Source organism: Peromyscus californicus, unplaced genomic scaffold (assembly GCF_007827085.1).
Source record: "Peromyscus californicus insignis strain IS unplaced genomic scaffold, ASM782708v3 Scaffold_2__1_contigs__length_46816999, whole genome shotgun sequence".
In the NCBI taxonomy this organism is placed as follows: Eukaryota; Metazoa; Chordata; class Mammalia; order Rodentia; family Cricetidae; genus Peromyscus; species Peromyscus californicus.
In genome coordinates, this window is record NW_026294540.1 from 12,535,255 (window position 1) to 12,779,438 (window position 244,184).

Consider the following 244,184-nt stretch of genomic DNA (forward strand, 5'->3'; position numbering starts at 1 on the left):
AGATCATTTTTATTGAAGGAAAAAAAATGGCTCCAACTTCCGCGGTGACCTCCACACACTTCCTGCCTCTCTCCATCTGTCCCTGGAGATGAACAGCATGGAACCCACAGAACCTGGGCAGCATCTTTCCTGTCATATTTCCAGGCACAGCAGGAGAGAAGAGATGGATGACAGACAGCTCAAGGGCTCCGGGGTCAAGGACAACCCTGTGGAACCACCTTCCATCTTCCAGCCACGAACCATCTAGTTCTGCATACGTTTTCCAGACGGGGTAGCTGAGGCTCCGAGAGGCAAAGCGGTTTATCTGCGGTCTCAGGGCTGGAAAAGGGAGCTGGGATTATGGCACATCTTTGGTTTTTCTTTTCTTATATGTTCCCAGGGCCCTGGAAACCCCCAAAGTCTCCCTTAGGAGACCCTCACATTGTACCTCTGTATGCACATGAGGAACACATCTAGCTATGAACAAATGTTAGAGTAGATTAGCCAGGCGGTGGTGGCGCACGCCTTTAATCCCAGCACTCGGGAGGCAGAGGCAGGCGGATCTCTGTGAGTTCGAGGCCAGCCTGGTCTACAGAGCGAGTTCCAGCAAAGGCGCAAAGCTACACAGAGAAACCCTGTCTCGAAAAAACAAAAACAAAAACAAACAAACAACAACAACAACAAAAAGGTTAGGGTAGATTCTACCAACGCCAACATAAAAGATGTGTGTTTAATGTCAATTCTCATGAAGCTTCAACGTAGGAATTCGGAGCAAGGATCCAAACCGCTTTGTTGTTCAGGTTCTGCTCCGTTCAGCTCATTGGTGGTATCTTACCTCATGATCAAAAGGTGGCTGCCGTACCCCCAGGTATCCACTACTTATACCAGAGTTCCACGTAACCAAGAGGCATGGTGGGGCTAAACTAGACCTTCCTTTTCGAGAGAGAAAGACCTCTTCAGAAGAGTTGAACAGACCTCTGTCCAAACCCTAAATGTACCATTTCATCCCCATAAGCCTCCGTCTCTCCATCCAGGAAAGGGGAACAGCAGCTTCCTCTCCAGGCGTGAGAATGAACCTCGCCCAGTAGTGAGCTGCCAGCAGGTGCCTTGATGGCTTCACTGGGTTTCAGGGTTACCTTCTCATTCCTTCAGTGAGTCCCTCCTGCCCGGGTCCACACCTGTTCTCAGTCTTCTGCCGGGTTTATACAGGAAGGGCCTGGTCAGGAGATCTAGGGTGTGGGTGGTGGGTATCTGTTCCTGGGTGCTCTCCTGGAGGATTCTCTACAGACAGCAGGACAGCCAACAGCCTCTCCCTGTCCACTGCTGTCCACCTCAGGGGACAGCTATGCCTGATGGGAGCAACTCAGTCAGGACTCTCCGGACCCTCACCTCTGGTATATCATTCCTTGAGGGGTGGGGTCCCATGGATCCCAAACTCTTTATATACCAGAGGGTGACCTTGAACTCCTGACCTACCTGCCTTCCCCTCCGGGCTGCTTTGTGCAGGGCTGGGGATGGAACCCGGGGCTTCACGCACGCTGAGTGGGCATTCTACCCACAGCCACAGCCTTGCCTGGTGAAGAAGGGACTCTTCTCTGAATGCCAGCTGGAGCTCATTGGTTTTTCTCCTGCCAAGAGCCAGGCTGAATCAACATATCCCTTTCTTTCTTTCTTTCTTTTTTCCAAAATAAATCATTTGAAAACTTGGGTGGTGGTAGTGTTTTGTTTGTTTGTTTGTTTGTTGTTTTTGAGACAGGGTTTCTCTGTGTAGTCCTGGCTATCCTGAAACTCACTATGTAGATCAGGCTGGCCTTGAACTCAGAGATTCACCTGCCTCTGCTGGGATTAAAGGTATGTGCCATAACCACACCATCACCACCACACCACCACCACCACCACCACCACCACCACCACCACCACCACCACATCACACCACCACCTCACACCACCACACCACCATCACCACACCACCACACCACCACCACCATTATCACACCACCACATCACACCACCACCAGCTGGCAACTTTGATGTTTTATACAGAGCAGTCAGTGACTTGAGTCCCATCTCTGTGCGGAATGGCTCATACCTGTCATGCCAGCATTGGGGAGGCTGAGGCAGGAGGATCTTGAGTCTGAGTCCATCCTGAGCTCCGGAGTGAGTTCAAAAGACCAAGATGGAAAGAGGGGGCTCTTTAGGGAAGGGGAGGTAAATAGAGAAGGTCAGAGGACCGTAAAGGGTGGTCGCAGGGTAAAGTGATCTGATGGGGGAAAGGGAGGGGGCTCCTCAGGGAGGGGAAAGGGGGGTAAAATATCAATGTGGGGGGCTGGAGAGGTTAAGAACACTGGCTGTTCTTCCAGAGGTCCTGAGTTCAATTCCCAGCAACCACATGATGGCTCACAACCATCTATAATGAGATCTGGTGCCCTCTTCTGTCATGGAGGCAGGATGTTGTATGCATAATAAATAAATAAATCTCTTTAAAAAAATATCAATGTGGATGGGTGAGAAAGCCACAAGGAATCATACTACTAACTATTTCCCCCCCCCAAAAAAAAAGTCAATATAGTGCGTGTACCTCCATGGAAAAGTATATAGCTTTAATGAACTTTTTTAAAATCTAAGCTGACAGTACTCCCCGATGAACCAAAGACCACCTAACAAAAAATCCAAACCTGGCATAAGGAGTTCTCATTTGAGCTGTTGGTCAGGGCTGTCCAAGAACTCCCAAACATACAGCCTATTGCTGTTGCCCTTGGGTGACCCCACCAGAGGCGCAAGGTAAGTAAGTCCCGATTTCTGAAGACACCACGCACTTCCAAAACAGGATCCAGAGGCCCCTGAGCTCGAACTGACCTGAATGCCCGCTTCCCGAGGACTAGCTTTCTTGGTACCAGAAGGCACCAGGCAAGCTTCCTAAGGAGGGAAGCAGCCACCAGTCCTACCCAGCTATGATGCCCATGAACCACAACAATGACCAGGATGGTGTGATAACCTTAAGGACGCAGTAGTGGCATGCATATCTTGGCGATAACCAAGAGCTTTCTAATTAGACTTCAGACCCAGTCAACAAGAGGAAAACCATGCCTGGTACTGGAAACCTAGTCAACTGCTCAGTACTAGTGACGTCACAGTTATTCGAGGAGAATCTGCAGTCACTAATTTACTAAACCAGCATAATCCAGAACTAATGCTCCATAAACCTTTGTCCTGCACCCACAGGTAAGTGTAGGCTTCGGCCTGCATCAAGGAAACTTCTCTCTCCAACAGATGGAGACCGTTACAGGAAGCCACAGCCAATCAAAACGCAGCATTGTAGAGCCCAGTCCGAATGGATACAGCTACAAAACATTCCCATACCACAGCTCAGAGAACATTGTGGGAGAGGAGGCAAGAAGTTTGTAAGAGCCAGGGGATCAGGGGGTTTGCGGTGAGATTGTGTCTCCTAGGAATGTCACAAGCTGCACCCAGAAAGTCTAACCAACATGACGGCCTAACCATGAGATGAACAAGGAGGACACCAGAGAACGAGCCAAACGGGACAGGGGAAAAGTCCGGGCTGCATAAAGAACTACAGGTGACTGAAAAGGCTGAGAGAAGTGTTCTTCCCCAGGGAAGAGCACACCAACTGATTGTCCAGGGCCAAATGGTCATCCCCAAAAACATACATACAGGTAGTATTATACAGGCTAAACAGGTTATATCTAAAAATATATGTGTGTAGACATATACTTACGGGCATGCAATAAAATTTGTTTAGGGAGCTGGGCGGTGGTGGCGCACGCCTTTAGTTCCAGCACTTGGGAGGCAGAAGCAGGCAAATCTCTGTGAGTTCGAGGCCAGCCTGGTCTGCAGAGTGAGTTCCAGGACAGTCAGGGTTACACAGAGAACCCCGTCTTGAGAAACAAAACAAAAATCATTTAAAAAAAAAAAAAGAAAAAGAAGACTTGAATGTGAAGGGGAGTGGGTAGGAGTATTTGGGAGAGTTTGGAGGGATGAAGGGAGAAACACTGTGATCAAATCATTATCTCAAAACTTTTTTTACAAGTAAAAAAACTAAAATGGGGGATGGCTTAGGGGGGTAAAACACTTGCTGTACAAGTGTGAGGACCTGAATTCAAATCCCCAGCATCCACAGAAAGCCGCAGTAACCCACAGGAGATGGAAGGTGGAGCTAGAAGAAGCTAGCCTGGGGTACACAGAGGCCAACAACAGAGAGACCCACACCAGGTATTGTGGCACAAATGCACACCACACACACACAGAGAGAGAGAGAGAGAGAGAGAGAGAGAGAGAGAGAGAGAGAGAGAGAGAGAGAGAGAGAGAGAGAGAGAGAGAGAGAAATAATAAAATTAAAATAAACTACAAAAAAAGTCAGTTGTCTACTTGGTCAAAAGTGATTCACCTCCCATTCTGAGCCAGGGAATTAATTCAAAATCTTCAGGTTTGTGCGCGATAATGATTTTGAGAAAGTCCCCATCTTGCATGGCCTCACGGCCTGAGTTCTCAGCATCTCTCACTCATGTGGAAACTTCTGGCCGCCGTATTGATCTTGGCGGGCGTATATCATTTGCCTGTAAGTACCCGTGTCTGTTGTAGTTAATATACAATGGATTAATTTAAAATGCATTAGTTTAATAAAAATGCATAAGATAGAATAGAATTGCATTAGCTTCAATAAAAAATTCAATTTCATAAATATTATCTCGTGTTAAAATGCATTGATTTCCAGGAAAATATATGGGTCAGAGGTAATTTACATCGGCTGGGATGGAAACCCGGGTCCTACACACAGGCTGTTTTAGCCAAACGTGTCCGACTGTGTAGAGAATCGGTCAGGGCAGAATAAATTCCAACCCTGTCAGCATCGCCAATGTTGCCGGCCTCTGTTCTCCTTGGTTGAGTATGGATCTCACACAACGCTAAGGAGTGGCATGGTCTATCAGAAGGAAGGCAGGTGGTGAGCCCAGAGAACATTCTGGAAATCCACATGAGGGGCTGGCACCAGTGGCAGCCGCATTCCCTTGCTGGCAGGGGGACCTGGGATGGGGAACACCCAGGGATTGGAACCAGAAGTTCATGATGAGCGGGGACACAGGGTCACAGCTGGGGCTGTGGTTTGAACAGCTTGGAGGTTCAAATCCCAAACCTGGCACTTCCCACGTGACCCTAGCCTAGCTGCTTACCTTCTCTGTACCTCTTTCTGTGACACCCTGGCAGACAGGACGCTAAATGCTCTGTGCACGCCCCAGGCCACAGAGCCATCGGGCGGCAGAGCCGAGATTGGCACTTAGGTTTGGGTTGGAATTTATGCAGCGAAGCTCCTGCCCTCAGCCACCACCCTGTTCCCAGCAACGGCTTAGCGGCTTGGGGCACAAGCCCGGCTCAATATTTAAGGCAGAATGTTTGAATTCTTGCTCTGCCGCCTCCAGTCTTGGAATCATGAGAGAAACGGTTTGCCTCTCTGATTTTTGAGCCCGTGAACTGTGTTCAACGGCAGCATCCTTCTCAAGGCTTTCAGCTCAACCTCGGGGCTGACAGAGAGACGCCCCCCACCCTCCACCCCGCACAGCACAAACCACCCAACAGTGCCCACCTTCAACACAACCGGATGGCTGCAGGACTCCTCGGAGCCTTCAATGCTAACAGGAACCTAGACTCTTCCAGGGGAGATGAACAGGTAGAGGGTCCTCAAGGGCCGGGAAAGGAAGTTAAGGGGGTGACTGCACCTGTGTCCACCTCTCCACAGTTGGCTTTTTACCCCCGGATGAGAATCTAGCTTGGGTCCTTGTACAGCAAGCACCATGGCCACAGAGCCGTCGCCCCCACGCTATGGAGGTATTTTTTTCAAGCACCCACTTCGGAGGGGACCCCCACTTTGTGTCTGCCTCATGTTCCTCAGGACAAGCATTGATTAGGTGCTCAGTGGAGTGGGTAGCACCAGGGGTGCCATGTTGGTCCTTCCTAGTCCATCCAGGCCACAGATTCCTGGTGTCGCTTTGTCCCATTCCTGGCATTCATATTCTGACACCCCCGCCCCCCCCCCCCCCAACTTCTTTTATAATGTGTGTTTGAAATCCCCAGTTACTCTGCCTTTGGAAGGAATATGGAACCAGTGAGGGGGGGGGGGACGGTGCAGGGGGGGGGACATGCAACACACGGGACTGTTCAGAGATGAACACGGAATCAAAAAAAAAACCTTTAATATTTATATATTTATTTTTAGTTTGTGTTCTATTTCTGCAGAGAAAAACTGACGTTTCGTTTATAGTACTGTAAAGCTGCCTTGTCCTATACGTCTATTTACAGTTAAAAAAAACAGGAGTCCATTTAAAGCACAGCACAAAATGGGTGATAATTGTGCGGATAGCTTGAACACATGGCTGTGTGCTAGGAAGACCAGCCCCCTGGGCTTGTCTTGGGGACATAGGATGGAGTGAGATGTGGTCCCACCGAGCACAGAGCTGAGCTGTGGTGAGGAAGGGGCGAGCCTGGGCTCTCCGGGGCCCTAGGGCGTCTTCTGCAGGGTCTGCATGGAGAGTCAGTCCTTCCGGTACTGTAACAAAATGCCTGAAGCTAGAATAAAGGGCTGCTGCCGCCACTGCCACCTCTGTGTGGCCTCAGGCAGGCAAGCGGAACTCTCTGAGCCTGTCCCCCTCAGCAGTAAAATGGGACCAAAAGTTTATCTCCCTACCCCTGTCCGCGGTGAGAGATGGAAGTAAGAGTAGATGTAGGTCAGCCATGTGCCGAAGTGAAGCTCCTTCCTTCCTTCCTTCCTTCCTTCCTTCCTTCCTTCCTTCCTTCCTTCCTTCCTTCCTTCCCTCCCTCCCTCCCTCCCTCTCCCTCCCTCCCTCCTTCCCTCCTCCTTCGGTTCCTCCTTCCATCTTTGTAAATGGTCCTTTCTTTCACCTTTTTATTTATACCTCTTTGAGCCAGGCTCGATCAAGGGTTCTCTGGGCCTCACAGCCTCCCAAGTGCCAGGATCGCAAGACTACCCCACTTGGCGGCTGAATTGCAGGTGACGGGGTGATCATCCTCGCTCAGGGATGCTGTCACCCATCGGCTCCTTCCATAGCTGATTCATGAACACACTGGCAGGAGCGTGGGCATAAGGTTGCCACCGTCGGCCATTCTGGATGTCCACTAGGGGATCCTGGAGAGTGTGTCCTGCAGAGAAGGGACACACTCTATCTATCTATCTATCGATCGATCTGAATTTCCTTCTCCACACACACCCAGCTCTTTGCACTCCAGGCCACCCCAGACTTCATGATCTGGCTTGCTATGGAGTATCATTCAATCCCCTAATTCAAGGGTCACCCCCTCCTGGGGATCCTTCCCTGACTCAGAGGTCCTCTCCTGTAACCACAGTCCATTATGCTAACGATGGCTCTGGAGACCTGTGGATACTTGCTCAAGGAATCAAGAGTAGTGAGTGACCTTGTCCGGCCACCTCACTGGCAACCCCCCACCCCAGGACACTCACTCAGATGACACTTCCTGGAGGGCCCTCTTACCCTCCCCCGGAGTGGACCAGAGAAGGTTCTAGGCCTTGGCTATCTCAAGTGTGACCCGGGTTCTGGTTCCAGCTGCCGGGCAGCCTGCCTGCTCTCCCGGGCAGAGCCGGGCCCACAGCCTGAAATAGAGATTCCAGTGGCCGTGCATTTCGCTGCCCAGACACTCTCACTTCTGCCATCCGCCACCGGAGGCATCCATCGGCTCTGCGGGCTAAAAATACCCCTGACATTTGTGAAGGTCTGCATGGGCCAGTCCCACTCCCTACAGAGGAGTCTCTCTGCAAGAGTCCCAGGCGCACAGCAACTATTGGGTCAGCCCCTGGCTCCCCGACACCGGGCCCACCCGCTCTCTACAAGCCCCATTCCTGAAGGTCTGGGAGTGGTACCCCGAGTCATGCCCCCCAAGTGCCACACAGCATCCCATGGGACTGTGTATCTGTCCCCTGAGGATGGGATTAAGGTTATCACCGGACAGGCCTGATCCAGCAAAACTAGGGGCGTCAGAAGAGTCGGGAGCCCTCCCCTTCCTGGACATGTACACAGAGGCCACGCCCTTCAGTGAGGAGGTGGGATCACTACATACCAGCAGGTCTTGACCTTGAACTTGAAGCTAGCAGAACTGGAAGAAAATACATTTCTACTCCTCCCCACCCAGCCAGAGGCAGGTCACCATGGCAACCCAACACTGGCTGGGTCACAGACCAGGGATGCTGTCCGTATCCCCACACAACCTGGTCCACAGTAGGTACCCAATAAATGCCATAGACTGATGATTCCTGAGTCTTTGGAACAGGGATTCTGGCCCCGTCCTGCCTGGGTGACCTCCTGTGCCTCTATTCTCCTATCTGTGAAATGGAAGCAGTCCCAGGACTCAGATCCTCAGGCTGTTGGGAGTAGACTTTGACCATAGAACGTGCAACTCGTGGGTCAGTCATTATTAGGTAATGACTATCTTTGTTTTTTCGAGACAGGGTTTCTCTGTATAGTTTTGGTGCCTGTCTTGGATCTCACTCTGTATCCCAGGCTGGCCTCGAACTCACAGAGATCCGCCTGGCTCTGCTTCCCGAGTGCTGGGATTAAAGGCGTGCGCCACCACTGCCCGGCTGTATTGTGGCTTTTACTGGACATCTCATAGTGGTGGTGGTGGTGTGGGGGGGTGTTGTTGTGTACGGTATGTGTGTAGTGTTTGTGGTGTGTGGTGTGTGTGTATAGTGTTTGTAGTGTTGTGGTGTGTGTGTGTGTGTGTGTGTGTGTGTGTGTGTGTGTGTGTGTGTGTGTGTGTGCAAGCGCGCGCGCATCATTTAAGTACACACATCAGATCTCCCGTTTTTTGGAAATCCTTGGCCTTGGAAATCCATCCTGGCCTCGGGACTCTGGTCCCCGAAGGCCGCCAAGGGGCAGGGCCACACCTCCCCTGCCCACCCGAGTCCTCCAAGTGGGCTCTCCCCACCAGGACAGGCACCCTCAGGGCAGAGTCCACCACTCAGGCTCAGCTCACCTGCATCTGGGTGAGGGCACCACACTGGAGTAAGAAAATCCACGGACGCCAAACCGAGACCGAGCAGAGCCTGTCCTCTGCGGCCAGGATTGACGACATGTCACAGCCCGCCCGGCCGTGTGCATCAACTGCAACCATGGACAGGCCCGGGCTGGAGGAGAGCTGAGGGCCATCATAAATACAGTATGAAGATGAGGCCGGGAATTAATGGGACTCACGTCCTAATAAATATCATCGGTTAGTGAGGAGTTTCAGGACTGCCGGTGGGAGATATATTTTGGTAAAATATGGCTTTTGTATGGGTGGGGGCTGGGGTGCAGGGTGCATGGGGCATAAATCTGCCCTGAAAAGTATCCTTTGTGAGTCTTCGATTCTCACGAAGCTCTAAAAGCCTAGAGTAGATTCGCGTTTGCCGTTCCTGGGAAGCACCTGGGTTTGTGTTTGCCCATGGAGTTCACATTCTAGAGTGTTCTATGGACTGAGTTCCTGTCACAGATATTGGAGTCTGGAGGGGTGTGTGCGTCCCAGCTGGACCCTGTGCACAAGGAATGGGCGTCTGGCCTGGGATGGGAAGGGCCAGAAGTGGACTGTGAGCTGGCGTTTCACCCAGGGGCATAATGTGGGTGAGGTAGAGAGAGATGCTGTGAACCCAGCATTTTCCTGTTAAGGGCAAATTTGCAGAGATTGGGGGAATTGGGTGCTGTATGGAGTAAATACAAGTCTGCAGCTACAACACAGCTGAGCTCCCCAAACAGGCTTTAATAGTGTCAGCACGATGAATTAAAACACAAGCCCGCTCCAGTGTCTGGGAACACTGGCAAGTGAAAGATTGTGCCTGCAGGGTTTGTTTGTTTGGGTTTTTTGTTTTGTTTTGTTTTCTTTCTTTTTTTTCCCTCGTTGCTGAGACTAATAATATCTCATTTTGCTAACCAGAAAAGAGCATTTAAAAAATCACTATCACGTTCGTACGGGCCCGTTTCTTTCTGTGACTTCCTCTTGCCCTCAAGGTCAAGTTGAAACTCTTGGGGGGGGGGGGACTCCCAGAGCCCAGGAGGCTGCCGTGGCCAGTCCTTTGCCTCGTGACCCTCCACCCCACTCAAGGACTGGAATTCCTAGAGAAAGCCAGGCCTCCTCCTTCTCCGAGCCTTCGAGCTTGCTGTTCCCGCCGCCTGGAAGTACTCTTCCCACTGCTGAGAGCTGATTCAGTTCACGGGCAAACACGTATCTCCAACACTCTAAATGACCATTTTCCTCTTGAACATGAAGAAAAGGCTCAGTGTGCCTTAACTCCTCTCCAACAGTCTTGTTGAGGGTGGCACTTGTGCGTGGCACATCAGATTCCTGGTGGTCTCCTCTGCACTGAGTCGAAGGTATATTTACTCTGCCTGGAACCATCCCTAGCTAATTCCCTATATATTTAAGTTTTAGAGTCAGTCAGGGACTTCCCAAGGGACCCTGGTGACTGTGCCCTCCACTCAGGTCGAGGCCAGTGGTTTCTAAGTCATGCCCTCCAGGCAGTGAGGACCATGCAGCTCTCTCCAGAACAGAGATGTTCCTCACTGTGTCTGCTGCAGCCCAGCACCTGGTGAGTAGAGAGGCCGAGGCTATCATGTCTACCCCGTAGTGGGGTTGGTACCCCCACTAGGGGCAGGTTAGCACGCCCAGTCTCATTGGACAGTTGGCTCTGACATGGTCAACAAATGCACTGTGAAATTCAAAGTGGGCATGAGGTGTCTGAGAAAGCAATCCACTCCCCAAAGGCAGCAGAGTGTTTATGGTAAATATTCATGACACCAAGGCCACCGTTCTCCACGATGGTAGTGGATGTCGGGTCTCACATTCAGGAGTGGTGGTCGTAGTGGTGGAAACCCAGGTAAAACTGCCCTTGTCCTGAAGGATGGGACACAAGACACAGAACCCAAACTGGCCTGGCTAGGGGGACTGTCTATGAAGATCAGCATCCAGAAATTCTCCGGAGTCCCTTGGTCCCTTTCAGCCCCTCATGATGTCATCACAGGCACCTCTCTAGGTGACAGCTTGGGCCCCTCAACTTCATAGTAAAGCACCCCAGGGTTCATGTCCATGAGGCCAATGTCTGGGTCCATCTCCAAGCAAGGGACTTTGCCACCGGCCAGAGGGCAGGAGAGAGATCACTCCCAGAAAGTTCCAGAGAGATCTGTGCCAGGAGGAGTGGATGGCAGGTGGACATGCCGGGTGTTGCTAGGGAAATCCACGGGGCAGGAATGCTTTACCTGGAACCACCAGGGAAGTTCAATCCAGGAAGAATGAGGCCGCAACTTTGCATAATCTTTCTAGTAACATTGTATGTGGAATCTAGAAGTTCCAGGGCCGGGGACAAAGGCCTGGGGCCCTACGTTCCACATAATCAGGGTATTTAGGGATTGGATTTGGGGAAAGGAATGTCCAACTTTGGTAGACATTGCTTTCTTTCTTTTCTTCAGTAGAAGGTAATGGGTCACATGAGCTGCTCCAATCTGTTCTTGGGCCTGTGATACTTTTAATCCCAGCATTCAGGAAGCAGAGGCAGACAGATCTTTGTGAGTTCTCTGTGAGTTCAAGTCCAGCCTGATCAACAGAGCGAGATCCAGGACAGGCACCAAAACTACACAGAGAAACCTTGTCTGGAAAAACTAAACCAAAAAAAAGAAAGAAAAGGAAAAAGAAAAAGAAAAGAAACAACTCCCCAATAGAACTTTCTGGAATGGTCAGAAGCCCCCAGCCACAGCCCTGCTACTGAGGCTTGGGAATGTGGCTAATGATACACAAAAGACAATGTATTTTCATCTCAATCATTTACATTGAAATGGCCACAGTGGGGGCTGGACAGATGTCTTAGCGGACAGGAGCACTTTCTTGGCCTGTGTGAAGACCTGAGTTCAAATGCCAAGTGACAAGCCAAGGCACCTGTCACCCCCGTGCTGTGGGAGACACAGGCGTGAGGATGACTGGCTAGCCACCAGCCTGGCTCTGGGTTCAAGGAGAGACCCTGTCTCAGGGGGATAAAGCAGAGAACGATAGAGTTCTACCTCCTCTGGCCACCAGTGGGGCACCCACGTTGTCCCGGCTGGTTTTATGTCAACTTGACACAAGCTAGAGTCATCTGAGAGGAGGGAGCCTCAACTGAGAAAATGTCTCTGTAAGACCAGGCTGGAAGGCATTTTCTTAATTAGTGATTGACGGTGAAGGGCCCAGCCCATGGTGGGTGGTGCCACCCCTGAGCTGGTGGTCCTGGGTTCTATAAGAAAGCAGGCTGAGCAAGCCACGGGAAGCAAGCCAGTAAGCAGCTCCCTCCACGTCCCCTGCATCAGCTCCTGCCTTCCGGTTTCCTGTTCTGTTTAAGTTCCTGCTTTGGCTTCTTCAGTGATGGACTACAATGCGGAAGTGTAAGCCAAATAAACCCTTTCCTCACCAACTTGCTCTTTAGTCATGGTGTTTCATCATAGCAATAGTAACCCTGACTAAGATACACACATATACAGTAAATATATAAAGTAGGGGCTGGAGAGCTGGCTCAGTGGTTAAGAGCACTTGTTGCTCCTCTGGAATATCTAGGTTTGATTCCCAGCACCCACAGGGTGGCTCACAACCATCTGCAACTCCAGTTTCAGAGGATCTGCCGCCCTCTTCTGGCCCCCCCAGGTACTACACACATACCTGCACAGACATACATTCCGGGCAAAACACCCACACACACGTAAAAACACAAAATAGACTTTACAATAATAGAAACCAGCCACGGTGACTGTGTAGGATGTTCCAGGATGAAAGCTTGCTCTGTGACCATCAGCACCATGCAGACACTCTTCTGGACTCCGGAAGAGATGCCTTCTGATCCTTGCCTAGCAAGCAGGGACATTTCCCTCAGAGCACAGGGAGTATTGCTGGTCCTCGCTCACCCGTAACATCCCTGAGACTTCAGAGTCCAAGTCTTCCCTCCTCATCTCTGAAGTGCCCGTGTTTTACATGAAAAAGCGTTTCTAATTAGTAGGTCGGCCCCTCTTGAGTTTGATAAAAGCGGTGGAGAAAGAGATTTGATTAACCCAAGATCTTTTCAATTTGGCGGGTTCCACATGACTGAGGCCTGGCGCAGCCACCTCGCCGAGCTGCTGCATCTGATTACATCCTTTCTTTTGTGCCCCCAGTGGGTGGCTCTGGGCCTGGAGGGGTGGGAGGACCGGGGCTCAGAGGCCGCCACAGCCACCACGGTAATCTGGATGCTTGACGCACGTGGCCCACCCAGGAAGGGAAAGCAACAGAGACTCCCACTGTCCTTAAATAAGACCATGTGTTTGTTCAGCCTGAGATGGAGGCTGGACATTCGGGCTGAGCAAGGATAGAACTATTTAGACTGTCAGAGTCCAAGGGGGAGAGTCTATCATAGTCATTGCCTAATATGTGTGAAGGTCTGGAGTCTGCTGGCTGTCTCCATCGGGTATGTGCACACTCCTGGGTTCCATTCCCAGCCGTACATAAACTAGACCTGGCGGGGCACACCAGAATCCCAGCGCTCAGGAGGTAGAGGCAGGAGGATCAGAGGTTTAAGGCCACCCTTGACCAGGTAGCACATTGGAAGCCAGCCTGAGCTCCGTGAGGCCCTTTGGAAACACAAAGAAGTTTGTCTGGGATGTTAGTTGTTCGGTCGCCACACCAGCTCCTGCCTGATCATCCTGGTGATGTCAGCTGATCCAGCCACCTCCTGTAGAAGCTGGGCCTCTTCAACTAAGGCGGTGACTTCCACCTTCCTAATGCTAGACCCTTTAATACAGTTCCTCATGCTGTGGTGACCCCCAACCATGAAACTATGTTCGTTGTTACTTTATAAATGCGATTTTTGCTACTGCTATGAATCATGATGTAAATATCTGTTTTCTGACGGTCTTAGGTGACCCCTGCGAAAGGGTCGTTCAGTCCGCGAGGGGGCTGTGACCCACAGGTTGAGAATTGCTGATCTAAGACTTTTTGTTCATTCTTCTTCTAAAAAGGTCCACAGCATTTGTTCCCAGTCTCCCATCACCGGCTCAAAGTACGAGGAAGTTAAAAAATTAATAGGCCGGGCGGTGGTGGCACACGCCTTTAATCCCAGCACTTGGGAGGCAGAGCCAGGCGGATCTCTGTGAGTTCGAGGCCAGCCTGGGCTACCAAGTGAGTCCCAGGAAAGGCGCAAAGCTACACAGAGAAACCCTGTCTCGAAAAACCAAAAAAAAAAAAAAAAAATTAATAGTAGCTGTTAGTATTCTTGAAAGGATATACGGCGCTTCACAGTGGTTAAGTGCTCCACCCTCAGCTCCTGCACAGAGGGTAAGTGCTCCACCCTCAGTTCCTGCACAGTGGGCAAATGTTCCACCCTCAGCTCCTGCACAGTGGGCAAGTGCTCCACCTGACCTCCATCCTCAGCTCCTGCACAGTGGGCAAGTGCTCCACCTGAGCTCCATCCTCTGCTCCTGCACAGTGGGGAAGTGCTCCACCTGAGCTCCATCCTCAGCTCCTGCACAGTGGGTAAGTGCTCCACCTGAGCTCCATCCTCAGCTCCTGCACAGTGGGGAAGTGCTCCATCCCCAGCTCCATCCTCAGCTCCTGCACAGTGGGTAAGTGCTCCACCCTGATCTCCATCCTCAGCTCCTGCACAGTGGGGAAGTGCTCCACCCTGAGCTCCATCCTCAGCTCCTGCACAGTGGGGAAGTGCTCCACCCCCAGCTCCATCCTCAGCTCCTGCACAGTGGGTTAGTGCTCCACCTGAGCTCCATCCTCAGCTCCTGCACAGTGGGGAAGTGCTCCATCCCCAGCTCCATCCTCAGCTCCTGCACAGTGGGTAAGTGCTCCACCTGAGCTCCATCCTCAGCTCCTGCACAGTGGGCAAGTGCTCCACCCCCAGCTCCAGCCTCAGCTCCTGCACAGTGGGCAAGTGCTCCACCCCCAGCTCCATCCTCGGTCTTTTGGTCACTTTTTTCTTGAGATAGGAGCTAAGTTGCTAAAGTTGGCCTGGTTCCTGGGGTTGCCGAGTCACTGATGCTTGAAACTACCTTTCCCCTGGGCCACCAGATCTCATACCATGCTACACCATCTACACACAGACCCCCCAGCCTGCGAACAGATGCAGCCTCCCAGCTGAGCCCATGACATTAATTCCTCACCTAGAACACAAGGGCTGAAGAAAACTCCAGAAGGACGGGCTGAAAAATCTCACCTCTTTCTGTGTGTGTACAGGTGCACATGGGCGAGAAGGACCCGTGTGTGTGTGTGTGTGTGTGTGTGTGTGTGTGTGTGTGTGTGTGTGTTGCTGGGACTCGAACTCAGGTCCCCCTTCACCACTGAGGCTTCTCTCCAGGCCATGCCCATCTTTTAATAAGTGTTGCGGATGGACTCGGGTGTCCGCGCCTCTATGGCAAACACGTAATCAGCTAAGCCATTTTCTGGCTCCAACTCTTCCCTCCTTCAGCAGGGAGTCCAGCAGAGTCCCCGAGGGTGGCGACTCTTGGTGTAAATGGCATTGACCTGTGGGCTCAGCCACAAGGCTGACCAGGGTACCCAGATGCCCAGAAAAAGCTTAGCGTGTCGATCCAAACACGGACCTTCCTGAAGCTTCCTAAGGAGCTGGCTTGGCCTGGACTCCTACCCCGGGGTCCCTGGTTCTCCAGGATCCTCCTTGGCCTCCCAGGCACCGTGAGCTCGGAGGCCTGAATTGTCAGTCTGCGAGCTGAAGGCTGAGCAGCTAAGCAGACACAGACGCGAGAATTATACATGGCCATCTGGGGAGGGTGGCCCGGAGCCAGCCCAGCCCGCGGGCATATGGAGTCATATGTTCTCCGTAGCAGAACCCGGGGCTGGCACCTGGCCACCTCTCCACCACCGAGCCAGGCAACTTCCATTCCTGTGATGGCGGCTGGAGCTTGGAGCCCGGACACCTGGCTCTGTGGGCTGGGACTCTGTGGTGGTTTTCCTAAGTGTTAATGTTCATCAGTAACCCCTTTCCTGAACCGGGGTGGTGGTGCAACACCTGTAATCAATCGCAGCTCTCGGGAGGTTGAGGCAGGAGGACTGCCGTGAGTTCTAGGCCAACCGAGGTTACATAGTGAGTTCCTGGCTATCCTGGGCTGCATAGAAAAACTGTCTTTGAAAAAAAAAAATCCACGAAAGCCTCTTTTCCATCCTTCAGGAGGCCTCCCTTGCACCCAGTACTTGACTCAGAATTTAGATAGACCCGGACTTAAGAAACTACCAGGCCCAGTCAGTCAGTCTGTCTGTCTGTCTGTCTGTCTCCCCCCACCTGTAACTTATAGATCTGATATGAGCTCTCAGCTTCCACTCTAGCCCCGTGCCTGCCTGCCGACCACCACGCCCCCCACCCCAACCCCGCCATGATGTTCATGGGTTCACCCTCTGAAACCGCAAAGGAGCCCTCCACTCGATTGTCTTTCATTTTGCCTTGGTCAGAGGTGTCTGATCAACAATTACCTAAGACGCTTCCTTAGCAGCGGCGAACCACCCTCCCTGTATCACCAGTTCTGTTCCCTAAAACCCCCAGAGAAACTTCTGGGAAGACAAAAAAAAAAACCGAGGACATGCATTCAGTAATCGTGGGACAGGAGGGTCTTTCCAAACCAGCCACGAAGAACTTCTGTTTCCCTACAGGGGCCTTCCTCACCCTGCGACCCTGAGGTTTCTGAGGTGGTCTTCAGAACTCCGCCGTGCTCCCACACAGAGGCGACACCCATGTCTTGGTCCCTGGGCTTGGGGTTGCCTGGGACCTATCAGAGGACAGAGCAGGGCAGAGCCTGGCTTCAAGGATGGCTCCTGGTGGACAGTGGGCTGTGTGACACCGCCACCTTGTGGGGAAACGCTGACTAGCTAGGCCAAGGAGGCCCTCGGTCTTCAGGAGAGCCGCCTGCAGCCTGCAGCGCCCCCTGCTGGTCCAGTCCGAGACCAGCAGCCCATGGCACCCCTTGTCTGTCCAGCTCCAGGGGCCGCTCAGCACAGGATGTGGTGGCCGAAGACCTGTTAGGCTTGAAAACAAACTTGTTCCTTTCCCTCGGCCTCTCTAGACGACAAATTAAAATTCCCAAGTGAGAAGACATGTCATTTTATTCCCCGATTTCTTTTTTAATCTTATTTTATGGATGAGTGTTTTGTCTCCATGTGTGACTGCTACCCAAGCAAGTCAGAAGAGGGTATCAGAGCCCCTGGGTCTGGAGTGATGGACAGTTGTGAGCCTCCATGTGGCGGTTAAGAACTGAAAGTGTTTTTAACTGCCGAGCCATCGCTCCAGCCCCTATCACCTGATTCAAGGCTCACTGTAAAGCTGTGTGGCGTGGGTAGGAGGAGAGGCACCCAGGAAACTGAGGACCTCCTCACCTATAGGCAACTGGTTTTCAATTTGGTAGAGAAAAAGTTGCCTTCAATGCACTGTGCTCAAAGCATCGGGCTACCCTATGTAAAAAGTAAATATGGAAAATAAGATTTGTTCACTCACACTGGGCTCCTCCTACAAAATTACCTTGAAATGGATGACAGACAAAGGCAAAACCAGAAACAACAAAACATCTCAGAAGCAACCCAGATGATCTTCACAGCTCAAGTGTGGGAAAGATTTGTGGCAGAGCACACAGAATCCCAACTTGTAAAAGAAAAAGAATCCTAGCCAGGCAGTGGTGGCGCACGCCTTTAATCCCAGCACTCAGGAGGCAGAGCCAGGCAGATCTCTGTGAGTTCGAGGCCAGCCTGGTCTACAGAGTTAGATTCAGGACAGGCACCAAAGCTACACAGAGAAACCTTGTGTCGAAAAACCGAGAGAGGGAGAGAGAGAGAGAGAGAGAGAGAGAGAGAGAGAGAGAGAGAGAGAGAGAGAGAATGAATATCCTGGTGCAAGTTGGTTTTAAAAAGAAACTATCTTATCATAAAGGACCAGCCTGACTGATTCAGGGCATGTGATTCATGTCTGTGGCTGCACCTCTTGTCTGTTTAAGGACTGGGGTCACCCCAGGCACATGCTGTCAGCTCAGCAGTGCTAAAACCAAGAAGCAATCTATCTGTTCGGTCATTACCTCTTTTTCATTTTTGTGCATTTTTTTACGTGTGCATGTGTGCGTGCGTGCGTGCATGTGTGTGCGTGTGCGTGTGCGTGTGCGTGTGCGTGTGTGTGTGTGTGTGTGTGTGTGTGCATGCCATAGGTCTTGTGTCGAGGTCAGAGGTCAGTTTATGGGAGCTGCCTCTCTTCTAGTATGTGGGTCCTGGGAACAGAACCGTCTGCATCACCAGCCCCACAGAGGACTCAAGCCCAGGCAGCCCCAGCCGCGCCTGAATTCTGTCTGTACTTCTCTCCCACATGGCTCCTCTTAGTTTCTTCCCTTAATCCCTCCTTCCTGTCCCCACTAAACTCACAGGGAATGGTAAGCAGGCCTGTGGATGCCTTCCTCCTCTTGCAGACACCGGCAACAGCCTGGGGATATTCCAAACATCTTTGTATAGACCAGCAAAACTAGGTGGCTGTCCAGCCGCAGGGGATCGAATCGGTAACTCACATGGCATCTACATACTGGAGACGAGAAGGGCTGCCCTAGCGGCCCCAGAGAGAACAATCTGGAAGATCTATTGTCACACAAGAAAACACCATTTTGCCGGGCGGTGGTGGCTCACGCCTTTAATCCCAGCACTTGGGAGGCAGAGCCAGGCGGATCTCTGTGAGTTCGAGGCCAGCCTGGTCTACAGAGCGAGATCCAGGAAAGGCGCAAAGCTACACAGAGGAACCCTGTCTCGAAAAACAAAACAAAACAAAAAAAAAAAAAAAAAAAAAAAAACACCATTTAAATGACCCCTCTGTGGTCTGCAGACCGTGACCTTAACTGTTCTGGCTCTATAGCCCAAACTAACTCTCTGACTCAAGACCATCCTCCTGCCTCAGCCTCCTGAGTGCTAGGATTACAGTGTTATGTCCTCAGCGTTCTGACAACCTTCCCTTTGACTGAAGGACATCTGGGAACCTCTCACACGGCAATCATGGCCGGCACTGGGCTGGACTGGGACGGGCCATCCTGAAGCTGTCAGCACAGGGCAACTCTGGTGAGCAGGGCTCTTCGTGTTTACTTCACCCACGTCTCATCTTTTGTTTTTGGAAATACCATTTCTAATTGATCCATGTGTGCTGGGTGTTTATAACAAGCTAATATTATCTCTTTGAAAAAAATTAATATAGAAAGCTATGGACGGGCGGCGGTGGCGCACAACCTTTAATCCCAGCACTCAGGAGGCAGAGCCAGGCGGATCTCTGTGAGTTCGAAGTCAGCCTGGGCTACAGAGCGAGTTCCAGGACAGGCACCAAAACTACACAGAGAAACCCTGTCTCGGAAAACAAAACAAAACAACAACAACAACAACAAAATCTATGGGTGCCCAGTGTAGAAAAAAGTCATACAGAAAGAAGAAAATTAAAATCACCCCCCAGGCTAGCGCTGCAGACTCCAAGGGGCCACTCTGAGAACCAGAGACTCAGTACCAAGGATGTATGAGCCCAACAGTCAGGGGGCTGAGGCAGAAGGGCTGTGAGTTCAAGGCCAGCCTGGGCAACACAGGGAGGTTATATCTCAAAAAAAATTAACAAGGGGGTGAGAGGAATGACTGACTTCTCTCCCAGAGAACCTGAGTTCAATTCCCAGCACCCACATGGTGGCTCACAACCATCTGTAATGAGATCTGGTGCCCTCTTCTGGCTTGCAGGGACACATGAAGGCAGAACACTGTGTACATAACAAAAATCTCTCTCCAAAAAAAAAAAAAAATGAAAACAAATAAACCATGTCCTGGGGGTTCCCTGAAGTCCCAAAGGCTTACTGTAGTGACACCAGGCCTCTCAGCTTTGATAGTGAGCAGCCCTCCTTGCCAACATTTACATCCCAGGAAATAATAAGAGGGTACGTAGCATCTGCAAGGCCCTGGCTTCCATTCCCGGGACCCTAAACACAAGGACGCAACAGACGTCACATAAGAAGTCCCCATGCTGCTGGGACGCAGGACACTCCCTAACACCTGAGCTGTGTGACAGCCACAGAGTGGGTCCTCCAGACCCCCAGGACAGGACAGCTCAGCATTGATTGACATGGAGTGACTGTCTTCTCAGGTTACCGGGGAAGAAATGGTTAGAGGAAAAACGTGGTTACACCGGGTGGTACACTCAGTTCTGTAAAAAGGAAGAAAGATAGTCTCTCATTTCTGTAAACCAAGAAAAGAAGGAAAGGAGAAAGGAGAGGATGGATGGATGGATGGATGGATGGATGGATGGATGGATGGATGGATGAATGGATGGATGGGTGGATGGGTGGATGGGTGGATGGGTGGATGGGTGGGTGGGTGGGTGGGTGGATGGGAGGGTGGATGGATAGATGGATGATGGATGGGTGGGTAGATGGGAGGGTGGATGGATGAATGCATGATGGATGGGAGGATGGATGGATGGATGGATGGATGGATGGAGGGTTAGGTGGATGGGAGGATGGATGGATGGGTGGGTGGATGGATGGATGGATGGATGGGTGGGTAGATGGATGGACGGATGGATGCATCAACAAGTAGATGATTTTCCTTGTGGAGACTCAGATCCATTCTCCCACCCCAGGCTGTGGGGACAGACCCGACAGAGACCGACATTCCTCCCTCTACCAGCCCCGCAGCAGCGCAGAGAAGTGCAGTGCTTCCCCCTGCCGGCCAGCTGCGGAACTGCCTCTCGACACGGCCAGGACAGGGAGCCTTTCCCGGATTGGAGGAGGCAGAGCCCGCAATCTGCAGTACCTGGGTTGGGGCAGATGTGCCTTTCAAGAAGGTAGATCTTGCCTTGAGAAACATCAGCTGGCATTCAAGTCCAGCTCCCCAGGGATCTTTCTGGAAATTCTCCGAGTTCCCATAGATCTTTCAAGCTTTATATTTAAGCATGTTGTTCCAGCAACAGGCTTGCTGTCTGTTGCTGTGATAAACACCACGACCAAAAGGTAACGCGGAGAGAAAAAGACGTATTGTGCCTTATGGGTTACAGTCCGTCATCTCTGGAAGCCAAGCCCAGCAGGAAGCTGCGCAATAAAAGCTGCACACTGACTCGCACTCAAGGGCATGCTCAGGTAGCTTTCTTATATAACCCAGGACCACCTGCTCTGGAGTGGCACCGCCCACAGTAGGTCCCTCTCCCCACCAATCAGCAATCAAGAAAATACCTCACAGATGTGCCCACAGGCCAATCCAACGGGGGCAATTCTTCTCCTGAGAGCGCCTCTTCCCACGTGTATCAGGTTGACAACCAGGATTACCCTTCATACAAGTCTACTGCATCCAAACCTCCCCCCCAAAATCAGAATTTCCAGCCCAGTTTTTTTTTTTTTTACTACCTTTTGTTTTTTTCTCTAATGATGGATACAAAAATATACCTAGGGCGCTGGTGGCACACGCCTTTAATCCCAGCACTCGGGAGGCAGAGGCAGGCGGATCTCTGTGAGTTCGAGGCCAGCCTGGTCTCCAAAGCGAGTTCCAGGAAAGGCGTAAAGCTACACAGAGAAGCCCTGTCTCAAAAAACCGATAGATAGATAGATAGATAGATAGATAGATAGATAGATAGATAGATAGATATACCTAAAACCAAAGGTTCTAGAAGGACCTCTTGCTCTGGCCTGTCTCGTATAGCACCCCAAACTTGACCGTGGCCCTCCCACCTGGCCTTGTGTCTCAGAGTTGGGTCCCTAATGCCATCCTTGTTGACAACAGTTTTGTCCAAGGGGATGTCCACAGAGCACCCGGTGGGCATGAGGTGATTGTAGTCATACACATTCACAGAGGACTTGGTCTTTGACCTCTTGGCAATTTTTCTCTTTGCCTGTGGCAGCTGTGACTTTTCAAGGATGGCGGTTGATCCCGGCCACCAGAACACAACCACAAGGATGGTCTGAGGTCATCAATTGGCAATCAAGTGCCAATCATCGATATTCTTCACGATGACGGCTTTGCACCCCAAGGGGCGTCCAGCCAGGGCCCGCAGCACTTTCCCTGGCTTCATGAACTTGCCCATTTCGACAGCAAGCAGCAAGCAGCAGGCGCCCAGCGGGAGGAAGGAAGCCCACTTCCGCTCTTACCCATCCCTCTAAGTGTGAAGGCAGTACAGACCCCATCTTTGGGGAGGGCCACCATCTCAGACCACCTGCTGTACTCAGTTCCAGGAAGGACAACTCGAACAGACACAGAGCAGTATCCATCTGCAGACATCCTGTCTGTGGTTTACGGCCCCTGAAGATATCTAGCTCAGTCCAAATAATCCTAGTCAGCAGGTTGTGGTTCCCTGCCAAAAGTCTAACCCAATGGTTCCAAATGTAGTTTTGCGCCCAAAGTCTAGACCAATAGTTTCAAAAAATCACCTTGCCCCATATCCCTTCTACAATCCCAAGTTGTCAATTCCTGGCTTGTGGTTTTTCCCTACAAAAACCCTCTACACCTGGGCTCGTGGCCACCACCACATTTCCTTCTATCTGCCGTGAGGTGGCCCAGGTTGAACCTGAATAAAAGGATCCTTATGTGCTTGCATTGGAAACCGGCTCCTTGGAGGTCTCTGGGGATTTTGAGAAACGGGTACAACATGGAAAAAAGTATATCTCTTACTTTTACTCTTACCCCATGGCTGGCCCCTGGCATTCTCCTCTCCTTGCTCTCTTGCTCCTTCTCTTTCTCCCAGATTTCTCCTTCTATTCATTCTCTCTGCCTGGCAGCCCCGCCTACCCTTTCTCCTACCTCGATATTGGCCATTCAGTTCTTTATTAGACCAATCAGGTGCTGTAGACAGGCAAAGCAACACAGCTTCGCAGAGTTAAACAAATGCAACATAAAAGAAGGCAACACATCTTTGCATCATTAAACAAATGATCCACAGCATAAACAAATGTAACACACCTTAAACTAATAGTCTATCACATAGGACCAACAACCTTAGTGCAGGAGTTACCTCTTTAGTCCTCTGTCCCTCACAAGTTAGCTATTTCTATCCACTTTTCCCCTGGGAGGCAAAATAGCTTTGACTGTCCTTTTGCCCCAATGAGAAAACTCATTTCTATGGGACCAGTCTTGATGACCACCAACTGCGTGCTGGGGAGCAAGAACCTGAATGATGGAAGGTTCCTTACTCTATAGTCCCGGAAAACTAGAGAAAGATAACATTACCAGAGACCATTATTCAGTCACTCAACAAACACTCATGGAACTCTGGGTGCCGGTTGCTGGAGGTAAGTCTGGTCCCTCTTCCAAACAGGGTGACTCCAGAGGACTGCCATCCACAAGAGAGTTGGACATTTGTCATATGATTAGCCAGGACAAAATGGAATGTAGCCAACATTGTTCTGTGTCCCAAGAGGGCAGCCATACACGAGTGATGACTTTTGTCAAAGGTCCCTGACTGGTTCTTACTCTAGAGGATGGCAGATAATGGCTGTGTGTCATCCAGGAGACAGCGGAAGGGTGACTGTGCCCCCACAAGAGACCACCTCATGCTTACCACCATTCCAGCCACTCAATCCTCTCTCTCTCTCTCTGGGGATGGTTGGCAGCATCTGGGGACATTTTGGTCGTGGCCATGTGGCAAAGGGAAACGGCTCCTGGAAGCAGTAAGTGGGGACCACAAAAAGTGGTTCCTCATCCCACCAGAGCCAGGAAGCACTGTCCCTGCGTGACCACAGAGCTGAGGCCACCAGCCTGCGTTCCCCGGGCTCCAAGGCCCACAGAGTGTTGGCTGAAGACCCGTTGAAAGGCCCTTCACCCCATGACCTCAGGTCGCATGACTGAGGAGCAGAGCATGGCCTTTATATAGATCAGAGGCCTCGGAAACCCGCCGTTCTGTCGTGGTTCCAAGTTCCTCAGTGAAGGGGCTGTAGGCAGGTCAGGCCACAGCTGTCGCTGGCATCCGGGTCTCACACGGAGGACAATGCCCTGGAATGCCAGGCACGCCGCCGGGACAGCCGCCCGAGGAGATCTGAAGGGCACTGTTAAAAGAGGACCTCCTGAGATTTCGTTCCTATCCGGCCGGTCAGCCCAGGCTGAAGACACAATGGGATAAAAAGCCACCAACAGTGTCTGGCTCGCAGTGGGACCTTGCTTCCAGAGTGGGGGGACAGTGGGGACAGCTGGATCCCAGGCCACAGGGAAGTGCACAGATTGAAACCTCAGCAACCCGGGCCAAATCCAGTGTTGCCCAAGGCAGAGGCTCTGGCTGTGAGGCCGACAGAAAGGATCCTCTCGTACCCTCAGTTTTATTCATCTGAAAAATGGACCCGATATGAACACCTGCCTTAGGGTGTGGATTGGGGTAAAGTAGGCAGGGAGGAGTCTGGGAAGTGCCTGGCATGCTGGGAGAGGTGGGCAAGCTGGTGACAAGCACTTGTGGTCACTGGGACCTCAGTGCAGGAAGGTCACCGTCCAGAGGCTGGGGATGCCACAGCGTGAAGCCCTCGTCCTGGCCTGAGGACCCAGCACAAGCCATACCGTCTCTTCTAGGGCCTAGGGCACGTCCATTTGAACTCAGCCGGCTCGGAGCATCCGCCTTCAAGAGTGGAGTGTCTGCGACCTGGTGTGGGGAGTGGAGCCAGGAAGACAGAAGAGAATAATCTCAATTTCTCTCTATCCCCACCCCTACCGCCGTGTGTGTGTGTGTGTGTGTGTGTGTGTGTGTGTGTGTGTCTGTCTGTCTGTCTGTCTGTCTGTCACCAGATGGTATTGCCCATCATCATTTAACAACAACGGTGTTCTAAGACGAGCGCTACCTGCTTATTCATAGGGTGAAGATGCCAAGGTTTGGTCTGGTGAAGTCTTCTGTCCAAGGTCCCCCCCCCCCATTCCCCCGGAAAGCTGATCTGGAACCCCAGCATCCAATGACTGGAGTTCTCTAGGAGGTCAAAGTCAATCGCTAAGCAATTTTAACTGTCAGGCAAGGAGGGGAGAGTGCTCGAGGGTGGGACGTGGAGGAAAGAATTGGAATAGTGTGTGACGTGTGGGGGGAAGGGTGGTGAGGGAGCGGAGACCCCAAAGTAATTGGGAGCCACTCCCACGGGTAAGATCTAGGGCAGGATTAGAGGGCGCTGTGTTCACAAGGCATCACAGGGGCAGACTAGACAAACATTTTGTCAAGATGGCCGTGGGGGGAACGGGAGCAGGGCTTTGAGTCTGGGAATCCAGGGAGTGGGAGAGTTAGAAATGAAAAAAAAAAAGAGTTGGGAGACAGAGAGGCATAAGAAGGACTTCACACTGCGGTGCTTCTGAGTTCACCCAGTGTAAGAGCCGACTTGCCTGAACACCGCTGTGCCCAGGAGCGTTCTAGAATGGTGAAGGCAGTTCTGTGTGCCCACCTTCGAGGGGGAAACTGAAATACAGAGCCAGGGGGCCTGGCAGAGCAGTACCCAGTGCCCAGCGGCGCCCAGCGGCCCCCAGCAGGGGGCTAATCTACCTCCCTTTATTCCCGCCACCTCCCCCCGCCCCCCAGCTAGTTGGAATGGCTGCTTCCCCAGGGGTAACTGTCACCTTCAGAGTCTTGACAGGAGGAGATAAGCTATCCTTGGTGACAGCAGCCATCAGCCACAGCTCTAGGCTGGCAGGGCCTGCCTTCTACAAAGCTCAGACTCCATCACCCTCCTTTTTTTTCGAGACAGGGTTTCTCTGTGTGGTTTTGGTGCCTGTCCTGGATCTCGCGCTGTAGCCCAGGCTGGCCTCGAACTCACAGGCGTGCACCACCACCGCCCACGCATTTTCTCTTTTTAAATGTATTTTAGTCTTTTTAGTTATATGTATGCATGTCTGCATGTGGATATGCCCATGAGAGTGCATTGCTCTGGGAGGCCAGAAGAGGGCAACACATCCCAATAGCTACAGTTACAGGCAGTTTTAAGCCTCCTTGCTAGGGTGCTGGGACTCAAACTCAGTTCCTCTGGAAGAGCAGTGAGTCCTAATTAACATCCAAGCCTTCTATCCAGCCCTTATTTTTTTTTTTTTTTTTGTTTATTTTTTGCCAAACCTAGGAGAACCTCCGGCCCCCATCGTTCCTTACTGTTCCTATCCTGACATCCTGGCTTCAGACATCTCCCACTCCAGTGCTCGCTCACTCCTAAGTTCAGAAACGAAACTGTTACTTTAACAGGCCCCCAGCTGTGGTGAGCTCCATCCAGGGTCTGAGGCCAGTAGAACGCGGACCCTCTTTTCATGGCTGTCTTCAAAAGCACTGTGAGCTCAGGTAGAGATATCCGGTCCAGGTTCAGATGCAGGCCTTGACCATGGGTCTCCATGGCACCCACAACCTGTGCAAAAAGGACCCCCCACTTCCAAGCTTGCCCCTGCCCCCGCCATCAGACCAATCCCTGGTGCTGGGGGGAAGGTTAGCAGGCTCTTCACCCCAACAGGAGTCCCCAGGTCAACACCCACAAAATAATCACACCCACAAAATAATCTGATTTTGTGCTTGTGACAACCCCAAGAGGGTAACAATCATTATCATGCCCACTCTACAGATGAGCACACTGAGGCTCAGAGAGGGCAAAAAAACCTACCTGATGTCACACAGCGGCTCAATGCCCAAGCAAGAAGAATCAAAGGTGACTATTCCCCTGGCTCCAGTCTAGCAGGTCACAAATGCTTTGGTCACAAATGCTTTGTCCAGACATTCCCAAGCTGGCTGAGTCACTTCACGGGGTCTCTTCTTACTAAGCCACTAATCCCATCTCAGGGGGGCCCATCCTCATGATCACCTCTGACCTAAGTCACCTCTCACAGACCTCACCTCCTAATGCTACCAAATGTGGATTTGGGGATTAAATTCCCAACCCGGCAACTTCAGGGAGACATTTAAACCCCAGCATCCCCTGACTCCTGGTGTACACCGGATCCTGTACACAGTAGGGCTCCAATAAATGCTTAAAGTCCTCAGAATGAGGGTAAAACCTGTGAGGGACACTGAACAGCCAGAAAAGTCAGAGGCTGCACTGACGGGGGGTGTGAGCCCAGGAATGCTGGCAGCTGCCGGGGAGCCGGGAGGGGTGAGGAAGAGACTGCCCCCACATCCACAGCGGGATGCAGCCCTCTGTCCGATTTCTATTTCCGAGCGCCAACCCTGCCAGGTAGCAAGCTTGGCTGCTCCCGACCACAGGGTTTGCCGCTGTATTTTTGTCACAGCGGTGGGAAATTGATACCCTCGCTTTGTGCTTTTTTGTTCTGGAGTTTCTGGCTCCTGATTCCTGTGCTCAGTGGGTCTCGGAAACTTCTAGGCTGCAGAAATCTCTCAAGCAGCAAGAATGTGAGGCCACAGGGCGGGTATCACCTTAGAGCCTAGGGACAGAGCAATATCAGCCCCTGTGCGCCTCCACCATGAACTGTGAGGAGGAAGCTGAGTCCCCTGCATGGACCCACCCGGGGGTCTCCCCAGCATCCTCCCTCAAGGACCCGGTCTCTGACTGGGGAGTTCAGAAACCTTGTATCTAAAGCCCACGTGGCTCTGTGTTCTAGCTGAGCTACCGTGATCCCAGAATCCTCTGGTCTCCTTCACTGAGTTCAACAGCCCAAGGGACAGTTAGTTAGCACGTCCGTTTTTAACAGAAGGAACAGGCGCCCGCAGAGGCTGTGGAGGGTGGTGGAGGGCCGTGGAGGCTCAGGTTCTGAGGCCCTCCGGCCAGGGGTCTTTCACGAGAGCACCAGAACATTTCCCACACAGCAACATAAACCAGCTCCTCAGACAACTCAATGGAAACGTGGCCCATGGGGACAGGTCACCTCTGTGGGGCCCAAGGCTCAGGGTCACGCCTGACCTCAACCTCCACCCTCATACAACCGTTGTGAGTTACCTCCTTTCTCAGCCACCACGGCTCCTGGCCAGTCACCTGTGCCTCAGCACAGTCTCCAGAAGCCAGGGGAATGGGGTTTTGTTCAATTGGTTGTGTTTTGTTTTGTTGACAGTCATGTAGCCCAGGCTGGCCTTGAACTTGAACTCACTTTGTAGCCAAGGATGATCATGAACTCCTGATCCTCCTGCCTCGGTGTCCCGGGTGCTGGGGTAACAGGTGTATATCACTTCCCTTCCCTTTCTTTTTTTTTTTTTTTTTTTTTTTTGGTTTTTCGAGACAGGGTTTCTCTGTGTAGCTTTGTGCCTTTCCTGGAACTCGCTTGGTAGACCAGGCTAGGCTTGAACTCACAGAGATCCACCTGTTTCTACCTCCCGAGTGCTGGGATTAAAGGCGTGCGCCACCACCGCCCAGCTCCCCTTTCTTTCTTTTCTTTTTCTTTTCTCTTCTTTTTTTTTTTGTGTGTATGTATGTGTGTCTGTGTCTGTGTGAGGGTGTCAGATCCCCTGGAAATGACGTTACAGACAGTTGTGAACTGTCATGTGGGTGCTGGGAATCGAACCCAGGTCCTCTGGAAGAGCAGCCAGGGCTAACTGCTGAGCATCTCTCCAGTGCTCCCCTTCTTTCTAATAGCAGTATGTGGTCACATGTTTGTGCCCCACAGATAGAGACCATCTGGACCTCGGAAGAAAAGACCCTGGATTTCCTTTTTGTATTCTTTGAGTTCAAGGCTAACCTCGGCTACATACCAAGTTCAAGGCCAGCCTGGGCTACCTGAGACTCGGTCTCAAAAAGAAAAGGAGTCAGTCCTTTTCAGCACTTGGGGGACAGAGGCCACTCCACCACTGTCCCCAGCAGCGGGCCTGTCTCTCTGAGCTCATTTTTTTTTTTTCATATCACTGAGGTGGACACCCAATGGCTAAGGTGACCTCGCTCCCGTGGGGTGGCTGGGGACTTGAATGTGAGTGTGGTGGTGGTTTGTCTTTTCTTCAGTCGGTCAACAAGGGCCCGCCGACGCTGCCAAGAAGCTTTTTGGCCAAAGTCGATGGGACCGGGAGAGGCGAGTGAGAAGACCCCACCCCCGGGAGCTGGCTGTCCATCACACCGCCTGCTCAGAAGAGTGAACACTTCGGGTCAGGGTGGGGTGGGGACCCAAAGCAGAGAAGGGAGGGCAGAGGACGAGGGTGGGGGACGTTTGAGCAGAGACGGGGCACACAGAGTGCGCAAGGTGCAAAGGCCTTGAGGGACCAGGGAGCCTGGACACAGGGCTGAATGCTCCCTCCTCCTCCTCCTCCTCCTCCTCCTCCTCCTCCTCCTCCTCCTCCTCCTCCTCCTGTGTTCCTTTTCCCGTTAGACAATGACAGGCATGTCAGAACGCACACAGCATCACTCCCAGGCCAGGGCCCCAGCCGCTGTCTCTTTAACCTTGAGGGCATTTTTGGGTCTCACGTGTCAACCCAGGCTGTGGAGCGGCGGCTCTTACTTCAGAAGAACGGCATGGGGTGGGGGGGCTTAGGTGGCCTCTGCCTCACCTACAACTGCCAAAAGTGGTCATGGGGTTATTTTTAACCCCGGGGAAGAGGTATTTATTGTTCCACAAGCAGAGGCGGGCCAGCAGGCTCCACGAATTCTCCAGAGGCAGCCGCCAGCTCCAGACACCATGGTGAGTGGCCAGTGGACCCTTGAGGGAAGATGCAGGGTGAGCAGCCAAGAGGCACACACCCCCACCCCGAGCCAAGGACCCCATTGGAAGAGGAGGGAGACTCTCACAAGACCCCCAGCCCTGGATGGACAAGCACCCTGCACCAGCCATGCACGGGGACTCCACTCAGTGTCCCCAAGGAGCCACAAAGAGCAGCTACCCAGGGGACTTGCAAAAATCGAATACAAGAGAGGGAGTTTTGGGGTTTTGTTTTGTTTTGTTTTTTTGTTTTTGTTTTCCATTCAGGCAGCCAGGAAAGAGTTTTCTGGTTCTATCTTTTGATATTGCACGTGTTAAAAGTTCGCCCTTGTAGTGTTGGATAGGTGTCTGCCTCTCAGAACAGGTGGTCCCCGATTATTTGTTAGTCAGAGACAGACGGTGCTAGGGGCACAGACCGTGTGAGTTTCTGTGGCTGTGTGACCTGGCGTAAGTGACTTACCCTCTCTGGGCCTCCAGTTCCTGTCTCCTTGGTGGATCAGAGGAGAGCGTTAGATAATGTTTGAATGCTTGTAGGTTCATTTTCTCTCATGTCCGGGCAAAGGAGACCCACTCACCAGGTGACTGGACCTGGCCCAGGACTCAGTGATGTCTAATGGGTGCTTCCTCCCCAGGCACCGAAGAAAGCCAAGAAGAGGCTAGAGGGCGGAAGCTCCAATGTGTTCTCCATGTTTGAGCAGACCCAGATCCAGGAGTTCAAGGAGGTGGGTGTGGCCGGCCCCCTCCCCAGATAGAAGGACACCAAACCCGGGAAATGACCTGCGTGCTCATATGCCCAGGCTCATCCAGACTGTATGCGAACCCCTAGACAAAGACTTGGTCTTAGTAATTTCTGTGGATTATAAAAAAAAAAAAGCACACCCCCTTCCTGACATGCAGGGAATTTTCCAGAGAGGCACAGAACAGAGTAGGTGCTAGGAAGCCCCCGGCCTGCCCTGGCGATCCCTGCTCAGGGTGGATTCCCACCCACACTTCGGTCACCTGTGTCCTAAGATCCTCAGTCACTCCTGTGCTTTGGGTGGGTGAGGGGCAAAAAGGTGAGCGACAGAGAAGAGAGAGATTTGGGAGGGTGGTGGGAAAGCCCAGCCCAGCCCCTGGTCCTTCCCGATTCTCTCCTGCCTGGGTTCCTGGTGCGCTGGGCTGGGCAGCCTGGCCATCCGTCCGTGTCCATCACTGTCTTGTCCCTGCGTGTTAACCGTGGAGAACTTCCTTTTCCATCCGCCGAAGCGGGCAGGGCAGGGCCGCCTCGGACAACTGAGTGCGGTTCTGTGTGACGCCTGGTGCCCTCAACGGTGGGACTGTGCCTTGCTGTCTGCACCTCTGATCCGAACAGAAGTGGTGAAGTGGAGCCACTGGCCAGGGCCAAGAAGGACAGGCTCAGAGCCAAGTCCAGGCAGTGCCAAGTGGTCCTCACTGCCACCTGGCCCTTGGTGCTTGTGTGTTGGGGTGGGGGTGTCACAGAAACACTTTTAGACAGGTTCTAAGATGGTACCTGATAACTCAGAAAGCAGGAACACCACCTCCTGCGGGTCACCGAGAAACCTCAGGACACCCCTGTCACCCCCAAAAAGGAAACTTGATGCCTTGTGGTCCGTTCCCTCCCAGAGCATCCCGGCAGCCAGTGGCCCACGTTCCATGTTGGTGGACTTGCTCCCTCGATGAAATCCTGCCTTGAGGGTCTCATTCTCATTCATGACAAGGATCGAAGCTCTGTTCTTTTTCAGGGTTATACCATATTCCGTCTTGTGATCCTCGATATCTCATTCCTCTCTTGAAGGACGTTAGGGTGTGCCTGAGGCTGTCCTGCCTCAGAATGTTCTGGACAGGGTTTGTGTTGTTTTCAAGATGAGGTTTCTCTCTGTAGCCTTGGCTGTCCTGGAACTTGCTCTGTAGACCAGGCTGGCCTCAAACTCACAAAGATCCACCTGCCTCTGCCTCCCGAGTGCTGGGATTAAAGGCATGTGCGACCACCGCCCGGCTTCTGGACAGGGTTTTATGGGGCCATATCTTTGATTCTCTAGGCTTGAGGCCTAACAGGGAGACTGTAGTTAAATCAACTCAGGCGGTTTCTAATCCTTCAGTCCACTCTATGCTGTGGACCCTGAAGTTCCCAGAACCCCCCCACCCCCCACCCCTCCACCCCCCACCCCTGTGCCCGCCCTCAGCTGAGCTGTCCCTGCTCCACAGGCCTTCACAATCATGGACCAGAACAGAGATGGCTTTATTGACAAGAATGACCTGAGGGACACATTTGCTGCGCTAGGTATGTGGCACGGACTCCGTACAGGGGTTGCCTTCCCACGCCAAGGTAGGGGGTGGGGGTATGGGCACCAAAAGAAGCCAAGAGCCCATCTGTCATCTGTCAAAGTGTCAGCTGCCACCGGCCTTTTGGAGTAACTCCAGGGGTCTTTGCATGTTTTCTCCTTTCCTTTTAACCCAGGGAGTATGTGGGGGTGGCTGGGGGGGGGGCGATGAAGACAGAGATTTTATAAAACATTCCTGGCTTATAACAGAAAATTCAAACTACTCAAAAAAGAGTAAAGGAGAAAACAGATTTACCCAGAAGGCTGTGCTCCGGTCAACACTTCAGTCTCAATCCTTGAAATCCTTCCAGATATCAGCTTGTCAAGTTACTGGGGTCACCCCGTTTGGGATTTTTGGCTTATTTAACATCTCTAGAGTGTGAGCCTGCCTCCCAGTACCACCTGCTCTCATCCTCAGAACTCAGGCCCCCAAGAACAGCTCGGGGAGTCGCGGGCCGCACAATTCACCTTTGTGGCTGCTCCAGCTTTTTATTTTTAAAAACGTAGTCTTAAGGAGGGGATGGCTTTGTCTAGTTGGCACAGAGGCAGGGTGCTGTGGCAGGAGGGAGAGCGGGTATGTGATGCTGCATGGCTGTGAGTCACAGCAGTCCTGACAGAGTTCCCTTGGTGGTTGGGGACACAGCCCTCTACGTGCATTTCAGAAGGGCACCTCAACTTATGGGCATTTCTTATGTATGTTAAAGGTTTCAGGCCTGAAGACTATTTTTCATTGCATGAGCCCAGGTCTTGTGTAGCCCAGGCTAGCCTCAACCTCACTATGTGGCCCAGGAAGACCTTGAACTTCTGGTTCTCCCTAGTGCTTAGATTACAGGCATTTGCCACCACACCTGGTTTATGTGGTGCTGAGGGAACCATGTCCCCAGCCGTGAGGACACTGTTTTAGCCAGTCCATCCCACGTCAGATGCTGGCTAGCTGCTAGAGAACACTGCTGGGAACATCTGCCCTAGGTCTGTCTGTCAGCCTCTCTTTGCCTCTCCTCTCTCTCTCTCTCTCTCTCTCTCTCTCTCTCTCTCTCTCACACACACACACACACACACACACACACACACACACCCCACTGTCCCTGATGCTTCCCAGACCAGCTTCCTGGAAGCTGGATCACAAGGGCCGCCGCTGTCCCCTCCCAGCTCTGAACCCTGGTGTCTCCCGCTAGGACGCGTGAACGTGAAAAATGAAGAGATTGATGAAATGATCAAGGAGGCTCCAGGTCCAATTAACTTCACCGTGTTCCTCACGATGTTTGGGGAGAAACTTAAAGGTGAGCTGGTGTGAGCATGTGCGTGCGTGTGCATGTGTGTGTGTGTGTGTGTGTGTGTGTGTGTGTGTGTGTGTGTGTGTTCACCTCTGGGCATCAATTAAGCTCTAGAAGAGACAGCATGGGCAAAAGGTTGGCAGCTCACAAGTGGAAAAGGACCCTTTAAAAACCAGCCGTGGAAGGGCTGGAGAGACGGCTCAGTGGTTAAGAGCACTGGTTGCCCTTCCAAAGGACCCAGGTTCAATTCTCAACTCCCACATGGTGGTTCACAACCATGTATAACTCCAGTTCCAGGGGACCCAATGCTCTCTCTGGGCACCAGACATGCATGTAGTGCACAGACAGACATTAAAAATAAAAAAAAAATAAAAAAAAAGAAAAATAGCATAAAAAAACAGGGCTGCTGCTTCAGCTGGTGGAGCTGTTCCAGCAGGGGGCGCTGCTCCAGGAGGGGGTGCTGCTCCTGTGCAAGGGGGGGGAGGGGTGTGTGTGTGCAGAGGGGGCAAGAGGTGTTCCTCCAGCTAGGGTCACTCCTCCAGCAGGGGGCGCTGCTCCAGCAAGGGGCCTATTTCCAAGTCCTCTACCCAGTCTTGGGCTGCTCCACTTCAATTACTGACATTTTTGGTAGCACCTGAGTGGCTGGCTCTACCCTTACCCCTCAGGACATGGCGGGTTCAGAGACAGAAAGCCAACTTGCTTGGCGCTCCCCGCAGCCCACGGAGTCCAAGAGTCACAATGCTCAGTCTTATTCTCGAGGGCTCTCTTGGATTTGACTTCCTGTTGTCGCCTCCGCCTTCTCTAAAGATCTTGTTTTCATTTACGTATACGTGAGCGTGCGCAGCACATGCGCGCAGTGCCCACGAAGGGCAGCAGAGGTGGGGTTACAGGAAGTTGTGAGCTGCCGTGTGTGGGGGCTCCAGAACAGCAAGCCAACTCCCCAGCCCTCTTGCAAACCCAGATCTCCCTGAGGGAAGTGCCCTGGCCCTGGCCCTGGCCCCTCTGGCTCAGGGGGACCTGGGTCTGCTTGCTGCGGCCCCGGACAGATGGGTGAGCCGACCTTCTCTTGCAGGGGCTGACCCCGAGGAGACCATTCTCAACGCATTCAAGGTGTTTGACCCTGAAGGCAAAGGGTCGCTGAAGGCTGACTAGTGAGTGGCTTCTGAGGGAGAGGGGTCCCCCCTTGCCACCCTCCCCCCCCCCCCCCCGACATATGTCACCATCACCTGCTCTCTCTCCTCTCCTACAGTGTCCGGGAGATGCTGACCACACAAGCAGAGAGATTCTCCAAAGAGGAGGTACAGGGTCCCCACCGCCCAGCCCCCTTCACAGGAGCTCTGTCTCACTCGGGTGTACATCACCCGAGAGAACCTCCCCCTCATCACTCATGGGACTTTAGACTTTCGCCTCACTGTGCCTCAGTCTCCCCATCTGTCAAGATGGGATGAGGACAGAATCCTCCGCCGCACGCCACGGGGCTCCGTGGTGTTCACAGTGCACAGTGCCATCACGGGGCCAGGGCACAATGTCTTTTGGTGGTCACAAGTTCGAGCCAGCCAGGCCTCATGACACAGGCCTGCCATCCCAGCTACCAGAGAAGCTGAGACAGGAGGATTGCAGGTTTCAGGCCTGCGCAGGCTACAGAGCTCAAGGCCAACCTGGGCAACTTGGTGAGACCTGCCACAAAATAAAAGATTGACAAGGCGAGAGGCCGTAGCTCAGAGTTGGAGCACTCGCCTGGTTCGATCCTCAACACTGAAAGATAGAGAAGAGTGGGGGTGGGGTGGGTGGAGGGACCAATAGTAACCATTCAAACCGTGTGTGTGTGTGTGTGTGTGTGTGTGTGTGTGTGTGTGTGTGTGCCTTTTAAGACAGGGTCTCAGCCGGGTGGTGGTGGTGGTGGTGTTGGTGCACGCCTTTAAACCCAGCACTAGGGAGGCAGAGCCAGGTGGATCTCTGTGAGTTCGAGGCCAGCCTGGTCTACAGAGTAAGATCCAGGACAGCCAGGACTACACAGAGAAACCCTGTCTCGAAAAACAAACAAACAAACAAACAAACAAAAAGACAGGGTCTCACTGCACAGCCCTGGCTGGCCTGGAACTTGCTGCTTAATCCAGGTGACTTTAAATTCCCAATCCTCTTGTCTCTGTTCCCCTGTGCTGGGATCACAGGCACCATTACGCCTGCTTCATCCAATACTTTTTAAACAGGGAGACTGCATGTAAAATAACCCACCTTGATTTCTGGTTTCCCTCCAAGAATAGGACCTCTCTGGTCACGTGACCACAACCGGTCTTCGGCCTGCATTCAGCGACAGTCCCCACCAGGCCCTCTCATACCCGAGCCTGACCTGCCTAGCTCCCTGTGCAGCTGGATCTCTCATTTTCTCCTGCAGGATGTCTGGGGTGTCTAGGAGACCTTGGGAGGGGGTCGTCACCCTGGGGAATACAGGCGGGGATGGTCATGACCCAGGAGCATGGGGACACACACATGTAGCCTGGGCTGAGTGCCCCGGAAGCTGGACTTTCTAGACCTGTAGACTGCAGGGAAGGCCTGGCTTGTGGAACGAGGGGGGGGGGGGGGGTCCTTCAGGTCTCTCCTGGGATCTCAGGCGCTCTCTGCCCCTTGCCGCTCTCCTAGTCTCTGTAACCCACTATTCTTGCTCTTAGATCGACCAGATGTTCGCAGCCTTTCCCCCAGATGTCACGGGCAATCTAGATTACAAGAACTTAGTCCATATCATCACCCACGGGGAAGAGAAGGACTAAGTGAGCCCTGAGCCATGGACTTCAGGTGACCTACAGCCTGCTCTCCGGCCCGGGAGCCCCTGCTGCCCCAGCCTGCTGGTGCACACCATCCCAAGGCCGTGTGCAAATAAACACCAAGTCTTGGATCTAGTCATGGTGGCTGTCGGCTCATTGGGGCCTGCGTAGCCAAACTCACAACGTATTTGGGTTTGTGTGAAGGCTACAGGATTCTCGCTTCGGAAAACAAATGACTTTTGCCTCATGCGGCAAAATCCCAGCACTCGGGAGGCAGAGGTAGGCAGAGCTCTGAGTTCAAGGCCAGCCTGGTCTACGGATCGAGTTCCAGGATGGCCAAGGGCTACACAGAGACACTCTGTCTCAAAAAAAGAAGAAGAAAAAGCAAAACCATCGGGTTCCAAAAGCTCAGAAGTCCATGGGCTTCAGAAGCAGCTGCATCCAGGAGTGGCCAGTGCTCTCTCTCTCTCTGTCTCTCTGTCCCGAGGTGGCCTTCCCTTAGCTCTGTTTGTGTTCTGGAGCCCAGCCCCTAAAGATGGCGGGTGTGTCGGGGGGATTGGTATGGCACAGCATGGGCGGTGGTGGCGCACACCTTTAATCCCAGCACTCAGGAGGCAGGGGCAGGATGATCTCTGTGAGTTCCAGACTTAGACTGGTTTAAATAGTGAGTTCCAGGCTAGCCTGGGCTACATAGTGAGATCCTATCTCAAAAAAAACCAAACAAACTGGTGGCAGTCTCTGGCTCCCCTGACCGGGGCCTTTACCTAGCCCTAGAGCTGAGTCCCCATGGATGAACTAAAAATGGGAAGCCAACTTCAAGAGAATCACTGGGACCAAACATGGTGACATCCAAGGCTAGCCTGGGTTTACACAGCAAAGCCCTGCCTGAGAGAGAAGGAACCTGCACCCCCATACCCAGGGTCAGATCCAGCCTTGCAATCGATGAGGTCCCCACGGGCTCCTTGCAGGAAGCTGGGATTCAAAAGGTGGGTCCCCCAAACTCTGCACTATCCATACCCCACCTGTGGCCTCAGGGACACCCATTCTTCCAGAAGCAAGGAGACTAGGACCCCGGATTTCGAGCCCCATCCTTCTCACCTCCACCCCACCGCAAAGCTGGTTTCCAGTCCTCGGAGTTCCCCAGCATAGCACAGGCAAAGGCCCTGGGGCTCAGGAAGCAAACATTTATTCTCTCTGGGTGTGGACCACAGCTACCTGCAGCTCAGCCTACCACCTTCTTCTTGGCCTGAGTTCATCCGCCTTCTCCAACAGGGCGTCCTGCAGGTCCTTGCCGCGGTCCTTCTGAAGGTAGTTCTCCAAGACCAGCTGCCGGAGGCTACTGTGGTCCAGGGGATGTTCCACTGCACCCGGGACAGATACTGTGAGGAACTGGGAGGTGATGCCCAGCTCACTTCCTTCCCGGGGACAGTGCCACTCCACCAGGCTGGGCTGGGCATGGGGCGGAAAGCCCTTAAGAGCGCCAAGCAGAGATGTGCCCTCAGGGAATTCCCAAGCAAAGAGTGGGGGCCCCCGCTGGTTTAATAGCAAGGACAAAGCTGAATGGCAATCTATTTGACTGCTAAGCTATTGCTACCCAGAGGGACATTCGTTTTTGTGGCTGCATAGTACTCCATTGTGTGTTTGTTAAGTTCTGACTAACTTAATGGTACATGTGCACATGCATGTGTGCATGTGTATGAGTGTGCTTCAGTATGTGTGTTTGTGTATGCATGGGGGTGTGTGTAAGTGTATGAGTGTATATGTGTGTGAGTATGTGCATGTGTGTGCATGGGTGTGTGTGTAAGTGTATGAATGTATATGTGAGTATGTGTATGAGTGTGTGTATGTGTGTGCATGAGTATGTGCGTATGAGCGTGTGTGAATGAGCTGTGTTTATGAGTGTCTTTTATGAGTGTGAATGTGAATGTGTATGCAAGTACGTGTGTGTGAGTATGTGCATATGACTGTGTGTGAATCTGTGGTTATGAGTGAGTGTGTATTTATGAGTGTGTGTGTGTGTGTGTGTGTGTGTGTGTGTGTGTGTGTGTGCAGGGTCCTTTGCTTGTTTCTGGGCTGCAGGGAATAAGTTTGTACCTCCACTCGACCTCTGTTTTCCATAAGGATCTGTTCTCGTCTGCGTTTTCAAACAAGTAGCACAGTGTGGTGATCGCTCACACAGGGTGATGATTGCTCACACAGGGTGATGATCGCTCACACAGGGTGATGATTGCTCACACAGGGTGATGATCGCTCACACAGGGTGATGATCGCTCACACAGGGTGATGATCGCTCACACAGGGTGATGATCGCTCACACAGGGTGATGTTGCTTAATGAAGTAATGAGGGAAACTGAGGCTTGGCCCACAGACCCTGTAGGGACTCGGGCTCCTTAAGGCACTCCTATCCAGTGGCCTGCCTGGGTGGCATGGAGCAAGAACTCACCCTCTTCAAGTTTGTCACTGAAGGATTCTAACCCAAAGACGGGGGGCACGACCTTTGTGGGCTCGGGGGCCTTGAGGAGGGCAGAGCCGCCCCAGAAGGGGTTGACGAAGGGCTGTGGGACATCGACATCGGGCCCCTCCGCCTCCTGCAGGCGCCGGAAGGACTCCAGAATCAGCAGGTCATTGGTCTTTTTCTCTATGATGGCTGGAAGACAGGAGGGTCAAGGTCACGGCTGCGAGCCTAGTGTCCCCTGTTGTAATAGAGGGGAGATGGGAGCTTGTGCTCCAGATGTCCACTTTTGCCCGGCCACTGGCTGAGACATTCTGACCTCATTGGACACAGAAATCTCACTCTTTTTTTTTCCCCCCTTGAGACAGGGTTTCTCTGTGTAGTTTTGATGCCTGTCCTGGATATCGCTCTGTAGACCAGGCTGGCCTTGAACTCACAGAGATCCGCCTGGCTCTGCCTCCCGAGTGCTGGGATTAAAGGCGTGCGCCACCACCGCCCGGCCAAAATCTGTCTTTTAACACACACAGGCAGAGCTGCTCATGGGAGCATACCGCAGGTCTAAGGCATTCAAAGCACCATGAGTGACAGTTTCTCGGAAAGCATGGTCCAAAAAGGACTCCCTCGGTGTTGACAGTGAGGAGGTCAAAAACCAGCGTTCCACTATAAGTTAAAAGCGAGGGTAACCTGACCTTCAGGCCTTCGTTTATGCCGTTCCTCTGCCTGGGATACCTGATGTGGGTGCTGGGATTCAAACTCAGGTCCTCTGCAAGAGCAATACCTGCTCTTAACCACTGAGCCTCTCTCCAGCCCCTGTGTGTTAAATGTTAATAGTGGGTACCATTCATGCCAAGCTGCCATGATCTGGGTTTTCATGTCCCCTCTACACCCTGAACTTGGAGCCAGACCTGGACATGCATAAGGCAGTCAGCAAGCGTTCACTACACACCGGACCCCACGCGGAATCTTCGTTTCCTTTATCCTTACCCTTTTTTCTTGCCTTATTGCCTTGGCAAGGATTACTAAACAGCACTAAATAAGCTCAATGGGAGCTCCACCCTTGCCTACTTCCTAATCTTAGAGAAAAAACATGAGGCTCAAATATGAAGCGTGTGTGTGTGTGTGTGTGTGTGTGTGTGTGTGTGTGTGAATGTGCATGCATGCATGCATGTGTATAGGTGCATAATTGTGCATGTTCATGCATGTGCATGCATGAATGTGCATCTGTGTGTGTATGTTTGCATGCATGTGCACACATGTGTACATGGTGTTTGTATGCGTTTGAATGTGTCTTTGTGTGTGCATGTGTCTGTGTGCATAGTGTTTGTATGGGTGCCTGTGTGTGTGCACACACATGCATGTGTATGTGTATACATCCATGTATGCAGGTGTGTGTGAGCATGTATGTGTATAGTGTTTGTGTAAGTGTGTAAGAAAACTCCCCTTTTAGTTTCAGTTTTTCTCATTAAGGGCATTGGATTTCACTAAAACCCCTCTCCTGTGTCTACTGAGATCATCACCGACTATCCCATATTTAATCCTCCCAATAACCCAATGAGGTAGCTCCTGAGCTTACCCTCAGTTTGGAGGGGAAAGAACCTGAGCACAGAGAGGGTCAGGAACGTGGCCAAAGCCACACAGCTAGAAAGTGAAGAATCGGGATTCGGACCCAGGCAGGCTGCCGCATAGCCGTGCTCAAAAAACAACCCAAGAAAGAGCTCTTGTACCTGGTCATAGAGCATGCTGGAAAAGAGTTCCTAAGAGCCGGGTGGGCCCCAGCTTGGCTCACCGAAGTACTGCTGGAGGTTGATGTCCGTGATCTTCCCAGTCTCACCCAGCTTCCCCAGGATCTCCGTGGCGTCACAGTTAATCTTCTTAAACAGCTTTCCCACCGAGGTCTTGAGGTATTCCAGGGTCTTACTCATCTCCTTGTATTTGTTCTCATAAATATCCGCCTCCTCCGTGGTCTTCCTCAGTTTCTCCTGGGGGTAGACAGAAACCAGGCCCGGCGTGAGGCTGGGGACTCTCTGTGGAGGTGACTGGTGGACCCTACACAGGTTTGCAAACCCCAGAGGGGGTATTCGATCAAAGGAATGAGCTTCCTGTCAGCGGCAAACAAAATTAAGAAAAAAGGGTCGGCTGAGGGTGTGGCTCGGTGGGTAGAGCACTTGCCTAAACCCGGTGTGGTGTGTGTGCCCGTAACTCTTGCTCTCTGGAGATGGGGGCAGGAGGATCGGGAGTCCAGGGTTATCCTTGTCTACATAGTTTGAGGCCAGCCTGGGGTACATGAGACCCTGTCTCAAAAAAATAAGTGATTGCAGTCAGGGCGGTGGTGGCGCACACCTTTAATCCCAGCACTCAGAAGGCAGAGGCAGGAGGATCTCTGTGAGTTTGAGGCCAACCCTGTCTACATAGTGAATTCCAGACCCCCCCCCCAGGGCTACATAGTAAGACCCTGTGCCAAAACAAAACACCACCACCCCACACCCCACTGTTACCTCTGCCAGCCTATTTCCTCACCTGAGAAATGGAAAGAGCCTGAGTGACACCTGCTTCCCAGGGTGGTGAAGGACGGGGCCGGAAGAGCACACGTGGTCTCTACTGACTAGTCCAGGAAGCATTTGCATGTGGGGTGTGGGCTGTGGGCTGTGGCTCAGTGGCAGAGTGGGGAACTAGGGTGCAGGAGGCCCTGGGTTTGGTTCCCAGCACAGAGAGGAAGCAGGGTAGGAGGAGGGGAAAGAAAAGGATGTAGGAGGTTGGTGAGTGGTCATTATTACTGTGGAAAAAGGTGGACCTGGGCCAAGGAGTCATCAGAAGGAGAAACTGAGGCAGAGATGTGTCAGGATCGAATTGCAGTCCCAGGGCCTGGGTTCGACCCCCCTGGAAAGGGACTCGTCTTCACAATCAACAGACCTTAGGGACAAGTGGTGTCAGGACAGGCCACCAGGCAGACAACGGACAGGTGATGACAGACAGGTACGGGAAGCCCCCCCACCCCTCCCTCCGCACCCAGCTCACCTCCATCTGTCTCAGGACGCTCCGGGTGCCCTCGTGAGAGGACTGCTGCTGAGACCGAAGGTTGATGATGTCATCCTGCGTGGACAGAAGGGGACCAGTGAGGAAAAGACATCAACTGCTCTTCCCACTGCATCTAACCCTACTCCAGGGTTGGGTAAACCCATCAGGGAGCCTCCCCCTGCCCCCTCCTACTCCGCAGGAATCCTCTCTGAGAATCATCTACAACTATCTAGAGCAGCGGTCCTCAACCTTCCTAACCCTGTGACCCTTTAATACAGTTCCTCATGCTGTGGTGACCCCCCCCACCATAAAATGATTTTCATTGCTACTTCATAACTGTAATTTTTCAGGGTAATGAATCGTAATGTAAGTATCTGTGTTTTCTGGTGGCCTCAGGTTGGCCCACAGGTTTAGAATCATCTAGAACAGAGTAATCAACACACTCCTTCACGTTCTACTTGTTTTAATTCTGTAGTCACCAGCCACACATGGGCACTTGAAACATGGCTCCCACCCCTGGGCGTCTGGGGTTTCTGTTGTATCACACTATAAAGAATTTACCAAAAAAAAAAAAAAAAAACAAAAAAAACAAAAAACAAAGCCGGGCGGTGGTGGCGCACGCCTTTAATCCCAGCACTAGGGAGGCAGAGCCAGGCGGATCTCTGTGAGTTCGAGGCCAGCCTGGTCTCCAAAGCGAGTTCCAGGAAAGGCGCAAAGCTACACAGAGAAACCCTGTCTCGAAAAACCAAAAAAAAAAAAAAAAAAAAAAAAAAGAATTTAAACAGCCATGAGCAACTTCTTCACTGGACCCAGCAGCAGCCCAGGGTCCTTCAGACTCTCACCAGAATCTGAGTCCCTCACTCAGATGGCCAGACTCCCTCCAAGTTCCAGGTCGGGAGCCAGGTGAGTAACCCAGCCTTTCTGACCAGTCCCTAGTGCAGTGTGTCCAAGCCTTTGACACCAAAGTCCCCATCCCTATGTTTCATCTCAAGAAATAATGGAAGAGGCTAGGTGGTGGTGGTGGTGGTGGTGGTGGTGGAGGCGGCGACGGCGGCCACCTTTAATCCCAGCACTCCACTCCAGTGAGGAGACAAATGTACTAAGAGGTCGAGAAATCAATCATTGATAGTAAATTCAAAGGGTATGTGTGGGGGAGGGTGGCCCACGCATACAAATGGCTAAATGCCGATTATCGCCCATTTACAGAGGCGTGGATGTGTCCTGGACACCTGCGAGTTGGGATGCAGCATTTCCCCAACAGATACTTGAGCTCTAAATCAGAGTTCCAAAGCAAACAGAGCAAAGAACCTGGAGGCTACAGGGCTGGTCCCAACATCACAGGACAAACTGGGAAACTGAGGCCAACAGAGGGGAAGTCCACCTTACCCAAAGCCCTCAAAGGCCAGCCACACAGCAAGCCTCACGTCGATCTGCATCCGCACCCCACAGGGACTAGTAACGCACTCCCTCCCAGAACAGCCTGGACCACGAAGACCTTCCTGCCATACCGCAGACAGCCACCAGAGGGCAGTGACAACGCACTCACGGTTAACAGTGGCCTGCACACATTGCCACCTTGTATCAGATTTGATGTCCCCAGAGAAACTAGAAATTTGGGGGGGGGGGGGGGGGTATGTAGAATGCTCTGCTGTTCTGTTTCTTTCTTTTTGTTTTTTCCAAACAGGGTTTCTCTGTGTTGTTTTGGTGCCTGTCCTGGAACTCTCTCTGTAGACCAGGCTGGCCTCGAACTCACAGAGATCCACTTGGCTCTGCCTCCTGAGTGGTGGGATTAAAGGCATGCACCACCACCGCCTGGCTGAATGTTCTGCTTTTTAAATGCTGACAGTTACTGGACAAATATTTTTGTAAAATAATTTGTTTTTATTTTGTGCACATTCATTTTTTTGCCTGCGTGTATGTCTGTGTGAAGGTGTCAGATCCCCTGAAATAGGAGTTACAGACAGTTGTGAGCTGCCATGTGGGTGCTAGGAATTGAACCCAGGTCCTCTAGAAGAGCAGCCAGTGCTCTTAACCACTGAGCCATCTCTCCAGCCCTACTGAACCTTTTTTTTTTTTTTTTTTCAGAGCTGAGGCCCAAACCCAGGGCCTTGTGCTTGCTAGGCAAACACTCTACCACTGAGCTAAATCCCCAACCCCCGCCTACTGAACAAATCTTAACAGGAGATCAGAGAAAATGGACCCATGACCTGGTCCCTAGGAAGGGGTGAAGCTGGATGTATACAATTGGGGGGGGGCAGGATTAAAAAGAAAACCCAAATCTTAGTTTAAGTAGAGATGCTCCCTGGCGACTTACTATGCCTGAAAGCTCAGCAATTACCAAGCTGAGGCAGGAGGACTGCTGTGAGTTCCGGGCCAGCCTGGGCTACCGAGTGAAGCTTTGTCTCGAAAATCACGAAGCAAAGCAAGAAAGCAGCCAGAGCTCCAGAGTAACGTGGCAGGATCGAGGGTCGTCTAAAGAGCCACTAAATTCCTCCTGTGGCTTACAGACTTATTTAAGACAATGGACCCCAAGGAAAAGCTGAAGCCTGGAGCTCCAGGGAGACTAGCCTCCTGAAGGGTTCAGGGGCTGGCTCTGTGGGTAAAGCACTTTGCTGTGCAACCGCGAGGACCTGAGTTTGAATCCCAACAACCCACAGGAAGTCGGCTGTGGGGACGTACATTGGTGACCTCGGCTCTCCTGTGGTTGAGATTGGATTGGAGTCAGCAGAACCCCTGGAAAGCGACTGGCCAGTTACCGTCAATCAAGGGGAAAGGCAAGGGCCTGGTATCCAGTCCTCAACATACCCCACAAGTGGGAAATTGCCCCATAAACATGACAGGGCCTCAGAGGGAGGCATACCGAATCCCCCCAGGTGACAGCGGGTCAGGGTCAGGCCTGGGGAACATCCTCAGAGGGGGAGGGGTCAGGACACAGTCAGAAGGAACAGTTGGAGGAGGGTGTGTGTGATACAGCTAGGTGTGATACAGCTAGGAGCAGCTGGGGGCACTGGGGGTCACCACTGGTTCTGAGCCACAAAGACAGCTGTCAGCCAGGTTCCGAATGGGCTGGCGTGTGGCATTAAGTGGTGTGGACTCTGTCTTGGGCATGTGTTTGTGTCCAGAAGTCCTTTGTGTTGCTCGGAGTGAGGAGGGTCATGAGCCAGGTAAATGTGAGGCATTATGGGTCCGCTTGTCAGAGCAGACTATGCTGATGAGCACCGGGCCTGTCCAAGATAAGCATTACCTATTTCCCTTCCACTCTGAAGCCACAGGGGGCAGGGCCTGAGTTCAATCCCAGAACCCATGTAAAAAATCTGGTCATCATGGCATGCACTTGTAACCCCAGCATGGGAAATGGGGAGACAGGAGGGTCCCTGGGGCTCGATGTCTAGACAGCATAGCTCAATTGTTGAGCTCCAAACCCTAGTGACAGATTTTTGTCTCAGAGGACAAGGTAGAGGAATGGGGTGATAGCTCAGAGGTTAGGAACACTGGCTGCTCTTGTGGAAACCAGGGTTCGATTCCCAGCACCCACAGGGCAGCTCCCAACCATCTCTAACTCCCGTTCCAGGACATCTGATGCCCTCTTCTGGTCTCTGTGGGCACTGCACGCACATGGTGTACAGACATACACACAGGCAAACCCTCCGTACCCATAAAATAAAACACACTTTTCAAGTGTGCCTTCCTAGCTCATAGCCCAGTGTGGATGGCACCTGCCGCAGTGGCCACTGTCACGATCGGGGGTGGGGGGGTGGGGACATGAACTCACTGTCATTATCAGGGCCCATGGACATTGTCTGCAGAGCAGGTGGACGTGTCGGGGAAGGCTGTTGGGGACAGGCAGGCCCGGTCCTCCCAGGCCCTGCTAGCCATGCACCTGGATCCTCTGGGTCCTCTTGTGCATGGTCTCCATGTCGTTGTTGAGCTCGGTGACGTAGGTGAAGCGGGCAAAGTTCTTCTCCTCCTTGGCCAGGAAGTCCTTGGTGAGCTGGTTCAGGTCCCCGTTCTCCGCCAGCTTCAGCAGCCGCAGATGCGCCACCTCGTAGCTCTCGAAGCTCTGCCCCTTGCTTTTCTTCCCGGGTTTCTTGGACTTGACCACTGGCGAGGGGCGGGGTGGGGGTGGGGGAGAAAGACCACAGGAGGTGTGGAGCGGGACACGGGCTCCCCGTTCTCATCACTGTCTTGGGGAGGGGGGGCGAGAGTTTGCCAGGAGAGGAGGCATTTTTTTTTGCTTGTGACCCACATCAGAGATACCTAAAGAGGGGCTGGGAAAGCTGGCGACGTATCTGCTGCACAGACTCGAGGACCTGAGTTCAACCCCCAGAACAGGTTAAAAAAAAAAAAAAAAAAAAAAAGCTGAGTGTGGGGTTGGAGAGATGGCTCAGTGATTAAGAGCACTGGTTGCTCTTCCAGAGGTCCTGAGTTCAATTCCCAGCAACCACATGGTGGCTCACAACCACCTCTAATGAGATCTGGCGCCCTCTGCTGGCATACCAGAGTACATGCAGACAGAGCACTCATATACAAAAAAATACATAAATAAATAACATTTAGCCAGGCGGTGGTGGCGCACGCCTTTAATCCCAGCACTCTGGAGGCAGAGGCAGGCGGATCTCTGTGAGTTCGAGGCCAGCCTGGTCTACAAAGTGAGTTCCAGGAAAGGTGCAAAACTACACAGAGAAACCCTGTCTCGAAAAACAAAAACAAACAAACAAAAAAGCTGAGTGTGGTCATGTGTGCCTGTAATCCCAGCCTGGGGAGGTGGAGACAGGAGGATTCCCTGGGGCTCGGTGGCCAGCCAGTATAGCTGAACCAGGTTCATTGAGAGACACTGACTCAAAAGACAAGGTGTGGCTGGAGAGATGGCTCAGCAGTTATGAGCACCGCCTGCTCTGGAGGACCCAAGTTCAAGGTCCAGCCCATCTTGGGGCTCACAACTACTTATGACTCCAGTTCTAGGGGATCTGACAACCTCTCCCGTCCTCAGCCAGCACCCCCACACAGGTGGCATACACTTACAGACACAAAAATAAAGCGGTTTTTTTTTGAGACAAGGTCCAAGGCCACTGATTAACAAAGGTGTCAGGACCTGTGTTCAATTCCCCAGAACCCATGTTAAAAATGTGAAGAGGCCAGAATGGCCTCAAACTCCTAGCTTTCCGCCTGCCTCTGCCTCCCAAGTGCTGGGATTAAAAACATGAGCCACCATGCCCAGATGAGAAAAATAATCATTTAAAAATAAAATGGTAGCCAGGCGGTAGTGGCGCATGCCTTTAATTCCAGCACTCGGGAGGTAGGGCCAGGCGGATCTCTGTGAGTTCGAGGCCAGCCTGGTCTACAGAGCGAGATCCAGGAAAGGCGCAAAGCTACACAGAGAAACCCTGTCTCGAAAAACCAAAAAAAAAAAAAAATTAAAATACGTAATAAAGCACTACCAAGTGCCCAGTGTGTAGCCAGCTTCTGCTGTTAGGGAATTCCTGAGACAGTGCTCAGGCCAACTGCACTTCCAAAAGTCAAAGTCAGTCCTCACTGCAGCTAAGAAATGAGTATCTCTCAGAAGTGTAGCCCCAGGACGGCATGGCACAAACTTATCCTAAAAGTGTGTTCATTGTGAACCTGAGGTCTACGTTTAACCAGGTGTGCTGTGTTTTTACTGGCTATGGCTGGCATCAATGAGAGGAGGGGGGGGGGGGGTGGGGGAGGGGAGACTGTGGCTCGTACCTCCCTTCTTCTTGGCCTGCTCCTTGAATTCAGTGCGGTCGTTGAGTTTGACCAGCAGGAAGGACTTGAGTTTGGTCTCATGAGCATACAGGCACTCCAGCTCACGGATCTCCAGGTTGTACTGAGAGATGTCTTTCTGCTGGCGGTCCTTCATGGCAGCCATCCGGGCCATGGCTTCCACCCTGTGGAGAGATGGCAGGTGGGGTTTAGTGTCCAGAGGACTACATGCCTGCCCAGTGGCCCCGGGTTTCTTTGAGGTTCTTTGCAATTTTTTTGTTGTTGTTGTTTTGTTTTGTTCGAGACAGGGTTTCTCTGTGTAGCTTTGTGCCTTTCCTGGAACTCACTCTGTAGACCACGCTGGCCTCGAACTCATGGAGATCTGCCTGGCTCTGCCTCCCGAGTGCTGGGATTAAAGGCATGCACCACCACCACCTGGCTCTTTGCAATTTTTTTTTTTCTGGCAGTGGGGACCAAACTCAGGACTCCATCAGAGCTGTCAGTCTAGTCCACCCCAGGAAATAACTTTCCTGTCCCCACTAACACAGTCACCACCACTAGCACCACCTTCCTAACCAATATCAACACCAACATCATCACTACCACCACCATTATCATCACCGCTATCATCACCACCATCCTCATTACCATGTCATCACCATCATCTTCATCACCACCATCATCATCATCATCTTCATCACCACCATCACCACCATCATCCTCATCACCACCATGCTGTGGGATGTTCTGTATGGCAAATGTGTTGCTAATTAGTCAATAAATAAAACACTGATTGGCCATTGGCTAGGCAGGAAGTGTAGGCGGGACAAGGAGGAGAATAAAGCTGGGAAGTGGAAGGCTGAGTCAGAGAGACACTGCCAGCCGCCATGATGAGAAACAGCATGTGAAGATGTGGTAAGCCACGAGCCATGTGGCAAGGTATAGATTAATGGAAATGGATTAATTTAAGCTGTAAGAACAGTTAGCAAGAAGCCTGCCATGGCCATACAGTTTGTAAGCAATATAAGTCTCTGTGTTTACTTGGTCGGGTTTGAGCGGCTGTGGGACTGGCAGGTGAGAGAGATTTGTCCTGACCGTGGGCCAGGCAGGAAAGCTCTAGCTACACCACCACCATCCTCATCACCATCATCTTCATCACTACCATCATCCTCATCATCACATCATCACCATCATCTTCATCCCCAACATCATCACCCCCATCATCCTCATCACCACCGTCATCACGACTTATCCCTTCCATGCATGGATTAGTTTCTGCTCCCTACCACCTACATAGATCCTACAACAAAGCAGAAGTGATGGAGGGAGGATCATCCCCAGACACGCCTGACTCTAAGGCCTCTTCTCTCCATAGCCACATTCTGTGCCAGGAAAGACTTAGATGGATAAAGACCTCTGCCCCAGACCAGGACCAGGGACCATGTAGGGGACAGAGAGCTGGAGTCCCAGGCCCCCCCCCCCCCCCCCCCCCCCCCCCCCCCCCCCCCCCCCCCCCCCCCCCCGCTCCATCTGCACTGTCCTACACGGGCTCCCGTTTGTTCTGAGAAAAGAGGAGACACTAATTCCTCATGCCGTGGGGAGGAAGACGGAAGAACCAAGGTACATGGCACCCTACTGGGTATGTGGTCAGTGTCCAGGGTTGCTGCTGCTGTGAGTTATGGTCCAGCCATTCAAGAGGAGCAAACGGGTACTGAGTTGGGAGCTGGGCCTTCCCAAGCACCTCTGCTCATAGGCCTGGGCAGACTGCTCGATGGCCACATTCATGGTCTTCTTCTGTGTCTGCAGACGCCGCTGAAGCTGCTGGTAGACATGGTCGTAGGCGGCCTTCTCAAAGAGGAGATCCTCAATGTCCTTCCGGAGCTGGGCATTGGAGGTCAGCATCTTGTCAAAGTGGACAGTGACCTGTGGGGAGGTTGTGCTTCAAACAGGGTCTCACACCCAGACGGGATGGTCCTGGGAGGATGTCGGGGCCCTGTTGCTGCCCATTGAGTGCCAGCAGCACACAGTTCCAGGCCAGCAAGGGTTACAGTGTGAAACTGTCCCCTGCAAAACACTCAAACAATCAAACAAATAAAAGTGTCCAGGTTTGCTTTTCTGCTGCTTTTATACAACACTGACCAAAACCAATTTAGAAGGAGAGTTTATCTTGCTTACAACTCACGCAGTTCATCAATTGATCGAGGCCAAGACAGGAACCAGCTGGAGGCAGGAACTAAAGCAGCAGCCGTGGAGGAAGCTGCTTACTGGCTTGCTCCTCACGGCTTGCTCCACCTGCTTCTCTGTACAGCCTAGGCCCACCTTCCCACCGTTCACCAGGGGCTGAGTCCTCCTACATCTATTAGCAATCAAGAAAATGCCCCTCAGGCTTGCCCGCAGGCCAATCTGATGGAGGCAATTCCTGAGTAACTTAACTCCCTCTTCCCAGGAGTGCCAAGTTGACATCTGAAGCCAACTGTGACAACTCTAACAGGACCAGTGAGATGGCTCAGCAGGGAAAGTGGCAGCGGCCTTGCCACCGAACCCAGTGACCCGAGTTTGATGCCTGGACCCACTCGGCGGAAACGGAACTGACTCCTGCAGACTGTCCTCTGACCTCTCCTGCACTCCCACATGCATACGTTCAATTTTAAAGGCAGCGGCATTCAGCTTTTGCCTGTATTCTTTCCCTTTTAGTAAATTAACGCTTTCACTTGGGAGGGGGCTGTTTGGAGGGGATGTGAAATTCTTCCATGGATGCTGGGGGGTGAGCAACCAGAGAAAAAGATTGCCAATAGTAAACGATTTGAAGAGGTTTTCCAAGTGTTTCTGAGAAGCCTTGGGTTTCTGAAAGGCCCAAACTGAGGCAAGGGGAGCCAGGCAATCTGGACTTAGAATTTAAGGAGGCACTTGCGGCCAGGTATCCACCCTGCTTTCTACAAATCCAAAGGTGAGTGAGAGCCTCCTTAAATTTTACACCGTGTGCTCTGTGCGTCTCTTTCTCTAGTCCCAGTCATGGGTTTCTGTAGAGATTTTTTTTTTTTTTTTTTTGGTTTTTTGAGACAGGGTTTCTCTGTGTAGCTTTGCGCCTTTCCTGGAACTCACTTGGTAGACCAGGCTGGCCTCGAACTCACAGAGATCCGCCTGGCTCTGCCTCCCGAGTGCTGGGATTAAAGGCGTGCGCCACCACCGCCCGGCCCGAGATTTTTTTTTTTTTTTTTTTTTAATTCTAAAAGATTTACTGTATTATATGTGTTTGTGTGAGTACTTGCATGTATGTGTATACACACCCTGAGTGCAGGTACCTGAGAAGGCCAGAAGAGGGCACCAGAGTTACAAGTAGTTGTGAACTAGGAAACCAACCTGGGTCCTCTTCTGAGCCCAGGTGTGATGGCGCACCCCTTTAATCCCAGCACTCGGGAGGCAGAGGCAGGTGGATCTCTGTGAGTTCCAGGACATCAGAGGCTTTTTGAGACCCTGTCTCAAAAAATAAGTAAGTAAATAAATAAATAAAAATAAATTAGAGGGCAGGGGGCTGGAGAGACAGACGGCTCCGAAGTTAATGACTGCTCTTTCCAAGGACTAGGGTTCAATTCTCAGCACCCATATGGCAGCTCACAACTGTCTGTAACTGCAGTTCCAGGGTACCCGACACCCTCACACAGACAAAACAAACACTAGTCAATGCTCATAAAATAAGAATCAGTAAGTTATTTTAAAAAATAAATAATTTGTAGCACCTGGATAAAGCCTTACTTAGGGGCCTTACTTCCAGCTCTGTACTTTTCAGCTGGGTTAGGGTGACATTCCCAACTCCATCACAAGCCACTATGGAACTGGAGGACACTTACAGTAAATGTCACTGTACACTGTGACCAGTCAGAAAACATGTGCTGTGGATGATTGATTGATAAATAAAGTGCTGACTGGCCAGTAGCCAGGCAGGAAGTATAGGCAGGACAAGCAGAGAGGAGAATTCGGGGAAGTGGAAGGCTGAGGCAGAGAGACACTGCCAGCCACAGTGGTAAGACACCGGTAAGCCACAAGCCACGTGGCAAGGTATAGATTTATAGAAATGGGTTAATTTAAGATATAAGAACTAGATAGCAAGAAGCCTGCCACGGCCATACAGTTTATAAGTAATATAAGCTTCTGAGTGATTATTTTATAAGTGGGCTGCGGGACGGCGGGGACTTGGCAGGACTCGGAGAGAAACCCTCCAGCTACAAACATGACTGTCCCCATGATGAAGTTCATGTACCTAATGCTGCATAAGGGACAATGGTGACAACAGGCCTGAGCTGCCTGCCAGGGGAGGGGTGCATCTAGATCTGCCTGGTGGCCTTGGAGACATGGTAGGGGCTGAGGTAAGGGATGGGTGAGTGCGTGTTCCAGTGGGTGGGTGTTCCAGTGGGTGGGGTGTACTCTCAGTCCACCCTCTCTCAAGCATCAAGCAAGTGTGTGTTTCACTGACAGCTCAGCGGTCTCGCTTCATCCCTGGAAGGATAGAGGAGTGGGGGTGGGGAAGAGGGTAGGGTTGGGGGTGGGGTGAGGGTGGGGATGAAGGTGGGGGTGTGGGTGGAGATGAGGGTAGGGGTGAGGGTGGAGATGAGGGTAGGGGTGAGGGTGGAGATGAGGGTAAGGGTGAGAGTGGAGGTGAGGGTGGGGATGAGGGCAGGGGTGAGAGTGGGGATGAGGGTAGGGGTGAGGGTAGAGATGAGGGTAGGGGTGAGGGTGGAGATGAGGGCAGGGGTGAGGATGGGGATGAGGGTGGAGATGAGGGTAGGGGTGAAGGTGGAGATGAGGGTAGGGGTGAGGGTGGAGGTGAGGGTGGGGGTAAGGGTAGAGATGAGGGTAGGGGTGAGGATGGGGATGAGGGTGGAGATGAGGGTAGGGGTGAGGGTGGAGATGAGGGTAGGGGTGAGGATGGGGATGAGGGTGGAGATGAGGGTGGGGGTGTGGGTGGAGATGAGGGTAGGGGTGAGGGTGGAGGGGAGGGTGGGGGTAAGGGTAGAGATGAGGGTAGGGGTGAGGATGGGGATGAGGGTGGAGATGAGGGTAGGGGTGAGGGTGGAGATGAGGGTAGGGGTGAGGGTGGAGATGAGGGTGGGGGTGTGGGTGGAGATGAGGGTAGATGTTGTAGAATATTACTTTAAGGTGTGCTACTTTTGTTTATGTTACACTTGTTTAACTCTATGAAGCTGTGTTACCGTACCTGTCTAAAACACCTGACTGAACTGAACAGCCGATAGCAAGGCAAGAGAAAGGATAGGAGGGGCTGGCAGGCAGAGAGAATATATAGAAGGGGAAATCTGGGAGAAGAGAGAGATCTAGACGCCAGAGAAGGAGGAGGATGCCAGGGGCCAGCCACCCAGCCATAAGCCAGCCACAGAGTAAGAGTAAGATTTACAGAAGTAAGTGAATGGAGAAAAGCCCTGAGACAAAAGGTTGACAAGATAATTTAAAGTCAAGGAAAGCTTGCAAGAAACAAGCCAAGCTAAGGCCAGACATTTATAATTAAGTATAAGCTTCCGTATGTGATTTATTTGGGAGCTAGGTGATGGGCCCCCCAAAAGAGAAAAAACAACCACAGGTAGGGGTGAGGGTGGGGCGTGAGGGTGGGGTGGGGTGAGGGTGGAGATGAGGGTAGGGGTGAGGGTGAGGATGAGGGTAGGGGTGGGGTGCTGAGGCTTCAGAGAACAGCTCCCATCTACCAGGTTCAGTCGGGTCTCCAGAATATGGATCTGTTTCTGCAGCTTCCGGGGGTTATTGGCCTCTTGTGTCTTCAGGAAGATTTGTCTCTGACTGGAGATCTTCCTCTCCATCTGAACAATCTGAAAGAGAGATGGGGGTTGGGGAGCACTGAGCTGCGGGGTGGGGAGCACCGAGCTGAGCTGCATCGGCATCCATCCACCCCGCTGGGCACAGATTGCCCCCTCCACGGGGGAATGGTCTAAAGCAAAATTGAGATTGACTCTTGTCCTGTAAACAGAGCTCTGACTTGGCTCCTGACTCAATTTATTCTCACCCATCCAGGGTAAAAAAAAAAAAAGACTCGTGGCTCTGAGTGTGAATTTTCCCACTAGTGAACAAAAAAACTTCCCCATCTCTCCAGCCCCGACAGCCCTGGTTTCTAGAGGGAAAAGCATTGACCTCAGTGGTGGTGAAACATGGTTGTCAACCCAGTTATACTAAGAAGTTACTAGAGCGTGGGAGCAGAATACTTCCAGCTGCTTTGATGACACCATTGTGACTTCCCAGTTTGGCCATCTGGACATTCCCTACATGTGCAGTTTCTCTGCTTATGAATAGAACTGAGGGCTCTTACAGAAGTGACCAGGCATGGCGTCACTGTACACATCACGGGAAGACTGTCCTTGGATGGATCTGGAACTTTCCCAAGAGTTGGTCCCCACTTTGGAAATCAGGCCATCAGACACAAGAAGCCCACACTGCTCAGCAGCACCCACTAAAACCTTGACTGCCTTCCACATGTGTGCAGTCTCTGACCATGTCAGTCACGCCAAGGGCTGTGAACTACAGCCCTTTGGAAATTGGCCCACGGCTTACTGCTACAAATAAAGATTTATTGGAAAAGCCAATCATTTCTGTATTGCCTGTGGCCACTGCCTTGATGCTACACAGCTGGAGTTTAGTTTCCATAGAGGTACTATGGCTCGGAAAACCCAAATATGGCTCTGAGGTCTTTTACAGAAAGACTTCACGGGGCTGTTTTAGATATGGATGGCCCAAAGTGCTCATATATCAAAATGCATTTGAATTTAGTCATTTGCTACTTTATAGTCTTACTCATATTGGTTTAAAGTGAATAAATAAAGGACCAGAGACATAGTTCAGTGGTGCAGGGCCTGCCTCCCATACACAAGGTCCTAGATTCCAACCTCAGGGGTAGCAGAGGACTTAAATTTGGTTTCCAGAGACATCACTTGTCTCAATAACTCAGCTATAGGGGATCCAACACCTTCTAGACTCCACGGGCACTGCTTTTCCATGCACATACACACACATACACACAGGCATATACACATAATTAAAAATAAAATCTTACAAAAAAAAAACCCAAGAGTAAAGGTGGCTGGGTATGATGGCTCACACCTTTAATCCCAGCACTCGGGAGGCAGAGGCAGGTGGATCTTTGTGAGTTCGAGGCCAGCCTCGTCTACAGAGCGAGATCCAGGAAAGGTGCAAAGCTACACAGAGAAACCCTGTCTCAAAAAACCAAAATAAATAAATAAATAAGTAAATACAAATAGATTAAAAAGTTACATACTTCCAAACACACACAATAACTCAGGGTAAGTTCCCTTTCTTATGAGGAAGGATTGGGACACAGCAAGACCTGGCCAACACCACTATCCAGGAGGCTTGCCCTAATGATGGGTGGTGTTGAGTGGCTATTTTAAGCCAATAGATCATTCTCAGAATGACATGTGCATCCCATGGCCCACATGAGACTTGCTAGAAGGCTTTTCTCCTGCCATAGCACCTGGCATTGTCCCAGAGAGATGCTGTCCACTATCTCAGTGTCAGGACAAAAAGATAACAGCCCCCCTCACTAACCCATGATTGGTGCACAGCATGAAGGAGGGAGAAACCAGCATTATGCACAGCCAATGGTGATCTTTGTTACAGCACCAGAACCTTGCCCGTGTTGGTGGATGCTGAGGATGCTGGGGCTGGTTCTGAGCCTTGAGATGGCAGGGGACATGAAGAGTCAATGGAGCTGAGCTCCCGTGCCATGGTCCACTCTGCCTACGGCATCATGGGTGTGCTGTCCCTGGCCCCTTCTGCTGAGTCTCCCAGGGAAGCCTCACCTTGTCATCCAGCTCTCCCAACAGCACCTTCATGGAGGTGATAAGTGCCTCATAGTCCCCCTTGGTCTGCAGCAGGAAGCGCAGCTCCATGAAGTTTTTCTGGTTCAGGTCCAGGTTCTTCGGAGACTTCATGAGGCTCAGAAGCAGGGTGGTCTCTGCCTGCTCAGCTTTCAGATTCTCGATTTCCTTACTGAGGGGAGGCAGCTCGGACTTAACCCAGCAGCCCCTAAACCCGCCTTCGCAGAACCCACAGGGTGCCCTACCCCAAAAGGAGTCTGGGGGATGGCCTGGGCCCTAGTGAGAGGAGAAAGCTTTATGGCTGGGGGCTTTGGTCCAGATCTGGAACCCCATTTCCCTGGCCCTGTCCTTCCCATCTTACATGCCCCACCTCCCTGAGGGATGCATGCGTCTCAGGGGAAGGTTGTCCTGGTGCCTGTCAAAACCCTTCACGGAGAGGCTTGGGGAGATGGCTCGGTTGGTAAAAAAATGTTTCCTGTGTAAGCATGAGGGCCTGAGGTCCATCCAGCACCCATGCAAAGAGTCAGGTGTTGGAAGTGGAGGCAGGAGGACCCCTGGGCTAGCTGTCCCTCCAGTCTCTCCCAGTCAGCAAGCTCCAAGCCAATGAGGGGCACTGTCTCAAAACAAACAAGATGGGGCCCGGCACAATGGCGCACGCCTCTGATCCCAGCACTCGGGAGGCAGAGGCAGGTGGATCTCTGAGTTCAAGACCAGCCTGGTCTGCAGAGCGAGTTCCAGGACAGCCAGAGCTATACAAGGAAACCCTGTCTGGAATCAAAAAAAAAAAAAAAAAAGGCAACTTCAGTGGGCCATGGTCCAAGGATGAAAGTGATAGGACAATGGGACACTCTACAAAGACAATAACAAGATAAATGCCCTGTCCCTGCACTGTCCCCAGTGAGCCCCTTGACCCACTTCTGGTGTGCACCAAAACCCAAACAATTTTAATTAACGCACTACCATTTCAGAGGCCATGGGTGACTAGTGAATCTAATAGCTGGTCTTCTCCAAGGCTGCTGGGACTTTTCTTACTCCTCAGCTCCCTCCTGGAGGGGACCTTGTTTAAGTGTAAGGAAAATGTGCCCAGCTGAGTCGGGCACAGAGGAGAGTGGGTACAGGGAAAGGCAGCTGGCTGGTGGGCAGGGCTGCGGCTGGGTAAAGGGAGCCAGTGCCCTAAAGTGTAAGGCGGCTCTAACCGTCAGAGCATGTCCATGCTTTCCTTGTACAATATATTTATCTTGAGACAGAGTCTCACTCTGTAGCCCTGGCTGGCCTAGACCTCTCTACTTAGAGCAGGCTGGCTTCCAATACACAGAGATCCAATGCATCTGCCCCCCAAGTGTTGGGATTAAAAGTGTGCACCGCCGTGCATGGATATTTATTTATTCCGTCGTTTATATGATTTATAATATATATATGGGAGTGGGCATAGGGGGGTTGTCTACAGAGGTGGGAAGAGATGGACGGAGCCCTTGGAGCTGGAGTTACAGGAGGTGGTGAGACAGACGTGGGGGCTGGGAACCGAACTCAGATCCTCTGCAAGAGCAGCAAGTGCTCCTAACTGGTGAGCCGTCTCTCCAGCCTTCACCTTGTCTTTCTTTTCTCAACATGTATTTATGTGTGCACGATGTATGAACATGTGCGTGGGTGTCAGCATGCCACACTGCAGTATGCAGGTCAGAAAACAACGTGGGAGTCAGTTCTCTACCTCTAACCTCGTGGGTCTTCTGGGATCTAATGCAGGCCGTTTGGGGCCAAGCTGAGCCACCTCCCTAGCCTGAGACATTTCGTCTGGTTCTCTAGAAGGAGCACTTTTCCAACAGATGGCGGTAAAGTGCTCTGAAAAAAAAAAAAGACTTCCTTTAAAAATTGACAGGGATGTCCTCTAGGGACAAACGGATCCACGGGAAATGAAAGATCCCCTCTCCGCTCCCCTCCTCTGAACTCCAAAGATCCAGACAGCGAGGATGGTTGGAGGCCGGCTTCTGCCTTTGTAGAAAGGGTCTCATCACCCTAATTCCAAAAAGCTGGGCCCTGCAGAGGCAGCGTGGGACACGAGGCATCCTCTGGCCCCGCCCCGTCCGTCCCTGCCACAGCTGGCTTGAGAGGAGTAGACACCTGAACCAATCAGGTTTCCCCGTGTTGGGACTGGGATGGACCGATGAGGGTGTGTCTGCAAGGTCCTGGCTGGGGCAGAGGGACAGAGGTATCCGCCGGAAGAACCGGGCCTGGCTGAGGGCCACCTGTCCCCCGGGGCCTCCGAGACCCCTGGATCAGCCTGCTCACTGGGTGCACTGGATCCTATGAAGCTCTAGAGCGCAGGCTAAAAGGTCCCCAGCTGGGTTCGGGGTGCCCCCCTGCCCCCGGCTGTGCCCGAGGCCCGCCCCGGGGACACCCCTCTTACTACTGGTTGGCGATCATGCGCTGGTTGCGGAAGTTGAAGGACTTTCTGCTCTCCACCATCTTGCGGAACTGCTGCCTCAGTTTCCTTAGCTCCGCCTCGGCCAGCTGTTCTTTGGCCTTCTCGGAGAGTTCCGGAAGGACTACAGAGACCTTCCTCCTGTGTTTCTTCACCTGGGCCCGGTGGAGAGCGAAGAGGCCCAGGTGACCAGAGAAGCCCACAAGGTGGCTCCCGGGAGAGGGGGAAGCCCACCCCAGGGTGATGTCATCTGCTGGTCTGTCACAGGGGAGACCCACCCAGGGCTGCCAAGTGACAGTCGAACTCGCTTGTGGAAGTGCCTTGCTGAGTTAGTTGAGAAGGTGTTCTTTAGGGTCCCGGGTTCAAATCCCACTCTGCTGTGAGCCTGAGAAAGTCACGGACTGTCTCTGAGTGTCTAGCCTCCCGTCTATAAAGTTGGTGCCCAGAAGATGGGGTGTTGGGGTAGGATGAGAGGGTACACGAAGGGACAGTGAGTGACCGGCGGTCATCACCTACCATGGGCATTGGGACGGATCTGAGCTTCCTTTCTGCTTAGACACTGGGTCCGGGAGGTCACAGCCCGCAAGCCCACCTCTCTCTCCTGTTCCCCCTCTCTCTCTGTCTCTCGGCAATGTCCTGCCCAGAGTGAAAAGAGGAAAAAAGGAAGTGGACCACCCCGCTGGCAGTGAGGACCCATGGGCCTCTCCCCCTTCCTACGGTCCCCTCTTCCGCCCACAGCTTGGCATACAAAGGGGACATGGCAGATGGTGCTGGATGTGACAAGAGCCCCTCCCCCCCAGAGCCAAGCGTGCCTGGAACATCTTCCTCTCCCAGTTTATTATTAGGACCCGGGCAGATGGCTCCAGCCTGTCACCCGGCTCCCCACATCTCTGAAGGAAAGGGGCGCAAAGGCCTCAGATGGTGAGCACCCCTGATGGAGCTTTTTGGGATTTTGATTTCGTGACAAAGGTCTCCGATAGCCCAGGCTGGCCTCAAAGTCAGAATGTATCCAAGGATGACCTTGAACTCCTGATCCTCTTGCCTCCACCTCCAAAGTGCTGGGACTACAGGCCACCACACCCAGTTTATATGGTGCCAGTACTTTATGCACCATTCTAACTTTATGCTAGAATCAAGCTAACGAGGAGAGATAAACCATAGACACCAAAGCCTCTGGGCTTAGCCAGACCGGAAGATGCCTCTGGGTCATGTCCAATCACACCACCTTTCATGAAAGCAATCTTGAGTGACTTTTCTGGGGCTTGTAAGCCACCAAGAGTTCTGGGAGTGCAAATGTGCAAATCGATTTGGCATGCACACAGCGCCTACTGTGTGCTTAATATGGGGGAACTGAGCGGTGAGTCATCCTCAAGATGTCACGGCTCCAACAAGATGTGGCGTTTGAGTTCTGAGGGATGACTGGGAACTCACCAAGCTGAGCCGAATAGAAGAGGGGGAACTCTGGGCAGAGAGGAGGCCTGGGTGAAGGCTGAGAAGCAAGGAAAATGTAGTAGCCCCCAAGGCATCCACGAGCTTTGTGTGGGCGGATGTTTCAAAGATGTCATAGGGGGCTATGGGGATGACTGAAGTTTGGTGAATCATACCGAAGGGAAAATAATGCTAGAAGATTCTTACAGACAGTGAGGAGGTCATGACAATGGGGCCATGTCTTGACAGTTTCTGGAGCCTTCCCAAACACAGCTCGAATGAATGGCCTCACCCAGGCCTCCTTGAGCGCCTCCCATTTCATTAGCCCCCATTACTGTCTTTACCATCTCCCATTTCACAGCCAGGGCAGGAAGCCCACGCTTCCTTCCTGCTTTTAAACGATAAGGTGGGTTCTGCAGGGATCCTCCTGAGTGATACGGTTTATTTTAAAACAAGAATGAAGCCGGGCATGGTGGTGCTGGCCCGCCATCCCAGCACTTGGGAGGTGGAGGCAAGGAGGATCAGATGTCAAGGTCATCTCTGGCTGCGGCAGGAGTTCGAGGCCGGTCTGTGATATATGAGACCCTGCCTCGAGCAAACGAATGGGTGAATAAATGGCAAATAAATATGAGGATGCTTGGAAGGACATAGCTCTTTGGGTCTGGGGAGAGTCTGTGGCGGCGGCGGTGGCAGCCCCAGGCTCGCGGCAGCCCCCAGGCTCCGCCCTTTCCCAGCAGGGGGCGCTGTGCGGGCCCAAACTTACCACCCGCGGCTCCCGCGACTCCGGGTAGACTGAGGCACGCGAGCGTTTGGACTCAGCCAAGCTCCGCACCCACCCCCCCCCGCGTTCTCCGCCCTGGAACACGCGCCTTTGTGACAGCGGCGACCCGCGTTCTCTGTGGACAGCCGAGACCGCAGGACCCCACGGGGAACCCGCAGCTTGCCGGAAGGGACTGGGCAATGCACTCCAGGGCCACCCTCAGTTGCCCGCTGTCAAACCAGCCGCGCCCAGGGGTCACGCTGTCCATCAAGCCAGCTCCCGTCCCCTCCCCTGGGCCACTTTCTCTTGTCCCCTCGCTTCTTCACTGAAGGCCTCCTTTCTGTAACCTAACAGTGACCTAAGTAGACTTGTTTTCAAAGTTTAGTTTATTTATCTGTCTGGAGATTGACCCTAGGGTCTCACGCACGCTTGGCAATGACTCTAACTGAGAGCCATGGCCAGCCCTCCATCATCCGGAACCCCCACCCCCACCCCCTGTCACTGCTGTTGAGGCTGCTTGACTCACAGCCCTCAACTGTCTGCCTCTGGGTGGGCAGTGGTTAGAAGCATGCCTCCCCGGGGAAGGTTTACCCTTGCGGTCTTCCTCGGTGCAGAGCTCAGCCCTCTTGCCAGGAACAAGGCTTTTGGTTTTTTTCCCCCCAATGTGGCCTGGAGCAAACAAAACCGCCACAGATAAGCAGAGCCAGGATGGAGAGAGCTGGGCAAATGGTCAGGAGCCAGGGGGCCCAGCCACTCACCCACCTCTGCCTATGAGGATTGACACTCAAACAAATGCGAAAGAATCCTCTAGAAGGTTTCAGTCTTCCCAGTTGACTCTCACACACAACGCAGGGCAGTCTCCATTAGGGTCAGATTGCCAAGCCAGCCTGCCCTGGCCAATGTTTAGAACAAGAATGTAAGAGGCTAATTGGTACATTACAGTTTCCTGGAGTCTGCCCCTGGGATGGGTTTATAATTATTGACAGTGGCCTCAACGGAAGCAAAGGAGAGGCCCACAGTCCGCGTCTAGAGGAAGGTTCTTTGGTATCTCTGGGAAGGGAAGTATGCTGTCTCTGTTTGCTGCTGGAAGCCTTCTTGGCAATCATGAGGGAAGCCAGTATGAGATCCTCTGATATTGACTGGGGCTCCTCAGATATTGCCCGGGACTGCAGGTTAAGGATATGACACCCTTCCCTGGTCATCAGCCCCTTGTAAAAACCTCGAGCTGCAACTTCAGGACTTTCCATTAGAGGCCAAAAGAATGGGCTCTGAGTCACAGTTCTGGCCCCGGGTGGAGACACGTTGCAGAAATGCCTTAAGAGTCATTAATAGATAACCGTCTAAATCCTGCAAGATCCTTATCTCGCAGCAGATTTGGTGATAAAGGACATGGCTAGGATTGTCCCTTTCCCTTGCTTTGTCCCCTGGACACTCCCACCCCAGGAGAACATTCTCCACTTTGCTGTGTGTGAAACCTGACTCTTTGGGGGCGGGGGGCAGGGTTTCTCTGTGTAGCTTTAGAGCCTGTCCTGGAACTCGCTCTGTAGCCCAGGCTGGCCTCGAACTCACAGAGATCGGCCTACCTCTGCCACCCAAGTGCCGGGATTAAAGGCGTGCGCTGCCACCACCGCCCGGCTTAAACCTGCCTCTTTTCCACACTCCACTTTGAATTCTTTCAACAGAGTTCACAAGAATTGGGGATCAAGCTTGGGGAGTCCAGCCTTGAATCCCCATCCCGGCGACAATACTTGGCAAGGGAAGAGAGGCAGGGGACAAGGTCTGTAGACCCCTGCCCACATTTTGCTTATTTTATTTTCTAGTTTTGGTCGGTTGGTTTGTTTTGAGGCAGGGTCTCACTGTGCAGCCTGGGCTGTCCTGGAGCTCATTGTGTAGGTCAGGGTGCTTCCAACTCGTAGAGATCCACCTGCCTCTGCCTCTGCCTCTTGAATGCTGGGTTTGAAGGCGTGTGCCGCCATGCTGTGTATGCCTCGTGCCTTCATTTTATTGTCCCTTTTCTTCAGGTCACACCCCTGCTTGATTGAACAGTGCGGTGTTGATCCCTCGGGATACTGCCCACCTGGCTGAGCTCAGGGCCTGAGAGTCTGAGGATGCAGAAAGCAGTGTGAAGAAATATCTGAAGGTCAGCTCCCACAATGCCCTGCTCCAGACTGCTCTTCCCCACCCCCCACCCCCACCCCCCACCCCCGCACCCGTCCTGCCACCCCCAATAAGCTCTCTGGCCATCGTCTTAACCTTCAGCCACTTTCGATTCCAGGAACAGCAGACCTCACAGTCATCTCAGCCCTTAACCCAATTCTTCCTCTAATTGCAGCCTAAAGCTCCCCTCAGTGCCTCAGGACATAAAGCCGGGGTCACCGAACCCCTTTATCTCTTCTTTTCAGGGTGGCCACATTAACTGACCGACTATGTCTTTGTCCATGCCTCTTTCCAGTTGACATGTTGAGACAGGTAGCTGACCTGATCCCTAAATCACCCCAGCGGTATCCTCAAACTCTGATAACAGCCATCACATCCCCTCCCCACCTTCCCCTGTGACAAACAGGTGACCTTCTTGTGTCCTGAGCTGCCGTGACTCTGTCCAGAGGGCAGTGATGGAGACCAGCCTGGGAGGGAGGCCAGCATGCAATTCAATTTGGCACCATGCTGCTGTCCATGACCCTGCAAGATGCTGGGGACACCTGGCCACCGTCTGGAGGTGGCAGAAGGGACGAGATGCCCCAGGCTGGTCCAAGGAAAGGCTGTCCCTCCTCAGCAAGGGGACTGAGCTGTTCTCCCCTCCCTCCCTCTTTCCCTTTATTCCTTGCCTGCCTTCTCCCTTCTGGGATAGCACCTTGAGAACTTAAAACTACAACTCCCAGGATCCTTTGCAAAATAGGCAGGGGCTCTCAAGATTAAGCAGATTATACAGCTGGTGGGTTGGTTTAGTGAGCTCAGTTTAGGCCCCAAGACCTCAACTACAAGGACAAGTGTCTCCTGGTCCGCCATCCTCAACTCCTGCCACACCTTGTTGCTAACAAAGAACTGGACGCTGCACCAGCTCCAGAGGAAAAGCCGGAAGTTCCCAGGGCTTGAGTTCTTTCCAGCCTCCTCCAGCTAGCCAGGGTCTGAGGGGGTGGCACACTGGGCTGGGCCGATCTGCATCTTCTGTGGTACATGGGGTAAGCTGCTCCACACAAATCAAGAGGGGGGCTCGTCCAACACCCCCACATACCTTCCCCTTCTTCCTCCTAAATCCCCCGAGAGCAGTTCTGAGACAGTTCCTAGATCCTATCCCATCTGAACGGTTTTTCTTTTCTCTTTTTTTGGTTTTTCGAGACGGGGTTTCTCCGGTTAGCCCTGGCTGTCCTGGATCTCGCTCTGTAGACCAGGTTGGCCTTGAACTCACAGAGATCCTCCTGAGTGCTGGGATTAAAGGCATGCACCACCACCACAGGCTGAATGAACTTTCTTTTCTTTATCCCCCGCCCCCCCCCCCCCCCCCCCCCGGAGCTGAGGTTTGAACCCAGGGCCTAGGCAAGCACTCGACCCCTGAGCTAAACCCCCAACTCATACTTTGCTTTTTGAGACAGTCTTTCCCTGAGACCTGGGGCTGGCCATCAAGCTCTAGGGCTCTGCTTGTCACCGCTCCCCCAGCCCCTGGGTTACAAGTGTCTGTCCCCACGCCTGGCTTCATACTCAGGTGCTGCCAGTCAAACCCAGGGCCCTCACCAGTGCCAGGCCAGGGAGGTCACTCATCCAGTAAAGGCACTTGCTGGGCCCCACCTGGTAGAAGGAGAGAACTGATTCCAGAACATTGTCCTCTGACCTCCATACACCTGCTGTGGTGTGAACTCGTCCCCACCCAATCAATAAATAAATGTGACTTATAGACATTTTTTAAGTGAATGTCATAGAGAAGCAATTTTTCAGCCCTCTGGGAATGTGTGGAGCTCTGAGGAAGCGTCGGCCATGTCCCTTCTCTTCTATGGCCTTCTGCAGCACATCCTGTGGTCCAGTTCCCTCCCACGGAGTCTCCAAGGCTGGTGCTGTGGTCCCATCCTTACCACAGCTTGGAGAGCTGGGTCCTAGAGTCACGCAGACCTGGGTTGCCACTAGCTAGCTAGCTGTGAGACTTCAGACAGGGCCCTGGACATCACTGGCCTCTGTTTCCTCCTCTGGGAATTGAGGGTAAGCAAGCTGGCTCTCCCGTCACCTTTGAAATCTCCCACTTATCTTCTCAGCGGCTTCTGTTGAGCATGCCCAATCCTGAGGGTGGATTACTGTGACCCTCTGGCCACACCCGGCCTATGGAGACCTGGGCTGGGCAAGCTTCCAAGCAAGTGAGGCTTAAAGAGAAGCCAGGAGGAGGTGTCCTGGCCGAAGGGCACCTCAAGATGGCTAGATTCTCTCTCTCTCTCTCTCTCTCTCTCTCTCTCTCTCTCTCTCTCTCTCTCCAAGACAGGGTTTCTCTGTGTAGTTTTAGTGCCTGTCTTGGATCTTGCTCTGTAGACCAGGCTGGTCTCGAACTCACAGAGATCCACTTGCCTCTGCCTCCTGAGTGCTGGGATTAAGGGCGTGCACCCCTGTCGCCCAGTGCCATCTCTTCTTCTATTACAGACCCATCTCCAGTGATGGCGGCTGAGACCAGCTGTGCTCAGCAAGCCCTCAGAAAGGCTGGAGGAACTCATTCATGGCTTATCTTGGTGACAAGACACAGACTAAACTCAGCAAGATTAAAGACAAGGGTCAGAGTCCGGCAGACAATGGGCCTGGACGCCCAGTGGAGTCTCCCCATGCTGAATTCAAAAAGCTTCGGCCACCGGGCGGTGGTGGCACACGCGCCGGGCGGTGGTGGCGCACGCCTTTAATCCCAGCACTCGGGAGGCAGAGGCAGGCGGATCTCTGCGAGTTCGAGGCCAGCCTGGTCTCCAAAGCGAGTACCAGGAAAGGCGCAAAGCTACACAGAGAAACCCTGTCTCGAAAAACCAAAAGAAAAAAAAAAGCTTCGGCCTGTGGTACAAATGGCCGACAGTAGGAAGATGCCCCTACGCCTCAGCATCTGCAGAGCTAATTGAGGGTCGGTCACATGAGTGTAGACGACGCTGCATGGCCAGTCTTCGGCACTCGGTCTCACCTACTCCAGAGGCCCAGCTCAAATACAAGGCTGGAAGCCCCAGAGTTTTCATCCTGGGGCTGGGAGGTTGTCTCCCAGGAGCCTAGGGGCATGCCGTCCTTAGGAGTGCTCAGGGTTTGGACAACACAGACCTACCAAGTTCAGCCTTTGCCCCACCACCCACAGCTCCACCCACCAAGAGGGAAAAGGGTCTCCCTCCCCTGGAGTCAGAGCTGTAGCTGTAACTTCCTGTGATGTGGGGGAGACTGGGGCAGTTTCTGGTTAGGATTTAAGGACAGGCCAGTCACCATGAAAGATGGCCGTGAGACCACTATGAGGAAGCCTCAGGTAGTCAACTGGAGATGCCATGTGAATGAAGCCTTAGACACTCGAATTCAAATGAAACCTTTTTTTTTTTTTTTTTTTTTTCTGAAGCTGAGGATCGAACCCAGGGCCTTGTGTTTGCTAGACAAGCGCTCTACCACTGAGTTAAATCCCCAACACCCCCCCCCTTTTTTTGGTTTTTTGAGACAGGGTTTCTCTGTGTAGTTTTGCGCCTTTCCTGGATCTCACACTATAGACCAGGCTGGCCTCGAACTCACAGAGATCCACCTGGCTCTGCCTCCCGAGTGCTGGGATTAAAGGTGTGTGCCACCACCGCCCAGCGAATGAAGCCTTCTTGAACCAACTCAGCTACTTGCTTCATGCAGTTTAGCAGATACCCTCACCCACCCTGGAACAGAATAAATTGTCTACTTAAACTCACAAGTCAGCACAAGGAATGAAAATCTAATAACTCGTGGTTATTTGCAAACGATGTGACACCACAGTGGAGTCCACAGAAATCAATAACCAGAATGCTTTTCTTCCTTGTTGGAAGGCATTGATGTCTGGCGCTACGGCAGCCTTCTTGGCACTATATGGAGAAACTTTGACACATGCCATGAAGCAAAAAAGAGAAAGGGCTGGGGGGGTTGATGATGCCACTGAGCTGACAGACAGACCCGGAAGCTTCCACCTCCAGGCTTCCTGTTCCTTAAGCCTCTGTTGATCATTCTGTTCCCTGCAGCCAAACTCTCCCTAAAGCAGACAAACAGATTGAATAGAAATATGGAGCTAGTACTTGAATGGTGCTGTGTGACTGAGTTTTTTTCACTTTGGGGACTTGGGGGACTCACTGGCAGTGGCAGGGAACGCCCTTTGGGATTAGCTAACTCCTCCGGTAGTGAATATCTCACAGGGAGATGTAACTTTCAAATGTGAACCAGCCAATGGGAAGCTTTCATTGCCTCCATCTCCTGTACTGGGCTCTTGAGGCCGTGCTGGCCTTCAACTCATGGCTGTGATCATTTCAGGATTGTGCAGCTGTTCCTGGTGTCCCTGCCCACCTGGCATACTGTAGTTGGTAGCCTGTAAAGAGCCACTTCCCAGTTCTGAGTCTCCATTTCTCTTCTGAAAAATAGGCGACCATGACCCACCTCAGGGTGTCGCCAAGGCCTTGGGAAAGTCAAATTAAGGGCCAGGTTGAGTTGGCTGTGGGGAAGCAGAGGCTGTATTTCTGGGTCTTTCCAAGGACTCGCCCACTCCTCATGGAAGTCTTGAGTGGTCACGTGATTGCTTTCGATGACAGCTTGTGGATGGAATCACCGAATGCTTTTGGAAAAATCCAGGGCGTCCGGGCTGTTCCCACCACCACCCAGAGATCGATTTGTGGGCAGCGCCAGATTCCTGGGAAACATCTGATTCTCTCTATAGCCTTAGGAGTATCAGCCATTATCTTGGTGGGAAAACAGGAGTCAGCCACAGGATCCACAGGACTCAGGGGAAGGAGGAAGTGGGAGCCCAGAAGACAGCAGAGCCAAGTTCACAGTGTAGATTGAGGAGGGTGAGCCGGTGTTAACCAACCTCACAGGTGAGGAAACGGAGATCGAGGGTAGGGCAGTGACTTCACACAGACTACCAGACAAAGCCATGATCCCCAACCCAGACTGGACCCAGACTCCACTCAGTGACATTCCTCCTGCCTGGGTCTGAAGAAGACCTGAAGGCCCCGGTTCCCCCCACCCACACTCACTATCCTGCTTCCTCCTCCAGGCTCTGTGTGATCTGGGTTTCCCACCCATAGTTTAGGGGCTCAGCCTCAGTGATAGATTTTTCCCATGGCGTTAGAGCTGTGAATGTGGGGAGGGGATTCCCAAGTTCAGCTTTCACATCCAGGCTCCCAGGCTGTCTTGAGAAGATATCTTCCCTGACAGATTTAAATTAATCTCCTTATCCAAGAGCTCAGGTCACCTGCCTTAGCCTGGCCAGATCCGATTACTCTCTGTGACCCTAAAATTCACTCATGCACACCCGCCAATAATCAGTCCCAGCGGGGATGGAGGGGGAGGGTGGAGGGTGGTGGAGGGAGATTGTGGGGGATGGACGGGAATGGAGGAGGAGGATGGGGGTGGAGGGGGACTGTGGGAGATGGAGGAGGATGGTGGGGGATGGAGTTGGATGGTGGGGGATGGAGTTGGATGGTGGGGTGGCATAGGGAACATCTTTGCTGCTGTGCAGAAGTGAGTGAGCCAGAGTTGTCATATCAGGGCATCCTCCTGCCCCGAATCTGGGTCATCTTAAACCGATTTTAATGTTCCAGAAAAATAAAAGTTGAGACCAAATCAGAGGTCACTTAAAGAACGAGCGAGATTTGCTGGCAGGCTCTGAGACTGCTCTGGATCCACTGGAGAGGTGGCCCTTTTGAAGGCCAGTGTCCATGCCTTGTTGTCTTTTTGTGGTTTTACCTTTGGGTGCTGGGAATGGAACCAGGGCTTCCCATGCGCTAGGCGAGCCCAGGACACTCCCAGCCACTGAGCATTTTCCTTTAACTTTTATTTTACGTGTACTTTTGTCTGTGTGCATGCGTACTGGGTTTACTGAAATGCATGACCACGTCTGGGTTCTTTTTTTTTTTTTTTTTTTAAAGATTTATTTATTTATTATGTATACAGCATGTATGACCAGAAGAGGGCACCAGATCTCATTACAGATGGTTGTGAGCCATCATGTGGTTGCTGGGAATTGAACTCAGGACCTCTGGAAGAGCAGTCAGTGCTCTTAACCTCTGAGCCATCTCTCCAACCCACGTCTGGGTTCTTTATGTGGGTGCTAGGGATTCGAACTCAGATCCTTATACCTTCAGAGCAAGCGATTTTGCCCACTGAGCCATCTCTCTGCCCCCCCCCCCCCCCAGCATGTTTCTCATCCCAGATGCATGTCCTTGTTCTCCTTGGCCTCGTGCCTAAGACCCTTCCGGTCACGTGTTATTCATTTGTCAGCATCTGTCTTCTGAGTTGGGGACAGTCTCCCAGCAGCTCCCTTCCTTGACACCCAGATTGGTACTCAGCCCTCACTGCTGAGGGTCTGTCTACTACACACCAGATGTTGTGAAGACTGAGGTAGGCACGAGCTCGTTCTCGCTGCCTGTCTTCTAGGAAGTCCACTCGGGGAATTCAGCCATGGGTGCCGCCACGGTTGTGATCTTTTCCGACATCCTCCTAGCCACTTCCGGAGTCCCACGGCCGCACGTGTACCGTCAGCATTCAGGCAAAATGCTTAGCCACCCCAGGTGCTAGCATTCCCGGCATCCCCTGGTTACCTCCAGGGTAAAGATAGTCTATATATACATATATTTATAAAGGGGATTTATTAAAATGGCTTATGGGGCTCTGGTCTGGCTAGACCAACAATGGCTGCCTCCTGACCACAAGACCAACCATCTGGTAGTTGTTCAGTACAAGAGGCTGGATGTCTCAGCTGGTCTTCGGTGCACCTTGGAAGTTGCCTCTAATACCAGTGAAGGAACGCCTCAGCAGCAGAGCAGATGAACTTGCCAGCAAGAAGAGTGAAGGCAAGAAGGCAAAGAGCGAAAGCTTCCTTCTTCCACGTCCTTTTATGCAGGCTGCCACCAGAAAGTGTGTAGGGTTCCTCTTCCTGCCTCAAAAGATCCAGTCAACAGGGGAGCAGGAGGAGGGATGAGAAGGGGATCAGTGGTTGGTGTGTAAAATGAATTAAAAAAATTTTTTAAAGGAAAAAAATCCAATCAAGAATAATCCTTCGCAGGTGTGCCCAGCTGCCTGGGCTTTAGTGGATTTCAGGTGTGGTCAAGTTGACAGTCAAGATTAGCTGTCACAGGGCCCTAATGGCATGGCTTCCTGGAGCACTGTCCTCAGGGGTCAATATGGCAGGTGTTGGGGCCTACTTGATAAGCTTTAAGGTCAGAATGGTGCCTATAACATGGCGTCAGTCCTGCTAAGGTCTGGGGGCCTGTTACAGCTTGAATGTTCTCTGCTCTCGACACACTCGCCTCGATCCAACCTCAGGACCTCTGTATATGCTGTTCCCCTCTGCCTGGAATCCTGTCCTCCAGCCTCCAACTTCTAAAGCTGGCTTCTTCTTATCCCGCCTCACATTGGACCTGCCCATGTGTCCCCCCCCCCCCCGCAACTTCCTCTTATCAGATTTCCTCCCCAAAGCCCAACACTATCTCAGTCTCTTAATTTAAAAAGTATTTATTTATTTATTTTGTGTGTGCGCATGCACAAGCCGCAGAACACATGTCGACGTTATTTATTTTGTGTGTGCGCATGCACAAGCCGCAGAGCACATGTCGACGTTATTTATTTTGTGTGTGCGCATGCACAAGCCGCAGAGCACATGTCGACGTTATTTATTTTGTGTGTGCGCATGCACAAGCCGCAGAGCACATGTCGACGACGTCAGAGGACAATTTGCAGAAGCTGGTTCTCTCCTTCCACCACAGGGGGTCTGAGAACTCTCAGGTCACTGGGTTTGGCCACAAGCACCTTTCCCTCCTGATGAGCCTTGCTCATCTACTGTTTTTTTGTTTGTTTGTTTGTTTTTGTTTTTTTGTTTGTTTGTTTTTTTGGTTTTTCGAGACAGGGTTTCTCTGTGTAGCTTTGCGCCTTTCCTGGAACTCGCTCTGTAGACCAGGCTGGCCTCGAACTCACAGAGATCCGCCTGCCTCTGCCTCCCGAGTGCCGGGATTAAAGGTGTGCGCCACCACCGCCCGGCTCATCTACTGTTTTGTTTTTCTCTCCTTGGTTGTTCATCTGTGTAGAATATTGTCCGCGTTGACACTTCAACTCTGCTTTGTGAGGAGCTCCTAGACCTGGGTCCAACAGTGGGGACTCACCTGGGAAATCTCTCTTTCTCTCATTCAGTCATACATCCCCTCACTCATTCATTTACTACTGAGCCTCTCTGGCTCAGGACTCATGGAGCCCCAGGGGTGGAGGGTCACCAAGACATCATGGTCTCCACCATGACCCGGCTTTGCCCTCCTCTGTCTGAGCCTCTGTTTCTTGACACCCATGTGACAGACACCCTATGGGACTTAAATAGGCTACCAGACAGCCTGGTCAGTAGTGACTCAAGTACCCCTTGTGAGCAGTGACTACCTGGCAGCCATCAGGCAGCGTGGGCACAGGCCTGGGGTTGACACAGCTTCAGAACAGCTGGACGACTGTGAGTAGACGATGGAGAACATAAGTGAGACTGGGGAGGGGACCCTGAGGCCAGCTGGTGACCCACTTAGACACAGGAACAAGGGGAAAGAAAATTGAGCAAGCCAGGGAAGCTTCTAGAAATAGTGAGAGGAGAGCTTCTGGGGCCACAGAAAGCATCCAGAATGAGGAAGCAGGAAGGCAGGTACTGCCACCTCTCAACTAGTCAGAGCCTGCCTCTTTCCTGTCTCCTCTGTGCCCGGCTGGCCAGGCCCATAGAGAGGTCTGGAGGGTACAAAAAGACTCCAGGTCCATCCATTTGGTGGATACTGTCCAGAGACAGGAAGAGCAGGCTTGCTTCTGGGTGTGTCCTCATGGGATGTGCTGTTAATTAGAAAAGAGGTATTTTCAGACAGAGACTGTGTAGTCAGGACAGTCTAGGCTACAGGAGGCCCCTGTCTCACACACACACATACACACACACACACACACACACACACACACACACACACACACACACACACACACACACACACGTGATGGGGGAGGGGGAGGAGTCTGGAGAGATGACTTAGTAGTTAAGAGCACTGCCTGCTCTTACAGAAGACCTGGGTTTGGTTCTCAGAACTGACATAGAGGATCATAATTGCCTGGAACTCCAGCTGGTGCCCTCTTCTGGCCTCTGGGGGTACTGCACACACACACACACACACACACACACACACACACACACACACACACACACACCAATAAATTACAAACAAAACAAAACAGAAAAACAGTTCCCAGGCCAGCAGTGATGATGCACACCTTTAATCCCAGCACTCAGGAGGCCAAAGGCAGGCAGATCTCTGAGTTCAAGGCCAGCCTGGTCTACAGAGTGAGTTCCAGGACAACCAGGGATACACAGAGAAATCCTGTCTCAAAAAAAAAAAAACAATAAATAAGTAAATAATAACAACAACAATAATAAAAACAATTTCCAAACTTCTTTGAGTCCCACTGTCCTTAGAGTAACTTTTCCCCCACGGTGGCCTTGGGCCACTGCCCGACTGCCCCATCTATGAAGTGTCGTGGCCCAAGCAGCCTCAGAGAGCTGTTGACCTGGGAGACTGGCAGCTGCGTGGAAAGATGACCTGAAAGGAAACATGGAAAGGGGCATGTGCCTCTTGGGCACAGCACAGATCCGCACACGTCAGACTCAGATCATGTGCCACCTCATTTCCTGTTCTCCACTGGGTTCGGGGTGGTAATTGCGATCTATTCCTGGAAATGATGTCAGGGAGGAGGAAGCAGCGTGCTGAAATGCTGAAGCTGAACACACTGAGCTGACAGTTGGAAAGAAGAAAGTGCATTTCTTCCAAAATGCTGGGACATGGTCAGATCTGCAGCCGGGCAATTCAGAAGAGCCTGGAAATCCTGAGCTGAGGCACCTGGGTGAGTCCAAGCTCAGGTTCTTCAAGGGCTGGTCACCTCTGGGTGTTCCAGGTCTGGAGAGACGGTGCCCACCTGCTCTTCCCTGCCTTGCCCTCCTAGTAGCCTATACAGTAGCTGCTTGCATGCCCTGTGACTGGGCTGCTCAGAAAGGGCTCAGCCCCGTTAGCCTGTGGGCCAGGGGCTTGTGGACAAATCACAATTAATTCCCTTTCTTTTTTCTTTTTTTGTTTGTTTTGAGTTAAGGTCTCACTATGCAGTTCTGGCTGGCCTCAAACTCACTCTGTAGACCAGGCTGTCCTCAAACTCACAGAAATCCGCTGACCTCTACCGCCTGGATGCTGGGATTAAAGGTGTGTGCCACTACACCTGGCTCGTACTTAATTTCTAATGTGTCCAACTTCTGTGCATTTAGATCCCATGCCCAATTCATTCGCAAGTACTCTCCTGCCTGGAACAGACAGAGGCAGGAGAGTCTGTTCCAGGCAGGTAGGCAGAGGAGATTGAGATAGGAAGAACTAACAGAGCTGGGCCTCTTTATTCCCTAACCCCACAGACAATGATATCTGAGGAGACAGCAGCCAGGCATGGTAGATAGCTGGGGGAAGAGGGGGGGGATGTGCATGCCTGGAATCCCAGCATTCAGGAGCTGAGACAGGAAGATCATGAACAAGAGGCAGCCTGAGCCATATAATCAAACCCTGTCTCCAAAAAGACTAAGGAGAGATCTGGGGATGTGGCTCCAGTTAGTAGAGTGTTTGCCCAGCATGCATGAGGTGAGTTCCATTCCCCAGTGCCACATATACCTAGTTTGGTGGTGCATGACTATAATTCCATCACTTAGGAGGTGTAGGCAGGAGGATCTGGAGTTCAAGGTCATCCTCAGCTACATGAGGAGTTCAAGGCCAGCCTGAGCTACATGAGACACTGTCTTTAAAAAAAAAATGAAAAAAAAGCAGATAGAAACAACAAAAATCAGAAGTGAGGCCACCTCCAGGCTCATCTTTCTTCTATCTCAAATTTGCTGCCTCAACTACTGTTTCTAAACACTTGCAACACACACAGCTGTTTGAATCTGCAGCCATGGAACAGCAAACCCACCCCAGCCTGCTGCTGCCAACTTAATGGAAGACATTAGCAATCCATTACTGAACTCATTCACCCAGAGACGTGGCCTCCGAACTCCTCACCTGCTGCCCCAAGGCAGCCACTGCCCATTACCTATTGGAGGGGCAAGGGATTTTCCTTCCCTGTTTGGGAACGTTCCACATGACAGTCTTCTCTGTGCCTCACAACTTTCTTTCATCAAAAGGTTCTACTCTTGCCTGGACACATTTCCCCACATCCTGTGAACAAGAAACCGCAGATGTTCTGTGCTTGTAGAGGAAAGTAGGTAACCGCTCCAGCACCGTCCCTGCTTCTCTCAGAAAACTCTATTGTTATAAAGGACCGAGCGAAGTAGGCCTGCGTGGGGAGCAGCTGATCACTTATATTAAGAGCCTCTCCAAGCCCGCTCTTCCTCGGAAGACATCAGCGCTTTGCATTAAGACCTGGCACAAGCCAACCCCAGTTTTGGCAGAACGGAGAAGCCCAGTGGCTGTTTGTGCGAACGAGCTTGCCCTCCTTTCCCGTGCAGACTGATCCCAATACCCTGTCTCTGTCCGCACAGCCCTCAGGACATCCCTGTGACATGGGTCCCATTATTAACCCATTTTACAGATGAGGCCGCAAAGGCCTGGAGAGGCTAAGGGCTTTTTGCAAAGTCACACAGCTGGCAGATGGCAGGGCTAGAGTGCCAACACAGGCAGGTGACACTAGAGTCACCTGGGGACCCCATCCTTGTTCTGTTTGCTGTTTAAACTTGGGGGCGGGGAGGATGTGCCCTCAAGCATGGCTGCTTTCATTTGCCATTTTCTCTCTCGCTCTTTACTTTCACCTACACATGCAAAACATCCAGAAGTCTTCAATGGAAAAAACGTTGCCGGCATCAGAGATAAAAGTAGGTTGCTTTGATCTTGCCCACACTTGCCACTGTGGATGACGTGGTGAGGGCTCTCATCTGCTTATACCCAACCGCCGATTTCCAGATCCTTCTAGAGCCCTTAGCCTTCTAGAAACAGTAGTTAAGGCAGCTTGGACATGGCCTCATTTTCTGCTTTGAGGGTGGTTGTTTTTTGGGGGGTTTTGTTTTGGGTTTTTTTTTTTTTTTTTTTTTTTAGACAGGGTCCTATGTAACCCAGCCTTGGATTTACTAGGTAGCTGAGAATGAACTCCACTTTCTGACCCCCCCTGTTGACCTCCCCCGGGGTTGGAATAACAGGCATGCAATACCACTCCTGGCTTGCGCTCACCTAAGTTGCACCCCAGGGCCTCCTGCACGCTTGGCAAACACTTTACCAGCTTGAACTACATCCCCTGTCCCGTTCCCTTTTCATTCGTTTATGTGATGGATCTGTGTGTGCCGATCTGGTGGGTCGATGCCCTTCCTGTAGCAGCTTCGGAAGCGAAATTGGTGCACTCTGGAAGCCTGAGGACTCTTGGCCCGGATGACTTGAAATGTTCAAGTGGGTGCCTTCCACCGAGTGGAAGGGCCTGTGCATACCGGGCTGCACAGCCTTGCACACTTTTTTGTTGTTGTTGTTGTTTTGTTTGTTTATTTGTTGTTTGTTTTTGGTTTTTCAAGACAGGGTTTCTCTGTGTAGCTTTGCACCTTTCCTGGCTCTCGCCCTGTAGACCAAAGATCTTCCTGCCTCTGCCTCCCGAGTGCTGGGATTAAAGGCCACGCACCACCACCACCTGGCTATGCCTTGCACATTTACATGTTTGAGATGCAACACTTCTCCCAGATGCCTCCAAGACCTTCCGTGGCAGCACTCAGAGAGCCCCAGAGTGTCTCTCTGTCATGGGGGGTGGGGAGGTAAGGAGATAGAATGAAGTCTAAGAGGCCTGGATTGTACTGGAAATTGGGAGGCTGGGGGAAGTCCTAGAACTTCAGCAGGAGACAGAGACACCGACAAGGGAGGAAGTTAACAAAGGATGCTGTGGCTCCAGGCTCACCCCTGTACTTCCAGCACTCTGGAGCCAGAGGCAGAAGAATTGCTTTAAGTTCAAGATCGGCATGGGCCACAGCAGAGTGAAACCCCGTCAAAACAAACAAACAAACAAAAACAACAACAACAACAAGAAGAAAGGTCCTGTGGTTTGTAAACGTGACCCAGGCCAAGGCCCACATATTAAAAACTTAGTTACTGGGCTCTGAAACCATTGGGAGCTCGTGGGCCCTTTAAGAGGTGGAGCCTAGCCAGAGGATCTTTAATCCCAGCACTCCTGAGGCAGAGGCAGGCTGATCTCTGTGAGTTCCAGGCCAGTCTGATCTACAGAGGGAGTTTCAGGACATCCAGAGCTACATAGTGAGACCCTGTCTGGAAAAAACAAAAAATAAAGGGGGTGGGGGTAGAACCTGGAGGGAGGAAGTTAGATCACTGGGGACATGTACTTGGAGAGGAGTACTGGAAAGTCTGCCCTTCTCTCTCTGTCTCTCCCTTTCTTCCCTTTCCATCTCACTTGCCATCCACCTTCTCCCCGCTTGACCCAGAACTAACAACCATCCAAGACAATAAAGTGTCTACAGCTGAGCCAGAGCCAACCTTTCTGCTTCGTAAATTAATCATCAGGTGTTTTGCTACAGTTTGGAAAGCTGCCTAACACAAAAGGTAGATTTGGTCAAATACATTAGCGCTGCAGGTCACCTCGGCTCCAATCTCTTAGAGAAAACACCAGGACCGTGCAGCTGGAGTCACAGAAGCTGGGGTTTCCTTCCCAGCTCCCATCCCTCGCTGGGGGAAGGAGGTAATCTCATTTCCTCGCTGAGCAATCTCAATTATCCTCCTGCCTCCGCGTCGTGAACCCTGAGGTGACAAGCATGTCCCATGAGGCCAGGTTTATGCGGTGCTGGGAATGGAACCCATACTAGGTGAGCTCACTACCAACCAAGCCACATCTCCGGCTTCCAGTGCTGACTTTCTTTAAAGACTGATTCTGAAGCCAGGACTCAGGAGCACTTGGAGGCCAGGGCAGTAATAAGCAAGCCGGGCATAGAGGCATAGAGGCGTTATGACTGTAATCCTAGCTACATAGTGAAGTCTGGGCTAGCTTGAGCTGCTTGACATCCTGTCTCAAAAAGCAAAAATAGCAGGTTGGTGGTGGCGCACGCCTTTAATCCCAGCACTCTGGAGGCAGAGGCAGGCAGATCTCTGTGAGTTCGAAGCCGGCCTGGTCTCCAAAGCGAGTTCCAGGAAAGGTACAAAGCTACACAGAGAAACCCTGTCTCGAAAGAGAAAAAGAAAAAAAAAATTAATTAATTAAAATGAGACTGGCCCAGAGACACCATCTTTGCTGAGCACTGAAAGTGGCCGACCCAGAGCTGCTCACAGCCTCTAGGCTTTACTCACTGTGGCCCTGTCCGAGGTGGGACTAACAGCTCAGAGTATACCTGCCCCATTCCTTCATGAAGCAGCTGGGCCTTTATTTCCTCACAGATGATTATACGTGTACATATACATATACATATACATATACATACACATATACATATACATATACATGTGTGTGACAGCAAGCCTGAGTAGCAATTTTCAGAAATAATTTTCTGCTGCCAGCAGGGGTGGACAGTGGTGAACATTCTGGAAGGAAGTCAGCACCCGCCTTCAAGCTCAGCCGCCGTGTCCTTGACCCTGTGTCTCCAGTCAGCACCCCATCTTTTCTGCAAGGAACCCAGGCTTTGTCTTAGGACGCCCTCCCAATATTGTTGTGCTGGGTCCTGGATGTGCTAATTGCACTTCCAGAGACTCCGGCTGCCCCAACTAGAGCATCCCGTAGCTCTGGCCCCTGTGACTCTGATACCACGTGGACCACTGAGCACAAGACCCGACTTCCTTTGTTGAATGGGCAAAGCTGCCATCCTCTCCCAGCTTTTGGGTACCAGAGTAGAGGGATGAGGGAGGCGCCTGCAGCAGGCTCCCCACCCCCAGGGAAAGGCCTGACTGAGGGAACCATTGACACAGAGACAAGATGAACTGGATGATGGAGAGGCAAGAGGCAGGGACCAGCCCTGAGAGCATTCTCACAGCGGCTGGATCAAGCCATACTGAATTTTGTGGTTGTTTTAAAATCATTCATCCACTTTTTTCTGGTTTGTGTTTTTTTTTTTTTTTTTTTGAGACAATGTCTGGCTAACCTAGGCTAGTGAGAACTCACTGTGTAGAGCAGGCTGGCCTCCAACTCTTACGACCTTTTAGTCTTCCGTTTCCCCAGGGCTGGGGTTGGAGAGGCGAACCATTCTGGCTGGATTCATTCATGCACTTTTTCCTCACGTCGGTAGGCTGGATTTTCTGGTTCTTGCAAATGGCAGTTGCAGGTGTGGAGGGGCCCCAAAAACAGCTTGACCACACAGCTGCCATGACAGGCTTAGAGGCCCAGACTCAACTTCTGGCAGGCAACACCTGGACCCAGGAAAAGCCATAAGCTGAGCGCACCTAGGGAAGGCCTGCATCTAAGGGGAAATACCTGACATCCCAAACATTCCCTATACCCCTAGACAGATGTCAACCAATCAGGGTCCTGAACCCTGGAAACCCCCTCACCCTACCTCTGCTATGATAAAAACCCCACCCTACCTCTGCTATGATAAAAACCGCACCCTGCCCCTGCTATGATAAAAACCCCGCCCTGCCCAGGCTCGGGGCTCTCTGCTCTCACCGCTGCGGCAGGCAGACAGCGAGAGAGACCAAGCTCAGAGCTTGGAGATGCTAAAGGCTCTTTTCTTTTACATCCGGGATTCGGTCTCTGTGGTGGTCTTTTTGGGGGTCCCCGAGATCTGGGCATCTCCAGCTGTCATTGTACCACAGTCTAGGATCCTCTGTGGCACGCTTCCTCCTCCGGGTTGATCTGTGTCCCCCGCTTCCTTCAGGTGCTACATGAAAAGAGTGTTATCTTCCCCATGAAGGGTGTGGAGGGGAAGGGTCTGTTTTACTCACGTGCTCAACAAGGGCTTTTATTCTGTGGGCCTTCACATGTGCACGGGGTTGGTGTGCACGTGATTGTGTGCGTGTGTGTGTGTGTGTGTGTGTGTGTGTGTGTGTGTGTGTGTGTTCTTCCCATGTGTTCAGGCACACAGGTGTCTTCCTAAACTGCTCTCCACCCTATCTACCAAGGCAGGGTCTCTCACTGAACATGGAACCGGCCAGTTCAGCCAGTCCAGCTAGCCAGCTTTCTGTGGGGGATGTCCTGTGTCCTTGTGTCCGTCTCCCCGCCCCCCCCCAAGGGCTGGGATTACAGGCAAGTCTGCCCAGCTTTGAATGAGTCCTGGGGTTCAGAATGCAGGCCCTCGTGTTTGCACAGCCAGCGCGTTATCTCCTGAGCCATCTCCCCAGCCCAAGGAGTGTTCTTTTGAGTAGAGCCGTAAGGAGCCCTGCCCTTGGACCTTGCCTCACTTTGCAGATAGGGGAAAACACAGCCGAGCAGCTTGGTGCCAGCAGGGTGTGTTCCCTAACAGTCCGCTGTGTGTCTGAAGCCCCAAGGTTCAAAGTCCATTGCTCTTTCCGAGTTCCCTGCATCATCCTAAGGCCTGACAGCATAGTCGCCATGGCAACCGTTACTTACTGACCTCTCGCTGCTGACAGGCAAGTCCTCGGGCCGGCGCATGGATCTTCCATGTGTCACCAGTATCTCCACAGACAGCAGAAGACACCAATGTTCAGAGAAGCCCAAATCATGGAGCTGGAAACGAGCAATGTCAGGGTGACCATGAGAAACTAACAGCCAACTATCCCCCCTGATCCTCTTCTCCCTTGCTGGAAATACATATTTCCCTGCAACTGTCTTTCTTTTTTTTTTTTTTTTTTTTTTCTTTTTTTGGTTTTTCGAGACAGGGTTTCTCTGTGTAGCTTTGAGCCTCTCCTGGAACTCACTTGGTAGCCCAGGCTGGCCTCGAACTCACAGAGATCCGCCTGCCTCTGCCTCCCGAGTGCTGGGATTAAAGGCGTGCGCCACCACCGCCCGGCTGCAACTGTCTTTCTTGAGTGGTGAAGCCTGACGAGAAATCTTACAAGAAGTTTCTAGAATGGTGTTCATTGTGAGAAAAAAAAAAAAAAAAAAAAGCTTTTTTTTTGTAAGAGTTATGTTTTAAGGGTGCCTCTCCCTTTCTTGAATTAACATTGTTGGGAGTGTGTGTGTGATGTCAAGAGCCACAGCAGCCACCTTGTGATTACAAGGCAGCCAATGCTTTAAGACAGTAAAAGACTGCCCAAGTCAGACATCGTGGCACCTACCTGTGAGACTGATCCTCAAGAGCGTGAGGCAGGAGGATGGATAGTTGTGGCTATAGAGTGAGACCATGTGTGGAAAAATCAAAGTATCTAAATATGCTCAAAATTGTTGATTTCGATTTTGCTGCCATTAAAACATATTTATCTTTATTTTATGCTTACGAGTGTTCTACCTCGTATGTGCACCACATGCATGTCTGGTACCTACGGAGTTCAGAAGAGCTCATCGAATCCCCTGCAACTGAACCACCATGGGAGTGCTGGGAATGGAACCTGGGTGCCCTTCAAGAACAACCAAGGCTCTTGACCAGTCTTCTCTCCAGCCCCTTTATTTCCTGTTAAAGTGCCAATCATCAGCTAAAGGGGCGGGTGGGGGAGTGGTTAGAGACAAAGTAGCCCCAGTGGAAAGCTATATTGCCTATACAAGAGTTAAGAGGGTGTGCACGGAGAGAAAGGACTCCTCAGACAATCTGACCCTCAACTGTTTCCTTGGAAATTTCTAAGACGTTATTAACAAAGAGTTTATAAAGGGTTAATGAGGAACCATAGGTCAAGAGAGGAAGGGAGATAAAATTATTTCCATAAAGTTCCAAAACCTATTTGTACCGCTAGTCAAAAGGTCATATTAAGCCGGGCATTGTGGGCTTTAGTCCCAGCACTCAGGAAGCAGAGGCAGAGGGATATCTGTTAAAGGCCAGCCTGAGCTACATAGCTAGTTCCAGGCCAGCCAAGGATACATAGTGAGACCCTGTGTGGTGGTTTGAAAGAAAATGGCCCCCAGAGGGAGTGGCACTAACAGGACGTGTGGCCTTGTTGGAGGAAGTGTGCCATTGTGTGGGTGGGCTTTGAGGTCTCCTATGTTCAAGCTACGGTCAGTGTGGCTCATAGTTCACTTCCTATTGGTATCTCTTCAGTACCATATCTGCCTGCATGTTGTCATGCTTCCTGTCATGATGATAATGAAGTCAACCTCTGAAATGTAAGCCAGCCCCAATTAAACATTTTCCTTTATAAGAGTTGTCGTGGTCATGGCGTCTCTTCACAGCAACAGAAACCCTAAATAAGACGCCCTGTCTCAAACAAAAAAGTTTTAAGTTGAGCGTTTGTTACTCAATCATTAGGACCAAGGTTTAGATCCCAGTATCCATGTCTGGCAGCTTACAACTGCCTGTAACTCTACCTCCAAGGGACCCCAGGTTCTCTTCTGGTGCTGCAGGCACACACACGTGGTTGTACACTCAAACACACATAGGAAAAGAAATCTTTTCTAAGACAACGTTTGGGCTAAAGCTGTAACTCGGTTGGCAGGGTGCTTGCCCAGCATGCTCAAAGCCCTGCGTTGCAGCCCCAGCAACGCCTGAACCAGGCACGGTGATGCACACTTGTTGACCCGGCATTTGGGAAGTGGAGGTCAGAGGATCAGAAGTTCATGGCCATCCTCAGTTACTTAGGAAGTTTAAAGATAGCCTGGGCTACATGAGACCCTGTGTTAAAAAAAAAAGAAAAGAAAAGAAAAGAAAAGAAAAAGCTTGAATGATGGGGTGATGAACATCTACAGACTCAACAACTTGGCAAACTGAAGCAGGAAGATTCAAAACCAGTCTGTTACACAATATGTCTTCTGACTGTGATTGCCATTGAGTGGCAGAGCCCTTTCTAGGGTGTTTGAGCACCTCCCCACCCCCAGCTTCCATTCTGATCCTTGCAAAGAAACCTGGGCCCTGCAAAGAAAAAATGTTAAAATATTGGTTAGGACCCTGTCACATTTACCTCACCATTTCTCCTTACAGTCCTTACATGATTGCATCTAACAAAAAACACGAATATAGTTGGAGAGCAAACCGATGATGCTCAAAAACCTAGGCTTGTCCCATGTTTTTGTAAATAAAGTTTTATTAGAACACAGCCACAACATTTCATTTGCACATGGACTTTGGCTGCCTCTACCTTGTGCTGGCAGTTGATTATCTATGAGCCTTTTCTATCAAATACTGTAAAACTTGTGTTTAGGACAAAGGATTTAAATCTCTTTGGCTCAGTGGCCCAGGCTCTGTCCTTGAGCTGCCCTGGAGCCTGACTGACCTAGCACATTCACATTGACCCATGCATGTAGCTCTAAGATGGTGAGGGCTCCCAGACAGTAAACAATGGGCTGAACCTTGAGCGGTCAGAGTACGTGCAGAAAGGGAGCTACTGCAAGGACTATGTAATGGCCCTCCCAGAAACTGCTTGCTCAAGTCTCAGGAAACTGAATCAGCTCACACACATACATTGCCCACCGCTGCATTTGCCCAGCATATACCCCCTCACGGGATACCCTGGAGTTCCCGAGTAATAATTAATAACACAGTCCCTGTTAAATTTTCTTTTCTTTTCTTTTCCTTTTTTTTTTTTTTTTTTTTTTTTTGAGGCAGGGTTTCTCTGTGTAGCCTCCTGGAACTCACTCTGCAGACCAGGCTGACTTCCAGCCCAGAGATCCACCTGCTTCTGCCTCCCAAGTGCTGGGATTAAAGGCATATGTCACCACCACCCACCTGGCTGTGCTAAAGAGTAGAATAACAATTGAGGCCAATATTTTAGCCTGAAAATTTTGCCTTTTCAGTAATGTCTGTTCAGAATTTAAAAAAACAAAAAAACAAAAAAACGTGAACAGCATGGAAGGGCATCTCGGTCCCTGAACACTGGGATCACAGGTGTGATATGAGAGCAGAAAATATATTCTGTCCAAAGGAGACCCTGAGAGCTTTCTTCTAATTCTACAGACCCTGACATCGGACTGGTGGGGAGACGGCTGGGATGGTGACCATGGGGCTGGTTACTTTGGGAGGGCACTTAACCCGGGACCCTGGCATTAGCCTGGCTTATCCTGTCCTCGTCACCGCAATCGATGAATTTCTTGGAAAAGAGGCCGCGGCCGGCGCACAAACCACAGGGCCTCTGGGGACCCAGGCTGCTCTGTCTGTGGCCAACATTTGATGGTTTTGTGGAGCATTGATGGGGAAGCTTGGACAGAGGACTGTGGCATCCCCAAATGGTTGGAATAATGGGCAGGGGAGCTGGCCCAGCAGGTGCTTTTTCTTAAGATTTTTTTTCAGGTTCCCCTTCTTTTTCTTCTTTATTTTTATTTCTCTTCTTCCTTCCTTCCTTCTATCTTTCTTTCTTTTTTTGAAACTATCTCAGATTATAATTTTTTTTTCTGCCTTGTTGCCCAGATTGGACTCAAAGTTACTATGTAGCCAAGGATGACCTTGACTTTACGATCCTCCTGTCTCCCTTTCCTGAGAGCTAGGATCCTAGGCATGCACCGTCATGCCTGTTTTTTGTTTTTTTAAATACCTGTGGTGCTGGGGAAGGCTCCTAGGCTCTGTGTGTGCTAGGCAAGTACTCTACTAACTGAGCCATATCTCCACCAGAAGAACCACACCAGGCATAAAAATGACGGCCAGTTCTCAAAAGGAAAAGGATAAAATGCCTGCTAACAGGCTGAGATGCATGCCATCCATCCTAGGGAGGAAGAGCATTCAGATAAAAAAAGAAACAGGGAGCTGGAGGTGGTGGTGCACGCCTTTTAAGTCCAGCCCTCGGAAGGCAGGTGGGTCTCTGTGAGTTCAAGACCAGCCTGGTCTACAGATTAAGTTCCAGGACAGCCAGGACTATATAGTGAGGTCTTGTCTCGAAGGAAGGGAGGGGGGAAGAGAGGGGAAGGAAGGCGGGAGGAAGGGAGGTGCTTGTTTTGCAAGCCTGGGAATGGGAGTTCAATTCCTGGGACCCATCAAGAGAGACCTGGAAGAAATCGTCATAAAGGTGTCCTCTGAGCCCTGCACATGTGCCTTGGCAAGCCTGGACACCTTGATAACTAACTAATTAATTAATCAATTAATTAATTAAATATTTAAAGGAAGGAAGAGGAACACATGCCTGCTAGTCTGTTTATTCTGGGACCCAAGGTAGCCAATTAGCATTCCCGGCTGTAGGGGCTGGGAGATGGCTCAGTGGTTAAAAGCACTTGCTGCTTTTCCAGAAGACCTGAGTTTGATTCCTAGCACCTACATGATGGCTCACAACCATCTATAACTCTAGTTCTAGGGACCCAATTCCCTCTTCTGACTTCCCTAGGCATGCAGGCCAATGTGCATGCACGTAAAATAAAAATAAATCTTAAAAAAAAAAAAGATTCTCGCCGGGCGGTGGTGGCGCACGCCTTTAATCCCAGCACTCGGGAGGCAGAGGCAGGTGGATCTTTGTGAGTTCGAGGCCAGCCTGGTCTACAGAGCGAGAGCCAGGAAAGGCGCAAAGCTACACAGAGAAACCCTGTCTCGAAAAAAAGAAAAAAAAAAGATTCTCGGCTGGAAGTTCCTACACCTCCAAAAAGGGATGTGACCCTGCAAATGTCAACCAGCAGATGAGGGAATGTCACACAAATGGACACAGCTTTGGTGCATGTCGAGGTATCTGCTAACTGAGAGGCGGGATGGGAAAAGTCACCCATCCCATGACATTAAATGTCCAGAACAAACCAAGACAGAAAGGAACAGATTGGAAGTTACCAGGAGAGAGACCAGAAGATGGAAGGTGATTGCTAATGGGACATGATTTCTTTGCCATTGGTGAAGATATTTTTAGCAACCAGGCCTGATGAGGAGGTCTGCCACCTTAGCTGCTCCGGACGCTGAGGCAAGAAGACGACAAGTTCAAGGTCAGCCTGGGCAACGTTGTGAGTTCATGGCCTTTCAGTAAATAAGTGAAATCAGGGTGGGAGGTGGAGCTCAGGGGCAGAGCCGTTCCCAGCCTCGGTGGGTCAGATCCCACAGCTTGGAGGATGGTAACAAGACAGAGCCTCAGGGAAGGGCCCTGTTAGATCAGGACCGACGGAGGCGATGTGGAATAAAACAAAAGAAAATGACCTTCAATATGAACAATGAAGGGCGACAGTCTCTCAGCGGGAATGGGGACCGTGTGCATGAGGAGGGGGTGTACAGGGAGAGGAGGTTCTGGGATGGAAGATTCCCTTTGCCCGTTTCTTTTACTGCTGTCTCAAAGTTGTACTTACCAGTGGAGGTTGGTGAGGCCTTATCAGGAGGGCGGATGTTCTCCTGGGGGAGGGGAGAGTCCAAAGGTTAGGAGCCCACACCACTCTTTGGGCTCCAGTGACAGATCCAGAGACCTGCAGGCGGTATCAGAGGGTCCTTAGTTTAGGAGGCCACACCATTTTGCACTTCCTTATCAAGATCTTCCTTGTCGGTCCCTTAGCCTACCTCATGGCAGCCTGGTGGCCAGGAAGCAGAAGGAGTCACAGGAAGAAGGCAGCCCAGAGCCAAGGCCGCAGTGACCCACTTCCTCCAGCCAGGCCCACCTTCCAAAGTTCTGCTACCTTCTAATAATCTGACTTTGCATCCTCTCAGACCCTTCTGGGGACACCTCGCAGACACATCAAGATGACTTCCTCAATCTCCGGGCACCTCTCGATCCAGTCAGGTTGACCAGCAAGATTAACCAGCAAGTGTTGATTTTTAAAAGTGGGGGAGTTTGCTGGGTGTGGTGGCGCCCACCTTTAATCCCAACAATGGGGAGGCGGAGGCAGGCATGAGTTTGAGGCTAGCCTGGACTACACAGTGAGTTCCAGGACAGCTAGGGCTTGTTTCACAGAGAAACTCTGTCTCCAAAAACCAAACAAACAAATAATAAATAAATAAATATTTAAAAAAAAATAAATTAAAAAATGAGAGCCTGGGGTGGGGTGGCAGCCATACACACCCTTAATCTTGCACTTTGGAGGCAGAGGCAAGAGGATCTGTGAGAGTTGGAGTCCAGCCTGGTCTACGCAGGGAGCTTCTAACCAGCCTCCAAAAGAAAAAAAAAAAAGTTTTAGGAGACAACTGTTTATGAGGTTTTCAGTGCCACACACAGAACTCAGGGATTTGCCTGCCTCTGCTTCCCAAGGGCTGGGATTAAAGGTGTGCACCATTATGCCTGGCTTTTTTTCAATATTTATTTATTTATTTATTTATTTGTGTGTGTGTGTGTGTGTGTGTGTGTGTGTGTGTGTGTGTGTGTGTGTGTGTTATTAGGGTCCTCGAGAAGTCCCATAAAAGACCACCAGACACCATGCAATCAGCAAGAGTGTTATTATCTCCAGAGTAAAGGTACCAGCAAGCTGGGGCCGCACATCCAACACGAGGGCAAAAATGGCGACCCCCAAGAAAAGCTTGCAGACTCTTTTATACACAACTAAAGGAATGCTAAAGGTGTTGAGGTCATTCTATCTAAGATTGGCTTATACAAGTGGCAATCATATTAGTACATTTCTAATTGGTTATGGCTGGGGGCGGGGCTAAGGCTATAGCTTTTCTATTCTTGGGAAGGTCTGGACAAGTCCCGGGATTTGTTCCCAGGATTTGTCCTTAGTTGGTTATTACCTGGGGGGGGGGGGGGGGTGGGTTGGAAGGGGGTTGGCCCAGGCTACATTCAGCTCCCCTGCGTTCAAGAACTGAGGTCTAGTTCTTAACTGAGTGATTAGGAGCCTGTCACGGTATTTGCCTGGCCCTCTCATGTGGGTCCATAGAGGTCAGAAGAGGGTATTGGATTGATAGCTCCTGGAACTGGAGCTACAGACAGGTTTAAGCTGTCATGTGGGTACTGGGAATGGAACCCAGGTCCTCTGGAAGAGCAGCCAGTGCTCTTAACCACTGAGCCATCTCTCCAGCCCCAGGTTTTTTGTTGTTTGTAGATGTCTTGGAAATCTCTGCAGATCAGACAGAACATTCTTTTAAAACACACACACACACACACACACACACACACACACACACACACACACACACATATATATATATATATATCTTTTTATTTTAAAGGAAGAAAGAGTTTATTTTGGCTAATAGTTTTGGGGGGGTAGAATCTATCATGATGGGGAAAGCATGGCGTGTTAGCGTGAGCAGGAAGCTGGCTGATCACATTTTCACCCACACACCGGAAGCAGAGGCTGAGAGCAGGAAGTGGGGTTAAGGCTATGAACCTTCAAAGCTTGACCCCCAGTGACAAGGCTCCACTTCCGAAAGGTTCTTATGACCTCCCCACAGTGCCATGAATTGAGGGCCAAGTGTTCAGTAAATGGGTCTGTTGGGGACCTTCTAATCACCATAGTCTCTCTTTATATATATATACATATATATATACATATATATACACATATATATATGTATATATATATGTATATATATATATATATATATATAATAGGTTGAACATCATTTTTGGACCTGCTGAGTCTGAAGTGGCCCATGTGTTCAATGGAAATGATGTGTAGCAGGCAGAGACAAGAGAGCATGATTGGAAATAATGATCCAGACACCACTCACAGAAAGACAACTTTTGGAACTATGAGAGTTGTAAACAGAGCATGGAGAATACATAGCATGACACTTGATGGGCATGTTAGTGTCTTTAGTCTCATTCCCTAAAACCCCCAGACGAATTTGTTTTCTTTCTCTTGTCCATGCCAAGAGCAGGATGTTTGCCTTCTTGCCTCAGAGGGCTCTTGTGGTTTCCTTGTGACCTGGAGCTGCATGTCACCTAGACACCTAGAAGTCCACCCACATTCAGATTTTGTTGGGAAACTGTATGAGGGTTGAGGATGTGAGAAAGATAGATGTTGGGAGTTGGTGATACAAAATGGGTTTATAGTAATGATGGGAGGTTTGGTTTGGTTTTTTTTTTTGTCAACTTGATACAAGCTACATACAGTTATCTGGAGAAAGGAACCTCAGTTGGAAAAATGCCTCTTTTAGATTTCCTGTAGGCAAGTCTGTGGGCATTTGCTAGACTGCTAATTGATAAGAGGAAGGCCCAGCCCTGTGGAAAGTATATGAAGTCCTGAGTCAGTGTGTACTGTTGACTTGGGCATAGCCATGCCAAGGACTCCAATGCCTCAGAGCCGTGGGAATGGCAGAGCCTTCTCCTGGTCTGAGGACTGATGTTGACAGTGTGAACAGAAAGTATCAATCACGGCTTCCTCCTCCTGGGTGATTATAGCCCGAGACTGCCTCCTGTACAGAGACTTCCTACCCGGATTAGCTAACCTGCCTCCTCCTTCACCTGTCTATATTAAACCTACCCCCTCCTCATTCTGCGGTATATAATAAACAAGCTGAGTTTCTGAGCTGCTAGTGTGTCTCCATCGAAGCACATGCCCCACCCAATCCCAGCTTTTCTGATTAAAAACCTGTATTTTTAAGTAAAATTTCCTGAAGGGACTGTGATACGGCTCCTTTGGTAGAGTGGTCTCCTAGCATGGGCTCTGTCTCCGGTAAGGCACAGAGCAGGTTTGGCAGCCACTCCTGGAATTTCAACATTCTGGAGGCGGAGGCAGGAGAATGAGGAGTTGAATGTCATCCTCCAAGAGCTGTGGGTTCCTGGATGCGGTTGGGGCTCTCAACTTGACCTTGGCCACTCTCAAGGGATCCGGCTCTCTCTGAGGCAGGCGTGGTTATGGACTCTGGAGGGAGACTGTCCACTGAGGTTGCTTCATAGACAGAAACTGTCCCCTGTACCGGCTCGCTCTGTAACTTTCCTTCAGCTATCACCACGTGGACTGCGTGACCTACACACACCTACCATTTGGCAGCTAGAGAATTAGGGCTGTGTGTGTAAACATTTAGATCATTCCATAGCTTTCCCCATGGTGATACGCACAGCGTACGCCACAGTTTGCTGGGCTCCCGAGGCCCCATTTGGGGATTTATTAAACAAAAGACTGTGGTTTCAGGCTGTCTCCAGTTCTAGCCCTGCCCTGGAACTTACCAGCTGTGTGAACCTTCATCAAACAACCTAGCCTCTCTGTGCCTGACTTCATCTGTAAAATGGGCATGATGGGAATATACAATCTCCAGGGTTGTATTGGGGATTCAAGGATGTAATTTTTGTTTTGTTTAACACGGGTTTTGTTCTGGAGCCTTGGCCAGCCTTCAACTTACCTCAAACTTACAAAGATCTGCCTACCTCTGCCTCCCCAGTGCTGGGATGAAAGGCATTTACAACCAACCATGCCTAGCCTTGACGTAATTTTTTTCATTAAAATATTTTGTTACATTTTAATTTATCTTGTACATATGTCTGCTTGGAGACCAGAGGACAACCTGTGGGCGTTTTCTCTCTTCCTCCATTAGGGTGTTGGGGCTGGAACTCAGATTGGCAGGCTTGGTGGCAATCACCTGCGCCCACGGAGCCGTTTAGCTGGCCCCCACAATGAGACAACTCCTACAGATAAGAATGCAGTGTGTTTATCTCTCCATCCCACTATATGAATCTCCCGGGAAAGAGAGGTTTTTCTGTCTTGCTCACCCTGCTCCACGCCTAGGAAATACTCAGGAACGGAGTAGGCAGTCTGTAAATATTTGTCTCCTGAGTGAACCTGTCTTTCATATTCCTGCCCCCCAAAGTGTCATAGGGAAGATACACCCTGCCCTGGAGGAGCCCAAGGTCCCAGAAACTCGGTGAGAGACGCACACATACATATTCACAGCAGGGCTTGGCACCCACCCCAGATGTCAAGATGTCTACTGAGCCAGGTGCCTTGGGCTGACGGCATGACATTTGTGGGACTGGTGGGCAAAACCATAGCATGCGAGAGTGAGTTGGTGACTGAGCAAAGTGGAGCCGACAGCTGAGGGGAGCTGGGGTGAATCCTAAAGCTCCACCGTCGGCGCCAGCAGCAGGAAGGGGGCCAGAGATCCGGAAGGGTGCACGCCACGCCATGTGGCTGAGGCCTGGGAAGGCAATTGCTTGCAGAAAGCGAATCTCCAGATGGGGAAGCCACCTTGCAAGGCACACATGGAAGAGAATCCCGGCATCCCTCTTGCTTGGAGCATCACAGGCTTCTGGAGTGGGGGTGGGGAAGAGAACTTTGTAAACTGTGAAGTGCGGCCTGGAGAGATCAATGGGTCAGGTGGGTGTGCATTTCCAGATCCAGTTAGCCTGCTGGGCGGCAGAGTTGGGGGCCCCCTGGGGAAGGGTGCTCTTGGGGAGGCGAGGGAGCCAGAGGCAAGCAGCGGCCGTGAATGTGCTGGATGAAGCCTGGCGCGCACAGCGGCCTCTAACCCACATTCCTCCGGCAAAATGTGCAAATTCCCATCTTATCTGCGGCCGCGCGCTCATTCAATCCAGCTTGGGCTAAATCCAGGGGAGAACCTCTCAGCTATTATATAACTTTCCGAGTTCAAGAAAGATCACTCCAAGGTAGGTGGCACCTTAACAGAGTTCTCCCAGCCTCCCCCTAAAATGTAAAATTGCAGAAGCGCACACAAGGGGTACACAAGTTCCTGAAATACGTGCCTCTCACAATGGATTAACATTTTGGTTTATCTGGGGGAGGCTTTCTTTTTTCAAATACTGGACCTCAGAGACTTTATTGCAGTATTACGAAATCTTGGCAGCGCTGGGGATTGAACCCAGGGTCTCACACAAGCGTTTTGTTCACCAATACGAGCCAGCATAGTTGAACCGTCCACACTCCAACCCTCCTTCTCCTAATGATCCTTCCTCCATGGGTAACCCCAACCCAGATTGGTTCCGAGGGGTGACTGACTCCCTTGGCGGGCTCCCACCCCGCCAGGTCGGCCGACATCCGTCCCCAAGGAGCGGGGACCGGGGAGGAGCTCTTGACCCTCGGGCAGCGCGCGGCCGCCAGGACAATACCCCCAGCTCCAACGCGGCGCGCGCCAACTTTGCAACTTCACTCTCCCGCCGCGGCGGGTGTCCTATTTCCACCCTCCACCCTCCCCAACACTCTCCCCGCCCCGCCCGCCCTCCCGCCCGTTTGGCGGAAGGATCCCGCGCGCGGGCCGCGGCGTCGCTCAACCGTTCCCCGCCCGGGCCCCGCCCCCCGGCGCGCCGCCGGCCCCGCCCCGGCCCCGCCCCCGGCCCCGCCCCCGGCCCGCGCGCCCTTATGGGCCCGTAAAGAAGTCCCGGCCGGGCCGCTGCACTCCCGCGCGCGCATCCGTGCGCCGCCCGAGGCTGGCCTGACGAGTCGGCGGCCATTTTGTTCTTCTCGTGGTTCCCGTGGCGAGAGGAGGAGGAGGAGGAGGAGGAAGCCGGGAGCGGGGGCGGCTGGGGGGGGGGGTGGACCCGCCGCGGCTGCTGCTGCCCACCACCACCACCACCGCCGCCGCCGCCGCCGCCGCCGCTGCCACCGCTCGTGGGGCTCGCGGCGTGAGGAAGGAGGACGTGTGAGGCCCGGGCGCGAGCCGGCGGCGGCGCCGCTGCTGCTGCCGCTGCCGCTGCTGCGGCGGCGGGAGGGCCGGCGGCGGGACGGCGATGGCGGATATCGATAAACTGAACATCGACAGCATCATCCAACGGCTGCTGGAAGGTGAGCGGCGCGGGGGCGGCCGGCGGGGTGGGCCGGCGCTTCTCGGAAGCCGCGGGGATCTGGGGCGCGCACACAGCCAGCGCCTCCGGGTCTGGGGACTCCCGTCCTTTTTTTTTTTTTTTTTTTTTATTATTCCATTCCCCTTCCCTGCCCTTGCTTTTCACATTCTCACAATCTGGAGTGCAAGGGACCCATCCGTGTGACTTGGCGGGGCGACGTCCCAGGGCGATGAGAGCCCGTCTCCTGCATTCTCCCTCCCCCCCCCCAAAGAAAAGCCATCCTCCCTCCGGCTCTCTTTCCCCCTTGAACGTGCATCCTCTGCACACGGACCCAGCCCCGGCCCGGGTGACAGTGTGGCTCTCGGCTCATCCGATGGTTGGCCTGAGGATAGATAGGGGCACGCCGCTGCATTCAGCGAGCGCCCTGCCAGGTAGGTGCCGCTGTGGTAGCCTGGGAAGTGTCTCGCAGGAGAAACTTCAAAGACCTCGCTGGACCAAGGACGCAGCGAACAACAGTCAAGGGTTTTCAAACCCCCGGTAGCCAGGATCTAGAGAGAACCTGCTGCCTGCCGCTGGTCACCCCGTGGGAGCGCAGGGCATGCCCAGTGGCCGAGGAAAAGGTTAGGAAATAAAGCTTTGCCTTTTGTCCGACTTCAGACGGGCTCGGGTGGGCTGGGGGGGGGGGGGGCTGCAGTGGGGTTCCTAGTTGTGAGAGATGAAAATTGTACATTGGGACTCGGGATCCCGCTCCCCGCACATTCCCGAGCTAATGCCGAGGTGTTCCGAGCCCCCCTTTTTGATTTGGGCTCTTAATGTTAACTAGTCGGCTTTCACTGCTTCTGCCTAAAATACTGTTGGAGCGTAACGCTGTGAGTGCTGGAGAGCGGCTGCATAGTTCTGCTGGTCGATGTTTTCAAATAAGTCATTGAAGGAAAAGTAAAAAAGGCCTGTCTTTTAAAAATGTGTGCATTTTCTCCCTTTAATACTGTTTTGTTTAGATAGGGTCTCTTTTGTTTTTGGTTTTATTGAGACACTGTCTCTCCGGTCCTGGCTGTCCTGGAGCTAGTCTCAAACTCTCAGATCCATCTGCCTCCCCTTCCTGAGTGCTCGGATAAAAGGCGCATATCACCATACCCCCTAGATAAAGCCTCACGGAGCCGGAGCTGGCCCTGAACTCCTTGATCCTTCTGCCTCCCCAGTACTAGAGTTTATAAGCCACCAAGCCTGGTTTATGAAGTGCTGGGGATTGAACCCAAGGCTTCTTACATGCTGAGTAAGCACTCCACCGTGACCTGGGCTGCATCTCCAGCCCAGCTTTTGATTATTATTATTTTTTTTTAATGTTTACAACCTGTGCCGAAAGTTTTGGCAGTAAAGTTTGCTCATCTTTTGTTTTAAAATATTTTTACTTATTTTTTTCGTGTGGGATGTGTATGGGATTTGTGTAGGTACACACAGGGCACAGGTGGGGATTAGAGGACATTTGGGGGTAGTTGGTTCCTATCTTTGTACATTCTGGAGATCCAGCGTAGGTCAGACTTGCCTCACCAGTTCCCCTTTCTCCCCCTTTAAAAAAAGTTTCGTTTTTAGATTGTACGTTTATAGTTTTGTCTGCATGTGTGCATGTGCACCGCATGCATGCCTCTGCCCAGAGAGGTCAGAAAGGGGCCTTGAGGCCTCTGGAACTGGAGTTCCAGATGGTTGTGAGCTGGAAATGGAACCAGGATTATCCCCAAAGAGCAGCAAGTACCCTTAGCTGCTGAACCACCACTTCAGCCTCCCCCCTCACTTTTCTTTTTTTTTCTTTCTTTTTTTGGGGGGGAGGGCAGTTCAAGACAGGGTTTCTCTGTGTAGACCAGGCTGGCCTTGAACTCGAGGTCTGCCTGCCTCTGCCCCCCCCAAGTGCTGGGATTAGAGGTGTGCGCCACCACCGTCTGTCCCCTACAGTTTCTTGACAGTTTTTTTTTTTTTTTTTTTTTTTGGTTTTTTCGAGACAGGGTTTCTCTGTGTAGCTTTGCGCCTCTCCTGGAACTCACTTGGTAGCCCAGGCTGGCCTCGAACTCACAGAGATCCACCTGGCTCTGCCTCCCGAGTGCTGGGATTAAAGGCGTGCGCCACCACCGCCCGGCTCGACAGTTATTTTTAAAATTTTGAGACTTGAGTGTCACTACAAAGCAAAGGCTAGACTGAAATTCAGAGATCTGCCTGCCTCTGCCTCCTCAGTGTTGGAATTCCAGACTGTACCACTGTGTCCAGGCTGGTTTTTTATTTTCTTTTGAACTTAATAGAGTAAGGTACTGTATTTAATTGCGTTGAGAATAATCTAGCTACACAGTACATATTTCTTCTTATTTCTGTCCATGAACTTAACAGAAACCACAGCCATCTGCTGAGATGGGTGCACTTCTCCTTTAGAGAGAGTGGCATTGTGCTCTCTGTAACACCCTCGTCTCTAAACACTTAAGCAGTTCTCAGACTGTAGAGACAGCTCAGCTGCTGATGGCTCTTGCCTTAACCCTGAAGACCTGATTGGATCCTAGGACCCACACAAATGGAGAGGAGAGCCAGACTCCTGGAAGTGTCCCACCTCCCCACAAATGCTCCCCACAGGTGTGTGCTTGCACACGTGCATACATAATAGAAGTGCTTTTTTAAAAAAGTTTAATTCTGCCGGGCGGTAGTGGCGCACGCCTTTAATCCCAGCACTCGGGAGGCAGAGGCATGCGGATCTTTGTGAGTTCGAGGCCAGCCTGGTCTACAGAGCGAGAGCCAGGAAAGGCGCAAAGCTACACAGAGAAACTCTGTCTCGAAAAACCAAAAAAAAAAAAAAACAAAAAGATTTGTCACTTGAGGCATTTTTTTTCTCATTGATAATTGATCTTTTGTAGTCAGGGACACCTTGCTACCCCAACACTCTGGAGTCTGAGACATGAAAATCCAGATGTTCTAGGCCAGGTTCTGTTGGTTAGCAAGGGGTTTCTCATAAGTGGAACCCTTCCCAAGAAATTCCAAACTTGAGGACTGTATGAACTAGTTGAGAAGGGGTTCTTTAGTAATAAAAGGTGACATTGGCCGGGCGGTGGTGGCGCATGCCTTTAATCCCAGCACTTGGGAGGCAGAGCCAGGCGGATCTCTGTGAGTTTGAGGCCAGCCTGGACTACCAAGTGAGTTCCAGGAAAGGCGCAAAGCTACACAGAGAAACCCTGTCTCAAAAAACCAAAGGAAAAAAAAAAAAAAAAAGGTGACATTGGGTGTGGTGTCACACACGTTTAATCCCAGAACTGTGAGCTGGAAGGCCAGCCTGGTCTACAGACCAAATTTCACACCAGCCAGCTATACATAGTGAGACCCTGTCTCAAAAAAACAAGGGCTGGAGAGATGGTTAAGGGCATATCTTACTCTTCCAGGGGATCCAACCTCAGTTCCCAGCACACACCCCAGGCAGCTCAATGCCTACCACAGCTTTAGGGGATCAGACACCTGGCTTCTGAAGGCACACACATACATGTATGTGTTTAAGCTGGGCATGGTGACACACACCTTTAATTCCAACACTGGGAAGCAGAGGCAGTGGATCTCTGAGTTCAAGGACAGCCTAATTTACAAAATAAGTTTCAGGCCACCAATGGCTAAATGGTGACATGGTATAGACCTATAGTCAGTCCCCTGGCACTTAGATGGAGTCAAGAGGTCAAGACTAGCCTCTGCTACATATTGAGTTTGTTAGAGGCCAGCTTGGACTACAGACCCTGTCAAAAAAAAAAAACCCACAGGAAATTCGGTTTGGATCAGAAGCACAATAGCTTTGCAGCACTCTCACGTACAATAGCTTTTTCCTGAGCCCAGTTCCCCTGTGTGGTCAGCCACTCTGATGGAAGGTCTGTGTGGTACTCCTTAGCACGTTCTGATGTTAGCACATTGCTAGCTCCATGCTCAAGCAGAAGAGATTTAAATAGAAAGTAGGCTAGCTGTGTTTGTTTGGACTTGGCCTCTTGCTCTGTTGTTTTGGTTTAAAAAAAAGGGGAGGGGTGGAGTTGGGGTGCTTTCTTCATGAAACTCTAGTGTTTTTCTTGATGAATACCAAGTGATTGCAATCGCTTCACATCTTGGTGTTGCTGTAAAGGAAGGTCATTGTCAGGGTGTATTAATATAGAGTGCTTCCCAGTTCTCATCTCGGAAGACTGTCTGAAGTCCTGAAAGTCTCTAAAATCTGTGGCTTCTCAGTGCGCCTGCTGCTCTAGAGGTTCCAGAAGGCTGTAGCTAAAAGATAAGTGACGACCATGAGCTTGATGCAGATCTTCAAACTGAGCAGAGTGCACAAACAAGATCATTTTAACAAGGACATCCTGATTTAAAGCTCTGCTCTCCAGTGTGGACAGGTGTGTGTCCCCATACTTCACCTGGAAGGCAGGGCAGGGCTCCCTCATGGTCTGCAGGTGCTTTGGGGCCTGTTTTAAAACCCCACTTTGGCAGTGATGACTCCCAGAGCCTTGACTGCCCCTTTGCCTGGGGGAGGTGGGGCAGCAGGGCAGTCCTAGGCTTTCATTGACTTATGGGGCTGCTGGAAACCCCACAGGCCCCTTAAAGTAAGGCAGATCCCATTTCCTTGAGCTGGAATTCTGGTCCTTCTCCCCCCCCCCCCCCCCCCCCCCCCCCCCCCCCCCCCCCCCCCCCCCCCCCCCCCACACACACACAGGGTTTTTCTATGTAGCTTTGGAGCCTGTCCTAGAACTCGCTCTGTAGACCAGGCTGGCCTTGAACTCACAGAGCCTCGTGCCACTACCACCCAGTGAGATTTTTTCTAACATTTTTTTTAAAGATTTATTTATTATGTATACAATGTTCTGCCTGCATGTATGCCTGCACACCAGAAGAGGGCGCCAGATATCATTACAGATGGTTGTGAGCCACCATGTGGTTGCTGGGAATTGAACTCAGGACCTCTGGAAGAGCAGCCAGTGCTCTTAACCTCTAAGCCATTTCTCCAGCCCCCTTTTCTAACAATTTTTAAAATACTATGAAGGTAAAGAAAATTTTTTTTTTCAACAGGGTCTTACTATGTAGGTCAGGCTGACCTTGGACTCCCAGAGATCTGCCTGATCCTGCCTCCCGAGAGCTTGACTGACTGCTGCTTGAGGAAGGCTGTATTCAGACAGCAAGGGCCGCTGACTTGGTCCTTTTGGGCTGCTCTTGGTTTCCTGTGGCCTAGGCTGGCCTAGACACTTCTGTGTAGATGAAAATGACCTTAAGTTTCTGTTTCTCGATACCAAATCCAGTTTTATGCAGGGGTGGACCCAGGGCTTGGTGCACTGTGGGTATGGGTTTCACCAAACCTGTGGAGAAGGCTTTTCTAGCCGCAGTTATTTGGTGTCCTCCACCTCCTGTAATGCTGTTTCCTTTGCTTGTTGCTAGGCTGTGGAAAGTTACTGCTGTCTAGAGATGCTAGGGCTTCAAATAACCATCATCAACATCGGTTGGTCTCGGGGTTTATCAACTCCGGTTGGGCTTTTTGTTGACAGTGGGGGTTTTGGTGAAACTTCTTTGATACACTGATATTAGTTCTGGTAAGTAGTTTCTACAGAACAGCCTTTGATGGCTACCAGCATGCCTAAATGTCCCCTCACTGGGAGGGGCAGGCAGACACAGCAGCAGTGAGCTTGGAGCTAGAGCACCAAGCTAGGCAGACAGTAGGTCCCCCAACTTAGCTTCGGGAAGAGTCATTCTCCTTGGGGACACAGAGAACTAAAGCAGATCTTGCTGACTTGGCAGCTTTTAGAACATATCCAGTGCTCACTGGGAATGCCTGGCAAAGCCCATTTTGAAGCGTGTAGTCCTGTGCATGTTGTGATTTGGGGAGCTTTTCAAGGTGGGGTTTCTCTGTGCTGGCCTTGGACTGCCTGCCTCTGCCTCCCAAGTGCTGGGATTAAAGGCGTGTCTCATGTTTTGATTCGAAGGTTTTAAGTCAGCAGGAAAGATGGGTGAGATGTCCTCCTACATCAGGTGTCCCAATGAGCAGGCCAACCAGACTGACCATTGGGGCTGGTTGGCAACCAGTTGTTGCCAGCAGTTCAAAAAGTGTGTGTTCTTGGAGCAGGGAGTGGCTTCTCCAGAAGTCTGGGCAGTCCTGAAAGAAGAGCAGTTGTTACCAGCTGTGGAAGGTGCTGTGGCAGTGGATACTTTTAGAGTTTGTTTTCCCTTGAGTTACCTAGATGGAGTTAAGCTCTGAGGCCATGTGTAATGTGCACCAGTTTTCAGATAGAAATCTGTTATAAGGTATGCGTCTAATCTTTACATCAGAAGGAACAATACTCAACTCCTGTCCCATTCTGGCGGGGGTGGGGAGGAGGAAAAGAAGGTGGAGGGGGTGAGGTGTCAGGAGAATTGTGGATTTCAGGGTTAGCCTGGGCTACATGGTAAGATCCTGTGTCAAGAATAACAACTGGTTGTGGTAGTATATATACCTTTAATTCCAGCATTGCAGAGGCAGACACAGATAGATCTGAGTTTAAGATTGGCCAGGGCTGCATAATAAGACCTTGTCTCAAAAATCTTTAAAAAAAAAAAAAGAGAGAGAGAGAGAGAGAGAGAGAGAAAGAGAGCTCATAAACTGTCTGAAGGTGGCGGTGGATGCTTTTAGAATCAAGGAATATTAGCAACATCTGACTTTATCTAGTAGAATCCTGTAACAAAGCAAGCCTGTGGGCTGTACCAGGAGAAGCCAGATAATGGAGATCCTCCTCATCAAAGACACAAGAATGGGTCGCTCATTCACAAGTGTGGAGCTCCACTGAAGAAAATTCCTGTTGAAACCAGAAGCTTCCAGGAGTTTCCTCCTAACCAAAAATAAGTCTCCTGCTGGGCAGCCTGCCCAGATTTCTGCCCAGTAAGGCAGAGATCCCACCGTCTCTGCCCTGAGTGCTGCTTGTCTTGTCTGTGGCTCTGGTGGCAAAGGAAAGCTTTTGTGCTTGCCTGTTAACTCCCGTCCTCTCTCAAAGACTTACTGCTGGACTGCTTCCATCTCTCAAAATTGACCACGCCTGAGGTGCATGCTAGCCTAGAGTACACCAACATAGAAGGGACCGGTGACAGGTGGACAGTGGGTGAAGTTCCTTGCTGTGGAAGCCTGGGGACCTGAGTTCAGTCCCTGGAACTAACTCCATGAAAGGGTGGAAGGAGAGAACCAGCTCGGCACATCTGTCCTCTGAGTCACACTCACCCTCACCGTAATAAAATTGGGGGGCTGGGCTGGGGAAGATGGCTCAGTGTAAAGATTGCTGCAGAAACGAGACCTGTGTTCGGCCCCACCAGAATCTACTTTTTTGTTTGGTTGGTTGGTTGGTTTGGTTTTTCGAGACAGGGTTTCTCTGTGTAGCTTTGCGCCTTTCCTGGCTCTCGCTCTGTAGACCAGGCTGGCCTCGAACTCACAAAGATCCGCATGCCTCTGCCTCCCGAGTGCTGGGATTAAAGGCGTGCGCCACCACTGCCCGACCCAGAATCTACTTTTTAAGGTTTCTGTTAGCCTAGTACTTGGGGAGGCAGAGACAGGATTCTTGAGTCCTTCAGTATAGCCAAAAGTAAGGTAGAGAGTAGAGAAGGAAGGATCCCTGATGGCCTCAGTCAGCTCCTAGCCCACATTTTTTGTCTTTAGTCCATCTCCATTGGGGTGGGGCGAAGCTAAGCTGCACGTGGGTCCACTCCCGACGGACTCCCTGCCCCTTCTCCTGTTGGGTTTGTTTTGTTTTTCTCCCTGCTTGGAGAGCTCACCCTCTCATCTTTCCTTTGGTTATCTGAAAAAAACTGATGCTGCTCTGCGCACCATTCCATTTCTGATCAGCTTGTTCCTTCAGAGGAGCTGGGGTGTCTGCAGCTCAGGCTGAAGGCCAGCTTCCCCGAGGCTCCGTTTTCCGAGCAGAGGTGCAGCCTTGAGTGGACTCCACTCTACATAGCAGGCCTCTTCCGGAGTGTCTGCTCTACCGCAGACCCAAAGCTACATAAGCCTTAGACTTTGTGCTGTTACTCAGCTGTCAGGCCAAATGATTTTATGACTGGAAGACAAAGCCCGCAACTGAACAGAATTTAAGCTAGTAAGACCATTCAGGTTTAGGGTTCTGCTAAAAAGAAGCCCGTTGACGCTGGCTTACGGTGGACCAGTGCAGCCTTAAATGGGCTACTTAGCCTGCCTGAGGAACTCAAGTGCCTGCTTCATCAGTCTTCTGGACCAAAAAGCAGAGACTCAGATTCCAGCCCACGGAGAGGATCAGGCCCCTGGGCCAACCAGACGTGCCGCAGGCGGGGCCTGTGGCGGCCCTTCCATCAACTGGAGAGTTGAGACCCTTGGCAGGTGAAGCTGTTTCTTCAGTCCACGTGACTGTCTGAGCTCTTGTCACTGGAGCCCACACACCGTCTCCACTGCTGTCACACTTGCCTCCTGCGGCATGGGCAGAGCTCAGGAGTCATGACTGGTGCTGGCCCAGAGTTGTTTTGGATGCCTGGGACGAGACCTCTCAGCAGGTGCTGACATTTCTCATTGTGTGCAAGTTTACAGTGTGCACACCAAAGTAAACATGAGGAGCGTGTGGCATATTTTGGATATGAATACCAGAGGATAACCTCAGGGTTTATCGCATCATTCATTCAAGATAACCCCCTCCCTCATAGGATCTTTCACTGGCTCACCAATTAGATTAGGTGGCTGCTACTGGTTGGCCGCCCAGTCCCAGAGCTGCCTGTTTCTACCCCTGCAGCCCTGGAATTGTGGGTGTGGGTCATCAGGCATGGCTTTTCTGTGAGTTTGGGGCTCCAACCTGTCCTCATGCATTGCTTGCAAGGCAGGCTTTTTACTGACAGGGCCATCGGCCTTCCTGGCTTCTAGTGTATTTTTTATAAGTTATTTTGTGTGTGTGGTGGTTTTGCCTGCGTGTGTTTGGGCACTGAGTGCTTGTCTAGTGCCCTCAGAGGCCAGGAGATGGTGTTGGATCCACTAGAACTGGAGTTACAGACAGTTATAAACTGCCATGTGGGTGTTGGGAATTGAACCTGGGTTCTCTACAAGAGCAGCCAGTGCTCTTAACCAGTGAACTCTGCAGCCCCTACTATGGCTGCAATGAAATGCAAATTACAAATTAAAATGAAATGCAACTGACACTCAGACCTCATAAATTAGAGACCATGGCATTGCACTTGATCCTGAGAAAGTAACAATGGGTAGATGATTCTGGACATTTCTGTTAAGTCAGGCTGCTCTGAGGACAGACTTAGTGACATGACATGACAGGGTGACCTTTCCCACTGCAGAAAACTAGAGAGGATTGGGAGTAGAAGGCACTGACTGTCATGGTGTCTTGAATGTGGCACAGGGTAGGAGTGTGTTCAGGGGATGGCACTCTGACACATCAGATCCAGGCCCAGCCAGAGTGACCTTGAGACTACACTAAAGGATTCCAATTGAGACCATCTAGGCCAGCCAACTAATATGAACTCCTTTGTAGTCCAGGCTGGTGGGGATCAAAGGTGTACGCCACCAAGCCCAGCCTGGTTTTTAAGATTCTTTTTATTTTAACGCATGTGGACTGTGCATTTGAGTGTGGGTGCCAGCCAAGGCCAGAGACCTCTCTGGCCCCACAGATCTGGAGTTACAGGTAGTGATGAGTTGCCTGCTGTGGGTAAAGGGACTGGAACTCGGGTCCTCTTGACCCTGAGGGCTGAGAATTAGATGTTTCTGTGTGAAGCTGTGTCCTGACTGCCGTTCTCTCCACAGTGAGGGGGTCCAAGCCAGGCAAGAATGTCCAGCTACAGGAGAACGAGATCCGAGGACTCTGCTTGAAGTCTCGGGAGATCTTCCTCAGTCAGCCTATCCTCCTAGAACTTGAAGCACCACTCAAGATATGTGGTGAGTGTGGCCATCGCTCCGCTGACCCTTGGTTGTGGCACCTTGGTGGCCCTTAATGTTGAGTGAGGTGGTAGCTGTTGAGGAAGTTTTGAGTTTTAAAGTTGTTCTCTGAAGGATTATGGGTACTGCAGCGGGGATGGGGATGGTAGCCGGGTCTAGTTTAGCTCACTGCTGTACGGAGCAGGTGCAGGTCATCCTGTAAAGCTGGGCAGTCTGGGTGGGGATGGGATGCATCTCTGACTTTGGATAAACCATGTGTGCTTAGAGTGAGCCGCCATTGGCTTTGATATGGCAGCAGTTAAAGATTGTGGCTGCGGCTGGTGCTTGGCTGCTAGTGTTGTGAGGGGTCAAGCTCACTGGACACTCAGAAGGAAGTGCTGACACAGGACCCTGAAACTGAGCCCAGTCTGAGAGGGACCCACAGTACTTGGCAGGAAGCTTCCTGAGACAAGATACTCTTTATTCTTTACCACAGATAAATTAATTAGTGTGTCTGTGGGGGGGGCTCTGGACATGTCAGTTTGCTTTACCATGGTCACTTGAACTAAATATGCTCCAAGGTTGGGAATTAGTGTTGGCTGTGAACTTGTTAGAGGCCATTATCATGTGATGGATGTTTAAGGGGGTCTTGCCAAGGTTTTGTCAGTGAGCTGATGGCGTGCAGATGGCAACACTGAGAGTTCTTGTCTCCAGGTGACATCCACGGGCAGTACTACGATTTGCTCCGGCTGTTTGAATATGGTGGCTTCCCGCCAGAAAGCAACTATCTGTTTCTCGGGGACTATGTGGACAGAGGCAAGCAGTCACTGGAGACGATCTGCCTCTTGCTGGCCTACAAAATCAAGTATCCGGAGAACTTTTTCCTTCTCCGGGGGAACCATGAGTGTGCCAGCATCAATAGGATCTACGGCTTTTACGATGAGTGTAAGTATCTGTGAGTCCAAGGGCAAGGGCTTGACGGGGCTGTGGTGCTGAAGCTGGCAGAGCGGAGCTGCTCGCCTGCCCTTACCCTGGTCTTGGCAGTGCTGCCTGAACACAGGTGCTGATGGGATTGGATGTGAAGAGCCCACGGACTGTCTTGATGGCACACAAGGCTTTGTTCTTAGTGCAGCTCTGAGACTGTCCAAATGATCTGCTTTTCACGGCTCCACTTAGATTGGTTCTGTCGAGCGTCTGTGGAAAGCATGTGAGTCAGTGACCTGTGAATTGAGAGCTGGACCACAGCCGCAGGTGATGCTCTGCTCTGTTGCTGGCTTGGCCTGCTAGAGGATGGTGTGTGGAAGTGGGGCTTGCCGTGAAACAGTTGGTTTTGAAATGTATGTTGTGTTCTTTAAGCATACATCTTCAAGCATGTATTTAGGAAAGGGGCACTAACTTTTTTTGAAATATGCTTAATGGAGAAAGAAATACTGTAAAAACTACATTTTGTGGGCCTGAAGAGATGGCTCAGCAGTTAAGAGCACTGTTCTTCAAGAGGACCCAGGTTCAATTCCCATCACCCACGTGGCAGCTTACACCTGTCTGTACCTGTCTTACCTGTCTGTAACTCCAGTTCCAGTGGATCAAACCCTCTCACATAGACATACATGCGAGCAAAACACCAGTGCATGTAAAATTAAAATAAAGAAGTTGTTAGTTTTTGTGTGTTTGATGTGGAGGGTGAAGAGGATAGAGGAGGTCAGAGTTTGTGGAGTTGGTTGTCTCTACCTTTACTTGGGTTCCAGGCTTCAGCAGTGAGCGTTTTACCCCTAGCCATCACACTAGCTCTTCATTTTATCTTAAAATAATATTTTGTGTATTTTCTGGTCCATTTTGGGTTATCTCATTTTACTTTGAGTTTTTCTGGAATGTTCTTACTGAATAGCTCATGCTGGCCTCGGCCTTGTGGCGCCTGCTCCAGCTTCCTGACTGGGGGCCCTTCAGATGCCCACCCCACCCAGCTCTGCGTTGTTAGTGAGGCTGCACTTTAAGTTGGTCATTGACAAGTAAGATGCTTCCAGAGCCTTGAGAAGAACTGGTGTGGGGAAAGGAGACTGGTTTGGTGGAGGGTTTGGATTGTTTCACACAAACAGAATGTCAGGTTTGAGCCTTTGGTTGCCCTGTCCTTTGGGCTGGAGTGGCAGGTGCTTGAGGGAGTCTGGTGGCTTAGCGCTTGCGAATGTATCACACAGTGCAGTGTTTGTAGTGAAGTCATGTGGGCTGTGGGCTGTGGAGGGCTGGCCGAGTGTCCTAGAAAGCTGCAGGCGGCTTGGGCACTCTCCTTCCAGGTGAGACTCTCCAAGAAGTGAGTCTAGGCCTTGGCTGTCCCTGTGTCCCGTAAAAAAGGCAGTCTGAGTGTGGGGACAGTACAAACATGGTCTTGAGTGTGAGATGGCCCAGGAGGCAGAGGTCCTTAGCCAATTAAGAGAACTAATCGGGTAGTTGCTAACTAAGGCGCCACACAGAAGGATGCTGAAGGGCAAGTGGAGGAGGGGCCAGAACCCTATATTCTTGCTTCTCCGGGGAGTTCTGAGTGTGCACCCATCCCTAGAGTCCCTAGACCTTCCAAATAGGGGTTCGGGTTCTGTCTGGTTGTCTGGTTGGAGTGAGTGCCGGAACTCAGCCCCTGTAGGAAGAGTGACGCACGTGAGGATGTGGTGATTGTCTTGAGCATTGAGGTTCCCTCTAGGTGAAGATCAGACCGAGCAGCTGAGGCTTCAGGAGAATGGGTGCTGCCCACGAGCTGTGGCGGTCTGAGGTGTCCCTGTCTAGATCTGTGGGGATGTGTTGTTGCCTCTCGATGGGCCAGCTCAGGGGTCCTGCACCAGCCTCCTGAGGCTGCAGGGCCTCTTGATGCTGGCGTGTTTCAGGTATGGAACAGTGAGGTGACTTTCTGCATTCTCACAGGCAAAAGAAGATACAACATTAAGCTGTGGAAAACGTTCACAGACTGTTTTAACTGCTTACCGATAGCAGCCATCGTGGATGAGAAGATATTCTGCTGTCATGGAGGTATGTGGCTGCCTTCACCCAAGTAGCTTGTACCCCTTCTGAAAGGTAGACTGGGCATGATGGCCTCCCCCAGGCCACTGTGGTGCATGCTTTAGGGTTCGTCCGTGGTGACACAGCCAGTGTCGTTTGGGTCGAGTGTGAGGGAAGGTTGAGAGGAGAGCGTGTTTTTAATACCAAAGGAGTCCTAGTGCGTCTGCTCAGCTGTGTTTGCCTCTACCCTTCTGTCTGGGGCTCCTTCCAGAAGCAGTTTAGCTCTGCTCCATAGCCTTGCTGTGTGTGAGGTAGACAGAAACTGCAGAGATCTGGGGTTTGGGGTGACATTGGGAATGAAGCAGCTATCAAAACATACCAACTGCATTAAGGACAGTCTCTGCTCTGCCCTCATGGATAGGTACATGCAGTCACAGACTGTGTCGTGGCTGTTCCTGTCCATTTGTGGTCTGTGGACAGCAGAGGCTCTGGAGCTGCCTCACCGCTGAGCCTTGTCCCTGGGCCCGCCTTTCTGTGCTGATGGTGCACCTACCTGGTGTGTCCACCGGGCTGCCCTCTGTTGGGAGGCGTGTGGAGTCGCGGTCACTGGGTGCTGACTCACCAGTGCGGCAGATTTCGGGCCTACTATTTGGTGGCGGGTTTTTGTTGCATTGTTTTCCCTGGAACCAAGTAAACAGAAGAGCCGCAGGTTTGCCTGCAGCAGCGTTTGGCAGCAGCCTCTGCAGGCAGGAGGCTGCCGGCGTGCTCAGTGTTCTGTCCTCCCCCTTGATAGGTTTATCACCAGATCTTCAATCTATGGAGCAGATTCGGCGAATTATGAGACCAACTGATGTACCAGATCAAGGTCTTCTTTGTGATCTTTTGTGGTCTGACCCCGATAAAGATGTCTTAGGCTGGGGTGAAAATGACAGAGGAGTGTCCTTCACATTTGGTGCAGAAGTGGTTGCAAAATTTCTCCATAAGCATGATTTGGATCTTATATGTAGAGCCCATCAGGTATTGATTTTGAATTTTACATGTACACTTAGAGCATGTGTGTGAGCAGATTCTCCTTGTTGATTTTGGTGGGTAGGTATGGCTTGCCACACAGTGTGCCTCTGGGGAGAGCGAGCGGCAGGAGGCCAAGCTCAGTGGGGGACGAGTGGCATGGCCGGAGCTCGCAGCCGCTCACACTGACGCTGTCTCTCCGCAGGTGGTTGAAGATGGGTATGAGTTTTTTGCAAAGAGGCAGTTAGTCACTCTGTTTTCTGCACCCAACTACTGCGGCGAGTTTGACAATGCAGGTGCCATGATGAGTGTGGACGAGACCCTCATGTGCTCTTTCCAGGTGAGACGGTGCTGCTGCCTTCCAGGGAACCGTTCTTGCGCTGCTTTCTGTGTTTGTCCGTGGGAGTAACGTGTGGGGCCTTCCCCAGTGTTGAACTTGGTGTAGTTGAATTCTTTAAGTAGGTGAAAGCAAATGATGGGTTGCATCATCACTTTACAGTTAGCGCTTTGGGGGAAGGGGTGGCTTTTTTGAAATTGTCTTTGTAGCCCTTACTGGCCCAGAACTCCATGTGTAGGCCAGGCTGATCTCTAACTTAACAGAGATCCCCCTGCCTCTGCCTCCTGTGTGCTGGGGTTAAAGGTGTGCGCCACCACATGGGGCTCCTTTTCTATAACATCATCTCTGGCTCTTGGGCTGTTTCTCACATTTGCTCTGCATAGTAGGCGTGATCCATTTCACATGTAGCCATGGAAGTCCTGAGGCACCCCTCAGCATCCCCAGAGATGGCAAACGCCTGTGCCTTCCACAGAACTCCCCAAGGTCGTGGGAGCTCTCTAGACTTTCTCATTTTACCCAGACAGGAACTTTTTTGCCAAGTCACATATTTTAGCCTTATGCCATGCATGTCTCCACCACAGTACTCATGCACTAGGAGCTCTGAGGGTGATGTGCTGGAGGGGTTTCTGAGTGTGGGTTGGGGGCGGTGTTAGACAGGAACTTCCTAGTGGAAGATGTGAAAAGACCGAGACCCCGAGTGCATTTCCTAAGGTGCCTGGTGTCTTCCTCTTTGCAGATTTTAAAGCCTGCAGAGAAAAAGAAGCCCAACGCCACGAGACCCGTCACACCGCCAAGGGGTATGATCACAAAGCAAGCAAAGAAATAGATGTCACTGACACTGCCTAGCTGGGACTTGTAACATAGCGTACATAACCCTCCTTTTTAAACTGTAATGTGCTGGTCAGCCTGCCCGGGGGACCTGCTGGCCCTCCTCCATTTTGGTTACCGCTGGCACTTGCTGGTTATAGCAGCGAGTGAGAGGTACTTCATTCTCAAGAAAGCCTTTTGTTTTTAACCTGTTCCTTTGCAGACAACTGATGATGGTGTTAAGCTGTACACCTCGGCAGTTTAGCCTGTCCGAGGAGGAAGTGTACAATTGATCTTTTTTTAATTTAGTACAAATCATGAATAATGTAAATGCTTGTTTTCTTTAGGAGATCAAGAAAGCCCTAGGGTGCGTGAGTCTGTACATGTAATTGTCATAACTGCATTCTGTTGATACGAACCACTGGGAACCATTTTTTAAGTTTGTTTGAAAGGGACTGCTCTTCCTGTCTTGTCATGTACAATAATGTCGGCCGCAGGAGTGCTGCCGCCCGCCCCACTGCCCAGACTGAAGCACACACACCCCCACCGCCCACCTAATGACGATTAAAGCCATTCTTTCCTTGTTTGTGACTCCTTCCTGAAGCCAAAGGTTCTGGTGGACTGTATTGGCACACCTTGGACACGAGGTGGCCAGGGCATCGAGGCTGCGTGCACAGGCCGCCTCCGTGGGGACTCAGAAGCAAGTTGTTTTTATTTTAAATGGCAGTAGTGATATAGTGCTGGGTAAGCTCTTAGTGATGGAAGTTAATGACACTGTGTACGGTTCCCAGATAGTCTATTCACTGAGTAATCTTTTCACAGTTGGATCAGGCCTGAACCCGTCCATTCAGAAAGCTTCAAATTATAGAAACAACACTGTCCTATACGAGTGACCGGTAGCGCTTTCTTTGGCTACATTCTTTATTCTGCGGTGACGCTGAGGCTTATAAATCAAAAGGAACTAACTTGCCGTCCACCCGTTTATACAGAACTCACAGTATCTATGACTTTTTTAAACGACGACCTGTTAAAATGAATCTGTTTCCACAGATGCCCGTGTACAATGCCATGTGCTGAGAATGACTTCAGACTTATTAAATGCAAGCTTGTTAATCTGTCTGTGTGTGTCTGTCTGGCGGCAGCCCCTCTGAGTCCACTTCTGTCTTTCCTTATGCGGTCAGTTTGGGTCGGGGTGGGCTGTGGTGGGGCCTAGCTCTGCCATGTAGCCTGGAAGAGGGAGGAGGGCTGCCCTGTGGAGCAGGTTAGTTTCTCACTGTCTTGAGCTCCACTGCCCTTTCATGGAGGGTTCTTTATCTCCCAGTTCTAGGGAATGAATGCTGTGTGTGTTAAGCTAGGTGCTTTGATTGAATTTGATTTAAGCTGGGTCCCTGTTGCTTGGGGACAACCTCTGGCCTCCTACTCTATGTGTGGTAGTGAGGGGGAGGGGAGGACCAGAAATGGGGGCTGGCCCTGGGTGCTTTTCTGTTGCCCACCCACCCACCCCTGCATGCACTTGGGCTTTGTTGAGCTTGAACCTAATGTTCTGTAAGCCTCTCCTGAGCCATTGATCAGGTCAACGGCAGTTCAAGGGCATCAGACCGGGCCTTCTGACATAGGAGGACCCTGAGCAGAGAAAAGAGCTTGCACTTGCTCCAGGGTGACACACTTGAGGCTCCCCCCTTTATCTGCATGCACCCCTGTAACCTAGAGAGAGTCCTGCTCCTCTCAGCTCCAGCTGGGGCAGTGGCTGCCTGGCCTTCACTGTCCTTTGAGGAAGAAGCCGCAGTTGTGAGTGTACGGGCATCCCTGCTGAGTAACACCTACCGGACAAAGATCAACTGTTCTGACACCATCACAGGAAGCGAGCACAGAGGGAGGTCACGGTTCCCCTAGGTGGTGGAGTTGTGAATTCACAGCCTCTGTTGAAGCTGGTTTGGGCAGTCTGCCATACTGCTCTCTATACAGTATGCCAAAGACATAGAGCACACCTGTGTGGAGAAACCTGGGGCCAGGGACAAGTGCTAATCCAGGAGGGAAGGGCTGGCTTTAGACTTTGGGGAGGAAGCAGAGCCCCGTGTCCTAGTGGGGGCCAGCCAGGCAGCCGAGAGAAGCCAAGGGTAAGCTGAGTATCATGGGCTCCATCCACAAGGGGCTGAGGCAAGGGAAACTCGGGAGACAAGTGTGAGGGACTGTAGATCCAGTGTCAGATGAATTGGTAGGGAAAAGGCGAGGTGGGCCTCCTGAGGACAGGGATGGGATGTTGAGAATGCAGAGTTCAGGGGCAGAGACCAGCGGTGAGGTCTAGACCACCGCGGTTCAGTCCCAGCCACCCATGTTAGGATGCACAGCTGCCCACAGCTCAGGCTGTAGGATCTCAACGCTCTCTTCTGGCCTCTGGTGCCCTACACATAAGACACATACCTAAATTTTTTTATTTTTGACTGAAAATGGCTCAAGTTGGCTTAGAATGCTGGTGGTTCATTTAGAAAATAGTTTTTTACTGGAAGGACCAACCAGCTGGTGTGTGTGTGTGTTGGGGGGGTGATGACTTTGATGAACAGGGCAGAGTTCAGTTCTGCATGTCAGGTGTGTGGTCTCGGCAGACACCAGCCCAGGCTAGCTTCCTGCCCGAGGCTGACAGAAGAGCTGGAATATTCCCTGGCAGGATTAACTCACAGAAAACTGGAGGCATGAGCGCACAGAACAAGCAAACAGGCACCATCAGCCAGAGCGACAGCAGGCAGAGACCCAAAGATCCAAGTCAGTGATGTGGGTTAGGGGAAGCAGACAAGCAAAAGCCACTTTCCCGTAGTTCCCGGGAAAGGATGGCCCTGCGCAGGCTGCCACCTCGGTCCAGAGTGAACTGGAAAGCATGCTTCCTGGGTTGCCGTCTCGTGCATGCCTGACCACAGGTTCCTCTGTCCCTTCAGAAGAGCACACCCACAGGCGTGGTGTTCGTATCGACTTCTGAGTGATTGCAAATATAGGTAGGTGTTTTCCCATGAGAGAATTCCATTTTTGTCAACGTGAAGTACAAATACGTGACGGGTTCACTAAAACCTTCAACAGTTTAATGATCCCAAAGTCAGAAGGGCTGGGGAGACCCAGGTAAAGTGGCCATACAAGCATGGATCCCCCCAGCATGACCCCCAGAACCGTTGTAAGAAAAGGCTGGTGTAGTGGCATGTGCTTGTAGTCCCAACAGGGCGGGACAGGTCCTGGACGGCCTGCCCTAACTGGTGAGTGTGATGCCAAGGAGAGGCCCTGTCAAAAAGGAGAAAAAAAGTCATGGTGGCACAAATGTCCAGCACCTGAGCAATGATCCCCAAGGTAGTCAGTCCCCTGGCCGCCACACACATGCCCACCAGTGCTTGTACACACACAAAAAAGTTACGGGATGAGAAGGTTTGCGAGGATTTAATGAACTACTAACCCAGACATTCAAGAAGTTTTAGCTTGAGCTAAATGAGATTTTAGATGGGGCTGGAGAGGTGGCTCAGGAGTTAAAACTGTCAGGTACTCAGGAGGCAGAGCCAGGCGGATCTCTGTGAGTTCGAGGCCAGCCTGGGCTACAGAGCGAGATCCAGGGCAGGCACCAAAGCCACACAAAGAAACCCAGTCTCAAAAAAACAAAAAATAAAAATAAAGTTTAAAAATAAATTTTAACATGTATATTTTAATTCGAACACTCAGGAGACCGGTAGCTCTCTGAGTTCAAGGTCTACATAAAAGTTCCAAACTAACCAGAGCTTCATAGAGAGACCCTGTCTTTAAAAACAAGAAATTAAGGGTCCTGGGGCTGGGGAGATGGCTTAGCAGTTAAGGCCACTTGCTGTTCTGCAGAGAACACGAGTTCATTTTCCAGTACCTATGTCAGGTGTCTCAACTACCTATAACTTCAGCTCCAGAGAGGGTCTGATGCCCTCTTCTGGCCTCTGGGCACCAGCATGCATGTAAATATATACACAGACCAACATACATGAAGTATATTATAATCTTAACATAAAAGATTTGGCCAAACCTTTTTTTTTTTTAAAGATTTATTTAGTATACAATGTTCTGCCTGCATGTCTGTCTGTCTGTCTGTCTGCAGGCCAGAAGAGGGCACCAGATCTCATTACAGATGGTTGTGAGCCACCACGTGGTTGCTGGGAATTGAACTCAGGACCTCTGGAAGAGCAGTCACTGTTCTTAACCTCTGAGCCATCTCTCCAGCCCCCTTGGCCAAACCTTTAATCCCACTCAGCACTTGGGAGGCAGAGGCAGGCAGATCTCCATGAGTTCTAAGTAACCCTGGTCTACATAGTTCCAGGCCAGCCAGAGCTGCATAGTGAGACCCCGTCTCAAATGCCAGAAAATAATTTTCAAGATAGAAGGCCTGCAGAATATTGGAAGTGGTTCTGTGGAAATAGCCAGGCGCTTCCGGGAATAGTCTGGAGGTATCATGGAGAGCTTAATGTCCAGGAGTTTGGGGAGAGGTGAACGTTCCCGGAGGTAGACAGTCCCCTCCATGTTGGGATGGAGCACAGAGGAAGTTTGCTGTCCACCCCACCTACCACAGGAACAACTGACGAGACTAAGAAAATTTCTGCTGCCCGATGTCAAATGGGAAAAGCCTGGGACCCTAACACACAAGACAGCACAGATTTTTTGAGGTAACTAAAACCTCAGATTCACCCTAGTACCTAAAACCAGTTCCCTGACTTAGGACCTCATACTTCGTGTGTGTGTGTGTGTGTGTGTGTGTGTGTGTGTGTGTGTGTGTAATATGTGGGTGCACAGGTGGTGTGTGGAGGTCAGAGGACAATCCATGTTGGTCTCCTGTGCATTGCTGCATACTAGTCCTCCATCTTTACATAGGAGCAAGCCTTCCACCCACTGAGCCACACTCTCAGTCCACCTGTGTATCCCAGGTTAGCTTGGAGCTCACATCAGACTTGCCTTGGACATGTGATCCTCCTGTCTCTGTACCCCTTCCCCCGCCCCGTCCAAGTTTGAAGGCATGTGACATGTTCCTGGGGACAGGTACTAATTTTAATACTCACTTGGCCAAGATGTAATTGGGAGGCAATTCAAGGTACCATTTAAAAACACTTCCTCCTTTTCTCTTTCAGCCGTCATCCAATTAACACAGTGGCAGATACTGTGTACCCAGTGAGGACCAGCCCACACACCAGTTGTTCAGGGCTCATGATCCAGTAAACCAATCATTATGCTCTTGGACAGCCTGGTGGCTCGGCCTTCCCAGCCATTTCTATCACCACGTACATGTGGTAGGGACAGTGGGTGGGCTCGAGGGGCTCCTCGAGGCCCTGGCAGTGAATTTGCCATCTGCTGAGTTTAGCCATCAGCTCCTTGGTACTTGGGAGGAATCAGATTCTGAATCCGAACCCCAAGTCACTTCCTGCCAAGCATGGAGTTCCCTTACTCCCCCTCACAGCCATATAGCTTCCTTCTGGTCCCTGGTGCCAACATTGGAGATTAAGAGAGAGCTGGAGTTTGACAGGCTGTGGACTCCATCCATCTCCTGGGTGAAGGGTTTCGGAGCTGGGCAGTGTGATAACATGGAGGCTCCACCATCCGCTGGGTGGGTGGATGTAGCTGGGAGCCTGACTGGATAGGTTTCAGGTCTGTTGGATGTCTCCGGTTTGTGTGTATGTGTATCTTAACTCTATGTCAATGTGTGCACATGCGCAAGGTGTGTTTTAGTATTTTATACATTGCTCTGTTTCATCTTTGAAGGATTTTTTTTTTTTTTTTAAGAATTTGCGGGCTGGGGAGATGGCTCAGAGGTTAAGAGCACTGGCTGCTCTTCCAGAGGTCCCGAGTTCAATTCCCAGCAACCACATGGTGGCTCACAACCATCTGTAATGAGATCTGGTGCCCTCTTCTGGTGTGTAGGCGTACATGCAGACTGAACACTGTATACATAATACATAAATAAATCTTTAAAAAAAAAAAAAGAATTTTCATTATTTCCAAGTATGTATATATGGGGTGGAGTTGTGGGCACATGAATGCAGGTGCTGCAGAGACCAGAGGCTTTGGATCCTCTGGAGCTGGAGTTACAGGTGGTCTACAGCCAGCTAACTCCACAGACAGCGAATATGGCAGAATTCTGGGCACTTCTTACCTCCTCTCACAAGTTTACCAAAGACAGCATGTGAGCCACTGCCCTCAGCTCCCAGCCCCCTTCACTGTGGTCAGGGGTTCCTCCTCAGCCTGCAGCACTGTGGGGTGTGAGTCCGACTCCCCTCTCGTGGCTGTTAAGTGGGAGAACGTGTTTTTCCTTCTCCATCATTTTCCTCTCCACTCTTTTATTTTCTGAGACAGGGTTTCTCTGGGTAGCCTCTCCTGTCCTGGAACTCACTCTGTAGACCAGGCTGGTCTCGAACTCACAGAAATCTACCTGCCTCTGCCTCCCCGGTGCTGGGATTAAAGACATGTGCCTTCATGGCACCAATGTTGTAAAATGGCGCGTGAAAGGCCAGAGGGACACGGCAGAAAGTTACTCACACCATGGAAGCACGGCATCCTCATGGAAAGTTTTATTATTAAAGGGAAAAGGGAGAGGGAAAGGGAGGGAGGAGGGAGGGGGAGAGAGAGAGAGCATGAAGGTGCACACCTGATGAGGATGGGGAGAGGGGGAGGGGGAGGGTTTTTCCCCTCTTAAAGGGGGCTTTACATAAGATGACATCAGGACGCTAGATGGGTCCCCAAGGAGCAGTTCAGAATGCTAACCACCACCACCCAGCTTCCTCTCCACTTTTTGATGTGACATTCTTTCTGACTCCTCTTAGCGGTTGCCCAGACATTTTTTAAAGTGTTAATTTGTGTGCGCACATACCACAGCACACCTGTAGAGGTCAGAGGACAACTTGCAGGAGTCAGTTCTCTCCTTCCACCAGGTGGGTCCCAGGGATCGAACTCAGGTCATCAGGCTTGACTGCAGGGCCAATTTTACCTGCTGAATCGAGAAAGAGCTATCAGTCTGTCAATCCTGTCCGTGTCCGGGCCGGGTGAGGTTTCACCAGCCTTCTTTCCCACCATAGTCTCAACTGGGATTGGACCAGGCTAGGGAGGTGCCAGTGCATTCAGCAGTGTTGTGATTGGGGGCTTACAAACACAGCAGCTTCCAATAAATGTCCCACCTTCAATCACTCCTGGGCTCCCTCTCCTGTCCCGACACCAGAGTAGAATCTGAAGCGGACGCTTCCAAAGGCGCCAAGCCCAGAGCCTTTGTGTGTTTACCTCTTCCTCCTAAGTTTTGGAACTGGCCTGTGGATTTGGGGTGGCTGAAGAGATGGCTCAGTTATTAAGAGCACTGTCTGCTCTTCTAGAGGACCCGGGTTCGATTCCTAGCACCGACATGGCAGCTCACAACCCTCTGTAACTCCAGTTCTAGGGGATCTGATACCCTCTTCTGGCCTCCATGGGCACTGCACACACATGGCGCACAGACATACACGCAGCCAGAACACACACATAAAATAAAAACAAGTCTTTAAAAACATGGCCTTTGGGGGCTGGTACTGGAGATGGAACCACTAAGGGACAGCCTAGCCTTCTTTTTGCTTTTTTCAACAGGGTCACACTAAGTTGCCCAGGCTGGCTTTGAACTTGTGATCCCCTTGCCTTTACCTCCCAATGATCTGGATGACAGGCCTAGCTAGAAACAGGTTCTTCATCTCTCAGCATTTCTGCTGTTTTATTTATTTATTTATTATTTGGCCTTTTTGAGACAGGGTTTCTCTGTGTAGCCCTGGCTGTCCTGGAACTCACTCTGTAGACCAGGCTGGCCTCGAACCCACAGAGATCCTCCTGCCTCTGCCTCCCGAGTGCTGGGATTAAAGGTGTGCTGCCACCACCACCCAGCGAGAGTTTCTTATGCGTTTGGATCCCACTCCAGAAAGTGAAGCTTCTACAATGAAAAGACTGTCAAGACTTACAGAGTCCATGGGGGCTGGGGATGTGGCTCAGCTGGGAGAGTACTTGCCTAGCATGCATGGGGCCCTGGGTTCGATTCCTAGCACTGAATAAACTAGGTTCACCCCTGTAATAGCAGCATTCAGGAGGTGGAGGGAGAAGCTTCAGAAGTTCAAGAATGGACCAGTGAGATGGCTTGTCACCAACCTGAGTGACAATGAGCCTGATGACCTGAATCTACAGGAACCTACATGGAAGAAGAAAACAGTCTCCTGAAAGTTATCTTCTGTTCTCCACCTGTGGTGGAACCTTCTTCTCCCTCCTGGCCAGGCCAGGCCATGCCATGCCAAGGACGGTCATTTCCACCCGTGACCAGCAGGTGGAATAAGGCAGAGCTGCTGGCTGCCAGTGTGGACTCTGCCCAGTGTGATATCCTGTCTGGAAGACCCCGAAGGAGGCTCAGATCCCAACCTGTCCTGACACATGGCTCCCCTCCCTCTAGAGGCCCTCCTTCTAGTTTTCAGAGTCCTGTGTGCCCTGGGCTTTCCCTTCTACCTCTGCCTCTCTGTCCCAGGCCGCTCCTTCATCTTCTCCACCAGGCTCGGCCTCTGGTGAGCTCCCAGCCCAGCCCATGTGCTGTGGGATGTTCTGTATGGCAAATGTGTTGCTGATTGGTCAATAAATAAAACACTGATTGGCCATTGGCTAGGCTGGAAGTGTAGGCGGGACAAGGAGGAGAATAAAGCTGGGAAGTGGAAGGCTGAGTCAGGAGACCCTGCCAGCCGCCATGATGAGAAGATGCCGGTAAGCCATGAGCCACGTGGCAAGGTATAGATTTATAGAAATGGATTAATTTAAGATATAAGAACAGTTAGCAAGAAGCCTGCCACGGCCATACAGTTTGTAACCAATATAAGTCTCTGTGTTTACTTGGTTGGGTCTGAGCAGCTGCGGGACTGGCGGGTGAGAGAGATTTGTCCTGACTGTGGGCCAGGCAGGAAAACTCTAGCTACACCCATGTCTGCAAGACCTCCTGTGCACCAAGGATGCTCACACACCTTGACCGAGCTCCAGACATGGACCAACTGCCCAAGCGACATGTGGTGGCACATGCCTATAATCCTAGCACTTGGGAGGTAAAGGCAGAAAGATTAAGAGTTCAATGACATCCTCAAGTACCTAGTAAGTTTGACGCTGGGCTACATGAAATGTTTCCACAACAGCAATAGAAATAGCCGGAGCGTAGTTCCGCTGGCAAACGCTGGCCATGAAAACAGGAGGCCCTGAGTTCAATCCCCAGCAGCCGTATGAAATAATCCAGGCATGGCAGTACATGTTTGTGATCAGCGCTGGGGAGGCAGAGACAGGTCGGAGCCTGTCAGCCTAATCGGTGAGCTCCAGGCCCATGAGAGACCCTTCCTCAAAAAACAGTGTAGCTGACTCTTGAGGAACAACACCCAAGGTTGGAGTCTCTTCTCCATTTCACACACACACACACACACACACACACACACACCACACACACACACACACACACACACACACACACACACACACACACACACACACACAGAGTCAAACCAACTGCCTGCCCATTGGCTGTTCAGATCATAGGATTGCACAGCCCCTCACAGCCCCTCCAGGCTCACAGCCCCTCACAGCCCCTCACAGCCCGCTCCGGGCTCCCCATGTCATGCATGCCACTGCTGAGCATACCGCCCTGTCTCCCCTCCACAGCCAGCCCCCAGCTGCCATCCAGCTGCTCTCTCCACACCCCTATTCCTGCCCATCTCCCCACAGGTCATCATCGACCTGCACTTCTGATCTTTACCTTCCAGGAACCCCAATCCACCAAGCAACCAGAGCCAGCGTTGATGCTTTTGTTTAGAATTTAAAATTTGTATTCATTTGTGTATGTGGTGAGTGTGTAGGGATATGGGTGGGCCTCAGCGTGTGTGTGTGTGTGTGTGTGTGTGTGTGTGTGTGTGTGTGTAAGTTAGAGGACAACTTGTAGGAATTCCAGCATTCAAACTCAGGCCGTCAGGCTTGGCAGCAAGCACCTTTACCCACTGAACCATTTCACCTGCCCCAACTATACATTTTATTTTATTATTATTATTATTTTTTGGGGGGGGGGTTTTTCAAGACAGGGTTTCTCTGTGTAGCTTTGCGCCTTTCCTGGATCTCACTCTGTAGACCAGGCTGGCCTCGAACTCACAGAGATCCGCCTGCCTCTGCCTCCCGAGTGCTGGGATTAAAGAGGTGTGCCACCATACTTGACTCTTTTTTTTTTTTTTTTTTTTTTTTTTTTTAAGATTTATTTATTTAGTATGTATACAGTGTTCTGTTTGTATGTATGTCTGCACACCAGAAGAGGGCACCAGATTTCATTGTAGATGGTTGTGAGCCACCATGTGGTTGCTGGGAATTGAACTCAGGACCTCTGGAAGAGCAGTCAGTGCTCTTAACCTCTGAGCCATCTCTCCAGCCCATTGACTCTTTTTTTTTTTGGACAGGGTCTCAGACTGTAGTCCTTCTGACCTGGAAATCTCTGTGTATTCTAGGCCAGCCATGAACTTACCATCCCCCTGCATCAGTGTTCTCAGGGGTAGGGCCGTAAGCACGTCCCGTCACACCTGGCTCGTGTTCTGTATGTCTTACCACGCATATCACAATCAAACTGTGTCCCTCCCTGCTTCAAAGGCCCATGACTTCTTGGTTCATCAGTCACCCTGGGTCCCCTTTGGTCTTAACCCAGCCTTTACCCACCTCAGGCCCTTTGCGAGCGCTGTTTCCTCTGCTCCAAAGGTTCTCACTCATCTCAGGGTAGGTTCCGCCTCATTTCCAGTAGCATTGAGATGTCACTTCCCTGAGAGCCCTCTCTTGACCTCTGTGCCTCGATGGCCCCCACCTCCATCCCCACCTCTGTCATGCTCGGCCAGGAGCTCCCCGCATCCTTCCTTTTACAATGCTCTTGCTGTGTCTCTCTGTACAGAGCAGGCTTGATGCAGGCACGTGGTACCCACTGGCCTCCGCTGTTTTGACACTCAGAGATTATTTGTTGAAAGATCGCTTGCCCGGCTAGCATGGGCAGGATGGAGGCAGGATTGAGCCCCACCCAGGCCTCCCTGAGGCCAACTGCTGTCCTGTTCCTCCACAGCATTCTGAACAACAAAGCAGAAGTCAGTCAGCTTCAGTGAATGGGGGGTCATCCCACTCACTTTGGGGACCTCACATGCTAGGCAAGTGCTCTACCACCGAGCTCCATTCCCAGCCCCAGCCATGCTGCATCATCCCACGCAGGTCCCCGAGCTTCATGAAGACATGGTCATGGGGCTGATACAGCTGGTAGTGAATCACATGGAGTGGGCCCCGACAACAGATGCAAGTCTGGGAAACCCAAACCCACCCCTGGCTGAAACCTCATCCACTTCTCTCTCTCTTCATTTTCTCATGTGCTCCCAGAGCTGGGACCTGGCTTGTGCTCTGGAAAGGGAAGTGGTGGATTGCCTCAACTGGAAGCACCGGAGACATGTGAACACTTAGAGGCACGTTTGTCTTCCTGCTGGGGGTGAGGAAGAGCTCTCAAGTGGAAACATCCTCCAAGGACTGAGTTCACATCTTCCTTGTTATGCTCTACGAGCATCGGGAGGAGGGAGGGCAGGACCACTAGAGAGAGCTACTGAGACCGTGGCTGACTCCCAGGCAGGCTGGGGAAGAAATGTGAATGATGGGTGGGGGCAGCGACCTTAGTAGCGAACCGATCAGCAATATCTAATCGCACAGTTCCGAAGCGTTTGGCAAACTGTGGCCTCTGCTCAGAGCAATGTTCTTCTCTCCACACACAAAGTGACCTTGAAATGCAAATATTAAAACAATAAGCATGAAAAGCCCTAGCACTCGGGAGGCAGAGGCAGGCAGATCTCTGTGCATTTGAGGTCAGCCTGGCCTACATGTAAGTTCCAGGACAGCCATGGCTACATAGAGAAACCCTGTCATAAGCAAACCAAAGGATAAAAATCCAATCCACAGCTACTTTTAACTACTATGATTTTGAAGTTGTATTAAGATATTTACCAGGGCTGGAGAGATGGCTCAGAGGTTAAGAGCACTGGATGCTCTTCTAGAGGAACTGAGTTCAGTTCCCAGCAACCACATGGTGGCTCACAACCATCTGTAATGAGATCTGATGCCCTCTTCTGGCACGCAGACAGAATACTGTATATATAATAAATAAATAAAATATTTTTTAAAAAAAGATATTTATCTGTCACTATTATTATTATTATTATTATTATTATTATTGGTTTTTTGAGACACAGTTTCTCTGTATAGCCCTGGCTGTCTTGGAACTTGCTCTGTAGACCAGGCTGGCCTCGAACTCAGAGATCTGCCTGCTGCTGCCTCCCGAGTGCTGGGACTAAAGGCGTGAGCCACCACTGCCTGGCTCTGTTGTGATTTTTAAATGTCGTGGTGGTATTGGTGCCGTGAAGGCAAATCTAGTTTGCTGCTTACCACAAGTTAATAGAAGTAAAGACGCATTCCCCCACCTAAGTCCACGGGCCTCTTGACCTCTTCCTGTGGATGCAGGATGTTCCATCTTACCGATCGGTGGCGGCCTTACCTCCCCACCCAACCAGAGTGAGAGTTCTGCGGGGACCGCAGTTGTTCTTTCGCTTTTCCCTGAGTGTCTGTAAAGGACCAGGCATCTGTCCGCTGTCTGTGGGATTTTCCAGGCAGGGAATCACAGTGGTGTCAGAAGACAGCTTCTCTCTCTTTAATCTTCGACCTTCCTTGTTTCTTGCCTTACTGCTTTGACTGGGATGTTTGTTTGTTTGTTTGTTTTCGAGACAGGGTTTCTCTGTGTAGTTTTGATGCCTGTCCTGGATCTCGCTCTGTAGACCAGGCTGGCCTCGAACTCACAGAGATCTGCCTGGCTCTGCCACCCGAGTGCTGGGATTAAAGGCGTGCGCCACCACCACCCGGCGGGACCTGGATCTTTTACAGTGTTGAATAGCAGTAGCAATCACAGGTTCAACACCCAGTTACTAATTTATATGGCATTCTAGTTTCATCTCTGTTTCTGCCACAAAGACCCTGACAAAAAACTCACAATTCCAGTCACATTATAGTGGGGACATCAGGGCAGGAACTTAACGCTTCATGCCCGTAATCAAGAGTACAGAGAGACTAACTCATGAATCCTGCTTGCTTTCTTGCCTTGGCTACCTTTCTCCCCTCTCCTATGGCACAGGACCCCTGCCAAGGGGATGACGCCGCCCACAATGGGCTGGGTCTTCCCACACCAGCTAACAATTAAGAATCCCCTCCAGAGCCGGGCGGTGGTGGCGCACGCCTTTAATCCCAGCACTCGGGAGGCAGAGGCAGGCGGATCTCTGTGAGTTCGAGGCCAGCCTGGGCTACCAAGTGAGTTCCAGGAGAGGCGCAAAGCTACACAGAGAAACCCTGTCTCGAAAAACCAAAAAAAAAAAAAAAAAAAGAATCCCCTCCAGACGTGCTCACAGACAACCTGATCTAGAAGTTTCCCCATGGAGACTCTCTGCCCAGGGGGATTCTAGGTCCTGTAAAGCTGAGAGCTAAAGGGATTTCATCAGGGAGTCCGCCAGAGAGGCCAGAGCTGGAGGATGAGTAGCGGAAGCCACCTCCTGTCAGGACTGTTTGTAACTCCCAGCGGGACCCACTGCTGATGTCAGACCACAGCTCTGAGGTGGTCCCTTAGACGAGGGTCTGCGAGTCTGGGGGGAGGTGGGGGAAGGCTAGCTCACAACCTACAGGTGCTTACAATGAAACAAGTGTTGTAGATGACCCGCTTCATTAGGCCAGATTGACATATTGGTTGTTTGAAGCTGAGGTCACTGGAACTGTAAGGGGGAAAAAAAGGCTTTTAGGTTCCCATACGCAGGAGCCATGAAGGGCTGGAGCTCTGGGGCTGCAGTGGGTCTGAATAAGCATGCTAGGAAACCCACTCCTTCCTGAGTTTCACACACACACACACACACACACACCGCCAGACTCACATACATGATACCCCGTTTACCCCGCCCCCAGCCCAGAGAGCATGGGTGCGGTCATTCCTTCCCCAGCCTATATAATACGTTTCTCCTGGCCTGACTTTTCTTGGGACTGATTCCCTGGGCACAAAAACTTTTCTCTTTAATCTGCTCTTGTATCAATTTTTTTTCCCCCTAAATCCAGCTAGGGAGTGCATCTCCTTCAGGAAGCACAGAGGCATTGAAGGAGGGAGGGAGGAGGTGGTCCTTGGGTCAGGGGAGCATGCAGTCAGTCACCTCGGACAAAGCAAGGAGCCTGGCAGAAGAGTCCCAAGCCCTGTGCATACCCCGGTCTTTGTCATTGGAGAGCTGCTTCCAAGTTGGGGGCCTCTCAGCTGTGTGGGAGGGCACTGGTGCCTCCATAGCCCCCCTCCCCCCCCCCCCACCTCCCCTTTGGAGTTTGCAGCAAGTTAGAGCAGCTGTGGAAACTCCCGCCACACCACACCCCCAAGGACATGGGACCGCCCCCTGGGCTCTGTGGAGCAGGGCTGTGCGTGAGTCTCTGCCCTGGAGAGAGAAGAGAGCTGAGCAGATTGCAAGTCAGGTAATGAGGATGGGGCTGGGGCAGGCCGCGTCTCAGGCTGAGGGTGTCCTGCCCTGCAAAAAGCAGCTGCTGCAGACGGACCGGCCTGGGGGCCTGCAGGGAGGAAGGAAGCCCTGGCCACCCTCCATCCTCGTGATTCGTGATTCGTGGCTGCTCCTAGGCCGGACCTCTGTCCATCCTGGCTGGGGCCTGGCTGGGGGTGTTGGGGGGGCAAACCAGGCAACGTGGGGGGTAACTGAGGTCCCGTGCTGTTTTGTGGACTGTGACTGCCCACCCCGCTATCCTCCCTGGGGAATGGGGCACTGACAAGCACTTCCTCTCCTAGTGGGTGTTACCAGGATCCACCGCCCTAGCTCCGACACACAGCCACACACCGGTGGAGGAGGTAACAGTGTCCCCTCTCCTACAGGTGGACAGAGCCAGCCAAGGAGGCGCAGCCAACTCAGCAAACCCTGCCAGCAGGTGGGTGTGAAGCCCCTGTGCCCTGTTCCCCATCCCAGAGCCCCCCACAGCCACTCCAGGGAGACAGCAGGAGGGAAGGGGGTCGGGCTAGTGAGCCAGCCCACTAGCAGGAGGAATCCCAATTCAGCAGCGCTTGCTGGAAACAACTTGAACCCCCATCTGTTGCGTTCAGGGGTGCCAAGAATGGTGGGTGGGCTGAGGCCAGGGTATACACTATAAGACGGAGAGCAGCCTGCATCACCCCCCTGTCCCCCACCTTTACCTAGTACCTATGCCCACTGGGTGCAGGGCTCTAAACACCTTAGCTGTGGGATTGTGCCTCTCTGTGTCTTGGTGTCCTTTCCTGCCTCCATGGCATTCTGAGTGGTGCCTACCTCCCAGGACTGCTTAGATAATTGGGGGAGCCTTATCCCCCCACCCCATCTAGCATAGGGTCGCTTGGGAGCTATTATGTGTCTCTACACTTCGCCTTGCCCCTCTGAAAGCACTTCTGCCTCCTGGTCACTTCACTTCAGGTCGGTGGGGACTCTCCAAGCTTTGCAGTGTTTCCTGACCGCCTACCAGGCGCTTGAGGTTTCTTGAGTAAGGCAGAGTCCGGGGACAGCAACTTCTGCCTCCAGGGCTCCCCTGGCAGAAAGGCTGGTCAAGGCAGGGTTTGAAAATCTCCACGTTAAGACTTACCCAGTTCCAGAGCTTCCTTTGGCCCACAAGCCTCCCCCGGCTGTGGTTTAGCAAGAAGGAGGAAGCCCGGACTGTTCGTGTCCCCAGACTTCCTTTCCCAGCTTCTCCATCCTGTGGCTGGGGTTTCCATCATCTCTTCCCAACTCCCACTCCATCTAGGCCAGCCACAAGTTCTGTGATGCCCAAGTCCAGACCCCCATCCTCCTTACTTCTTCTCCCTGTGATGTCCTCCACTGTGACTCTTGTCCCCCCAACTCCTCAGCATTTCTCACAAGCTGGGAGCCACAGTAGATCCCCCCCATCCCACCCTCCCTTCCCGCAATTTATCTTTTTTTGTTTGTTTGTTTTGTTTTGTTTTTCAAAGAGATGGGGTTTCTCTGTGTCGTTTTGGTGCCTGTCCTGGATCTCACTCTGTAGACCAGGCTGGCCTCGAACTCACAGAGATCCGCCTGCCTCTGCCTCCTGAGTGCTGGGATTAAAGGTGTGTGCCCGGCCCCACAATTTATCTTAATTTGTATCTCTCGCCCTGCTTCTCTGGCTCGGCCCACTCCCCACACTGTCCTCTTAAATTCTTCCTGTCAAAAAGGACCTTCCTCTTAACTGGGACTCTTGTCTGGCCCCACAATCTTCTTGAAATTCAGGAGGTCCTTGTGTCATTTCCTCAGGAGCCCGGCCACTCCACCTGAAAGAGCCAGGCTTCTCCTCTTGTTCTTCTCTCCTTTCCTCCTCCAGGGAGGCCGGGGAGTGTGGCCTCAGCACTGTGTGTTGTCCTTGGGGTGTCTGTCATCTCCAGGCTTCGTCCTTTTGTGCTCCCTGAACCCAGCCCCAGGGCCCAGCACGGAGGAAACGCTCAAATGGCCCCACATCTTTGCAAGCCACGAGCACAGACTTGGGTCACATTTATCAGTTCTGGTTGCTCAATGGCCTGCTTTCTCCACCTCTGCCCAGACCCTAGTGTGTCCTTCCTCCCCACGCGCGCGTGTGGGTGGCTTTCAGCTTCTCCCATGCAAGGTTTTTGGGGGTCGGTCACACCATTCCCTGCGCTAGAACACTGCTGCCCATGGATGCGCCAGGGAGTCCTTTGGGATAGTTTCGCAAACACAGTGATCAAGTCTAGGATGTGGCCGTTTGGAAGGTGCTGGTCCCTGTTACTAGATGTCTGTCTAGGTCACGTCTCTCCAGCCACGATGAGGTTTCTCCATAGCCACTCAGGCATTAGGTTTTAGCGTTTTTATTTGTTCAGGCTAGTTTATTGTGGATGACAGGGGAGTTTGAAACTCATTGTCAGATCTGGAGAGATGGCTCAGAGGTTAAGAGCCCTGGATGCTTTTCTAGAGGTCCTGAGTTCAATCCCCAGCAACCACATGGTGGCTCATAACCATCTATAATAGGATCTGATGTTCTCTTCTGGCATGTAGGTATACATGCAGAACATTCATACATAAAATATAAATAAATACATTTAAAAAAAGAAAGAAACCCCCTGTCCTCAGTTGGTGAGGCCAATGTTTTTCTGTGTGTGAGTTAGTTTTGTTTCTTTGAAAACAAAGGAAATCTCAAGGGTTCTTTAGCTTCCCTTTGACCTACATGGGAGTTATTTGTGTGTTTTGTTCTTCGAGACAGAGTTTCTCTGTGTAACAGCCCTTCCTGGCTGTCCTGGAAACTCACTCTGTAGACCAGGCTGGCCTCAAACTCACAGAGTTCCACTTGCCTCTGCCTCTTGAGTGTTGGGATTAGAGGTGTGCGCCACCACGCCCAGCAGATTTGGTTGTTTGACTACACTTTGTGTGTGTGTGTGTGCGTGTGTGCGTGTGTGTGCGTGCGTGTGTGTGCATGTGTGCGTGTGTGTGCGCATGTGTGCGTGCGTATGCGTGTGCGTGCGTTTGACACAGTGTACATGTGGAGGTCAGAGGACAACTTGCCCGAGTTGCTTTTTCTCCTGGGGATCCAACTCAGGTGGTCAGGCTTGGCGGCAAGGTCCTCTACTAGCTAACGCATCTCGCAGGCCCTTCACCTGCAGTTGTGAAGACTGCATTGGAGCCCAGCTCCTGTCTGTGTGGGAGCGCGTAGCTGAACTCCACTGTCGCCAAAGCTGCTGCGACTCTTGACAGCCATTTGGACCGCAGAGCACAGAAGAGAAGAAAAAGGGGCTCAGGGGAGAGTCAGTTTTTGGAGGGGTTACGTCTTCGAATATTCTTCTCAAACTGATGACGCTTTGGTTTTTTTTTGTTTTTTTTTTGTTTTTTTTTGGATTTTTCGAGACAGGGTTTCTCTGTGTAGCTTTGCGCCTTTCCTGGAACTCACTTGGTAGCCCAGGCTGGCCTCGAACTCATAGAGATCCTCCTGGCTCTGCCTCCCGAGTGCTGGGATTAAAGGCGTGCGCCACCACCACCCGGCGACGCTTTGTTTTTGTGGCTGGAAAAAAATAACTCGGGGGTGGTGAGAAGAGAGCTCAGTTGGCAAAGCGTTTCGCATGCCAGCTGAGGACCTGAGTCTGACCCTGGTTCTTATGTAAAAAGCTGTGGGTGATGCTACACGTCTAGAATCCCAGCTCTGGGAGGCAGAGATAAGACGACCCGCGGGCTCGTGAGCAGCCAGGTTCACTGAATTGCTTAGCTCCAAGTTCAATGAGAGAGCTTGTCACAAAACAATCACGTGGAGAGAGATCGAGAAAGACGCCCCATATTGGCCTGGCTCTCGTTCGGGAAAATGTCCAATCTCACACAATGTAGAGTTACCCAGTAGGGTTCTGGGATGGGAAGGGGATGCGAAACAGCCAATGTGCGAAACCAGCAGCCTCGCTGCATTCCCACAGTGGAGTACCGGGCATCAGAGTGAGCATCTCCGTCTAGAGCGAGCTGCCACAGTGTGGTCCCCCGAGACCGTGAGTGTCCTCGGTTTATAGCAGGGACTATACATTTGGTGGTTTAAAAAAAGTCCCATCTATTATCTCAAAGTTCTGTGGGTCACAAGCCCAAAGGCAGTTTCCATGGTCCAAACGGAGAGGCCTCCAAGCCCTTCCTCAGAGGCTCCAGGTGGGTCTGAGGGTCCTCGCCAGTTTTTTTTTTTTTTTTTTTTCTGAGACAGGGTTTCTCTGTGTAGCTTTGCGCCTTTCCTGGAACTCATTTGGTAGGCCAGGCTGGTCTCGAACTCACAGAGATCCACCTGCCTCTGCCTCCCGAGCGCTGGGATTAAAGGCGTGCGCCACCACCACCAGACGCTCACCAGTTTCTAAGAGTGCACACAGCATGCACAAGCCTCCGTTGTGGCAGTCACTCAGCATCTTCAGGCTTCTCTCTGCTGGCCGCTCCGTCATGCTCACACCTCTGCTTCTTAGACAGACCCTCCTGATGACAGCAGGTCCACCTGGGCAGTCTCCTGTTGCATACTCCTGAGTGTAATCACGGTGCACACACACAGAAGTGACCAACTCCTGGGTTTGAGGGAAAAGGGCCTGGGTGCTCAAGGGGACACTCTGTCATCTACCTACTCCACCCTAAAAGCACGTCACTCACATGTGTGGAAGAAGAGAGTGAAGGGGCGGTATGCACACCCCTTCCGTGCGAAGAAAGGTCACCTCCCAGGAGGCCACAGAGCTGCTGGTCAGAGTGGACGCTTCTGGGAACGCGGCGCAGGGTGGAGACAGGCTCACCAGCAGATAGCTGTCTGTAGGGTTTAAAGTTTTACTCAATGCCTCTGTCACCTACGTTAAAAATAACCTTGAAAAAATCACACATAGTCATTCCAGAACCAAAGAGAAAGCAAAGAGCTACCAATGCCCAAAGTTTTCCTTTAAAAGGCGGGCCAGGACCTGGAAAGATGGCTTAGAGCTAGAATGCATGCTACCCTTGCGGAAGACCCGACCTTGTTTCCCAGCATGCTGAGCAGCTGACAACCGACCACACGGAACTGCAGTTTCAGGGGAACTTCTGTCTGGCCTGTGAGGGCACTTGCATTCACATGCACAATCACCCCCCCCACACACACACACACATGCTTTATAAGTCTTAGAAGAAAATTATTTGTTGGAGGTGGTGGTGCACACCTTTAATTCTGTGCTAGGGAGGCAGAGGCAGGCGGATCTCTGTGAGTTCGAGGCCAGCCTGGTCTACAGAGTGAGATCCAGGACAGCCAGAGCTACATGTTACAAGCTTGTCTCAGAATGTCTCTTCAAAGTGTGTGTGTGTGTCATAGCACATGTGTGGAGGCCAGAGGGGAGCCTGTGGAGTCTGTCCTCTCCTTCCGCCATGTATGATGGAAGATCCCAGGGACTGAACTCAAATTGTCAGATATGGTGGCAAGCACTTTTATACCTGCTGACCCAGCCCACCGTCTCAGATTTTCCTTTTTTGTTTTTTTTTGTTTTGTTTATTTGTTTGTTTTTGGAGACAGGGTTTCTCTGTGTTGCTCTGGCTGTCCTGGAACTTGCTCTGTTCGAGGCTGGCCTTGAACTCACAGAGATCCATCTGCCTCTGCCTCCAGAGTGCTAGGATTAAAGGCGTGTGCCACCACACCCAGCCCAATTTTCCTTTTTAATTTTGAGACAGGGCCTCACTATGCATTCCAGGCTAGGCTTGAACCCATAATTCCCCCAGCCTCAGCCTCCTGAGTGCCAGGTTACAGGTATACCACCATGCCAGGCTCAGCATACAAGATGTTGAATTTAGCCGTCTGCCCTTAGTGTAGTGTTTTCAGGGCTCATCAACACTGTAGCAACTGTTAGTGTTTCCTTTTTGAAGGGTAGATAGTATTCCATTGTGTGGCTCTTTATCCATTCCCCCATGGATGGACAATGGTTGGTTCTCCTCACTGGCCACAGTGACTACTCTGTCTCTCACAGATGCCCGAAAGTGGATCCAGCACTCAAGCAGGTGTTCATTAATATTTTGTTTGTCTTCCCGGATCGTACCCTTCCAACACGTTTTGTGACCTCCTTTTCAGACGCTGTTCACACTGACCTGTGAGGACAGATTGCCAACGAAGCCACACTCGGTGACAGCAGGGTGACACACGTCAGCTGCCAGGTCTCTCATTGTTGGGTCCGGAGACGACAGGAAAATGACGTCCAATGACCAAAAGGTAAATCGTGTCTGAAGGTTCCCACTGCGAGAGGAGAATCCTGCAGAAGTTTCTCGGAGGTCAGCGAGAAATCCCAGCGTAAGGTGTTGTGCCATACCTGCAGTCACGGAGGAGAAACTGGTACCGGGTTTCACAGAACCCAGTGGCAGGGGAGCCAGGCTGCACCATGCACACCCTGACTTCTAGTTGAAGAACCATGATGTCAGAGCCTGACTGGGTGTGGTGGGGCAAACCTATAATCCCAGTACTCAGGAGGTCGAGTGAGAAGGTCAGGGTCAAGAGTTCAAAGTCACCCTCGGCTACACAGTGAGTTCCAGGCCAGCCAGAACTGGCTCGATGAGGCAAGGCAAGGATTCCTCGATGTCCAGCTGCGAGAAAGCAGGGTCACAGACTCGGCGCTGTGGGTACGCACAGCGAGGAGTGGGCTCGGTAACATTGCTGGGCTCTTGGGGAAGGTTCTTGGCCTCCAGCGAGGCAGGGGTCTGCTACCTACAACTAGTGGGACGACGTGGTCCTCAGTCTTTGGTGATAGTGAGATGGGGGACATGAGGTGGCGGGAGGCGGGTGACATGGTGGGAGTGATGGCGACGCTGGCCCCGGGGTCTCGCTTTGGTTTGCTCGTGTGTTTTTGGACTAATGACCGTGAGCGTGCGTTGATGTAGGCAGAGGTGTGGTCCAAGAGGAAGCAGCCATGGCTGAAGCTTGGATGGGGGCGTCCAGGGGGGTGAGTCTGGGGATCCGAGTGAAGCTGGACAGTTGCAGGGGTGAATTATAAGGAGCTGAAGGCTTTGTCACCAGCCCGTGTCAGGGTGTGGGGCCAGCAGGGGAAGTGGACTGGAATGCAGAACCCAGCTAGGCCACACCTCGGGGGGAACCCGAGCCAGGTGGGGCATGCTGTGGCCACAGAGGGGCTGTCTCCATTGTTTGACGAGCTGGCTAGGACCCCTTGTGGCAGACTGGCCCTTGTCTGGTCAGATAGCATGCTCCTGCCATGGCTGAGCCTGGCCTGGGACACCCTGCTTTGGAATGCTTGCGTGAAGAGTTTGCCTTTATGGCCTTGGGCTTGTCCAAGGCTTGGTGGCAGGTACTGTACCTGCTGAACCATGTTGCTGGCCCCTGGCCCTCCTAGGTTTTGAGAACACAGGCATGGGGGGCAGAAGGAGGGGGTGAATGTGCATCACTGCACAAACCTGATTGGCAGTTACCAGTTCTGCGGAGATGGGCTTGGCCACCTGTCTGGACACTGACCTGAGAGTCCCTTTTTCCTTCTTCCTTTCCCTGCTCCTCAGTTTCCCATTCTGGGAAATGGGGGCAATAACATTAGCCCACAGAGGTACAGTGAGGGTTATACCTAATGGGGGTCTGTGGCATTAGCCGGGTGCCCTGGGACAGATGCCACTTATGCCTCCGGCTGCTGACTCCGTGATGGGACAAGCAGGACCCATCTGCTGACCTTCTTCCACAGTTCAGATGAATGCACGTGTCTGGCCCATCTGCAGGGCTCGGGAAGCCAGGTGTGCAGAGTCGGGGGTGGGGTACCCCACTGGCTCACTTCCTCTGGAGGCACTGAGCTTGGCTGTGGCCTGTGGCGCTCAGCCTCACTGCACTTACGGGGTGCTCAAGAGCTCTGAGCGTGTGACTGTGGTGTGTGCCAGGTGATACCGGGTGTGGCTCAGTCGTGGAGGTTTGTCTGGTGGGCGTGAGGCCCTGGGTTCCATTCCCAGCACGGCAGGCATGTTTCCTGGTCATTCCAACATGCAGCTGGCCCTCTCTGTGGCACTGGGGGGACACAAGCCTTGAGGGCTCCCTTCCCTGTTGGGAAGCACCCTCAAGGCTTGTGTCCCCGCCAGATAAAGCCATCTCCTTGACCATTGCGTGGAGAAAAATTTCAGGACAAGTCAGACTGAAACATAGGTAGTGAGTTTATTAAGTATTTAGACAGACAGACGTATAGAAGAAGGACAGACACAGCCTTAAGGCATGGGTTTCAGCTCCTTATGGGAGATGCACTTGGGTGTCTTTTATAGTTGCATATTAAAAAAAAGTGGGGTGTGCGCTCTTTTGGCTGAGGGATGCCAGCAGGTGCTAATCCAGGAGGCTCGAAGTCACACACGCCCCGGCCCTGAGTGAACACAATTCACTTGTCCTTGACGTCATGGTCCAGGCGTCTTCAGGGTCATCTTTGCTCTGTTGTGTTGAAGTTCTTCTCGGGTAGCTGGAGACACAGCCTGGATGACAGAAAATGCCTTATTTCCCTTTTGCTTGTCCCCTCTGTGTTCCTTGGCTCATTCCAGAAGGGGACAGCAAGGGGAGGGATCTGAGGCCTCTCCTCTGTGGACGCCATGGCTGAAGCGCCACCCCACATTGGCCCCCCAGGTGACAGCACACGGCTTCTAGATGGAGAACTCTGTTTGTGATGCAGCCCAGCCTGTGGTACCGAGTGATGTGGTGTGGCTGGTGTATACATGTGTCTCCCATTCCCTACCATCCTCATCTCTGTCCTCTAGGGAGAGGAACAGGACACTTCCTGTGTGGACAGCGCGGCCATCAGCCCTTTAGAAATACAATGGAAAGGGTGGGCAATAGGAGGGATCCCACCTAGGGTAATGTGTCAGGGTGTGCCAGGGGTAAGGTATGACAATTCCTCTGTCTGGGGAACCTCTGTCCCAGGCCCCCACCAGCATGGGCTTCAGCAGCCCTGGGCCACATTCTCAATGGGTCATGTAGGAAGCAAGGGGCACTCCACCAGGCAGCTGGATTACAGTCCAGCTCTGTTTCTCCCTAGCTGTGTGACTTCTAGCAAGTCTCTTGGCCTCTCTGTTCTTGGTTTTGGCATAAGTAAATGAGGCCAAATTGGACCCATGTGGTATGGATGCGGCATTGTTCTGGGCAATTCTGTATAGAGCTCCTGAGTTAGTGGATGTTCTAGAGTTGGGAAGGATGCGCCATCGTCCCATGCTTGTATGAAAGTCACTGTCCCATACAGCTCATTCCTGACCCTCCAGGTGAAGGGAAGGTGAGTGAGGAGCATATTGCTCTAGACCTGGGTCCCCAGTACCCCCCACCTGAGCCAGTCAGCCACAGAGAGGTTGTTTTTGCAAACCTCAAACTTCCTCCCCACCCTCAAGAAGGAAAGATTTCAACGCCTATTTACAGACTTCCCTGATTTTATAAATAGGCATTCCTCAGAACACGGAGCCAGTGTGGGGGTGGGGCAGGTGGGCTCATGGCGCCCGGCCTCTCACCGGGAGACACTCGCTGCCCGGGTGTGTTCATGGCACTGTCCCTGAGTTTGGAGCCCGTGGTCCTGTCGGGCCTGGAAGGTAACGGTGTGAGCAGGCACCCATGCAGCCTGCACCCTAGGGGTGTTCAGTCAGACATGAGGGGGACAGAGGAGATGCAGGAGTGTATGATGGGGGGGGGGCGGGCTGGCCAGCACCCCTGAGCTGGGACACTTGGAAAGGAACCTAAAAGAGGAAAGAAGAGCTAGAGGACAGTGTGAGAGAGGGGTTACCTCAGGCCTGAGGAAGCCGCTTGTGCAGAGGCCCTGAGGCCAGACCAACCTGCCTAGTACAAAGGCTGCATGGAGGCAGTATGGCTAAGCAGGAGGAGGCAGGTGAGACCAGCTAGCTGGGCAGAGCTGCAGCAGGAGGAAGAGCGGGGAGCCCAGGGGAGGGGCTTGTTCTTCACCATTTAGAGTAGTAGGGAGCCAGAGACGTTTTAAGCCAAGGACTATGGCAGGGGTCCCCAACACCATCTCGTGTTCGGCGCCTCGTTGACCAGGCTGCAAGAAAGCGGACACGTACCACAGGTTAAGCCAGCCAAGGGGAAGGCATTGGGCTGAGACGGCAGGAAGCTGGCCACACGCAACAGACTCCCCTCCCTGGGGTTACACAGGACACTGCTGTTTCCTCCAGCAATGAGCTGTGACAGGATACGAGGTGTTCAGGACCAGAGAAGCCCGTTAGACACCAGACCACACCCACACAGGGCTTTTAGTGTTATGAGACAGGCTCTTGTCTGGAGTTTTCAATCCCCCTGCCTCTGTCTCCTGAGAGCAAGGATCCCAGGTGTGCATTAGCGGGCTCAGTCCTATGAGGAAGGTGGTCCCTTGGGGACCCTCACCCCCACCCGGGGCAGTCACAAAGCCCCTGGCTAAAAGGACAGCAGGAGGTCACGCAAAGGAGGCTGCTTTCTATAGGAAGGAGGGATGGAATGCTCAAGTTCTGAGATGCCAGGAGACTGAAAGGCAGGCAGGTCGTTTGAGGATAGCAACTGCCAGCCGCCTGAGCTCTCTCTGTTCTGTACAGAAGGAGACAGGTTCTGTAGCTGTCTCGCTGCAGGTGGGGAAATGGGCATGGGGCTGGGGAGATGGCTCGGGTGTGAGAAGCTGAGTTCCGGTCTAGAAGCCTCACAGAAAGCTGGGTGTGTTGGTGCATGCTGTAATCTCAGGGCTAGGAGGAAGGGGGAGAGGGCAGATTGCTGGGACTCACTGGCCCGGCGGTCTAGCCTGTGCACTCTACGTTCAGTGAGAAAGCCTTTTGGGGGAGGGAGTGAACAGTACTTGAAGAATGACACCTGGCGCTTCCACGTGTGTGTGTGTGTGTGTGTGTGTGTGTGTGTGTGTGTGTGTGTGTGTGTGTGTGTGGTGTGCACATGCACATATGTGGATGCGAGGTGGGCAGCACAATGAAATCACATTTAAAAAAGGACTAAAGCCAGGTGGTGGTGGTGCACGCCTTTAATCCCAGCACTCGGGAGGCAGAGCCAGGTGGATCTCTGTGAGTTCCAGGCCAGCCTGGTCTAGAGAATGAGATCCAGGACAGGCTCCAAAGCTACACAGAGAAACCCTGTCCGGAAAAAAACAAAAAAGAAAAAGAAAAGGACTAAAGAAACATCGAGGTACCTCCTTCAAAGCATTCCTCTCCAGGGGCCCCTTTTCAATACCTGCCTCCCACCACTGACTTGTGACCTATGGCTATAGGCCAGTGTTCTTGCCTCCCCTGGCCTCAGTTTCCCCTCCTATGGAATGCAGAAATTGTTCCTCCTGCCCTGCCTACTTCTCAGGATTATGTGAGAGCAAGTGGGGTGGCCTGTGTGTCCCAGCAGAAGGGAGTGGCTGGAGTTGGCTTCAGCTCCCCTTGGCTTGTGGAATCCCTGCCTCTGTCATCATGTGACCTGGTCCTCTGGGTCTCTTCCGCTCCTCAGGACACTGGCTGCTAACATCCAGAGTGAGTCCTTCTCAATATCTTAGTGACATTGTCAACAGAGACCCAAATTCCAAAGAAGGCCACTTCTTGTTGCTCCAGAGGGGCCCCAAAGTTCAACCTATTAATGCTCTGGGCAGGGAGCAACTAGCTGCCTGGGTTTTCTTGACCCTGTATTCTATTTTTATTTTTATTTTTATTTTTTTTTTGGTTTTTTTTCAAGACAGGGTTTCTCCGTGTAGCTTTGCGCCTTTTCCTGGAACTCACTCTGTAGCCCAGGCTGGCCTCGAACTCACAGAGCTCCGCCTGGCTCTGCCTCCCGAGTGCTGGGATTAAAGGCGTGCGCTGCCGCTGCCGCCGCCGCCGCTGCCGCTGCCGCCGCCGCTGCCGCTGCCGCCGCCGCCCGGTGACCCTGTATTCTAGAACATGGTCTCTGAGTTCATACAGCCCTGGGGCTGAACCTGACTCCGCCATCTCCCCCATACTGAGCCCCTCAATGCTAGCCTGGGCTACTATGGGAGGGAAAATCAAGTGTGGACTTGTGCTATCTATCTATCTATCTATCTATCTATCTATCTATCTATCTATCTATATATATATAACATAGTAAATGGGCGTGGATGATGGTGGATGCTGCTGCTGTAGGGTCTTGTGGAGTTCTGGGTCAAGGATTGTGGTCATTTACAAGCAAATCAAGGCCCCCAGAGTATGAGAGGGAACAGGGACATGGGGCAGGCCCTTGGGAACAGGGACTTGGGAGTTGGCCATGTTTCTTAAAAAGCACCCTTTTCTGTGGTGGTGGAGGCCATTCTGCAGGGAGGTAGGGACTTTCCGCTCCTCCAGGTGGCGGTTTGGCCCCTGTGAATACAGACAGCCTCAGGAGACATGTATAGGTCTCCATTTACTTTTTCCCAGGTGAGTCATTTGTCTGGTGTGGCACCTGTCACGTGGTCATTCCAGGGCCTTGGAGGGAGAGCTCCCTGGTTCCATTATGTGCTTAATTTGTTCATTAAATATTTATGGAGCCCTTCCCCAGGGCACAGGGGCACAGCGAAATGACACCATGTGGTAGCAGCTAGTGGTGGAGGGGACAGCTGGGGAAGGGACATCTAGGTCCAAGACTTGGATGATATCCAGGGGAAGGTGGGTCCCAGTCCTGAGCCAGTGAATTTTTGTTGTTGTTGTTATTGTTGTTGTTTTGGGTTTTTGTTTGTTTGTTTGTTTTTTTCCGAGACAGGGTTTCTCTGTGTAGTTTTGCGCCTTTCCTGGAACTCACTCTGTAGACCAGGCTGGCCTCGACCTCACAGAGATCCTCCTGCCTCTGCCTCCCGAGTGCTGGAATCAAAGGCCTGCGCCACCATCACCCGGCGAGAATTCTTCTGTAACCATGTGGGTGGGACAGTGGGGAAGATGAGACCCAGCCCGGCTGTGCTGAGCGTGGGGACCTGCTGTGTGGAGCAGGGCCAGGCCAGAGACAGTGGCCGCAGCAGGGACCCATGAGCTGGGAGTTGTTAGGCGACATATCAGAACAGGGACGGTGGGAGGGATCCCAGCCGGATCTTCAGTTCTTAGCTTGGGCATGGTGGCGGTGATGCTGTGGCCCCAGAGGAGCAGATTTGGTGAGGAAGTGAGCTGTGTTCGGGCCACGGCACGCACGCCACTGAGATGGCGGCAGCTCAGACCAGGCTGGGGACTTGAACAGGAGCAGCACTGAACACTGGGCTGCGGAGACCACCAGAAGTGGAGAGGCCCCAGCCTGCCAAGATCAGGGTTGGGCTGCCAAGGAAGCCAAGGCATGGGAGACTGAGCAAGGAGAGGAGAGGAGGGGAAAGCTGTCAAAAAAAATGGGGTCAGCCGTCGGGGTAATGATTGACAGGTCAGAACCTGGTGGGCTGAACCTCTGTGAGTGTGTGTGTGTGTGTGTGTGTGTGTGTGTGTGTGTGTGTGTGTGTGTACACTCTTACACAAGTGCAGGTAGAGGCCAGAGGTCAACCTTGGATGTTGCATGCTGTTCCTCAGGGGCCATCCACCATTTATTTGTTTGTTTGTGAGCAAGAGCCTCTCACTGGCCTGGAACTCGCCCTTTAGGACTATAGACTCACGCCGGCATGCCCAGCTTTTAATTTTTTTTAGTATCGTATTCCTATTCTTAAAATCCTGTGTATGTCTGTGGGTATGTGCACATGAGTGCAGGTGCCGGAAGAGACCGTCAGATCCCCTGAGGCTGGAGCTATACCAGCAGTTCTGAGCGGCCTGGCTTGGGAGCTGGAAATTGAGCCTTGCTCCTCTGCAAGAGCAGCCCTTGCTCTTAACTGGTGAGCCCTCTCTCTCCAGCTGCTGTGCCCAGCTTTTATGGGGGTGCTGGGTATCGAACTCAGGTCCTTACACTTGCACATCTCTGCAGCCCTGGCCTGGGCTTTGACACAGGAAGGTGACCTCAGGGTCAGGAGCACCAGGTCAGAGAAGAATGTGGATGGGGGGGGGGGGGGCTCCCGTGGAGACGTAGCTGCAGGGTGTCCACGCCAGTCAGTCGCTCTACTCTAAAGTCCACAAGCCACATTAGCACAGCCCTGGGCCCATGTGACAGGATCTTCAACTGCAGGGGACCAGGTGGAGCAGGGGAGCAATGATTTTCCACATTGGTGACACAGAGTTGCCATTAAGGTCCACAGGAGCCTGGCCTGAGCAGGTGTTCAGCGGGGGTCCCAGAGCCCATCTTTCTAGGTTTGTGAGAGGCCCGGGGTGACAGAAAGGGCTGTGGTCACAGCCCTTTTCTGGAACTTTCCTGCTTCTGACATGACAGTCTTGACTTAAAACCAGAATTCTTTTTTTGGCTCCGCTGGACACCACAAGCATTTTCATCCCAAGTCACATCTTGACTGGTCAAAAGGTTTCCGAGCGAAAACTTGCCTCTCCTGTGACGTGTGGTTTTGGTAGAGCGCCTGAGCCTCGGTGGCTTTTGCCTGAGGGCTGAGGTGTTTCCCGGGGGGATTCATGGCGGTCCTGAGGAGAGTTAGCAGATGTCACAGTGGGCTCAGGGCACCCAGCCCCTCCTTTGTGGTGCTTACAGGCTAAGGAGCCCAATAGTTAGGTACTGAGGGGAGGGTTCTGAGGGAGCATAGAGAGCGGAAGGAGAGGCTGTGGAACTGGGAGAGGAATCTGCCTTTGGCTCAGGGTCCGAGGAAGCAGCATTGCAACCCATGAGGAAGAAGAGACCAAAGTCAGACGGAGGCCAGGAGCAGCCAGGTTGCAGGGCTCTGAGGGGGGTCGGGTGAGGCTGCAGGGGTGAGGCGGGGCACGCTGCCGGAAGCAGAGAGGCTGGGCCACACAGGGCCATGCCCACCACGGGAAGGGGCTTGGAGGTTTCCCTGGGACTTTAGTTGGAGAGCACAAAGGAGCAGTTACAGGGGTGAAGAGGGCCGAGGTGAGACCTGCTCGGGCCTGGGTAGAGAAGGGGAAAGGCGGGCATCAGTAGGGAGGCCAGGCAGCCTCCTGGGCCACAGAGGACAGAGGTGGAGACTAAGAAGATGGGGGAAGGAGAGGGGCTGGCCTCTGTGGCTGGGACAGGAGATGGGGCTGCTCCCAGGAGGCCACGCACTGTCTCAAGCTCTCTTTGGGCCTCCTGACCTTTGAAGACATCTGAAACCTGCGGCTCCTGAGGTACCCAGATAATGTGGGTGGTGGGACCGCGAGGCAGCCTGGGCCTACAGAGCCCCAGCTTCCACACTGCATGTCAGCTGAACCTCAGCTCTGACAGTGGGGCCTTCCCCCGAATCCTCCCCAACCCCCCCCACCCCAACCACCCACCCACCTCCCACCCCTGCCCACAGCACTTAGCTAGAAAATGTTGGGGCCATGGGAGGTGTTTGTTGACCCAATCTAGTGCCTGGAAACAAAAGGCCACACAGAACCCAGGGCAGTGCGTGGACAGGGGGCAAGACGTACCCCGTTTCCCCAGTCTGCTCCCAAATGCACAAGCTGTGTTGCTAAGGATAGAACCCAGGGCCTAGAAGGCCGGGCAAGCACTCTAACCATTGTGCTTACATGCCTCTGTCCATTCTCTTGTACGGCCCTCCTGCTTGGAGTCCATTGTGTTTCAGTCCACACGTCTATCCTATCAAAGGTGACTATTTTTTTTTCATCCATGTCAAATGTACCTTTTTATTTGTTGGTTGGTTTGTGTATGGGCCTGGGTGTGTGCGTGTGCCACAGCACATGTGGAGGGCTCACAGGAGTTGGGTCCCTTCTTCCACCATGGGAATGCCGGGGATCGAACTTGGATCATCAGACTTGGGAACGAGCACCTTTGCTCACCAAGCCATGTTGCCAACCTCAGCCATTATTATTATTATTTTTAATCTCCATGTCATTTTTGGTACCACAGGTGTCCCTACAGCAGAATACTTGTTAGCGTTCCCGAGGCTCCGTTTGTTCTTTGTACTTTCTGCCAACTGATACTTTTGCACTTAAATGTTTGTGTGTGAGTGTGTGTGTGTGTGTGTGTGTGTGTGTGTGTGTGTGTGTGTGTGTTGGGGTGAATGCAGGTGTATTCATAGCACAGTGTGAATGGAGACCAGAAGACAGCCTGCCGCCTCCTTCCTTGATACAGGGTCTCTTGCTCCTCAGGGGGCACACCAAATTCCCAGGGATTGTCTCTACCTCCGCCCCTTTGTGGTAGGAATGTGGGGAGGCCCCACATGTGATGCCCTGCGTGGCCTTAGGAGGGTTCTGGGCGTCTAAGCTCAGGTCCTCACGCTTACAGGGCAGGCGCTCAGCGAGAGACCACTGAGCCATCCCCCCAGCCCTCCCACCGGTATTTTCTGTTGCTCTGTCTTTAAGGTCACTGATCATTCCTTCTTGCATCTTGTTATTTTGTCTTTGATTTTTGGCAGGGTCTTGTATAGCTCATCCTGGCTTAGAACTTGCTATGTAGCCAAGGCTGGCCTTGAACTCCTGATCTTCCTGCCTCTACCTCCCAAGTGCTGTATTGTAGCCATTCACTACTATACTGGCTCTTGAGCCTGTTCATTGAGTTTTTTTTTTTTTTTCTTCATTTGTGTGTGTGTGTGTGTGTGTGTGTGTGTGTGTGTGTGTGTGTGCGTGCTACAGCTGACTTGGTGGCCAGTTCCATAGTGTGTGTCCACTTTGTGAGTTTTGTTCAATGGTCATTTCTTTTTTTTTTTTTTTTTTTTTTTTTTTTTGGTTTTTCGAGACAGGGTTTCTCTGTGTAGCTTTGCGCCTTTCCTGGTACTCGCTTTGGAGACCAGGCTGGCCTCGAACTCACAGAGATCCGCCTGGCTCTGCCTCCCGAGTGCTGGGATTAAAGGCGTGCGCCACCACCGCCCGGCCCAATGGTCATTTCTTTAACTGGGGATTGGCTGGTTTTTTTTTTTCTTTAAGGGAAACATGTACTTTCTTGTCTTTTTTACACTTACTTATTTGTGTATGAGGGGACACACACATACCACAGCATACGTATGAAGGTCAGAGGATACCCTGTGGGGGTCAGTTCTCACCTTCTATCAGGTGGGTCCCGAGGATTGAACTCAGGTCGTCAGGCTTAGGGGCAAGTGCCTTTACCCGCTGAGCCCTCTCGCTGGCCCCGGGTGATCTTTTCAAGGCTTGTTTCTGGCTTGTTTGTTGGGAAGAGTCTGTTGGATGTAGTTTGCTGTTTTTCTGGACCCCCCCCCCCAGAACTGGAATTATAGACGGGTGTGAGCCATTATGTGGGAAATGAGACTTGAACCCAGGTCCTCTGGAAGAGCCACGAGTGCCTGTAACACTTGAGCCGTGGCTCCAGCCCCAAAGAACTTCTTTAAAGTTACATGTGCATGTCTGTGTGTGGGTATGTGCTTGTGAGTACAGGTACCTATGGAGTCCAGAAGAGGGCGTCAGATCCCCTGGAGCTGGAGTTATAGATGGTTACGTTGCTATGTGAGTGCTAGGAACTGAACTTGGTCCTCTTCAAGAACAACATTTGCGTTGACCACTAAGCTATTTCTCCAGCTCCATTTGTTGGTCTTTGAGACAGAGTCTCACTCTATAGCCCCAGCTGGCCTGGAACTCACAGAAATCCACCTGCCCCTGCCTCTTGAGTACTGGGATTAAAAGTGTGCGCATCACACCTGGCCATTTCCCCAGCTTTTATTTCCCCTTGCCTGCTAGACATGGAACCTGGGGCCTTAGGCCTGCTGGGTAAACACGGTCCTGTGAATCACACCCCTTGCTACACTGAAAAGATGTCTGAAGATCTGGTTGTGGACATGGGAGATGGCCCAGTGGGGCCCACGAGGACTTGAGTGTGAACCCCCAGCATCTGTAGAGAAGCAGTGTGGCCCTGGACGCCTGTAATGCCAGTGCTGGTGGAGGCAGAGGCAGGAGATAACTGGAGTTTGCTGGCTGCCAGCCTAACTCGAGCTTGTGAGAGACCCTGTCTCTAGGAAATAAGGTGGAGACTGAAAGAGCAGGACAGTAGATACCCCTCTGTGTGTGTGTGTACGTGTGTGTGTGCGCACACACACACACACATATATACACATCACAGTTCTGGCCACATTTAAAATTTTGATTTTTATTATTTTTATTTATGTGTGTGCGTGTGTGTGATGTGTTTGCACGTGAGGACAGGTACCAGCATCAGATCCACCAGGAGCGGGAGTTATAGGCAGTTGTAAGTCACCTGACCTGGGTTCTGGGAACTAAAGCCAGGTCCTCTGGAAGAGCAGGAAGTGCTCTTAATTGCTGAGCGGATCTGGCCCTCTCGCCACATTTCTGTGTCCACTTAGTCACCTAACAGACACCGGAGTGCTGCTGCGTGTACCGTGGAGGGGGCGCGGGGAGGGGCACTGTTCAAGGTACCGAACGTGCAGCTGTCCAAGATGGCAGAAATCTTACTTGTCCCAGAGCTGAGAGCAAAGTGGGGCGGGGGTGGGGGGGCAGGCAGAGAATCAACAGGCAAGTAAGTGCCATGTCATCACGGGTGTCTCAGCAGCAGCCTGACAGCAGCCAGAGAGTCCACCCCACCCCAACCAGGCACCTCCCCTCAGGCAAAGCCAGAGAGGATGTAGTAGGAGACATCCCCAAATGAGCCTAAGCAAAGCAAATCCCAGCACTCTGGAGGCAGAGGCAGGCGGATCTCTGTGAGTTCGAGGACAGCCTGGTCTACAGAGCAAGTTCCAGGACAGCCAGGGCTAAACAGAGAAATCTTGTCTCAAAAGTCAAATAAATAAATAAACAAATAAACAGGCTTTAAGTTTAAAAGTTAACTTACTAATTTTCTTGAAGAATTCCCTTTTTTTAATGGAACCGTAAGGCGATGTGTGGGAGTATGTGTGTGATATCTGTGGGGATCATCATGCGTGTGCAGAGGTCAGAGGACAACCTGGGAATCAGTTCTCGCCTTCCACTGCTTCTGTACCTGCTGGGTGTGTCTATCTTGCTCAAAATCATAATACGTTGAAGCTGGGCATGGTGGCTCGTGTCTTTAATCCCAGCACTCAGAGGCAGAGGCAGGTGAGTTTCAGGACAGCCAGAAATACACAGAGAAACCCTGTCTCAAAAAAAGAAAGACAAAAGAAGAAAGGAGTCATAAGGTGATTTTGAGGTTCAGTAGAGAGTCTAGAATGAGTGAAGAGCGTTAATACGTTGGAACTCGGGGTCACAACACATGGCTCAAAGTGAACACCGTTTTGTATTCTTAACACTCTTTTTTGAAATGTCTTCAGGAAAGCATGTGTGCAGGTGATCTTTGCTTTATCAGTGGCATTGAAGTCTCCCGAGGCTCAGTCAGCAAGAGAGGCAGCCTGGATCCCAGGGGTCGGGGCTGCTTTATCTTCTTATCTCCTATTAATTTCCCGCCTCTCTTTCCTGCCTCAACATAACTTCAATGATGCAATAAAGACACAGAAGCCAGAATGGGGAAGGAGTGGGGTCAGGGGATAAGCCGAGCCTCTCAGAAGAGGTGAGCTCGGAAAAGCCTCCCCAAGAGCATGAATGACGGGAAGGACACCAGCAAGAGGGACTTGGTGTGGTGGAGAACCACTGGAGAGCTTTTAGGCAAAGGATGCCACAGTCTCATTGTATGTTAGTTAGTTCCCTGAGGTTCCCTATAGAAGGGGGCGGTGGCAGGAGGCTGCTGCCGTACTGCAGGCAGAGATGGACGGCAATGATGTTGGGTCTAGAGATGCCGGGAGTGGGTCCTGTTCAGCTCGGAGTCTAGAGGCAGAGCCTTCAGAACTGCCTGTGTAGATTATACGCTTTAGTGGTAACTTCGAGTCACCAACGATGCCTCGATGTCACATTAAGGAAAGGAATAAAAGCACTTCCCCTTCGAGTCTTTTAGCCAAGAGTGAGTCCAGATTTGAATTCCTCCACTCCATGTTCCTCTGCGGGAACCTGTGCCTGCTGATGGAGGCTGTCTTGGGGTTTGTCTGTGGGTGAGTGTGGCTGTGTGTAATGGCACCTTTTGTGTGTCTGTCAGGTGACTGTGTCTGTCCCCCACAAAGTGTCCCTCTGTCTTTATTGAGCAGCACTGGAAGCCATCACACAGGGGAGGGATGGGGTACTTGACAGGGATCTTACCCCAAACTCTGCAAGGATCACGTCACTGCCTTCAACTGATCCCGACTGACCCAGACAACTATAGTAATACAAACAATGGTTTATGAACCGACTTCCATAAATGGATATCCACTTTAGAAGGTTGCTTCAACCTCTGTATTTGCTGCTTTCAGCAAATGACACACACGCACTGTTCTGGGACAGGGGCAGTGAAGGGTACATGATTTAAGATTACAGCTATGTGTTAGCTTAGGCAGTAAAAGTTGGGTACACAGGAAGTCCAAAGCAAATAAGGTCGGTTACCACATTTTTTTTTTTCTTTCTCAAGACAGGGTTTCTCTGTGTAGCCCTGGCCATCCTGGAACTCTCTTTGTAGCCCAGGCTGGCCTCAACTCAGAGAGATCCGCCTGCCTTTGCCTCCTGAGTGCTGAGATTAAAGGCGTGCGCCACCAACACCAACACCACCACCTGGCTCTCAACATTGTTCTCTTAGAGGTAGATTAAACAGGCTGAGTACACAGTGGATCGCCTTATTCTTGTTTTTTTTTTTTGCGATAGGGTCTTACTATGTAGCCTGAGCTGGCCTTGAACTCCTCATCCTTCTTGCCTCTACCCCTCAAGGGCTGGGATTACAGGTGTGTGCCGTGCTGGCTAATCCTGGGAGAACTCCCCTTTCCACCGGCCTGGCCAGGACTGGCCAGCGGAGTGTAGGGTTGGCGTCTGTGAGTTCTCTGTGAAACTGGACTTTTACTTTTGGACGCTTACTCCACGGCCCTCACCCGCTCTCAATTTCTCTGCGTGTGCAGGGCTCTTCTCGTATCTACACGTGGGCCTCCTGATGAGACTGGGCTGTAGTTGGTGACTGCCCGTCAGACCGCAAGGACATGTCTAGTGGGATTGGGGTTTCCTGTTGCCTCATATACAGAGATACTAGATTCTAAAAATAAGTGCCCCCCCAACCTAACTTTTTCTGACCTGGGCTAGGGTACTCTGAGCACCCTAGGGCCTGGTTTGGGCCTCCGCTCCCCATCACAGCTATGGGAACCTCAAGTGCTTGCTCTGTCCCGCCCCTCCAGGTCACTCGCAGAGCCAAGGTGGCTCCTGCCAAGAGGATGAGCAGGTTCCTGAAGCACTTCACCGTGGCCGGGGACGACTACCACACGTGGAACATCAACTACAAGAAGTGGGAGAACGAGGAGGAGGAGGAGGAGCCGGCCCCCACCCCAGCGGAGGGAGAAGGCAGTACCGTGGGCCCAGATGCCGAGGCTGGCCCTGTCCCCGCACCCAGGCCGACCCTGGACTTCAGGAACAGGCTGAGGAAGCTCTTCACTTCCCACAGGTTTCAGGTAGGAGGCTGACGTCACCGGGTCTCCAAGGTGGGAGCCCCCCTTCTGCCGTGGCCACCCACCCGTGCATCCTACCACATGCCATGCTCTGTGGTCCGGCCTGTATTGACAGTGGGGAAGGGGGGGGTAATAAAGCGAAGGAAGGTTAAAGGCCCTCCCGTGGCCTGTCCCTCCGGATGGCGATGGCTTGGGCGTGACCAAGGAGGACATGTGGACGCATGCTGCAACTCTGAAAACAGGACTTGAGTCCCTGACAGGGGAGGTCCCAGTAGTGTGTGTGATGCCAGGTAGCCGAACCGTCCAGAATGCTCACAGCCGGATGGACAGATGGGAGGCCGTGGGAGGGAGGAAAGAATGTCGGGGGTGGCTGCTTGAGAGAGATGGGATTTCCTCTTGGGGTGGGGGTGGAAATACACTGGAACCAGCCCGTGGTGACGGCTGTACAGCCTGGCGACTGTTCCCGCTGCCACAGAGCTTTATGGCAACCTATGAATGGTTACTTCACGCTAGTTATTTTCACGTTTGTGTGTATACTCCAAGTACACTATGAGCGAGGCATTCATTCTACAGAGCGCCCGCTTCTGGACAAGGTCATGTGGCTTCCCTGCCTCAAAATCTCAGCACCATGGGCCCTCAGACCCTTCCTTATGGAGCGGTAACAAAAACATGTGGGGCTGGGGAATTGGCTGGGCGGGTAAAGTGCTTGTTGTGAAGCATGAAGACCCGAGTTTGGTTCCCCAGCGCCCAGGGCATGGCAGTACATGCCAGTTATCCCAGCACTGGGGGGCAGAGGCAGGCGGCTCCTTGGGGCTCACTGGCCACTTGGTGAGCCCCAGGTTCCATGAGAGAATTAGGTTGGAGAGTAATTGAAGACACTAACATGGACCTCTGGCTTCCGTGTGTGTGTGTGTGTACACAAATACACACACACACACACACACACACACACTCCACCCATGTGCCTGGCTCTCACTGTTAACCTCTCTCCATATGCTGCCATAGGGGGAGGTAAGGGACTTCCTGGCTGAGCCCTGGGGGGACCATCTATCCCAACCTTGTGAAAGGCAATTTTTGAAAAAAGATTTACTATTTTATTTATGTATGTGTGCGCCTCCATCAGTTTATGTCCACCATTTGTATGCAGGAGCTCTCAGAGGCTAGAGGGTGTCTGAACCCTGGAGCTGGAGTTACAGGTGATTGTGAGTCACCTGATATGGGTCCTAGGAATTGAACCTAGGTCCTCTGCAAGAGCAGCATTCTTTTTTTTTTTTTTTGGTTTTTCGAGACAGGGTTTCTCTGTGTAGCTTTGCGCCTTTCCTGGAACTTACTCTGTAGCCCAGGCAGGCCTCGAACTCATAGAGATCCACCTGCCTCTGCCTCCCAAGTGCTGGGATTAAAGGCATGCGCCACCATCACCCTGAGGTAGCAAGCTGGTGTCTAGAAGCATGGCTGTTCCAGGAAAATGCAAGAGACCAGGGGTGTGGGAACAATCACAGCGCCTGGTGGGTCCAGTACCACAGGGAGGCACTTAGGGGATGCCACTCTGGGCATTAGAACTCAAGTCCCTGCTAGAAGCAGGGAGCAGCTCCACATTCATCCCCGACACTGTTCTCAGGCGGGGGTGGTGGTGGATTATATTGGTCTTTTTTCCCCACTTAAGGCAAGCCAACAACCCAGCATCCCTTGCCGTTCTGCCTGCCCCTCTGTGGCTGCGGCAGGAAACATGGTATTATGTTGTTGGGGTTGAAATCCAAACCTGCAATTTCAGAGCAAACAGAGGGAGCCGGCTTCCTTCCAGCTGTAAAGGGAGCCCCAGACCTACCCCCTCTGGATGTCCCTGCCTTTGGAAGGGGCTCATCCCGCCACTCAGCCTGCCGGCCTTGGGTCTCACTCTCAGGCTGGAAAAAAAGAGGACTACCATAAAGGCATCCCCTGAGGGGACAGTGTCTATGTATTGTAGATGGCAGCAAGCTGGATGTGACAGTCTGGAGTGGCAGGAATGTCAAATGCTGCTTAGCATGGCTACAGGTCCCCTGCAGGGAAGGGATGAGGTCTAAAAGTCTGGACAGAGACTGGGAGTCAAGAGGTCGATGGTGACTGTCACCTGACATTCAAGGTTGAGCGCAGTAGGCCCCAGGGGTGGAAGGGCATGTTTCAGGCAGGGGACTGAGATGCTCAAGGGCCTGGGATGAAAGGAGACTGTGGCCTACTGAGTCGGGGAGTGGAGGAGGGGTACAAGGTTCCTGTGGATAAAGCAACAAGGTTTTTCAACGAGACGGGCTGCTGTGGACGGGCTGTGTGTGGGTGACATGACCAGATACGTTCAGGATTTTGGATGGAAGCCAGATGGGATGGGAGGAGGGGACAGCGGTTCAGGAGTTTTGCTCTCTGATGGTAGGATCTGCAACACAGTGCCAGAGCGTGTCACATGAGATGGTATAATCAAGAGGGGACATGGATGAGTCAGCCTCCCGGGAAGGCGATGTGAGATGGGTCTGGCACTTTGACCTTGATCCGGGGCGGCCAGAGATGAGCCCTCTGCTCACCTGGCCGCACACGCCCATTGTCACTGGAGTGCAGTGTGTGGCCAGCTGAGGCTTTGGTTCCAGTGCACCCAACAGGGCAGGATCTGGGTTAGCAAAGGGATGTGACTCCCCTCCCACAGAAAGCAACCAGGTAGAGGGGCAGATTTGAGGTTTGGGGCATCAGTTTATAGAGGCTAAGCATTAAGATCCATCTTTGTCTTTTCTTGGTCTCTCTTTCTCACTTCTAACTTCAGGTGACAGTCACATGATAAACAATTAATCTTTTTTTGTTTTGTTTTCTGAGACAAGGTTTCTCTGTGTAACAGCGCTAGCTTTCCTGGAACTCGCTCTGTAGACCAGGCTGGCCTCGAACTCACAGAGATCCACCTGTCTCTGCTTCTCAAGTACTGGGATTAAAGGCGTGCGCCACCACTGCTTGGCTAAAATTAATCATTTTAAAGTGATGAGTATTTCTGTGGTGTGTAGTGCACAGAGTACTGCATAGCTCACCACTAGCCAGTTCAGAATATTGTCACTGTCCATCCTGCCCTACCGCCACCCTGCAGTCTGCATTTTCCCAGTGTTCTGTGATCACATCACGGGTGGCCTGAGGCGCTGTCTACACGCAACACAGCATGTTCACAGCTCATCCACACAGTAGCACAGATCCATGCTTCATGCCTTTTGGTGGTGTGTGTGGTGGGTCTGTTCTCAATGCAGTTGTGCTTTGGTTTTAGAGCATGCGACTTTGCTAATCCCTCTGGTTCTAAAATAAACAAGAATTAAAAAAAAAAAAACAGGCTGGGAAGATGGTTCTGTCAATAAAGTGCTTGCTTTCCAAGTAAGAGGACGCAAGTTCTGGGGTCCGGAACCCAGGTTTTAACAGAAGACAGAAGAACCTGGTGTGATAGTGCTGAAGAGAGACAGGACTCCTGGGGCTCGCAGGCTGGTTAGTTTAGAAAGCCCACCCCAGTGAGAGACCCTGCCTCAAAACATAAGGTCAAGCTGGGCGGTGGCACATGCCTTTAATCCCAGCACTCAGGAGGCAGAGGCAGGCAGATCTCTGAGTTCAAGGACAACCTCGTCTACAGAATGAGTTCCAGAGAAACCCTATCTTGAAAAAACAATCAAATAGAATGGGACCCTGAGTGCCCTGTGGGGAGCTTGGGAACTCCTCTCCCTTTGGGGTCCACAGTCTTACTCCCTGTCCCTTGGTCGCCCAGTCTGTTTCTCCAGTACCATCTCACAAAGCAAATGCCACTCCTAACAGGCAAATAGGGTTTTGGTTTTAAGTTTCATTTTTTTTCTTTCTCTGTGGTTTGCTGTTGCCGGGGTACACACAGAGCAGATGCTCATAAGTTATTCAACACACCCCAGCCTTGGGACTCTGAGTTCCAGAAGGGGCCCCCCAAAGGCTGCCTGTCCTCAGGGACTGGGGTGACAATGTGATCACCCAGTGGGCGAATCAAGCTGCTCCCAGAGTGTGACAGGCCCACCCTGCATGGTCGGGGCAAGGGAGGAGAAGGCAGGGCTCCCTGGAGAGTAGGAGGAGGGGGCAGGGGTCCCATTCTTAACCATTTCCCAGTGGTTCCTGAGAATGAAGTGGTCCCATCCTGGCCTCACGTCCTCTGCTCCTCCCCACCAGGTCATCATCATCTGCCTGGTGATCCTGGATGCCCTCCTGGTACTTGCTGAGCTCCTCCTGGATCTGAAGATCATTGAGCCAGACAAGAAAGACTATGCGGTCAAGGTATGCACGTGGTACGGGCACACACGTGGTACAGGTGCACACGTGTACAGGCACACCCGTGCTGCAGGTGCACACCAGCCCCACCCGAGCCATGCATGCACCCGGCTCAGGTCCATAGGCAGCCAGGGCATATACAGGGCACTGCGGATGGCGTCACTATCTGCAGGCGGGGAGGGTGCTGACCGGGTCACCTGATGCTGCTCAGTGCACGTGAATGAGCCCAACCTCCTCCTGCTCTTTCCCTGGGGGGCATGCCTTACTGGGGTGTGTTACAATCAATCTTACACTTTTTGTCCCCAGTATGGCCACTGTGAGCCTCAGTAAGGCGGCTACATGTCCTTTTGACATGACCACGTGAGCTGGAGTATGCCCTTGCTTCCCGGCTTCCTTAGAAAGAAACTGGGAACTCTTCAGGTACCACTAGTCTTTTTTTTTGGCGGGGGGGAGCTGAGGACCGAACCCAGGGCCTTGCGCTTGCTAGGCAAGCGCTCTACCACTGAGCTAAATCCCCCACCCCATGTATCACTAGTCTTTATTGACCCCTCAGGGAGTGTGTGACTCTCCTCCAGGCCTCAGCAGTGGAGTAACAGTTACAGGAAGTGCCATCGTCTGTCTAGCAGGTGCATTCATTCATTCACAGACAGGGTTTCTCTGTGTAGCCTTGGCCATCCTGGAACTCGATTTGTAGACCAGGCTGGCCTCAAACTCAGAGATCCACCTGCCTCTGTCTCCCAGGTGCTGGGATTAAAGGTGTGCGCCTTTTATTGGACACTGACATTGTCCCCTCCACACAGTTCTGCCCATAGTACTGCAGTGACCGGCCAATGTGCCTGCCCATCCACAGGCTGTGTTCCTCGCAGTGGGGTGGCTGGGCCAGAGGACACTGGAGGGCTGGGGTTATTGTTCTCTCTGGCACTGGAAAGCAAAGCCCCGGCCTTGTGAGTGCTGTGAAAGCGCTCAGGACAGAGTGCGGCCGCAGCCCGTCTCTATGGCTAGTTTAGCCAGTTTCACTCTGTGGCCCAGGCAGGCCTTGAACTCTTGATCTTCCTGCCTCAGCTTCCCAAGCACTGGGTTGACAGCCCAGCCTCATTATCCTCAACGAGTGGAAGCCTTGTCTGTGATGGGGACAGCTGTCTTCGGCACTGAGTCCTCTCTGGTACCAGGCTGGTGTGCTTGGGGTTGGCAGCGGTGGCCAGGGACGGCCCTGTGACGGTCAGTGCTCCCGGCCCGTTCTGTCCCCACAGGCCTTCCACTACTTGAGTTTTGCCGTCCTGGTCTTCTTCATGTTGGAGATTTTCCTGAAGATCTTTGTCTTCCGCCTGGAGTTCTTCCACCACAAGTTTGAGATCCTGGATGCCATCGTGGTGGTGGTGTCCTTCATCCTCGACCTCATCCTCTTCTTTAAAAAGCACCAGTTTGAAGCTCTTGGCCTGCTGATCCTGCTGCGGCTCTGGCGGGTGGCCCGGATCATCAACGGTGCGTCTCCCGTGCTCCTAGGCTGCGTGGAGGTGGGGGGTGGGGGTAGGCACTGTGGTGGGTACCAAGGTGGCAATACAGTCACCAGATGCCCAGGATCTCATACCTGGTTTCTGTCATGGCTGCTGCCTCCTTGGAATCTGGAGAAAGGTAGATAGTAATACTTGGTGACGAGCTGCCACCTCTGGCTGCGGACCATGATTGCTCCAAAGTCGTTTCACACTCTGGCCATATTTTCATGGTTACCAGGAGGTAGCTATGGACGTACGGGACTCTTGCCCCAGGCAGCACAGGAGGACAGCATCCTCCAGAAGGGAGGCAGGTGGCTGAGCGGTGCTCTGTGCTGACTGCCCAACTCCAGGGGCCCCTCATGGAGCTTCCAGTTTCCGTGAGTGACCACTGTTGCTGACACTTGTTACCATCCCCTGGCTTCTGGATCTGGACAGGACACTCAGGGAGATCTTGCTCTGCCAGGCACAAACGCGGCCCCTGGCATCCGGGTCTGAGGAGCAGCGCTTCTGCGGGGCCATGGCTGGCTGGCGGGTGAAGCCCTTCAGTCTTCTCAAGAACTACTGTAGTCACTTTCCAAGCTCTGTGCCCCTCAGCAGTTTTGCTGCCGAGAACCTGGGGTGTCCTCAGGGGATGGAGATAGTCAGCTAGGCTTGGGAAGGCTGAGGTGAGTGGGTGGCAGTGACCTCAGGGGCTCTGGCTGGCACCTCCTGTCCCACTGCCCACTCAGTTCCCCAGAGCTGCAGGTAGAGGGCTGCTGCGGCCTGGGATTGCAGGTGGTCGCAGCTCAGCCAGCTTAGCTCTGGGCAGAAGAGAAAAGCATACGAGGAACATTCCTTTGTGTCCTGTGGAGACGGAGGTGACAGGCTGGTGACACACGGTATTTACACGAATTAATTAAAAAGACAGAGGTGAAAGGTTTATTAAATACACCACAGCGCAGCCACAGAGAGTGGGCTCCTGATGGGGCGCCCTGGCTGAGAGGGGCTGGAAGCCTCATGGGGCAGCTGGGGCAGGTGACCTCGTGGTACTCGTGGGCCTTATCTGGGTTTGTATCTGAGGGGCAGCACTGGTGTTTCTTGAGACTGGCCGTGGGGTCAGGAGCCGTGGGTCACTGGAGCTGTGCAAGGCATCCCAGGTTAGCAGGTCATGTGTCAACCAGTCAGGGCCACGCTCCAGCACAGTTAAAGCAGGGGCTTTAACTTTGGGCCTTTTCATCTCCCCACTCTGGACTCTGCCCAGGGAAGACAAGCAGCTTTCAGTTACTGCTGGGGACACTTGTCCTTGGGGAATGGGAACACAGGGGTCTGCAGAGACTGTGCCATGGGGGCCTCAGGGAAAGACTACCTAACTGCGTACTCTCTGGCTCAGAAATGGCAATCTTGAACCGGGTGGTGGTGGCGGCGGCACACGCCTTTAATCCCAGCACTCGGGAGGCAGAGGCAGGTGGATCTCTGTGAGTTCGAGGCCAGCCTGGGCTACAGAGTGAGTTCCAGGTCAGGCACCAAAGCTACACAGAGAAACCCTGTCTTGGAAAAAAAGAAAGAAAGAAATGGCAATCTTGCCCTCCTGGCTGAGGCTGCCAGTGACAGTTGTCGCTAGGGTCCCAAGTATATTCAGGAATTAGCATACAAGTCTTGGGGCTGACTAGAGGGCTCAGTCACTAAAGACACTTGCCACTAAGCTTGATGACCTGAGTTCAAGCCCTAGGACCCGCATGACAAAGGCCAAGAACTGGTTCCCACAAGCTGTCCTCTGATGTCCACAAGTACCCCCTCTTTCTTTTTCTGTCTCTGTCTCCATCTCTGTCTCCATCTCTGTCTCTCTGTCTCCGTCTCTGTCTCTCTGTCTCTGTCTCTCTCTCTCACACACACACACAGTTAAAACAAGCTGTTGCACCACGACCCTCCCCTCCCTTCCAGGCATCATCATCTCGGTGAAGACGCGCTCGGAACGGCAGATCTTAAGGTTAAAGCAGATAAACATTCAACTGGCCACCAAGATCCAGCACCTGGAATTCAGCTGCTCTGAGAAGGTGAGGCGGCTCGGGGGACCGGTTCCACTGCCGTCCCCTCCAGCCCACGACTGCCCGTCCCCTGTAGCCCACAACCCTGCCTGCTGCCCCTTCTTCCCAGTCTTTTTGGCTTACGCAGCGGCTCCTGGAGCCAGGCCCAGTCCCTCCTCAGGGCATCTTGTTCCTGTTGTCACTGCCCAGGGCCCCTCCTGGGAACGGCTCCCCTCAGCAGCCAGAATGCCACAGACTGGCTCTTAGCTCTCTGTAGCCCCAGGCCTGTGGGAATGTGGCTCAGAAGCTCATCGGCCGGTGTCTGTCTGCTTTTACAACAGGAACAAGAAATTGAGAGACTTAACAAGCTGCTGAGACAGAACGGACTTCTCGGGACGGGAACTAGCCTTCCAGAAGCTCTACCCTAGAGAAGCCGGGCGCTGGCCAGAGAGCAACTGTGTGCTGCCAAGTCCAGTCCTCATCTTTGCCTTGGCTTGCGCTTGCTGGATGCTGGGGACACATCTGTCAGCTCCGCTGCCTCTTCGGTCTGACCCGGCGCCACCTGTCCACGCCCTCCTCCTGCAGCAAAGGAATCATGACCACCTTTTCTCAGCTGGACTCTGTTCAAAAACGGACAAGGAAGTTGGGCTTGGAAAACTTAATGCCACTGCTTCCCTCCGTGTGTAGGGGACCGGCCCACCCTTTCGTAGGCATATTCTGAAAGGAGGAGAAGCTGACACCTTGCCCCAGCCCGTTCTAGAAAACCTTCCTTAGCCGGTCCACAGCTTCTCCCACTGCATCCCCTAGGGGAGGCATCCTGGTACCCAGCCCCTCCTCTGCAGCATCCAACTGTGTCAGCTTCAAACTGGCTCTGCACTCATCAGCATCCCTCTCAATTACTGTACAATTAATGTATAAAATAAGCGCCCTCTTTCTCCTGGGCCCGCCTACCACATTCTCTCCCGGGTGGCAGCCCACACCAGCCCACCAGTTACAGAGCTAGCTCACGGCAGGGGGGGCCCCCAGACGGCCCTGTAATTAGCATCATCTTGGGGTACAGTGCCCTTGTGGGCACAGGTTTTTATACAGCCTCTTACAGGTTTGTACTTCTCCAACGCTGATGGGCATTTTGAAGACAGCTCCCGAGAGATGAGGGATAATGCCCTGAGGAGGCTCTCCATGCATTGCTACATCAGGCTCTGTCCCTCCACCTCACCAGAGGCGACAAGGCCCGTGACCACCAGACCTGACCCCCAGTCCAGCAGGGTAAAGTTTCTGAGAGGAAGAGACACGGAGATGGGCAGAGAGCTGGTTTAAGGGGAGGAGCACCTAGGTCAGGGTCCTCCTGAGCCTCGGGCCTGGGCGCCCACTGCTGCAGAAGGGAAGACCTTCAGGGTGCGTACTCACTCCTGCAGGGCCACCCGCATCACACAAATGGGAAGAAGAAGCTGAAGGGCAGCCTGGCGTTGATGGTGGGTGGGGCTCGGAAGCCTGCCTCCGCAGGGGCTGACACATCCACAAATGTCACTGTGGTGGAGATGACAATCGTCCTCTCGGGCCCTGGGAGGGGCTGTAATGGAAGACAGAACGGGCACGGTCATCATCTTCCTCACTCAGCTGGAGTCTGGCAGGTCTGTGGAGTCGCTGAGGCCCAGCGCAGCCGAGGTGCACCACGCTCCAGGCTGATCCAGCAAGAGCAACCACGGTTGTTGTGACCACGAATAAAACCTGTCAGTGAGTTTTCCCCTCGCAGTAAAAGTTAAAGGATGATGATGAAACTGTTTTGAGATTCAAAATTAGTTAGGCACGATGGCACTTGCCCCTTATTACTCAGGAGGCTGACGCCAAGAGTCGCAAGTTTGAGACCAGCCTGGGTTACAGGAGACGAGCCTATGTCAAAATACCAAATTCCACCAGGCACAGCAGCACTAGCTTCCTGTCCCTGAACGTGGGAGCTGTGACATGAGGATTAACAGCTCAAGTCCAGCCTTGAGACCCTGTCTTAAAAAAAAAACTGAAATCTAAATAGAAATTATAATCCTTCACACCAAGTAATAAACTTTTCCTGTCACACCTGCTCTCACCTCGTCCTGTCTTCACCTGCTCCTCTTATTTGGTTGTGGTTTATTCTTTCGGTGCAAGGTTGGGGGTTAGCCCGGGCTAATCCTGGGCCTACCGTCAGGCCACACCCCAGCCCGTGGAGACCGTCGCCAGCAGGCCTACCTCTGGAATGGAGAAGAGCTGGGCAGTGACGTTCACTATCCTGGCTTGGGGGTTCAGCAGGGACCCATACTTAGTCCATTTCACTTCTATCCCCAAAGCCACGGGGAGCTGGCACGGGCCCTGCAGGAGAAAACTAGATTAAACCAGAATATTACACAACCGCAATCCGCAGCTGAGCACTTGAATTCTGTGTATAAGATGTTTGCCAATCACAAAACGTTCGGAACACAAGGGTGAACACACTATGCGAGTTCAGGTACAAATAAGTTTCCAGAGCCTGAGTCGTTACAGCCCCTCGGCTCCCACGACTGTACCACCCAGTGAGAGACAGGGTCCAGCCCCTCCCGTTCCCAAAGAAGGCCTCGTCACTGTGGAGGAGGGCAGTCCCGCTATCCAGTGGTGGGACCTTCAGGGCCTCAACCGGCCCACATCCACCTCAGAGGAGCTTCTGGAAACTGGCCAGAGGGACAGTAGGGGAGAGACGGACAGAATTCAACAGAGAAAAGGTGAATTTGATTGTAGCTCGGGTTCAAGTGCGAACAGAGGAAACAGAAGCATGCTTTTATCTAATTTCCTCCACAAGAAATGAAGATACACCTTGGGCGGGAGAGACGGCTCTGCAGCCCTGAGCACTGGCTGCTCTTGCAGGACCGCCTGGGTTCAGTCTCCAGCACCCACACCGCAGCTCACAACCACTTGTTACTTCAGTTCCAGGAGACCCACCACCCTCTTCTAGCCTCTGAAGGCCCTAGGCACCCATATGATGCACATACATACATATGCTTATACAAAGAATTTTTTTTCAATCTTGAAAAAAAAATGCCGGGCAGTGGTGGTGCACACCTTTAATCCCAGCACTCAGGAGGCAGAGGCAGGCGGATCTCTGTGAGTTCAAGGCCAGCCTGGCCTACACAGGGAGTTCCAGGACAATCAGGGCTGTAGAGGAAGACCCTGTCTCAAACGAACAAAAGAAAGGTAACAACAGTGCTTCATCTGCACTGCGGGGGCCAGCATGGGCTACCCGAGCTAAGGCTGGATCCTGACTCTGTCCCAGGACCTTTGCTTGGACAGTCCCAAGGGAAATGGGCATTGGGCCCTCCAGACCATCCATCCTTTTGCTGATAACTGGGGGACTGCAGCTTCTGCACAGTGGGTAGACGGGGAGCCCACGAAGCTATGGTACTTCCCGTAGGTTTGACTTCCCACGTATATTTTCTCTAAATTATGTCCTGGCATTAAAAGCTAGCAGACTTGCTAAACTGGAGACCGTCAAAAGCATTAACGGGTTCCTTGGCTTGCAAGAACCTTTAGAAACCTTATCACCAAACCGGCTTGCCAATATCCGGTTGCTAGGAGAAGCTGCAGGTGCAGCGGGTGTGAACAGCAGATGCCCTGGGCCTGCTGCCCCTGGCACTGAGGACTGGTGTCTTTACCCAGTGCCAGAAAGCTAAGAGTCATCCCCCAGGTTCACTGGTGGCTGAGCGCAGGAGTTAGGCGATCCTCGGAGTGGGGGTCTGGTGAGGTTCCTCTCCCCACGGCGCCACTCCTTATAAATATCCAAAGCAGATAATGAGAGGCCTGCCGCAGCTGCGACAAGAAATAGCTGGGCAATTAGGAGAGAATGGAGTGCACGCCTCCGCTGGGGACAGCCCACACTTGGCTGCTAAGACAAAAGGAGGAGGTGGGCAGAGGAGTCACGTGTGACCAGGAAGCTATTTGTAGGATGTCAGCTTCCATTAAACTGTTTGGGGAACTTGGGAACTGAAAGAGCTCATGTGTGGGTGGGCTGCCATTATAGCCCCGAGGCATGGGATGGAAGTGATGGAGACAGGAGGCCACATCCCATGTCCCTCCTGTCACCAAATGCCTGAGGAAGGCTTACTGCGTCACTGCTGTCCAGGCCGACCATCCTGGGGTTTGGAATATTTGCATAGCCATGATGACTGAGAAATTCAGGAGGCTAGACAGGAAATCCATTGTTCATGTCCGCCTCACCCAGTCAGTCTAGAAATAATGGTACTTCACTGGGCCCAAGTTTTGACCATCGCCACCATAGTGGTGACATGTTGGCACTTAAAGTTTCAGATTTGGATGTCATTTTTTTGGATTAGGAGATTTATTTCTCAACCACAGTGACGGTGGTGGTCACTCGCGCTTCCAGTTTATGGAGTGACCACTTGTCCTGCCAACAACCAAACAAACTTAGCCCTCTCCACAGCCCTGTGGGGTCAGTGATGTCGTTTCTGAAGGGCTCTGGCAGGCCTTGCCCTCCCCCATTCCCTCTGCCTTGCTAAACTGTTAGATCACATTCCTAAAGCTGGCCACCAAGGTCCATTCCCTTATCTGGCCACTCCCTCCTCCTGAGGCTGACCACCAGGTCCAGCTATCAAAGTATTGAAGTCCAGCAATCAAAAGCCCCCTTTGGCTACCCTAATTAACATGCCCAATTAAAATGAAACACCTCATCCTAACACGGGGTTTCCCTTCTTCCCTTTTGCCAAGGGGCCACGTCTGTCTCCTCTATCTAGAGGCAGACCTTTGTCTCTCCAGAGCAAATATCCCTTCCCCTCCCCCTTGTCCTTTTCCCTTCTCTCTCTCTCTCCTGTCTTTGTCTATCATTCCCTGCCCTCTGTCCCTCCTTTGTGCTGAGAACCTGGTCTTGGGGTGTCTGGTGCTGACTCTGGTCCTTTCAGTTCCCATGTGCCGGGGAAGCAAACAGAGGCTGGACAACTGCTGACAGAGACATTGTGAGGAAGGGCGCAGCCACCCCACTCCCTCCCCAGTGCCTCCCTCCCCACCTGTGACCCAGCTGACAGAGGAGGGCACACTAGCAGGTGGCCAGCAGCCTCCCCCCTTTACCTTCACGTTGGAGGAGTGGGTGACATAACGCACAGGCACCCAGTCCTGCACGTCCTGGGCCCGGGAATTCCCAAAGGCAGCCACATAGTCGGGGAAGGCCTGGCCTCTCAGCAGGCCCTGAATCTTCTGTGCCAGGATCCCACAGGGGATGGCGCCTGTCAGTCTTTGGGAAGGAAAGAGAGGCCAACTCAGGGAGGCACTGACAACCTCCATCCTTTCTTCCTCTCCAAAAATGCGACCATCTAACCCCTGGTCATGGAGATGACCCCAACAGTTTCCCAACCTGTATTCCACACCCCCCCTCTATGGTGTGCCATGGCCAGAAGCCGGGCAACACAGTGGCTTTCCCATATCCTGTCCTCCTGAGGGGTGCTGGCACATGTGAGTTTCACAGGAGGGACCCGGGGTTTATCCTGGGCTGCTGCCTCCTGGCATCCTGTGGGGAAGTGTTCCGTGGAACCCTCAGGAAGAACTGCTGCTCTGAGATCAGAGCTAGCAATCAAACTAATGATGGAGTCCCTCCAACCACGTGGAAAAGGCATGGGTAGAGACGGGAAATGAAGGGGCAAAGACGTGTGTTTGTACAGAGTGGGGATTCAGCCACAAGCACACAGACCCAAAGATCCAGAAATGCCACTGCAGCACCCAGGAGGCTGCGCTATGCTGCAGGAGGATCAGTGGTTTGAGTCTAGCCTGAGCTATGTAGGGAGGTCTCATCTCATTCCAGTTTTCATTCAGTGGCTCTCCTGTGCTATAAAGTTAAATTCCAGAAACAGAAAGGGCTTTCAAGGGAAATATGTTTGCTGAGAACTCAAAAGCTCTTAACCACAAAACACACACACAGCTCTGCGATCAGTCCTCTGCCGTGTTGGGGAATGGCAGGGCTATAGTGGTTTTGCTGGTGACTTGGTTAAAGTAGGGGAAGGGAGGATGCTCTCTTTGCCACTGCCACCCTCACCTGAGCTGACAGCCAGACTGCACGTTGTAGCCAAACAGCACGGGGTCGCGGAGCCCCTCACTGGCAAGACAGTCCTGCGCGCCTGCGCTACGAAGAATAGTAAACTGGCCTTGTCTGTTCGTTGTCTGAATAATCCCAGACATTCACAGGCTGTTAAGGGAGGTAACAGTTCCAGAGCAGCCAGACTGTGCAGGAGGACAATGGCTTCACGGTAGGACATGAGACACGAGCGAGGTGCAATCCCCTGCTCTGGGCCTCTGGGCTGTTGCCGGGAAGGGACAAAAAGACGCCAGTAAAATCTTTTCCTTGACTGGCGCACCTTCACAGTTAATTCCAGCCGGGTGTGGTGGCCGGGCTGATAGTCAAGCTACCAAGAAGGCTAAGGAGGGTTGCACATGTGAGGATTCCTGAACCAATGAGTTCAAGACTAGCCAGGGCAACTTGCCACAACCTTGTTTTTAAATGAAGGATAAGGAAAGGGCTGAGGTAGAGCTCAGGGGCAGAGTGCTCTCCTAGTACGCTCAAGTCCCAAAGGAGGATCTGTGAGACTGAGGCTAGCCTGGTCTACACAGTGAGCTTCAGGACAGAGAGATCTGTTTCAAAAAAACAAAAACAAAAGTGAAGGAATAAATGATTCCAACCCTCCTGCCTTCGGGTGTCCTTGGTGGTGTTGTTTCTTTCTTTTGTTTTTGTTTTTTTTTTTTTTTCAAGATGAGGGTTTCTCTGTGTAACAGTCCTGGCTGTCCTAGAATTTGCTTTGTAGACCAGGCTGGCCTCGAACTCACAGAGATCCACCTGCCTCTGCCTCCTGAGGGCTGGGATTAAAGGTGTGCGCCACCACAGTCCAGCTTTGGCATCCTGTGAAATACACTGTCACCTTCTCCTAAGTCTCTACTTACACCCAACCCCACCACATCTTACTGGCCCAGAGGAAGCTCTGGCCAGTCAGGTGCTTCCCTCCCACAAGCTGCCCACAGCATCCTTGGCAACAAATGGAAACGAAGTCCATCCATGCCGACAGGGAAGGTGACCTTCTCCGCAGATTCAAACAAAGGATACCCCTTCTGAGGCTGAAAACCAGCAGCCAGAGGGAGTCCCACTCTGTAACCAGGGTTGCCACTGCGAGGAACAGGCTTGCTGCCGTGCTGAAAGACAAGGGGATGTCCTGTGCAACATTACTTAGGCAGCAGTGGGGGCAACACAGTGCTTCTCGTGGTAACATCTGGAAGACAGCTCCCCTGCTCTGAAGTATAAATGGATCCCGGAGGGAGTAGGAGGACAGCACTCTGTGAGCCTGTGAGGCACGGGACAGCACCTGGCTTCCCGGCAAACCCCACACACCACTGCAAGTGCAGGCTGGGGAGCTGGGTCATGCTTCTAGACTGTGCCTCCCCCAGAAGTCAGGCTCTCCTTCAACTTGGCAGCGGAATAATTGAAGAGAACACTGAAACTTACCTGAATAAAGTGAATCTCAAACTTCTGCTGCAGGAGAGTCACTGTACTGCTGAATGTCCCCAGAACGAGGGAGAGGCTGGCTTCCTGGATCTGGCCTGTGGCTGTGTACAGCAGGCTGTACTTCACCTGGGACAGAACGGGGCTCATCCACCTCTGCCCACCACCGCTCAGCAGCCATGCTACCACCTCTGATGGAGCAGCCACAGAAAAGCCACAACCCCCGACTCTGCTGTCCAGTCACATCAGTGATGTCCCCTTAGCATCCCAGTAGACAGAGCCGCCACCTCAGCCTCTCTGTGACCAATTTTTTGATCTTACAGATCGGCCGACTCAAGCACAATTTGAACAGCCTACTTTGTAACTCTGCCTTCCTGCCTTGAGACACAGTCTCTCATGGAACCACAAGCTCTCTATTTTAGACAGGCTGGCCAGCCAGTGCACACTTGGGATCTGGTTGTCTGTACCCCAATGCTGGGGTTACAGCCAGGTACAGTAGCCATGCTTATTTTTAGTTTTTGTTTTTTTGTTTTCGAGACAGGGCTTCTCTGTGTAGTTTTGGAGCCTGTCCTAGATCTCACTCTGTAGACCAGGCTGGCCTCGAACTCACAGAGATCTGCCTGTCTCTGCCTCCCAAGTACTGGGATTAAAGGCGTGTGCCACCAACACCTGGCTCCTTCCATGCTTGGCTTTTTACATGGGTGCTAGGGATTCGAACTCAGGTCCTTATGCTTATGGAACAAACATTCTTACTTCACTGAGCCATCTCCCCAGCCCCCAACAAGAAAATTTTGCTGTACTCTTGTAAGGTGTTGGGTTTAGGGAGACATGTAAAGACGTGTCCTCTCCTGAGACAGCAGAGCAGCAGCAGAAACAACTCAGAGTCTGGCCCAGAGTTTTCCCTGGAGGGGGTGCGGCTCCCCTGCAGGCCGACGGCTGGAGTCAGGCAGTCAGAGCAGAACTGCGAAGGCACTCTGGGCACCTACCTGGAGAACAACGTTGCTGCAGAGTCTGTCTTGCCCAGTGCTGACCAGAGACGGCCGTAAGACGCCATGGCCTTCTAACCGGGTCAGCGTGTGATTGAGAGACCGATACATGACAGACTGGATCTTGATGGAGACCTGAGAGGGAAGATAGCCTTGGTTATCTGGGCTACATATAGCACAGGAGACTGTTACGGCAACCAAAGTCTAAAATGAACCTTTAGTAACAATAATGCAAAGCAGAGGACATGCACACTGCCATGCACTGCACCGTGTATGCCGTGAACCCACTTTTGCAAGAGTGCGGGTATTTCCATGAAAACACCCATATATACATATATCTTCAGAGAAAAGTCGGAAAGCAGCGTTCTCAGATGTCTATTCATCCCAGAGATGGAAACAGCCCAACAGTCCATCTGTATAAGGAATGCTACTCACCCATAAAAATCAAATCCCAGGCAGGAGAGATGGCTGCTCAGCAGTTAAAAGCACTGGCTTCTCTTCCAGGGGACCCAGGTTCGAGTCCCAGCACCCACATGGTGGCTCACAAGTGGCTGTAACTCCAGTTCCAGGGGATCTGACAGCCTCTTCTGGCCTCTAAGACTAGCAGGCATGCACATGGTGGACATACATACATCAAGCAAAACACCCATGCACATAAAATAAAAACTTAAAAAAAAAAAAAATCAAATCCCGAAACATGCTACAGCATGGGTGAGTCTTAAAGACGTCAAGTGAAAGAACCCGGACACCAAAGGTCACATATACTACAGATTCCACTAAACATGGAATGTCCACACAGGCAAAGCCACAGAAACCAAAATGGCCATCACAGACTGGAGCGAAACAGAGAAGACTATAGAGTGATGCCTGAGGGACCCAGAGATGCTCGGGTGATGAAAACATCCTGGGGCCAGACTGCAGTGATGCTGTCGCGACCTTGTGATGACACTAAATGCCACAGAGTTGGGCAGAACCCCAGCTTCAGCAAACCCTTGCCTCAGGAGATACACCCAGCCTTCACAGGCACCTCACACGGTGGCTGGCCAGGTAGGCAGCTGGTTTGAGGAAAGACAGAGCCAGACAAACTTTTTTTTTTTTTTTTTTGGTTTTTTTCAAGGCAGGGTTTCTCTGTGTAGTTTTGGTGCCTGTCCTGGATCTCGCTCTGTAGACCAGGCTGGCCTCGAACTCACAAAGATCCTCCTGGCTCTGCCTCCTGAGTGCTGGGATTAAAGGCGTGCGCCACCACCGCCTGGCCAGACAAACTTTTTTTTTTTTTTTTTGGTTTTTCGAGACAGGGTTTCTCTGTGTAGCTTTGCGCCTTTCCTGGAACTCGCTTTGGAGACCAGGCTGGCCTCGAACTCACAGAGATCCACCTGGCTCTGCCTCCCGAGTGCTGGGATTAAAGGCGTGCGCCACCACCGCCCGGCCAGACAAACTTTTTAAGGGACATCTGTCATTGTGACCAACACCAGAAGAGTAAAAAAGCAAGAAGCAATCCCCTAAGACAGCCACGCTGCTTCTGTCAAGGGCTCTCCATGAGTTGTGGGAAGCCACTATCCGGGAAGGTGCCCTAAACACCTGCTCATTTCACTGTCTTCAGTGAATGCAGAGCTGTTCATAACTTCAACTGGCAAGTGCTGGAGCTGTCACTCTGGAAACAGACGCAGTCTTTACACGCCTGCTCCCATGACCAAAGCAACCTACAACTGTCCTTCCAGGTCAAAATCACTTGATCCCACGGGGACAGTGTGGGGACATGAGTGATAGGAAAAAAAAAGGCAATCTCCACAACGCTCTGCCTGCCAAGCTGCCCCAACAGCTTGAGTCAAGTGGGAACCCTGGGCTGTGTCTTACAGACACCATGTGGACCGGGCAAGTTTGGAACGGTAGAATCAAAGCACTTTCGAGCGGCTGGAGGGATGTCACAGAAAGGCCTGACATATGTTTTGTTTTGTTTTGTTTGAGAACAGGATCTCACTGTGTTGCCCTGGCTGGCCTGGAACTCTCTATGTAGACCACACTGGCCTTGAACTCACAGAGATCTGCCTGCCTCTGCCTTTCGAGTGCTGGGATTAAAGTCATTTGCTTCTATGCCTGGGTAAAAATAAGTCTTAAGAAAAAAAAAAGTGGATGACTTGTGGAATGTAATGACCAACGGTCAACAACATATGCATACACATGTAGGCACCCCTGCCATCCCTACCCTGAGAAAGAGAGAGAGAGAGAGAGAGAGAGAGAGAGAGAGAGAGAGAGAGAGAGAGAGGGAGGGAGGGAGGGAGGGAGGGAGGGAGGGAGGGAGGGAGGGGGAGAGGGAGAGGGAGAGGAGGGGGGAGAGAGACAGAGACAGAGAGAGATAGAGACAGAGAGAGATAGAGACAGAGAGAGAGATGCTTTTACCTGTGTTGTTGAATTGGGCACCTAGACAAAATAAACCACAGTAAACTTAGTTAGGCACAACAAACATGCATTTATACAGCCTTTTCAGGCTTCAGCTAAGCCACTTTCATCCATTAGAGCCATCACTAAGACAACAGCAGTCCCCCCACTCAGGACTGGCCCTCTCGTGCTTCTAGTTATGCGCCAATCACTGTACTTCCCTCTACAACCTCGTCCTTCCCATCAGAAGCATCATTCCAGAGCCTGCCCGCTTTGGTGCCACTATTCCGAACCCCTCATGGCCCTGCTGTTTCTGAGAGGCCACCTCTGATGGTGGCGATAGGGCTGTTACCATCACAGTCATTAAAACACCAGATGATTTCTAAAGGTGTGAGCAGTCACTGAAGACCTGGCCTTGGTCAACTGCTACCAAGGTGAATGTACAGAAACAAGGTCCACCTGGAGCCCATACAAATGTCCTAAAGATGACTCCGGCAGCCACCGATGCCACAGTGCTAGAGAACACAACCTCCCACCCGGGCCAGGCACGTGCTGAGATCACTACATATCTGTGCAAAAAACAGAGCACAGTCCTGCATCAAGATGATCCTTACCCTCAGAATGGCAGGGCTGCTGTAATAAGCCATGCTGAGGGCCTCCATTCCTTCACACTCTTCTATGTCCACCCTTCGGCTGCATTCGAAGGCCTGGCTCACCAGGAATGCTGGAACATCCCGGGGTGGGGGAATACAGAACATGTTCAGCTAATGAATGGGAACTAAAACAGTCATGTAAAAAAGGCAAAATCTTCAACACAAATGCAGCGTGTTTCAAATGGGGCTTACAAACCGGGTCTCAACTAGGAAATGCACACACAAAATATGCTAAACTTAAAAGGCACAAAGGATACTGAACAGTGTCTTCCCCCAGTTCTGTCCCCCAACCAGGTCCCTGCCCCAGAGGGAGCAGCGTGACTAGCTGCTGAAGCTTTCAGAAACGTTATGCAAATAAAACAAAACACATACGTAAAAGGTTGGGTTTTTAAACAATTATTTTCCCCTTTTGGCCACAGATGCACGCACGATACTCTACACTGTGCATTTTTTTTCCACGAGCAATGACTGCATCCTGAAGACTCTCTAGCAGCCGTGAAGGGATAATTAGTGTTCTCTTGTGGATGTAGCATAATTACTCCCCAGTTCCCTGCTAATGGCCACTGCACTTGTCTCTGCCTCGGCTGCTGCTGTCACAGGCTGCATGGGGCGTTTGCACGTGGGCCAAGCCTTCCTGCAGGAGCTTGGGTAATGTGGATCCGTATGTTCCACCACCCTTGGCAGGGTGGGACCAACTGTTCCACAAGCTACTGCAGGAGAGTATCTGTTACCCACAGCTTCAAACTCTGAGCTGTGCCACTCTGAAAAGTGGAAATGGCTTCTTAGTCTGGCTTGTTTGCTTTTGGAGACAAGGTCTCGCGATGTAGCTCAGGCTGGCCTCAAACTGGTGGTCCTCCCTCCATCTCCCAAGAGCTAGGGTTCGAGGCCTGCCCACCTCACCAGGCTTCAGTTGGTTTTAACTGGCAGTGACCTACTATGTGCAGAAAGCTTCTTCTCAACAGAACCTGTTACCTAGTCGCTCATTACGGTCGCTCCCAGCTGGCTGAGGGTCAGACAGCCGTGGCTTTAGCCTTCTGTTCTAGGCTAGCCCTAGGCCGTGGCTCCTCGGCTCTCCTGGAAGAAGGGGGTCTTACCCAGGCACTCGAGCACAATGGTCTCAGTGTTCCCACTGTGAGACTCAGCCCAAGAATTCCTACACAAGCAGGCCTGGGGTGCACACGTGGGACCCCAGAACTGGGGAGACTGAGTTGGAAAGTCCAGGGTGAGATACACTGGGAGACCCTGACTCAGAAACCAAGTGAGAGCCAGCCATGGTGGCATGTGACTTGACCGCCAGCATTGGGAAAGCACAGGGAGGCCCAGAGGCAGGTAGGTCTGTGGGAGCTCCAGGCCAGCCTGCTCTAGGTATTGAGTTCTGAGGCAGCTGGGGCCACATAGTGAGACACTGTCTCAAAAACTAAAAATAAATAAACAAACAAATAAACAAAGCAAACAAATAGACAAAACAAGTGAAAAGAAACTGAAAGCCTCACCGGTCCACTTCTGAGGAAAAAAAACAAAAAACTAGTGATGTTAGCTGACCCCAAGGGATACTGTGCAAACCATTTCAATTTTTTATTACATTTGACCTGGGGGTGGGTGGCCGCACAAGAGATACAGGATGTGAGTGGAAGGCAAAGGGTAACCTATGGGAGTCGATTCCCTCCCTCCACTCCACGAGTCTCAGGGATAGAACTCCAGGTGCCAGGCTTGGCGGCAGGCACCTTTACCTGCTGAGCCACGTCTCTGGCTGCGGGGTGAAGGTTAACCAGGGGAACCAGCCTCGTGCAGCATGGCAAGCAGCACACATAAGTGCTTAATCAAATGCTGCAGAGATCTGCAATCCCCGAAATGTCTGTCAACGCGTCACTGTTTGCAGGTGCTTACCGCAGTGTTCAGGCAGCCAGTGACCAGGGTAGAAAGGACCTCTTCAGGCAGGACCTTTGAGGCCTCTCTGCCTGAAGCGTCCTTAGGTTATGAAGCCTGTTTACCTGGCAAGCGTACGTGACTGACAGGAGGAGCAGGGCACGCTCTTACCGGCAGGGTTCTGATCTGTGCACAGAGATGACGTCAGAGGCGAAGGCAGTCTAAGAAACGAACCTGAAGACGCGCCTGCAGTCTGCAGAGGAACTCCGTACTGCAAACACAGAACCCACAGGTGAGACAAGGCATTCCTTCAGCATGCACTGGATGCATGGCAGTGCCCACGGAGCTACGGGTTTGAGGACACGTGCTGAGCACAGTCCCTGCCACATAGGGCTCATTCTCAGTTGCCACCCACATCCACACACACCTTTTTCAAATAAATGTTAAATTCGTGTGATAGTGCACAGCTTTAATCCCAGCACTCAGGAGGCAGAGGCAGATGGATCTTTATGAGTTTGAGGCCAGCCTGATCTACACAGTCCCAGGCCAGCCAGGGCTACACAGCCAAACCTGTTGTGTTACAGTTTCCTTCAAGATCAAACCATTCTACCCTGCAGGAAGCTCCTTAAGCAGGAAGGTAAACACCTCAAAGGAGCTTCAGGAAGTCCCTGAAACTGACCAGATTCACTAGGCTCCTCCCTGCTGGAGTAAGCAAGAAAAGCTGAGAGTCCCTTTGAGACAAGCTGAAGAGCTGCAAAGGAGACTCTCAGACCAGCCAGGGCCTGGTAGGAGCAGAGACCAGCTGAGCTGCCAGGAAGAGGTTTAGATGAGTGGGTTCTCAGCGTGGGAGTTGAGTGACACTTCACAGGGGTTGCCTAAGACCATCCTCATGTCAAATAGTGACATCACGATTCATAACAGTAGCAAAATTACAGTTACGAAGTAGCAACGAAAATCAGTTTATGGTAGGAGGTCACCACAACATGAGGAACTGTTTTAAAGGGTCACGGCATTAGGAAAGTTGAGAACCACTGCTCTAGCCCCTTAATTAACTAACTAATTTATTCATTTGCTTATTTAGAGATGAGATCTTACTTTGTTGCCCAGGCTGGTCTTGAACTCCTCCAGGGCTCAAGTGGTCCTCCTGCCTCAGCCTCCCAAATGATGGGATTAAAGTTGCTTAGGGCAGGTGTGATGATGCATGCCTTTGACCCAGGTTTAACTGTGTCCTCTACTTGGGAGGCAGAGGCAGGCACATGTCTGTAAATCAGAGGTCAGCTCGGTCCACATAGGGGGTTAGGTGAACCACAGCTACATAGTGAGAGCCTATCTCAAGTAAATAAACCGAGGCTTGAGAGAACGTGCCCTCCTGCGTGTGCCTGCCACTGTACCGTTGCCTGTTTCATTATGAGATGCCCTTGGCACAGGATGAGAAGCTAAAGGAGCGTTTACCTCTGTGGACAGGAATCAGACGGCTGAGCACAGGCATGAACAAGTCACTGTTCAGTAACATTCATTTAAATGGCAGCTGTGACACTCATTAAAATCTTTAAGATTTTCTGTGTGTGGATGTGGGGGAGGGGCCGTGGAGGTCAGAGGTCAACTGGATGTCTTCCTCAATTGCTCTTCCTCTTAAGTTTTTGAGATCGGGTCTCTCTATTTACAACTGGAAGCTTGGGTCTGCTAAGAAAGGATGGTGGGGCAGGATGTTAAGAGCACACAGTGCTTTTGCCGAGGACCCAATTCAGTTTCTAAACCATCCCCCTTAAGGCAGCTCACAACCACCTGTAACTCCAGCTCAACGGGATCCAACGCCCTCTCCTGGCCTCCGCAGGCACTACACTCACTTGCGTATGCCCCCCCACACAAACATAATTATCCTGGTGTGGAGTTGCACACCATTGATCCCAGCACTCAAAGGCAGAGGCAGACAGATCTCTATGAGTTTGACGCCAGCCTGGTCTACATAGCAAGATCCAGGACAGTCAAGGCTACATAATAAGACCCTGTCTCAAAATAAATATAAACACATAATTAATGTTTTTTATTTAAAAAAAAAAAAGAGTGGATCATGGCTGGTGTAATCTTCCACTCAGGAGGTAGAAATGGGAAGATTATCATTTTAAGGACAAGCTGAACTAACTATACAGTGAGACTCGAAGATGAAAAATTCAAAACGTATAGAAGGGCTGGGCCTGGGGTGCTGGGGAATGCATGAGCAGCAGGGTCCCTTCCCCAGTGCTGCCAAGACTGGAATGCTGGGACACACAGCAGGCAGGCATGTCAGGATGTCCTGACACTGGTCCCCAAGCTCTTTTCCTGCTCTTGGTTCTCTCAGGTCAATGGCACAGCCGTGTGTCCTTCCCAGCAGTGTGTCCTTCCCAGGCTGTCTTCGGCAATGCTGAGAAAGCCCTCCACAGTGCCTGGCACACGGGGATGCCCACAGAACAGCAACCAGCCTTCACAGTGACATGGGAAGACACAAAGTACTTAATCCCTCAGTTCTGTTTTGAGGCAGGGTGTCGTGTAGCTCAGGCTGCTTTAAATTTGAATTCCTGCTCCTCCTGCCTCCACCTCCCGACCGCTGAGATCATAGGTGGGTACCAGTACGCCCAGCTTTGGAAAAGTACATCCAACATTAATAGGTTTGCTAATGAAGGGATATATAAAATAGTATACAGTGCCGGGCAGTGGTGGCGCACACCTTTAATCCCAGCACTCAGGAGGCAGAGGCAGGCAGATCTCTGGGAGTTTGAGGCCAGCCTGGTCTATGAAGTAAATGAGTTCCAGGACAGCCAGAGCTGTTACACAGAGAAACCCGTCTCAAAAAATCAAACAAACAAACAAAACAAAACAAAAAATCTAACTGCAGAAGTGACCTGAAATCCTGGGTTCAGAATTTGAACATCACTCGAATTCCCATGCTCTTTGAGAGGACAGCAATGACTCTCTGGTGTCATCCATGTCCCAAGGGCTGGCAGTTTGGCTTTCTATGTTGATACTGAAATTAGCTTATAGAGTATTTCAGGACAGATGAGAGACTGCCCTCAAGCTGTTGGCTCACCTCGTACTTAGTGGGCTGTGAGGCATCTGATGAGGCCGTGGAAGGAACATCTGACTCGACACTCAGCGTAAAACCACCTGACGCTTGCATCAGTCTGTCGAAATTGTTCTCGTTGGGCACTTCCGGATTAGCAAAGGACAGAGCGGGCTTGTCTGTTTTTAGACAAAGCGTTAAAAATCAGAAGAAATGTATGGAGAATGTGACAGCTCAACTTTGGAAACCCATTCTTAGTAGCAACAAGACTGATGTTAAGAGCCTGGCAGTGGTGGCACACGCCTTTAATCCCAGCACTCAGGAGGCAGAGGCAGGTGGATCTCTGTGAGTTCGAGGCCAGCCTGGTCTACAGAGCGAGTTCCAGGACAGCCTGGGCTACACAGAGAAACCTTGTCTTGAAAAACAAAACAAAAAACAAACAAACAAAAAGACTGATATAAGAAAAGTTTTTCTGGGCTATCTAGATGGTTTAGCAGGTAAAGGCGCTTGCCGCCAGGCCCGGTAACCTCAGTTTGATCCCCAGGACCCACACAGTGGAAAGAGAGAACTTACTCTAGAAAAGACACCCTCTAACCTATGCATGTGTGCACACACACAAACAAAGGTAATTTAAAATGATTTCTTGTTGGAATGTAGTGGCACATGCCTTTAATCCCAGCACAGGCAGAGGCAGGTGGGTCTCTGAGTTCAAGGTTTACAGAGTGAGTTCCAGGACAGCTAGGTTACACAGAGAAACTCTGTCTCAAAAGAAAAAAAAAAAGTTTTCTTGTATATTTGCCTCTCCTGGGATTTCTTGAGGCTTGTTAAGTGAACAGAATCCCTAATCATCATGAGTTCAAGACCATCCTGGTCTATATGGTGAGCTCCAGGCCAGCCAAGATACACGAGACCCTGTCTTGAGAAATCAATAAACAAACAGAATTAGTAGACCTGGCTGCATGTAACAGTGTGGTTGGTAGTGATTGCTTCGAAGGCCTGCAGGGAAACAACACAGCAGAAACCAAGAGACAGAGCTGGTCACTTTCTCCAGCGCACAGACAAGCGTCTGTCTCTTCCCACTTCCAGGGAACACTCTCTGGGGGGCAGTGGGAAGATAAGACTCATTCATCTCTTGGCAGCCACCTCCTGTGCTGGGTACGAAGGGAGAAGAAGAGGAAGGCTCCATATCCACTGGGCTGCTGTTATAGCTTAGATAGTCATCGCCGCTGGGCAGTGGTGGCGCACGCCTTTAATCCCAGCACTTGGGAGGCAGAGGTAGGCAGATCTCTGGGAGTTCGAGGCCAGCCTGGTCTACAAAGTGAGATCCAGGACAGGCACCAGTCATTGCCAGTTGTCACTGAGGATAAGTCTCAGCACATTCCCCCAAGTCTTTAATCAGGAGGAACACATCCCAAATACGGAAAGACTTTGGGATAAGATGATGAAGGTGAACTGCCAAAGCCATGAGTGCCTCTGCTCTTTGATATCCTGAGAACAGCACACACTCAGGAGCAGCACACTGCCTAGGCTGACTGCTCAGGTAAAAATAAAGATCCTGCATTCATGCAAATACTCTCAGTAAAAATAAAAAAGAAAAAGGAAATGGAAACCACAGGTAACATTTAAAGATGAAACTGATTTTCAACTATTACTCCAAGAGGAAATAAACGTGCATGCACACACATGCACGTGTGTACATGTCTGTGCGCACACGCAAGCACGCAAGCACACACACACACACACACACACACACACACACACACACACACACACCCCAGATTCCTATGTCTACAGCACATAAACCTCTTTGAAGTCAAGCATGGGATAAAGACAGCCAGCAGCGTAAGGACTTGAAGACAGTGTGTGCCAAGGACCTATAAAGTTACTGTAAATTCAGCCTCCAGCCTTGAATTATTCACACAGCCCACACCCAGGATGGGTGCTTTAAATGGAACTGAATGAGATATTTTCCCCAAAAAGAAACTTTTAAAAAGAAAGACAGGGCTTCACAACATCTATCAAAGTCAAATACTTACAGTTTGAAATATGGACGCAGAAGATGGAGGGGTTGATCTGCTCAGTGAGTCTAAAGACGCGGTGAGGAGGGTCTGCCGTCAAGTTCATCGAGTAGACGGCTGCCTTCTGACTACAGAACTGCCCATCACCCCTGAGAGTCAAAGAAAACGACAGCGGGTTGGCCGTGCACAGTCCACGCCAGGCCGTCTCGTCTCCAGATCCTTCACTACACTAACAAGAACCACAAGGACACCGATGGAGTCGGACGTCACAACAGATTCGTTTGTGTTTATTTGCTGTTACAAGTGTGGTACTGAAGCTTTTATCTCTAACAGAAAGAAGACAGGCACAATAACTTTGGCCACGCATGCTGGTGCACGCCTGTACTCCCAGCACCGGAGCGGTAGAGCCAAGTGGGTCTGTGAGTTCAGGTCTACACAGCAAGTTCCACGTCAGTCAGAGCTACACAGACCCTCTCTCAAAAAAATATAATAATAATAACAACAACAACAACAACATTTAAGGGAAGGCTGCTGGGTATGGAGTATAGTGCACTTTTCCACAAACTTGAACAGCATTAAGATTATGGTATTTTGGGAGCTGGAGAGGCGGCTCAGTGGTTAAGCATTTACTGCCCTTACAGAGAACCTAGGTTCAGATCCCAGAACCCACATCAAGGCAGCTCATGCCTATAACTCCAATTCCAGGGGATCTGACACTCTCTTCTGGATTCTGTGGGCACTACGTGTAACCAGCACACACAGCACACACAGGCACACACACATATAAACAAAATAAATATAAAAGCATACCAGGAAGTTTTAAAAGTATTTTTATTATATTTGTTTAATGTGTGTGTGTGTGTGTGTGAGAGAGAGAGAGAGAGAGAGAGAGAGAGAGAGAGAGAGAGAGAGAGAGAGAGAGGGCTGCTTTTTCCACGGCACACATGTGAAAGTCAGAGGACAATTTACATGAGTCAGTTCTCCTTTTACTATGCAGGTCCTAGAGCTCAAGCTCAGGTCAGCAGGCTTGGCAGGAAGCGCCTTTACCCACTGAGCCATACTGCCCTGCTCTCTTCCCCATTCTATCTCAGCTACCTGTTCGTTCAGCCAATGTTACAGCCTAGAATGCCTGTCCCCAACTTGTGCTTGAGACTCAGGACTCAGCACAGCTCGGACCGTCTTTTCTAGAAAGCCTTCCCGGCCTAGCTGAGGTAGACGGCATTCTCTGGGGTTCCTCAGGGCCTGCCTCATTCACCCTCTCCCTCATGCAACAGAAAGCTCTTCAAAGCAGCAGGGCAAACTCAGCTCCATGTCTCTAGTGCTCAGAGGAGGTGCTCGAGAAGGCACAGAAGGTGGCCAAGTGTAGAGTCCCTGCCTAGCCCATGCCAGGCCCTGCTTCCGTCCTGCTCCTCCTGCCCTACAAAGAAGGCCAGGAAGAGGCAGAAGCCACGAGCCTCGGGCTTGGTGTCTGCCTGAAAGGTGACAACAGCGGAGGTCAAGCCAGAACTCTCTTACCTTAGTCAACTGGCGTGTGTCACCAGGAACCACACACCGAGAGCCTGGCACACGCTAGCTCAGCGCTCTCCCACTAAGTGGTATCCCTGCTGGTCAAGACAATTTAACGAAGGCCCGTTACATGGTATCAGCTGGGCAGGCACTGACAGCACCTACAATAGATACTCCTGTCCTCACGAAGGTTCCATCGGGTGGGGGACAGATTCACGCAGATGCCCACCAGTAGATTTCCAAGTCATCATACGACAGGAGTTGTTGGTAGTTAAACATAATGAAACCTTTATGAACTGGAGCCTATATAATGGGGCACTCTACGAATTAGCATTAGGGCTTTCGCTATTTTTTTCTTTCTTTTTTAGAGATAAGGTCTCCCTATAATTGCCCAGGCTATTTCCAACACAGGAGCTCAAGTGATCCTCCTGCCCCAGGTCTCCCCAAGGAGCTGTGACTACAGTAGCATGTAATTTGGTTCATAATTCTTTTGGCGGGGTGGGGGCAGATATCACAAACAAAACTAAGTTTTAAAAAACAGAAGTTGAGCTGGAGAGATGGCTCAGAGGTTAAGAGCACTGACTGCTCTTCCAGAGGTCCTGAGTTCAATTCCCAGCACCCACATGGTGGCTCACAACCATCTGTAATGAGATCTGGTGCCCTCTTCTGGCCTGCAGATGTACATGCAGGTAGAACACCGTATACAAAAAACTCTGAAGTCTTTTCCTAAGCGATTTCGCCCTAAATCTTGTAGTTTGTTGGTTGTTTGATTGTTTGTTTATTAATTTTTTTTTAATTCTTTTCAGGGGCCCACCACCTGGCTCCTAATAAAATACACAGTGATTCATTCTTACTTACGAATGCCTGGCCTTAGCTTGGCTTGTTTCTAGCCAGCTTTTCTTAACTTAAATTATCCCGTCTACCTTTTGCCTCTGGGCTTTTACCTTTCTTTCTTTCTCTTTTTTTTTTTTTTTTTTTTTGGTTTTTTTGAGACAGCGTTTCTCTGTGTAGCTTTGCGCCTTTTCCTGGAACTCACTTGGTAGCCCAGGCTGGCCTCGAACTCACAGAGATCCACCTGGCTCTGCCTCCCGAGTATGGGATTAAAGGTATGTGCCACCACCGCCCGGCCCCTTTCTTTATTCTATATATCTATCTTTCTTCCCTTCTTACTCTGTGGCTGGCCATGTGACTGACCCCTGACGACCTCCTCTCCTTCTTCTTTCCTCGCTCCTCCCTCTTCTCCTATTTATTTTGCCTAGCAGCCCCGCCTATCCCTCTCCCCTGACTGGCTATTGGCCGTTCAGCTCTTGATTAGACCATCAGGTGTTTTAGACAGGCACAGTAACACAGCTTCACAGAGTTTAACAAATGCAACATAAAAGAACACAACACATCTTTGCATCATTAAACAAATGTTCCACAGCATAAACGAATGTAACACACCTTAAACTAATATTCCACAACAGACTTTCAAGTCCACAGATGAGTTGTTTTTATAAGATTTATAGACTACAGGCCTGCCTGCTCAGTCACACATCCGTGGCAGATTTTGCTCAGCTACAACACTCACGTGACTTGTGAAGACTAACATGTTGCCCTGCTGGCCCTATGCCATCCTCTGTTCTGAAAACTACAGTTTACATCTAGAATTACTGTATTTGGTGGCCAGCAAGATGGCTTGTAAGGTAAAAGCACCTGCTGCCAAGCTGATGACGTGAGTTTGATCCCCGAGACCCACTTGTGCTGTGGGATGTTTTTCTATATGCTGTGAATATATGCTGCTCCTATTGGTTAATAAACAAAGCTATTTGGCCAATGGTGAGGCAGAATAAGGTGGTTAGGTGGTACATTCAAACAGAAGATGGAGAAGAAGAAGGGTAGAGTCAGAGGAGATGCTGCAAGCCGCCGCCAGGAGAAGCAAGATGTGAGAGAGCAGATAATGCCAGGAAGCCACGTGGCAAAACACAGATTAATAGGAATGGGTGGAGTAAGACGTAAGAGCTAGCTAACAAGAAGCCTGAGCCATAGGCCATACTGTTTGTAATTAATATAAGCCTCTGGGTGATTATTTTATAAGCAGCTGTGAGAGCTTGGGTGGGAGAGATTCATCTGGACCATGTGTCTAGGTGGGACCAAGAAACTTCCGCCTACACACATGATAGAAGGGGAAAATTGATTCCCTAAAGTTGTCCTCTGACCTCTACTTGGGCACCATAGTTTGAGCACACATATACACACAAATAAATAAATATGTAATTTTAAAAGGCTGCACAGGGGCTGGGTGTTATGATGCGTGTCTTTAATCCCGGTCCTCAAGAAGCAGAGGCAGGCAGTTCAATGCCAGGCTGGTCTACAAAGTGAGTTCCAGGACAGCCAGGGCTGCATAAAGAGACCCTGTCTCAAAAATTTAAGGGGGCCAGAGCAATGACGCATCGGTTAGTTAAAAGGGTGTACTGCTCTTGAAGAAGACCCAAGTTTGGTTCCCAGTACCTAGGCTGGGCGGCTCAAAACCTCCTATGACTCCAGGTCCAGAGAACCCAACACCCTCTTCTGGCCTCAGCAGGCAACTATACTCATGTGCATACCCTCCCCACACTCTGCCTAAGACACACATGCATACACATAATTAAAAATAAAAATAATAAAAGGTAGCTGGGTGGTGGTAGCACATGCCTTTATTCCCAGCACTCAGGAGGCAGAGGCAGGTAGATCTCTGAGTTCAAGGCCAGACTAGTCTACATAAGAAGTTCTAAGCCAGCTAGGGATATACAGTGAAACCCTGTCTCAAAAAAACTTAATTACTGTATTTTAATAAATGGCACTCCAATTCAAAAATGACATTCTCTTCCCCCCCCACCCCCAGCTGAGGATGGAACCCAGGGCCTTGGGCTTGCTAGGCAAGCGCTCTACCACTGAGCTAAATCCCCAACCCCAAAAATGACATTCTTACAGGGCTGGTGGTATATGCTTACAGACCCAAGACAAGAGCAGACTTATTTTCAAGGAAGGCTAAACCATGCTCTAGTCCTGGAAGCCAGAAAAGGACCCCCTCCAGCAACCTGCTCTCCAAGCTTCTTCACAACGTTTGAGGGGGATTCGGTTTCTCCGATGGGTTGATAAAAGGATTTCCCATGGCAAGAGTCCACTGTGTTTCCAAAAGGACTAAGCCTGCCATGTGGCTGTCACTGAATTTCAGTCAGCTCTCTCTGCAGGAAGCTGGTCCCACCCTGAATGCATGAACCTTTTCAAGGGGCCACTATTTTTTGCAAAACCCTCTGACACAGGAGACGAGATTACTCAGAACTGATCACTTCTTCACCTTGCATCCCCATGAGAACGTCTCTCTCATCATTTCCCAGGCACTGTGAACTGAGAATCAATCCTTGCTTTGTTTATAACCAGAGAGGTGCACAATTAGTGTCCACAGAAAGAGCTGGGAAAGACAGGGGCTGGGGAGGTGGCTCAGTGGGTAAAGTGCTCGACTCAGAAGCATGAGGGCCTAAGTTCGGTTCCCAGCATGGATAAAAGCCAGGCACTGGTGGGTATCTGTATCAGGGCACCGGGCAGGGGAGGACAGAAGCCGTCAGCCAGCCAGTCTGGCCAAAAAAACAAAAAGGAGCTCCATGTTCAGTGTGAAGACCCATCTCAAAAATGAAGGTGGAGCTGGGTGGTGCTGCTCTAGGCCTTTAATCCCAGCACTAGGGAGGCCAGCCTGGTCTACAGAGTGAGTTCCTGGACAGCCAGGGCTACACAGAGAGACCCTGTCTCGAAACAAAATTAAGGTAGAAAGCAATAGATGACGAGACCCATGTTGACCTCTGGCCAACACCTATGAATACAAAGATAAGCACACCCATACTATACATGCACACCCATGCATATACTATACACACACACAAAGGTGCGCGCACACACACCTAGGCGCACACACACCTAGGCTGTATGAGACAAATTCACAGGTACAAACTGGTGACACATTATCTCTGCACAGCTCAAATATTAATCTACAAACACAGAGGGTCTTACTTCATAACACTCCAGAGCAGTGGTTCTCAACCTTCCTGATGCTGCGACCCTTTAATACAGTTCCTCATGCTGTGCTGACCCCCAACCATAAGATTATTTCATTGCTACTTCATAACTGTAATTTTTTTTTCTGGTTATGAATGGCAATGTAACTATCTGATATACAGGATATCTGATATGTGACCCCCAAAGGTCACGACCCCACAGGTTGAGAACCGATCCTCTAGAGGTAACACACGTGCCCTCCCATTGCCCACACTGTTGTGGGGTTGCACGCAGACAAGCAACTGCTTCTGACACACAGGGCTTCGCACAGCAGGGCTTCTGAATAGTGAGGAACACGCTTTGTGTCCGCAAATTTCATCGTCCTGGCCAAGCTGCCATCAGAACTCCCTGTCGTATGCTTACGTGACAACTGGGACTGAGCAGGCAGAGAAGACGCTGAAATCCATGGTGCTGCAGTCAGGGTCACAACAGCAGTTGACATCGCACTGTGCTGGAAGGAGGTCGCAGACACACAGAGCAGCAACTGAGGAGTAAAGACAGGGAAGGGGGTGTTCAGAGGGCCACAGAGGGTAGACTGTTACTGCTCCCTGCCACCAAAGGACCCCAGAAGTCAATGTCACAAAATATCTAGTTTCTATGGTGCTTGGGGGAAAGCTACATCAGTCACTTTGCGTACCCCACATCAGCGTCTCCCTGAGGTGGCTGCAGATGCCTGCACTCCTCCTTCAGAGCAGATTCCAAGGAAGGATTGTTGGGCAATTCATCCCTTTCCTCACACACCCCGGTTGTTTTTTATTTTCAATTTTTTTTTTTCCAAGAAAGGGTCTCTCTGCCTTGGCTGTCTTGGAACTCACTCTGTAGACCAGGCTGGCCTCAAACCTGGAGATCCCCCTGCCTCTGCCTCCTGAGTGCTGGGATCAACCATTGGGATTAAAGGCTTTTTCAGCTGGTTGCTTTGAAACTGAACTCCTAGTCATAAGATCCTGACCAATAAGCAAATGTTCCTATTTTGGCTTAAAATGTCCTTTTTTCTTTTCTTTTCTTTTAAAGACAAGGTTTCTCTATGTAGCCCTGGCTGTCCTGAAACTCACGCTGTAGACCAGGCTGGCCTCGAATTCAGAAATCTGCCTGCCTCTGCCTCCCGAGTTCTAGGATTAAAGGTGTGCACCACGACTGCCCAGCCAAAATGTTCTTTTTTTTTTTTTAATTTTAAAATTTACAATACAGGGTAATAAATTTATGGCAGGATAACACAGCATGGAGGAAAAGCAGGAACCCCACTCCTCACTCTGGTAGCAACTCTGACCTTATCCACCCTGCCGGTCATCTTGACTCTTCAGCACTCCACTGTAAGCCCCCCTTCACAGACGGAGAAGCTCCACATGAGCAGAGAGAGCCTCCTCCAACAGTCTCCGAGAGTTTTGGGCACTGAGTATTTGACTACACTGTTTCAATTCATTACTAACGTTACTGCCCTACTCATTCATTCTCTGTCAAACAGAGAAAAACCCCTTGGAAGAAATAACAGAGAGCCTGGGAGCTGGGCGGTTCAGAGCACCGGCTGCTCTTGCAATGGATCTAACTTTGGTTCCAAGAACCCACATGACAGCACACAGCCATCTGTAACTCCGGTTCCAGGGGATCTGATGCCCTCTTCTGGCCTCTGCAGGTACCAGGCACCCTTAGAGTACACAGATATACATGCAGGCAAAACATCCATCCACATAAGATAAAAATGAATAAATCTTTTTTTGGAAAACAATCTCAAGCTACAAACAAAGGAAAGAATTTTAGTAAAATGCTTATAGGATGTCACACTGACATTCTTGAATGTCTGAATGAATGGTTTCACAATTGAAAATAGCTCGAGAGACAGGAGGCCAACACCTGTGCCTCCCAGTCAAAAAGGTATGCAGGTTATAGGCCAGTCTGGTCAACTTAGCAAAACTGTCAGGAAGGGAGCTAGGCAGGAAGGAGAAGGCGGAGACTGGAAGGGTTTTGGAGCAGGCTGGAGATATGGTTCAGGAGTTAAGAGCACATACTGCAGGCTGGAGAGATGGCTCAATGGTTAAGGGCACTGGCTGCTCTTCCAGACGTGAGTTCAATTCCCAGCAACCACATGGGGGCTCACAACCATCTGTAATGAGATCTGGTGCCCTCTTCTGGCCTGCAGGAATACATTCATGCAGGCAGAACACTGTATACATAATAAATAAATCTTAAAAAAAAAAAAAAAAAGAACACATACTGCTCATGCACAGGACCCAAGTTCTATTCCCAGCACCCAAGTCAGGCAGCTCACAATCACTGAATCCAGCTCCAAGGGCTCTGAGGCCCTCTTCTGACCTCCGAGGGCACCAGCACTCATGTGCACAACTCACACACAGATATGCAAATATACACACATAATTTAAAATAAAATTTAAGTTTTAGAAAAATACCCCCCAACGGTATAACATGCTCTAGAGAAGCATAAAGAGAAAGGAAAGTTTATTGATAAATGCATAAAGCTTTCTTAGTCCAAGAGACAAATGTGCTCCCTCTAAGAGAAGATTCTCTTTAGCCAAGGACACCTGTGTATGCTCACTAAAATAATACTGAAATTCCTGAACTGGGACTGGAAAATAAAGGGAGCAATTAGGCCCACCGCCTCACGTGTTTAAAATTGTAACACGATTTGTTGTCAAAGCTTCGGGCCCTGCTAAGTAACTAGATAAGGATTAGACACATGATGGGGTTGTTGTGAGGATTAAATGAATTACCTCACAGTAAAATACTTGGCAAGGTGCCTGCCACACAGTAGAGAGTTAATAAGTGAGTTCTACTCAGTGAAGAATTGTCCTTTAAAATGATGAAGTGTAAGGCCGGGCGGTGGTAGCGGCGCACGCCTTTGGTCCCAGCACTCGGAAGGCGGAGGCAGGTGGATCTCTGTGAGTTCAGAGGCCAGCTTGGTCTACAGAGTGAGTTCCAGGACAGCCAGGGCTACACAGAGAAATCCTGCCTCTAAAAAAATAAACCAACACCCCCTCAAAGAAAAACCTTATGGAGTTTCAGACACAAAATACCTGGCTATATTGTCCCTACATATAATGATTTGACTTCTCTGCTAATTCACAAGTCAGCAGGTTAAACACAAAGCAGAGAGTCTGGTTTATATATTCAAGTATCAAATGTATTATTCATTTGTTTCCCCGTTTGACGTTGGAGATTGAACCCACTGCCTCCTACATGCTAAGTGAACACCCAACCACTGAACCACACCACTCACCAGCCTTTGTATTTTTTTTTCTCATAAACTACTCATAGTTTTCAAAGGAGGCCTCCAAAAAGAATAAGCTGAAATTAACTCGAAGAGTTCAGGATAGCAGCCAAAGACAATTCTTTTGAGTTATCTATATGCTCAGCCTTACTGGGTGAAAGATCTTTTTCTCTCAAACAGTAATAAAAATCACACACAAACACACACTGCTACTCTCAATCCAGACAAGACTGTCTGAAATTCTTTTTCTGAAATCACAGCTCCACTGAGAACCTAATGACTGCTACAAACCCTCACCCTAGGAAAAAATGCGGTTACAAAATTTCACAAACTCAAAGGGTCACAGAGCCCCTGAAGTCACAGGTGTAAAGTCAGATTATCAAATAATCACTAAATGTGTAACTCCAAGACTAAAAGATCAGTTTCTCGGCTGGTGATATGGTACAGATAAAGGCACTTGCCAACAGGCCAGGCACCCACTTGGTTTGGGAGGAGCAAATTTCAAGCTGTCCTATGACCTCCACATGGCCGTGGTATCTCGTGCCCAAATATATAAATAAGTAAATGCAATTTTTTTTTTTTTTAAGTAAGACCAGTTTCTGCGACACATTCATTATCCATAAACACAAACCCTCATATCTGGGCCTAAGCCCTTACCTTACACTTTCCCTCCTCCCACTCAACACTGGAGGCAAGCCGAAATCAACAGAGAAAGGCCTTCCCCATTCCTTCTAAGTGAGCTACACCTTTGGCGTCTGAAACGTACTCATTGAAAAGTTCAACAGAGCCTATGCGTTCATTTCCTCCACGTTCCAGAAACTAATTTCATCTTCAGCTGCGCGAATTTATTCATTATGAACTCTGGCATGAACATTGCCCGGGACTACTGAAGTTTTCCAAGATCTGAGAGTGTCCCACTTAGGCCCCGCTTTCCGCGCTCCGGTCTCCCTCTCTGGGTGATGACAGGGAGCCTGAGAAGGATGGAACTTGGAGCGGTTATCATTTTTCCTACGTTCTCACTAGTCTTCTACCCGCTCCAGGGAGTTAACACTTTGTACCCACCGTCCGTGACCGGGGTGGGCCTGGGGCCAGAGAGCTCCGGAGCCCTGGGAGTCCCCGGGGTCCTAGGCGACGAGGAGGGCCTGAGAGTGGCTGGGGTGGCCTCGGTGGAGTTGAGGTCCTCCTCCGTCATGGTCGGGGTGGCCACAGCCGGGGTAGCCGCAGCCGGGGTGTCCACGGCCGGGGTGGCCACAGCTGGGGTAGCCGCAGCCGGGGTGGCCAAGGCCGGGGTAGCCGCAGCCGGGGTGGCCACAGCTGGGGTAGCCACGGCCTGGGTGCTCGCTGAAGCGCAGCAGCTCAGGAGCACCAGCAGGAGCAGCGGGAAGCCCCGCGGCCCCATGGCGGAGCAGAGCATCCCGGGCCCGGGACTCAGGCCTGTGAGTTGCCAGGCAACACACACAGCCGAGCGCAAGGTATCATGGGAAAGGGCTCCCGAGGCCGCCGTAGTATGAAGGAGGAGGTGGAGCCTGGAGCCAGGCCTGTGGGGATAGGCTTAAGGCCCGACAATCATGACGGGGGCGGGGCTAGGGGCGGAGACTACGCCACGCTTGTAAGGTCCGGACTGAGTGGGCACTGCAGGGGCGGGGACTAACCAAAAGAGGGGGCGGGGCCAGGACCTGCGGGGGCGGAGCCTGAGGCTGCTCTTTCTGGTTGTGACAGCCTGCCGGCTTCCGGGCGGTTTCAAAAATGTAGATTCCAAGCTACAGCCTCATGGTATTTGGAGTCAGTCAAGTCTAGGACAGAGCTTAGAAGTGAGTATTTCTAATGAAAAGACCCGCAGCTGATGGGTGGAGGGAAATTTAGAAGCGATTCGGGTCCTTTGAAGGAATATGGAGTTCAGTCACATCTCCACCATCTTTGAATTCCCTATCTCAGATCACTGGCTTTGCCTCCTTTGCCTTTAGATAGATCGCAGGAGGTCGCCAGACGACTTCTACCCACGGTATTTATGATGAGGAAAAAAAACCAAAAAAAACCAAAACCCACCTTAATTAAACAGGATCTCACTGTGTAGCCCAGACTGACCTCAAACTCAGGGCAGTCCTGCCTCAGTCTCCAAAGACAGGCGAGCGCCACCGCGTCCAACCTCCATTTCTGCCTTTATGATTATATGACTTGGGGAGGTTTTTTTCAAGTCTTTTTTTTTTCAAAAGGTTTATTTGTTTATATATTTTATGTATATAGGTGTTTTGTTTGTATGCATGCATGCACACCAGAAGAGAGCAACAGATCTCATGAAAATACAGTCATAGATGGTTGTGAGCCGCCATGTGGTTGCTGGGAAATGAACTCAGGACCTCTGGAAGAGCAGCCAGTGCTCTTAACAGCTGACTCATCTCTCCAGCCCCTCCTGAAGTCTTATAGTCCCAAGCTTCCAACCATTTTGTGAAAAGTCCTCCAAGTCCTCTTGTCCAATTGCAGTCCCTGATGAACCCAGTGTAATTGTTTGACCTTTGACTTCTGTAAAAGTCAAAATGTGGCCAGGCAGTGGTGGTGCACACCTTTAATCCCAACACTTGGGAGGCAGAGGCAGGCGGATCTCTGTGAGTCTGAGCCTGGTCTACAGGCAAGTTCCAGGACAGGCTCTGAAGCTACCCAGAGAAACCCTGACTTGAAAAACCAAAAAAAAAAAAAAAAAAAAAAAGGAAACCACCAGTACACCAGTACATCCATCTATGCTGGAGTTTCTTCCCAGCCAACATTTTTATTGGCAACAAGTATCCCCAAACTGAATATATTGCAGATGTTCATCCATTTACTGGGCAGTAGAATTTGGTTTGTTTCCAGTGATTTTTTTTTTGTTTTTTGTTTTAAGATTTATTTATTATGTACACAGAAGAGGGTGCCAGAACTCATTGCAGATGGTTGTGAGCCACCATGTGGGTGCTGGGAATTGAACTCAGGACCTGTGGAAGAGCAGTTAGTGCTCTTAACCTCTGAACCATCTCTCCAGCCCACAGTGATTTTTACAAAGCCATTCTGACCGGTTTGCTGTGGACTTTAAGGGGGCGTGTGTTTTCATTTCTCTTGGATGCCCTTCCGAGGAGTGTGTCCTACAGTCCTGTGGGTTCCTAAGGTTATAGGAAACTGCCCAACGTTTCTCCAGAGCAACTTTCCAGCTTTGTTGTCTCCACCAATAATCCCTTAGCTCCAGTTTCACAAGCTCTTGAAACACTGGGAGTTTAGGTACACTCAATTTTATTTCCGTTTTTGGTTTTGGCTAACTTGAAAGGCCTTTGTTGGTATCTCACTGTTGGTTAATTAGTTAGCTGTTGTTGTTGTTGTTGTTGTTGTTGTTGTTTTTAAGACAGGGTCTCTCATTTAGCACAAGCTGGCCTAAAACTCTGTATGTAAGTAAGAATGACATTGGACTTCTGGTCTTCCTGCTCCCACCTCCCAAGTGGATGAGGATGGCAGGTACCTATCACTATACCCAGTATATATGACACCAGAGATAAACCTGGGAGTTCATTCCTACTAGATAAGCGTACTACCAACTGAACCATCTTCCCAGCTGTTTGTTTGTTTGCTCTGTGTGTGTGTGTGTGTGTGTGTGTGTGTGTGTGTGTGTGTGTGTGTGTGTGTGTGTTTGAGACAAAATCTTACTGTGTAGCCTCCATCCAGTCTCCCAAATGATGGAAGTGCGGGTGTGTGCATCCTCAACCTAGTTGGCTCTTAATCCCACTGATGTGAAGTGACACATTGACTTTGTAGTTTAATTCTGAGGTATTAAATGCACCCAGAGTCTGAGCCCAGGTGTCGTGACTCACTTGGAAGGCTCAGGCAGGAGGACAGTCCCAACTTCAAGGCCACCCTGAGCTGCATGGAAAGATCTTGTCTGAAAGAAAGAAAAACAGAAAGGAAAGCAGATGCATATTGTAGTACGAATTCTAATTGGTCTTGATAATAAAAACCCGGAGTCAGATATCATGGTAAATGCTGAAAGATCAGAGGGACAAAGGAGCAAGCCACAACCACTTCTTCCCTCTAGGAATCCGCAGACTGAAAAGGGGGCTGAGCTCCTGTCTCCTCCCGCCTTATATTCCTCTCTCCACCTATCATATCACTTCCTGTCTCCACTCACTAGTGGATGGATTAATAATGTCTGCCACTGGTGCAGGGAACCACAGTGGCGGGTCTGCCATGAACCATCAGGTTTTTACCCTATATATAGGGAAAGTGGGACTCACCTGAAGTCAGGGTTGGTTCCCCGCATCTCCAATACTGTTCTCTAGAGATCTTAAAACTGGCAGGGTCTAAGCATAGAATAGCAACAAGAGTACTCTTGAAGATCTTTGAGAAACTCAGTTTCTATAGCATAGACATGGTTTTAGATACAACACAGAATGGTGAAATTCACCTTGTTGACTCAAGTATTTAACGTTTTGTTCTGTTTGGGGACCTTACCACACTGGGGATTTTTCCAGTCAGTGATGGACAGACTCTGGCACAAGTGCCCCCACACACACATTCTGACCCAAAGGGGACACAGCACACGCCCAGTATAGGGATCCCCATAGTCATAGGCTATCCTAAGGAACTACAAGCAACATCAAAGCTGGGTTCTTTCAGCCACTTTGACCAGGTGGTTGATGGAAGTTGGACCATTGTCCTAGGAGCAGGAGATAATTTGAAGTGATGACTTTCACCTGTGCTTGGTCAAACCTAACTAGAAAAGTGAGCAGGGGGTGGCTTTTGGGGGACTTAAAGGTAGCTGCCCCCTGAGTCAGGATGTGTGGTTTATAACACTGTTAGTGTTCATGGCCCCACTACAGAAAGAGCTTGACTAGTCTATTTGAGCATCCTCAGTCTCCAAGTCTCTACTGCAGCTGACAGCTCTGGATACTGTAGACCTGTCCTCTCAGCTCCAAGGTAGGTAAGCCAAGAACGTGTGAGAAAAGGCAGCACAGCTTCTCCGACACCGTGAGACTTCCAACCCAGTGTGCATGCCCCTGTGTAAGCCAAGAACAGGGCCAGAACTGGGCACAACTCTCTGGAATTGTTGTGTTACAAAGCAGAAAGGTGGCTCTGGGAAGATGGCCCCACTTTTAGCAGGGCCCTGGTTAAGTTGGGAGTTTGTCTTTTAGACTCAGAAGTCAGATTCGGAACAGTGAGGGTTCAGTGGCTCATCACTGTTGGCTTGAAGATTAGCTGAGCTCTGTGAGGTAGGAGGCTCAGGGGCTGGGGCGGTAGCCATACTGACGAGCCAAAGATATCAATCCTCCATACCCAGGACTGAATTATAAATGTGAGTTTAGATTTGCCACCTGGGGGGGGGGGCGGGGGCGGGGCAAAGGCCCAGCTTAACACATGAATCTCTGTTCAGATTAGAGAGGACCCTCAGTTAGTCTTTAAGACTAGAATATTGCCGGGCGGTGGTGGCTCACGCCTTTAATCCCAGCACTCGGGAGGCAGAGCCAGGCGGATCTCTGTGAGTTCGACGCCATCCTGGACTACAGAATGAGTTCCAGGAAAGGCGCAAAGCTACACAGAGAAACCCTGTCTCGAAAAACAAAACAAAAAAAGAATTCGAGGTACAGCTTATAATTCCCGAACTCAGGAGGGGAAGGCAGGAAAATCAGGAGTTCAAGGTCAGCCTCAGCTGCACAGTAAGGTCAAAGCTAAGCCTGGGCTACATGAGACCCTGTCTAAGAAAAAAATACAAAGAGCCTCAAAAAATGGGGTAGAGCTACCCTGTTATTCCCCTGAGATCTGCTGCTCTTTCCTCCCCAACTTCTATCTGGGGGTCTATGTTGTGAACATGTTTTCATCCTTGTTCTGGGGGACCTACAGGAAGTCCTTCATTTGGTCCCATCTTCCTGAAGCCGTGATGCCTTGTCTGATGCCTTGTCATGGGCATTACAGCACGTTCCACCTGTGACCACAAATTTAATGGGAAGAATGGACAGATTTAAATGCAAAGTCGAGGGTGGAGAGATGGCTACGTGGTTAAGATTGTTTACTGCCCTTGCAGAAGACTGGGATTCGGTCCCTAGCACCCACTCCAGGCAACTCACAACTGCCTGTGAGTCTAACTCGAAGGGACAGGCTCCCTCTTCTGGCCTCTTTGGGGATCTGCATTCACATGCACATATACACACACCCAGACACACGTGTACACATCATTAATAAATCCTTAAAGAAATCATATAAAATGCATTATTAATGGGCCACTGTGTGGTTTATTAAAAGCCAGGCATGGCGGTAAGCACCTGTAATCCCAGCACTCAGGACCCTAAGGCAGGCAAGTTCAAGGCCAATGTGGACCATATAGTGAGACACTTCCCCCTCCATCTCCAAGACAAGCAGGCACAAATCCTCCAGAACCCTGAACCAAATGAACTTCTTTACAAATCAGAGAGAAAAATTTAAAAAAAGCAAATACAAGACAGGATAATAAATCTTTGGCTCCTGAGTTTTGGTCCCCATCTAACCCTAGGAGCCTTCCTGGGGTTCTTCAGCTCCATCTAGCTGCCTTGCTATTCCGCAATTCCCTCAGCAAGGCTTGGGGTTCTCCCACTCAGCCAGACCGTGGGTCCTGTCTTTCAGGAAGTACCTGGGACGTCTGCTGAGCAGTGTGTCTCCCAATTGTCTCTGGGTGTACACCTTTTGATCCCTTTATCATCACTTCAGGAGCGTGTCTGTGGAGACTGACAACTGTGGACTTGTCTAGCATGTTTCTGTGTTTTAGGGAACATCCTGTGTCAGGCGTGGACAGGCAGGAAAGAGACACATTCTCTGAGGAGCAGCATAGCATGAGACTGAGGCACGGGGATGCATGGCAAAAATCTCTCTACCGTCCAGTTTTGCTGTTAATCTAAATTGCCCTTAAAAATGTTGAAAATCGGGGGCTGGAGAGATGGCTCAGAGGTTAAGAGCACCGACTGGTCTTCCAGAGGTCCTGAGTTCAATTCCCAGCACCCACATGGCAGCTCACAACTGTCTATAACTCAAGTTCTAGTGGATCCAACTCCCTCACAAAGACATGCAGGTCAAACACCAATGGATATCAAAATAAAAAAGAAATTTTAAAAATGTTAAAGATCAGACACAGGCCAGGCATGGACACACTCCTTTAATCCTAGCACTCAGGGCTGGAAGGCAGAGGCTGGTGGATTTTGTGAATTTTAGGTCAACATTATCTACATAGAGAAATATAAGTCAGTCCAGGCTACATAGCGAGAGACAACATCTCAAAAACAAATCCAAATGCAAACACCACACACACACACACACACACACACACACACACACACACACACACACACGGAGCCATCCTGATGAAGGCTCACTGGGTATAGGTACTTGCTGCCATGCCTGATAACCTGATCTCTGGGACCCACAAGGTGGAAAGAGAGAACTTGCATAAGTTGTCCTCTGACCTCCTTACACGCCCTAGCATATGCAGCCCCACATGCTAGGGCCCAAGTTCAGTTCCCAGCGCCAATGGTCTGGCGGCTCACAACTGTGTGTAACCCCAGTGCTAGGGATGTGATGCCCCCTGCTGGCCTCCACAGACATTGCACCTATGTGGCACACACACGCACATAAAAAATTAAAAAGTCAAAGTTTAGAACACATCTCAGAGCAGTGTTTGGGTTCAACTCCCCCCGACCCCCACTTCTAGCACCTGCCAGTCATGTGACTGTGGATTTGTTCTGTGTGCTCAGATTCTTATAAGAAAGGGTGGCAGCAGTAAAATGTGGGGTGGCATGGCACTGGCCATTTACTAAGCTCTCAAAGGGCTTGAAAACATTACCCGGGAAGCAGCAGAGTTCCACATATGGAGATTGCGGGCGCAGGCTGATCCAGCACACATAAAACTAAAGAAAATGTAACATTGCCTGGACGTTGACCCAACCTGCCTGAAGGTTTCCAAGCTCTGCTGTTCTGAACATGGCAGTTGCACCTTCTACCTGCAGGTGGCAGCATTTGTCATTAAAACCCTCCCTCTCCAAGCGTGGGGAAGAAAGACTATGTTTTCGTTGGCTCCTGGTTATTCCACGGATGTTAGAGTGTTCACTGAGCACCTACCAGGTGTGGAGAACCAGGGAGGCCACAGTAGTTGGGAAGACACTCAGGGTCAGGGAAATGGCTCAGCGGGCCAAAGTGCTTCTCCTCGGGCCTGACAGCTTGGTTCCAGACCCAAGACCCACAAGGTAGACGGCGAGAACCGAATCCGGCAAGTGGTCCCCTGACCTCCACTCATATACCACACACACCCCCAAAATACAGAAAAAAAATAAGAGTTTTTAAAGACACTTAGAACTTACCATGGGCATGGGCTCTAGAACCTTCTTTCAGAGAAGTTGCGGGATCTCCCAGAAAAATTACTCAGTTGTGTATTGTTAGTTTGAGGCAGAGACTTACTGGGTTCTCCCTCAGAAATAAAATGCCTTTTTTTTTTTTCATAAGCACACATTTAAAAAAAATCTGTAAACGACATTATTTACTATGACTTTTGTGGATTTTGGTGTTTTGTTTTGAGGCAGGGTCTCTCTACAGCTCTAGCTGTCTTGGAACTCACTCGGTAGACCAGGCTGGCATCGAACTCACAGAGATCTACCTGCCTCTGCCTCCTGAGTGCTAGGATTAAAGAAAGGTGTTTGAGCTGGGCGGTGGTGGCGCATGCCTTTAATCCCAGCACACTCGGGAGACAAAGACAGGCGGATCTCCGTGAGTTCGAGGCCAGCCTGGTATACAGAGCGAGATCCAGGAAAGGCGCAAAGCTACACAGAGAAACCCTGTCTCGAAAAACAAAACAAAAAAAAAGGTGTTTGAAACCATGCCTCTTATTTATTTATTTTTGAGGAAGCCTACTCACATTTTGAAAGTGGTTCAGTTGGGCATGGTGACCCACAACTGTAAACCCAGCACTTGGGAGGTGGAGACAAAGGATCAGGAGTTCAAGGTCATCCTGTGTTTCATAGTGAGTTCCAGCCAGCCTGAACTACGGGACACCCTATCTCAAAAAACAAACAAATTAAACCTAAAGTGTAGGGGCTGGAGAGATGGCTCAAGAGGTTAAAAGCACTGGCTGTTCTTCCAGAGGTCCTGAGTTCAATTCCCAGCACCCACATGGTGGCTCACTACCATCTGTAATGAGATCTGGTGCCCTTTTCGGGCCTGCAGGCATACATGCAGGCAGAACACTGTATATATAATTAAAAACAAACAAACAAACAAACAAACAGCTAAGAAAGAGGTTAATAAGGTTTCAAAATGTCTACCTTCAGAGGAAAGTGTTGAAATACCAGAAGACATTGAGATGGTCACCAGGGTAAAGAGAAGCCCGGGCAGGGGAGAAGGGTGGGGACATGGGAAGATACAGGCATTGGAGGTCAGAGAACTAACACTCGAAAGTGCTGCCAGCACTGGAAGCCAAACTATTTCCCTTTAGGAAGAACATCCAAAATTTGGAAATAAGACCAAGAGATAACAGTCCCCTCCGTGCCTGGTATCCGGCTCCGATTACCACCTGGGGGAGTTTTGAATGATTTCTCAGCGGTAGGGGAGGGGCAAAAGAAAACCCAGTAGGTTTAACGCCTTGGTTACCCTGCAGGAGGTTAACCAGTTTGATGTCTGTTAGACCAAGTGTCCTGCTTCCTCAGGTCACCCTCTGAAGTGGCTTCACTATCTTTTGTTTTGTTTTTGAGACCAGGCTGGCCTCAGGGTTCCACCTGCCTCGGCCTCCTGAGTGCCAGGATCAAAGGTCTGCACCACCACGCCTGGCTAGCGTCACCAACAGTAACCGTTTGGTCTTTGGCAAGCTAAATACCTTCCTGCAGGGCGTTTGGATGAGTCAGGTGTTCATTTTTGACGTTCTGGCCATTCACTCTTCTCTGTCCCCGGTAATTAACTGTAAAGCCTGCTAACTGACGAAGAACGGGGTGTGGGGGTGACCCAGAGAGGCATTTGAGAATTGCTTTCCAGTGCCGTGAGAAAAAGAAACTCCGGGTGGCGGGAACAGAGGCAAGGACCAAAAGGAAGACCATGTGACTTCTCCCCACACTGCATTACTCCACACCCCAAATAGGCCGAATTCTTTCTGTAACCCCCAAATGACCCGTGGGAGAAGTCCCTTCATCTTGCCCAACTTCACCAAGGTTTTACTTCCGCATTTCAGCGTTGAACTTCTGGCCCCCTGGAACCCACCCACCCACAACCTGGAGACAGGGTTTTCCTTTTGTGTTGTGTGAGACTTCCTGGGGATATGTGAATAAACATTGACTCACCCTACAGAAGGAACCGAGGACAGACCAAAGTCCAACTTGGGGAACCAGTGGGTTTTATTGGGGTTGTCAACAGGAATATGGGCGAGGGATCACTTACAGAAGCAGAAGTGACTCACAGACAGCTGCATCACTAAAGCCCAACCCAGCATGGCTGACAGCTCACAATACCCGGAACCCTGGAGCGTGCTGCACAGTCTGTGGGTCGCTCCACAGACTAGAGAGTAGAGGATCTTCCAGGAAACTCAGTTGGTTTGGAATGACCCACAACAGTCCTTCCTAGTTATATATGCTTTGGGGGGGGGGGGAGCACTAGTGAATCTGGTCAGTTTTAGGGACTTCCTGAAGCTATTTTGAGTGGCTTACTTCCTGTCTAATGAGCTTCCCTGCAGGATGAAATGTTTCAGCTTAGACCATCCTGTTGTTTCACATACTGCCCGCCCCCCCCCCCCCAGGACACTAAATAGTCCAGGCCAGCCTCAAACTCTCAGCAATTCTCCTGCCTCAGCTTCCTGAGTATTGGGGTTATAGGCATGAGTCAACATGCCCATATCCTCCAGGATATTGAAAGGCTGGTTGTTGTCTCTGTGTGTGTGTGTGTGTGTGTGTGTGTGTGTGTGTGTGTGTGTGTGTGTGTGTGTTTGTGTGTTTGTGTGTATGCGTGTGATCCTTTGTTGTTGTTCCTCAGGCGCTGCCCATCTTTTTTTTTTTTTTTTTTTTTTTTTCTCAGACAGGGTTTCTCTGTGTAGTTATGGTGCCTGTCCTGTATCTCACTCTGTAGCCCAGGCTGGCCTCGAACTCACAGAGATCCACCTGGCTCTGCCTCCCAAGTGCTGGGATAAAAGGCATGGGCCACCACCGCCCGGCCCCATCTTCTTTATTGAGACAGGTCCTCTCATTGGCCTGGCGCTTGCCATGCAGGCTAGGAGGCCGGGCCAGGGAGGCTCAGGAATCTGCCTGTCTCAGGGACTGCCAACAACTCAACCACCAAATCTAGACATCTAGTGTCGATCAGGTGGGTTGTGAGGCTCGAACTCAGGTCCTTACGCTGTGCAGCCTTCTCTTCAGTTTCTGTTCTCCATGTCTCACCGACGTCTCGGTTCAAAGTCAAGAGCTTTCCCCTATGCTGTTGGAGCTAGCCTCTGTACTGCAGGCATTTCTCTGTGGACTCCTTGGAGTGGGTATCTCTTCCCATTTATTGGATACAATGATTTTGTTTGTTTGTTTCTGAGTTGCCCTGTGGGCATTTAAACTTCTTTTGTTGTTACTTTTTCCCTATTAATGTGCAGTTATCTGTGCATTCCGGATATGAGTTCCTCCTTTGTGCACGTGACTGATCTCTGGAGCTGGAGGTACTAAGATGAGTGCTGGGAACTGAACTTGGGTCCTCTGAAAGAGCAGCATGTTCTAGCCACGGAGTCATCTCTTTAGTTTCTAGATAGGAATTCTTTCTTGACTGTATGCATTATGAATAGTTTTCTCTTCCAGCTTTCAGGATGCTGAGATGAGGATTGTGTTAGGGTCCGAGAGAAACCCCCAAGAAAGACCAACAGTCAAGTATGCAATTTAGCAAGAGCGTTTATTTCCAGCATGATGAGGTGGCACAGAGCGACCCCAAAGGGGGTGTCACAAGCTTCTTTTAAACAGTTAGGGGAATTCCAGGGAGGAGAGATTAATCTGGTGTTGATTGGTGGAGAAAAGATTAGTCTGGGAGCTGATTGGTGAGAGGCTGTAGTGGTTAGGGGCACATTGATGGGAGAGAGGTCTAGCATCTAGGGAGTTGTTGACGAGAGGGTAGGGAAAGCTATCTTTAGCTAGCACAAGTCTGGGGGGCATCTGCTGAGCCAGAAGAAGGGGCTTCAGGGGGCCTGCTGAGCCGGCAGGAGGCTGGTGGGGGGGCACATGTTGATTGGTTGCCCCTAAGCTGTGGTTTTCCTGAGACTTGCTTGCTCAGCTCCAGCCCATCCTAGTGAACCGAAACTAAGGCCTGGTCCAAGTCAGGGCTGCCAGGGGAGCCTGTTATGGCCCTGGTTTGGCCACCCGGTCCTCTCAGATCGCTATGAGTCTGAGGCAGGCTAGCCTGGGCTACATAGTGAGTTCCCGGGCGTTTTGGGATACAGAGTGAGAGCCTTAAAAAAAAACAAAACAAAACAAAAAAAAAAGCCCAAAGGGGCTGGAGAGACAGCTCAGTGGTTAAGAGCATTTGGTACTCTCAAAGAGGACCCAGGTTGCGTTCCCAGTACCCACATGGCAGTTCATATCCATCTGTAACTCCAGTTCCAGGGGATCTAGGCGATCCTATGCCCTCTTCTACCTCTTTGAATACCAGGCACATGTCACAAACCAAAAAAGAAAGAATGTTTCCCAAACCATGGCTTTTCTTCCTTCCTTCCATCTTTTCTTTGTCTCTTTCACAGTGTAGTGGGGTGAGGGCAGGTCCTGGGGCTTGAGTCCAGAACCTTATGCATGTTAGATAAGTGCTATACACATCCCCAGCCCTGAGGTTTTAACTCTCAAACAAAACATTGGGGCTGCCGGGATGGCTCAGTGGGTAAAGGTACCCGCTGCTAAGCTTGATGTCTTGAGTTCAAATCCTGGAACGCATACAAAGATGGAACCTACCTCCTCGAGATAGCCTCCGACGTCTCCATACATGATGTGGCACACACACACATGCCAAATAAATGAAGGTAATTTAGGAGGGGGTTTATGCCAGATGTGGCACACATCTTTTATTCAAGTACTGGAGAGACAGAGGCAGGCAGATCTCTGAGCCTGAGGGCGGCACAGTCTACACCAGAGAATTCTAAGCCAGCCAGGGCTGTATACTGCAACCTGGCCACACAAAACAAACTGTGGGCCAGCAAGATTGCTCAGTGGCCTGAGACACTTGACACACAAGCCTAAGAATTGGAATTCAATTCCTGAACCCCACATGGTAGAAGGAGAAAATGAACACACACCCACAAATGCACATGTGAGTGCACACGCACACGTGTATACCCACTAATCATATAAATGTAATAATCAATCTGTTCCTAACAAATGAACCGTGAGATGGGCTAATTGGGAAGAGCTTGCCAGACAAGCTCCGTAATTGGAGTTGGATCCCTGGAACCCACATAAAAGTAGGGAGAGAACCAATCCCACAAAGTTGTCCTCTGACCTCCATACACATACACCCCCCCCACACACACACATTATACACACACATAGTAATAGATAAAAAATTTAAATAATAAATGATTGAAAATTTGCTTTTACTGGGGGCTGGAGAGATGGCTCAGTGGTTAAGAGCACCAGCTGCTCTTCCAGAGGACCCTGGTTCAATTCCCAGCACCCACATGGCAGTTCACAGGTGTTTGTAACTCCTGTTCCAGGGGATCTGATGCCCTCACACAGACATACCTGCAGGCAAAACACCAATGTGAATAAGATAAAAATAAATTATTTAAAAAAATTACTTTTACTACCTGGAGTTATTTTCTTTATTTCTTCATTTTGTAGAATTTGTTTTTGGTTTTTGTTTTTGTTTTTGTTTTTTCTACCAAGACAGGGTTTCTCTGTGGTTAGCCCTGGCTGTCCTGGAACTCACTCTGTAGACCAGGCTGGCCTCAAACTCACAGAGATCTACCTGCCTCTGCCTCCCAAGTGCTGGGATAAAAAGCGTGCGCTGCCACCACCACTTGGCTCATTTTGTGGAATTTGTGTATGAAGTCAGGAATCAAATTCACTTTTATTTTGACACAGAGTCTCCATATGTAGTTTAGGCTGGCTTTGAACTCTTTGTGAAAAAAATTAACATTTTGTGTGTGTGTGTGTGTGTGTGTGTGTGTGTGTGTGTGTGTGTGTGTGTTTACACAGGTGCCATAGTGCAAATACGGAGGCCAGAGGACAACTTGCAGGTTCCAAGGATCGAACTCCGGTCATCAGGCTTGGTGGCGAGTGCCTTTTTCGTGCTGAGCCATTTCTTAACCCTGGCCTTGAACTTTTGATCTTTCTACTTTAGATCTCCATACAGGCTTAAACCACAAAACCCAGCTGCCAGTTTAAATCTTCCCAGAGGGATGACTAATCTTGAGCCATACTTAGGGGAAACAAACAAACAAACAAACAAACAAACAAAAACAACCTACCTCAGCTCCTCCTCGGGTTTCCTAAGACTTGTGGGTCTTTTTTTCCCTCTTAAAGCCTCTCAGGGCGTCTTGAAAAGCTTCCATCCCTCTCACACCTGCCGGGTCTGTTTCCTAGGCGATTCCAGCCCGAACATCTGCTTCCGGCTTCCGGCCTAGGTCGCTGCTCTCTCCGCTCCGGGCTTTGTCCTGGCAGGTGACTGGAGCGTATTTTCTAGAACAATCCAGCCCTCCTTGATGTCAGGAAGGAGCCTGTTTCCATCTGCCTGAGGCTCTCAGGCACTGGCCTCCCCCACCCCTCACAGCTTGGCTTTGGGGCTTTCATTTTCTGCTTGGTGTGGAAAGACAAGGACCTACCTTCACTGATGGTCTCAGCATGTAGCCCTGGCTGGCCTGGAGCTCTCTATGTAGACCAGGCTGGCCTTAAAAGTTTTACTTATTTATGCAGATGAGTGCTCTATTTGCTTGTATAGAAATGGCACCGGATTGGGGTTGAGGATTTAGCTCAGTGGTTGAGTACTTGCCTTGCAAGTGCAAGGCCCTGGGTTCGGTCCTCAGCTCTGGAGGAAAAAAAAATGGCACCAGACATAAGTGGGCATCAGATCCCATTATAGATGGTTGTGAGCCACCATGTGGAGGCTGGGAATTGAACTCAGGACCTCTGAAAAGCAACCCTTAACCGATGAGCTATCTCTCCAGCCCTCAGGCTGGCCTTGAATCCACAGAGCTCTGACTGCCTCTGCCTCCCTAGCACTGGGATTAGAAGTACCACCACCACCACCACCACTACCACCCCTGCCCCGCCCCGCCCCTTTTTACTTTTTAAATTTCAAAATTTTGATAATTAATTTATTTTGAGGCAGAAAGAGCTGGGGATAATACAGAGGCAGTGTTCGCCTAGCATTCAGGAGGCCCAACACCACCCAAAAAAGGGGAGCGGGGCTGGTAAGATAGCTCAGCAAATAAGAGTGCCTGCTGCCAAGCCTGATAACTCCAGAGAGCCACATAGTAAGAATTAACCTGGCAGAGGGAAACAAAAGAGTGAGAACTTAGATCCACCTTAAGAGCCAACTCACCGCCATGCTGGCTGAGGGCAGCTTTTGTAATTTAGCGTAGGAAGGGGAGGTAGGTGGGCATGGCTTCCCTGATCCAGAAGCCGTTTTGCTGGATTAACGACTTTTCGAAGATGTGTCAAATTGCCTGTTTTTGCAATCTCTGGGTATGTGAGTCCGGTTAGCCGTGTTCCAGGACTTTCACAGGCGGCAGACTTCCTGTACTTTGGGCCTGTGTTAGGACCCTGTTTTAGAGGGTTGGGGGAATTTTTCTTTATACATAGTGGAAGGAGAGAGCTGACTCCTGCAGGTTGTCGTCTGACCACTGTACACAGGCCATGGCGTGTGAATGCACACATCCATGCAATTAATGAATGTAAAAAAAAAAAAAACCATGTTCAGGCAGGCTCTCACCGTGTCGCCCAGGCTGGCCTCAAATTTGTCATCTTCCTGCCATGGCCTTCCTGAGTGATAATGTTACAGCACGGTCACCCCGCCTCCCTCATTTGTTTTTATTAATAAAAACGTAATAATATGCAAAGCTCAAATACTCCTATATCCATGGCTAAGGTTATGCAGCTTGTCTAGAACACGGGTGCAGGCAGTGAAATCTCCGTCCCCCGGCACCTAGCAGTTTTAGGCAGGTCTCCTCAGGGGGGACAGACAGACTTTTCCCCAATCATCTAGTCCAGGCCTCAGCGGCTTGCTGAGGACAAACGCTGAGCCCCCGTGGGTGAGGTCAAGGCCAGCCCCCGAGGCCCTCGTCCTTAGATCTTTGGCGGTTACAACCCAATAGAAGAACTTCAGATATCTCAAACCACCTAGACCCGGAATCCGGTTAAATTACCTTTAAACCCAAGACCCCAGTTGCACCAAAAATCTGACCTTTATGTGTTATTTTAGCCCCCGAGGGTTGGTCCTCGTGCCTGCCTCTCGAAGCTCTCCAAAAGAGAGACATCAGTGAACCCGTTGGGTTTTGTGGGAAGACAGAACATTGCTGTGCAAATCAGGTCGCTAGAATTCTAGAAATCTAAGCTCTGCGTGCAAATCTCATAGGAGACCCAGCTCGGTCAGACCCAGCTTCCCTCGGGATCAAACTGACTTTGCTAGTCCCAGGCTGGGTTACCTCAGGGACTAGGTAGCTACAGGTTCCACGGGTATCCACAGAAGGCGTGTGTCTGAGGGTCAGGACGGCTCAAGAAAGAAAAAGAAAGAAGGGATAGGCTACACACCCAGCATCTTGTCCGAGCCCTCCAATCAGATGCTTGCCGGAAGTCAGAAGTTTCCTTCAGTGGTTTCTCGGCCCAGAGGCACCTGTTTCCCCTCCTGTACGCAAATGAGCGGAGAAGCTCCCTCCTCACAGGCGCCTTTGTTGTGGGAACTTGGTTCTTGACTCTCTGTTAGAGTAGCCATGGGAGCTGGTCACGTGGTGTGTCTGTCAGGACGCTTTGTTTTGCAAGTCAAAGCCGGGGACTTACATCCAAGGCGGACCTCCTGTGATTTGCGATTGATCCTCCCTTGAGTGAGGCTGGGTTTCCGAAGGGGCTTCAGTGAATGCCACAGCTGGTTCTTCCCGAGAAGCCAGAAGTGGCAGCCCTCAGAGTTCCAAGTTGGCACCATACTTGCTCATTGGGCATCGATTCCTCCTACTTTCTACCCCATCTCAAAATGGATTTCATTGGTTCGATGCTGGTTAGGTGCTTCCTCTTTCCATCAGTGACTATGACCAAGAGAATACGATGTGCTGATTGGCCAGAGCTGGGTCATGCCTCCAAGTTGACACATTCCCGGGTACGTGCCTGGTGCAAGTGTGCGCGTGCACATGCACCTATGTGGGCAGCAGCCAGAGGTTGATGTTGGATGTCTTTCTCAATGGCTCTCCACCCTAGTTTTCGAGTTAGTATCTCTCACTAAACCTGGAGCTCACCAGTGAGCACCAGGGATCCTGTCTGCCTCCCCAGAACCAGGATTGTAGGGGTACAACTACTGAACCTGGCTTTTTATGTAGGTGCTTGGGATTCGAACTCAGCTCCTCATGCTTGTCAGCCAAGCCACCTCTCCAGTCCCAAGGTGTCTACTCCTGGAACATCGGTCCAAGTGCACAAATCTCAGAGATGGTGGATTGTTTTCCCTCCAAGAGAACAAAATTCTGTTATCAGAGAATGGAGAGGAGGCTATGGGTTTCGGGAGGGGAAAACATGACCACCTCATTCCAGCGAAGCAATATGAGCCAGCTACAGAGAACTGATGGTGCCTAGTTCCTTCCTAGTCTTTAGCCTCGAGGAGGAGCCTAGACACCTCCCCAGGTCTCCAGTCTAGACCAGTAACCACCCATTGGCTTCTTATGGAGTTTTTTGGGATTTGTTAATTTAATTTTATTATTTTTTTCGAGACAGGGTTTCTCTGTGTAGCCCTGGCTGTCCTGAAACTCACTATATAGACCAGGCTGGCCTCGAACTCACAGAGATCCACCTGCCTCTGCCTTCTGGGTGCTGGGATTAAAAGCATGTACCAGCAGACTCAGCTTTTTTAAAAATTTTTTAATTTTTTATTTAAACAAGGTCTTACTATGTAGCCCTGGCTGGCCTGGAACTCTCTCTGTAGATAGACTGGCCTCAGGTTCACAGAGATTCACCTGCCTCTGACTCCTGAGTCTTGGGATTGCAAATGTGCCTCCACGCCCCTGTGGAATAAATTTTATATTCACCTCCTTTCCTCAGCTGTAAAGCAGGCTGCTTGTTCTGTGTGACCTCAAAGGTTTACACAGTCTGGTCTGTCATTAGATGTTTACTTAGTGTGTATTAAATAGCAGGCATTCCACTGAATCCTTGAGATAAAGTGCTGCAAAGACCAGATAGGATGGATACGGTTCCCTGCTCTTGGGAAACCTCAATTTTACCTAGACACTAAGGAAAATAAATACTATGACCAAGTGAAGACAGGACAGGATTGTTCTGTTGTTTATCCTCTCCCCTCCCCCAATTTGCAGTAAAACATTTTCAAGAGTGCATGTGGGTGATGACCTAAGGGGCCTTGGATGGTTTCAATATGTCAGAGGTGCTGTAGGCAAAGAGCATGGTGCGTGCTCAGTGTATGACGCTATCCAGCCCTGGCTTACCGCTGTTATCCCTACATTAACTGGGATAGTAAAAGCATTTGGTAGCCAGGTCTAGAGATGCACACCTACAATCCCAGTGACTCAGGAGGCTGAGGCAGGAGGACTGTGGGCTCAAGGGAGCCTGGGAGACCCAGGAAAACTTGTTCAAAATAGTTAAAGAGGGAAGAGGTATGGGGCTGGGGATGTAGCCCAACGGAACACCACCTGCTTGGGGTATTCGTTCCTTTTCTCGCTGCTGGAATAAAATACTGGACACAAGCAATTTAAGGGAGGAAGGGCTTGTTTGAGTTCACAGTTCACCACGGTAAAGTAAGGGTGGGAGGGGCGTGAGGCAGATGGTCAAGTGGCATCCATGGGGCCGGGCCATAGAGTTGGTTTAGCTCGTAAAACCTGAGGCCCTGAGTTTTCTTCCCTGGAACTCACTTGGTAGGAGCCGAGCATCCTGATACCCGAAGTCAGGAAGCAGAGGGAGATGATCGCCAGTGCTGAGCTGGCCGACTTCTTTTTATCCAATGTGGGAGCCCAGCCCAATGGACCCGTGTTACAATTTAGGGTGGAGCTTCCCACCCAATTAACCCAGTCTAGAAATCCCTCCTGCCCAGCGGTTTGTCTCCTAGGTGAGTCTAGAGCCTAACAAATTGGCATTCAGTATTAAGCACCAACACCTAGCCAGCTGGAGGCTCTAGGTTCAATTCCAAGAACCGCTAAATAAGTGGTAAGTAAATAAATGAAGTACAGGGTACCTGGGTTGGCCTTGTGTACCCCCAGACTGGCATGGGCGACCCTCTGTGCGGCCTTTTTAACCGACATATAATTCACACTCCATGAAGTTCTCTTTACAGTCTACTATCCAGTGGCTATTTACAGATTTTATAAGGCTGGGCCACCATTGTCACTGTGGGATTCCAGACTCTGAAGTCCCCACGGGCAACCTCATACCCACTCACTCTCCAGCTTCCTCTCCCATCAGGCCTGGCAACACTAATTTGCTTTTTCTTTCAGAAAGGGTCTTAAAAGCCTGGTGGTGGTGGTGGTGGTGGCGGCGGCGGCGGTGGCAGCGGTGGCGGCGGTGGCGCACACCTTTAATCCCAGCACTCAGGAGGCAGAGGCAGGTGGATCTCTGTGAGTTTGAGACCAGCCTGGTCTACAGAGGGAGAGCCAGGACAGCCAGGGTTACACAGAGAAAACCTGTCTTGAAAAGAAAACAAATAGAAAAAAGGAAAGGAAAGGAAGGAAGGAAGGAAGGAAGGAAGGGTCTTGAGCAACCTGTGCTGGCCTGGAACTCACTATATAGCTGATGATGACTTTGAATTCCCCTGTTTCCACCTCCTGAGCGAAGAGAGTACAAGTATGTTCGGTTTATGTGGTGCTAGGGATCAAACCTGAGGCCTCCTGCATGCTGTGAGCACCCTACCTGCTGAGCCCCGGCTCCAGCTCCTAGGATGCCTCTTCTCCATGTGTCCTGGTGTTCTTCACCCTTGGGGCCAGCTGCTCCTTCCTGATTCCGCCTCCTTGGATGACTGATGGCAGCTGCATTTTCACTCCACTCACGCACTGTCACCCTCCTCCCATCCTAGCCTCGGTGGGTGTTTTTATTTTATTTTATTTATTTTTTCGGAGCTAAAGGACCGAACCCAGGGCTTTGCGATTGTTAGGCAAGTGCTCTACAGCTGAGCTAAATCCCCAACCCCGGGTGTTTTTAACCTAATGAGTGCTTGGCAATTATCTGTCCACTTGCCTGGTATTACCATAACTCACTGGTTCTAAACCAGCGGTGATTGTACCCTCCGGGGGGTATCTGGCAACAGCTCAAACATTTTTAAGTTAACCTTCTGGGAGTGGCAGGGTGCTACCAGCATCTTCTGGGTAAGAAGCCAGAGATGCTGTCACCTCTGGTGTCCAAGACAGCCTCTCCGTCAAAGACATACCCTGTCCCAAATGTCAATAGTCTCAATGTTGAGAAACCTTACCACCAATTAATGAGAAGTGTTCCTTTCGGTTAGGCTAGCCTCAAGGAGAGCAGATGAGATCTTTGGCCTGGCCTGGCAGGAAGTTCTCATTAGAAAATGTATGCCTCTTTTCTCTTTTCTTTTTTTTTTTTTTAGGAGCCGAAGCTGTGGCAGTCCGCGTGCAAAGCTCTTTCCTAATGGCACAGAGGTGCCCCGAGCCCAGATGGTATTTGCACCACTTCTTGGCCCCCGAGAGCGGCCACTGACCTCCCAGGAATCCCTGAAGTGCTAGGAATGTAACTTGGCTAAGGATTTCTCAAGTCCAGCAAAATGTCAAATCTGAATTGTGCCCCGAGGGGAGGGCAGAGAGAGGTGTTTTGCAAAGCCTTCTCCCCTGGCTTCTCAGATGAAACTCCAGAGCTGGCACCAGAACCGTTGATTCCAGGGAACCTCTTCTTTAGACTCCCCCCCCCCCCCCCCCCCCCCCCCCCCGCTCCCCAAAACACAAAAGCACGCGGGAGCTTTGAGAAAGGACTGTTAGCCACATGCCTCATGGAGCAACCAGTCCGGCAGGAATCTCAGTAGCTTCATACTCCAGGCACGTGACCCCCAAAGTCACCACACTGAGACCAGTGGCCCCATCACTGCAGAGGTTGCTGGCTTCCTTGGGACGTAGGTTACAGCAAATGCCAGGCAAGTGAGCCACCTGTGTTCCCACTGGCCCAATCCAACCGGTTCTCATGACTGACACGGAAATTGGGTAATTATATACGCCTTGAAAATAAGTTTGACTGGTCTGCGGGAGTCGGACAAGGCAAGGAGCAGGGGTTGACATACCATCTTAAAAAAGCTTGTCCTTGGGGTAGGATTACCTGACTGGCTGGGACTGGCTAGTGGTGTGCGTGGTTTAAAGAGCAACCTTTAGTTCAGTTGGCAGAGATGGAAATGCCAAGCAGAGGATTCCAGAGAGGCGCCGCCCCCTCTTCTGGAGATGCACAAATTCTTGTAGCATATACATATATATATATATATAAGGCAAGGTGTGAATGCTTTCCTTTATCCCCAGAGTGAACTTCTATTTTATCCGTATATTCAACCAAGTGCCACTCACTACGGGAAGTGATTTATCAGGCTTAATTCCGACAGAAACCTTTGAGTTCCAGAAGCTTGGACTTGGCACACTGTGAACTGCAAGAGTGTTTAAGGATGAGAGTCATTAGGGTGGACATAATAATGTGTGTTGAGTGGGTAATTGGCAGGACTCTAGGTGTTATTAAGAAACTATATTTTTTTAAGAAGAACATTCAATAGGAATTTCCAAAGTAGCTGGGATCCCGTTTGAAGTGAATCTGGGAAAAGGCAAATATTCCTGGATGAGATATTTTTATGCTACAGTTAAAAATTCTGGGGCTTGAGAGTTGACTCAGCAGGTCCAGGCACTTCCTGTGCACTCCTGGAAACCCGAGTGTGGTCCCTAAGCCATGGGAAGGCAGCAGGAGAGAGTCAGCTCCTGATAACTGTCCTCTGATATCACGCTTGCGCTACGGCACTCCCCAACTCCCCACATCATGCGTATGCCAGCATGCACAAGTACACACACACACACACACACACACACACACACACACACTCGTACACAATAAGTTAAACTAAAATTATTCCACACTGGGTTACTAAAGGCCAGTTCTATTTGTGAATTTCATCTATCCAACCGTTTCCTTCCATCCTTTTATTATGCAGGATTCCAAGCCCATTGTTCTTTCTTTTACCCAACAGACCAGACAGTTACAAAGTCCCCTCTAGGGAGTCGGGCATTATATTCAACCCGGACAAATAGGCTGCCAACTTATCCCTCCCCTTGAGGAACCTGGACTGTAGTGAAATACTCATTCATTGAAGGAACTGTTATTGACGGTTTGCCCAAATGGTCTGGGAACACGACAGAAAACACAGGACCCCCGAGCTGTAGAATTACATCCTAATTGGTAGAAGAAAGATGAAAAACAGAGGTATAGGAGCAGCTGTGTGCTTGGCAGGAGGCCAGGCAGCAACAAAGCACCAAATAAGTTGAAAAGGTATTTGGGGGCCACGGTTATACACCACGCCTACTGGCTAGGGCGGGGAACCTGAGTGTTTGTGTATCTATGCACATATAACAACGTTATATATGAGCCAAACTGGGCACGGTAGTGTGTGCCTATAATGCCTAGCAATTGGCATTGGTGGAGGCAGGAGGATCAGGTGTGAGTTCAAGGTCAGCCTTGGCTAGATAGAAAGTTCAAGGTCAGCCTAAGTTACAGGAGACCCTGTCTTAAAAAATAATTATGGGCTGCAAAGATGATTCAGTAGTTAAGAGGATGGGCTGCTCTTCTAGAGGACCTGGGTTCGATTCCCATCACCCAAAAAGCAGCTCACACGTGTCTGTAACTCTAGTTCTAAGGGAGCTAATCCTCTCTTCAGGCTCTCATGGGCAACTGCACACATATGACACACAGATATACATGCAGGCAAAACACTCATACACATAAAATAAAAATAAATAAATCTTTTTAAAAACTCCCTTAAAAATACTAAAAAAGAAAAAAAATCCTAGCTGTTATTCAACCGAGATAATTTCTGAGGGAAATAACTTAAACAGTATTTGGGGAAGGGTGCTTGGTATCTTTGTTTGAGCTAGGCTGAGAGCGTTAGAAAAAAATATAATAGAAGTGGCCCCTCTTTCCTTCCTCCTCCTTCTGTTTTTGTTTTACTTATTTTTTGGGGTGTGTGTGTGTGTGTGTGTGTGTGTGTGTGGGTTTGAGACAAGGTCTAAGTAGCCTTGACTTCCCTGTAATTCGCTGTATCAATCAGGCTGGCCTCAAACTCACAGATCTGCTTACCTCTGCCTCCCAACTGCCAGGGACTGAAGATATGTGCCGCCAGTCCTGGCCCTTTCTTTCTGAAGAGGGACGGACCTCTTGAGTTCAAGGCTTTGTGGCAGGTGACAGAAAGGGGCTCATCATTGTCAGTTCTCGGCTGTCTGTAGTGTCCAACTCAGATCTGGGACACAAATGTTTTAGACAAGGGGGTTTCAAGGCATCGTAGTTATGGAAATGTTAGGTTTGTGTACTGCTGTTTCCCACTGCATATACTGTAAGGTATAGAACCCCAGTCTTGCTTTCTTAGAGTTATGTAAAGGAATGGGGAGAGAGAGAGAGAGAGAGAGAGAGAGAGAGAGAGAGAGAGAGAGAGAGAGAGAGAGAGAGAGAGAGAAAGAGAGAGAAAGAGAGAGAGAGAGAGAGGAGAGAGACTGAAAAAAAAATTGTTAAGTCGGGTATGGTGGCACACAATTTGTAATCCCAGCGCTTGGAAAGTTGTAGTCAAGGAGATCACGAGTTCAAGGCCAACCTTGGCGACAGACTAAGTGTGAGGTCAGCCTGGGCTCCAGTAGACTCTTAAAAATCGGAAAAGAGGGAAAAAAGAGATAGGGAAAAGAGAAAAAAAAAAGACTCCCCTTACCCCCTTACCCTTACCCCCCCGCAAAACAACAACAATAACAAACAAACAAAAAAAACCCCAGCCTACTCTTCATTCTCAATAATTTACAGTCCTCTGGGAAATCCAAATCCTGGATCTCCAAGTCCAAAGCGACTATAACTGCTGAACTACAACTCCCGGGAGACACCGCGTCCACACCCTTTGCGCACGCTCAATTCTAGTGACTACATAGGGCTGCGAACCAGTAGGGGCGGGGCTTGGACCTGAGCCGCGATAGGGGGCGGGGCCGGAGAGGGGGCGGCGCTGCCGGCGCGGCCCGGAACACGCTAGTGGAGCGGAAGATGGCGGCGGCGGTGGCGGTGGCGGCTGCAGCCGGGACCCCGGTTTGGCTGAGGCGGAGGAGCCGCCGGCTCTGACTTAGCTCTGGCTCCAGTGCGCGCCGCGGAGCGTGTGCGAGGCCCCGTGCGGAGGGCAGGGGCGGCGGTGGTGGTCAGCGCGCGCCGCCCTGAGGAACGCCCCGGCGGCGCTGCTGCGGCTGAGGAGAGAGCCGGCGGCTCCGGGCCTCGGCGTCCTCCGGCGCCCCGGGCCCCGCGCCTCCTCGGGGGGGCGGCGGCGGCGGCGGCGATGTTCTCAGTCCTGTCGTACGGGCGGCTGGTGGCCCGCGCCGTCCTCGGCGGCCTGTCGCAGACCGACCCCAGGGCGGGCGGCGGCGGCGGCGGCGGCGGCGGCGGCGGCGGCGGCGGCGGCGGCGGCGACTACGGGCTGGTGACGGCGGGCTGCGGCTTCGGCAAGGACTTCCGTAAGGGCCTGCTCAAGAAAGGCGCGTGCTACGGGGACGACGCGTGCTTCGTGGCCCGCCACCGCTCGGCCGACGTGCTGGGTGAGTCCCCCCCGGCCCCGGGTCCGCCTCCCGGGGACTCCGGAGTGCGAGGCTTCCCTGCTTCCCCCGCGGAGCGCTGGCAGCGCCCCGCCGAGCACCCCAAGACGCGTTTGTTTGTTTGTTTTTTTCCTGCGATCCCCCCCCTGCTTTAGAGATGGGGAAACTGAGGGGCAGCGCGGTGGAGCCACGTGCCCAAGGTCACCGCCTTGGGAGTGTGTCCAGTCTGTCCCGCTGCCGAGCCGCACTCTTCTTAGTCACAGCCCCCACGCGACCTCGTCCTCCTCGCTCGGCGACACCTGCAGGCTGCTAACCTCGCTTTGCCTCGTTCCCTCCTCCCTCTGGGCGCCCCGGGAATCCCTGCTTCTTGGCGAGCTCCTGATGCCACGGCCGGCCGGGCCCCAGCTGCGGGATCCGGAGCCGACGGATGACAGCCGGGAGGAGCCCACAGGCCCGCTTCGTCTCCCCCCGCTGCCTGGACCGTCCCCCGATTTCCATCCTTTTCGGGAAGGGCCTTGGGGTTGGGGGTGGACTGCTAGCCTGGTTAGACATTCTAGCAGGGCTTTCTCCCAAACCGAGCTTGTCTACTTGAGGTCACTTGGGGTGGTAGAAGGTCTCCTTGACCCAAAATAGAATGGCCGGACCTGCTTGTAGGCTGCAGCCAAGAAAGCTTTGAGACTCGGTCACAGCTTTTTAGGCCACAGGTGCTTCCGAAGACCTAGCCCAGTTAGACCTTCGGGTAAAGGAGACAGGAGAGAGCCGTCCCGGGGGGCTAAACAATACACAGGCCTTCAGAAACTTTACCTAGTGTATATGCCCTTGGAGATTTTGTGCATGTCATTAAAGCTCTTTCAGTTCCTGAAGCTCTTCCCTTGAAATTGAAGGACATGCTGTCATTGGTTCTAGGTTCAAATGTCACTTTGGTTTCACTTCTCCGGTGACATTGAGTTTTTGGTTACTTAAAGGTTCATATGCTAAGACAAAATTTGGCATTGGAGCAAATAATTGTATTTGCAACAGTAATTGCTTGCTTTTTTATTTATTTATCTATTTTTTTTATTTTTTTGAGAACAGCGTCTCTTTGTAACCCACTTGCTATGTAATGGAGGTTGACCTTGAACTCCTGAGCCTCCTGCCCCCCACCTCCCAAGTGCTGAGGGTACAGGTGTGTGCCCTAACTCCCAGCTCATGACATTATTTTTTAATCAGATCCCAGAGTAACTACCTTGTAAGTTTTGGTTCTGTCATGTGTAGCGTTTGTGAACATGAGACTGAGAAGGTGGCTCTCATTTTAATTGATGAATCTATGTTGAGGAAAATCTTTTAGTCTTTTAGTATTTAGACAGCTCTATGTGGCCTCCCTAGAAGGTTAGGTTTTGGAGTTACACAAACTCCCGGTGAAGTCTGTCTAGACTCTGTATCCTTTTTAAGAGGCTGCCATCAGCTGTCTTTGCGAGTCACCTGGGCAGCCCTTTCAGTGACCTGACAGCCTGTGCCACCTTTAAAGTCACAGTCAGCTGTGGATATGTAGACTGCTTCCTCGAACCATGCATGAGGCCATTGCTTCAAGACTCAGCACCACCAAAAAATGGTGTCAGGAGTTGCAGTCATACAACAGATTAGGGGATAATGAGCCAGTAAGTTGCACTTTATAAAGCTGATTGTAAGATAGTTGGGTTTTTTTTTTGGGGGGGGGTGCGTACTGGAGAGAGGGCTCAGAGGCTGAGAGCATTCATTGGCTGTTCTTCCAGGGGACCTGAGTTCTATTCCTAGTACCCACATGGCAGCTCACCAATGTCTATAACTCAAGTTCCAGTGGATCTGACTCCCTCACAAACACCAATGTATATATTAAAAAAAAAAAAAAGTTGTTTTTTTTTTGTGTGTGTGTGTGTGTGTGGAAAAACCTGTGATTTGTTTGATAATTTGGGAGTATAGTAGTTTCGAAAGTACCTGAGGTGTGAGAATATTTTAAAAAATCCCAGGAGTAAACTATTCCTAAGTTTTAAATTGCATACCATTGTGAGTAGTGAGATGGAATCTTGCACATCTACCCAGGGGTCCTTTTTTGTTACTGTTTTGTTTTGAGACAGGATCTTGCTATATTGCCCAGGGTGGCCATGTACCTTCTTGCCTTGACCTCCTGAGTCCTAAGGTACTAAGAGTACAGGTGAGCACGCCAAACCTGGTCAGGTCTTCTCGTTGTTAGTTGTATTCACTCTAAATTACCCACCAGTTAGGCACTGAGGAGCCATCTTGGTTATCAGATCAACTGAAGATGTAGGGTACTAATTTGTATAATTTTTATTACATATGTTCTAATATTGACAAATATTGTTACTGTCTTACTGTACCTAGTTTATATATGACACCTTATCATAGGTCTATATGTATTTGAAAAAGTGCTTAAAGCGTTCAGACATTCACTGTGGGCCTTGAATGTGTCCCTCAAGGAGAAAGGGGACTACTGTATCTGAATGTCTTAAATCCCTATGCTGAATTTTAACATGCTACTCTTTTGGTATTGTGTCATATTTACAAGGATATGGGAGATAGTGGTCAGACCCTTTCTAAAAAAGCACAAACATAATTTCATGCTCTGGCATTCTGGCAGAAACCATGCCTAGTTTGAGGTTAAGCTTTGCAACTTAGAGTTGATTTGTGGTCTTGGGTGGACTCTCTAAGAGTCTGCCATTCCTTATGTGCAGTTGAAAGGAGTAGGTTATGAGACCTTAAGGCCTGGCTCTGGCTAGCCAGTCACACTTCCCTGTTGTCACCCCTCTAACGGCAAGCATTCCTATGGCATTGCCACAGATACCTTTAGTAGACACCTTCTGTTTGTGTCTAGCATTGAACACTAAGTTCTTAAGTCACCTTGGTTCCTTGACTGTAGAAGGAACCTCTCCAGAGAAGAGGGCATAGAGGCAGGCTTGCACAGACTCTAGCCTGAAGTTCTGCGGGTAGACCAGCATGTGGCACTGAAGGCCATGCTTGGGGGTCTGATGGAGATCCCCAGCTCCTTGTCCACACACACGGCTGCTATGTGACCAGGAAAAGGTGAGACAGTTGACAAATCACACACACACACACACACACACACACACACACACACACACACACACCCCAAAAATGGGGGAGTGGGCATGGGAACAGTGAGGGACAGGTTTTCCAGGACTGTCCTGTGGAGGAGCTCTTCCAGAAAACCATCCTGAGAGCCACCTAAAACAGCTCTCTAGGTTGGCCTCGTTTGATGTTTGGCAGCCATGAACCAGTTCACCAGCTGGTACCCTCTATCTACTCTGTTGACACTGTCCCATCACAGGCAGGGCTGATAGGACTTAAGACTCTTGAAGGCAAATCTCTGAGTTTGAGGCTAGCCTGGTCTACATGGGGTGACCTTGTCTCTGAATTGAGACTTTCTTGCAGTTGGTTGCTCACTGTGGGCTTCTTCAACTGTTAAGAATGAAAGTTTCTTTTGTAAGAGAAAGAAAATATTTTGATTTTATTTTTTTTAATTGAAATTGACTGGGCGTAGTGGCACTGGGGAGGCAGGAGGCAGGCAGATCACTGAGTTCGAGGCCAGCCTGGGCTACAGAGAGTTCTAGGCTAGCCAGAGCTACACAGAGAAACTGTCAATAAATAAATAAATAAATAAACTGGAAACTGATCTGCCCTATTAGTCATGATAAAGAGCACTTGATGCCTCACTGTTATTGTCCCCACTGGACTTCTTTTAGGAAAAATTGGCTGTGGTGGGTGTGGTGAGACCAGGCACCACTCCCATCCCATGGAAAATTGGCAGAAGCTCATTCTCTCTATTGGGCCAGCAGAAGTAGCCCACACGGCACGAGCTGTGGGGACTTTCCTTGTTCCTTCCTCCCTGACTTTGTCACTTGGCATGCTGTGCCTTCCTAGGTATATCACATCATGACAGCTACCTGATGTTGTCACTAAGTTCCCCCAAGCCACAAGAACAGCATCAAAAGGCTGTTGAGAACCTAAGACTTGAAAACCTTGGGGTTCATTTCTTCCATGTTTTTGTGATGAGCAAACAGAGGCCTTCAGATGGCTAGGTGACTTCAGAGCACCACTAGTTATTGGTAAAGACAGGCTTCTCGCTGTCACACTTGGGAGGGATGGAGGGACGGGAAAAGACGGAGAGAGAGAATGTGCATGTGTTTATAATTGCTTTATTCTCTCTGACTCATAACTGCAAAGCAACAAAAACTCCCCTGCATGCTAAACACAGCTTACAGAAGCCATTTATTTGAAAGTGGCAGGCATGGTCTGTGCCATATAAATTTTGGCCTCTAAAGATTGAGCTGTGAAGCCAATCTTAAAAAGCCGAGGGATGTTTGTTTAAGCTCCGTTTAACTTGGAACCTAAACATGAAAATAAAACAGTCTTCTACTCCAGCCTTTGGTTTCAAGTTTTTACTGGGCCAGGATTCTGAAGTGTTTCTGTGAGTCTTGCCAATCTTAAAAACATTCTGGGGGGAGGCAGTGTTTGTAGGTTTTCTTGTTTTTGTTTGTTTATTTTGTATGTGTTTTAATTTTTAAAAAGATTTATTTTGTGTGTTTGGGTATTTTGCATACATGTATGTACCACATGCATGACTGGTGCCCTTGGAGGACATTAGGTTCCCTGGAACTGGAATTCGGGAATTCTGAATGGTTGTGAGATGCCTCGTGAGTGCTGGGAGTCAAACTTGGGTCCTCTGTAAAGGCAGTCAGTGCTCTTGGCTGCTAAGTCATCTTTCTACCCCTGGTTTTGTTTTTGAGACAGGGCCTCACTATATGTAGCCGTGGCTGACCTACAACTCACTATGTAGGCCAGGCTGGCCTCAAACTCATAAGAGATCCACCTGCCTCTGGCTCCTGAGTGCTGGTATTAAAGGTGTGTGCCACCATGCCTGGCTTTTGACTTTTTTTTTTTTTTTTTTGGTTTTTCGAGACAGGGTTTCTCTGTGTAGCTTTGCGCCTTTCCTGGAACTCGCTTTGGAGACCAGGCTGGCCTCGAACTCACAGAGATCCACCTGCCTCTGCCTCCCGAGTGCTGGGATTAAAGGCGTGCGCCACCACCGCCCGGCTGGCTTTTGACTTTTTAAGGTGTGAAGATCAGGTGAGCTCCATGTAGAGCTGAAGTGGGTGCGTAGGTTAGTGAGTTTTTTTTTTTTTGAGACAGGGTTTCTCTGTGTAGCTTTGCGCCTTTCCTGGAACTCACTTGGTAGTCCAGGCTGGCCTCGAACTCACAGAGATCCACCTGGCTCTGCCTCCCGAGTGCTGGGATTAAAGGCGTGCGCCACCACCGCCCCGCCGGCTGAGCCGCACTTTTATGTAAGAAGTCACTAGAGAGTGCACCGATTGCAGCCCCTCAGGAAGGCCTCTGGAGTCTCACTCCCGCCAGGAAATCTGTCACCTTAGATTCATGACTTTCTAAAAGTCAGGTGTACCTGTTGATGACCTTGAGTTTTTGTCGTTTTAAGTTGAGCTGCAGGGCTGGGAAGGTGGCTCAGCTAGTAAAGGCCACCAAGCCTAAGGACCCGAGTTTGGGCCCCAGGACCTGCATGGCAAAGGAGACAGCTGACTCCTCAAGCTGTCCTGTCCTGTGTCCTCCACATATCCATTAATACATATCCCAAAAAAAGCCAACATTGAGTTCCAAAGTCACATGGGATGTCGCTCACTCTTTTAAAATGTATACTGTTTTTGAATCCAGAAGGATGTACAGCCTCCCCTACTGAGTCCAGAACTCACCCCCTCCCCCACAAAAAAAAAAAAAGGCTTGTCCACTTGCAGTTCCCAGCTTGTGGGTGTTTCCCAGTTCTGGTAGCAGCTTGTAGATTCTCTGCATTTGCTTGTTCTGGGCATTGTGTGTAAGCGGAATCCTAGAATATGTAGTCTTCTGTGCTGTTTCCTTTCACTTAGCTTCTCCTCCTCCTCGTCTTCTTCTTCCTCCTCCTCCTCCTCTTTCTTTTTCTTTCCTTTCTTTTTTTTTTTTTTTTTTTTTTTGAGACAGGGTTTCTCTGTGTAGCCCTGGCCTGGAATTCACTCTGTAGACCAGGCTGGCCTAAACTCGTAGAGATCCACCTACCTCTGCTTCCCGAGTGCTGGGATTAAAGGCATGTGCCACCACTGCTTGGCACACTTAGCTTATTTTCAAAGTTCAAGTTGGAGAATATGTTAGTACTTCATTCTTTACTATGGCTGTATAAAATCCGATTTCAGGGATATACCACATTCTGTTGACCCATTCATTTGTTGGTATTTGTGGACATTTTCACATTCTGGCCATAGTAAATTATGTTTGGCATATTTGTTTATAAGATTTTGTGTGAACAGGTGGTATATTATTTTGGAGTGTGTGGGGGCATTCATTATATAGTCTGGGCAGGCCTTGAGTTCTCAGCCTCTCTCCTGTCTCAGTCTCTTAATGTGCCACCACATTTGGCTATGCACATGTGTTTTGTTTTTTTTTTTAATTTATTTTTATTTTATGTGCATTGGTGTTTTGCTGTGGGTGTCGGGTCGCCTGGAACTGGAATTCTAGACAGTTGTGAGATGCCATGTGGGTGCTGGGAATTGAACCTGGGTCCTCTGGAAGAGCACTCAGTGCTCTTAACCACTGAGCCAGCTCTCCAGCCCCTGCACATGTGTTTTTAATCTTTTCAGGTATATACCTGGGAGTGGAATTACTTGGACAGATGATAAATTGGTATAGTTTGAGTATATAATTATTTTATATAAAGAAAATTATTTTTAAACTGCAGTAATTAAATATGTAAGTTCTAAGATTAATCAGTACTTTAAGTATGCCTGATGTCATAATGTATGTGTTTTCAAGAGAAAAACGTCAGACTGCCTTAGTAATACACACCTTTAATCCCAGCACTTGAGAGGCAGAGGCTGGAGGATCTCTGTGAGTTTGAGGCTAGCCTGGTCTACAGAGTGAGTTCCAGGACAGCCAGAGCTACAAAGTGAGACCCTGTCTCAAAGAAAAAGAAGCGTGTCAGCTGTTGAGGAAGCTTGAGAAGGATGGCCTTAGAGCATGGGCTGAGGGCTGACTGGCTGCTGTCTGGCTTTGCAGATCCTGTTGGAAGATGACAGGGTTGCTGTAGAGGACGTCTGCTGCTTGCTGTGCCCTGCGCCTCCCGCCCTGCTGTGTAGGCGAGTTATACTTTGTGGAAGGTGCTTATGAGGCACCTTCACTTTCCGCCATTGCCTTCAGCTACTTTTCCTGGTCACCGGTTTATAATCTGGAGACTTTGGGCTCCATCTGACATTGTCCTGACTTTCACTTTACCCTCAAGGTGTTAGTAATCTCTAGAGGGCTCTGAATGGATCTTTCTGTAGAGTAAGCCACTGGATTTTAGAAGCATAATGCTTATACTTTTTAGATAAATGTTTGCAAAGACTTGTTAAATCCCAAGGGAAGGTAGGGTGCAGATGGGCTTTGGTGGGGAGGGATTTGGGGTGGGAAGAGGCGGTCCCCAAACTTCAGCTGGCATCATGAAACTAGGCAGCATGTAATCTGAATTGTAGCAGTGTCCAAGTGGACTTGGTGCTGGTGTGTGGCTCCGGGAACACTACACCAGGTCAGAATGTGACCTACAACCGTGTCCTCTGGCAGATCAAACACTTGTCAACTTGAGGCTGAATGCCAAGTTCCTTTCATATACTTTCCCCCATGTCTTTTCTAAAGGTCTTTCCTCAGGCTGCACCTAGGCTATAGAATTAGACGTCTCAGGAAAATGTTTTGGGAAAGTAAGTTCACGGTATTTTATTTCTAAAGAAATTGGAGGTGAGTTTATCTTTAACAATCTGTGTTGACTTCCCATCTTTTTAAAAAGTGGTGCTGCTGCTGTTAAAAGCATTTATGAATGTGAACTTCATGTTCTTACTGTTGCTAAAGTTCATAAAATCAGTCATAAGTCCAGAGCCTTCGCAAAGGCTGCAGAGGTCACAGCGCTGCTAACAAGCAAGACATTAGTCACTTGGCCCTGAGCTGGCCTTTGGTACAGCCCTTTTGGTTTAGTTTAAAATCATTAGGGAAGAAAAGAGGTACTAATTGCTTCCGTGAGATCCTGAACAGGATTTGGGGGTGCACTGGAGGAGGAAACAGGTCCTTTGTTGTGAGGAGTGAAGACATCACTTTGTCTCTTCTGTCTTGTTCACACCTGACTCAGGAGTCTGCCGCCTCTCCTGGAAGCAGCACTGGAGATGGCAGGCAGTTCTGTTGCTCTTTTGAGATCTGTACAGCTCCAGACAGCTGCACTCACCTGTTGCCTCCTGTGGTTCCGTCGGTAAAGCTGCCTGACTTGTCAGGAAGGTCGGTACAGTCGGTGTTGAGACTTGAACCTAGGGCGCAGTTGTATTGTCCAGTGCTCTGAAATGCTTCTGTTTTGTGCTTCTAACCTAACACTTGCTCTAACTGCTGCGGAAAACACCTGTAGCGTATACCTTGGCTGGAATCAGTGCAGCTCCCTCTGGCCTTTGCACACATAAGTGTATACACACTTTGAGCAGCGCTGTTAGCTGTGTTTGGTGTAGATGTTTTTGTGCTGACGAGCTGAGTTCATCACATCTCCTGCACTGTACACTAGAACTTACTGAATTGGCTCTACTTTTAGTTATTTAGGTTGTATCCATTGTCCTGTTGTAAAGTAACAGTGAGGTGAGCCTCTCTTTACATTGGACTAGCTCCTTAGAGCTGACTCTTTGAGGAACTCTGTAGCAGGCCAGGAGTATGCAGGGGTACAGAGAGCACCCAGGAACCCTCCAGAAAGGTTGCATGCTTATGCTCATCCAGGTGTTGGGGATCACTTTCTCCAGTCAGCTCCATGTCAGTCTGGAGGATTTTACACTTAACATATATGTATTTACCAGGCTTTCCACAGTTTATATGTGTTCTTGGTGTGAATCCCAAGGACTGCCAAGAGACTGCAGCTTTGCCAGGGTCCACAAAAGTGACTTCCTACAGAATGTGTTGTGGTGGGTCTAGGAATGTACAGACTGTTTTGTTGACCACTTCTTTTGACCTTTCAAGGCTACCGTCACCTAGCACGTTTTTGTTTTCTGGCTTCTCAGACTCACTTGCACATCGTCATTTGAGGTGACTACCGAAGGCTGGCTGCTCTGAATGAGGCAAACAGAAAAGCGCTTGTGTTTTCACTTCAGTGTTTGGACAGCAGCTCTGGGTCAGGCTTGAGCTGTTCCCTAAAAGCGGGACTTGAGCTTTGGCCACTAGTGGGTAATAGGTCTCAGAGTTTCGCTGTGAAATGAGGTCTTGTCGGGGATGTCCCACTCACAGGGTACCGTGTCTTTTTTGTGCTGTGTGGTTTCAAATTCAGAACTGTTCTACCCAGTGTTCTGTTTTGGAGAAAAGCCTTTTCAGCGTTTTAGCTAAGTTGTCAAAACGTTTTTTACTCTCCCGAGTCGTTGTTGACACTTCTCTGAAAACACACACATGGCCATGTGAGAAGCGCAAGGGGTACCTGTTGGGAGCTGAAAACAGCCTTTGCCTCCAGAGTAGTTCGTGCAGTAATTATAAAGCCGTATGTGAAACAGGATGGCCAGGTTTGTTCACCTCTTGCCTTCTCAGGAGTTTCCAAACAGCTCCTTACTTGGCCATCGTGCTTTGGAGTCAGCCACCCTCTCCACTTGCGGGTTGTGAAGCCCCTCTCCCTAGAAGCAAGCAGCATTGTGTTGTAAAGAATGCATTTACGTGTACAAGTAAGTGAAGATGGGTGTCTTTTCATGGAAGGACGTTGTCTGCAGGGGTACATGGGCATGGCAGTGTGGGAACGACAGATGGATGCTTCCGAATAGAACAGGTAGGAGCTGCTGCTGAAAAAGCCGAGCTCCCCAGGGCTGTATCCAGGGCGGTTGGAAGGAGCTGGGTGGGCTCCAGGCAGTGTAGAAGTTAGTGACACAGGACACCAAGGAGGGAGGGAGGGAGGGATGGGAGCTGGGTTGGTACCCAGCAGATTCTCAGGGTTTCTACTCTGGAAGTACAGGCTGAAGGCTGCTTGTGACAGGCTGGAATGTGCAAGGGGAATGACCAAGTTTGGGAATGAAGGGTGGGATTGCTTAGTGGCCTTTGGAGGCAGAATCTCTGGGCTTGTAGAGTGCTGAGTGCTGGAACAGCAACACCTGTGAGAGTCACCTGTGCAGTGCAGGCATAGAGGACCAGGTCTGTGAGGGACTCCTCAGCCTGCAGTAAGGCTTAGGAACTGCTGGGGCAGGTGTTAGCTAGCCATGGGGGTGGGCTGGGGGATGGGCTCGGCGGGGAGGTGGGGGTGGGTGGAGAGATGATGTTAGCAGCCACTGAAGTCATCGAAGTGACTGAAGAAGATGGTTAGCCCTTTGTATATTGCTCACTGTCTAAAATTCCCATCAAAACAAGCTCTACAGAGTAGGCAGCATGTGCCAGAGAGAGGCTTGTTAGATGAAGTTGCTTCTGGGGAAAAGCCAGTTCATTTCTTCCAAGGGCAGGTTCACCGTTTTGTTCCTTTGTGTTCCTTGCAGACAGATAAATGCTTCCTCCTGTCACTGTTGAATATTTAATGAGCTATTGAATGACAGCCTTGGGGAGTTGACTGGAGAACTGAAATGATCTGCTCACTCATTTTTTATACATCATCTGTAAGTGGACATTGTCTTTTGGTTGTGACCACAGACCAGTGTCTGGAGAGCTGATGGTTTACAAACAGGAGTCAGAAAAGCTCTACAAAGTCCAAACACTCCCCTGGTTGCTGTAGACTGCTGGCCTCTGTGCTGCTCACTGGTTACTTTTTTTTTTTTTAATAAGTCTTTTATTACTACTTTATGTGCATGGGTATTTTACCTGTGTGTATATCTGTACCTGGTGCCCATATAGGCCAGAAAGAAGAAGGTATTGGATCTTCTGGGACTGGAGTTAAGAGTTGTGAGCCGCCATGTAGATGCTGGGGATCAAACCTGGTCCCCTGGAAGAATAGCCAAGTGCTCTGAACCACTGAGCCAACTCTTCCAGCCCTGGTTGTTCCTTTTTTTTTTTTTGGTTTTTCGAGACAGGGTTTCTCATGTAGCTTTGGTGCCCGCCCTGGAACTCACTCTATAGCTCAGGCTGGCCTCGAACTTACAGAGATCTGCCTGGCTCTGCCTCCCGAGTGCTGGGATTAAAGGCATGCACCACCACCGCCCGGCCTGGTTGTTCCTTTTTTAAACCTTCCTAGTTGGCTGTTTTGGGGGCCCCAAGCCTTGCCATGCTTCACAGTGCTCTACCTCTGAGCCACATCCATCCCCACTCCTGTTGATGCATTTGAGACCAGGTCTGACATGTCTCAGGCTGACCTTGAACTCTGAAGCCAAGAATGACCCTTCTGCCTTCTTCCCGCTAAGTGCATCCTGATAACCAGAAGCTGGCTTTTCTCACAGAGCCAGCTGTGCGCAGCACACTGTGACCACACAGGTCTGTTGAGCCTGCACTCTGACAGTCGAGTGGAGTTCACTGCTGTCCTTAGACAGCTGTGCTAGGAGCCCTCCGCTGTGAGTGAACCAGTGAGGCTGGTTCTGGTCTAAGTTTTAGCTGGAGTTGCTCAGAGCCCCCTCAGAGCCTGCCCTGGCCCAGTGTCCTGTCGCGTAAGGGAGACCAATGGTAACTTCTTTATAGAAGTGGCTTTTGCTGAGTCTCAGTACTGTGCGGGTATCAGCTGTACCTGAGGTACTAGGACAAAGCCCCTTGATTGAGACAAATAAGAGCCTTGTGTTGATTTAGTGGCAGCAGGTCTGCCTTTCCCTCCAGGGGATCTCCTGCGTGCCTGGCTCCTGTGCTGCATTGTTGGGGCTGACTAATGGTGAGAGGTTCCTGGCATGGGTGGAGGAGGCATTTACCTAGAGGCCAAGTTTCTCCACATGGGACTCTCTCCCTGAGCCCTTCTGACTGTGCTTTAGTCTATCCTTCTGGGTGAAGGTGGCAGGGAACTCCTCAGCGTCTTTCCAACTCAGGGTTCCATCCTTCAGGCTCCTTTTATAGACTTTCTCATGAGCATAATCTGTTGACCATTTTTTTTTTTAGTTTGCTGTTTGAGGTAGGGTCATGTAGCCCAGGTTAATATGAAACTAATGGGTTTCTTACAGAATCAATCCTCCCTCCCTCCCTCCCTCCCTCCCTCCCTCCCTCCCTCCCATCCCTCTCTCCCTCCTTCCCTCTCTCTCTTTGTGGTTTTTCAAGACAGGATTTCTCTATGTAACAGCTCTGACTGTTCTGGCATCTTTGTAGATCAGGCTGGCCTCGAACTCACAGAGATCCACCTGCCTCTGCTTCCTGAGCGCTGGGATTAAAGGCATATTCTGTAAGCAGCCTATGAAGCAAGTTCCAAGACAGTCAGAGCTGTTACATAGAGAAACCTTGTCTTGAAAAGCCACACACACACACACACACACACACACACACACACACACACACACACACACACACAAGTGTTTGCCACTACCACCCAGCCCATGTCTGGCTTCTGGAGAGGCGTTTTCTTAATTGACTACCCCTGCTCTCAGATGGTTTTAGCTTGTGTCAAACTATCCAGCACAGACGGCTCAGTGTTTAAGAGCACTTAACTGCTATTGTAGAGGATCTGAGTTCTGTTCCAGCGCTCACATCAGGCTCACAGCTGCCTGGAACTCTAGCTCTAGGGGATCCTACCCCCTGTTTTGGCCTCTGAAGGCACCTGCATACATGTAGCATACATAGACTCACATATACAGATAAATAAAACGAAGATCTTAGAGAGAAAACCATACGAAATGTTTTTAAAGCAGAAGAAATGACTCACTTCCTGGCCGCCCTGAGGGGCTCACTTAGTGCAAGGATAGAGTGGATACAGGCCGTGTTGGAGTTGAGGCTGCCCTGCACTCGGCCAACTAACCGTTGTTGGAGGATGATGCTCTGAGGGGAGCACTACCCAGCTGCCTGGGGCGCTCAGCATCACCAGGGGTGCTATCCTGGCAAGCCCAGCTCTTGAAGTTTTGAAGGAGTGAAGAAAGCAGAGGATACTGGGGTCAAGTTAAGCGTACGTGGTTTGTGAGGTATCTGATTTCCCCGTTACTGAATTGGAGAGGTGAGGCAGGAGGATAGATTGAGTTTAGGAATTTCAGGCCAGCCTGCCAGACTTCGATATACAGGGTTGGGAGGAGGGAAGGGTCACTTAATTGTTATAAATATTAGGTTAACCCTTAGGGCCAATGGCCTAGATCAAATCTTACCAGTTACAAAGAGAAGGAAAACCCTTCTCTCATCCTGAGGGGCCAGTGCAGGTAGAAACATGCCACTCAGAAAATAACCAATGAACGGCTCTTCCAGAGGCCCTCAACTCTGTACACACTTAGTGTCAGCACTGATCATAGGCTTGATCCAGGCAGGACACCTGTCCTCCCAGGTGATCTGTTGGTCGCTTCCTCCGTCCATAGAGCATTGCTAATGTTAGTCATGGTACATGCCTTTAATACTAGTTAGCACTTGGGAGGCTGGGAGGCACAGGTGGGTTGATGTCTGTGAGTTCAAAACCAGCCTGGTATCATAGTGAGGCTCTGTCTCCAAAAAAAAAAAAAAAAAAAAAAATCAGAGAGCATTGCTCATAGCACTTAACATTGGGGAAGATGGGGTGCAGGCCAGGAAGGAGTGAGGTGGCTCCAGAGAGACAGCCTTCAGCTCAGTAGCTTGTGGAGGGAATCTGCAGTGATTCATACCAAGTCTGGGGGTTACAAGTTCCCCGAGCTGCAGTTGGCACTTGAGCCAGAGTAGATATTCCCAGTAAGTCTGTGCCTTTTTTTTTTTTTTTTTTTTTTTTTGAGGCAGTCTTCTCTCTGTAACCCTGGCTATCCTGAAACTTTCTATGTAGATCAGACTGGCCTCCAGGTTTGGCCTCACAGCGATCCACCTATCTGCCTCCCAAAGACTGGGATTAAAGGCATGTACCACCACACCTAGCTGCTTTTTTCTTTTTTCTTTTTTTCTTGTTTCTTTTCTTTCTTTCTTTTTCTTTTTTGTTTTGTGTAGTGGGTAGCCATTCTAGCTTTGATCTGGAAGTTCCAACCCCCATTGAGACTTCGGCAACTGTCACGCCTACAAGGTGGGGCCAAGGGAGGCGCCTGGGGACCCGAGATCTGGATCGGCGGGCGCTCTCTCTGTTGCGGGACCCTGGATAGTGGAGGTGGACGGAGCAGAGCCACTCCACGTAGTTAAAGGGAGATTTATTTAATGGCATAACTTACAAATTAAAGGATAGGTAGGTCGCGGAGTCTGGGGAAGGTGTATCACAGTCCAGCGGTGTTCTCTGGAGCTCTGCTCGGTCCACCTCCACTATCCAGGGTCAGGCAACAGAGAGAGCGCCCGCGGATCCAGATCTCGGGTCCCCAGGCGCCTCCCTTGGCCCCACCTTGTAGGCGTGACAGTTGCTGAAGTCTCAATGGGGGTTGGAACTTCCAGATCAAAGCTGGAATGGCTACCCACTACAGTTTTGTTTTTTTGGTTTTTCGGGACAGGGTTTCTCTGTGTAGTTTTGGTGCCTGTCCTGGATCTCCAGGCTGGCCTTGAATTCACAGAGATCCACCTGCCTCTGCCTCCTGAGTGCTGCGATTAAAGGCGTGTGCCACCACTGCCCGGCTTCTTTTCTTTCTTTTTTTTTTTTTTTGGTTTTTCGAGACAGGGTTTCTCTGTGTAGCTTTGCGCCTTTCCTGGGACTCACTTGGTAGCCCAGGCTGGCCTCGAACTCACAGAGATCCGCCTGGCTCTGCCTCCCGAGTGCTGGGATTAAAGGCGTGCGCCACCACCGCCCGGCTCTTTTCTTTTTTTAAGCTTTATTTTTATTATTTTGGGGTGTGTGTGTGTGTGTGTGTGTGTGTGTGTGTGTGTGTGTGTGAGAGAGAGAGAGAGAGAGAGAGAGAGAGAGAGAGAGAGAGAGAGAGAGGAGAGAGAATGTGCATGAGACAATAAAGTGCCCTCTGAGGCCAGAGAAGTCAGATCCTCTTGGAGCTTGAGTTATAGGTTGTCGTCAGCTAAAGTTAGAGGACAAATATGAGACCCTGTCTCAAGAAATAAGATGGAGAGTAGTAGAGGAAGGTGTACTGTCATCCTTGTGTGCGCACGTGCACCCACATGCACACACGCGCACGCGCGCGCGCGCGCACACACACACACACACACACACACGTTATTTCAAGTTTGTCTTCACACTGTTGTTTCCTGACCTTCTTTTCAGCACTTTTTACTGCTTTTAAAGACAAGGCAGGGGCTGGAGAGATGGCTCAGAGTTTAAGAGCACTGACTGCTCTTCCAGAGGACCTGAGTTCCATTCCCAGCACCCACATGGTGGCTCACAATCATTTGTAAGGAGATCTGGTGCCCTCTTCTGTGTACATCATAAATAAATAAATCTTTAAAAAAAAAAAAAAAAGACAAGGCAACTGATCAAAATAATGAAGGTAGGGGTCCTTTCTTTCTCTCCCTCCTTACCTCCCTCTCCCTCCCTCCCTCCCTCCCTGTGTGTGTGTGTGTGTGTGTGTGTGTGTGAGAGAGAGAGAGAGAGAGAGATTACCAAGTAGTCTCAGGTTTGCTGAGCTAATGAGGAATAGGTGGCTTGTTTGTTTGTTTTTGTTTTTCTGGATTCTGAGACCTGAAATAGGCCATTTGCTCCTGCTTGGATCTCTTGACTGTTGGGCAGTCTGTGTCTTTGGCAGAGTCTGGCTTTCCTACAGGACCGGCTCTTTCTTTCTTTCTATCCTTCAGCTTGATCTTAGGTGTTCTGCTTAGAGATCTAGGAGTTTGATGGAGACTCAGTCTCTGCAGTCGAAAGACACAGGTTTCTTTGTGATGAACGCAGAGTGGTTGCTTTGGGGCATCTCAGTGCAGAGGGAATTCCTGGCTTGTTGAGGCAGGCAGAACATTGTAATCCCTGTAATTTCTCCTCTAGAGAACTGAGGACTGTTGGCCGAAGCACATCGCGTTGTGCAGCAGCTTGATGGTTGAGTATATATATTCATATTAGTAATCCTGCCTTTTTCATTCCCTTGGGATAATCATTTGCAGACACATTTCCCAGTCCTGAGTCACAGGGGAGTATTCCCCAACGCCCCAATAGTTGACGCTACCGAAATGCTGGTGTAAATATGACCTGTTCCTGTTGACACAGAGTCAGCTATGTGCTTAGATCTCGTTTCCCTCACAGTCTTCGTGTTGTGTCCTGTCAGGGTTGCAGGAGAGCAGTGGCTTGGATGAGAGCCTTGACCTCTCCTCAGGTGGCTGTAGCACTTGGAGGAGTGATGCTGAGTGCTGTCTCAGGAGATGCACCCCGCCCTTGAGCAGCTCCTGCTGTATGTTGCTCAGCTCCTCAGCTAGGGACTTAGTTCATCATCCAGGCATTTCCCTTCACTGGCAATACTCACATCCAAGCCACATGAGTTGTGTTTCACTGACAGAAAACCAATCCCTGAGCAGCAGCTTGCTTTGCTGGAGCATGAGGCTCCCATGTCAGTGAGCCACGCTCCCCAGGGTGATGATAGGTACTATTTGCAGTTTTGTTATCGCCTGTGTTAAGTATGTTGTGATGAAGGAGAATGGCCATGTTTCCTTCACTGGTGTTTATATTAGAACTGGGATGCAGTGTTCTCTAGGTGTCATTGTTTAGAATGATCTCATAAATAATTGCAGGTCGGTCTGGGAGTTGTGTGTAAAAGGGAATTCAGAAGAGCAGTCATGGGGCTGGAGAGACACAGCTCTGTGGTTAAGAGAGCATATCACTCTTTGTTTTTTGTTTTTCTGAGACAGAGTTTCTCTGTGTAGACCAGGCTGGCTTAAACTCACAGAGATCTGCCTATCTCTGTCTCCCAAGTGCTAGGATTAAAGGCGTGCGCCACCACCACCTGGCAAGTGCATCACTCTTGCAGAGGGCCTAAGTTTGGTTCCCAGTACTCATGTGGAATGGCTCACCACCAACTATAACTCTAGCTCCAAGGGAATCTAATAGCCTCTTCTGGACTCCTGGCACCTACACTCATGTGACACTGGCACGTGTGCACATGCACAAACACACACACACACACACACACACACACACACACACACACACATCTTTAAAAAGAAAAGCACTCACAACATGCACCTGTCATGGCTGGGAGTGTGGGCACTGTTGGAGACACTTCATTAATGGCAGCTTAGTTCAGGAGCCATCCCAGAGTCCATCTGCCTTCTGCAGTTTCACAGTTAGGTAGCTATGTGCAGCTGGAGAGATAGGATCTTAAAGTTCCACGGTTTGAGTTTATTTACTAATCCTATCTTCTTTGACTTTTGCTTAGAACAAAACTATTACATGAAATGAGTGATGAAAAGCTGAGTGATTATTTTACAGTAAAGAAAAGCTTTGCCTACTTTGGTGCTGAGGATGGAGCCCAGGGCACAGGCCTGCTGAACTTGCACTGTGCAGTTGAACTCCATCCCAGCCCTCCAGCTCCATTTTTATATGATTGTAACTGTGGCAAAGGTAGAAGCATGCTAATTTAAAAAGTGAAAAGTATTACTTAGAATTCTGCTTATAAAAGTAATTAATCAGAGCAGAACAAAGAACAATTGGTTAAGGAAAGGCACGAAAGGACTCCTGAGAGTGGGGGGCCCGAGGGGGCTCCAAAAAAGGAGTGTTCACAGTGGGCAACCTAAATAATGAGAGGTAGGGCAGAATTGGATTTGCTGCACTCTCCCTTTTTATTTCTCCACTTTAGGAAAGCAGTGTATGGAAAACTTAATACTGTGGGGTTTTTTAATTATTTATTTTTGTTTCATGTGCATTGGTGTTTTTGCCTGAATGTATGTCCTTATGAGGGTGTTGGATCCCTTGGGACTGGAGTCACAGACAATTGTGAGCTGCCATATGGGTACTGGGAATTTAAACCGGGTCCTCTGGAAGAGCAGCTAGTGCTCCTGGCCACTGAACTATCTCCCCAGCCCCAACACTGTGCTTTTTATAACTTTTAAGATCTGGGTCTTTTTTTTTTTTAATTAGATTTATTTATTTATTATGTATACAGTATTCTGTCTGCATGTATGCCTGCAGGCCAGAATAGGGCATCAGATCTCACTAGAGATGGTTGTGAGTCATCACCATGTGGTTGCTGGGGATTGAACCCAGGTCCTCTGGAAGAGCAGCCAGTGCTCTTAACCTCTGAGCCATCTCCGGCCCCAAGATCTGGATCCTGCTTATAGTCTCTGGCCAGAAAGAGGAGGGTTGCTTCACATTCAAGGCCAGCCTCAGGTAGAGAGAGACCCTGTCTCAAACCAAACACAAATCTAATGCCAAATGTAGTTTGTAGTTGATCTTTTCCAACTCAGGACATAGGATGTAACTAGAGGACTTTCTGTGCTCTGTAGTCCCCTCTCAGGCTTTTGATCAGCTGTTCTGATATGTAACCATTATCTTAATCTAATAATAGTTATAATTGGATTTGGGGTCAAAGGAAACACTTGAGCTAGCTGTGTGCCCACAGAACATTGCTACTGGAGACATAAGATGATTACAGTGAATTAAAGGCAGCCTCTGAATTCCATGGCAACTCTTCAGGTGGTATTAAAGGCCATTTAATTTCATTTAATTTCACTGTAGCTCAGCCTACCTTCTCAGCCTTTCTCTGCTGATAGATACTAGATACAGACTGGATACAAAAGAGTTTCTTGAACTCAATCAATTATGGTCATCATTTGTTACCTGAAGTTAAGATACAGTCCACAGGTGAGCTGTTTGGCCAAGATTCTCATGCCTAAGATAAAATTGCTTTGCCCGCACACCTCTGCAATCCCTTACTTTTTCCTTCCCTGGGCCTCTCACCCACCACTGTGGCGTCACATCTCATCCAGCTCAGTGCCTGACTTCATGCAGACACTTCCACACGGATGCTTGCTGACCCTGGGGCTTAGCACACATCCCAGGTGAGATCAGCATCTTGCACTGGCATCTCCACACTCTTCTAGCTGTGCATTAGCTACTCAACACTCTACTGATACAGGCTGAGTGTGGTGTGGTAGTGCATGTAGGCGTTAATCCTAGTACTTGGGAGGCAGAACTAGGAGGATATCTGTGAGTTTGAGGCCAACCTGGCTTCCATATTGAGTTCTAGGTCAGCCAGGACTACATAGAGAGCATGCCTCAAACAAACAGACAAAACCCCAGAAACCTGTTGATGCAAGGTTTTCCCATGAAGCAAGCTGTCTTGACCCAGGGCAGAGTGCTCCTTCTGTTGAGTGAGAGGCATTCTTGTTAGGTGCCGAGGAGAACTGGAGGGCGGAAGCACAAGTCTGTCCAGGATGTGTTGTGGGTGTCAATCTGAGTGTTCTCACCTCGGTTACTGTAAAACAAAAGAGAGACAGACTATTCCTGACTGACATATACTACTGTGCCTTGGCAGTTGTGGTCCCAAAGAGCCAGCAGACTCCAAAAGCCTTTCTGTCTCTAAAGGAGATGATGTCCACTAAGATGTTGTCAGAAGCCCTTAAACAAAGAAGGTGAGAGGCCCAGGACCAGTGTACCCAAGATCTAGTGTCGTGTTCCTCCAGAGTCCTGTAACACAGACGCCGACGTAGTGCTCTGAAGAAACAACACACTAAGGAAGATGAGAGGCTGCAGAAGATGCTAAACTTTTGGCCAAGAGAATGAAGGAAGCCAAAGAAAAACACCAAGAACAGATTACCGAGAGATGTAGGCTGTCCTTGCTGAGCGCTTCTGCTTCGAAGTCTGAGTCCAGTTCAGAATAAGTGTTGTGAGTCACAAGTAAATGATCAGACCTTGGGGAAAACAGTGGATAGAGAGCGCCAGCAAGATGGCTCAGAAGGCAGAGGCACCTACCGCCAAGAACGATGGCCTGAGCTTGATCCCTGGGACACATCGGGGAAGGAAAACTCAGATCCCTACATATTATCATTTGACTGACACATATACTTTGGTGTGCCCATGCCCCCCCAATGAAAAATGTAATAAAACAGACCAACACGCCGGGCGGTGGTGGCGCATGCCTTTAATCCCAGCACTTGGGGAGGCAGAGCCAGGCAGATCTCTGAGTTTGAGGCCAGCCTGGGCTACAGAGTGAGACCCAGGACAGGCACCAAAACGACACAGAAAAACCCTATCTTGAAAAATCAAAACAAAACAAAAACAGACCAATGCAATGCGGTTAATTTTTATTTAATGTATTTAACACCTAGACCCGAAAAGTTTCTGTGTGTTGAGTAGGCAAACCCTCAGGCTGCTGTTGTGGTATTCTTGTAATCCAGACTCTTCCTTTCCTAGTCACATGGAGGACCGGCTCCCTGTGAGACAGGTCCCTTCTCACACCCTTCTCTGCCTGTGAAAATTAGAGGACCCTCTAGGGACAGCCAGGTGCCACTCTCAAAGAAGGTCTGTAAACATTCCCCATTCATGCTAGGACCCCAGTGGGGATTCCTAGTGCTGGCACACTAGGCTGCCGCCACACACTGTGACTGCAGCTGCTGCTGTTGGTAAATACTGTGCTGACGTCATTAGTGGTCTTCAGGAATCCTTCCAGGTCACCGTTTTAGCAGTTTTTCCCTTTTTTTCTTTTCTGTTTTTTCTTTTTGGTTTTTTGAGACAAGATTTCTCTGTGTAACAGCCCTGGCTGTCCTGGGACTCGCTTTGTAGACCAGGCTGGCTTTGAACTCCTCACAGAGATCCTTCTGCCTCTGCTTCCCAAGTGTTTGGATTAAATGTGTGTCCCACCATTGCCCAGCGGGTTTTGCCTTTTATACATGCGTTTTTGTTTTTTTTTTTTTTTTTAATATACATGCGTTTTTGAGTAGCAGCTTTCCCTCAGGCTTGGTTCGCCTTCTCTTTGTGGTCTGAAGGTTCAAATACACCTGTGGTGCAGGGCCCTCTGGTTCTCGCTCGATTCTGGCCCCGCACCCTTGTAGATTAGTGAGTGAATTGCAGGTGTAAACTAAGGCTTTTTTCCTGTGGTTTTATTGGAAAGTTGAAGTACTGTTTGAGTTTCTTTTTCCTCCTCAGGAGATTGAGCCCAAGGCTCAGTTTTGCCTGGGATCCTTGTCTGTGAAGGGCAAACAGGTTCCTAAAAGGTTGTGCTGCTCCGGGAGAGGCCTGGCTGCTGTGGAAGGGCTGTCCGGTCACTCAGCCTGCTGATTTTTATTTTCAGTTAATTGTGGTTGTTGGACCAGAGACCAGTTAAGAACGAATTCTTTCCTTGAGCAGGCAGTAGAGAGTGCATGACTCATCATCAGATGGTGTGCCTGGGACTGTAATCTCCAATTCTGGGTTTTAACATAAATTGTTACATTTAAGCCCTGTGCAGCGCGAGAGTTCCTCAGAAGCGTCCCAGTAAGCCTTCTTCCTTTCTCTGGCCTCTGTCTTGCACACCTGCTTGAAGATCAGGGGAAAATGCGCTGTTGGCGCCTGTGAGGAGTGTCTTGCGTGCCTCCTCCCTGCACCCCCAGCGCGCTGCTAAGTTCATGGCTTCCCATGAGGGCAAACCTCACCTGGCGCAGGCAGCTCGTGCTGAGCCTGCCTCGTCCCCACAGCAGGTACAGGTGGCTTTTCTTCAGCTTTGTTAGTGTTGCCGTCATTTTATTAAACTTGATGATGTGGAAATCTTCCAGTATATCAAGGGAGAGGTGAGTGCAGTTCTCATTCAACTTCAACAACACTCCATTCATGACCAGGCTTGACGCCTCTCTCCTCGCCCGCACCTCCACCCCCAGTTATTTTGAAACAGATGCCAGGCTTCATCCCCCCCCCCACCCCCCCACCCCCCGCCGTCAGCTGGTTTGGAGTTGCTCCGAAGTGAAGTTTGCTCGCTGGTGGTCGTGTGTGTAGTGGGGGAGTCACTGCGTAGTGGGGGAGTCACTGCTTCGGTCTCCTCCACTGTCTCCTCCTCTGTTTCCTTTTTCTTTCTGGAACGTGTTTATTTCTGTTGATAACCACCGCCACCAGAGAAAGTTTCCTGTGTCCATCACGTCCAGCCAGTCTTGTCCAAGTATGCTCTTTGAAGGGGGCTGTGAAAGTTGAGTGTACAAAAATGTCACTGTTGTATTGGGGGGATGTTTCATACTCAGAAAGTGTTTGATTTGGGCCACAGATATGTAGCTACATGGTAGAGTACTTGAGCCTTACAATATAAATAAATAATTAAATATGAAATAAACAAGCCTACCCTTTTCTTGTGTCTCTCTGTTTCTCTCTGTGTGTGTAGCCCAGACTGGCCTCCAACTTGCTATCCAAACAAAGTTGGCTTTGAACTCTTGGTTTCCCAATTCCCAAGTGCTGGGTTTATGGGTATGTGCTATCATGCTTGGCTTTTTTTTTTTTTAATTTTTCGAGACAGGGTTTCTCTGTGTAGCTTTGCGCCTTTCCTGGAACTCACTTGGTAGTCCAGGCTGGCCTCGAACTCACAGAGATCCACCTGGCTCTGCCTCCCGAGTGCTGGGATTAAAGGCGTGCGCCACCACCGCCCGGCTTTTTTTTTTTTTTTTTTTAATGTTTATTAGTTCATTTATTTGCGTGTGTGTGTGTGTGTGTGTGTGTGTCTTTGGAAATGTGTATGCCACAGCATTTAACATGTGAAGGTCAAAGGATAACTTGTGACAATTTTCTCTCTGTACATGTAGGACCTAGGGATCAAATTCTACTCAGCCATTATTAACTCAGCCATCTTGTCTGCCCCTCCCCTCTAAATTTAAAAATAAAATCTTGGGAGCTAGGGAGATGACTCTGTTGATGGTTGGTAAAGTACCCACTGTGTAAGCATGAAGACCTGCGTTTGATCCCCAGCACCCACATAAAAACCTAATGTAGCCGTGTGCACTATAGTCCAGTGCTGAGAGCAGGAGCTGGGAGGCTTACTGGGCCTTCCTGGCCAGCTGCTTCATCCGGGTCAGTGAGCTCAAGGTTCAGTGAGACATACTATCTCAAAAAATAAGGTGGGGAGCCTGCAAGGTAAGGTTCAGCGGGTCAAGAAAGATGCTTTCTGTTTGAGTCCCAGGAGCCAAATAAGGTGGATGGAGAAAACCAGCCTAATGAGTTTGTCCCTAGACCTCCACATGGGCACTAAGGCATACATTCCTCACACACACACACACACACACACACACACACACACACACACACACTGAAATGATGAGGGGGAGGTGGAAAGTTGTTGACCTCTGGTCTTCACACACGTGTGCACATACATATGAACACACAATAAGATAAAGCCATGGCCCATGCTTTGGTAAAGATAAAATTCAAGTAATAGCAAATGGTATGATATTTGTTTTTGTGGTTCTGGGGATTGAACCCAATGTTTCACACATGCTAGGCAGGTGCTCTTCCCACCAAGCTGTACCCCCGATCACACCCTAGACATTCTTTCATTAATTGCTGTCGGTCCCTTATTTCTAGAACAACTATTGTTAGTATTCCTTACAGCTCCTTCCAGAATGTGTATATGTGTGGTGATATATTGTGTGCCCTAATAAGATTTGCCTGAAGATCAGAGAACAGAACAAACCACTAGATTAAACATAGAGGCCAGGCAGTGGTGGCGCACACCTTTAATCCTAGCACTCAGGAGGCAGAGATCTGTCTGGATCTCTTTGAGTTCAAAGCCACCCTGGACCACATGAGATTGACTCAGTCTAGGAGAGAAACAGAGCCGGCAGTGGTGGCGCACACACCTTTAATCCTAGTATTTGAGATCTCATGCCTTTGCTTGGGAAGTCATACACCTTTAATCCCAGCACTAAGAAGGAAGTGATATGGTGGGTGGAGAAAGGCATATAAAGTGTGAGGAGACAGGAACTAAAGGCTTTTCAGCTGAGGAACCCCTTTGGCTAGAAGCCCTTTCGGCTGGAGCTCTTCCAGGCTGAGGAGTTGGTGAGGTAAGAGGTGGTGGTTGTGGTTTGTTTGTCTCTGATCTTTCAACATTTAACCCAATATCTGGGTCTGGGTTTTTATTAAAAAAACCATTTAGAATTTGTGTTACATATATGTTTGACATTTTCTGTTTCTTTAAAGCCACTAGGCAGAAATTGATTTTAACTTTGGAAAGAGCAAGAAGCATGTTGTTTTGCAAGGGATGAGATGGGAGATGGTACAATATTGACGTCCAGGTTCTATTGACGGAACATTAGTTTCACGTTGCTGAAAGGAGCATTGAGCAGTCTCTGCACTCACCAGCAGCCCTGTGGACCTGTGAAAGTCCACACTAGTACCATCCAGTAGAAATACAACGTGAGCCACTTATGTGATTTTAAATGTCCTAGGAAAAAGGGAAATCAGTTTGTAGTGCATTCTTCTTAGTGAATTCTACCCAGAATGTTATTTGTTCGAGGTACTAGGTGTTGGACCCAGGATCTTGTGAACGTTTAGGCAGGGGCTTTGCCCCTAAGCTATAGCTCAGCCCACTTCTGACTTGTTATTTTGAAACAGAATCACTAAATTTCCCAGCCTGGCCTGCACTTGCAGTCTTCCTGAGTAGATGGGACCATAGGCCTGTACTATCAGGCCTGGCTCCCAAAATACTATTGGAATATCTAGGCAGTATAAAATAATGACAACATTCCCTCCTGTTCATACTAAGTTTTCAGAGTCCACTCACAGCACAACTCAGTGTGGACCAGCTTGTCTCCAGAGATCCCTGAGCACACATGGACTAGCCAGCCCAGCCCTCCAGGGCTGTGGTTCTTTTCTGCAGGAGAGGAAAAGGGTGGAATATGGTTTCCATTTTGTTCTTTATTTTTTTTGATGTAGCGTTATTTATGTCAGTATTTCTTGCTTCTGGGGTTTGGTTTCTGTTGTAGACCAGTAGGTTTCCTAGTGACTGTACTGAGAAGGACTGCATAAGAGGTTGATTGGACCATGGGCCTGGGTACCAGGTGTTTGTAAGGGTCTACACTTGACTGTAGCTAGCAAGGGGGAGTTCTTTTGCTCCACCCGTTAGCATTGTTATAAATAGAGCTTTGGAATAAAGTTCTGGGCCCTGTTTGGATAAGGATCCAGGCCCACTCCAGTCTATCCTGCGTTTCTCTGTTTCTCTCCCCTCTATTTCTAACTAAATCTCTTCTTCCTCAAGAGTCCCTGGGGTAAATAATGATGGGGGCTGGTCCCCCACATGTTTCATGTGCATGAGCACTTGCTCTGACTCTGCTTTTGCCTCTCATACTGAGTGCCAGCTCTGGCCCAGTGTTATCGCTAACATCGGTACTTAAAGAAAGAGCCAGAGGCTGGAGAGATGCCTCAGTGGTTTAAGAGCACTGGCTGCTCTTGCAGAAGATTCGGGTTCGGTTCCCAGCACTCACATGGCAGCTCACAGAAGGTCTGATGACCTCTTCTGCCCTCTACAGGCAGCATGCACATGATGCAGGCAAAACACTCCCATAGTCAGGCGGTGGTGGTACATGCCTTTAATCCCAGCACTCAGAGGAGGCAGAAGCAGGTAGACCTCTGTGAGTTCCAAGCCAGCCTGGTCTACAGAGCAAGATCTAGGACAGGCACCAAAACTACACAGAGAAACCCTGTCTTGAAAAACCAAAAATAAATTAAGTAAATGAATGAATGAATGAATAAATCTTTTTTAAAAATCAACTTATTCTTTCTTACAAAATCAACAATATTAATAACTGATACTTCTGTATAAAGGTAATAATTTGCCAGGCGGTGGTGGCGCATGCCTTTAATCCCAGCACTCAGGAGGCAGAGCCAGGCAGATCTCTGTGAGTTTGAGGCCAGCCTGGTCTACAGAGCAAGATCTAGGACAGGCACCAAAACTACACAGAGAAACTCTGTCTTGAAACTCCCCCCCTCCCAAAAAAAAGGTAATAATTTTGGTGAGCTTGAAGTCTTAGCCAGTAGACAATGCCCTTTGGTAGTTAAGTTTATTTATGAATATTCGATTTCTTGCTGTTGTTTTTGTTTTTGAGACAGGGTCTCTATTTTGTAGCTCTTGCTGCCTTGGAACTCACTATGTAGACCAGGATGGCCTCACACTCACAGAGATCCGCCTGCCTCTGCTGGGTTGAAAGGCATGCACCACCACATCATGAATATTTGAAAGACTAAATAGTACGCAGATGATTTAGGGGTGTTGAACAGAGATGCTCGTACAGGGATGCTCTTGAGTGAGGCTGCATGGGCATAGTGGGGGTGAGCTATGAGGGTGAGGTGGAGTAAGGGTTGCTGGGAAGTTGGTGACAGCGGTTTCTTGGTTGGTTTGGGCAGTACTAGGGAGCCTAATTTGGGACCTTATGTGTGCGAGGCAGCAGCTCTGCCACTGAGCTGCGTTCTCAGTCAATGGCAGTGGTTTTCAGAGCACTTTTTTCTGTTTCAGGAGTTGCAGATGGCGTTGGAGGATGGAGAGACTATGGAGTGGACCCATCTCAGTTCTCAGGGACTTTAATGCGAACATGTGAGCGGTTAGTAAAAGAAGGACGCTTCGTTCCCAGCAACCCTGTTGGGATTCTCACCACGAGCTACTGTGAATTGCTGCAAAACAAAGTACCTTTGCTGGGTGAGTAGACGACTGTGCCTCCTCACACCACTCACTAATGGCTAAACAAGATCTTACCAGTGACCCAGGCTGGCCTCGAACTCAGAGAGCTTCGCTGCCAATGGTGCCTGGCATTCTCAATTGCCAGAACCTTTCTGGTCACCAGAGGGCCTCCCTTGACATAAGATGTCCCTTGCCTTGGGTTTGAGCCTTTCACAGAGGCTGTTTCTCACCACCCCCTTCAGTCTTCCAGAAGCAGCTTTAGCTTCCTCCCACCAGAAGCTCTCCTGGGGTTCCGCATGGTGCTGCTTTTCCCACTTCCTCTTCAAGTTCGTATTTTATTAGTGGTACTATGGGTGCATGCCCAGATGTGGAGGTCACAGGGCAACTCAAGGGAGTCCATCTTTTCCTTCTTCTGTGTGGATCAAACTCAGGTGGCCAGCAGACACTTTACCTGCCCAGCCATCTCAGCAGTCCCCTGCCCTCTTCTTATTACTACATTTTATTTATTTCTTTGTGTGTGGGGTCACGCGAGCCACAGCACATATGTGGAAGTCAGAAGACAGCCTCCTGGAATAGGTTCTCTCTCTCCAGCACTCAGGTCCTGGAGCTGAGGTGCAGGCTGACAGGGCCTCTACTGCTCCTCTTGCTGTGCTCAGTCTGTGCTTGGGTCAATGGGACAGTCTAGATTCTGTCCTAGGACCTGTGTCGGAGCTGTAGGACTGTGGATAAGTCACTGTGAGTGGAACGCAGTCTCCTAGGCAGTTTCCAGAGTGTTCCAGGGAGTGGGCACCATCTCTCCAGCCCTGTTGTCTACTTAGACATAGGGTAGCTAGTTACAGCATAGAATATCCTGCTTTTTTGTTGCCAAAAGTTTGAATTGGGGAGGGGAGAGCTGATTATTTTCTGCACATTTTCTTTCCTTCCTTTTCACTCCATGTAACTTGGAGATAGTAATAAATAAATTTAAGGACATATTTGAAGTTTACTTATAACGTTGGGATTACTGTTTCTTCTAAAATCCTTTGTTGCAATGTTTGGTGTGCATACACCTCCCTGACCTGACCCATACACCTCCTGGGCATTTGCAGCTGAACTGGAGCAGGTCTGGCCGACCGACTGCTGAATTGACTGAACCTTGTTACGTGGAATCGTAAACAAGATGGTTACAGTCTGCTTTGATTTTAAGTTATTTTATTACTCTTATGTGTATGTCTCTGTGTGTCATGTGTAGGTGCTTGTGGAGGCCAGGAGTTACACAGGGGTTGTGAGCCACTCTCTGTGTGTTCTGGGATGGAGCTCAGGTCCTCTAGAAGAGCTGGGTGCTCTTAACCATTGAGCCATCTCCCCAGACTGCCTTTGCTTTCTGATTCAGCAATTCCTAAAGAGCCTACAAAGCAAGTCTGCTCTAAAGGGCAAGCCTTTATTGTTGATGTAAGGGTCCTCAGAAACCCTTACATACAGGAGTAAGTTCTCAAGTATCTGAATGGTCGCTGCCCATGGTGGCGCACGCCTTTAATCCCAGCACTTGGGTGATAGAGGTAGGTGCATCTCTGAGTTTGAGACCAGCCTGATCTACAGCGCAAATTTCAGGCCAGCCAGGGCTGTACAGCGAGACCTGGCCTTAACAAAAGGGGTGGGGGGAGTCTTGTAGTTGGTGCTCTAACACAGTTAGAGCACAGGTCTAGCATGCACAAAGCTGTTCAGTCCCCAGTACCACAAAAGAAAAGAAGCTGAGGGGTCAGACCTAGTAAGGTTGTATTATATTTGGCTGAGAGATTTAACCTGAGAGAGTTGCCCAGGCACCTGCTGGTATGGGTCAGTCATCTGAACACTGACCCTCATCTTCAGCCCCTCCTGTGCCCTCGGCAGTCACTTGGGAGGAGTGTAAACTGCAGGCTGCACATGCCTTCTTCGTTCATTGTTCCTGCCCTGGCCCTGAGAGCCCATCATCACTCCCAAGGACCATTCTCATTCCACGGGGGCATGAGATGGTGGCCTGGGGTGGTCACAGTGAGTCATCGGGTGTTTCCCGAGGAGCAGCTCCAGGGCTGTGTCGTTCCTCATTCCATTTGATTCCATTAAGATTTAATGCCATCAGCTTCCAGAAGCTGATGTGTAGCCATTTTGTAATGAGGAGTGGTTGAAGGCATTTAAGAAGGAAAACTGGCTATGCAGTGGGTCTTGGAGAGGCTCTGACGGCACTCTCACTGGTGACAGCACCCACGTTTCCTTCTCGTCGGCACTGAAGGACTGTCAAGGTCACTATTAATCAGTCTGCTTGAGGTAACAAGGAAGCTGAACTGCCGACCATTAATGATGAAATGTGCTGCATTAATTCTTTACATTCAGTTGCACATTTTCATTGAGACAAAGTAGCAAATATCCGGAATCCCTCTGAGAAAACTGAATACTAGTCACATCTGCACTTCTCTTTTCCTTCCACGTGTCTGTGCACAGAATGGTGGCACACAGTTTGAGTGTGCTCTGCTTTACACTGGTGAGGCAGGCACACAGGAACTCTCTGTCCACAGCTGGCTAGGAAGAAACTTGGGCTGAGTGGCTTGCCTGTGGTGCACAGCTGGAAAGCAGCGCGGTGGGATTCACTGAGTTTCTCCACAGTCCATTTGCTTGCTTTAGCTTTTTCTTCTTCCTAAAAAGAGAGGGTCTTATGCAGTCCAAGCTGGCCTCAGACTCAGTGTGTGGCTGAACCTCGTGCCTGCACCTCCCGAGTAAGTGTTGGGATCACAGTTGTGGGCCCCACATCTGGTTTACATGATGCTGGTGACTGAACCCAGGACTTGGTGCATGACCAGAGAGCACTGGACCAACTGAGCTACATCTCAAGCCAATACTGGCTTTGTTTTTTTTTTTTTAAGATTTATTTATTTTTTTAAGACTTATTTATTTATTATATATACAGTATTCTGCCTGCATGTATGCCTGCACACCAGAAGAGGGCACCAGATCGCATTATAGATGGTTGTGAGCCAACATGTGGTTGCTGGGAATTGAACTCAGGACCTCTGGAGGAGCAGTCAGTGCTCTTAACCTCTGAGCCATCTCTTCAGCCTGTTTTTTTTTGTTTTTTTGTTTTTTTTAATTTATTTACTTACCTTGTGTATATGTGTGTGCCGAGTGTATATGTGTATCCACAGAGGCCAGAAGAGAGCATTGCATGGGTCTATTGGAACTGGAGTTCCAGACAGTCATGAGCCAGCATGTGGGTGCTGGGAATCAAACCTGGGCCTTCTGGAAGAGCAGCCAGTGCTCTTAGCCAGTGAGCCGTCTCTCCAGTCCCCAATGCTAACTTTTAATCTGCTTGTTTCACTTTCCTTCCCTTTCCAAGGGTATTCCTTAACACTTTCCTAATGGCTGTCATTGCATAAGCCTGCTTGAAGGGTTTCTCCTCGTGAGTTTCTCTGTGAGGGGTGTACTCTTAGTCCTGTTTCTGTGAACGGGGAAGCTGAGCAGAGCTGGACCGCACAGCTTGGAAGTGGCAGAGCTGGGGTTCAGATGCAGATGGACTGACCACTGTTCCCACTGCTGAGTGTTGAGTAACAGTACTTACCTATTTCTGTGCAGATCCTGAGTGCTGGACTGTGCTCAAGCTTGTGAGTCTCAGGTCTCTAAGCTGCCTGCCCGCCTGCCCGCCCTAGTGGCACAGGGAGACGTGTGGCTCACTCCTAGTTGGCTCTTGGGCAGTGTTTTTATCTTTCAGTCTGATTTGTATTTCTTACTGTTTTTTGGTTTTTCGAGACAGGGTTTCTCTGTGTAGCTTTGCGCCTTTCCTGGATCTCGCTCTGTAGACCAGGCTGGCCTCGAACTCACAGAGATCCACCTGGCTCTGCCTCCCGAGTGCTGGGATTAAAGGCGTGTGCCACCACCACCCGACTCTTACTGTTTTCTTTTTTTTTTTTTTGTTTTTTTTTTTTAAAGATTTATTTATTTATTATGTATACAGTATTCTGCCTACATGTAGGCTTGCAGGCCAGAAGAGGGCACCAGATCTCATTACAGATGGTTGTGAGCCACCATGTGGTTGCTGGGAATTGAACTCAGGACCTCTGGAAGAACAGCCAGTGCTCTTAACCTCTGAGCCATCTCTCCAGCCCCTCTTACTGTTTTCTTACTCGACTCCTTTCAGATAGACCTGCTGGATAAAGAGTGTGTACATTTTTCAGAGCTCTGTGACTTGTAGATTCATTTTACCCAGTGCCTCCCCAGAGGAAGGGTGAGTGGGTTCTCTGCACGCTGCCCAGCCCTGCGTTACCTTCCTACGGTTCTTGGTGATAACCTCAGAGAACCGGCTGTCTGTATTGTTGCACAGACACAGGCATGTTCCGTTTGTTCCTTGGTGAGCTGCATCTTCTTTTTTTTTTTTTTTTTTTTTTTTTTGGTTTTTCGAGACAGGGTTTCTCTGTGTAGCTTTGCGCCTTTCCTGGAACTCACTTGGTAGCCCAGGCTGGCCTCGAACTCACAGAGATCCGCCTGGCTCTGCCTCCCGAGTGCTGGGATTAAAGGCGTGCGCCACCACCGCCCGGCTCTGGAGAGATGGCTCAGCAGTTAAGAGCTGCATCTTCTTATGGTGGAGGCAGGTGCAGTTTTTGCTGCAGTCAGCCAGGCCGGAGACTGTGCGCCTGGTTCCGTCTCTGAGAAGTAAGCAGATGATCTGCAAGCCTCTGGTGTCCACACCGTGAGCCGTCAGGCTCCAGAAAGTGCTTCACGGCTTCCGCAGATGGTGTCTGCTTTAGAAGGCTGGTTATGAGCCGGATGGTGGTGGTGCATGCCTTTAATCCCAGCACTCGGGAGGCAGAGGCAGGTGGATCTTTGTGATTTCGAGGCCAGCATGGTCTACAGAGCAAGATCCAGGACAGGCACCAAGGCACCAAAACATTACAGAGAAACCCTGTCTCAAAAAACCAAAAAAAAGCCGGGCGGTGGTGGCGCACGCCTTTAATCCCAGCACTCGGGTGGCAGAGCCAGGCGGATCTCTGTGAGTTCGAGGCCAGCCTGGTCTCCAAAGCGAGTTCCAGGAAAAGCGCAAAGCTACACAGAGAAACCCTGTCTCAAAAAACCAAAAAAAAAAAAACCAAAAAAAAAAGAGAAGGCTGGTTACATCGCTGTCTTAAATGTTAGTGAGTTTGGTGAAGTCTTGCTGCTGTGACTAGAGAATAGCGTCAGGTGAGGTACCCTTGTTCCAGTGATGAAGTATTAAAACACAGTGACCTGCTTTGGGGCCTTTGGAAGTGCCGCACCCTGGCACTGTAGGAGGAAGAGTGTGCACCTTGGGGGCCCGCCTGCTGTGCTCCGCACCCCTTGTCCTCCGCACGTCAGCCCTGCTTAGGTTACTGCTGAGGTTCTTGGGTATTGGGCAGAGTAGGGTGGTCCCATAGAAACAAGATTCAGACCACAGCTGCTCCCTAGAGTTGAGTGATGCTTGGCAGCAGCCCAGGGGAGACAGTGAGCAGATGCCCATTTTGTTTGTAGGTAGCAGCACAGCCTGCATCGTGGTACTGGACAGAAGTAGCCACCGCTTGCACACGGCCAACCTGGGTGACTCGGGCTTCTTGGTGGTCCGGGGCGGCGAAGTCGTGCACCGGTCTGATGAGCAGCAGCATTACTTCAACACTCCATTCCAGCTCTCCATCGCTCCCCCGGAGGCTGAGGGGGTCGTCCTGAGTGACAGGTAATCTTGCCGCCCTTCCCTGGAGCAGGATGTAGCTTGCCACAGTTGCCTCCTGTCCTCTTGAGGATAGGCACTTTTCCTGTGAGAAACTGCCCGTCCACAGGAGAGCTAGAGGGGCCTTTGCAAGGAGTTTAGCTCAAACGGTATCACAGCTGAGCCAAGTTGTTCTAAACATACCGTCACATGAAAGGGTTGTGCAGAGCACTCAGCATAATGGGAGTGCAGGGTGTGTTAACTGCACTGGGAGCCGAGCTGCTCAGAGGCCTCTCCCTGTGCAGGTTTTCATCATTTCTAGGGGAGCACAGGCAGATGTCTGTCCTGTCTGTCAGATCACTTCCCACTCAAAGGTGCTCTTCATACATACACCAACAGAAGTGAAGTGTCAGACCTGCTTCCATCCCTAATGGGGTCACTCGGGTGTTCTCTTTCTTGCTGATTGCGAATGTCTCTTAGTTTATTTTTAAACTTCCAGGAACCTTTCCAAACAACTGGAACACTTTACATTGAAGTTTTAGTTGCTCTTTTTTGTAGACTAGAGTAAGGCTAAGGCTCGAACCACACTTAGCTTGGCCACCTTAGGGGCTGCGAGTGCTTACTGGCAATCCCCCATGAGTTCTTCTGTGAGGAAACTCTTGGCAAATGCTCTTGGTGCTTATTCCTTTCTTTTCTGCCTATTACCTCGCAGGGAGCCAGATCTTAAGGTCAAACTATCATAAAATGGGTATTTCTGCCATCTTTGGCTTTAGAGTGAGGATATCCTATAATTAAGTATTTGGTATTGTCCGTTTAAATAATCTGCTTGCTAGGTAGGCTTGCACCTGTAATCCTGGCACTCAGGAGGCTAAGGCAGGAGGATTACCAGTTTGAGGCCAGCCTGGGCTATATTTAGCAAGACCCGGCCTTAAAAAAGTGAGTGTTGATGCCGACTCGTAGAGAGAGGGAAGTGCTTTGAGCTTTCAGGTCAAATTTCAGGCCGATTGCCTTAGTGGGAAGAGCATCTGATGAGACATTTTACTGTAGTTTTAAAATATTTATTTATTTTGTATGTTTGGAGGTGGTGTGTGTGTCATGGCACAGGTGTGCAGGTTGGTTCTCACCTTCCAGCATGTGGGTTCCCAGGATTAATCTTGGGTGTCAGGTTTGGCAGCAGGTGTCACCCCGGAACCCCTCTCTGAACCAGCTCTCGTGTGTTATCGAGTGGGTTGTAATACACAGGAGCCAGAACCATTTGGAGTGAAGGCCTCAGTAGATACCAAGCTCCACTGACAGCTTCTGGATCATGGCTTCCTTCTCCTGATTGGCTGCTGCCTGTTCTGACCTCTGAATACTAGATCCACCAGGAAGATTGGGGACAGGCAGGCTAGTGGCACACTCTGCTGGCCTGATGTGAGGTGGAGGTGGCTGCCCGTGGAGCCCAGCTCGCCAGCATGTGACTGTGGCTCGTGTTGCAGTGCAGTCGAGAGTTTCCAGCGGCACACTGTGTTCAGTCGGAACGGGCAGAGCTGCAGCTGGCGGAACACCAAGCTCGTGGGTGGGAGTGTTAACAGAGCACGGACTGTCCAATGGGAGTGAGGCTCTCACAGGCGGAATGGCAAAGGCCACTCGTGGGGAAAGAAAAACCTCAGCATAAAACAGAGCTCCCGTGCCAAGCTGGTCATTAATCTGTACTTCTAGAACCCGACAAGCTTGCAAAGACAGCCGGCCAGAGTCTTGCATGTTTGTCTTGACTTTTGCAAAAGGAACTAACCCAGTTTCCACCAGTATGATGGTGGCTTTCTCTTCCTGCTGCATGTCCTTAGTTGCTACTCTTAGCTCTAAATGTGTGCTGCCTCCTTCCCTCGGCCATGCGAAGCTGAGCCAGGACTTTGCTCAGGGCACTGGGTATCTCTAACTTAGGCAATGGCAGGGCTGACTGTGTGTTTCTGTCTCACCGCTTACACAGCGTGGGTTGCTACCAGCCTGGGTGCTTTGGCTCCGGCCCCTTCTCTGTTAGTGTCTAAGGTCTTCCTTTTGACCACAGGATCAGACAGATGGTTATACTCCTCTGCTTCCCTTTCAGCCTGGGAAGCAGTGAAGGTGGCCTCAGGAGTGACCGAGAGCCACGTCACAGGACTGGGAATTCCGGCCTGCGTCTCCCGTTGTTAGATCTGTTTTCCATCAGGCTTTGTCAGAAAGCACATCTCCCATCTCTTTCTCTAAAAGTTGAACTCAGTGTTACACACCTGTCATCCGAGCACCCAGGAGAGTGAGGCAGGAGAATTAGGAGTTCAAGGCCAGCCTGGGCTGCATGTTGAGACCTTCTCTCCAAAACCAAACAAAAAAAGTTGTTCAGAAAACAAGGAGTCTCCCTCTGCCCTTGCTCCAGCTGTGGCTCCGGGGCTAGATACTTTCCAGATAGGTGCTCTGAGCTTAGACGGCTCTGTGCATGTCTCCCCTTCTCACAGAAGGAGTTGTGTGTGTCCCCCCTTCTCACAGAAGGAGTTGTGTGTGTCCCCCCTTCTCACAGAAGGAGTTGTGTGTGTCCCCCCTTCTCACAGAAGGAGTTGTGTGTGTGTCCCCTTCTCACAGAAGGAGTTGTGTGTCCCCCCTTCTCACAGAAGGAGTTGTGTGTGTCTCCCCTTCTCACAGGAGTTGTGTGTGTGTCCCCCCTTCTCACAGAAGGAGTTGTATCTAGCATGGATTCCTGCCTTTTCTGTTAAACAAGATATTAAAGATTCCCTCCCAGTTGGGAGGGCTATGTGTTTTTGCAGTGAGTCATTTAACATGTTTCCTGGGGGCTGGGGATTTAGCTCAGTGGTAGAGCGCTTGCCTAGCAAGCACAAGGCCCTGGGTTCGTCCTCAGCTCCGGAAAATTAAAAAACAAAACAAAACAAACAACCCAAACCTGTCTCCTGGAGCTCTCCATGCCAGGCACACTCGAACAGGGTTGGGGTACACAGTGCTTGACTGTGCCAAAGCCTCTCTCGGTGCCCCCAAGTAGTTATTGCTGTGGGGCTCTTGTTCCCCTTGGGTGCCCAGCTTCCTGAGAGCCAGAAGGGGAGACAGTGTGGATGGAGAGAGACTGGGATCTGAGGCTGCAGGCTGGAAAGGAGAAGTCATTTCCACAGGGCCTGGAGGAAGTTAGATCTGCCTCCCTCTTGAGCCTCGTGATGTGGCTGATCTGACTGCCCAGACTTGGCTCTGCTTGATGGCTTCTGCTGATAAGCCTTTGAGACACTGGGATGATACTTTCAGTTAACCTTTCTCAGTGTGACTTTATGTTGTGGGATGGGGCTCGTGCCATGGCAGGAATGTGGAGGTCACAGGACACCTGTGCGAGTCAGTCCTCTGCTTTGACATGGAGGTCCTTTGGATGGAGAACTCTCGTCAACAGGCTTGATGGTGGCTGCCCTTGCCTGCCAAGCCACCTCACTGGCCCAACTTGCTTTAGTCAATGCCATTTTAAAATCCTCGTTACATTGTGAAATTCTGGTGGTAGGACCACTGACCCATATCTACAGGCTCACTTCACCTTGCTGTCCCTCTTCTGTCCTTGTCACAGCCCCGACGCTGCTGACAGCACGTCTTTCGACGTCCAGTTAGGAGACATCATCCTCACAGCAACAGATGGGCTCTTTGACAACATGCCTGATTATATGATCCTTCAGGAGCTGAAGAAACTGAAGGTAAGGACATGGAGCCTGGGGGCCTGGGGACCCTGGGGACCCTGGGGGCCTGGGGGCCTGGGGAGCCTGGGGACCCTGGGGGCCTGGGGAGCCTGGGGGCCTGGGGACCTGGGGGCCTGGGGACCCTGGGGGTCTGGGGACCTGGGGGCCTAGGAGCTGTGCTCTCTCACTGCCGGGTTGTAGTGAGTTCCTTGCGTTGTTCCTTGGTTTGAAAAGTCCTTCAGGAAAACAGTGGCTGTAATATTCCAGGCGATTTCAGATGGGAACATTCCGAAGAGGACTGGGAGGAAGCCCTTGCCTGAGCCCCTCCCTCCCTCCTGGGGCTCAGGGTGGGAGGGCGATCTCACTAGTGCTCCTCTTGGTGTTCCCACACTCACACCAGCAGCTGCTGAGGCTGGAAGATTGGGAAGCAGTTAGACCAGAAGTCGGTCCAGGCGGCAGGGGTCTGGTAGGGGTCTGGCTGTGACCCGAGCTGCAGCTGAGGGAAGTTTGGTGTCTCCCACAGAAGGGGGAGGTGCCCGAGGCTAGGCTCCCAGAGTCTCTTAGGCCAGTGCAAGTACTGGCTGGCAGAACCTAGCCCTTCTAATGCAGCCCTCACCATTCTTGCTTGGGGTGTTTCTTCTGTGGTCCAGGCAGTAGTGCCCTTGTCTGTAAAATGGGAAGTAGGAAAGGTTTTGTCCTTCACCGTGGCAGGGAAGACTAACCAAAACCACAGAAGAGAGTCCTAATGCCAGGCCTGGCCTGTGGTGCTCGGTGCCTGCTCCGTGCTCCCATGTAGTGCCTGCACCCTGTACTACAGTGCTGAGCAGAAGTCTGAAGACTCCCCTCCCTCCTTCCCTCCCTCCCTCCCTCCCTCCCCTGGGCTTACAGTCTAGAGGTGAGCTGCTGGGAAAGAGAGGAAGACAGGATCTGGGCTGCTGGGACAGAAAAGAAAAGTAAAGGGATTGCTGCTTTAGGCTGGCAGGGGAGCCTCTGTAAGGAGATGGTAGGCAGCACAGACCTGTTGGGTTTCCGTGAATTCCTTTATACAGTCATTGTTTTTATCTTAAGTGTAGGAATGTTTGTGTGGTGCCTGGGGAGGCAAGGAGATGGTGCTGGATCCCCTAGAGCTGATGTGAGTGGTCACGTGGGTGCCAGGGACTAAACCTGGGTCCTCTGCAAGAGTAGCCAGTGCTGTCGACCTCTGGAACCTCGTCTCCAGCAGCCCTGGCCCCTGGTGGTTTATGTTGGGACTGAAGGACTTAGAGCCTTTGAAGGCAGGTCTGAGGGGGTCCGGGCCCTCCCATGTCCATTTTGTAGATGAGGAATGGAAGCAGCTAGGACAGCGTGGCCAAGGAACACACAGCAGAGCAAGACTTCTGTGGCCATAGGAAGCCTGAAAGGCATCCTCAGCAGAGCCAGCACCCAGGTGCCTCTTACTTGAGGCAAATATGGCTGTTTCGGTGTATTCCTGAGCATGGGGACTTCTGAGGCATCATGAAAATGTGGCCAGAACCCACCTTTTTAGACCACCCTACTTTAGCAAGAATACCTTAAAATTTTCAAGTGGAAAACCAAAAGTGAAACTCTAAATTGAAGATCTGGAACCAGTCAACAAAAGGCATTCTCGTGGAGCAGGGCCATGGTTTGTCCCTGGCTGTCTCCATGTCTTCTCTAACTAGAGGAAAACCCAAGCATCAGGGGAAGTGTTCTGCCTCACCGTGCTGTCTGCACCAAGTGTTCTCATGTGCAGAACTCACGGGAGGCTTGGTGGTAAAAATAACTCCGTCCTTCATTTTAGAATTCAAATTACGAGAGTATACAACGGACCGCAAGGAGCATTGCTGAGCAAGCGCACGAGCTGGCCTATGACCCAAATTATATGTCACCTTTTGCACAGTTTGCGTGTGACAACGGGTTGAATGTGAGAGGTAAGCATTCTCTGGAAGGTTCTAAGCTCTGGGTGAGAATGTGTAAGTGACCTTCCTCTCCCGGCAAGGTCAGGGGGGTGGCAGCCAGTGTGTTGCTAGCTTCTCTTTGGAAGTGCCCTTCAGAACTGCCCTTGACTAGACGAGAGACAGGTGGAACCTGAAGCCCTTTATTCCACCGCTGCCCCTCGAGTGGCTGATCCAAAGTGCCATGGCAACCTGCAAAGGGAGCTGTGTGCCATTGCCCTCGATTGTGATGTCTTTCTATCCTCTTCATGGTGTACCCGGGAATTAGGCCAGCCCCCACTGGTTGACGGTGGCGTCGGAACTGTGGGGCTGCCCAGCCTTTGCTCCTGTGATACTATGATATGCAGAGCACATCTGCGCTCAGGAGACGTTCAAATAGAGAAGAGCACATGCCACAGCTGCTTGGCACATTAGAATACAGGCAACTCCTAGTTTCCAGACACTGGACATGTCTGTCCAGATTCGGGCCGTGCTCATGTGAGTGCTGGCTGGAGCTGTCCTGCAGACTGTCTCCCTGCGGCTGATGCGATGCTGTGAGCCCACTGCACAGCCATCACGTGGGAAAGCAGCAGGTGGGTTTGGGGCAGTGGTTTTAAGCTTCAGTTAAATCACTTCTTTGTTTTAGTTTCTTGAAGCAAGGTCTTAGCTCAAGCTGGCCTCAAATAAGTGGTGATCCTCCTGCCTCAGTCTACCAAGTACTGAGGTTATAGGTATGCAGCACCATGCCCTGGCTTCTTGGTGGTGTTTAACCGTACCTTATTTATTTTTATTTTAGCTTTGGGGGATGGTATCACATAGTATAGGCTGGGTTTGAACTCCCAATCTTCCCAAACTTGGAGCTTGCCGCTTTAACTGTCCTTCACTCTGGTGCACAGGCAAACCGGATCCACAGGAACATGAGCACTTGTCTCTTCAGTACTTACCTGGCCACATCTTGGACAGACTCTCCTTCACGCACGCTCATGTGTTCCCTCTGTGTTGTAGGTGGCAAGCCAGATGACATCACTGTCCTCCTCTCCATCGTGGCTGAGTACACGGACTGATTGGCCACGCTGGCGACTCCTGCCTTTCCCTTGTTGCCCACTTTCCCTGCCATGTGTGCTGATCCTGCTGGCAGGACCACGTTTCTTTGCCACTGATCTCAGTGGCCAATGATGGACGCCTGGCCCATGTTTGAGACCCATTGCGATCCTTGTTGAGAACCACTACTGTCATCCACTAGCCCGGACCTGCTGGTGACCGCCAAGAGAATCGAGGTGACTGCTTCCTTCTCCTGGAGGTTTTCAAAGCCTTTTACTTTTCAAAAGCAGTTGAAGTTTTGAGACTAAGTAATGTTGGTAAAGTGAATTTAAAATTTCAGTGTGTTAAAGGGATGTTAACATTCAACAAATAGTAAATAGTGACACATTTACCAGAAAACACACGGACCCTCCCAGGAGAAGCCCCGTGTCCCACAGGCACAGTCTCTGCTAGGCCTGGTGTGGCTTCGTGTTTCTGTATAAACTCCTGTTTTCCAGGAGCCCACAGTCCTGCTCCAAAACTGTGTGCTGGGTTATGACATCCCAACCCTAGCAACTTAACGGTTTTAGTTACAAATTGGAAGAAAATTTTCGTTCTCTGGATGCAGATATTTTGTGCTTTTTAAAAAGATGCTTACTGTGCTCCTGTGATTGAAGCTGTGGCAGTTTATGATTTGTCCAGGTCACAGGCTGGAGGCCCAGCCCACAGGAGGGATAGAGGAAGGAGACTCCTTACCAAAATCTACTAACAGAAATGCAACACAAAATTGCAAAACTCCTTAAAGCCTGAGAATCAAATGCTGCAGCTGAAGTCGTCGGCTCTGCCTGTGAGGATGCTACCGGCCTTCCCGGGCAAGAGTGTGCAGCTGCAGCTTGGAATGGGATTGGCTGTGGACAGCCTTGCTCCTTCCCTCAGGAGCCTCACACCCTTAGAGCATGCCCCAACTGTGCTGTGTCCTCAAGGTGACAGCGTGGTGGCTGCAGCACACAGAGTCCACAGGAAAGCTAGTGATGACCTGACATTCGCGGTGACCCCAGCTGAGTGTGGGGTTCTGAGTCCAGCTTAATGTTTACAGTTCCAATAGCCATTTGCAGTAGGTAACGTTCCTTCTCAGATTTCCCCATTACTTGTGAGTGCAAACTTACTTTGAAGGTTTGTGTACAATTGACTGCTGTAAAGATACATATTTTTGGGTCCGTTCTTTCCCTTCTTTACCTTGGTGGTAGAAAACCATATATACTGAGAAGCCCCTAAGTTAAAGCCGTGTTTTCTGTGCAAGTCAGGTGACGTTGGTGTGAAGATCACGTGAGCAGCCACACAGCCCTTCCTCTGCAGGAGACACTGGCTCCCTGGTTACTGCATTGAACTTGTGTTTGAGGTGACCTCAACTTGTTTTTAAAAGATTTTGTCTGTGAGTTTGTATATTTGAGTAGCTGTCTCTTGTTTTATTTAAATTGTTTACCATGTACCATGTACATGTCATTGCTGTATCTCAGTGCATCAATGCTTGTAACAGGCATTTCGTTGATAAGAATGAGTTACTCATTTGTAAGCTGTTCAGTAATTTATCTACTATTCCTAAATTGGCATAATGTTAGATTCCTATTTTGAATCACCTTTAATTACATGTCAGAATGCCTTAACTACCCTAACCTGACAACACTGAGTTCTTTGGTGAGGAGATACAGGGGCCGGGTATGGAAGGAGACTGGGATAAGGAGATGTCATGCTCTGTTGACAACGGAGCATGAGGGGCACGTGGTGGGTATTTATTTTGCACAAACTTTTTGCAGTGTCCGTGTTTGAAACAGTAAGGTTGCATCCAGATGGGGTGTGTGTGTGACCCTAGGACCGACTACTTCAACTCTCCTGTGTGGTCTGTAATTAGTTTCTGGTCAGAAGTATTGTAGCCTTACAATCTGGATATATTTTGCATTAATTTTCCAATGCCAACATTTAATTCCTGCTAAGAGCAGAGCTGGTCAAGTCACTGGCTTTTTTTCTGCTCTTATTTAGCCCATCAAGCAATCTTTATAAAGGTAGATTGGTGTATTTTATACAACTTAGTCAGAAAACTCACTTTTCTGAGCAGTGATTGTTAGAATTGGACAGTGGACTGTTCTAGTACACTGAAACCCATGGGACAGGCATTGAGATTCAGAGTGAAGATTACTTTGGGCCTGGCGCGTGGACTAGTGACATTACATATTCCATTTGCTTCTCCCCTGTCCTTTTTGTTATACACTTAATCTTATGATTGTCGGAGGTCAGGTGGAGTGTGCCGCCTCACACTCGCCATGGCCAGGGGCTGTCACACACCCCTTGCTAGGTCCGATTTGGAACCTGGTGTGTGCGTGCATTGTATTTTAAATCAAGCAACGTAAGCACTCATATTTGTCTCACGGAGTGAACTTTTATAACAAAAGAGAAATTTGGATTTTAATTTACAAATGGCAAATTATTTATCCCTCTCTGGATGCACCAAAGACCAGTAAAGTTTATAGCTTTTCCATCTATATTTATAAAGCAATACTGTATTATAAAAAAAAAATCACTATTTTTATCACATGCTTGAAATTTTTATTTTGTTCTGTTTTAAAAATGTGCACTCTAAACATATCAGAACCTTATTTCTTCCTATGAACTGAAGCTGCCTGCGCACAAAAAAATAAGTAAGATTACCAAATGGAGATGAAGTAGCTAGAGTCCCTAGGCTCTTAGAAATGGAAAGCAGCGAGGGTAAAAACAAGGTCTGTCCCGAGGCACTGTGCATGCTTGACTTGGTTGATAGGTTCCTAACTCGAAGAATCCATTCCAGGTGTGCGTGTCTGGAGTAGAGACTGAGTATGAGCTTTCTGAGGCAGGAGAGTGCCCTTTTCTGCTGCTGCCCTCGTTCTGGGTAGAGTAAGTAGGCAGTGAGAGCTCACAGGGCTGCCATCCCGGCGAGTGTTGAGGTGGCCGGCAGGATTGGATAGGGCTGTAGGTGTTTGTACTTTTGGGTAGGTTCATGGCTCCTTGTCACTGTACGCCAGCTATCTTTGGCAAAGTTAGAACACTCAGTTTCTCTGGAGACTGTCACAGTTTTGCATTTAAGAAAAATTTTGCAATACCAAGAAAAAAAACTGCATAAAAAGCAAAATATGAACCAGAAGACATTTGGATTCTGTTTCTTTCCAAAAAGTCAATTTATCACAAAATTGAACTTCTCAACTAAAGCAGTGTCCATGTCAAGATGTCACTGTTAGCAGGTAGTTTGTGGTAAAGGCAACTAAGTGACGAAGCGAATCTGAATGTGTGTATGCTGATGAGCTGTGTTTTCTGTTGAGACTATCATCGTTTGTCCTACCTACCAGAGGCAATGACCTGAGTCGATGTTTGAATTATAACTTATGCAGGAATAGTTCTGTAAATACATTTCAATAAACTGTAAAGATATTTAATAAATATAGTATTTATACTAATGGCCACTCCTTTGGTTTGAATGGTCAGGAGCTAAGACACCAGCTCTCGGCATTGTGGTCCTCCCTGTCACATCCTCAACCCCAAGCCTCTTGGTCCACCCAACAGGGAGCCAGCACTTCAGAGCTGTGTCTTCTGTGCTTTGCCATTTGAACCGGTGTGGCTGTTAATCAGCAGCTGTTTATCTTCCTCAGAAATTCACCAAAATGGACTGGCAATTGAGTGTAAAATAGAGGGTTTTGTTTTTGTTTTTGTTTTGCTTTTTTCCAGCTGGGGCATTGTGCCTTCCAAACAGTACTGAGTGAAGCTACCAACCACTGCTGCTGTGAGGGCCAGGGCTTGGCGGCAGAGCACTGACCTAGTGTGTGCAAGGCCCTGGATTCCACCCCAGAACCACACACACACACACACACACACACACACACACACACACACACACACACACACACACGCCTTGCTTGTGCTCTGCTGTAATTTCAAAACCCTACGTACTTGTAACAGTGTCACTGTTATAGAATAGTGCTGGACTCAGGCTACTGCTGACCAAGGTGCTTTGGAGTGAGCCCAGGCCTTGTCCTCAGCAGGGAAACCTACAGAGTTGCTCTGCAGCCACCTGCATCAGTTAGGAATGTCAGAGATCCAGTTAGTCATCATTGTAAACATGAGATTCGTTAAGTCCGCAGTCTACAACAGAGAGGACAGCCTTGAGATAGGTGGGATTGCCAGCTTCCACAAAAAGCTCAGTGAAAGCCCATTTTCATTCACAGAGGAACATCTTGGGATAAAGTTGGGTTTTTATTAGGTTACTGTGGGCAGCAGTGACTCATTGCTAAGCTTCAAGATCACTCTGGTTTCAGCTAGAATCTGCTCACACTTCTG

The 244,184-nt window shown here is 50.7% G+C and overlaps 6 protein-coding genes and 1 long non-coding RNA gene across 14 annotated transcripts; 4 read left to right on the top strand and 3 right to left on the bottom strand.

Moving 5' to 3' along the window:
* Positions 1 to 6,232: 6,232 nt before the first annotated feature.
* On the bottom strand, positions 6,233 to 21,050 carry LOC128120985 (uncharacterized). Its single transcript, XR_008222032.1, has 3 exons — positions 20,791 to 21,050; positions 6,903 to 7,146; positions 6,233 to 6,535 (listed from the first exon to the last, which is right to left on the bottom strand). It is a non-coding gene; the product is annotated as an uncharacterized LOC128120985 (long non-coding RNA).
* Positions 21,051 to 30,103: 9,053 nt separating this feature from the next.
* Myl2 (myosin light chain 2) lies at positions 30,104 to 35,883 on the top strand. Its single transcript, XM_052754760.1, has 6 exons — positions 30,104 to 30,242; positions 31,726 to 31,801; positions 33,017 to 33,121; positions 34,188 to 34,266; positions 34,365 to 34,413; positions 35,785 to 35,883. Exons 1-6 carry the CDS (start codon positions 30,207 to 30,209, stop codon positions 35,881 to 35,883), a joined length of 444 nt encoding a protein of 147 aa, XP_052610720.1. The 5' UTR covers positions 30,104 to 30,206.
* Positions 35,884 to 37,104: 1,221 nt separating this feature from the next.
* Positions 37,105 to 57,860, bottom strand: Ccdc63 (coiled-coil domain containing 63). The gene is made up of 11 exons (XM_052754943.1): positions 57,852 to 57,860; positions 57,321 to 57,490; positions 54,899 to 55,088; positions 52,778 to 52,897; positions 48,808 to 48,989; positions 47,070 to 47,251; positions 45,226 to 45,446; positions 41,346 to 41,420; positions 40,117 to 40,309; positions 38,322 to 38,525; positions 37,105 to 37,238 (listed from the first exon to the last, which is right to left on the bottom strand). Exons 1-11 carry the CDS (start codon positions 57,858 to 57,860, stop codon positions 37,105 to 37,107), a joined length of 1,680 nt encoding a protein of 559 aa, XP_052610903.1.
* Positions 57,861 to 90,081: 32,221 nt separating this feature from the next.
* On the top strand, positions 90,082 to 106,381 carry Ppp1cc (protein phosphatase 1 catalytic subunit gamma). 2 transcript variants are annotated; one of them, XM_052755294.1, is made up of 8 exons: positions 90,082 to 90,267; positions 100,024 to 100,155; positions 100,849 to 101,079; positions 103,042 to 103,146; positions 103,910 to 104,133; positions 104,330 to 104,464; positions 105,198 to 105,258; positions 106,091 to 106,381. In XM_052755294.1, the coding sequence occupies exons 1-8, from the start codon at positions 90,213 to 90,215 to the stop codon at positions 106,159 to 106,161; spliced, it is 1,014 nt and encodes a 337-aa protein (XP_052611254.1). In that variant the 5' UTR covers positions 90,082 to 90,212; the 3' UTR covers positions 106,162 to 106,381. The 2 variants fall into 2 exon arrangements, with proteins under 2 accessions (XP_052611254.1, XP_052611255.1); XM_052755295.1 differs by lacking the exon at positions 90,082 to 90,267 and adding an exon at positions 90,626 to 90,886.
* Positions 106,382 to 119,756: 13,375 nt separating this feature from the next.
* Hvcn1 (hydrogen voltage gated channel 1) lies at positions 119,757 to 149,358 on the top strand. 4 transcript variants are annotated; one of them, XM_052755300.1, is made up of 7 exons: positions 119,757 to 119,809; positions 120,219 to 120,271; positions 125,894 to 126,031; positions 140,874 to 141,143; positions 145,314 to 145,418; positions 146,663 to 146,894; positions 148,826 to 149,182. In XM_052755300.1, exons 3-7 carry the CDS (start codon positions 126,011 to 126,013, stop codon positions 149,173 to 149,175), a joined length of 978 nt encoding a protein of 325 aa, XP_052611260.1. In that variant the 5' UTR covers positions 119,757 to 119,809; positions 120,219 to 120,271; positions 125,894 to 126,010; the 3' UTR covers positions 149,176 to 149,182. The 4 variants fall into 4 exon arrangements, with proteins under 4 accessions (XP_052611260.1, XP_052611261.1, XP_052611262.1 ...); XM_052755301.1 differs by lacking the exons at positions 119,757 to 119,809; positions 120,219 to 120,271; positions 125,894 to 126,031 and adding an exon at positions 129,337 to 129,354; XM_052755302.1 differs by lacking the exons at positions 119,757 to 119,809; positions 120,219 to 120,271; positions 125,894 to 126,031 and adding an exon at positions 149,250 to 149,358 and having other exon boundaries at positions 138,191 to 141,143; positions 148,826 to 148,938.
* Positions 147,801 to 177,597, bottom strand: Tctn1 (tectonic family member 1). 4 transcript variants are annotated; one of them, XR_008222033.1, is made up of 16 exons: positions 177,196 to 177,597; positions 173,277 to 173,397; positions 167,355 to 167,485; positions 165,346 to 165,497; positions 162,453 to 162,552; positions 160,377 to 160,486; positions 159,784 to 159,804; positions 157,387 to 157,521; positions 156,404 to 156,529; positions 156,006 to 156,093; positions 154,949 to 155,087; positions 153,991 to 154,153; positions 151,132 to 151,251; positions 149,332 to 150,478; positions 149,053 to 149,234; positions 147,801 to 148,137 (listed from the first exon to the last, which is right to left on the bottom strand). XR_008222033.1 is itself a non-coding variant. In XM_052755298.1 (15 exons), exons 1-14 carry the CDS (start codon positions 177,545 to 177,547, stop codon positions 150,335 to 150,337), a joined length of 1,902 nt encoding a protein of 633 aa, XP_052611258.1. In that variant the 5' UTR covers positions 177,548 to 177,596; the 3' UTR covers positions 149,373 to 149,487; positions 150,316 to 150,334. The 4 variants fall into 4 exon arrangements, 3 of the variants coding, with proteins under 3 accessions (XP_052611258.1, XP_052611257.1, XP_052611256.1); XM_052755298.1 differs by lacking the exons at positions 147,801 to 148,137; positions 149,053 to 149,234 and having other exon boundaries at positions 149,373 to 149,487; positions 150,316 to 150,478; positions 177,196 to 177,596; XM_052755297.1 differs by lacking the exons at positions 147,801 to 148,137; positions 149,053 to 149,234 and having other exon boundaries at positions 149,415 to 149,528; positions 150,316 to 150,478.
* Positions 177,598 to 200,462: 22,865 nt separating this feature from the next.
* On the top strand, positions 200,463 to 243,307 carry Pptc7 (protein phosphatase targeting COQ7). Its single transcript, XM_052755316.1, has 6 exons — positions 200,463 to 201,034; positions 227,380 to 227,559; positions 233,029 to 233,227; positions 236,769 to 236,892; positions 238,673 to 238,802; positions 239,811 to 243,307. Exons 1-6 carry the CDS (start codon positions 200,779 to 200,781, stop codon positions 239,867 to 239,869), a joined length of 948 nt encoding a protein of 315 aa, XP_052611276.1. The 5' UTR covers positions 200,463 to 200,778; the 3' UTR covers positions 239,870 to 243,307.
* The last annotated feature ends 877 nt before the right edge of the window (positions 243,308 to 244,184 follow it).

Excerpts from the sequence above, each read along its gene's own strand:
- Hvcn1 (XM_052755299.1), top strand. The coding sequence starts at position 140,835 with ATGGGAACCTCAAGTGCTTGCTCTGTCCCGCCCCTCCAGGTCACTCGC. Across the intron at positions 141,144-145,313 it reads TCACTTCCCACAGGTTTCAG|GTCATCATCATCTGCCTGGT; the intron begins GTAGGAGGCTGA and ends CCTCCCCACCAG. Across the intron at positions 146,895-148,825 it reads GGTGGCCCGGATCATCAACG|GCATCATCATCTCGGTGAAG; the intron begins GTGCGTCTCCCG and ends CCTCCCTTCCAG.
- Ccdc63 (XM_052754943.1), bottom strand. Across the intron at positions 48,990-52,777 it reads TGGAGACCCGACTGAACCTG|GTCACTGTCCACTTTGACAA; the intron begins GTAGATGGGAGC and ends ACCTCCCCACAG. Across the intron at positions 38,526-40,116 it reads CAACCTCCAGCAGTACTTCG|CCATCATAGAGAAAAAGACC; the intron begins GTGAGCCAAGCT and ends CCTGTCTTCCAG.
- Pptc7 (XM_052755316.1), top strand. The coding sequence starts at position 200,779 with ATGTTCTCAGTCCTGTCGTACGGGCGGCTGGTGGCCCGCGCCGTCCTC. Across the intron at positions 201,035-227,379 it reads CCGCTCGGCCGACGTGCTGG|GAGTTGCAGATGGCGTTGGA; the intron begins GTGAGTCCCCCC and ends TTTCTGTTTCAG. Across the intron at positions 238,803-239,810 it reads CAACGGGTTGAATGTGAGAG|GTGGCAAGCCAGATGACATC; the intron begins GTAAGCATTCTC and ends TCTGTGTTGTAG.
- Tctn1 (XM_052755298.1), bottom strand. The coding sequence starts at position 177,547 with ATGCTCTGCTCCGCCATGGGGCCGCGGGGCTTCCCGCTGCTCCTGCTG. Across the intron at positions 173,398-177,195 it reads GCCCACCCCGGTCACGGACG|TTGCTGCTCTGTGTGTCTGC; the intron begins GTGGGTACAAAG and ends TTTACTCCTCAG. Across the intron at positions 151,252-153,990 it reads CCCACTCCTCCAACGTGAAG|GGCCCGTGCCAGCTCCCCGT; the intron begins GTAAAGGGGGGA and ends TTTCTCCTGCAG.
- Myl2 (XM_052754760.1), top strand. The coding sequence starts at position 30,207 with ATGTTTGAGCAGACCCAGATCCAGGAGTTCAAGGAG. Across the intron at positions 31,802-33,016 it reads GGACACATTTGCTGCGCTAG|GACGCGTGAACGTGAAAAAT; the intron begins GTATGTGGCACG and ends GTCTCCCGCTAG. Across the intron at positions 34,414-35,784 it reads AGAGATTCTCCAAAGAGGAG|ATCGACCAGATGTTCGCAGC; the intron begins GTACAGGGTCCC and ends TCTTGCTCTTAG.
- Ppp1cc (XM_052755294.1), top strand. The coding sequence starts at position 90,213 with ATGGCGGATATCGATAAACTGAACATCGACAGCATCATCCAACGGCTG. Across the intron at positions 101,080-103,041 it reads CTACGGCTTTTACGATGAGT|GCAAAAGAAGATACAACATT; the intron begins GTAAGTATCTGT and ends GCATTCTCACAG. Across the intron at positions 105,259-106,090 it reads ACCCGTCACACCGCCAAGGG|TTGGATCAGGCCTGAACCCG; the intron begins GTATGATCACAA and ends ATCTTTTCACAG.